The sequence below is a fragment of the Ctenopharyngodon idella genome, chromosome 22 (genome assembly GCF_019924925.1).
Source record: "Ctenopharyngodon idella isolate HZGC_01 chromosome 22, HZGC01, whole genome shotgun sequence".
In the NCBI taxonomy this organism is placed as follows: Eukaryota; Metazoa; Chordata; class Actinopteri; order Cypriniformes; family Xenocyprididae; genus Ctenopharyngodon; species Ctenopharyngodon idella.
This window is the reverse complement of record NC_067241.1, coordinates 19,732,244-19,996,428: the sequence shown is the minus strand read 5'-3', so window position 1 is coordinate 19,996,428 and position 264,185 is coordinate 19,732,244. Positions and strand designations below refer to the sequence as shown.

Below are 264,185 nucleotides of genomic sequence, written 5' to 3'. Positions count from 1 at the left end.
AGGCCTCACTGAGCCATCGGATTTCAACAAAAATATCTCAATTTGTGTTCTGAAGATTAACGAAGGTCTTACGGGTGTGGAACGGCATGAGGGTGAGTAATAAATGACATTATTTTCATTTTTGGGTGAACTAACCCTTTAAATTATTTATTTAAAATTGGCATATAATTGGCCATAATTCTGTGTGTTCCTATTTGTCATATTAGTATGTGTGTGTGTGTGTAGAGAGAGAGTGTCATGGTCAAAATAATTGGCACCCTTGGTAAATATGAACAACAAAAAAACAGTGAAAATAAATCGGCATTGTTTTTTTTTTTAATTCACAAAAAATCGTACCTTTTATTTAAGTAAAAGAACTGAAAATGGGCAGGGCGAATCTCTTCATGAAATGTTTTTCTCCAATACACGTTGACCACAATTAATGGCACCCTTTTATTCAATACTTTTTGCAACCTCCTTTTGCCAAGAAAACAGCTGAGTCTTCTTCCATAATGCCGGATGAGATCACAGACCATTCCACCGTACAGAATCTCTCCAGATCCTTCAGATTCCCAAGTTCATATTGACTGTCCTCTTCAGTTTTCTATAGTGTTCAGGTCAGGGGACTGGGATGGCCATGGCAGAAGCTTCATTTTGTGCTCAGTGACCCATCTTTGTGTTGTTTTTGATGTTTGAAGATCCAACCACGGCCCATTATAAGATTTCTAGGCCGTCAGGTTTTGATTTTTTTATCTGTTGGTATTTGCTAGAATCCATGATGGCATGTATCTGAACAAGATGTCCAGAACCTCAGAAAACTAGGCCCACACTTTCAAAGATCCGACTGGAAGAGGACGTGTGTCCTATATATTGATGATATATACCAAGGGTTCCAATAATTCTGACCAAGACTCACTCTCTCTCTCTGTATATATATATGTTTATGTGTGTGTGTGTCTAAATATATATGTATATATATGGACAATGAAACTGAAACACTTTCCAATATAGTGTTGGAGGATTCACAGCTATATATATGCGTGGCCTGGTGACCAATCTTCACTGATTGCATATTCCACATTCCAGTAAGGCCCTGTCCCAAATGGCACACTTCTATGCACTTTCAGTCTTGTGGACTTACAATGGCTGCCGCGTGTGCATGTCCGTTAAGTCCACGAGACCGTAGGGTGTCCCATTTGTCAATTTTAGGCTTCAGAAGGGTGCTCACGAGCGCCCCCTTTGCGGCCGATATGTGCCCTTGATGCGCACTTTTGCTGAGCCCGCACTGGTGAGAGACTTCTTCAGACTTCTTCACGACAGTCAAAGCAACGTTACGTCAAGAAAGTGCGGACTCGTAGGAAGACCGTGAGTGTTTAGGGTGCCATTTGGGACAGGGCCTGAGAGTGTGACGGTTGAATTAGCAGAGCAATAGCACAGCTGTACATAAAATATTGCAATCCACACAACTGTTTGTCAGGAGCTCCACAGAGTCAATATTCATGGTCTGGCTGCTATAGTCAAACCTTTGGTCACTCGTGCCAACGCCAAATGTCGGTTTTATTGGTGCCAACAGTGCAAATCTTGGGCTGTGGACAATGTGAAACATGTAGGCTATTGTTCTCTGATGAGACCATGAAGGTGGACTTTCTCACATCCGTGGGAGTTAACACCCAAACTGTTGCGTGTCCAGAGTGAAGCACGGGGGTGGATCATCGATGGTTTGGGCTGCAAAATCATGGCATTCCCTAGTGTGCTTGATGGGCGCATCACTGCCAAGGACTACTGAACCATTCTGGAGGACCATGTGCACCTAATGGTTCAAATATTGTACCCTGAAGGAGGTGCCGTGTATCTATAATGCACCAATACGCACAGCAAGAATTGTGACAGAACGGTTTAATGAACACAAAAATGGGGTTGAACATCTCATATGGCCTGCACAGTCACCAGATATAATATTCTGAGCCACTTATTTTGTATTTTGGAGCAGCAAGTCAGAAAACATTTTTCTCCACCAGCATCACGTAGTGACCTGCATGGCCACTGTTTTGGAAGAGAAATGGTTCAAAATCCCTCTGGCCACTGTGCAGGACTTGTATCTGCCATTCCCAAGATGAACTGATGATGCACTGGCCACAAAAGGAGCCATACACCATACTAATAAATGATTGTGATCTGAAACCAGGTGTTTCAGTTTCACTGAAGCAGCCATCAGAAGATGGTCATAAAGAGATGGACATGGCCAGCAACAATACTCAGGTAGGCTGTGGCTTTTAAATGATGCTCAGTTGGTACTAAGGTGGCCAAAGTATGCCAAGAAAATTTCCCCCACACCATTACACCACCACCACAGCCTGAACCATTGATACAAGGCAGGAGGGATCCATGCTTTCATGTTGATTACACCAAATTCTGACCCTACCATCTAAATGTCACAGCAGAAATCGAGACTCATCAGACCAGGCAACATTTTTCCAATCTTCTATTGTCCTGTGTGATCATCTGCTGCTGTAGTCCATTTGCTTAAAAAGTCCGACGTGTTGTGAGTTCTTCCGCAGACCTCGGTTGTAAAGAGTGGTTATTTGAGTTACTGTTGCCTTTCTATAAGCTCAATCCAGTCTGGCCATCCTCCTCTGATCTCTGGCATCAACAAGGCATTTTCACCCACAGAACTGCCGCTCAGTGGATATTTTCTGAAGCACTCAGAATAGCCCATCATGCACCAACAGCCATGCTATGTTCAAAGTCACTTAAATCACCTTCATTTCCCATTCTGATGTTTAGTTTGAACATTAGTAGATCGTCTTGACCTTGCCTGCATGCCTAAATGCATTGTGTTGCTGCCATGTGATTGGCTGATTAGATATTTGCGTTAATGAGCAGTTGAACAGGTGTACCAAATAAAGTGGCCAGATACTAACTACTTTTATTGCAGTGGACAAAATTTGACTCTCAAAATAGGGTGGAAAAGATTGGGAATCTTGTTTCCAAGTAAAAAAAATAATCCTTTGTGATTTGGTATTACACTATTATTTCAAATAATAACAACTAACAGTGAATTTGTCCTTGAGTGCATGTAACTGTATTGTATTTAGAAGCCGTAGGCGAAGGTACAGTATACAGGCTGCTGCTAACCGCAGATTGTGGTCTGTTTCCCCATTCTGATTACATGAATTCCCTATATAATAACCAACATCTGTTCAGTGCTTCTCCCGCCATCTTTCACAGATGGTCAAATCCTGTGATTTAGAGGAGGCTGGCTGTGGGAATGAAGCGCCAGCTGCTGTGGAATTTAAATGGGTATGCATCATCCTCAATTGGATCACCATTTTCAGAGCATGACACTGATACACAGCTCCATCACCTGACTAGATGAATGTGTTCCCATCCCAGATCCATTAGACGCAAAGTGGTTTACCCCTCTGTCCCTTTCCTTCTGCCTGAAACTGTACGTTCACCTCAGATCTGTGAAATATGAAGCACTAAATCATAACTTGAATATTTATGTCTGTTTTGAAAGTTGGCTAATGGTTTGAGGGCCTACTGTATGCTCGGAATGGTGCCCAGGCTTTTTGGCCGACTTGAAAAGCTGTCCTGATACTGTCTGGGGAGATATGAGTGCAAAATGAAGGCATTGATGTGTTACGTTAACACAATAGTGTCTATAACCATCTTTGAATCTTTTAAAGGAGCAGTTCTCTGAGAAACGGTGACCCATAAGTAGTGTTAAATGTAGATGTACACAAATCATGTACTGGCATCATCATGAAAAATTACTCCAGTAAAAGTGTAAATACTCATTTTATATTTCTATACTTTTATAAGTACAAAACTAATTATTTTTGAATGTGTTTAAGTATCAGTGCCTACCTTTTATTCTCTTTTGCGACGGTATACTCCATCCTCATGTCCATTCACACAGATAAAGAGTTTAAATAGGTTATTATGTACTCCGTATTTATCAGAGGATCATATTATTTACAGTTCTTGGCTCGAGTCGGAAACGGCCAATTCAGTGACCAGTTAACTTGAGACTCGCTCCTACCAGATCATGTGGTCAAGTTAAATTCACAAATTAATCATCAGTTAGGGTTGCCAGGTTTTCACAACAAAACCCACCCAATTGCTACTCAAAACTAGCCCAATCACGGGTGGTCCCACAGTAAAAATCGCATTCCGGGGGGTAAAATCCGCTTTATGGCAGGGGTCCCCAGGTAAAAGTCACATTCCAGGGGATAAATATTATGTTTTTTGCAGGGGTGCCAGATTTTTACACCAAAACCCGCCCAATTGCTACTCAAAACTAGCCCAATGGCGTTTCAGGGGGGATCCCCCGGTAAAAATTGCATTTTGGGGGGTAAAATACGCTTTTTGGCGGGGGTCCCCAGGTAAAAGTCACATTCCAGGGGCTAAATATCATGTTTTTTGCAGAGGTGCCAGATTTTTACACCAAAACCCGCCCAATTGCTACTCAAAACTAGCACAATCACGGGTGGTCCCACAGTAAAACTCGCGTTCCGGGGGGTAAAATCTGCGTTTTTGGCGGGGGTCCCCAGGTAAAAGTTACATACCAGGGGCTAAATATCATGCTTTTTGCAGGGTTGCCAGATTTTTACACCAAAACCCACCTAATTGCTACTCAAAACTAGCCCAAAACTAGCCCAATGGCGTTTCAGGGGGGATCCCCAAGTAAAAACTGCATTCTAGGGGGTAAAATCAGCTTTTTGGCAGGGGTCCCCAGGTAAAATTCGCATCCCAGGGGCTAAATATCATGTTATCTGGGGTCGTTTCAACCTGCGGACATGAAAAACAACCTGCGGCAACGGTGTTAAAGTAGCCCAATTCCGTAGGAAAACGCGGACTTGGCAACACTGTTTTTTTGGGGTCGCTTCAACCCGCAGACATGAAGAACAACCCGCGGCAACAGTGTAGCCCAATTCCGCTAAAAAACCATTGACTTGGCAACACTGTCATCAGTGCTATTTGTGAACTGGTTCATTGAAAAGAATCGGTTCAAACGAACAATTCCTTCACTTATCGGACAACGCCATCGTGTCTCGATTTCTCCACTTCTAACTAACGAGGAACTGCACGATTTTATGAAATGAGTCGAAGTAAAAAGTAAGATATTATGCTATGGAATGTAGTGAAGTAAAAGTAAACTTGTAAAATTACAAACATTTAAAAAATCTACAAGTAAAAAAAAAACTGTCTCCTGCAAAAATTCGACTGTCAGTGGTTCCTCCAGTAATCTCATCATAAAGGTAAATAATACTATATTAAATATAGTTGAATTTGTATAGTTGGAGTTAAATTTCAAACTAACCAGAGGCCTAAATAAAAGTGTTCATCTTCTGAAAACCATAATGAAAACTTAGAGGCCAATGTCACTGCAAAATGTCATATTATTAGAGCCAGTGAACATCAGCCCACTGGTTGAGCTTATTCAGTAAGCTTGCGTGGAGAGCAGGATTCAGCATGTTAGCTGAACGATCTCCTACTGGCAATAATTGCACCACTTAATTCAAAGACACTTTCAAACTATCTGAAAACGCTGACATGCTCAGACTACTCCAGACTCCGGCTCATATGTTAACACTCATATACAGTGGTAATATTCAAGCAATCTCACGCTCACAGACAGTCGTAAATTGCGAGGTAAATCACTGTGATGAGTTAAACATTGCTTCTTTTACTCCATCCTCTTCCTGCACGCCTCTTCATTGTTTTCAGCTTTATACTTTACGGATTTGGCTGATATTAATGAGTCATATGTGGGTGGAAAGCCACTGTTTTTTCGCTCTGAAGCTCCTGTCCTCAAACTGCTCTCTGTTTAAATGAGTAGCCAGAATTCAACCCATACTGATTAATCCTGGGTGCGTCTCATCTCGCTCAACCAGAGACGTCTGCATTCATTTGTGCCGGATCACAAAGAGCACATTAGTCTGATCATCTGCTGCATAAGTTCTCTTCTTCAGTAATTAAAAGGAAAACTTGACTGTTTTTACATAATCACTGTGTTGCATTTAATTTTAAATCTGTTTAATTTTAGCTACCAGTTTTCTTTGTGTTATTCAAGTGGTTAGAAGAACCCACTTATAGAATTATGATGGAAATAGTGATATCACAATAGACATTTTGTTTGGTCAACAAGCATATCTCATCCAACGAAATGAAAAAGGATACTTTCACAGTGCATTAGTTGTGCATTTATATTGTTTTGTGTGCCATCACCTGCGCCTAATAGTATACATTTACTTCAGCTGTTTACTTTTTAAAGAATATGTTTTATTAAGGCAAGACACTGCAGATAAACCTTTTCTTCCATGCACTGGTGAATTTCAAAATTTTGCTTATATAACATATCCTCTTTCAGACTAGTGGAAAAAAACATCCAAAATGCACATTTATGAGTTTATTCTATTAGACTTTATATGTTTGTGTCCATAAATTTCAATTACAATACATATATTCAAAGGCATTTCCAGTTTTATTCCCATCTACTGTATATTCTGAAGCGAGTATGTTAATGTATCGTTTACCTGATTTATACATTTTATTCCTAAAAACGTGGTTGTTGACAATATTTTCGGATTTGTAACCTTGGACCACAAAACCAGTCATAAGTCGAACTGACTTATTTTTAGCAATAGTCAACAATACATTGTATGGGTCAAAATTATCGATTTTTCTTTTATGCCAAAAATCATTAGGAAATTAAGTAAAGATAATGTTCCATGAAGATATTTAGTAAATTTCCTACCATAAATATATCAAAAAATTATTTTTGTGAGTGGATATGCATTGCTGAGGACTTCATTTGGACAACTTTAAAGGAGATTTTCTCAATATTTTGATTTTTTCTGCACCCTCAGATTCCAGATGTTCAAATAGTTGTATCTCAGCCAAATATTGTCCAGTCCTATACTAACAAACCATAGGAAAGCTTATTTATTCAGCTTTCAGATGATGTCTAAATCTCAATTTCACAAAAATGTACCGTTATGACTGGTTTTGTGGTCCAGAGTCACATTTAGTGGAAAAAAAGGGATGATTCAAAATCCTGTAAAACCTTTTTATGACAATTAATGTCAATAAAATGTATTTTGAGTCTGTTCAGATTTCTGTTCTGGAAATGTATACAAATCAGTGCATATATTTAATTAGCTAATGCTTCATTTGCATAACATTTTTAAAAAACCAAGTGGGGAAAGTATGGTGATTTCTATTACTTAAATTTTTTACCCTAATTTACCTGTGGTTTCTTAAATGGTAACATGGTAAAATATCATGAGTTCAGGAATATTTCAGGAATATGTCCTTCTACCAGATTGTGCTTTTTTATATTTTATATATTATGTTATTTTTATTATATTTCATATTATTTAAATTATAATTTTACATGATTCATCGATCCTCATTCAGCAGCAACTGTGCACGTGATGTAAAGACATGTTTTGAAACTGCTTTCCAATTATTTTTTTGACAGCGACCAATTTAGAAATTGTCACAGAAGTGACGCACACATGAGCTCACGCCGTTTCAGGCTCATTTTAGCACATCCTATTTATATACAGATGATATAACAAGCAATTATATGAAGCATTTAGGATGTTGTCCATCATTCCTGGTGTTTTTATAATGAGTCCTGTCCACCTATGGCCTTCTTATACAGCCATCTTTCTCCTGTTTTTGCCATCAGGATGTCCTCCTACCTCCACCGGATACTTGAAATGTGCGTGGGAAAATACGCATATCATTGAAAAATAGGAAAAACAGTGGACAGGAGATATGTAGTTGAGGTTATTGCCCATATGGCCACATAAAACAAAGCTTCCTTTGTAAGCTTTTCGCCCATATCAGTTCTATCGCTTATGTGAACACTATTAGAAAAGAATGTGTTGATATTGGTCAGAGTCGGTAACATCTCATTTAGCTTGTCTCTGCAGTTGCCATAGATACAGCACATTGCATGCTAATTATACAGCGGTCAGGCTGCAGCCGAAGGTCTGAGTTTTTTATTAACCTGAATATTTGTTCCTGGATCTCCACCGAGATGCACTTCTGCACGATCAGCTCTGGTAATGCATGCTGATGGATGCAGCAAAACATGAGATATCCTCATTAATATGAGCTGATAGGAGTATATGTTAGATCACACATATTTACTGCTATTATAAGAGCCAGTGTGTTTGTTACTAGGCAATCTTTATATAGCCTTGAACATTTGGAGCTTCAGGCACATAAGAAGATCGTGTTATACCATCAGTGTGTCTGTCAAGATGACTAAATGTGACCTGTGCTCTTTAATGGATTAAAATACTCGGGTAATCATGATGACTACATCACAACAGCATTCAGAAATCATTGAGACATTTTTATCTCGATTTGAGAGGTGGGATATCTTTTTATGGGATCACGTTTCTGCTTTGTGGCTCCTTGAGGGACGAGTCAAGTCCGGAAACTGTTTTTAAGAGAAACTTCACAGGCTGAAAAACATCTTTCCTTTGGATGCAGTGTATCTGACCTGAAAGTTATTTATTGTTTATAAATATGCACATTTGTATTGTAATGCATAAATTAAGCATTACATATTATTTAAATATAGCCAACTCCTGGAGAATAGTTTTTTATCATTCAAAACTGTTTTTTATTTTGTTATTGTCTCCTTTTCGTCAGTGAAAAAAATGTGTGTGTGTGATTATGTATATATATATATATATATATATATATACACACACACACACTTTTATTACAAATACTTTTTTGGAAAGTGATGGGCAGATTTATTAAAATTATATTACAGTTTATATTCTTTTTGTCTTATGTTTTGTTTTGTGTGAGTCCAACTAAATGAGCCTAGCATTTGGTTTTTACTAAAGTAATATATAAATAAAATAAATAATATAATAAAATAAGTAGCTAATATATAAAGAAAATAATACTAACTACAAGTAAAATAGATCAGAGCAGTTCAGAAACTGGAAGTAGCTACAACCTTCTAACTTTAATTGACAGATTTTGAATGTTGCAGGCAGCAGCCAATCGGCACGGGCAGTGATGTTCGCCGCGAGCGTTTTAGGCCTAGTCCACATGTACACGGGTATTTTTATAAACTTAGTTTTGTCCTCCTTCGTTTAAAAAAAAAAAAAAATCGTGTCCACATGAAAAACACGCTTTGAAGCATTGTCAAGAGCATACCAAACCAACAGGTGGCGATGTAAGCCTAACCGTAAAGCCAATCAGAAGCCTGGAAAAAAGGTTATTACCAGTTCCAGTGTTGTGCCGAATTCTGACCCCCACCAAATTATTACCCCCTAGTATTGGTAGGTTTAAGATTAGGTGCGGGGGAGGGGTTAGGATTAGGCAATCAGGTAGCGACTTCAATGAGGGGGGTCATAATTTGGCAGGGAGTCGAAATTCGGCACAACACCTGTTCCGCTGTCACAAGCCAAAATCTCCGGTTTCACCGTCTACATGACAACAGAGTTTCTAAAAATCTTTACCCTGGCAGGAGCTTTCAAAAAAGTTCAGTTTCAGTGACCAGATACTGTATTTGTGTGTAGACGAACGGCCAAACCGTATAGAAAAAGCTGCGGTTTTAAAAATACCCGTGGTCGCGTGGACAGGGCCTTAAAAGGTTAGTTCACCCAAAAATGAAAATAATGTCATTAATTACTCACCCTCATGTCGTTCCACACCCGTAAGACCTTTGTTCATCTTCAGAACACAAATTAAGATATTTTTGTTGAAATCCGATGGCTCAGTGAGGCCTGCATAGCCAGCAATGACATTTCCTCTCTCAAGATCCATTAATGTACTAAAAACATATTTAAATCAGCTCATGTGAGTACAGTGGTTCAATATTAATATTATAAAGCGACGAGAATATTTTTGTGCGCCAAAAAAACAAAATACTGACTTTTCAACAATATAGTGATGGGCTGATTTCAAAACACTGCTTCATGATGCTTTACGAATCGAATCAGTGACTTGGAGCGCCAAAGTCACGTGATTTCAGCAGTTTAGCCGTTTGATAAAAGATCTGGGTCACTGATTCAATTCGTAAAGCTCTGAAACAGTGTTTTGAAATCGGCCCATCACTATATTGTTAAAAAGTTGTTATTTTGTTTTTTTTGGCGCACAGAAAGTATTCTCGTCGCTTTATAATATTAAGGTAGAACCACTGAACTCGCATGAACTGTTTTAAATATGTTTTTAGTACCTTTATGGATCTTGAGAGAGGAAATGTCATGACTGTGAATGCAGGCCTCACTGAGCCATCGGATTTCAACAAAAATATCTTAATTTGTGTTCTGAAGATGAACGAAGGTCTTACGGGTGTGGAACGACATGAGGGTGAGTAATTAATGACATTATTTTCATTTTTGGGTGAACTAACCCTTTAAGATTCTGCCAATATAGCTGGAGTCATAGTTGATTTAGTGCTTTATTCTGGTGGATTGACAAAATGCGTATTTCTTGCTCTAACTTTTAACTGAACACAGCATCTTAACAATGCGTGGCTCATAGATCATCAAATAAAAATAGTGGAGTACAATAACACATCTACCTCTCGCAGATTGACAGCTTGATTAAAGTGATAGTTCACCCAAAAATGAAAATCTGATGTTTATCTGCTTAGCCCCAGGGCATCCAAGATGTAGGTTTCTTCAGTAGAACACAAATGATGATTTTTAACTCCAACCGTTGCGGTCTGTCAGTCGTATAATGCATGTCAATGGGAACAAAATCTATAAGAATAAAAAAAAAACACGCACAGACAAATCCAAATTAAACCCTGCGGCTCGTGACGACACATTGATGTCCTAAGACACGAAACAATCGGTTTGTGCAAGAAACCGAACAGTATATCATTTTTTAGGTCACCGTGATTTTGCCAAGTAAGACTTGTTCCTGGATCAACATATTTTGTTGATCCTGGAACAACATTCCTATCCAAAAATTTTGTCCTAACCTTTTCCCAACCCCTAAACCTAATCCTACCCATAACTTATCCCTAAAATCAGAGGGAAATGATAGTTGAATAACACTGTTGTGGAAGCACCTAACCCAGGTTGTAAGCCTAAACTTGACATAAATGGTAAACTTGTCCCTCAAATCTAATTGGTTGAATGGAATGTTGTTCCAGGATCAACAAAGATGTTGATCCAGGAACATGTCTTACTTGGCAAAATCACGGTGACCCATTTTTTACCTCTAATACACTGCTATGTCCAACTGCCTTGAGCATTCGGTGTTTGAGGTCTGAATGCACTCTGACGCTGGAAGTGACCTCTTGCACTTATTGACCTATAAGCGTGAGAGATCACTTCTGTCACCAGAGCACGTCTTCAGACCTCACACACCGGATGCTCAAGGCAGTTGGACATAGTGGTGTATTAGAGGTAAAAAATGATATAAATACTGTTCGGTTTCTCACACAAACTGATCGTTTCGTGTCTTAGGACATCAATGTGTCGTCACGAGCCGCAGGGTTTAATTTGGATTTGTCTGTGCGTGTTTTTTTTACTCTCATAGATTTTGTTCCCATTGACATGCATTATACGACTGACAGACCTAATTATTGTTAATATGTAATTCATTTTTCCAGGAGCTCTTTGCTTCTACCTCCAATTACATTGCTAACAGTGATTGTATGTTAATCGCCTAAATTATTACATTATTAGCTAACTGCAGTCTCCAAATTGTAATGTTGATATGCTTTCTCTGTAAAGCTGCTTTGAAACGATATGTATCGTGAAAAGCGCTATACAAATAAATGTGAATTGAATTGAACAGACCACAACGGTTGGAGTTAAAAATCATCATTTGTGTTCTACTGAAGAAACAAAGTCACCTACATCTTGGATGCCCTGGGGGTAAGCAGATAAACATCAAATTTTCATTTTTGGAAGAACTATCCCTTTAAGACATGGATTTCAGTTGACTAAACTAGAATCAGCAACTCAGTTTTCAGTCAGGTATACATCACATTGGTCTAACAGGTAGAACTGACCTGAGTTCAGCTGAGGCTGTTGTGCGAGACAGTTAATTGGGCCTCTAGAGTGGTTCTGGTGAAGGTAGGATGGGCATGCAGTGACTCAGCAGACTCAGCATAGCCTGGCAAAGCATCCATCACTCCACAGGCAGCGAGCGCTGGGGAACCTGCTGTTCTTTTACTCTTGGATGATGAGCTCCTGCTGGGCACAGCCACAGTGCTGCTGAACTCTGTCTGACAGCTTCCTCCAAAATGCTTTCTTGTTGCATTCCTGTGCCATAGATGTTTTTGGCATAGGATGAGCACAGCCTCTTTGAATCCTTGTAGCATGTCAATGGGTAAATAATTCATCCAGCTGGCCATGTGTACCTTCTTCTAAGTAAATAAAGTGCTGCTGTTGACCGTTAGTGGTGTTTTTTCTTAGCCTAGCATTGTGAGTCAAATTTCAGTTTGTCTTGAAAGAAATGAGATTCTTTACTGTATCACCTTCGGGTTTTGGTGCAGGACGTTTTTAATATGTCCCAGTGTGCACTTTGCTGTTGCATAGAGGTAAATGGGTACAGCATCTCACCTGGGGTTATTTGTGTCCTTTTGTACCACAGTTGTCCTTCATGGCTCTAAATATCTTATTACCCTATTTGTGCCAAGCAAAGATATAGTCATGATATATTTTTTCATAAATCTTATTATTTATGTTTATATATGGTTATATTAAACATTTTTAGAAAAAAGTACACTACCCTTCAAATGTTTGGGGTCCGTAATTTGTTTTTGGAAGAAGTCTCTTCGCACCAAGGCTGCATTTATTTGATCGAAAGTACAATAATATTGTTATTAAAATGTAAAATAACCATTTTGAATATAGGCTATATTAAAGTGCAATTTATTCAGCATCATTCCTACAGTCTTTATTGTCACATGATCCTTCAGAAATCATTCTAATATGCTGATTTGGTGTTCAAGTAGCATTCTTGCTCAACAGTGCTGCTTAATATTTTTGTGGAAATTTTAATGCATTTTTCCAGGATTCTTTGATGAATAGAAGAACAGCCTTAATTTAGAAACCTTTTATTCGAAACACAGATGTTGCACAGGCTATTGGATAATGTTAACCAATAGTCAAACAGCAACTTTTTAGCAGTCTGACTCCATGTAATGCCTTTTCACAATCCAGAAGTTTTAATTTAATACATTTTTTCTGTTTCAATTAGTAATGCCTCACATTACAGAAGTAAAACAGGTTGCAATTCGAAATGATTTTAATATTTACAGTTATGCAGATGCTTTTATCCAAAGATAGTTAGTGAAATATTAGTATGAGAATCAAACATATGACCTTGGCATTGTTAGCACCACAGTATGCAAAGATGAAGTAGTTTAATTGTCATCTTAAAATAAAATCTTTGCCATTTCACATGATGTAACCGTGATCTTTCAACATAGTTCACACACAGTCAATCAACTGTTTTCCATTTCCTGTAGTCTGACACCTGCAGTAAAACCTCTTCAAAGGATGCTAGCACATGACTTCGGGGATAATTTTGAACCTGGTATGTTATGCTATGCTATTCTACACTATTTTAGTAATGTGTACCACCATTGGATTGTGGATCATTTTCATAGTACCCAGATCCACAGACACTAAACTTAAAATTAACCAGCAGCTGTCCTCACGCTATCTTATCCTACAGCAGATTCCCAAAATACTTCTGTGCTTGGTACAAGAGGGCAACTGGAGACTTTTTGAGACTGGGCTATTCTGGACAGGTCTGTCCACTCTTCCCATGTGGCAGTGTGACTGCGGGACTAAGGGAACTGGAAATTATGACAGCTTTAATGGAGCAGAATATTTATGGTGAGTACTGGAAGATCCAAAATAGGAAATGCACGAATAGTTTCCTGTAAGTGTGAAAATGACATTAGCATTTATAGTGATTATACAGATTATAATAAAATGAATATAATATATCTGTGTGATTTTATAATAATTTATTGGTAACTAGCTGAAATAAAATAAGTCTAATATGTAAAATAAGTATATATATATATATATATATATATATATAAACGGTTAGTTCCTGTCCTTGATTCTGATTGGTCAATAGCTGTGTTTTATTCACAATATAGTTTATTACTATGAGTTTATTACATGCAAGTTTATTACCTGCATTCAGATTTAGCATTTTCCTTCAGGTCAGTCCTATGTTCATAATAAAAAATCTGTTTAAATGTCTGCTGCAATATCTTGTCCTTTTAACAGTTAAGGGGTTTTCCCATGACTGACAGCGCTAGTCAAAGCATTTGTCAGTTGCGTCTTGTTCCGTGTTCACAACAATTCAGTCTTTTCAGTGTAAAAGTCTTCGCTACTGACTGACACAATTATAAAGACGGTCTTTGCCGCCATCTAATGGCGTAATAATGTAACTTCTGTTGCTGTTCACGGTCAGTGACTGTTTTTTCCGGCGGAAGGAAGGCTTTTAGTGAAAGTTTACTTCATGAAAGTTGCATTGATACATATTTTTGCCTTTAATATTTGTATTGTGTGGTAACCGTTTTATAAAAGCAATAAGGTACTCGAGGCTAGTGCTGTATCGTGAATAAGTCATGGCTGAAGGGTGTTGTTAGGCATGACACGAAGTGGAGTATATATATATATATATATATATATATATATATATTTCAGTTAATTGGTTTTAGTCTTAGTTGACAATAATATTCCTTAAATATTGTTGTAAATTTAAATGTTTTTCACACAATACATATAGTTGATGTTTATTTCACTCTGTTTACATGATCATACTTTTTAAAAATGCAATAATTAATATTTTAATGATGGATTGTAATATTTCAAATTGAATATCTGGGACTAGATTAAAACAATAAAATGCATGCATAACAAACATTTTTAAAGTGTTAAAAAATGATGAAGACACTATCAAATGTTTTCAAGTTTTATTGTGAAACACAAAGAAAACACAAAGAAAATAAGTTGAAATCTGTTAATTTGACAAAAAAAAAAAATCAACGGCTGCAACATAAAGGTTGATGTAAATTATGAAGCACAGGCAGTAGTTGGTTCGCACTGTCTGGATGTGATTTCGAGAGAATGACTATGACATATGAGCTTCAGTGCGAGCTATAATGTTTCTCTGTTTTTTAGGTAGGGAAATATCCTCTCACCCCGCGCTGTGCTGACAGCCTCAGATGAATCACCCTCGTTTATTCTGCTGATGCTGCAGGTATACAAGAGCCAGGAATTTAATATGCAGCCAGTGGGAGAGAGGAACTACGGGTGCTGGAGAGGATCAATAATTGAAAGGTCACATAGAGTGGCTGAACTGCTGTGTGTGAGCTATATGAGGAGCTCATTTTGTGTGTGTGTGTGTGTGTGTGTGTGTGTGTGTGTGTATGTGTGTGTTTCAGCATGGTGACACAGATAAGATGAGGTTTATTGTATTGGGCATGTGTGGATGGTAACACATGGAACACAATGTTCTTATTTGCCACATTATTTAATGTAGAAGACTATACTATATGATATATAATATATGACAGACGGTGAGATTTAATAATCTAAAAATCAAATAAACTATCACATCTGATCAAATCTTGTTGTGATTTCTTCTTTATTCTCTTAGAGGAAAATTTGCTGTTTTGTCTGGAGACTTCATGGAAATCTTTATTTTGTTTCATTTTTGTATCAAATTATCTCCGATATATACATATATATATATATATATATTAGTATGTTTACGTCCGAATGCCAGCTCAGTATTGTCCAAAACTGATCATGTGAGCAGCATGATGCATGCAAGTGATGCTGTCGCAAGAGCTGGCCAATAATGAGTCGGCATTCTGACATAGAGCCTCGAAGAAAGCTGGACGGAAACAACGTATGATAATGACATAGAAGAGACAGAATTGTTGAATAAAGTCGTTATTTTTGTTTTGATTTTGCGCACAGAAAGTATTTTCATCTCTTCATAAAATTAAGGTTGAACCTCTGTTGTCACGTGGACTATTTTAATGATGTCTTTAGTACCTTTCTGGACCTTGAAAGTGGTGGTTAAATTGCTGTCTATGGAGGAGTCATATACCTCTTGGATTTCATCAAAAATATCTTAGTTTGTATTCCAAAGATGAACAAAGGTCTTACGGGTGTAGAACGACATGAGGGTGAGTAATTAATGACTGAATTTTCATTTTTGGGTGAACTTTAATTGTATTCTTCCTCTTCAAAGCAACATGTTTTCACCAGAGCCTGCATGAAAGCCTTTAAAGAAGATACTGGTCTTTTTGTATCACTGTGAAGCTTTCTAACAGAGCCACATCTTTCGGTGGGTGTTCAGACTTGCAGCTGATTTGTCCAGAGGCTGAGCATCTCACCCAATTATACCGATACCATCTTTTCTGATAAAACCCTGGATAAATCTTACTACAGTCATATTATGGCCTGCTAGCCATCAGGGAGAAGCCCCATATTACTTCCACAGGAAACTGTAACAAATCCAGCCACCCCTACAGATGACAGAGGTGTATATCCACAGCTTCCTGAGTCTGGGCAGCAAGTTTTCTCATATTTCCTGTAGATTTTCATAACAGAGGGACATATAAGTCAACTGGTACAGTTTTTATTGATGATTAAACTGCATCTAAACTTTGCATTTTCACTTTTGTTGTATTAAAAAGAGAAGCTTTGATATTTTGATCATTCCTTTGTATTTCGTGGTGGAAAAAAGTTTCATGAGGGTGACTTTTGATTTCAGACTTGGCACAGCTGAAACACTTTATGAAATTGTTAATATTGAGATCTCTTAAGAAACACTAAATGAGAGTCATTACTAGGGTTTTTCTCAGGAAAAACATCTGAAAAGCATTTGCTCTCCATTTCATTTGATTGCTAAAAGGAGCAATTGAGACATGAAGAGATTTCATAAGAGATTTCTGTTCAGAAGTTTGGGGTCAGTATAAATGTGGGTTTTTTAAAGATTTTTTCATAGTATAGTCAAAGACTATAGATATAGAAAAACGGTTCTCTCCTATTAGTTATGAATGGGAGAAACTGCAATGCGCAATATGGCGGAATATGTCCCGCCTTCTAAGTAAAAGAGCCAATCGTTGATTGCCGTTAGAAGCTTAGGACTGCACATGCGCATTGACTCGTCTAGCCTGAAAAATAAGCTTTTTTTAAAGCTATTTGAGAATAAGAAACAACATTAATGGGACAGTTCATGTCAGATTTTGTTGCTGATTTGAAATATGTTATTTAATTGTGAGTTCGCCAAGCAGTTTTTGAGATTTCAGGATTCCCCCATTCAAATAGATAGGACTTGGTGTTGGATGCCCAAAATAACTGCCCGGAGGCGTTGCAAATATGGCCGCAGAGTGAACAGACTTTCATTGAAAGGGACTTTGGTGCAGTGTAGATTTGACAGGAAGTGGGGGACGGGATCGGGAAAGGTCCACAAGCTGGGACTCAAAGGCCCTGTCCAAATATCCACACTTGCGGTCTTGGCCACTTGAGAGTGCGTGCACGCAACAGGAAGTAAGTGCGCAAGACTGTCCCATGTCTTAAAAATGCCCAAGTGCAGTGCCCTTAATGTACACTAAACCCACACTATCTTGAATACCGCTTCGGAGCGCTATTCGCGGCTAAGCGTATCCCATCATGCATTATGTTCGGGAACTCACATCCCCCGAAATCGCGAGATGTCGAGGAAAACATTCGACTGTAAGTTAAATTAATTATAGATTACATATAATTTGATAGTAAAATATAAAGTGTTGCACATTTTATTGATGCAAAGATGGGTAGGCTGTGTGTATTTTGTACATCATTTGCAACTGATTTTTATCACTTAAAGAAGCACCACAATTTTAATATTATAATCACGCCTACTTGAACACTTAGGCCAAATACAGGAAATACATCATGTAAGTAGACAAGTGGTCAAGTGCAAAGACTGCAAGTGTGGGTATTTGGACAGGGCTAAACTTGTGACGCCCAAAGCACAACTGCACCACATGTCGGCGCGCTGCCCACAAGGCTATCGGCGAATGATTTTTTTTTTTTTACTTTCTATCTATCAAAGAATCCTGAATAAAAATGTATGATTTTCCACAAAAATATTAAGCAGCACAACTGTTTTCAAAATTGATAATAATAAATATTTCTTGAGTACCAAATTAGCATATTGGAATGATTTCCGAATTATCCTGTGACAGAAATTGCAATTGATCAAATTTAAATGTTTAAATGGATGTTTTAGACAAACACTATTTTAACCTACAATAATAGTGTTTAAACTCAATTATCAAAGATAAAATAAAAAATATTTTGGATGTTGCATTCAAAATCCACTTTACTCTTAACTCTTAAATTTAAATCTGTAAGTGTGTACTGTAGTTCATATGTTCTGATACCATTCTGTGTGTTTCTGGTTTGTGCTGGCTGGTTTCATTCCAGAGTTGCAGTGACCCTTGCAGAGCTGCAGCTGCAGTAATGGGCTCTAACCCGTTAAAGGCCTAACCTCAGTGTCTCTTGGGACGGTTATCTGCAGGTGAGTGATGGGGTCTGTGTGTGTGTGAGTATGTGATGGCGGAGACATTGCCCCTGATCGCTCTGTTGTGAGGCAGAAGGGCATGAAGGGGGCTTTTACTTCAAGGGCATGATACGGCATGTCAACATATCGCTTTTGTAGGGGTCAGAGATCAGTGTCTTTTAAACTCAATTGTCAGACCTCTTTTTAAGCAGACTGCACTCATCAAATGCCTCTCATATAAAGAAATTCACATCTGCAGTCTGCACAAAACAAATAAAATAAGGTACATTACCATTATCATCTGTGTTTAAACTACAAAAACGCAAATCTGTGAAAACGGTGATGCACATGCATATTACACATTTAGTCTATAGGCATGCGTGTTTGATGCAAGTGCTCTGTAAAAGAATACGTATGTGCGCAGAACATCGCCAACTACTGGCCTGGCATGCATAATACAGAGTTTTTAGTTTTCGTGGATCCATGTGAATGGGGATCGTCATCTATACAAAGAAAAAACCTTTCCGTTTTTAGTACATCGTTGTTGTGTTAACCCTTAATTTAAATACATATACAGTGGAGAAATTCATATTAATTTGTCAGTTAAAGTTTTCACTCAAAATGTTATGCTGATGTGATATTTCAATGTCAAAAAAAAAAAGCATTCAATTTTAAAAGAATGCAAAACAGAGGTATGTTTAATAGTGATATCAGTCATTACATCTTTCACTGGTTAAACTGACTGAGCATTTTTATGTTGGTAGTGGACCTTCCTTGCATAATAAACAAGTCAGAGCACATTACAAGATATTAGGGCAGGTCTAATGTAGGTCATATTCCAGTTAAACTTTTCTCCAGGGAAAGCAATCTTTTTTTTCCCTTCCAGATTTAAGCACCAGACACTGAGCTTCGTCCTAATAAGACCTTGGCTTGTGGTTTTAAAGACTACAGCACCTGTCTTCAGTTCCGTTTGACTCTGACGCACTCTGTCTCGTCTCTGAGGACACCTCTGCCAGGCAACAGATGAAAATGTTCTCCACAGCAGAGTAGCAACACCTCAGAAGTGAAGATCTCAATAATTGACAGGCCTCTGACAGCTCTGTCTCTCGCAGGTTGTGAGTGTGTGACATGTTTGTACAAGACGATCTCTTCAGCTGCAACAAAACCTTTTAAATGCTAATCTAAAATATGATATATAGGCCTATAATTTGCGCATGATGGTTTAAATCAGCAATCAATTATATAATTGATTGCTGATTTAAACCATCATGCGCAAATTATATTATATATATATATATATGGGTCAATGATGTGACGGGTAATTTTTTTGTCCAAAGGCCTTAATAATAATAAAAAACAATGATATGACATCCAAAGTAGGTAAGGTAGTACAACTAGACCTCTTTTATCGAATCCAAAAGGTTTAAATTATATTTTGCAACATATAAAGGTATTTTAAAGATTTTGAAGTGTCAAAAGGTCATTTGGTTTAACCGTCCAAAGGCCAATACAACCATTTCATTTGTGATTAAAATATCTTAAAATGTAATAAATGTATATATTTTTTTATTCTGGCATGATTTTATAATATCATATATCAACATAGTGCAAAATGGCATTAAAATTATGTGTAGAAGTCGTTGCTTTGTTATGAGAAAGAATGTCCGGAAAAATGAATTTCATTGTTGTCATTTGGAGTAACCAATATAAAGGGACCATTTTGGATCAAGTCATGCGGTCAATATCATGTGACAGGATGTGACATCTTTCAGACACCTGCAAAGGACCACATGTTCGTGAAGCAAAGTAACTAACTCTCTCTTAACTGTATAAAAATTTCATGTTTTCACTTGCTCATACGCATGTCCCGAAACATCAGGTCATTCGGTACAACCGCTATAAAACATGAAAAATGTTGTAATATTTTAAAAACTTGTACTAAATATAAAATGTTTGATTGTTCTTTTGTTATCTAGATATCAGCCTGTTAGCATTTTTTGAAAACATCGTAATTCGGTATAACCAAAAGTGTCATTCGGTGAAACCGAAATTTTGATTAATCCAAATGACTTTTTTGGCGACTATATATATATATATATATATATATGTTACGAATAATCAGTTGGGTTTGTTCTTAGTTTCTTTAGTTTGTATTAATTAGTCACATGTGTTCCTTTGTTTGAATTTCCCGCCACTCATCAGCTTCCATGGACACTAATCTATCATCTGTTCGTCATTTAGTTTATCACCATGTGTATTTAAGTTCCTCAACTTCACTCAGTGTTTGTCCTGTCTCGTTTGTGAAAGTGTGTTATTACTACCTTCTGTTATTTATTAAACTCTGCATTTGAACTTTACCTTCATCGTTGTGTGTTCACCAGCTATATTGCTAACAAAAGCTTCCGGGAAAATATATACGCTGAAGGTTATGCTCGCTCTTAAAGGGATAGTTCAGTGATTTTGATGCAGTTTTAATTTTTGAGTGATCAGTTCCTTTAATAGGTAAATGACCTTGTGCAGCAGTACAGACAGCTGATTTGCATTTAGTGTGAAGATTGTAATGAATGAATCAAATATTGATGCTTTGAATACTCTCTGTTCAATATGCATGAAATGGAATAGCGGCAAAGCTAATGAGATGAATCTACCACAGTCCATGGACTCGTTTTAAGCACAAACATCTTATCACAAATGACCGTAATTTTCTATAAAAGATTCATACTGTCAGTAGAACAGAATGTCACTACAGCTAAAACACACAGGTGGAATCAGGAGGAAAAGGTTATTGTCAAACTTCAGATGTGTGAACACATGTCTGTCCCTGTTATATGACTGAACCAGTGCATCAATCTTTTTAATGTGTTATTTGAGAAGTCTCACTCCAGTTCTTCCTCTCTCCATTGTTGGCGTCTCTCACAGGACGCAAGAGGCGGAGAGCTGAAAGCCTATTATCTACGAACACTTTCAGCCAGGTACTGCTATCTGTTTTCATGTCTCAAAGCTAGTTTTAAAGACACCCACAACTGAGTCTTTCTTCTTTTTTGTGGATTCAAAATCAGGGCAGATTCAACATACCCTCGCACTGGATTTCAAAAACAAATAAAGTCTAGAGTTAGGGAGGAAAATTGTGCGTCTATTATAATCCAAAGAGAATCATCGCACAGAGGAGAATTAGAAACAGGACAAAGAATGAGAATGCACGATATAGCACTGACAAAGCTAACAATGCATTCAGAGCTAAAGTTTTCCCTCCTGTTTTCAAACAGAGGGAATAACTATTTCCAATTAGACCAATGGAACTTTCATAATAACTGCAACTTATGCAAGTGACAGGTTTGTGGAAAACTAGATTCAACTTTGACAAAGAGAAGACGCAAGATGGTCAGATATATATTTGCAATCATAGATGATTCCATATATACAGTACTGTTCAAAAGTTTGGGGTCGGTAAGAATTTTTGGTAACGCTTTATTTTAGGGTCTTTTAACTAGTTGCTTATTAGCATGCATATTACTAGAATATTGCCTATTTATTAGTACTTATTAAGCCTTATTATGCATGACCTTATTCTACATTCTTAATCCTACCCAATACCTAAACTTAACAACTACCTTATTAACTGTTAATAAGCAGTAAATTAGGAGCTTAGTTAATAGTTTATATGTGTTCCCTATACTAAAGTGTTACCGAATTTTTAAATGTTTTTGAAGGAAGTCTCATATGCCCACCAAGACTGCATGTATTTGATCTAAAATACAGTAATATTGTGAAATATTATTACAATTTAAAATAACTGTTTTCTATTTTAATATAGTTTAAAAGGTCGTTATGACAAAGCTGAATTTTCAGCAATCATTACTCCAGTCTTCAGTGTCACATGACCCTTCAGAAATCATTCTAATATGATGATTTGATGCTGAAGAAATGTAATATTTTTGTGGAAACCATGATATATTTTGCATCTTTGCTGAATAAAATTATTAAAAAAGATCTTACTGACCCCAAACTTTAGAATGGTAATGAATTTATATTAATATACATTAGCACATAAACTACATATATATTTCATAAATTGCTGTTCAGAGTGAATTTCAGAGTGAAACAGAATTTTCAATGAGAGAACTTGGAGATAAAAAGAAAAGTCTTATCAGAGTGAGTTTTGATTAGACATTTTCCTTTGGACCAAAGACTCATGCAACTTAAGGCTTGCGATTGTGGTTATATAAAGGCTTATAGGTAAAAATTGCCTCACCATCAAGTGTTAAAGCTAAAAAACACAACTATAATAGGAGGTAAGCTTGTGCTGTAGGACATTCTCCAGGCTTTTTATGCACTGGGAGGCAGAAACTGTGTGGCCTTTCATACAGTTTGAAAGAGACTGAGGGAGTGACGAATTGGCTGGACATACAAGGACTGAAATCTTGTCATGGTTGAACCAACATACCATTTAAGATTTACAAAGACTTAAGATTTTCTGTACAATTACAGGGGAGACAGAGGATCTTCTTTTTCCCTGGTGTATTTGAGAAAAAAAACAAACTGGATATGGTGCTGTCAATTACAATCCTGATGTAAAGGTCAACTGATAGCAACTCTCTTTATTCAATTTATTTATCTCACTTAGAGTGAGATTGGACAATATCCAAAGGTCATTTCAAGTAAGACAGCTGCCTTTACATTTCTAACCACTTTAAATCAGTCGTCTGGTGCATCTTGACGGCTCTAACATGATTGTGTTAACATAAAATAGTACATACCTGTATTCTGTCTATCCAACACACACACTTACATAAAACCATGGATGTTTTTTCCTTTTACAAACGGCCTCCATCACAAAAGAGCTCAGATCACCATGCAGTCTGTTACTATTGGAAACAGGGAAATAAAGATAGAGGCTGAAGCTTGGTATAAAAGAAGAGCAGTGGCGTATCATCAGTCTACTGAAGTGATAAACTCTACTCCTAAATCCTATTGTCTCTGAAGGGAAGGCTTAACATGAGGAAATAGAGACTTCAAGTTCTCGTTCGCTTTGAGGCAGGGATGCTGAATCAAGATTGGAGAATTGAGTGATTGTATGGTGTCTTTGATGTTTTTTTTGATGTCTTGAAATGTTGCTTGAGAAGAGCTGTGTTCTCTCGTGTGTGATGACTCACTGATGAAATGGCAGAGAGCTAAAAAAAAAAAAAAACCCAAAGGAAAAAAACAGATGTGACACAGCCACAGGTGGGCTTGCCAAAAAAAAACAGCTGATTTCTTCAGCTCCAAATATTGGGAAGAAATTTCTCATTATCCCACTATAGAAAAATTTTTTTTCACAAACCTGTTTTTTTGTGTGTGTGTGTGTATGTTTTTTGAGGGAACATGCAACCTGTTTTTGTGTATTCTTGGCTAATTTGAAGGGTGAATCTGTGCAAAGCATGATGAAGTTAGCCAAAATATCTAATGAACGAACACTGAACAGATTCTTTTGAACACTGCACAGGGCCTGGTGATGACTCATGTTAATCAATGTCTTTCTCTTTATGGCATCAGTCTCGGTGCCTTCATCAGAATGTGTTTCAGGAAGTATAAGTTGTCAAGCCCTGTGCCCTTTGTTCCCTGTCTTTGAAGAACATGGAATTACCTTACATTTGTTTCTTAACATGTTCATTCACCATCTTGGGTGGTTGAATTTATTTACCATAAGAGAGCAACTAAAGCTTCATGTTGTCAAAGAGCATAGGAGTGAAATTAGATTTTTAATTTAGAAATCCAATAAGTAAACATAAGAGTTGCAGTCAATATAATAATAATAATAATAAAGGCTTGTGTTTATCCCTATAATGCTCATAAATCAATATGTGAGAATATCAGCTGAAGGCTTCCATTTAGGCAACCACACTGACGTAATATCATAAAAATAATAACTATAATGAGAAGGTTGCAAATCTAAAAATTATTGGCTGTCCAGAGAGTTAATGACATAGTTAGCCAGCAGCTTCTGAGAAAGTGTCAATAACCATAACTTCCTCCTTAAAGATATCTGACCTCTCACCTCTCATTTGAGAAAATACATCCCTAGACACTTCTCCATCCCCCACTTTCTGTCTGCCTTTTTCCACCCCGTGATTTTCTCTGTGCTGACATTCAGTGTTCTTTTTATACGTCCTTCAAAATAAACAAAAAAGGAACTCAAAACATCTAATCATTTGCTGTTGCTGCAAAAAAAATCTTCAAAATGCAGCAAAAATGTAACACATTTCTAAAAGAAAAAAAAAAAGAAGCATGCTGTACTTCAGTCTTGGGGAGGAAAAACCAAGGTTTCCAATGTATGTGTGATTTAGCAATGAGTTCCATCAAAGATCTCAACAAACTGAATGAAATTCAGCCTTTGTCAGCTGAATTAAGCTTTTAAAAATGATATCTTACATCATGTTCTATTCTTCTAAATCTTAAAGGGTTAGATCACCCAAAAATTAAAATTCTGTCATTTATTACTCACCCTCATGTCGTTCCACACTCGTAAGACCTTCGTTCATCTTTGGAGCACAAATTAAGATATTTTTGATGAAATCCAAAGGCCCAGTGAGACCTACATTGACAGCAAGATAATTAACACTTTCAGATGCCCAGAAAGCTACTAAAGACTTTTTAAAACAGTTCATGTGACTGCAGTGGTTCAATCATAATGTTATGAAGCGACAAGAATACTTTTTGTGCGCCAAAAAAACCCAAAATAACGACTTTATGACAATATCTAATGATGGGCGATTTCAAAACACTGCTTCATCAAGCTACGAAGCTTTACAAATCTTTTGTTTTGAATCAGTTGTTGTCAAAGTCACGCCCCCCAGTGGTGAACCATTGAAATTTCGAAACACTTATGAAGTAACGAAGCCTCGTTTACTGTAATCATGTGACTTTGGCAGTTTGATTCGCACTCCCAACCACTGATTCGAAACAAAAGATTCGTTAAGCGTCGAAGCTTCATGAAGCAGTGTTTTGAAATATCCCATCATATTGTTGAATAAAGTCGTTATTTTGTTTTTTTGGTGCACCAAATGTATTCTCGTCGCTTCATAACATTAAGTTTGAACCACTGTAGTCACTAAAACACGTCTTTAGTAGCTTGCTAGGCATTCGAAAGTGTTAATTGTGTTGCTGGCAATGCAGGCCTCACTGAGCCATTGGATTTTATCAAAAATATCTTAATTTATGTTCTGAAGATGAACAAAGGTCTTACGGGTGTGGAACGACATGAGGGTGAGTAATAAATGACAGAATTTTCATTTTTGGGTGAACTAACCCTTTAATTTCTTCCCAGGTGAAAAAAAGTACACAATGTACTTCTATGCTCTATTTTCACGGACTAATTTTGTACTTAATATACTAAAAATTCTTCTTTAGTACCCCTTAAGATAATCTTAAGAACATCTAAGTGTAGGCTACTCAAACTGTGCTATTTTGAGACAACATGAATATGAACTAAATGTGCTTTTAACATACAATCTCAATTATAAAGCGACGAGAATACTTTTTGTGTGCCAAAAAAACTAAATAATGACTTTTCAACAATATAGTGATGGGCTGATTTCAAAACACTGCTTTGGAGCTTTGCGAATCAAATCAGTGACTCGGAGCACCAAAGTCATGTGATTTCAGCAGTTTAGCCGTTTGATAGGAGATCCGAGTCACTGATTTGATTCGTAAAGCTCCGAAGCAGTGTTTTGAAATCGGCCCATCACTATATTGTTAAAAAGTCGTTATTTTGTTTTTTTGGCTCAAAAAAAAGTATTCTCGTCGCTTTATAATATTAAAGGGTTAGTTTACCCAAAAATGAAAATAATGTCATTAATTACTCACCTTCATGTCGTTCCACACCCGTAAGACCTTCGTTCATCTTCGGAACACAAATTAAGATATTTTTGTTGAAATCCGATGGCTCAGTGAGGCCTGCATAGCCAGCAATGACATTTCCTCTCGCAAGATCCATAAATGTACTAAAAACATATTTAAATCAGTTCATGTGAGTACAGTGGTCCAATATTAATATTATAAAGCGACGAGAATATTTTTGGTGCGCCAAAAAAACAAAATAACAATTATATAGTGATGGCCGATTTCAAAACACTGCTTCATGAAGCTTCGGAGCGTTATGAATCTTTTGTGTCGAATCATGATTCGGATCACGTGTCACGTGTACCTTTATGGATCTTGAGAAAGGAAATGTCATTGCTGGCTATGCAGGCCTCACTGAGCCATCGGATTTCATCAAAAATATCTTAATTTGTGTTTCAAAGATGAATGAAGGTCTTACGGGTGTGGAACGACATGAGGGTGAGTGATTAATGACATTATTTTCATTTTTGGGTGAACTAACCCTTTAACCAGTAAAGGATTGGACAACACACCAATCCACACCCTCTCCCTGTCTCTCTGAGGTTGACTATGCAAAGGGCAAAGCGGGCGGCCCGCACTCCCACAATAACAGTCGTGACGTCAGCCCGTCACCGCTCCCGTTGGATGCAGCTGCGGAGCGGCGAGAGAGACTGAACGGTGATTGAAAGAGAAGAGAGCTGAACGGCGGTGGCGGCAGCCATCTTAAAACTACCGCACTAATCCGAGATATACATCTTCTGGATATTTTTGCAACACTGAGCTAAATCAGTTTTTATCGGGCGTGAGGAGATAGAATAACATTGTTTAAATCGTTTGCTGTTTTCATTACGAAGACGGGATGCGGATCCGTGGGGTGAAACCTTTCGCTTCTGCAGTCGGTCTGCTTTTAGGACTATTATGCGCGGTGGAGGCAGCCAAAGGTAAGAATCAAGACCTATTTTTATTAATAATGAAAATGTGAATATGTAAAAATGAACCTCTTTAAAAATATTCTCTGGTATGCGAAGATATTACTATATAATTTTAAAGGTTATTAATGTTGCTGTAAGTATCCTTAGTGAAGGTTTCTTGACAATGATCTGAAATAATCGCTCAATGTGTGGATGTTGCGTCCGGCAGCATCTCGCGCGCCGTACATCCGAGCTTATTAAAAATCTAATTTCCCGTCTCACACTGAAAAGATGTCATAAAATAATTGCCGTGGCCTGTCAGCTGAGAAATGTCCCTACGGTTCCGCTTCACTTGACAGCTATTTTTGAGTTCAATCCTTTAACACAACGATCTTCTGTGCCAACACCCCGTGGCCAAGAAGACTTCAGCCTGCAGCTATTTGTGTGTGCATCATCAGATTCAGAGCATATTGCTTATGGAAATCAAACCTGTGTGCTTGATTTTTATCCCAGTCTCAAAGTGACATTTTATCCGATAACTAGTTGTTTGTGATTCGTATTGTTATATATACAGATAAGACGAAGTGTGCAGTCCGCATTGCAGATCCTCTGTGGAATACTATGTGGTCTGATTTTAAAAATTAATCTTTCAAATGGCTCACGCGCAGCTAAATATGACTGAAGGACATCGCTGCAGGTGCACGAGCCGACATTACAGCACTGACACTCACGCGGCTTGATGTGCGAAACATTTGCTTGTGAAACGCTGCCTTTCCAGAAATATCCTGCCTTGCAGTTACCTTGTTTATTATTCTTAAAGATACAAGTGCGATTTTACTGTAATGTCGAACTTTGATAAATGGATTTAATAAAAGAAATGGACCATTTAAAAGAGCGATATTGTTTATTTGTACATGGGTCAATGACGTCTTTCATTTTTTTTTTTTGTCCAGATCAAATAAGATATACAAAAAATAGAATACAAAAATGCTTTTATGATGAGAAAGTGTTTCAATTTCCTGATAAAAATGTCCTTTTGACGCATTATTTTTGAGAAACCGTGTCAAAATTGCCTTCTGTTGTGTACACTTGAGTGTTCAAGGTGCAAGGAAAGTATTTTAGTACTTTTTGCTTGATGGTTACACCACTTGACATTGGGGGTCATTAGGTCTTTTTTTGTTGTTGTTGTAGAAAAAAAATTAAACCATCATGAATACAAATTATAAAACTTCTAAGAACCTGTCACACACACACACACACATATATATATATATATGTTTGTCATTGACCCAAATTCAAATCAAATCTTATGTATCATCATTCCTTAATAGGGGTGCTAATATTTGTCATTCATTATGTTGTTGCCATGTGAGGCAGCTGGGAATGCATGGCCTGAGGCCATTAACATGTAAGATAATTAACAAATTGTTTCATGGTCTGTGGTTCAATTCATGGGATGAGACTTTATAATATATATTTTTATAACTTTTGATGTGCATGTGACCTTCTGCTTCTGTAGCTTTTGCATATTTAATAAATGTCAATTGGTTTTGTTTCCAAATCCAAGTTTGCACAGTAGCGACCCAATACATTACCTCAGTTTTGTAAACAAATATGTACTTGAAATCCATTCTTGACCTTCATAGCACTTTTTTACATGACATTAGCTAATAGTAAAATTATGCAAATGCATAAACAACAACAAAAGTGTGGTTTACCAGACACTGGGACAAATATTACATAAGTATTATTCATATTACCAGTGGCTAATGACTCTGAATTAAAATACTGTTGAGCTTGATTGGATGCAAGGGCCTTGATGTCAACAATAATTCATATCTTAGGCATTTTCTCCCTTTTTTACCTATAAATGGATATGCACATTCATCCACAACCCTGTCAGAACAGACCTTGCCACTGGTGTTTCCATGCTTTATCAAAAATGTTTTCAGGCTTGTGTGTTTAAGTTGCTTTGGAGTCAAGATTAAATTAATTTAAAATATATGCCTAAAGCACATATGATGATTATTCACTAAATCTGTGAATTTTGCTAGTTTTTAATCACTGGGAAATTGTGATTGTCCTAAAATTATTGAGCAAGGTCCTCTATTTTCTCTTTTACAGAGTCTCTGTATTCACATATTTAAATGTCCACCTCTAGATGATTACCATGGCTGCGTCCGAAATCACATACTTCCCTACTATATAGTATTTTAGTACTTGCAAAGGAAGTACTCATTCAAAACAAGTACCCACCCAAGAGAGTATGCGATTTCTGACGCAGCCCATGTCTCTCTCACAGTGTTTATTAGCTTTAGATAACTTTATCACTCTTGACGCATTTCATAGGCTCTCTTTGAGTTTGACTAGCTTTGTTTAAACACACCTGCTCACTTCCCTGCTGTTTATCAGGTTAGTGAAAATCCCACCTTGTCACTGGAGTACATACCCCTGAAAACAGTCACGAGATGTGCTCTAAAGTGTTCTTTTTAGTGGATATTTTAACAGCTTGATTATAAAACTCCTCTGAAGGCTGCCATATTTTTGTTTCTGAAAGATGGCAAGAGATTAATTAACACATTAATTCAAGCTGTGTGCTCACAAAGCAGTTGCCAGGGAAGCGCCTGACCTGGAAATATGTATGCCACCTTCTGACTTAAATTTCAGACCATTAACTAGCTTATACATCACTAACAACTGGCAGAAGGAATGGGACGAATATAAAAATAGTATGAACCCCAGTATAAAAGGAAGTGTTTTCCATAACTTCAAATCAAGACATGGCCAAGTGGTCTTCGACTGGGTCACTCAAGACTTACACACGGTTTCTATTGATAGGCGAAGTTCCTCCTTTATGTCTCTCGTGTCAAGTTCCTTTGTTGGACTGTAATTTTTATGATACTGTCAGAAAGCGCTTTTATTCAGAAACATGTTTACATGAAAAATTTCAGAATTTTTGTTCTTAATATTTCAGATTTTCTGTATTGTGTCAAGGTGAAATGTTTTATATAATAATTAAAATTTTATGGATTATGATATTGACCTTTTCCATGTAAATAACCCAGATGATATAACTTAATAAGCAAACAAACTCGCAAAGCATTTACAATATGAAAAGCAGATTTTGTGTGAAGAATTTTGATGTAATAATGAAGGTTCAGTTGAAATGAGATCTTTGGAAACTCGCTCTCTACCGCAGCTTATAAGGGTGATTTATTTCTATATATGACTCTTATAGTGACATATGGTGATTTGATTGGAACCATCTTTAAGAAACAATTGTCATAGAAGAATATCCATATATATATATATATAGCTACTAATAGATCCCTTAAGAAGTTCACAACATTTCAGATTGGAGGAGGTCTTGTTTAAACAGCTGTTTGTTCGATTCTTTTACCTCTTGGTTAAATGTTTTGCTTGTTTCAGCAAAGTGAATCCTCTAGCAGAATGTCTTAACTTACAGATGGCTTGATGGATAATCTCTCAGGATTCTTCTCATAGGAACTAGAACACTTTTGAAGTGTTGGTTTTGTAGATAGCTATACGCCCATTAGCAGCTCCCTGCTTCGATGTAAGCTTTGGAGGGCCCATTAGTTCCAGGAACTGTGGAAAGAGAATTCACACAGCATAGAGGATGGATAAATTAAGCTGAGCAGACTTTCTCTCAGGAGGAGGTACGGACTCATTGTTCCTCACGGTGAAGTAGAGAACACCCAGGGACTGTTGTTGATGCACGCTGTTAGAACTTAATTACTCGTAAGCTTTTAGAGTTTATTTGAAGTGTTTTGAAAGCATTTGGCTGATTAATTTTTTGTTATTATGCTTTATCATATCTGTTAGACATTCTGGGTTGTTTTTGCCCTTTTTTAGTTTCATGTCTTTCACCCTCTGAATGCAATATTTAAAGCCTGAGAACTAAAGTTTCATATGTTGTGCTATTTATTCATGGAATTTGTACTCTGGGAAACAAAGAGTCCCTTGGCCGAGAGCTCAGAGCCGCGTGCCGCAATAAACACGTCACAATGCGCCCACTGTTAGACGCAACTCAGAATTATTTGACTTATGTACCAATCTTGAATTCCAAGGACTTTGTAGGCATAAGTTAACAAAGCATTGCTCATCTGTTTTTTTTAAATGCTGCATTTTCGGTTTTGGTGCAGCCGTGTGGCAGAAATTCACTTAGACAATCAGCTCTTAGTCATTGTGATGGCTGGGCAGTCAGTGGTAATTTCATTGGCCCCTTTGCGAGCTGAATTGAGTCAGTGATCTGTCAAGAATAGGTCATTACATACCGAATATTAAGGTCTGTCTCTTTGATTCGCATGGTAGCCGGTTGACTGCTATTGTTGATCTTTCTGAAACATTTTCCTGCTTTTCCATCCATCCATCCATCCAATTCTAGGTGGTATGATATTGTATATACTGTGTATGTGTATATATATATATATATATATATATATATATATATATAAGAACAAATTGGTTCTTTGACAACTAGTAAACCATTGTAATGGGCTATATGCACGGTTACTTTCCTGGTTGTAGTTAAGGCTGCTCGGGCATTTCCGGTGAATTGTTAGCTGTTCATTCTGTTCTCGCTGTACATCGACACAAAACCATCAGTGGTTGACTTTTTAATGTTGTATTCATATTTTAATGCAGTTATCACATTTACCTAATTTGCCAATGAACCAATTTTATTGATTGCAATAAAGACGAAGCTATTCGGACCGTTTAAAAAATGCCATGTCTGAAATTAGACACGCACACGCATTTTTCCCCCCAGCACTTCAAATGTTATTTTTAATATGATGACCACAAACATTATTTGTTCATCCTTCTGAGATTGTCCCCATTGTAAAACCGAACGTTTCAAAATGTAGGAAATTCAACATTTGATAGAAAACACTTATTTAAAAATAAAAAAGACAATAATTACCACTATAACCAGCAGGTGGTGGCAGAGTAGCATTTATTTGCGCATATATCACCCATTTCCTCTAATCATTTTTCAATAAATATTAAACTTTATAAAATAACTAGATTTACATTTTGTCAATGTGAAGTATGAAGTACTCACAAAATCTTATGAAAAACAACTTTTCTTGTGAATGAATTACACAGAAAGCGAGCGCAGCGCTTTCCCTTTGTAATCACGGCAGCTGTCAGTCAGTGCAGTGTAAGATCATGATTTCGGCACGCTTGTAAAAACACACATTTTATTCAATTTATTCTAAAGTGCACTATAAATATTTAATTTTTGACACTTTTTTTTTTGAAGGTACTTTTTATTTATTTATTTTCTATGCTGTTTTACGTTTGAATAACTAAATTAATGCTATGTCTGACTATTTAAGTGACTATATTCTGATTATAAAATAAGTATTACACTACTGATGCTCAACACACCAGCAATTTACATATCGCCGGAAGTTTTGGAGCTATCTTATATTATTGCAGAAGTTCTAAAGAACGCTCCGAGCATATATCCCGTTGGATGAAACACTTGTTACTGATGCTCAGTTTTACCAATGGATTGCAACTTCAGCTTTGTATTGATACTATTCAGGGTTTCAAGAGAAATCTTTTTCTTGGTCACTCAGGAAGAAACAGAACAAAAGTATAAAGAACATTCTTCAATGCCATAAAACTGAGACCTTATAATGTAGGGTCTATTGATTTGGTCAGTAACCCTACCCATAACATCATTACCTGCTTACATTTCAGGTCAACCCAGTCCACACGCTGAGTGCTCTGAAGAGAGCTCATCCATTCAGTGTCTGTCAGGGTTTGTGCTCTTTGTTTAGCCTGATAAATGCGGCCCGCTGCTATTCTGTGCCTCATCGCGTCAGCACTCCATGGGAACAGGTAACCAGAGAGTAGGTGTTACCTGTGTATACAGGTCTGTGCAGCCCAGCCTCTGGAGACATGAAAAGCAGATCTGTGTTCTAGGGCTACAGCTCATTTTCACTCTCACTGGGCCTTTGTGCGTTCCATACTGAGCTGTGATTGAGCACCATTCACACCACCCTGCCCCCACCCTCACTGAAAACGCCTGGGCTATGCTGTTCTGTAGCGACTACTCTGGTGGACAAACAGATACTTCCTTGAGTACACATTGACCCTCTGTATTGGCTTGACTATGAACCCTTCCTACTGGGAGATATTTTGGTCAGTAGAGCCCAGAGATTTCCCCTACGTTTGTCTTAAACTTCAATGAACAATCAATTCCCTGACTGACTCAGTTCCCTGACTTTTAACAGGTAGTGGCTTTTTAGAATTTGTTTGCATAAATTTGTGTTGCTGTCAGCCAACCAACTGGAAACTTGTTTTAAGTCTGTGTACCAATGCATTTCAAGAAGTTAAGGCAATTAGCTGCTCATTCTCCCTTCAGAAAATAATGATGATCATTATAAATATTTACTGGCTGAATCATTATGATAGATCTGAGCATTATCTCTCTCGGTCGTGAAGTGAGAGAGAAATTGCAGGGCTCCAGACGTAAAGTTTAGACTGCATTGGTGACAGTAGGGAAAAATGTGTCGAATCCATTAGTGGATTCGTCAGATATTGTATAGTTAGAGACGTTTTAGCATGTAATGATGAACAGCTCAAGCCGTGATGTCTGATTCGAGAACAAATTGCTGTTATGAATAGTGTTGTCAAAAGTACCGACTTCAGTACCAAGTCAGTACATGTAAATGTGATGATACCAGCATTTTCCCCTAGCATTTTGAGTGCTGTAGAGTGGATTCTTAAACACCTCTGATTGGTCATTGTGTTCATGTGCTCAACAGATATGTTTGTGATATCCGTTGATTCACTGATAGATGCCTGCTTTCAAAAGCTCCCATGTGCTTGGTGAAGAGCGTCAAAGATGTCTATTTACAACATGTTTTTGAAGCGTTGATCATTGTAGCCAATCACAGACATATCTGTTGAGCGCATAAACAAAGTGGCCAATCAGAGGTGTTTAAGAATCCGCTCAACAGCGCTCAAATGCTTGGGGGAAATGCTGGTATTGTCACTTTTTTTTTTTTTTTTTTTTTAATTTCAGTATTGACTTGGTACCGAATTTGGTACTTTTGATAACACTACTTATGAACCAGTTCTTTTGATGAATCAGCCAATAAGTTAAGATTCATGAAATAACCATCAAACAAGGTTAAAAGTTAAAAAAAATCCCGCCCTGCAGCCAATTTTATTGTGAAAGTTTAGGGTGTAGGGTTGGGTTAGGGGTTAGTATTAGTAACTAAAAAAGTAGTTTGATTCCTAAACATTTCATTTTAGGAGCTAATGATTTTTTTTTTTTTTTCTGCTTGGAGCCCTACATTGAGATTTAGGATTCTGCCATCATGAGCAAAAAGCCATCTCAGTTGTTCTGGAGACGTATCAGTCATTCAGTGATTTCCTATAACAGGCCATTGTATTGTCATCTTAGGATGGCCCATTGTCCAGCATTCTTCACATGAGAATGGGGTCTGTTCAACAAAGACGTCAAACCACGGCAACAAATTTGGCTTAATTCTTCAAAAAGAAGCTGTTCATAAGTCTCTTTTAGGAGTAACTGCAAATCTATCAAGTGTGAAAGCCAATCCATTTTCAAGACTGTCAAGGTGTAGATCAGTAGTTATCTTTTACTACCACAGATAGACCTTAAATTGTGAAGCAGCTGTGTGCTCTGTGAGAACTCTCAGTTCGCTCACACTCGAGGTGAGAACGCAGGCGTCTGTGGCGTTAATTGACAAAGGCTGAGGCAGATCACAATCTGGGTGTGATGACTGTCACGAAAAGGTTTCTGGGCCATACTGACCGGCAATAGCCACCCCTTGTTATACCGTTTAAATGTGCCGTATGCAGTGTTACTGTAATTAAATTACTTATCCACTGAAAAAGCAAAGTAAGGGATTACTGTTCATTTTTAGGTAAAAAAAAAACGGTCTAAAGTGGCATTTTGGAAATGATTTCAGCTTTTATGTGGTTTTGTTGCTCAGTTGCCATATACATGAGCATTCAGGCTGTTCTCTCTTTACAAATCTTGAGGGATACTAGCAGATGGATGAACAAGCATGGCTGACACCGTAACCTCTGGCCTCCCCTCATCAATCAAATCATAATGCAAGAAACACACATTCACACTCTGCTATTCTTTTGGAGGTCTGCAGGTTTAATTCAGACCTCCAAGAGTATAATTTGGTCTCGTTCACCATTTTAAGAAGCCCATTCACCAGTGCGTCCCCAACCCTCCCCACCCCCTTGTCAAATAATGGTTAAAATTAGGCTGTACAAAGTATGTCGCTTAATTGCTTTATGTTCGTGGGTTACTTGGCTATCAGCAAATTAATTGCTTCCGTTTGCCATTACTCAAGACTGCTAGCCCTGTAGAGTAATGAATGCGTGAATAATTACAGTAAAGAGTCTTGTTTGTTTCCTTTGGAGTGCTACCACCCAACAAGTGGTGCAAATCTGCCACGACATCGATATAATTAAATTTAAGTTAAAATATGCAACTGCAAAAGAAGATTGATAGGCTTGTGTTCAATGATATGGAAGTAAACAACATATTTACTACTAAAGCTACAGTTTGTAATGTGTTTTCCATGCTTTCGTTCGTAATGTCTTTGAATTATGTACATTTGAAGGCTCAAAAATTGATAAAAGCAATTTATTGGGATAAATTAGTTGGTCAAATGTAATTAATTTGATTTAGTTATTAATCGAATGGATTTTTATGCTTAATTACAGTTATATAAATTGTTTTTTTAATGTGTACTACTATTCAAAAGTTAATGTTCTTTAAGAACATTAAAAAACATTTTATTTTTGGCTTTTTTTTGTTGCTGTAAGGATTTTATCTATAAAAGAAAAATGTTCAGATATCCCTTCATAATAATGTTTACAATAATTCAGTTCTCCCCTTTCTTATTCGAAAACAGAGAAACAGGAAATCAGAAATGATCCACTGTGGCGTAAATAAGCACTGTGTTCTCATAGCCGTCCTGCTGTAAACTTTTGACTCGAGCATATGTGACACACCACAACACTTTGTAAAGTCGCACAAGTCTTTGACCTTGTAAGTGAATGAAACAGGAGCATCTCATTATGGGATTAGGTGTCAGTGGGTTTACATGATGGCTAACAGGATTGCATGCCAGGCATAGCACAATAGTGCCTGACCCGGACCCCCCATCTGCGCCCGGCGCATTCTGTCTGGCCAGAGCCACTACAATAATATTTTTCATCGATCAGATAACGTAGCGATAGCTGCACATGGTCTGCGTCCCAGCCGGTCACGGTGACGCAATCTGACTGGATGGCTGTGCTGCATAAAGCATGTAAAAGTCTGTGACTAGGCGATTCTATGCTTGCCAACTCCAATATGTAGCTTGGAATGTGTTTGGATATAAAGCCGCCGGCTTGTTCCGGATGCCTCCGCTTCTCTGAGACAGACAGGGTTTATTTAGCCCCTTTAGACATGCATGCAAAAAAACACACATGAGCTGGTTAGTCTGAAGGTCTTCAGTATTAATCTATGATCTTCTAATCTTGGGTGCTGCTGGGATGGAGGCAGCTCCAGGCCGACTGTGTTTCCTCCTCATTCGACTGCATCATTAGCCACTAATTTGTGCCTGCTAGCATTCAAAAGATTTGATTACGGCTAAATGGCTTAATTTGCGGATATTATCCAAATGACTGTAATCTGGAGAATGGATGGTGGCAAACGGTTTGTGCTTGTCAAATACAAATATCGTTGTCTGCAGTTGTGAAAAGTAAGTGCTCTTTCTCTAATGACATTTTCTGTTAAAGGTGAAGGGAGGAATTTCTCTTCTACACTTCCATTGTCATGTATAAATAAAATAATTGATATAAAATATAAATAATAAAAATATAAAATAATATATAAGACAATATAATACAAATTATTATATTATAATACAAAATCAACCCCTTTTACTTTTTTAATACACATTCCTAATATTATTAATAGAGGTTGATCGATAGTGGATTTTACCAATAACAATAAATAGTTTGGCCCTTGCTGGCCAATAACCAATTAATCAATTGATAGTTTTTAAAATGGATACTGAATGAAAAAAAAAATACAAAATAGTGTTTAACTTTATTACAAAAATTGAAAAATAGTACTGAACCATGAACATATACTGTACTTTTTAAATAAAAAAAATGTTAATATATTAATTATACCTTGGTCATTCATGTTAGTTGCTGGAAAAACTAACTATTGGTATGGATTTTTGCCGATAGCTAATTGTTCCAGCAACTTTGACTATTATATAGTTTTTATAATATAGTGATTTATTATATTATATTATATTATATTATATTATATAAAATGGTTAGTTCCAGTCCTTGATTCTGATTGGACAATAGCAGTGTTTTATTCACGATAGCTATGACCGCTTCACCCAACAGTTTTTAGCAACATAAACTGTTCTCAATTTATGTTGTTCATTGAAGCTTACTGTATTATGTAGAAGAGTATTGTGAGAAAGAGATCGAGTGAGTGAGTTTATTACCTGCATTCAGATTTAGCATTTTCCTTCAGGTCAATCCTATGAAATCTGTTTAAATGTCCGATGTATTATCTTGTCCTTTTAACAGTTAAGGGGTTTTCCCATGACTGACAGCGCTAGTCAAAGCATTTGTCAGTTGCGTCTTGTTCCGTGTTCACAACAATTCAGTCTTTTCAATGTAAAAGTCTTCGCTACTGACTGACACACTCATAAAGACGGTCTTTGCTGCCATCTAATGGCGTAATAATGTAACTTCTGTTGCTGTTCACGGTCAGGGACTATTTTTTCCGGCTGAAGGAAGGCTTTTAGTGAAAGTTTACTTCATGAAAGTTGCATTGATACATATTTTTAGCTTTAATATTTGTATTGTGTGGTAACCATTTTATAAAAGCAATAAGGTACTCCGCTTCGCCTCGTACCTAACAACGTCCTTCAGCCGTGACTTATTCACGATACAGCACAGCCTCTCGTACCTTATTGCTTGCATATTATATTATATTATATTATATTATATTTTAATTATTATATTATATTATATTATATTATAAAGAATCGTATTGTTCTTTTCTATCTGTTCGAGTCTGCTATGGCCGTCAGACTTCAAACAAACATATTGCTCTCCTTTAAACATGCTGTCGATGTATCAGCCTGAGTGAAAATGGATTGAACTGTGATCTTTGCATACATATTTACTCCACTGTGCTCAAGTGTGAGTGCTGCTCTAATGCACCAGTTACATAACATTGATCTGCATGGCATTCGTGTATAAAACACTATGCTGTAACATCCTCTTCAGACATCGACAAAACTGAGTGTGTTTCCATCTATAGCCATCTGTAGCCTTTAACCACTTGTCTCTACTCTATGACTGTTGTCATTATGAAATCATATTTTTAGTGTATTGTCATCATTTGTGGCCTATTTTTCAAACAATTCTCTCCGTTAGATGAGGCGTTTGTTGTCACAGTTGCTGCTTAGTGTTTCTATGCAAAATGGATGTAAAAACAGCCAACTGGCTTTCTGCCGTCACAAACGGTTGGCTTGTGCCAGAGCTGCAGGGCGTTTAGAAATAATATCAACCACATCAGAGCTTCTTCACTAATCAGATTCATTCTCCACCAGCCTGGTAACCAGCCCTTCCTCTTTGATACCCGCTCATTTAGTTTAGTTTATTGCACACCAGACGTCAATGTGGGCTTTTCAAACATAAGCTGTTTTTAATAGTTCATTAAGGGCTTAAAGGAAGTTTAAAGAAGAAAATGATTGCAGTTTGATTGGTAAATCTGTTTTTGGTAAGAGAAGGAGTGATATGTGTACCATATGTTATTTGAGTGTGTGTGTGGGAGTGTCGCCAGTGTTTAGCAGGTGTTTGGCTGCTGTCTTTAGTGGTTTTCTCTAGCTGGGATCGCTGCCATGACTGAACGCGCTCCAAGAGGTCTCAAGGACCCTTATTGAGATGTACCAAAACATTTCCAAATAAAGACTCATTCATTAAATTGTCTAGTTGTCTATAGAGCATCTTTATAATTCACACTTGGTTTGTGAACAGGTTCTTAGTGAAGAGTATCTCTTTTTATGTTAATATGTGATGATAACCATGTTATCAGTATGTTTGTTCTTTTGAGTACAAACAGTTCTTTGTCAGTGTAAACCCAGCTTAACCTCACTCAGCTACAAATGCCCCATGTTGCTGCTTTGATTTACTTTCTATTACTTAGCAGGGCTTTTTAAGGCATTTTCAAATCTTTCCTAAGCAGTTGTACCAAGGAACCCAAGCCAAATCTAGGTACCACAATATAATAAGAAAAATGAATTTATGGACAAATGATTTGGGAATAGGACTGCTACATGTCCAAGATAATAAAATCACCACTTCTGGGAAAACTGGCTCAAAATAGAAATGGGAGTTGTAGCCACTTACAAAGTCATGGTGGCTCATTTCTTAAATATAATAGAGTGCGCTTTTTGTTTGCTAGCAGTCGGCAGATGACGGGTTTGGCTCCGGCATTTCAGAATGGCCAGAATAACATGCTTTTTTGATCCATGTGCAAATTTAAGTCACATGACTTGCCTGAGTGTATACATTTTTGCACCTTTAATTCATGCAAAGTTACATCTTTATTGGGACAAGACGGATTATCTTACGTGACTCCGTAAGCTTGTCTCTATTTCTTAGAGACAAGCTGCATAAACTAGCTACATTTCAGGCATTTATGTAACACATCTAATTTGTGCATTAATGGCTGTTACGTTAAATAAAGTTTACTAATTACAGCAAAGCAGGTAAGTATACTTTACCTGTGCACGCCGTTGTCTCCCCTCCCCTCAGATGCGCTGTAATGGTGATCCTGTGCACAAACACCCACAAGATGGCGGCGTTTATCTGTCAATCCGATATTACAAAACCAATATCCAATTATGGTAAAATGCTTAAATATTAGGGAAAATATCGGTAAATTGATATATCGGTCGATCTCTAATCGCTAGATTATATTGCTCAGCAAGGAAGTGCTGATATTGCTGTTTTTGAAGTAATTAAACTTTTTATTATTATTTTTTTTTAGTAATGAAGTAATTAAACAGCTTACAGCTTCATTGCTAGATAATCTTTCTCTCTCTCTCTCTCTCTCTCTCTCTCTCTCTCTCTCTCTCTCTCTCTCTATTAGGCTAATTAATTAAGATAAATGTTATAATTCAGTCAAATAAATGTAATCATACCACTGACTAATGTTATAAACACCTCGACGCCATGCATTAAAATCGTTTAATGCACAGCTAGCTGTGGATACAGCTACTAGCTTATGTGTTATTTGCAAACTTTGCAATTGTTTGTGAAATTTTCTAGCAATATCTCATTGAAAACAATGTAGTTAGTTAACACACATGCTTGGTTAAAAAATAGCTTTTAATTTTCCTCTTGAGTGTTTATGATGTCTAAGGTAACATAAGCATTTTCTTTAACAAATCACAGTTAAGTGAAAAAAAAACAAACAATGTATGATATGTTCTCGGCCTGTTTTTCCATTATTAGTAGCATCATGTCCCAGCTTGCCCTTTGAGCATGTGACCTACCTCGGCTCTTAAGGTTTTATAAACCTGGGATTTTAAAGGAGATTATCAGGGTAGTCTGGTCTGACAATCTGTCCAGAGACATCCAGCAGCCGCAGCAGCAGCACCCTTGGATCACGTGATCCCACTTTGCTAAGACGATTTATGAGCCAGATCACAAATTTCACAGACAATACCAAGTCCTGGCCTTTCTCCCAGCTATCTTTGCACTGAATACAGCGTTAAAATCATGTGTTTGTAGCACTGATAGACATGTACAATCGTTGGTTCCTGAACCATGCAGTTTTAAATCACAAATGTATTGCAGCTGAAAATTAACAGGGTAAAGAAACATGAAAATGAAGCGACAGATCTGTCAAGCATACTGTTTTCTTGAAGGTGTGAAATTGGATATGGCGTGTAATGTGAACGGAGGTGAGTATTATGATGTTATTGCTGTGGAGGTTATATCCTTCAGTTAGTGTCAGTGATTAGGCTTCTGCCTGCGGGGTGAGTTGTAAGACACCGGTGTAGAGAAACCGCAGTGAAGCCAATAAATCATCTGTATTCGCTCCAGCAGCTGCACAAGGTGCAGATTTTTTTTCAGACAACAATTTTCTGAACACTATAAGGGATGGGAGCTGTTAGCACAGTGGATGTTGAAGACTTTACATGCACAAGAGTCATGGATTTTTGTCATGGATGTGTTGCCTCGAGCGATGAGGTGACTTAAAAGATGTTTTTTTTTTTTCAGTCAATGCATATTTTTATTTACATTTACATTTATTCATTTAGCAGGTGGTTTTCATCCAAAATGATTTACAAATGAAGAGAAACACATTTTCATGAATGAGCTAACATAGTATAGAATTTCAGTAAATTTATATATTACTTAATAAAAAATATTAAGTACACAGTTTTCATGAATGCATTACTGTATTAAAGAAGTTCTGGCATCTTTTACAAAAAACAACAACAACAACATTTAATTAAATGTTAATCTTAAAAAATGTTGTTGTTTTTTTAAAGTCTGCTCTGTTTCATACTTCTCCTTTTTTGCTTTCCAAAAAGAGAATTTTTATTATTAAAGAGAAAATGTATTTTATATATATATATATATATATATATATATACACACATACCCTTGATATGACCAAAGAAGGCTGTGAAAATAAATCTGCATCGTTAATCCAAAAAAAAGAAAACTTTTTGGCAGCAAACACTCAAGATTGGTTTAATGCACACAGGGGTAAAAAGTAAATCATGTGTACAATGAAATACACTGCTGTATCTTTAATGTTGTGGGCCTATTTTTCTGCTGGAGGTTCTGGACATCTTGTTCAGATACATGGCATCATGGATTCTATCAAATACCAAGAGATAAAAAATCAAAACCTGACTGTCCCTGCTATAAGTCTTATAATGGGCTGTGGTTAGATCTTCCATCAGGACAATGATCCAAAACAAACATCAAAATCAAAACAAAAATGGGTCACTGAGCACAAAGCCAAGCTTCTGCCTTGGCCATCCCAGTCCCCTGACCTGAACCCTGAAGAAAATGAGTGGGGTGAACTGAAGAGAAGAAGCACCAACATGAGGCTGGGAATCTGAAGGATCTGTAAAGATTCAGCATGAAGGAATGGTCTCTGATCTCTTGTCAGGTGTTCTCCAAACTCATCAGGCATTATAGGAGAAGACTCAGAGCTGTTATCTTGGCAAAAGGAGGTTGCAAAAAATATTGAATAAAAGGGTATTATTAATTGTGAGCAATGTGTATTAGAGAAAAACATTTCAATTAAAGTTTGGATTTTTGTAGATTTTTTAAATAAAAGATCAAAAGGATTAACGATGCAGATTTATTTTCCCAGCCTTCTTTGTTCATATTTACCAAGGGTATGAATAATTTTCAGCATATATATATATATATAATAATTGTATTATTATTAAAGAGAAAATTTATATATATATATATATATATATATATATATATTAAAATTGTGTGTGTGTGTGTGTGTGTATGTATGTGTATATATATTATATATATACATGCATACACACACACACACACACACAATTTTAATATATATATATATATATATATTTTATTACAATTGTGTATATATAAAATTAATTTTCTCTTTAATAATAATAATAAAATTATTCATATATATATATATATATATATATATATATATACAGTATATACAATTTAATATATATATATATTAAAATTATATATACATATATTATTAAAATTTATATATATATATATATAATATTATATAATTATATTTTATTTAATTTAATAATTTTTCAATTAAATAAAATATAAATAATAATATAAATACATATAAATATTTAATCATTTATATATTGTTATAATATTTTATTTCATACCATGATGCATACTTGATCATTTATTAGCGGTTAAAAGATTGATTTTAGTTTTCAGTGTTACATTTTTCATTTATTTAGACAAAGTAATGTAACATTGTCATTTTAAATGTAAAATTTGCCATTTTAATGCATCTATAGAAAACAGATGGTTCAGAACAACATGAGACAATTACTAAATGTTAACTTTTGGGGATGAATTCCCATTTCTTTAAGTAAATGTGTTCCTTCCATTAGGAGATGTATAGTCCTTGACATGAAAAATAAGCAATATACACCGTAACTGGTTAACAGGTATTTTAAATTGTGTACTGGGAGTCTATGTTGTCCAATTATTATTCAGTACCATAACTCTCTGTTTTACAATTATGGTTAAGGGTTAGTTAGGTGCTCACTGAAGAGCAATGGCTTTTAGCTTTGTTTTTTGACAGCTGATTCAGTCAGACTGCGTGTGACGGACCCTAGTGTTGACTGCATCAGTCTGCTGAGCTCATTTTGTTTCCCTGCGGCCTCCTGCTTCCTGCCGCTGCCTCGCTGTCAGGTCCGCACACAATGAGATCAGCATTGCAGGAGTATCCCCTTTCTCCCAGCAACTGCTGATGTACTCACATTTCGGATGCAGGCTCTGATTAGTCGTTGAAGAGAGCAATCTGCCCTTCACATCAACCTCTGCGTCCAGACAGCACTGGCACTACTGCAGTGTTTCTGCAGTCTGAAGCTAAAACACACCGCATCTGTCCTCTCTGCTTTCAGAGCTCAAAGCCTTCAGTTAACACTAATGAGCTGCTGAGCTTCTGCGTGCTCTCACAGAGGCGACAAATGCCACTGCGCACTAATGCTGCGTTATGTCAGTTTGGGATTTTGCGTTCTGCCTTTAAGCTAGCATACAGTTGTGCTGACACATAGTCCATCCTCACAGAAAACTAAAATAATTGGTTGTTGTCTGGGCTTGGTATTATTTAGCAACAAATTAAACTTCTACTATCCTGTTTCTTTTTTCCCCCACAGTAAATAAGCACAAGCCATGGATTGAGACCACGTATCATGGTCTCGTAACGGAAAATGACGACAAGGTTCTCCTGGACCCTCCGCTGATAGCCTTGGATAAAGATGCCCCGTTGCGCTATGCAGGTAAGATCCTCCATCTTCTGGACTCAAATGAGGCTGTCAGCCATTTTGCTTCCTCGTGCTAGGATAGTTCACCTAAAAAAAAAAAAAAAAAAAAAAAGAAAGTTCTGTCATCATTTCTTCCATAAAAAGATACATGAAATAAAATATTTTTATTTTATTTCAGCTAGTTGCCAAGTTTAGTTTAAGTTGAAGTATTAAAATAACTAAAACTACATAAACTAAAGCTAAAAACAAAACTATAATAGAACATCAATGATACTAAAATAACACTGCTTTGCTATGGCTATCAAATCAGGCTCCAGTAGATTTTTGACATCATTGATTTGAAACACCATTGGTTGATTCTTGTGTGTCATGTGACCAAACATCATCGTTGACATCAAGCCTTATGTGATGCTTTTAATGGCACCACTTCTATAGTGTTTTTTGCGCCATATTAGACTTTGAAAGCCCCAGTCCCCATTCACTTACATTGTATGAAAAAGAGCGAGGAGGATAATCTTTAAAAATTCATCTTTTGCACAGAAGAAAGAAGTATAAGTTTGGAACAACATGAGGGAGGATTTTCATTTTATGATAAGCAATTTTGGTGCAGTGATGACCATGCACGTGTTTTGTCTGGTGTTTTATGATGAAATATTTAGATTGTTATTCATGTTTTCATGGAAAAGTCAGTGGAATTTTTCTAAAGATAACATTTACCCTTTAGTATATTAGTTGGTTTTCATTTACTCATCTAGGACCAATTATAGTCAATTATTTGTTTTGAATAATTTTTCTCAGGCTCTTGGTTTCTTGGTTTGGTAATGTAATGGTATTGACAAAGCTTTCCTACTGCTTTCTTGTCAATTATCTTTACTAAAATGTGTTAAACCTTAAAATAGCTCTATAACAAACCATAATTACATTTTGAATAAAAGACCTAATATCATCAGCGTGCTGTTGAACTGTACTGATGTGATTGGTGAAGTCAGCTCTGGTTGGTAATTAGGTTTGAAGATATTCTTGCAGACTCTAATGCTCTAGGTTAATGGGGCTGTTTGTTTCTCCATGTACTGCTTTATGCTTCTTGCCTTTATATTTGCTCATGTCTCTAGATATTTAGCAGTGGATGCAGTAGTGCAAACCTAAATATCTAAAACATTGGGTTCCATTGATCTCCACAAAATCCAAGAGCGAGTTATGATAGATGTTGGTGGTACGCTTTTCCCGTAACATTTTTCCACCTATTGCAGATAGTCAGTTTGGAGAGCCAGTTGAGGTATTTTTAAGCATGTTGGAGTAATAAGCTCACATTTAATCAGTACAGAAGAAGATAGGCAGTCCATAAACCCGGCACTTTTTTAAATTGCTTCTCTCGTTTGCCGGGCAGCTGGTCGCCAGACTTCTGGAGCTCTTCTGATATCAAGATCAATGAAATTTCTTCTTACTCTGCTCCTTTCCTGTGAGAGGGAATGTGCAGCATTGGCTCTGGCCATTTTTAATCACTTAGAGATTTACTTTGACCTCAATTCAGATCTCTTTATGCAGTGGTCCATTGTAAATGCACTCCCTCCTTTCTCACAGTTTTAGTACCAGTCCTTGGTTGTCTCCTGGTGCCACCGTGAATATGGGACATGGTTAGCGAACTATCAGCAAACATTTGGGAGAAAGATTAGCCCACATGCACTAATGTGGTTTACCTTGAGTTATTTGTATATATGAAAGCATTATTCACTGATAATCAACCCCTCATGCCGCAGCACCTCATAAATATATAATTCCTCTGATAGATCATAAGGAATCATTTCAGCAAGCTTTGTTTGTGGGAGCCAGCAGTGAGGGAGAAGACATTTGGCACACTGATTATATTAAGAAGCTCTCTGAAATTCACTTTGAAGCCGTCACATGGCTGTGTGGGTGACTGCTGCATTCTTTGCAGGGAGGTATGCCAGTACCGGCCCGTTCAGGACATGGTGCCGTGCTGACTAACTTGCTTTACTCTAATCAGGAAGCTTGCCAAAAGCCATACAGAACTGTTGTCAGACATTTAGATTCATTTAAAGGGGTGGTTGATTGTGGTTTGACTTTTTTAAGTTTAGTTAGTGTGTAATGTTGCTGTTAGAGCATAAAAACCATCTGCAAAGTTACGACACTCAAAGTTTAATGCAAAGGGAGATATTTTCTTTTAAAGAATTTACTTTAGGGACGACTGGTAGGGACTACAACGAGCTTCTTCCCAGGTTAATGACATCACTAACCCCAAAATTTACATTAACCCTGTCCCTGAGAACACACAACAAAGGGGGTGAGGCCATGTTGGGCTGCTTTAGAAAAGAGGAAGAGTTGTTGTAGTAGAGTGTTGTTGACATGCCGTCATTTTACACCGGACTGCTTCAAAAACGAGGGTCAATTTAACACTGGATTTGCACAAAAGATTAACATGACGGCACATGCTAGTGGATGAGTTGAATCAACTCACAGCAACTACATAAATCTATCCACTAACCATTCAGAAACGTCCAGTTTCATTCTAAAAGTTGTAACTTCTTCCTGAGTCTCTCCATCAGTGTTGACTCCGGTTTGAACAATGTAAGGCTGAACACCGTTACTGACAATCCTCATTTTGGCTGCGTGAGATTCTCCAGCTTTGTTGTTGTTAAACAACTGAAGCATGAGCTGTTAATGCTCCACCCTCTTCTGGAAAGCGGGCGGGAGCAGCAGCTCATTTGCATTTAATGGGACACACACTAAAACGGCGTGTTTTTGCTTACATCTAAATAGGTGCAAATTTAACAAGCTATAATAAATGATCTGTGGGGTATTTTGAGCTGAAACTTCAGACACATTCTGGGGACACCAGAGACTTATATTACATCTTGTAAAAGAGGCATTATAGGTCCCTTTTAAATTCCATGTTGTTAAAGCTAACCTTTGAAGGATTGTTGAGGTATAACTTTTTGTATTGTACTGTTTTTTTTTTTTCATCTTTTAAATAAACTACTTAAAGGGTTAGTTCACCCAAAAATGAAAATAATGTCATTTATCACTCACCCTCATGTCGTTCCACACCCGTAAGACCTTCGTTGATCTTCGGAACGCAAATTGAGATATTTTTGTTGAAATCCGATGGCTCAGTGAGGCCTGCATAGGGAGCAATGACATTTCCTCTCTCAAGATCCATTAATGTACTAAAAACATATTTAAATCAGTTCATGTGAGTACAGTGGTTCAATATTAATATTATAAAGCGATGAGAATATTTTTGGTGCGCCAAAAAAACAAAATAACGACTTATATAGTGATGGCCGATTTCAAAACACTGCTTCGGAGCGTTATGAATCAGCTGGGGAATTTTAGCTGAACATTTAGATTTATTTAGTGTAAATGGAAAAATTGCTTCAAAGGGTACAGTGTCCCATTAGGGGCATCATGATTGATGTTCTGCTGGCCTTTTATAAACCAGCATCGAATTCCACTGCAAACACGATGTACTTTATCGAGAGCTCTTACGTCCCTATCAGTGGAGGACTATTCGGTGCCAGCTAGCTGTCAATTTCAATATTTCCTCTAACTCGTTGTGAGCGAGTCCTCTAAGTTTTTCAGACTGCTCAAACTTAAATCCGTAGACAGTAATGAAGCAGAAGCTAATCAAATAAACAATTAAGCCCCTGCACTAGTCTTGTTTCTCACGTCTCAGCTATTGTTACATCTTCATCGATTCTTCTGTGCAATATTGCAGTCTGAGGGGAAGAATCAATATTCATTGTGTTTTGCTTGTTGGGAAATGGAGCACTATTGAAGTTGGCACTTGGCATGCGGGCTGAAGGGCCAGTCTGGGTTTTAAGGGAAGTGTGGGGATGTACAGTCATTAAAGCCCCAGAATGCACTGATGAGGCACAAAGCTTCCACTGCATGACTTGCTCTGAACAGCAGATCCTAATGGAAAATCCATCTCTAATTGTAGGGATAAAAACGAGGTGGACAGGTCCACCAGCAGAGGCCACGGATAGGGTCAAACTGGAACCTTAGCAATCAGCCAAGCAGAAAAAAAACCCATACACTTTTTTTTTTTTATTATTATTTTTTTTTTTTTTTATGAAGTTGGCTAATTTTAGTGCTGGTCAGGTGATGATAAATGTTAGTACTATTAGAATAGTTTTTGGCTAATCCTTATCCTTTCATACAGTTGAGTCATTCATTGTTTTAACCCTAACAGGGACTCTATGGCTATTTCCACCTGTGGTCAAGGCTGTTTTTTGTGTTTCTGTGACTGTTAATGTGGACTCATCCAAGTATACTGTTTTGTGCTGTATACAGTCATACTAGGACTCAGAATACCATCAGAATTGGTACAAATGTCGCCTCCCGCATGCAGATAGTGTCTCATATTTGCAGTGCAAAGAGCATAAAAGCTGGACTGGGCGATATTGGTTGGCATTATGGTACATCTGGAGAAAAATAATCAGCAGTATTTATTTGCGTATATCTTTAAAATATTTTAATGATGATGCACATGTATTGATGAACCTGAGTTTTGAATCAATTCAGTGAAATGGACAGTTTGAACTGATTCATGGACATGAATACCAACTCTAATGTTATTTTCTCAGTTTAAAATCAGAGACGCTATTAAACCATATCTGTCCCAATGCTCTCATAAGGAGTTTGTGGCACACTCTTTAGGAAACTTAATGGCCAAGTAAAAAGCACATTAAAATCATTTCCAGTGCTGTTTAATTTTATATCCTAACAAAATGATCATAAATATTCAATATCGCTCGGCCCTAATCTGTTCCAGCGCAAAAAGTCGAATGAGGTATTTTGAGTCCTTGACTGCTTCTGTAACATCTGTCTTCTTTTTCTTGTCTCTGTGTTTCTGTGCATCTCATTCTTTCTCTGACTGACCTGGGTTTATCTTTTCTCCCTTCTTGTAGAGAGTTTTGAGGTGACCTTCACCAAAGAAGGTGATGACGGGCTCTTTCTACTGCCTTGTAACCGTTTTATTAACCCACTAACGCAAATACAAAAGAAATCGGCACTTCACACGGAAGCTCCTGTCATGCTCTTTTAATCTCTTCCCAGTTCTTCTTCTTTTTATTTTGGTTTTCAGTTTTCTCTCACCTTTGAATTCGTTGGAAATGAAAATTTAGCAACTGGATGACAAGTGTGATGCGGGGATAACAAAATCTAGAAATATCTATGCATGAGACATCCATTGAAGTTTGCAGATCCTAACAGTGCTTCAGCTCCAAAACAGAATAAATAAAGGGAAATAATGCTCGTACACCAGATTCTTGGGGGGGACGCCAATCCGAACGTCTTAAAAGTGTGTTTTTTGAGATCTCCTGTAGCTTTTAGGGGTTCACTTTTATTATAAAATCAATGAGACTCTGATGCTATAGAGGTTAGTTCCTGCTGAGATTGTTAAAAGATGCAAACTCTCTGCTGTCCGGTCTGTGGTGTGGTTTGACCTCTAGTTTGAGCCTCTTCACCCTGTCCTCCACTAATCTGAAATACAAAGCATGGCAACTACTGCTGGTTGATGTGGATGTCAAGCAAATGGATATTTCTAACCCCAGCTCTCATCCAGCCTTTAAGTTTCACTGCCTCTGCTCCTCTATTTTGTTTTATTGTTTCATTCTTTCAGTTTTTTTTAAGGTTTTAGAGAGACAACATTGCACAGGAAGACTTCCTTCTCACCAAAATCTAGTTTTAAGGGGAATTTAAACTCCAAACGAGTGTTTTTTGCTTGTTTGTTTGAATATTTGCTTTGATTTGTGAACTTCTGATTGAATGCTTTATCTCTGTCATGAATCCTTCTCATCGCCCCATGATTAACTTAACATTTTAACCTTTCTTTCTTGTTTAGATGTGTTACTTTTAACCAAAAATTAGCGTTAAACACCTTTAATGCTATTTGTATGTATTAAATACAACAGATATCTGTTCATTGGTTCATATCATTTCCTTCCTGTCCTTGTATATTAAGTATTCCTGTGAAATGCCTGTCCACATTCTGGGTTTCTTACTGCATGACTGGATGCAATGTGATCAAATGGCTTGGACCAGACACTCAGTATCCCCCTTTTAACTCTCCCTTCCACTTCCTAAAAACTCACCCCATCCCACACAGTGCTTCTGGCTTCCTCCACAGACACCTTCACCTCCCACCTCCCCTCAGTGTTTCAATCCCTTTGGCTGCCAAACCAACTTTGGCTGTTCTTATTTGAGTGTGGCGTGTTATTAGTTTCGTTGTGGGTTTCTTTTATCTCATGAACGGCAGCTGGCGCTTCGGCTGACGGGTGGGCTTGACTAAACACACGTGTGCCTTTTGCAGGGGAGATCTGCGGCTTCAGGATTCACGGGCAGAATGTGCCGTTCGAAGCAGTGGTGTTGGATAAGTCCACCGGGGAGGGTGTGATCCGGGCTAAGGATAAACTGGATTGTGAGCTGCAAAAGGAGCACACTTTCACCATCCAGGCCTACGACTGTGGAGAGGGACCTGATGGCGGCAACATGAAGAAATCTCACAAGTGCGTATATTGTTTGGCAACACTTATTGATAAAATGGAGAGAACGGGAAATGATGGAGAATGAGCCAGAACTGAGTCAGAATGATCCGCATAAGCATAATACGTGCCAAAAAGTAGCTTACTTTAACCACTAAGCTTATACTGCAGTTCAAAAGTTCTAAGGTCTGTTTTGCTCACCAAGGCTGCAGTTATTTAATCAAAAATACAGTAAAACAGTAATATTGTGATGTATTATTATAATTTAAAAAAATTGTTTTCTATTTGAATATATTTTAACATGTAATTTATTCCTGTGATGCAAAGCTAAATTACTTCAGCATCATTACTCCAGTCTTCAGTGTCACATGATCCTTCAGAAATCATTCTAAGTTGCTGATTTAGTGTTCAAAAACAGTTGCTGCTGAATATTTTTGTGTAATATTTTTTTTTTTTTTTTTTTTTTTGTGGATGTTTTGAAGAATAAAAAGAACAGCATTTATTTGAAATAGTGAAGACATTTATAATGGTAAAAATGATAAATTTAATGTATCCTACTGAATAAAAGTATTAATTTATTTAAAAAAAAAAAAAAATAATGACCCCAAATTAAAAAATAAATAAATAAAATAATGACCCCAAATTTTGAACGGTAGTGTATGATTTATTTATACATGAAAACTAACAAATAATTAATGAATTTCCAAAAATCAAAACACTATGGGTAAGTCAGCTATAAGTTAAGTTGTACATTAGTTGCCTACAAGATTTGCCATACACAACAACTTGATATTAATAAAATATAGCACTGAAAATGAAGTAATCAAAATTAATTATTCAAAAAATAGTCAAAATTAATTAAAGCTAGAATTAAAAAAAAAAAAAATTATTTGATCTAGCACTTATATGAAAGCTTGTTTCTGCCATGAAATAAAAAATAAAAACGGTAATTGCGACTTTTTATCGAACTTTTCCTCACAATTGTGAGATTATACTGTATCTCATACTGTATGTTTTTCTCAGAATTGCGAGATATAAACTCGCAATTGCGTGTTATAATGTCCAATTGTGAGGGGAAAAAAACCTGACGTTTTTCCTCAGTATTGTGAGTTTATGATTATATCTCACAATTCTGACTCGCAATTGCATATTATAAAGTCAGAATTGCGAGATATAAACTCACAATTCTGAGAAAAAAGTCAGAATTGCGAATTTATATCTCTCAATTCTGACTTTGGTAGCCATTAAAGAAAACGTTGTTTCATATTTATGTTTAAATATGCCTATGTTATTTTTTTAATTCATCTATTTGATTATGAAAAGTGAAAAACATGAGTAAGATAGGATATCATATATCAGGAGACATGGAGTGGGTTAGACATGATTTTGACCACTTCATTAATTTTTGTTTTGTAGAAAGCCTTTCTTTAAAGTGAATTTCGTTTTGTAAAAACTGCATCTTAATTTTAATCAATGTTTCATCAACCACTTGCCTGGATTTAATAAATAAGAAACAAATATAGCAGACAATATAATCCTGACATGGAGGCGCCGGCGCGATCACTTGCACGTGAACTGACCGAAACTCAGCGTATAGGCTGCCTGCCTCACAGACATGAGAAATATACCTATAGAAAGCTTGAAATGTCTACTTTTAAACTAAATAATTCAAGACGAAAAGAAATAGGCTACTCTCTGATTATGTAATCCGAATGAAATGTGCATTCTCTCTCTAAGCGCGTCTACTATGCGGAGATGATGAGAGTCAGCAATGCCAACTTCATCTTTGCAGCCGACACTGATTCAAAAAACATTAGTTTATTAATAAACAATTAAAATGTATCCTGCTGTTTTTTGTCACATTCATAATCATTACTTTTGCCGGTTCTTTATGGCAAGCTTCATGCGTGCGCTTGAGTGCTATATAGCCTATATTACGTAAATGCTCATTATTATGGTTTATTCTCTCCAGTAGTTAAGAAATTAAATTAAAATAAATGTGATTAGTTAACTAATGGCTTAAATGAACAACTACAAGTTGACTAGAAAAAACTTATTTCGCATATTTTTGATCCAGCATGTCACAAAGGGTATTCTGGTTTGAGCTTGCGCTCTGGTCGGATGCTCTGACACACACACACACACACACACAGAGAGAGAGAGAGAGAGAGAGAGAGAGAAGAGCATCGTACATTATTATCGGTTTGAAATTGTATTTGTGTATGACTAAACTGTACAAAACGCTTTGCAGGTATATCATCTCTAGTCACACACCAATCATCATCATCAGTTAACTTATGTGTCCCACCCCAACACACACACCAGAGAAAAACATTGCAAGTCCTATGGCTGAGAGAGAGCCTCGGATAAAAAAACGCATCAGTGAGATAAATTATAGTAACGTGGCATTTTATTATCAGTAACGGTAACGGCGTTGTAACTGGGAAAAAGTAATTCGTTTGGTTAATCGTTACTGAAAAAAGTAACGCCGTTAGTAACGCCGTTTATTTATAACAACGTTATTCCCATCACTGGATATCAGGTTTGAGGTATTTCAACACTGGAGGGCCCTGTGGATGACTGCATCCCATCAGATTAATATGCCTAAATGAATCATCCATCTGCTAACGAAGAAGACCTGCGTCACTGTTGTGCCTATTCCCTCTTGTCCAATTCTAGTTTATTAATCACGCTTTGATGTCCCCCAGGGCTACCGTCCACATCCAAGTGAATGACGTGAATGAGTACTCTCCAGTGTTCAAAGAGAAGTCCTACAAAGCCACAGTGATTGAGGGCAAAAAGTACGACAGTATCCTGAAGGTAGAGGCCGTGGACGCTGACTGCTCTTTCCAGTTCAGTCAGATCTGCAGCTATGAGATTGTCACTCCCGATGTGCCCTTTACCATTGACAAGGATGGTAAGTGCTGCCAGTCCAAATCTCCTGCCAAAACTTCAGCTTATAGACCTTACAGTGATATTGACTTCTAAGTCATTGTTATTCATGTGCCTGTAAAAATTGATTTGCGCAAAACAGGCGTTTTAGGATCTGCACATCTAATGTAGATGTCAGCCAACTGTCACCTTGAGATGTATCCAGAATTTAAGCATGATCATTTCGGTTCGGCATGTGAGGTCATTGCTTGTCACTTTTTTCCCTTATGAACAGGTAACATCAAGAACACAGAGAAGCTGAACTACAGCAAGGAACGCATGTACAAACTCACCGTGACTGCGTACGACTGCGGTAAAAACCGGGCATCTGAGGACGTCCTTGTCAAAATCAACATCAAGCCCACCTGCAAACCAAGCTGGCAAGGTATCAAAGACCTCTGGGATCTTTTGTCCCTCATACACTTAAGCAAACACAGCTGTATTATTTTGTTGTTTAAAGCTGGAAAGCTTGGATATGCGGGTCAATTTTGGAGCAGATGCAAGGACACAACTTTGTGTTTTTTGAGCATCAAATCAGCATATTAGAATGATTTCTGAAGGATCATGTGACACTGAAGACTGGAGTAATGATGCTGAAAATATATAAATGGAATAAATTACATTTTAAAAAATATTAAAATATAAAACAATTATTTTAAATTGTAATAATATTTGACAATATTACCATTTTTACTGTACTTTTAAACAACATAATGTCTTTTTAAATATTAAATAATCTCACCACTTTAAACTTTTGAACAGGAGTGTATGTTAGGGCTGTCAATTGATAAAAAAATTAATTATATATGATATGAAAAATAATTATTAGAAATAATATTTGCTGAGAAAAGCCCACAATGATTCAAAGATGGTTTGTCAAGTTAAAATGTCAGCTTGTAAGAATCTTTTTCTTTAATATGTTATTTATGGAAGGCCATGGGATTTATTGTTACTTTTTTTATAGCACAATTAATCATTAAATTAGTTTATAAATTGTGTATATGTATAAATTAACATTAACAAAGAATAATAAATGCTGTAATTGTTAAAGTATAAAAAGTATTTTTTCTTTGCTGTTTGATGTTGTTTTATGTTAACTAATGCATTAACTAAAGTTAACTTATACACCATTTAATGTTACATTTTAATGTATGTAAAAATTATTATACATCAGGTATTCTTCATTTTTAGTTCATGTTAAATAATTTTAGAGTGTACAACCTTATTTCAAAGAGTTGCCAGATACTTTTTTTTGTGAATGACACATTTTCTGTCTGTCTGATCCTGATAGGATTTAATAAAAGGATTGAATATGAGCCTGGTACAGGAAGTCTAGCACTGTTCCCCAGCATGCACCTGGAAACCTGCGAGGAGCCAATCACCTCCATTCAGGCCAGCATCATGCTGGAGACTAATCACATCGGCAAGGGCTGCGATCGAGACACTTACTCAGAAAAATCATTGCACAAGCTCTGTGGTGAGTCTAGACATTCTTATTATAATAGAGTTACATTAACATCAAGATCATTAAATGTGCTTATTGCTTTATAGAATTTCGAGTTAAGCAACTCGAGTGTAAACTGTTTTAGACTAATTTACATAATCATATTACCTGCATAATCCCATAGGCACATGCTGAACCATAAGCAAGCAATAATTTGGAATACTGTGAGTAACTGTTTGTTTGCTCATCCAGGTGCCAGCACTGGCACTGTGGAGCTGCTACCTGCTCCCAGCAACTCTGCCAATTGGACCGTTGGCTTGCCCACTGACAACGGGCACGACAGCGACCAGGTGTTTGAGTTCAATGGCACCCAGGCCATCAAGGTCCCTGAGGGTGTGGTGAGCACTACCCTGAAGGAGCCCTTCACCATCTCAGTGTGGATGAGACATGGACCTGGAAGCAGGGAGAAGGAGACCATCCTCTGCAACTCTGACAAGACCGGTAATGACATTCACACATGAAAAAAACACACTCACAGGACTGAGAGGGTGATGATGGCTTAAATTATATTTGTGCCCTCTTCATCTTCGGTAGGGCTGCTGTCAAAATGAATATGTTAATGCATGCGATTAATTCACTGTGTTAGGAAAGCTGTTAACACATTTATTTAATTTGACATTATAACTGATAAAATGATGCAGTCTGCACTATTTTATTGCGGCTTTTAGTTTTTATTAGGGACCAAGCACTGAAGGTTCTTCTTTTTAATTATTCTTCTTCTTCCGCTCTGGGAGTCTATGGCAGCCCATAGAACCGCTTGCGGGAAAGTTGTGAAATCTGGCACACTGATAGAGGGCATTGTGAAAAAAGTCCAAAGTTTTACTCATGTTTATGTTAATAACTTTTGAACTGTAAGGTTTAGAAACAAAATTCCTTGGCTCAAGACGAATTGATAGCACCCTATGATGTCATTTTCCGTCATGAAAATTTTTCCGGCATTTTGAATTTTCTGAAAAACCTACTTTTTCGAACTCCTCCTAGGCCGTTACTCCAATTTTCATGAAAATTGAACCAGATCATCTTCAGAACATGGCGACAAAAAGTTATGGAATTCAAGTTGATTTCTCAAACCGTTTTCGAAAAACACACAAACGAATTTTACGTAGCGCTTGCGAAAATAGACATAATGCTGTATCTCTGCAACACAGATATCCATTTTTACCATATTGGCCAATTTGGCCGTCGGCCATTTTGAATTTTGTGTTAAAATACTGTATTTTATGAACGCATTAGCGTATCGTTACGAAACTCGGTATGGGTCATCAGCACAATGCCCTGAAGGAGCCTGAGAAGTTTCGGACCAGCGCCACCTAGTGGAGAAATTTTTTTTTATATGCTTATAACTTTTGATGTGGTTCAGGAGTCATTAGACTCCTGAATCCTTGCCGAGTCCAACGATACCAAACTTGCTAGGTTTCGCCTTACGGTTTGTGCGTTGTGATGATTTAGCGCTTAAAAAACGATTGCGAATATTTTCGAAACCGTTAGTCCGATCAAGACGAAACCAGCGTAGGAAACACAGAGCTTTAGCTGGTTAATCAAATGTATCAGCCCAAATGTCAAAATTTTGATAGGAAGTTGCAAAAAAATCAAAACAAAGTCATCCAGGGGTCATTTTTTTATGATCTCATACATATAAATGTATATAACTCCAAAACAAAATTAGATATTTTCACCAAATTTGACACACACATGTATGGGGTCACCATGAGGACACATAAAAAAAGTGGTGGGATTGTGCCTCTTGGTGGCGCTATAATTGAACAAAATATGAAATTGCCTTTAACTACAATACTGTATTATGATATAAAATGCTATATTTTATGAATGCATTGATGTACCAGGATGTGCCATCGGCACCATGCTCTGAAGGTACACAATAGGTTTTGAGACAGCGCCTCTTCGTGGTCAAATGTTATAATGAAATTTTAAAAAATGCTAATAGATTTATATAAATGTGGCCTTTTTTAATAAGACTGATCTTAACTGATTCCATGGGTCATGCTGATTTTCTTTAAAAACATACTTTTTCGAACTACTCCTAGACCGTTGATCCAATTTTCACCAAAATTGAGTCGCATCATCTTCAGACCATGTCGGTAAAATGTTACGGATTTCATGTTGATAGACGAAACCACAGCAAAGAATTAGAAGCTTGATGCCGAAATTACTCTTGAGGCTGTATCTCTGCAATGCTTTGACATTGCTGAACAAAATAATCATAAGTTTAATTTTGTTTTCTTTCCTTTAAAATGAATTTAATGCATTAACTACAAAAACAAAAACAAAAAAAACATATCATCCTATTTGGAAGTATGTAATGATATATAATCATATTAATTGGTTTTATGGAGTAGCGTCCTTGGAAACATATCACTGGAGAAGTGTCTCATAACAATTTTGAAGGTTATGAAATGGTTGCTTGTAGTAGCTCTGTGAATTGGGAATCTCACACTATGCTCTCACTCTCTGGTCATAAAAGCAAAATTCCCTGCGTTAGAAAAAGCTCATCTGCTGGGGCTTATGTAAGGCTGATTACATCACAGTTATGCCCCCGTTTATTGGAAGTTGCTTTATTGTTTGCTGGGAGAGTGTGGCTGCAGCAATCCGTGTACAGTGCAGCACAGTTTATATTAAATCCTTTCATCTGCGTCTTTGTGTGAAAAACAAAATATTATAACGTGCAGTCTGTCATGTGATAAACAAGTGTATTAACACGTATTAGCATTGACAGAAGTGTTATTTTATTCCTGTATATGTGTCTTCCGCAGAAATGAACAGGCACCACTATTCGCTGTATGTACACAACTGTCGTCTTGTTCTGCTGCTGCGTCAGGAACCCACCGAGTCTGAGAATTACAAACCGGCTGAATTCCACTGGAAACTCGATCAAGTGAGTCAACTTAAGGCCCTTCAGAAGTACTCAGTTTTGAAAGACTCCCTTGTGTTTTGCTAAACACTATGTTTAGCCTGCTAGCAATGAATAGATCAGCTCATGTGTTAAATTAGGGCATAAACATACTTAAATTAAGCTGTTGCTCAATAACATTCTCTATCCAAATGGTCCACATGTGGCATGGAAATGGAAAAACTTCTGGATTACACAGAATTAAGTATAAATGCATTTATACATTTATTAGAAGAACAAATATGACCTCCGAGGATATAGTTTAGATGTAGAAGCATGCATTTTAAACCAACAGATTTAACTTTTATCAACCATTGTCAACCTTTCATAGCTTTTAGGACTGTTACATAAATCTTTACATAAGGCATTTGTTTTATCTACTTAATGTTAAATACTTTAGGCTAGGATTTTTTCAAACAGTTCTGAGGACATATATAAAGTATATCCCTTGCTAGGGCATCATCATAACTGAGGGTCCTTAGCTTTAAAAACCTTAAAAATCCTGTTTTAAGCAAATCTAACAGTTCTTTGTGGCTTTAGGAAGGTAAACTTAAGGTTTGTCCTCTCAATGTAAATAACCATTCAAGTTCTTCTGAATTCTTTTGCGCTGATGCAGTCTGTAGTTAAAACAAGGCCCTGATCTAGTCTCTCTCCTCCCAGGTGTGTGATAAGGAATGGCATCACTACGTGTTGAACATCGAGTTCCCAGCAGTGACTTTGTTTGTGGATGGTGCCACCTTTGAGCCCTTCCTGGTCACGGAAGATTACCCTCTGCATGCCTCCAAGATAGAAACCCAGCTCACCATCGGCGCCTGCTGGCAAGGTACACTCGCTAATGATCTATTGATTCTCCTCACAAACAATGATGCAATCTCAGGTTTAGACTTGAAACCTCTTTGTCCCCAGCCGCAGTTGAAATGTAAGCATGCTTTATATTAGTAAGTAGTTTGTGTTTGCAATTTGTAGAGTTGCCTATTTCATAACCCCAGTCACAGATATAGTTTAAAATCTTTTTACACATGTCATGAATTAGATGATCTTAAAGACCTCATTACATCAAAATCAGAGTTTCGTTGCTGTTTAATAAAAACAAATACTATTGAATAACAATGATAATAAAATAATAATTATTATTATGAATAATAATAGCAACAACAATAGTAGTAATTATATTACTAATTATATAAATATATTATTATATACTACTAATATTAGTATTAATATTAATAGTAATCGTAATAGTAATCATTAATCGTTGTTATTATTATTATTATATAATAACAACAGTAATAATAATAATAATAATCATGATTTAATAATAATAATAATAATGATTATTATTTTATTATTATTAAATCATGATTATTATTATTGTTGTTAATAAATCATAATAATAATATATACTACTACTACTATTATTAGTAGTAATAGTATTGATTTTTTTTAATAAATGACATTTAATCAAATAAAAATATCACAAACTTGAATTAAATACTTATTATATTATTATTATTATTATTATTATTATTATTGTTATTAAATGCTTAATATTATTATTATTATTATTAATTATAATAATACTTGTTATTTAAAAAAAAAATTCTCTTCCTGGAAAATCTATCTATCTATCTATCTATCTATCTATCTATCTATCTATCTATCTATCTATCTATCTATCTATCTATCTGTCTGTCTGTCTGTCTGTCGCTGTCACTCTGTCTGTCTGTCGCTCTGTCTGTGTGTGTGTGTCTGTCTGTCGCTCTCTGTGTCTGTCGCTCTGTCTGTCTGTCGCTCTGTCTGTCGCTCTGTCTGTTTGTTGCTCCTGTCGCTCTGTCTGTGTCTGTCGCTCTGTCTGTCGCTCTGTCTGTGTCTGTCGCTCTGTCTGTCGCTCTGTCTGTGTCTGTCGCTCTGTCTATCGCTCTGTCTGTGTCTGTCGCTCTGTCTGTCTGTCGCTCTCTCTGTCGCTCTCTCTGTCTGTCTGTCTGTCGCTCTGGCTGTTGCTCTGTCTGTTTGTTGCTCCTGTCGCTCTGTCTGTGTCTGTCGCTCTGTCTGTGTGTGTGTGTCTGTCTGTCTGTCGCTCTGTCTGTGTGTGTGTGTGTGTCTGTCTGTCTATCACTCTGTCTGTGTGTGTTTGTTTGTCTGTCTGTCTGTCGCTCTCTGTGTCTGTCGCTCTGTCTGTCTGTCGCTGTCTGTCTGTCTGTCGCTCTGGCTGTTGCTCTGTCTGTTTGTTGCTCCTGTAGCTCTGTCTGTGTCTGTCGCTCTGTCTGTGTTTGTGTGTGTGTCTGTCTGTCTGTCGCTCTCTGTGTCTGTCGCTCTGTCTGTCTGTCGCTCTGTCTGTGTCTGTCGCTCTGTCTGTCTCTCCTGTCTGTCGTTCTGTCTGTGTCTGTCTGTCACGCTGTCTCTCTGTCTGTGTCTATCTGTCTGTCGCCTTGTCCGTGTCTGTCGCGCTGTCTGTGTTTGTGTGTGTGTCTGTCTGTCTGTCGCTCTCTGTGTCTGTCGCTCTGTCTGTCTGTCGCTCTGTCTGTCGCTCTGTCTGTCGCTCTGTCTGTCTCTCCTGTCTGTCGTTCTGTCTGTGTCTGTCTGTCACGCTGTCTCTCTGTCTGTGTCTGTCTGTCTGTCGCTCTGTCTTTCACAATACTTTACAAATGTTTGTTCAATAAAGTGTGCTCTAGAATGAGAACCATTTCATGGAGTCTTTAATGCATGACAATATGTATCAAGTGACTTTCTTTCCCTTGACTATATTGAGCCCTGGTCTTTCCCTGCTCTTCTGTCTTACCTCCACAGACCTCTCAGGACATGACAATGATACTGAGACACTCTCAGAGCCTTTGACAGGTTGCCCATGTCTTTCCTGATCACTCCAATATGTCAATATACGCACGTCTATTAACGGCCTGCGCATATTCGGTTCTTCTGCAGCGTGACATACGGCTGCGGGAGGACCGTATGTGCACAGCTTCAGTCTGCAACGGCATAACATTTGTAGCATGATGCGATTGAGTCGAGAGACGCCATGTCATAAACCCTGCCTGTCTTGTTATTCATTTTGTTTTCTTAATTCATCAATCCAACTCCATCTAATTTCAGTTTGCCTGCAGATCTGGAGAAGTACACAGCAGACACACAGTATATTACAAGCAAAAAAAGTCCAACTGACCTTAGGGATCTGCATGTGTTTATGATAAATCAGATGGTTTGGCTGCATTCCTTGCTGCGGTTTGCAGGATTATTTATGCCAGTGGTATCAGTGCAGCAGACAGTGTCTCATTTCTCACTGTTTGACCTTGCTGCCTCTGCTTTACAGCATCACTCAGTGTCATATTACTGCTGAGGTCATTCTGACCGCTCCCGCATCATCTCTGTGTCCTTCAGATGCAGTCATAGTATAGAGGACATTACATGCAGCTAGAAACATACCACACTGTCATTTTCATCTTAAAGGGACAGTTCACCCAAAAATGAAAATTCTGTTGTTTCAAACTGAAAATGTTGTTTCAAACGTATATCAAACAAATATACACAAAAATAGCATTTATAGAATTTTTATGCTTAGAACAACATCTTTCAAGCTCTAACTCTATCAAAAGAGACAGCAAAGACATTTATAATTAAAAAAAAAAAAAAAAATCTATTCCAAATAAATGCTGTTCTTTTGAACTCATCAAAGAATCCTGAAAAAAATTACTGTTTCTACAAAAACAAAAACAAACAAACAAAAGAAAAAAACTGAACAACTGTTTTCAACATTGATAATAATAAGATAATAATAATTTTACTTGAGCATCAAATCAACATGACACTGAAAACTGGAGTAATAATGCTGAAAATTCAGCTTTGCATCACAGGAATAATTACATTTGAAAATATATTCAAATATATTTAAATGGAATATTACATTTTGAACTGTGGTGTAAATAATTTTTCAGACCATTGTATGGTTTCAAATTACAATGGAGTTTTTGTCTTTTTGGAGTTTGACAGATTTGGCCACTCTTAACTGTCGTTTTATAGAAGTAGCAGCGTAAGGTTTTTCAAAAAAAATTCTACCTGTTTGTTCAAAATAATAATCGCAAACCGCATTTGGAACAACATAATGACCAAATTTCCTTTTGGGTCACCTATTCCTTAAATGTTAATAACACTCCCTGCCGAACCATTTAGAAATATGCAAATATGTGTAGATTTATTCAATCATGTTGCCTCCATTTTTATGTGCCTCTTTGTGTTCATTCCCATTCATTTGCCTTTTTTTTTTCTCCCACCAAGAGTTGCATGAGGCCACAGGCCTGAATTAGGTCATCCATCATCCTGTGTGACACCGGCGGCACCGGCACAGAACACATAACATGCATGAGCATCAGTCACGTGGCCTGTGCACACCAAGCATGCTTGAGTTCAACAGAGCATATGTTTGGTATCTAATAGGTTCTGTCCCCCTTCGGATTTGTGTAGGTGGCAGCGCCCGCATGACTCAGTACTTCCGGGGCAACCTGGCAGGACTCATGATCCGCTCCGGCAAACTGGAAAACAAGAAGGTTATTGACTGCCTGTACACCTGCAAGGAAGGTCTTGACGTGCAGCTTCCAGAAGAAGTGGCCTCTGCTGTGAAGGTGAGTGGATGTGAACTTTGAAGAACGCAATTCAAACAATTCTTTGTTTCTTTTGGGCTATTCATATATATATATATATATATATATATATATATATATATATATATATACACTACCAGTCAAAAGTTTGGGGTTCTTTCTTTTTTTTGAAAGAAATGAATACTTTTATTCAGCACGAATGTGTTAAATTGATAAAAAGTGATAGTAAAGATTTATATTGTTAGAAAAGATTTATATTTTGAATAGATGCTGTTCTTTTTAACCTTTTATTCATCAATGAATCCTGAAAAAAGTATCACAGGTTCCAAAAAAATATTAAGCAACACAACTGTTTCCAACATTGATAATAAATCAGCATATTACAATGATTTCTGAAGGATCATGTGACACTGAAGACTGGAGTAATGATGCCGAAAATTCAGCTTTGATCACAGAAATAAATTATATTTTAAAGTATATTAAAATAAAAAAACATAATTTTAAATTTCTGTATTTATTATGAAATAAATGCAGCCTTAATGAGCATAAGAGACTTTGTTCAAAAACATTAAAAATAGTAATGCTTCCAAACTTTTGACTGGTAGTGTATGACATTTATTATAATGGATTTATGTAAAGATTGTTTAAAGTTCACTTAAATTAAAAGTCATTTTTTAAAGCCCAATAAACATGTTGATAGATTTCAGTTATACTGTAATGTTGAATATCTATAATTAATGTTTTTTGTTTCTTTTTAAAAAATTTATAGAGACATCAGTATTAGTATCAGTGATACTGGCCTTCATTCATAAAAATGTGCCATTGTTTCTACCTTAATTTGGAGAGTAACTGTGAAATTATTACAAGATAAAAATATTAAAAACTCTTGCCAAAGCAACATTTTCTTCTTTTTAAGTTTCTAACAGTGACAGCACTGGTGGATATATGGATATATGTTTCCCTGTCTTTCTCTAGGTGGAGTTTAACCCCAACCAGTCCTCTCTGAGCCTGGAGGGAGATGACATTGAGAGCTTTGAGAAGGTCATGCAGCACATCTCCTACCTGAACTCCCGGCAGTTCCCCACTCCAGGAATCCGCCATCTGCGTGTCACCACCACTGTCAAGTTAGTTTCCATTATTTCAATTCAGCTGCATCATATTAGCTAGCCCCACCCACTTTATAATATTATTGTTCCAAAATAACTAACAAAATAGAAAACCTAAAAGAAGTGATCTTGTCATACTTTTAGTGTAGTCATAATAGTGAACGCATTATTATTTATCTGCTTCGTAATTCTATAGATGCTTCAATGAGGAGACGTGCATCTCCGTGCCAGACTCTGAAGGCTATGTGATGGTTCTCCAGCCAGAGGAGCCAAAGATCAGCCTCAGTGGAATTGACCATTTTGCACGTGGAGCAGCTGAATTTGAGAGCACGGAGGGTGTTACGCTCTTCCCTGAGCTGCGTATCGTCAGTACCATCACTCGTGAGGTGGAGGTGGAAGCTGAGACCGAGGCCGAAGGCGAGGATGATCCCACAGGTATGCTGGGAATGTGAGATTCGCATATTTTGCAGAGAAAGCTGGAGAGAGAGAAAATGGAACATGAAAGAGGAAAAAAAAGTTGTAGGATAAACCATCAGAAAACAGATTGCCTGGGAGTAGTTTCTTCATTGCAAGAGGAATTATTTGAAAGAACAGTTCAACTTAAAATGAAAATTATGTTGTAATATGGCTTGAACATTTTGCTGCATTTCTCCTTTTGTCATCTGTGCAAGAGTTAAAGTAAAACGGGCTTCAATGACATGATTAAATGGACATGGAGAAGTGATTAAAATGTTTAATGTTTTGGAAGTTAATGCTAGACATATTGATGTTTTTACCTGTAGGAGTCTGTAAATGGATTCTGGGATTCAATTTATAGCTTAATGTTTCAGGGAAAAAAAGAAAGTCAAGAGGTTTTCTCTTAGCTCATGATTTTTTTTTTTTTTTTTTAAGATTTAGTGCATTGCAAGTATGGGGACAAGGGAAATGGATAATGAAAGAGAAAGAAAGTTGTAGGATAAGCATCATAAAATGCCCATTGACTACAAGCGATATTATTTACAGGGACAGTTCACCCATAAATGAAAATTCTGTCAGAATTTATTCCAAACCTGTATGACATTTGTGTATAGGAAAGTGCTAGAAAAACTGATGGTGTCATCCGAAGGAGTCTATATAATGGATTCTTGGATGAACTGTATAGCTTATGCTTCAGGAAAAGACAGTCTAAGAGGTTTTCTCTTGACTCATGTTTTTATTTTGACATTTTAGTGCATTGTAAGTATTTCTTACAGGTTACTTTATTCCTCCGAATCAATATTTGCCATAGAAATGCATGGTGGACTGATTCTGAACAAGTCTTTCCAAGATCAAATTCAATCAAATGAAGAAGCTCCGATCTGATTTACTGACAGATGGCTGTTGTTTTTGGCAGTGCAAGAGACGGTGGTATCTGAGGAGATCATGCATAACTTGGACACGTGCGAGGTGACTGTAGTGGGAGATGATCTGAATGGAGATCATGAGAGTTTGGAGGTGGATCTGGCCCAAATCCAGCAGAGAGCTCTGGAGATGAGCTCTTCTAACGTGGGCATGGTCATCACAGGTACTCATCCATCTGCATCAACTAACAACTGCAGTGTAGTTGCACAAATGTGTTGGATTCTCTTTGTGAGTTTTGTTCACAGTAGTTAATATTTAGTATCTGGCTGATTGACTGATCTATTGGCAATAAAAGCTTCTATACTGTAATCTTAACAACATATGGTTACATTTTGTCTCTGTCCCCAGGGGTTAACACCATGGCAAACTATGAACAGGTCCTGCACCTGATCCGCTACAGGAACTGGCACACAGAGGCTCTGTTTGACAGGAAGTTTAAACTTGTCTGCTCTGAACTCAATGGCCGCTACATCAGCAATGAATTCAAAGTCGAGGTATGGCTGACCGCACACTGTCCTCTATGTCATAATTTATTAGTATCCAAAATGCCACAGTACCTACAGTTACATCTAAGAAAGTTAACCCTACACACACACACACACACACACACATACTTGTATATATGGTTTATGGGGACTCTCTCATAGGTGTAATGGTTTTCATACTGTACAAACTGTATATTCTATCCCCCTACACTACCCCTACCCCTAAACCTACCCATCACAGGAAACTGTCTGCATTTTTTGAATTTCAAAAAAACACCATTTAGTATGTTTTTTTTAAGCCATTTGGCTTCCTGTGTCCTCGTAAACCATGTTTACGTTGTAATATCCATGTTATTATACACATTGATGTCCTCATAAACCATATATACAAGAACATATACACACACACACACACACACACACTACCTTTTAAAAGTTTGTGGTCAGTAAGAGTTTTTTGGTAAGATATTAAAACTTAAGAAATATTTGTATTGGATGCATTAAATGGATATATTAAAAGGATGTATTTGATCAAAAGTGACAGTAAAGACATGTATTATTATTATCAGTGTTGAAAAGCTTGTGCTTCATAATATTTTTTTGGAAACTTTTTTGAATTTTTTTTCTGTATTTGATGAATAGAACCTTCAAAAGAGGCATTTATGCTATTTGATGGCAAATATTGATTATAATGTCAACATTTTAAATTGCATAAATGCTTTTCTTTTGAACTTTCTATTCATCAAAGAATACTGAAAAAAAAATCACAGTTTCCAAAAAAAAATATTAAGAAGCACAAGCTTTTCAACACTAATAATAATAATAATAATAATAAATGTTTCTTGAGCACCAAATCAACATCTTGGAATGATTTCTGAAGGCTGGAGTAAAAGTTGCCAAAAGTTCAGCTTTGCATCACAGGAATATATTTCTGTTTTTACTGTATTTTTGATCAAATAAATACAGCCTTGATGAGAATAAGACCGACCCCAAAACTTTTGAATGGTAGTGTATATATTAGTATAAATTAAATATAATATATATATTTTTTATAATATATCTGATATATAATTTTCTTTTTTTAAGGTTAAGATTAATTAAAGCTTATATAATAAGGTTTTAGTTTTACTACAGTTTTAACCATATATATTTTATTATATATTTATATACAAATATATAAATCACTGGTTAATTTCTGAAGGGTGCTGTAAATATAAAAATGCTATATATATATATATATATATATATGGCTATATATATATAATGCTATATATATATGGCTATAGCCAAATAAGGATATGCAAAGACTGATTCTGTAGCAAGAATGCACTGATTGCACTTTATTTTATTTGTGTATCTTTTTATTCTTTTTATAACTTTTATTTAATCATTTTTATTCTCTGCTTTTATTGTTATTTTAGAATTATTTTCTATGTAAAGCACTTTGAATTACCATTGTGAATGAAATGTGCTATATAAATACACTTGCCTTACTGTACTGTGCAGATGGCGGTTGTGTGACCGTCTTTATCTTTTATGTAATCAGGTCAACGTGATCCATACAGCAAACCCCATGGATCATGCTAACAATGCTATGGTTCAACCTCAGTTCATTAACCAAGTACAACACGCTTCAGTGGACCTGTCTGGACACAACCTGGCCAACACACATCAGGCCTCGGGTATACCTTCTTTATTCCTCTGTTTCCTTTTCCACCCCTCCTCTAATCCATCTGTTCAGCTTCTCTTAAGGATAAAGACGTTTCATTGGCTGCCTCATCTCTCAAAGTATCTCTCCTAGATTACAGCACTAATCTCTCATTAAAGATAATCCAGACTTTGTAATCAAACGAATAATCTGTTAAATGCCAAGCTCAAAACTGAATTCAGTTTCTTTCCATGAGTTTTTCCGCAGCTTAAGGTCAATTTAAAAAGTAGGGCAGTTATAGAGCACCGTGTACTTAGCCTGTTTTTAATGGCGCACTTTTAGGGATTATATACGAGTGCTGTCTACAAAATCTGGACAGCCGGCAAGGGTCACCTGAGACAACCTCTTTTCGTTTTTTTTCCATCCTGAATACCCAATGCTAATCTGTATCTCCCCACTCTTCACAGTTGTCCCCAGTGCCGCCACCATCGTTATTGTTGTGTGCGTGAGCTTCCTTGTGTTTATGATCATCCTGGGTGTGTTCCGTATCCGTGCTGCCCACCAGAGCACAATGAGGGACCAGGAAAATGGCAAAGAGAACGAGATGGACTGGGATGACTCGGCCCTAACCATCACCTGTCAACCCAATGGAGGTGCGTTCTTAAAACAGAGCTCGCTCAGCACTCTCAGAGCACTCATACATAGTTAATGCAGCAGAGGGCTGAGCCCATCAAAAACTCTTTGCACGGTTGTAAAAATACACTGTTATAACCATCCCTCCTTCTTCTGTGCATTTGTCCACTAAAATACATTTTCTTTTAACTGAACTGTATGCAGTATGATTACTGAGTAGTATTAAACTAGACCATTTCATAGATATTGACCTTATAGAGAGATCATTAACTGTGGTCCATAAAGCACAGGCCTCCACTATAGAGGGTAGGGATGAAATAAACCATCTGTTTTTGCAAACAGGCCTTGTGTGTGTGTGTGTGTGTGTGAATGTGTATATTTTGAGGACACAGGTTTATGAGGACACAAATTTGTATTATTATATGGGTATTACAACATAAACATGGTTTACGAGGACACTTCCTGTGTCCTCATAAACCAAGTGACTTAAAAAAACAAATACTGAAGTTTTTTTTTTTTTTTTTTTAAATTAAAAAATGCCAAACGTTTTCTGTGATGTGTTGGGTTAGTGTAAGGGGACAGAATATACAGTTTGTACAGTATAAACCTATGTAGACCACATATACAAGTATAAGTGTGTGTATACAGGGCTCGACATTAACACCCGCCACACTAGCCACTTTGGTGGGTTGAATTTTATATATAATTATATGCATTTTTCAGTTGTCTTTTAAAAGGCATCAGAAATAATAAACTAAGTTCTGCATAATAGATACATGATACCAGCTGCGCTTTCTCGCTCTCTTATCTCATGACAGCGAGATGACACACACACCCGCCTTCTCTCGCTCACTCATTTGCTCCGGATTAATATTGTTAGTGTTACAGGGCTTGCATTTAGGTGTGGGATTGTGTGTATTAGGGATGCACCGATACAGATACCAATATCGGTATCGGGCCCGATACCAAGCTCATGTACTCGTAAAAATACCCCCGATACCAAACACCGATACCTCACGTGTGACATAACTGACAGAATTTTCCATGCACTAAGACACCGGCAGCAGCAGCAGAAACAATGTCAGCCTCAGAGGTGTGGAAATACTTCAAAATTAATGATGACAACACACACATTGCGAACTGCATGCTTTCAGTCACAATTCGTTATTGATTAGTGAAGGCGGGATAGACGGAATCGCGCTGAATGACTCTCTCTCTCTCTTTCTTGCACGTGATCAGTTCTCCTCGCGCCTGAATGGTCAAATGCACACATAGTTGTCAAAATGTCCATCATGTGGAGTATCTCACGTAAATACAGTCGGTTATGGCTTAAGTGGACGTAAACATTTGGGTGAAAACAGGATATGTGTCAGTATCCATGGATTCGGTCTTAAAGGGACCGTAGCCTATATTTGTCATTAAAACAACAAAATATGTTAAATAAATGTATACATGGTAAATAAACCTACTGTATCTGAAAAACAAGTTTATTTAATTTGTATCTCTATAGTATTTGTTGTATTGTTTGTAATTTGTTTGTAAATTTCTTTTTATATAACAACAATTATATATATTGGTAATTATGCCCTTTGAAGGTTATTGGACACTGTGAAATTTTTGTTCTTTAAGTTTGTGACAAGCACATAAAAATTATTACTTTTTTCATTAGAGTAATAATAAAGAAGCTGTCCTGCATTCATTAGTGCTTGGAAAACTGCAACATCACCAAAAAAAAAAAAAAAAAAGAGAGAGAGAGAAATTAATAAATGTATAGGCATCGGTATTGGCGAGTACTAGAAAAAAAGTATCGGTACTCGTGCTCGGTCCTTAAAAAATGGTTTCGGTGCATCCCTAGTGTGTATTGTGCATAATTTTGCTCATTCCCGCAGATTTTGTGCTTACACCCAAAGTGTACGCACGTAAAGCCGCCTCTCAGTACTAAATTGAGTTCTTTTTCGCTGTTTATTGCTTTTAAACAGTCAAATACACACAAAATAATGTCAAATGCCGGTCTTGGCGAGTACTCATGTAAACACAGTCAGTTTTAAGTGAGAGTAAACAGTTGAGAAAGAAAACGCATGTGTAACAGTATAATGGATCTGTGCGTCAGGTCTTAAAGTGACAGCAGCCTAATAAACCTGCTGCCAAATTATGAGATGATATTAAAAATATCTATATGGCAGTTTTTCCCCCATGGTATCAATGTCAAAATTGTGGCCAGTGAAAATGCTGAGTGGCTAGTAACTACTAGAAAACCACTAGCCACAGCGGCTGGTGAGCAAAAAAGTTATTGTTGTGTGTGTGTGTGTGTGTGTGTGTGTGTGTGTGTGTGTATGTGTATATACACATACACATACACACACAAACAAGCATTTCAGGAATGCAGCGTGTGCTAGATTTACTTAATTTGCATTCACATTGGCATAATTTATATTTTAAAATAATATAATTTCACTTACTAAAAAGGATGATATTTTATCTGTTCACTTGCATGTCATGTGACCATTAGCCAACATCAGAGAACTGTGAATAACAAATGTGTTGTTAAGCTATTAAAATTTCAGGTGGTAAATATTTTATGTCTAGGGGGTTCAGCTGACAAAAAAAGTTCGGCAACGCCTGCTCTAAAAAAAAAACGAATTTGATTCCTCATGAATCAACTCATTTGAATGAATCCTCAGACATCTTTTATACAGTTTAATGAACCTCCAATTGTCTTTTTCTCTTAGACTTACGAAGACCAGCACAGTAGCGAAGAGGAAGGAGATGAGGAAGAGGAAGAGAGCGAGGACGGAGAGGAGGAAGACGACATCACCAGCGCAGAGTCAGACAGCAGTGAAGATGAGGGCGGCGAACAGGAAGACCAGCAGGGTTCGAGCAGACAGCAGCAGCTGGAGTGGGACGACTCTACCCTCAACTACTGATCCTCCCAAACACACAGTACACACTACTTTAAGATCACACACACTCACACACAATGACAAATCCACCCCTGCACAGTCACGTCCCTCTGCCAATAGGGACGCCCATGTTCCCCTTACCCAAGGAGCCATGCGTAAAAACGCTGAAAACTAAACGATTATACGATATATGTACAATATAAATGCAAATATATCCGGTGTCTGTCGTGACAGGTGTTGCAGTCCGCTTCATTTCCACCCGCCGAGGCTTCCCTACTGACATCTTATCATGGTGGTATTCAGTGTAGTATAGTATCACAGATATCTCAATACAAGTTCCTAATTTATTGAATCTTTTTCTGTCCTTTCCGAGGGAATCCTGGCGTACATTTGCATTTCCTTTAAGACGTGTTCGGACACATCCCTGCACTTTTCCTTTCAAGTCGAGCTCCGAGAATGATTTAATGTATATTCCTTGCACCTGACGTTTTAGGTTAATTTGCTCGGGAAATTTAGAGGAAAAACTCTTTGATGCTTTCTGATCACTTTTTTTCCTCTTTATATTGCATGGCAAGATTTGCAATCATTGGTATGGAAGAATACAACTGCTTTTTGATATTTTGTAAATAAGACGAAACCATGTAATTAGTCAATGTGTTAGTGAAAGCCTAACCAACGGTCAGACACAGTACCTGCTGTAGAATATTTATGTCAGATGCTCTTAGCATGTTTCAGAAACCTTTGGTAAATCTCATGCTCGTACAAAAGACGTCCGCTTCATAGAGAGAAACCCATGACAGAGGCTGAGGTTTCTGTGGCAAAGTGTCATTCATTTTGTCTTTTCTCTTGGAGGTGGGTGTGCATCTTTTTGTTTCGTTCCGTTTTGTTTCGTTTCGTACTGTTGGGTGGGCGTGGAGTTGGTTCAGTGCTTCGGCTTTACATATGCTAATTCTAGCTGGGCTTGCAATGGCACAAATGCTACACCAAGGCTTCAATGTTTTTAAATCAGTGACGTTTTGGGGACTAATTATCACATACGAGTGATGAATATACAGTTGTTTTTTTCACGTGGTACTGTATGTTGTACAGTTTAGACACACTGCAGTTATTTAAGCCATTCTTAAGTGATAGTGCTTGTATTTTCTGTAACAAATAGAGACCAATTGGAATCACAGTATGCACTCTAATAACCCAGTCTGAATAACATTTATGAGTGAAATGACATGGAAAACGGGTGCGCTGGTGATTATCGACAATGTGAGCATTGCAACGTCTGTTGTGTACTGTTTTAACAGACCTCTGTTGCTTAAAAACCTGGCTTAAGATGTTTTTCTTTTGCAAATTCAGGGTTACCCCATGTTATTCTTGTCATTTCGAGGCCCCTAAAAGCATTAAAAGGGCTAATTTGCCTACCAGAATGCATTAAATGAAATAAATTTCAACTGTTAAAGCGTAAAATATTTTTGCAGTATGGTCGATAGATTTTATTGTACATGGAACTGTACTGTAGAGTTGTGTAAAGATATTTGTTTACATTTGGTAAACTTTTATTCCTTTTTGGTGACGCTATCAATCTACTCCAGATTTGCAGGTCATTTCTCCTCGTAGTTGCTCTCAGATCCATGTCATAGTTTCATTTTCTTACTGTGATTGGACATTTCGAAAATGGTCAGTTATTGGGGAAAATAATATTCCGTTCCCGTTGGGCTTGAAAAAGAATGTTAATTATTTAGGAGATTGTACATTGTTTGATTGTTTAGTAAAGACGGACGTGAAGCTTTAGGGTACTTCATTCAGACTTTTTTGTTGTTGTTGTTGTTGTTTACATGCATGATTATTCTCAGTTTAAGGCCTGAGCTACAAGGCTTTGTTGTGATTGGTGGTATGAATATAATTTTATGTTATGTCAGAAAAGGTACAAATGCGGGAAGTTGTCGAGAAGGTCTATTTTTGTGACCCGTGAAAGGGCGATGCGAGATTTTTTTTTTTTTTTTTTCTCAGAAATGTCAGTTATTTCTTTATAGGTTTTAGTTTTTGTTATATGTTTTGGTCATCAGGTCCCCCTCAAAAATTGACAGGACCTTTTAAAGAGAGGTCCAGATTTCAGCTGGTGGAGTTGGGAGTGCCTTTTGCCTATCACAGCGCATTAATAACACAACTAACCAAACACTCATCCATGCCATTTTAGTTGTTGCAATTTTCTCATTTTATAATTATTTAATATTAGATTTCTTACAGGTATGGGGAAGTGATTTTAACTTGGTTTTATTTCATTTTCTGTTATGATAGGGATCAGCAGCTAGTTTTATCAAGAGTGGACGTTTTAATTGTCCAGCTTAGATGTCTTGTGTTCATGTTGATGTGTAGAGAAAATAGGTCCATACTGTATCATCAATGAATATTGTACTAAATCATGTTTGAGGAAATCCACTTTGAAAAGATGTACATTATTATAGGCAGCATATGTGGGTATGAGTTTAACAATATGTGTATAGTGAAAGGTGATCTTGAAGTGTATCTCCTGGTGAGGGCAGCATGAAATTCACAAGAACCAGATACATAATGATTTCTCACACAAATGTAATAGCCTCTCACAGTGTATTCTCAACATACAATCATTTTGAAAACGTTTGCTCGATGTAGACCATTCCATGAGACCAAATTTAGTATAAATCAATGTTTGTACTGAAAATCGCACAATTGTTTGTATCTTCCCTCCTTTCCCCTGATGCAAATATTCATCCGCAGTTTCTCAAGGGAAAATCATGTGAAATGTATTTCAAACAATGTGATTTTGTCATGTGCTTTTGATGATTTTAAGACACTGGCGCAGAAACTTTCCATAATAAATAACCTGAGTCTGTGCTGAGTGTGAATGGCTGCAGATGGTGAGTATGTAACAGGGCATTGTCTTTGCATGTATAACACAGATATAAATATTTCCTGTAACTGGCACATGGTACTGTGGGATTGGAGTGGTGTAGATGGGTCAGGAGACTGGTAATACTACTGAATCAAAGATTATCTGTCACAGATTTGCAGCCTTCAGTGGTCATTGTTCACGTTTTGAATTACTTTTATTTTTTTGCTCTAGAAATGAAAACTGGGGATGTTGTAGAACTGTTGGATGCTGCCTTCCAGCTCATTCACTTTTCTATTATTCAGAGGAATAATTATAGTGAAGTTGATGCTTGCTCATGAACAAAATAAAGGATGAGATGGGAATAAAGTTGTGTCGGAGTTCAGATTATTTCATTTGATAATTATATATGCTACACACAATTTCTATGCCCACTTTGACCTTATATATATGTAATTTGATATTATTATAATCTTCATATATTATTTACTTAGTATAGCATTCAGTAACCTCTACATAGTCATCTGTTATAGAGTTTAAAAGCAGCATTAAAAATACATCATTAATCCTCTAACATCCTCATACTTCAAAGTTTGAGGAAAAGAAATGCGTTTCCTTACCCGAAGGATTTTTAATCACTCACCATGTTTCCTCAGGCATTTCATCTTTCATGATGTAGGACGGTGAATTACAGACCACAGTAATGCTGCCACCTAGTGCTTGAAACCTGAAAAATGTTCATATCTACCATTTATAAAAAAATTTTAATGCTGCTTAAAGGTTGAGAGCATAAGGCCCTGACACAAATGGCAGTATGGCACACTTCATATGCACTTATAGGCTGCATCTGAAAGCCTAGGCAGCTGACTTGTTGCCTCGCTGCCCTATCAGGCAATGACTTTTAAGGCAGCTTTTGTGCATGAAGGCACCTCACAAAACCGATTTCAGACAGACATCTGAGGCAGTGTAACGCTTTAATGATCTACCGCAAAATAGCGCAAGCTTTGGTGAGAACTAAACAAATATTTAATTACTACAGTAGGAATTTCTCGCTAGAAATGACATCAAAAGTGGAAAATATTGGTCAAAAATGTACATTTACACACAAACTGACCAGCAAACGCAACTTTCGGACGCCATCTTTCTTTTTCTAGCTCAACTGTCACAGAATGGAAAGCACAGGATTGTGGGATATCAAAGGCAGCGAAGGATACATCTATGCTGCCTTCAAAAAACGATCTCAGGAGACAGGAAGTGAAGCTAACACTGGATTTGGATGTGCCTTGATGCCTTCCTACCTTGGCCCTAGCTGTCCCAAATGGCACCCTAAACCCTCACGGTCTGCACTTTCATGACGTAATGCCGCTTTGACTGCCGGGTAGCTCACAGGCCCTGTCCCAAATGGCACATTTCATGTGCACTTTAGGTTTTGTGGACTTTCAATGGCCGCCGCGTGCGTGTGTCAGTTAAGTCCTCAAGACCATAGGGTGTCCCATTCATCATTTAAGCTCAAAGAAGGGTGCTTGTGAGCGCCCCCTTTGCGGCTGCTATGTGGAGGACTTTACCCAGCAGTCAAAGCGGCATTACGTTGTGAAAGTGCGGACTCAGGCCCTGTCCCAAATAGAACCCTAAACACTTACGGCCTTCCTACGAGTCCGCACTTTCATGACGTAACGTCGGGAAGAAGTCTGCCGCAGAGCTCACACCAGTGCAGGCTCAGCAAAACCGAAAGTGCACATGAAGTGTGCCATTTGGGACAGGGCCAGTCTTGCGGGCTCAGCAGAAGTGTGCATAGAGGGCGCATAGCAGCCACAAAGGGGGCGCTCGCAAGCACCCTTCTGAAGCCTAAAACTGACAAATGGGACACCCTACGGTCTCGTGGACTTAACGGACACGTCCACGTGGCAGCCATTGTAAGTCCACAAGACCGAAAGGGCATAGAAGTGTGCCATTTGGGACAGAGCCTAAACCCTCACAGTCTTCCTCCGAGACCGCACTTTCACAATGTAATGCCGCTTTGACTGCCGGGTAAAGTCCTCTGCGTAGCTCACAGTCTTACGGGCTCAGCAGAAGTGCGCATCGAAGGGCGCATAGCAGCCGCAAAGGGGGCGCTCACGAGCACCCTTCTTTAAGCTTAATTGACAAATGGGACACCCTACGGTCTTGTAGACTTAACGGACACGCGCACACAGCGGCCATTGTAAGTCCACAAGACCAAAAGTGCACATGAAGTGTGCCATTTGGGACAGGGCCATCTATGCTGCCTTCAAAAAACGATCAGATGACGGTATCTCAGGAAACAGGAAGTGAAGCTAACTTTTGATTCAGACGTGCCTTGATGCCTTCCTATTTTGAAATGTGTCCTCCGAAGGCAGCATTTTGGGTTTTCGGACGCAGCCATGGTTTTGTGGACTTAAAATAGACGCCGAGTGCGTGTGGTCGTGAAGTCCACAAGACAAGGGTGTCCCTTTTGTCATTACAGTTTTCGGAAGGGTTTTTGTCAGCTCCACAGCAGACTTCTTCCCGACAATCAAAGCGGCATTACATCACGAAAGTGCGGACTCGTAGGAAGACTGAGTGTTTAAGGGTGCCCATTTGGGACAGGGCCGAAGCTAGCTAAAATCATAGTAAAATTATTAGTTTGACAGCATGTGTATCCCTTTGTATAGGTATCTTAAAGTCCCTTTAAGACAAGTAATTTCACTCGGTGACCATCTTTGGGATTCAAGTGCAGCTCCTCTCTCTTTGAATGGGGAAACATAAAATTCTCCAAAGCTGTTTGCCAAGCTTTCGATTAAATTTCATATTTGAAATCACCAATGAAATCTGACAGCTGTCAGCTGTCTCATAAATTTGGTTTCTAAACGCTCAAATCATGACCAAAAAAACCTGTATTTTTCAGGCTAGATCAAGCTTGCATGCGCAGTCCTAAATGCGCGTCTCATTTCGGAGGCGCGCGTCTGACTGTTTCTATAGGAACCGGAGCTTCTAACGGCTGCTGCAGTGACGCGACGACTTTACCAATCTGCGATTGTCTCTTATTTAGAAGGCGGGACTTATTCCACCATATTGCGCGTTGCACTTTCTCCCATTCAAAACAATAAGAGTGACGCGTCTTGTTATTCTATAGTCTTTGGTGTGTATTTATTTTATGTTAAATGGGCAGTGTGGAATTTTATATAAAGTCTATAAATATTTACATATTGATTTTCTAACGATCTCAATCAAGTCTGTAATGGAATTCAAAACTGTTTTTGATATTTTCCAATCCAATATGCAATGTGATAAAATAAGGCACTTATTGTAAATACAGCAAACACTGACAACTTTTCAGATAATCAAATATATTCAAATACAAAATATTTACAAATATCACAACTGGTTAAAAAAGTAATGACAAACAAAATTAAAAGGCATAGTAATTACAGTCTATGTTACTATCAAATACTAGTACCAAAAGGCGTATTGGCAGACAACTTGATAAGGTTAATAAATTACATTGCAACCAGAGGGTTAAAAATGAATCAAGATCATTTTGAATAATGGCAATCTTAACTCTCTGTATTCAGAAAATAAGAACTATTCTAAAATGCGCTTTTATGTGTAAATATTTGAGACATTTGACTGAAAATGTAAACAAGTTTTTCACTGTACCCAAATCAGAATGTACAATCAAACATAAAATGAATAGGATGTATACAATACAAATAACTGCCTGATGACTCCCAACGTAGATACTTAAGGTTGAGTGACCAGATGATGTCATCTGCCAATTCTTTTCCTAAGTGTAGAAATTGCAACCACTGTTAAAATCATAAAAACACACAAAATACTGTAAACCTCACAGACAGTATTTAGGCCACGCTCACAATTTGTTTTAAAAATCCTATTAAACCAGACTTATGTCTGGGTCTTCTCAACTCCAGAACTGGCCAATGCCATTATCTTATCTTCGGATCCTGGAGAGAAAAGATAAATTTGATTATTAAAGAGGTATTTATTAAGCATAAGTTGCTTCAATAGTAATAGCTGGTTGATTCTCATCTTACCCAGGTTCGCAGTCACTTTCTCAAAGTGGCTCAGAGTGGCACTAGCATTTGCAGCAAGAAACGCTTCATCCTCGGTTGTCAGCTGCGCATTCAAACAAGTCACAGATATAAGAAATGGTTTAACACGACAGTCTTGAAATAGATTCATGTCTGCAGGAAAGCATTTGTGTGTCAATAATAACCCTCTCACCTTCTCGCCAAGTTTTCTCAGAGCCGTGAGGATCTCCACTTTCTGTTGAGTGTATACATCTCGAGGGAGCTTTCCAACCATCACATCACGGTCCATCTGAATTCATACAGTATCACATCAACATATTAACACAAGTCTTTGTATAGGTATTTAAATGTTTGAAAATGTCAGTATTAAAAATGTTAATCACCTCAGCCAGTCTCGTTCTCAGTTGCCCTGGCTGCTTTTTAGCAAACAGCCGGATAACTTCAGGGGTCTTGAATGCTTGACTGATGGCAGCTTGGATCGCCTGATTAATGTCACAGTATAATTATTAGGTTGACAGCCTTTTTGTTTATTTTATGTTAAATTAATAGTGTGTAATTTCATAAATATTTACATATGATCTAAGCATACATAATTATTTATACTAGTAGTCAATTCTTTTTAAGATACACACGGGTCAATGATGTGACGGGTCTTTTTTTTTTTTGTCCAAAGGCCTTAATAATAATAAAAAACAATGATATGACATCCAAACTAGATCTCTTTTATTGAATCCAAAAGGTTTAAATTATATTTTGCAACATATAAAGGTATCTTAAAGATTTTGAAGTGTCAAAAGGTCATTCGGTTTAACCGTCCAAAGGCCAGTACAGCCAATTCATTTGTGATTAAAATATCTTAAAATGTAATAAATGTATATATTTTTTATTCTGGCATGATTTTATAACATCATATATCAACATAGTGCAAAATGGTATTGAAATTATGTGTAGAAGTCATTGCTTTGTTATGAGAAAGAATGTCCGGAAAAATTAATTTCATTGATGTCATTCGGAGTAACCGATTTGAAGGGATCATTTTGGATCAAGTCATGTGGTCAATATGAAGTGACAGGATGTGACATCATTCAGACACCTGCAAAGGACCACATGGTCGTGAAGCAAAGTAACTAACTGTCTTTTAACTATTTGAAAAATTGATGTTTTCACTTGCTCATACGCATGTCCCGAAACATCAGGTCATTCGGTACAACCGCTATAAAACATGGAAAATGTTGTAATATTTTAAAAACTTGTACTAAATATAAAATGTTTGATTGTCCTTTTGCTAGGTAGCCAACAAGCTAACTAGCCATCTAGCTAGATATCAGCCCGTTAGCATTGTTTGAAAATATCGTCATTTGGTATAACCAAAAGTGTCATTCGGTAAAACCGAAATTGTGGTTAAACTGAATAACTTTTTTGGTGACAAATTTTGTCCATCTTGTAAAAAATGACAAAAGCAGTGTTAATTGACCCTTCGCAAAAACCCGCCCCCCTTAGTTACTGTTGCTTTGTCCGACAAGCCATGGCGCTGTCACGCCACACAGAGTGAAAAATACATCACGGAGCAAAGAGGACACTGACAACACGTCGACAGACAAGACAGAGCAGGTTACGTATGATATGAAACAAAGTCCCAGCTTTCAAATTATGCAATTTTTTAAGAAATTCGGACAACAAAAAACATTTTTAATGTGTCATGACAGATTGCTGTAGCGCCTCAGCTCAAGCGGCTCGTGAACCAATCATCTCTTCCTACTAGTTAATTTATAGCATCAAATAAACATGAATGAACATCAGAAGGAATGTTGTTTCAAACGCAGAAAGATGTTTTTTTCAAGTTCAAGTCCACCGAGGTTATTATGATTGGTTAGATCGCTTGTCAATCAAACTCCTGGCGAAGGGTCAATTGATTATAATTGATCTCATTGTTAACACTTAATAAAACTTCAAAATTAATTATATCTCCATCATGGTTTTTTTTACACTTTTAAAAACCTTATTCATCAATGACCCACACATATATTCATACATTTTAAATGCTTGAATTCGATCAATGTTAATACAATAAAATCTAATTTCTTACCAGTTGCATACATAATTAATTATACTAGTACTCAGTATAATGTCTTTTTACAGTAATAAAAAATACTTTTAAATTGTACCTTTTTAGCTATAAACACACACACATTCATATATTAAAATATACAGTAAGTTAATACAATAAAATCTAATTTCTTACCAGTTGCATTCCCCCCAATTCATCAACTAGTGTCATATTCCCAGACATCAACTTCTTCAATGACTCATTGAACTCGCTCAACTGTTCTAGTGTCTCTTTTTTGGTTTCTTCGTATTCCTCCTCTTCAAGCTCTTCTCTGTAATAAAAAAAATGATAAATTTCTTGTATTTTTCTGTGTAAGAAACTGAATCTGCTATAGAGTACTGGTGGGATGTCATTACCTGCACTCCTCTAAATCCTGGAGCTGTTGCATTAACCGGTCCAACTGTTCTTCCATGTTTTGTCTCAGCTTGCTTGTTTCTGATTTCCCCCGAGACGCCATTCTTTATCTTTTTTTAAATAAATAAAAGGCAGATATCACATTTTCAGCACCATCTATTAATACAGAACATGACGCCCTACTGTTAATACACATGTGAATATCACACCTGTTATGATCTGCTATCCACAGTTATTTCTGATCTGATCTGATCTGATCAGAATTAGTAAACAGTGTTGGCTGTATCAAGGTAAATATTGTTAGTTAAGCTCTAGTATCACATTCATGAAATATATCACATTCTTCTGTCACCCTGCTTTATTCTCTCTCCCTGCGCAGTTAGCTTAGCTTGCGCTTATTTATATAAACAAACAAATGTACAAACTGTAGAGTCCTAAACGGCGTGGTTTCACATTAATAAAGTAGTAATTCTCACCCGTACTTTTTCTCCAATAAAACTCCTACTGATAAAGACGAAATTACAATATGATTTAAGTTCCTAAGTCCAGTTGCTAAGGTGTGGTTTGCTAGCACTTTATCTTAGCCGATGTTTTTTCTGCGTAAACGCTGCGCAGAGTTGATTATCATGACTACGAACTCATAGGCATAGCATTATTTAGAGAAAACTGCTTGACATCACTAACCAGTCTATGACTCAGTAGGCGAAAATATTATTATTTTTTACAATAATAAGCATCAGAACTGTCATAAAAGTGGAGTGCAACCTTCCTTAGCAAGTATGACTGAGCTCTCGCAGTTTACAGGTTTGTGGGTTTGTAATTCAGCCGCAGCAGAATTGTTCATATGCTTCTAATGATTTAAAGGGTCTGAACTCTTGCATTGTGTAGGCACTGATACCATATAAACCAGGTAATTGACGATGTCAGGGTATGTGACAGGTGTTGGTGCTTCTGGGTTTTTCGCAGGTCGCACGAGTCGATGCTTTTAATGTCAAGCATTTTCTCTAAATGACGCTGCTTTGGCGGTGTTATTTAGTCTCTCCCGATAGAAACCCTTTTCATTTCACTTTCTCCTTCTCCAAGTATTCCCAAAAATTATTTATTAAATTAATCTGCTCTTTATCACGGGCTCGCTGAAGAAGTTTACCATAGCAACGCATAGCGTATCCTGCTAATATGGCGGCGCCTTCCCGAAATGCAACGTGACTCCTCGTTCTCTATTGCGCATGTCTACACGCGCATTTGTCCCACACTACTGTTTCAGTCACAACAAGGAAGCTAGCACGAGTCTAGTGTGTTGAATTGGTAAGAAATAAACAATATGATTACGCATATTTGTGGAATGGTGGTTTATTGTATAGAGTATCATTCTTAAATCCTAAGCTTTTTTAATGTTTCCTCTTTCCTTGTTCCCTGGTGTTTATAAATTACTATAGCAATAATGGTACATCTTACTACCTACACATTTGAAACATTACTCCAGTCTTCAGTGTCACATGATCCTTCAGAAATCACTCTAATATGCTGATTTATTATCAATGTTGGAAACAGTTGTGCTGCTTAATATTATTTTATAACCTGTGATACTTTTTCAGGATTCTTTGGTGAATAAAAAGTTAAAAAAATATCAGCATTTATTTAAAATAGAAATCTTTTGTAACAATATACACTACTGTTCAAAAGATTGGGGTCAGTAATTTTTTTTCTTTCTTTTTTTTTGAAAGAAATTAATACTTTTATTCAGGTCAGATGTGTTAAATTGATAAAAAAAAGTGATAGTAAAGATTTATATTGTTAGAAAAGATTTATATTTTGAATAAATGCTGTTCTTTTTAACCTTTTATTCATCAATGAATCCTGAAAAAAGTATCACAGGTTCCAAAAAAATATTAAGCAACACAACTATTCAACATTGATAATAACTGAGTATCAAATCAGCATATTAGAATGATTTCTGAAGGATCATGTGACACTGAAGACTGGAGTAATGATGCTGAAAATTCAGCTTTGCATCACAGAAATAAATTATATTTTAAAGTATATTAAAATAGAAAACCATAATTTTAAATTGTAATAATATTTCACAATATTAGTGTTTTTTCTGTATTTATTATGAAATAAATACAGCCTTAATGAGCATAAGAGACTTCGTTCCAAAACATTAAAAATAGTAATGTTTCCAAACTTTTGACGGGTAGTGTATATAAATTCTAAATAATATAACAAATTTTGTTATATTAATATATAATTAAGATTTTATATACAAAAATATATATGATATATATAATATATTGTCAGATATAGAACATTGTCTTATTTCAGAATATATTTATATCTGCAGTGGATTTCTTTTTTCTGGAGACAGCGTCCTCTATATAATCAATGACATCACACGAGAAAACAAAACTGGTGCTGCTGGCATGCGGGTCCTTCAACCCCATCACAAACATGCACCTGCGGATGTTCGAACTGGCTCGGGATCACCTTGAAGACACTGGTACATTTTAAATAAAAAAATGTATTAATGTGAATATATATTATTCATAAAATTCATTGCATTTTTTTTGTGATAAACTTTATACATATTTAGCATACATCTTCATATTTTTGTATTTCTTTGTTGACTCAGGAAGATACAGAGTGGTGAAAGGCATAATCTCTCCAGTTGGAGACAGCTATAAAAAGAAAGGTTTGATTGAAGCCTGTCATCGGTTAGAGATGGCTAGACTGGCCACGGAGAACTCTGATTGGATCACTGTGAATGACTGGGAGTGTCAGCAGTCGGAGTGGGTGGAGACAGCCAGAGTGGTTCGGTGGGAATATCTTAAAATCACTTGCTTTCAGAGAGCATTTCATTTTGGTTGAAGTAAAAGATAAATCTGGCACACCCTTTCTGCTTTGCACCTATTGTAGTGCTTTTTATCTTTGCATGTGTTCCATGACACATCTAATAATGTCATCTTGTGTGGTTGGACGTCATATTTGATGTGCTGCTACGTCAAAATGATCAAAGCTTCATGCAAAATTGACATTAAATCAAATCTTTTTTAGGCACCATCATGCAGAACTCATTTCCAGCGAGAACAACAGTGATGATGTGGACACAGTGAGGTGTGGGAAGAGGAGAAAGCTGAAGGAAAATAAAAACATCTGCCAGAGTTCTTCTTATATTAACACACAAGCAGGTATGGAAAATAATCCTTCATAGGATAAATGTTCCTACTGCTCAGTGCACTTAAGAGGGTGTTTACCTTAGAATGTCACCCTGTCACAAAACCTGACAACAGGCAATAAAAACGGCTGATGTGCCCTCAGGACTGTAGAGAAACAGGGTACAGCGAGTTATATTTATGAGTGTTTACACTATTCAACACAATCTGCATCTCTCATCAGTGTCCGACAGCATTCTTCTCCAAGTAGAACACTTTGAACAAATGTAAAGGTGTAGTAAGTGAGAAATGAAGCAACTAATGAAGAGAAACGCTTGTCGAGAACAGATCAATGTTTCCTACTGGATTTTAGTTTTATTGTGGGCACTGATTTTCACAGCAATAACTGGTCGGAACTGAAATAAACAATAATTTAATTTTTGTAACGCAATTTATTAGGGCTGCACGATTAACCAATATTAAATTCGAAATCGTGGCTTAGTGTGATTATGAAATTGCACATGCTGTGATTTTTAATAAAATAAATATATGCGCAGCGTGTTTTATTGTGAAGCGCAGCACTGTGATCAGAGCGGATCGATCGGTTTGCAGTAAATGCTGCTCCATCTCTGCAAGTGCTGTGAGATTGAGTCACTTATAATGGGCATTTGAAAAAGCAACACGCCGAACATCTTTCCAATGAGGAGCGTTTATAAACCTGTTGTCCAACAAAATAGAACATTTAATGACATGTTTTTACTCCAAACTTAGTTACTGAAATAACTTCCGGTAACACTTTACTTGAAGGGGTGTGCATAAGACTGACATGACCCCTTCATAATAATATAAAGGAGGTTTTATGCATGTTTATGACAACTGTTATTAAATTTCATTTGCTCAATTATGTCAGTTTTAATGCAAAGATGACATTGTTTGAGATGTATGTGTAATGACAACTTGACATAAACCAATACATCATAACCTGTCAGTGTCTTTGTCATGAAAACTTGACATTACCAAGACAACATAACCTGTCATAAACATGACATAGCAGATTAATTATCAAACTTAAGAAACTACTTTATGGGTTAACATTACATTACATTATATTGGTAACACTTTAGTATATGGAACACATATAAACTATTAACTATGACTTTTCCATCAATAAACTCCTAATTTACTGCTTATTAATAGTTAATTTTTAACTTTAGGTATTGGGCAGGATTAAGAATGTAGAATAAGGTCATGCAGAATACAGCATTAATATGTGCTTAATAATTACCAATAAATAGCCAATATTTTATTAATATGCATGCTAATAGTAATAAGCAACTAGTTAAAAGACCCTAAAATAAAGTGTTACCATTATTTTATAACAGTGTCATCTTTTTTTAAGAAATTTGATATTGTCTATTATCTGACCTTCTGTTGGAGGAAACTTAAAAAAAAAAAAAAAACATTATTAAATAAAAACTATTCATGACGCTGTTATAAAATTAGTTGACAGAGTATTAACACTTAATGACATTTTAATGACAAATTCAATTTGTACCACTGTAGTTGAGGTCAAGAAAAATATTCATGACACTATTATAATGGCCTCATGATAGCCAATGTCCAAACCAACCACATGACAGTGTAATGTAATGTTAATTTATAAAGCTAAATAATGTCAAGTTGTCATGACAAAGACACTGACAGGTTATGATGTATTAGTTCATGTCAAGTTGTCATAACGCAGACATCTCAAACAATGTCATCTTTGCATTAAAAATGACATAATTGAGCGAATGACATTTAATGACAGTTGTCATAAACATGCATAAAACCTCCTTCATATTCATGATATGTGATTATGAAGGGATCATGTCAGTCTTACGCACACCCCTTCAAGTAAAGTGTTACCCAGTGAGAAAGTCTATGTTGCTTAGCATTGCATTATTCTTATAAAAATACCTGAGGTGGCTTGAAGAACAGATAAAATGTCGTAATTGTATGTTTATTGTCTTCATTTTTCATCAGTCAAAATGTTACGTTACGTTATCTCTGCATGGCTGCATCCAAAATCGCATGCTCTCTTGAGTAGGTACTTATTTTGAATGAGTAACTACTTCACGACTGCTAAAAAAGTATGTTCTATGTAGTGTGTGTGTGTGTGTGTGTATGAATGTAATCCGGATGTACTACACTGCGTTGCTTTAGTGCCATTCACAAATCCTCTCCCTCGTGGCCTCATGGGATAGTAGTGTCCATCGTATGTGCACTTCAGCATCTCGCCAGAAGTAGTTGGTCATCCGGCTACTTTTTGCCTTCTCTTTAGTACTGTGAATTTGGACATCTTTTGTCACATACTATTTTTCACCTACTATATAGTAGGGAAGTATGCAATTTTGGATGCAGCACATGACTTTGTCCATATACTGTAAGGGATTTCCTGGAACGTCATAAGCTTTATGACTTCTATGAGTCTCATTTGTCGACTTTCTGTGCGAGGGCGCCCTCTGGCTACGAGTACGAGACATATTTACATTATTTGTGTGTATTCACTAATGCTCACAACACCCTATTTTGGGTAAAAATAGTAAAAATAATTCTTCTCTTTAAAGAAATTTGAAGTAAACATGCAAATCCAAATTTATTTTTATCATATGTTTTAATAAAACTCTAGACCTTTCTAATGATTTATAGTTATATGCCCCCTGTATGTAAACAGGTCACCCAGCAGTTTTATGTGAAATAAAAGTTTTCTGTAAAATATAATGATAATAATAATTATCAGATTATATTTATTCTTAAATACTATGTTGTGTATTTTATAGTGAAAGTGTTATTACAATAGTAATATTTCTTATTTTGTAATAATAATCATAATAATTATTATTAGTCATAGGCCTATTGATATATAAAACAATTTTTTTGACCAAATTGTGCAATCCTGCAAACAAGCACAACAAACCTTGTGTTCTTTATAATTTTTTTGTTTTAAAAATCGCATTTTAAATCGCAATCGCAATTTTAACCAGAAAAATCGCAATTACATTTTTCCCCCAAATCGTGCAGCCCTACAATTTTGTGTTTTTTTTTTTATTAAAATATTAAAATACAGAGTAACAATATTATTTATTATATATATTTAAAATATTACAATATTGTAATATAAATATTACATAGATTTTTTTATGGTTTTCTCTTAAGGCTGCATTTATTTGATAAAAAATACAGTAAAACAGTAATATTGTGAGATATTATTACAATTGAATTTCATTTTAATTGTTTATTCTGTTTTAATATGGCAAATCTGAATTTTCAGCTTTATTATTATCATTGAAAACAGTTAATATCTGCTTATATTCCCAAACTTTGGAACTGTGGTGTAACTTTTTTTTAAATATAAGCTAAATATACAGTAATTTATTTTGCTGTGGCTTCATGTTTTAACCATACCATAATTAACATATTGCATTGGATTGCCCATGTGGCTTTGAAAAGGAGCACATATTTCAAATAAATCTTGACTTTCAAGATCTGTTATTAAAGCAGTCAAAATCACTAATATGATATGTATTATTGTCATAAATGTATATTTTAGACACCCCTCATCTGAAGCTGCTGTGTGGTGCTGATGTGCTGGAGTCATTTGGTGTCCCGAACCTTTGGAAGCCAGAGGACATTGAGGAGATAGTGGGACAGTACGGTGTGGTGTGCATCACAAGATGTGGCAGTGATGCTGAGAAGTTTATCAATCAGTCTGATGTGCTGTACAAACACCGTAAGAACATTCATGTGGTTCGAGAATGGGTGACCAATGAGATCTCAGCTACCCACGTGCGCCGTGCCCTGCGCAGAGGACAGAGCGTGCGCTACCTGCTGCCCGACCCTGTGGTTCGCTATATTCAGGATCACAGTCTGTATAGCTCTGAGAGCGAGCAGAAGAATGCTGATGTCATCCTCGCCCCTCTTCAGAAATACACCAGCACTAACTAGACTGATGTTCTGTTTGATGAAAGGCTAGTCTGTCACCCATAAAGCTTGAATGACACTTGATTCATAAAGCATTTTGCTTCCTTGAACACATTTGGCTGTAATGAGCAATTTGAATGGATATTAAACATATTGATGTTTAATATCCATTGGTGTAGATATATGGGTAAAAATTCAACAATTTGAACATGGAGCACATTATATCTATGGGATTGAACCATATTATAGGGCCTTTAAAATGAAGATTACAAAAGAAAAGTTTATTAAGAATGAGAATATAGACGGATATTGAGATATCTTTAATACTTTTAGAATTACAGGCACACGAACTTTGGAAAAATACTATTTATGGCACTCAAGACAGGAATGTTCAATTGTGCTGATAGAAAAAAACGAGATACATTTCTAGTTTCAACATTGTTCTTCAGAAAAATGTGCGACCTTTGAAAATGTGTACCAATTTACTCATGGAGGCGCATTGAGATCCCTATCTCTGGAAATTAACCATATTGGTTTGGGCTTTAAAAATTAAGAAAAGAAAAGTTTGTTAACAAAATTAGAATCTAAAAGGATATTAAGACATCTGTAATATGAGTTACAGAAATGCAAACTTTGGGTGAAAAACACAAGAAGTGCTTTTTGCCATTTTTGAACTGTTGGCATATAATGCAACAAAGACTGCTAACCTCAACAGATTTAACTAACAACAGGCCTACTAATTTTACCCCCTGTAATCTGACTCCAAATCTCAGGTGAAAATTGTAATTCTGACCCCCTCTACAAAATATTGGATTACTTAGTACATACACATCCATTGCATTTAATATTTTGGCTTTCTTCTTTATGTTTGTCTTTCTTCAGAAAAAAAAGAAAGAAAATCAAAAATTTGAGCAAGGAAAGTTTCTGAAATTTGGTTGATTTTGACACGAAATTACCCATATGTGTTTATGTCTGAGAACCTTTTATACATCTTTTATACACATACTTGAATGATACTGAAATGACATACACTGTACAGTACAAATATTTTGAGTGTCTCTTATTCTGTCCCTTATTTTCCTATAAAGAACCACAATTGCCCCTTATTTTCCTTTCCAGAAGTTGGCAACCCTAATGATATGCCACATTTGCTGTGACATTTATTTGATAAGTGAGAACATTTTCCTAAGCATTTAAACATCAGATATTTTTTATCAAACTGCTGAGATCTTGACATGTAAACAGCAGTCTGACAGTGAAGTGCTCTTGCTGGCTCTTTTGTAGAATGATTTTAATCTGAAGACATTTTTAGATCAGTGCTAATATATGAAAACCCTATTTTAAACCACACATATACTGCAGAAAGGTCGGGATTCCAAGCAATAACGTCAGAAATTCCTTTTAGTTGAATTTTGTTTAGTTTGTTTTCTGTGAAGGTCAAATATACCATCATCTCCATTCACCCTCAGGCACTTGTCCTCGTGACCTGGCAAGATTTAGAAACAGTAAACATAAAAAAGGCTTTCCCTGAGTTTCCCCTACTCACAAAATCAGTGGGTCTTTCACTGATTGTGTCTGTCACCTTGAGTGATTACATTTGCATATAATAAAAACATCTTAGCAGGTGTAACATTCACTTTCAAGTCACATTTTACACCTTGAAGTTTTATTTATTGTGATCAGATTTGTTTAATCAATCGTGTATTTTAAATGAGGTCTAAAATGATCATGCACTAACTTTATTTTATCCACATAATGCCGCTTGATTCAATCTTAATTATCACCTATTCATCATCACATGCTCAAAATATTAAGTTTCGGCCTCTATATTTATCGTCTTCCTTTATGAAATTCAGAGTAACTTGACGTGCGTAATTGTTGTTTTGTTTTGTGGCGCTCATGTGATTATGTGTCGTATGAGGATCATTTGACCGTAGTGGGAATTTTTTTTTTTGTCACTAAGAATTTTTCCACTAGATACAAGGAAGACAATGCAAGCAAGAGTAAAGTTGACTGCATGTGAACATCTGATAAAAGTTCGACATTAAGGACTTTTAATGCCATTTTCAATCATATGTCAAGCGTTGCATTTTATATAGCCTAACTAACTTAGCGTCTGAACAGGTAATATTTTAATCACGAGTGTGTTTTAGCAAACTATTAGCACACAACTACCGGCCAGACAAGTTTTTCTTTACGCAACGGATGAGGCAAAGCCTGAGCAAGAATCAAAGACATTCACGTTAGAAAACGAAGGACCGCCCACTCAGCTCATGAACACATATAAAGAGTTGGGAATCTCTCATACCTTGCACCTTCATTTCTACTAGGATAGTTTGCAGACGGTTAACAAAATGCCTGTAAGCCTCTGTGGTACATGGGACATGGTCAGCAATGTCAACTTTGAGGGGTACATGATTGCATTAGGTAAGATTGCATTCTTTTTCCTCTTAAAAGTATGATTGCTGTCTGTTCTTTGAATTGAAATTGCATCAGTTTTTCCATAACAATTATTATATTATAGAGTGTGTAAAGCATTCCCATTTGTTTTTAATGTACACTACTATTCAAAAGTTTAGAAACATTACTAATGTTTTCAAAAGAAGTCTCTTCTACTCATCAAGCCTGCATTTATTTGATCAAAAAATACAGAAAAAAAACAGTAATATTGTAAAATATTATTACAATTTAAAATAATGGTTTTCTATTTTAATATACTTTAAAATATAATTTATGTCTGTTACTCCAGTCTTCAGTGTCACATGATCCTTCAGAAATCATTCTAATATGCTGATTTATTACAAATGTTGTGTTGCTTAATATTTTTTTTATAACGTGATACTTTTTTTCAGGATTCTTTGAGAAATAAAAAGTTAAAAATGAGCAGCATTTATTTAAATTAAATCTTTTGTAACAATATACACTACTGTTCAAAAGTTTGGGGTCAGTATTTTTTTTTTTTTTTTTTTTTTGGAAGAAATTAATACTTTTATTCAGCACGGATGTGTTAAATTGATAAAAAGTAAAGATTTATATTGTTAGAAAAGATTTATATTTTGAATAAATGCTGTTCTTTTTAACCTTTTATTCATCAATGAATCCTGAAAAAAGTATCACAGGTTCCAAAAAAATATTAAGCAGCACAACTGTTTCCAACATTGATAATAACTGAGTATCAAATCAGCATATTAGAATGATTTCTGAAGGATCATGTGACACTGAAGACTGGAGTAATGATGCTGAAAATTCAGCTTTGCATCACAGAAATAAATTATATTTTAAAGTATATTAAAATAGAAAACCATAATTTTAAATTGTAATAATATTTCACAATATTATTGTTTTTTCTGTATTTATTATGAAATAAATGCAGGCTTGATGAGCATAAGAGACTTTGTTCAAAAACATTAAAAATAGTAATGTTTGCAAACTTTTGACCGGTAGCATATATCAGGACTAAAAGATCCTAAACTTTGTCTTCTCACAGGGATCGGCCTGTACACCCGTAAGATCGCCCTTAAGCTAAAACATCGTAAAGTAATCGAGCAGGTGGGGGATCAATATGTTGTCAAGACTATCAGCACTTTCAAAAACTACACATTCTCCTTCAGAGCTAATGAGGAGTTTCAAGAGTTCACCAAGGGACTGGATGACAGACACTGCAAGGTATTACAAAGTTTTATTATTATATTAAAACACATATCTATCTATCTATCTATCTATCTATCGTTACACTTTATTTTAAGGTGTCCTTGTTACAGAGTAATTACACAAATAAGTACATTAATTAACAACATGTACTTACTATATTGTAATTATTACATCATCTGAACAACGACATCCCACTTTCATAACCTTTAGGCTGTTTGAATACAAATATTTGCTCAGAACACAATATGGGAGATAACTTAATGCACCGTTTGAAGATTAAACATATATCTATTTGTCTAGTCTCTGGTGACCTGGGAGGGGAACAGGTTGGTGTGCATTCAAAAGGGTGAGAAGAAGAACAGAGGTTGGGCACACTGGATCGAGGATGACAAACTTCATTTGGTAAGTGTGAAATGAAGCATCTTACATTATAAACATCTGTAATAAACATTTCATTCATTAACCCTGTAATAATCACACCTCTCATTCTTTTACAGGAGTTGCACTGTGAAGATCAAGTCTGCAAGCAAGTTTTCAAACGGGTTGTGTGAGGCCCTGCTGTGGCGTTTACTACTCGAAAAGGTGTAATGATGTAAACTGAGTTGTTTACACTTCTGTTTCAGAGGAATATGAGGCAAGAACATGAACCAAGAGTTTCAACTTGTGCCTCAAAACCTGACTAATCATTTACAAGCAGTAGGAGGCTTGCAGACTGAGTCAGAATGTCTGGGAGCATGATTCATAGTGCCACTAGAGGGCGCAATAGGACCATGAACACACAGAACTCGGGTCAACAGCAGTTTAGCCCCTGGAGACGCTCACTGCGTGTTGTCAATAGTTGTGCCACCATTGCCTAATCATGTTTACATGTGATGAGAGCGTCAAGAGACGCATTCACAACCATTTAGCAATGTGTAATGTACTTCTGTTTTTCTGCAAGCCAGAATTATTATTATTATTATTATTTTACCAGAATATGGCTAGTCAAGGACCATTCTTCATTTTGAATACATTTTTAAAAACGTTTTGTAAAACTGATTTAGTTTAAATTTTTTTTTTTATATAAGCTTGTTAAGCTTTATTTTATTTTTTTTGTTTATGTATGTTTTATATACACACTTTGTTAATTCTATTACTTGAATTCAACACCTTGTTCAACTCTGTTACTTGAAAGTCACTTATTGTGCAATAAAATTTGGAACAAGCTATAATGTACTTTGTGTTATTTTGTAATGCTAGGTTGTAATGTCTCTATCATGAGAAATTGCAATCAACAACAACAACAACAAATAATAATAGTCATCAATTAAATCAACTGAAAATGTTCAATAATACTTGAAACAAATTATAATTGGCACTTTGTGTGCACAATGCTGATTTGTAATCTTCCTTGTTTATGTCGTCTTTATCTTGGGGATGATCAGCCAACAAATTAATTAGAATTATGATAAACTTTCAATCATCTTTAAAAAGTCCAAATGATGCAATATATAGGCTAATATAGCCTATATTTATTTATTATCTGTTCACATGTGAACAGAATTGCTGTCATGAATAATAATCCTTTTAAGATATATAATAGCTATATGCGTTTCCATAGTTTTAACCCAATTACACTTGGTTCTGAAGAAAACAACTCTCTTGAGGTCGCCTCAGCAGTGAAATCAGTTTCCTCAACTGCCGCAGCCTGGAATGTGTCGATCTCACGTCACGTGACTCCAGATCCAAAATGGCCGCGTCGGTGTTTTGACGAATAATACTTTTGTGTTTGTTTCATTCTTAACAGAATCCGAAGATAACGCTTCCCGGTCGGAAAAAAACAGCCACGCGCGTTTGATGTTTTAATATAAAGATTTGAATCAGACAATCACAGCTCATCGATATTTGTTTTATGGTTCAGACTATGCACTTTTGGTGTTTATAAGGAAGCTAGCTGACTGGCTAGCAACATAATTAAGGTGAAAATTAAAAGAAAGGCAATGGAGCAGCTCAGTCCTGAAGAGGTAAGGTTATTTTCACACAGTTCAGTGTGATTCCAATCGAAACCGCTCCTGTGATGGCATGACTGTTATGTTTTTGTGTTTTATTAAAGGCTTATTGACTTGTCATTGTCACCTTTTTCAATCGCAGTAATGATGGGATAAGCTAACAGGACACCGGCTAATCAACAGCTCAGTATGTCCAGATTAAATGTATTTCGCATATAAATATGAGGCTGGATGTTGAATCATCATTTCGAGCCACTTAAGTGCCGATATAGAAGCGAAATTAAACGAGAATAAGGTTATTTCCAGTCAGCTCGCTAGCAGGTGATAAATGTAATAAACTAGGTCTGCCACAATCTTAGACAATTTGCTTTTTTCTTATTTTTTTAATTTCACAATTAAAATACCATCTTTATCGTTTTTAGTCGCTGGGGAGCTTGTAACCAGTTGACAAGTTAAAATTTCTTTTGTGAAGCTTTTCTTCACTGGAAATCCAAAATGGCTGAAAGACTGTCGTGTGAAGAAATAAAATCATTTTGTACCAGATATTTGGTCAATTGAACTTTTAAATTTAAAGTGGTGATAAAATGTGTAATTATAGAGGTTAACTTTGCCAAGGGTATGCGTTTGGTTAAATGGCATCTGGTGTAGAAACTGAAATCATGCGCAACAAGCTTTTGTCAGGCGTTAGGTCGGTATATTTATCACAGGGGCAACTGTTAAAGCTTAAAACCTTTGGTTTAACTTGAAGAAAAACCTGGTGTTTTAGGATAATTTATTATTTTAAGTGCATTTTAGCCGATAGAGCTCTTGGTTTCTGGTTTTGGATATTGCTATTTGGCATTGTTGTTATTGCTGTATGACACTGGTGTTAATTTTCAGTCATTGCTTTGTGTTTTGTTGTTCTGCTGTAAATTAAGACCAAACTCTGATCTGAAAAAAAAAAACAACTTAAACCATCCTGAGCAGGTTTGCTGATCTCCAAGTCTGGTCAGACTGGTTTTGAAGGGTTTTAGGCTCTTTTGAGCTGGGAGTAGCTTGGAGTTGGCTTAAAATAGTAGTCATTAGTTTATTCATTAAAATAGATTAAAAAGATTTATTCTCTAAAATTGTTCTCACGTTGCTAAATAATATTATTTATCATATTAATCATAATACAACCATTTTGAGTTTTAAATATTAGATGTAAACCATTCACCTTGGATCTTTTCATTTTCAAAATAAGTTGCTATATTGATTAATAATTGCATTTTATTCTGTGTTGGTTATTTTAGCTAGCACACATAAATATGAAATAGTATACAATTCAATGTGATTGCAGGCTGCAGTCATAATTGCATTATGTCTGTGAACTGAGATGCATCATCTTTTGCTGATTACCTTTTTTCAATCTTGATCCATTCAGTTATGTATTTACATCTTTGCCATTTCACTGACAGTATTCAGCCTTCAGTTTGCCTTCTCCAGCTCGAATGACTCACACCAGTGTGTAGTGATGATTCTTCACTGCTGAAAATACTGACGATGCTTTAGGACTTACTGCTGTTTGAATCAAAAGCACGTGTGTTAGAGAATTGGAAATTGTCTTTTGAAATTAGATCTATGCTTTTAAAGATATGCTCTTGTGATGTTTACCAAATAAAAGCAATCGAGGTAAACTTTTGCTCATTATTGATCTGGATTAAATTGTAATATCTCTGTCTTGTTTAGATTCGAAGAAGGCGGCTGGCCCGGTTAGCCGGAGGACAGACATCACAGCCCAGCACACCCCTCAGCACCCCTTTGACATCCCCACAGAGAGAGACTCCCCCAGGACCCTTGCCAGGGCCATCTGGGGCTTCATCGCAGCCTGTCCCACCAGCTCCATCTCACTCTCTGGGCCTAAATGCCCAAAATGTCACCCCTGCTACTTCTCCTATGGGGGCCTCTGGTAAGTGCTATGGTGACTTTATAATTCGAAAAAGACTGGATAAAGATCCATCCAAAATAGTAAGATCAGTAAGAATTAGTACTTATTCATCAAGGATGCATTAAAGATCGAAATTGACAGTAAAGGCATTTATAATGTTACAAAATATTTTTATTTCAAATAAATGCTGTTCTTTTGAATTGTCTATTATTACTGTTTTCGTGAAAAATATTAAGCAGCACAGCTGCTTTTAACATTGATAATTTGAGGGAACCAACAAGGTTATAAACTTGATAGATTTCCATTATTTTATTTTATTTTTTAATATAAAAAAAGGCCAAGCAAATTTTTTACTTTCAGATACAGCTTTTCAGTTAAGAAGAGTAAATAATGATTTTATGGCGCGTCTGACTGGATCAATAAATGCTGTTTTATACAGAATTATTCACAAGACTAGGTTCCAACTCCAAGTTCATTCTTCTCAATATTATTCATGGTAATTTTTGGGTGTTTTATAGACGCACAGTGCTTTTGAGCTGACAGATATGAGTTGTATCTGAAGCCCCTGTGTACATTCATTGTAATTAAATTTTACTGAGACTGTAATCTTGTCTTGGTATAAAATGGTGATGCATAAATGACCAATGTAATAGTATTGAGGATCTTAAGTGGCCTATTTGTAATCCTGTGTAGATGAAGCTTTAATGCTCAAGTTATTTAGCATTAGCTGTTAGTACACTAGTGATTTAATCAATGGCCTTGTTTTAAAGATTTTTTGATCAGTGTTGATATCAAGGTAAGTGATTTCTGCCCTCTGCGTCTTGCTGTGGAGAAATTGCACAGTCATGGAGGTGGCACAGCCTTGGCTAGGGTTTAACTGAGGGCACATAGACAGGCAAGCGTACCATGTTACGAGTGTTTAAGTTCCTCTTTAGTTTCATTTTTACTGTGCAAGGACCTTTGATCTCTTAGTGTCTAAGCTGTAAACCCAGACTTGTGTACATTCAGTCTGGATTATATTTCTGTATTTAGACAGAAAACATCAATGTCACATGCAAATTGAGCTCTATAGGTTTTGGATTATGCTAATGTTTCTTATTGTACCATAGATTCATTTTTGTTTGTATCACACATTATATGGTTTTTTTGCATTGCTCATTGATCTACTGTTGAGTTAAAATGTATTTCAGTTAAAGCTTTTATGTTTCCATGCTTAATTAACATAAAGCCTAGGTGGACAGAAATAGGACAGTGAATGTGTTTTGTGCTGGTGTGTGTTGTCATTGGAAACAGCTGTCTTGTGTCCACTACCACACATTATTCAGAGTTGCATGAAAAAGCTGTTCTAGCACAAGCCTGCTCTCTGTTGTATAGCTTCTTTCTGGAATGTACAGCATTGAGATGTAATCAATCATAAGACAGAAACCAGGTCCAGTGCATCTGCTGCTCCATTAATATCCTTAAAACATTCTGGTTAGGTTTGTCGTTAACCACTAACCTCAAGTATTAAATGACTGCAGTCGATTCATACCAAATCACTTGACGTACAGACTCGTTTATTTTTTTATTTTTTGATGATTTGCTGTTTTGTAAACATTACATTTCTGACAATGTCCAGCATTCAACATGTAACCAACATTAAAGGCCCGCTGAAGTGCCTTGGAACGCGCAGCATTGTTCAATGTGTTGACGTTATTTCAAATGAAACAGGAAGACAGGGTGGGGCATATCGAAAAGCTCCTCCCCCTTTTTTAAATAGCCAATAGTGTTTCATTTATATCACAGCTCTTCCAGAGCCGTTGAGCTCAGTAAAACCTCAGTTTCTTTCAATCTCTAACCATTTCTCCTCCTAAACTCCTCTATATCACTTTAAAATACAGCATTCTGTGCAGAATTTAAATGTGTCCGGTTCATTTTGTGATCTGAGCTGACTCGCGGTTATGATCCGTTCTGTGCTATCGTGTCTCTGGACCGGAGCAGACTGTGGGTGCTGCGGTGTGCGTAACGCTAGTGTGAAACCAGACTTCATTCGCCTCAATGGAAAGCATTGTCTTAATCGTTCCTTATTCGCTCTATAGTGCACTATGTGCCACTCACCAGGTAGAAAATAGTAAATCTGTGACCAAGTGACCGATTTCAGCCGCAGCTTCAGCGTCTATTTATTATGTATGGGGCGGGACGCTTTAGATTCTTGAGAGCATTTGATTGGACAGAAGATCTGATGAGAAGCTGAAGTCCACAGTGATGTCATGAAAATCCGTGATCCAATTTAGCAGAAATTAGACTGTTAGTTTTGAATCCTTATATCTCCTAAATTCGATTTTGTCATTGTTTTGGAACACACCAGCTTATTTATAACTTTAAGGCTAACGTATTCATACTAAAAGATAAATTTGATTTCAGGGGGACTTTAATGATTCCATTGTAATAATTGCATTCTTAATTGTAACTAAAAAAAACAAAACATATTAGCATATTAAAATATGATTGATTGTGCCTTCCTGCATCTGTTCATTTGTTTTTACTTGCATTAACACCAAAGACATAACAAAGTGCTGTTAGTCTGTTTACACGAGATAGAGTTCTTGCATTAAAGCTTAATGAAACAGAAGGCACATTTATAAATTTGGTGAAAATTGTCAGTGTGGTGATGTAGGAAGCAAAGCTCACACAGAAGTCACTTTCAAGCCAAGCAGCTTTCTGTTGGTCAATGCGACGAATTCGCGAAATCTTTAGTCCTCACGGGGAATTCACGAATGTATGGATTCCTATCGAAGTGACAATGGCAAATGTGATCGCATGTTTATATAACTCTCATAATACTCTTGAGATCCTAACCACACCCTCAGATTCATTTAATTGGTCCATTGTTTTAAAATTTACATCGATACACTGTGCTGCACTGGTATACGCGTCAAGAATCGCAAATGTTGTTCTTGTCTTTGTTCTCTGACTCTATGCTTGTTTTATGAGTAAAAGAGGCCCAGAATTCCAATTTTTAGATAAGTGTTTGCAAATCATGGAAGATATAGTGATATGTAGAGAGCCATTTTTTTATTGTGTGAAATGCTTCTTGGTTAAACTTCAAGTATGCGGTTTGTATTTCAGCCATGAAAGTTTTTCTTGAGCTTGATTGCAGCTTAGCCAATTTTTTCCATGACACAATCAGCAGGTTCGTACTCAAACACAGTGCTTCCATTTGTGCTCTCCATTACTACAGGGGTTGCTTACCGCAGCCAGAGCAGCGAGGGCGTCAGTTCGCTCTCCAGCTCTCCATCTAACAGCCTGGAGACGCAGTCCCAATCCCTGTCCCGCTCTCAGAGCATGGACATTGACACAGCCTCCTGCGAGAAGAGGTGAGAGATAGTCTTGAACCTTTGTCCTCTCTGAACTCCTATTCAAAGATAGAGCATGACATAAGAGCTCAAACTGAGATTGTACCAGAGATGAAGTATTGAATCTCACTCACTGAATGCCCGAGACCTTTTCAAGCTGCAGAATCTCTCTACTGTTGGATGCAAATGCTCTGTTTTTCTTTTGTACTTCAGCCACATAATCCCTCAAGTGCATATAAAGATGAATGCATACAGCTGGAAGTTTACCCATTAAGTAAACCCTTTTGTTATCATTAGTTGCATAGTTTTTGGATCTTCCGTTTATTGTAACATGCAGTGCTAAAGTTATATTGTTTGACAATTGGGGATTTAAACTGCTACTTGAGCTAGATCTCATCTTTGTGGTCTTCAGCATGTCCCAAGTAGATGTGGACTCAGGAATTGAGAATATGGAGGTGGATGACAGTGATCGCAGAGAGAAAAGGAACCTGGCTGAAAAGGTAACCTGATGCACCAATAAGCCATTACTTATTTTCATGCAATAGCCAATAATCGATAAGTGGCAGATATTAAAATGTTAAACTATTTTGTCTAAATAAACTAAAATCATACTTTTAAATGCCATAAGTGAATTAAAGGGATAGTTCACCAAAAAATGAAAATTATCCCATGATTTACTCACCCTCAAGTCGTCGTCTTTCAGTCATATACAGAGTTATATTTAAAAATATCCTGGCTTTTCCAAGCTGTATAATGGTAGTGAATGAGAGGCGTGATTTTGAAGCCCAAAAAAATGCATCCACCCATCATAAAAATAATCCATACGGCTCCAGGGGTTTAATAAAGGCCTTCTGAAGTGAAGCGATGGGTTTTTGTAAGAAAAATATCCATATTTAAAACTTTATTAACTGTAATAACTAGCTTCTGGCATCTATTTTAATATAACTCCGATTGTGTTCGTCTGAAAGAAGATAGTCATTTACACCTAGGATGGCTTGAGGGTGAGTAAATCATGGGATAATTTTCATTTTTTTTGTGAACTAACCCTTTAAGGCATTATAACATTTTAATATACAGTATGAAAAATGGATATTCATTTTGAGATTTGAAAATGCTTCCCCCTTTCCCTTAATAATTATTGTTTTTATTGAAGAACATACAGTTCTTGAAACATCAGGAATCACATAATGAATCATGGTTAATTTAATATATCAGTACTTCAAGTTTCTGTTAATTAAAAAAAAGTCATAATTACAGCAGAAATAAAGGAAATATTCAAATATTGTGTTGGACAATGCCCCCATTCGAGTCTAAAATTGTGAACCGCTGATCTGATGTATTTATAACTAACATTAATACTTGCAGGATTCTTCATCCAATCCTGACGTCTCTGAAGAGCAGGCTCTGCAGCTCATCTGTAAGATCTTGCGTGTTTCCTGGAAGGAACAGGACCGTGATGTCATCTTCCTCCCCTCACTTGCTGCTGAATTCCAGAAGAACCCTAGGGATGGTATGAACCGAGAGTGATGGAGTGTAAGACTGCTGCTTTTTCTGTAATTGAATTGCATTTTTGTGCTTTCTTTTTCTAGTTTACTCTGACTTCAAAGACCTGATCGGACAGATTTTAATGGAGGCTCTCATGATGTCCACCCGCTCGCGTGACTGTAACCCATTCGCCAGCTTGACTGCCACATCTCAGCCAATTACTGCTGCCAGATCCCCAGACCGTCACCTGACTCTCATCCCACCCTCCAGCCAGAGTGCCAGTCCCATGATGCCCTGTGCTGGTTCATTTGGTGCCAGCTCACTTTCCAGGCAAGTGTGATAGCTGGCAATATCTTTAAAATGAATTATGTACCCACCTACATATCCACCTACACCCCTTTGTCTCACATCCTTGATTTCTCTTTAAATTTCCTACTATTTTCTGTGTTTCCTTCTTCATTTTCATCAATGTCTTTGTTGTTTTCAGTCTTTACGATAGTAGCCCAAACCCACTTGCTCTGAGCTCTGCCAGAATGAGTGCTCCATCTGTCCCACCGGCTTCTGCAGCCGCCTTCCCGGTTCCCCCCAGTCCTCCGGCCTCTCGCCCTCCTGCCAGCCTTCCCTCTCCATCCGCCCCACTGCCCATCTCCCAGAGATACAGGCCCTACTCCCTTAGCTCATCCATCCCCATAAGCCCAAGCCCCAGATCTACTCCATCTGGTACGCTTACGCCCCCTACAACGTCAGGTATATCCTCCAGCCCTTCCCCCAGACACCCTAACACCCAAACCTCCACACCTTTACCCCTCCTCCCCGGCTCCCCCAGCACTATGGCCAGACGGACTGCACTAGCTGCCCGGATGCCCTCTAGGTACCTTTTTTCACCCTGTTAGATGTGAAGTTACATTGACTTTGTAGTCTTTGTTTTCATTTAGTCCAGGGATAGGCAACGTTGGTACCGGAGATCCGCTGTCTTGCAGAGTTTAGCTCCAACCCTAATCAAACACACCTGAACAAGCTAATCAATGCAGGTGAGTTTTTTTTTTTTTTTCAGGGTTGGAGCTCAACTCTGCAGGACAGCGGCTCTCCAGGTTCGACATTGCTGACCCCTGATTTAATCTATCTGTCTGTGTTTTCACTCACCAGGTGACCAAAGCACTAATAAGCCGCTAATTATTTTCGTGTTATGTGCGATAACTGATAAGTGACAGATATTAAAATGTTACACTATTTTGTCAAAATATATTTATAATAAAAACTAAAGTAAAATCATAATTTTAAATGCCATAAGTGAATTAAGGCATCACAACATTTTTCATACAATATGAAAAATCTATATTCATTTTAAGATTTGCTACAAATTACTTTTAACAGTATTATTAAATTTATAGATATTTTTTAAAATGTACTTTATATCATGTTTAACCGGTAGTCTTTGTGTAAAAATAGAGAAAATGAGCATGCACAATTAAATATCTGATATCTACTGATAGCAATAAATTAAACATTTTGTAACACACCAGGTAACCAAAGCACCAAAAGCCATAATTATTTTCATGTTATGAGCAATAATTGTTAGGGCTGTGAGGACAATACATCAATTCTCGATACAAGGATTCTGGATCGATTCTGATATTTTCTCTCTAATCGATTCTGAGCTTAGTTTTAACAACAGATGGTGCGCTAGGCTAGTTTTTAACTGCACACTCAAATGCTCACAAAGAGTGCTGGAGAGTGCTGTGTTCGGCTGAGTCATGTAAGTGGTTAAATAAACTTGCACCTCGGCTCAGAATGCTTTTATGACGCAAGATTAATGTAAACACTGCAAACACCCTTGTATTTCACTTCAACCTTTTCGAACTTTATAAATGATTATTTTAGGTTTAAGTGGTGTGTGTAAAGGAACTGGAAGCAAGCAGAGTACGGGTGTTTCTAAAGCACGTAGTGCCATCTGCTGTTAAAAACTAAGCTCAGAATCGATTCGAGAGAGAATCGCGATACATCAGAAAATATCAGAATCGCTCCAGATTTATTGTATCGCAAATCGATGTATTGTCCCAGCTCTAATAACCAATAAGTGGCAGTTATTAAAATGTTGTACTAATTTGTCAAAATAAATGAACAAAAAATACATTGTTTTAATTGCCACAGGCGAAGTAAGGCATCACATTTTAATGTGAAATATGAAAAAAAAAAAAAAACGGCTTTGAAGGCTTGCTAAAAATGGCATTTAAAGGGTTAGTTCATCCAAAAATGAAAATTCTGTCATTAATCACTCACCCTCATGTCATTCTAAACCTGTAAGACTTTCGTTCATCTTCAAAACACAAATGAAGATCTTTTTGATGAAATCTGAGAGATTTCTCTCCCTCCATAGACAGCTACGCAACTACTTTTACTCTTCAAAAAGTTCATAAAGAGATTGGAAAATTAATGCATATGAATTGAGTGGTTTAGTCAAAATTTGGTTTAGCCTAAATTAAATCTGTTCTGTTTTGACTATGGATTAGTCACATGGATTAGTTTCGTGATCTCTTTATGAACTTTTTGAAGAGTAAAAGTGGTAGTTGCGTAGCTGTTTATAGAGGGACAGAAATCGCTCAGATTTCATCAAAAAGATCTTAATTTGCGTTCCGAAGTTGAACGAAAGTCTTATGGGTTTGGAACGACATGAGGGTGAGTAATTAATGACAGAATTTTCATTTTTGGGTAAACTAACCCTTTTATTAAATTATAGGCATTTTATAAAAATGTACTTAACTTGTTTAACAGGTAATCTACATGTAACAATAATGAAAATGAGCATGTAAATATCCATTTTTGGCTGATACCAATAAATTTAAATAGATATGGCACCCTATTAGATGTGAAGTTGCATCGATTTTGTAGTCTTTGTGTTTTCATTCAGTCTATCTGTCTGCTTTCATTTACACACTGTGGCCGCACCAGCCCTTTCTCCCTCCTCTTCTTCGCCCTGTCCGACTTACCTCAGGACAGCAGTGATGAAGAGCTGGAGGAAGAGGAAGAGGAGGATTTTTCAGGGGTTCAGTTTGGGTCCAGGTATCAGTGCCAAAGTGTGTTGCATGCTTCAGCGTGCTGCCTGGCCACTAACAACAGCCCGCTGTGCCCAATGTTGGCACTGCGATGGCAAAAAGAGAGACACACACCAAATAGTGGAGTTTGATCTCATCAGGTTGACAAAATCAGCATTTCTCTCGCTTTTCTTTGCTGTCAGCTCAAATCGTGTGCATTGCACAAGGACTTTTTAGGCCCATTCAGCTCACAGCAGAAATGTGAGCCTGCAGACCTTTAAACTCCCACACAGGACGTTTGTGCTGGATAACGGTGGTGGTGGAGGACTGGTTGTTGGGCATTCAGATTATGCTAGCTGACTGTATAACAGAACTAATGAGAGCCAGATGCCTGCTGTGGAGTGTTGTCTCACCCTAGAGTTCACTAATGCATGCTGTCTCGTGACCAAAGACCTGCGGGGGGAACACAGATATTAGAGGCCTGCTTTTGTTGGTCTCATGTCATACGCTTTAGTGTCATTTACACATGGTATTAACATCCATCTCAAGGGATCCAATGACAAATGGTCAGCGCTAAATATAGGTGTAAACTGAGACCAAAACATTTTGTGTTCCAATTACTCAAATCACAGTGGTAGTTAGTTCGAAATGCATGTGACCACATAATATTTGTACATTTGTACATTCATGGGAAATCTGGAAATATCTGGGATTTTTTTTTTTTTTTTTTTTTAAATTGTAAAAAAAAAGTTCTCTTTGTTCACCCAGAAATGAGAATTTTGTCATTAATTACTCACCTTCATGTTGTTCCACACCCATAAGACCTTCGTTCATCTTCGGAACGCAAATTAAGATATTTTTTGATGAAATCCGTGAGCTTTCTGGCCTACGATAGACCACAACGTTATTACCACTTTCAAGGTCCAGAAAGGTAGTAAAGACATCATTAAAATAGTCCATGTGACCACAGTGGTTCAACCTTAATGTTATGAACCGACGAGAATACTCTTAGTGCGCAAAAACAAAACACAAATAATGACTTTATTCAACAATTTCTTCTCTTCCATGTCAGTCGCCTACGCTGTTGACGTAGCAAACACAGTGCAGCGCTTCCGGATTCTACGTCAGAACGCTGACTCATTATTGGCCGGCTCCTGTCAGCATCACATGCATGTGGTGCTCATGTGAACAGTGTCGGCCAATACTAAGCTATTTTTAATACTAATACAATACTAAAGATATTTTTTCATCAAAAATATCTTAAGTTGTGTTCCAAAGATGAACGAAGGTCTTACTGGTTTGGAACGATACGAGGGTGAGTAATTAATGACAGAATTTTCATTTTTGGGTGAACTAACCCTTTAAGCTATGAAAAGTTACTAAAGATTGCAGAAATTTTGAAATTTCTATAATCTATAGTAAATGTAAAATACATTTAGGGCTCCTTTTGGAGACATTTGTACATAAACTACGGTTTAATTTTGGGGTCAATGTTTTTTTTTTTTTTTCTCTTATTCTTACCCAGGCTTCATTTTATTTATTTTTTTATCAAAAATAATATAAATTAAAAAAAAAAAAATGCATTGTAAAACATTACAATTGAACTATTTTCTCTTTTCATGTGTTTTTAGATGTGATTTATTCCTGTAATGGCAAAAGTTAATTTTTCAGCAGCCATTACTTCATTTTTTTAGTGTCACATGATCCTTCAGAAATTATTCTATAAGTGCTCAAGAATCTTATTATTAATGTGGAAACAGCTGCTTAATATTTTTGTGGAAACCGTGATTTTTTTTTTTTTTTCTTTCATGATTCTTTGATAAAAATAACAGCATTTATTTGAAATAGAAAGCTTTTGTCGCAATGTTACAGCCTTTACTGTCACTTTTGATCAATTTAATGTGTCATTGCTGAATAAATGTATTAAATTATTAAAAAAAAAAAAAATCTTACTGACCCCAAACTATTGAATGGTAGTGTAAAATGGGCAACATGATTTATCGTGCCTCTGATCACCAAACTCTGCTTGCGTTGTGGGGTAAAGTTTGTTCTAACCATTGCTTGAAATAGAGAGAAACCTTAATTTATTTCTGATGTCATAGCTGTTCTAAAGATAATAATTTTGAAAGGTTGGTGGGTAGAGAAAAGGGGAAACATTTAATTATGAAAGTTATTTCTCTGGGTGGCTAAAGCAATGTGGTTTTGGTTATTTTCTCAGTTTGGGTTTTTCCCCTGAAGGTTCATCTACACCATGTAAGCTCTTTTATTGAGGGGAATGTTTATTCCTCATAACTTTTTCTTTCTCTCTCTCTAGCCTGGGTGCGTCCGGAGGGGGGATGACTGGTGACTCAGGTAGTGACCGCTTTACCATAGAGTCCTGTAAAGAGACGGAGATGCTCAACTACCTCATCGAGCGTTTTGACAGTGTGGGAATGGAAGAGAGGAAGGCCCCAAAGGTAGCTGCTGATAAACATTAAGCACACATTTCTACAGCATGATTCAATTCCTACGTATCATGTTCAATAACACAGACATCAGAATTATTTTCCAGTGTATCAAGAGTTACAAGGAAATACACCATTATTTTAGCGGTATATCAGGAACACATTAGTCAGTAGGTCCGAGGAGAGGTGGAGGTGTTAAAAATGTGAAAGCGAAAGACAAAACATGTCTTGTCAAGCCTAGGGTAATTCCCTCATTGGCATGAGTCTTTCATGTTGTGTTTTGTCGTTGTATCGCCCTGTCTACACTAGGCATGCGTGTCAAAACTAATTTGCCCCTATTTTAATCAATTTAGCTGTCTACAGCAAAAGTGTTGCAGCACGTTGCTTCACAAACCACCAGTTTCAGTTTCTAACACTGTTACAACACTCTCCGTCTGTTTGAAAGAAAATATACACTGCCAGTCAAAAGTTTGGAAGCATTACTATTTTTAATGTTTTGGAACGAAGTCTCTTATGCTCATTAAGGCTGCATTTATTTCATAATAAATACAGAAAAAACAATAATATTGTGGAATATTATTACAATTTAAAATTATGGTTTTCTATTTTAATATACTTTAAAATATAACTTATGTCTGTGATGCAAAGCTGAATTGTCAGCATCATTACTCCAGTCTTCAGTGTCACATGATCCTTCAGAAATCATTGTAATATGATGATTTATTATCAATGTTGGAAACGGTTGTGCTGCTTAATATTATTTTATAACCTGTGATTCTTTTTCAGGATTCTTTGATGAATAAAAAGTTAAAAAAATATCAGCATTTATTTAAAATAGAAATCTTTTGTAACAATATACACTACCGTTCAAAAGTTTGGGGTCAGTAATTTATTTTTTTAAATTTTTTTGAAAGAAATTAATACTTTTATTCAGCACGGATGTGTTAAATTGATAAAAAGTGATAGTAAAGATTTATATTGTTAGAAAAGATTTATATTTTGAATAAATGCTGTTCTTTTTAACCTTTTTATTCATCAATGAATCCTGAAAAAGTATCACAGGTTCCAAAAAAATATTAAGCAACACAACTGTTTTCAACATTGATAATAAATCAGCATATTAGAATGATTTCTGAAGGATCATGTGACACTGAAGACTGGAGTAATGATGCTGAAAATTCAGCTTTGAATCACAGAAATAAATTGTATTTTCAAGTATATTAAAATAGAAAACCATCATTTTAAATTGTAATAATATTTCACAATATTGTTTTTTCTGTATTTATTATGAAATAAATGCAGCCTTAATGAGCATAAGAGACTTCGTTCAAAAACATTAAAAATAGTAATGTTTCCAAACTTTTGACTGGCAGTGTATATTATGAATACTTTTCTTTTCTTTTCTTTTTTTGTTTTATTTTAAATTTAAAAGACTTTTACATCAAAACTTCATCTTTTGTTTCTAATCATATGTATTTGAAGTTTTGTAACAATTAAAACTTTATCAGAATAATTTTATAGCAAGTTAATTTTTTCAGAAAAGCTCAGGTGATCAGTTTCTATTAGTAAACATTCTGAAATGCATCATAAACACATCATGGTTCATTTCTTGTGTAGACAGAGTATTATTCATATGCCCTTCTTTTTCAGATATGCAGCCAACCAGCTGTCAGTCAGCTGCTTAGCAACATTCGTTCCCAGTGCATTTCCCATGCTGCACTAGTGCTTCAAGGTGCCCTCACGCAGCCCAGGTCAGTAACAGCAGCCTTTTTTCAATGCACTCTAAAGTTTCTTGAAGGCATTTTCAAACTAGAGCTCTTAGTGTGGATTTGACCTTTGACCTTTAGAATTCAGTTTGTTGTTCTCGGAACTCAGTAGCTCACATCTCTTTAAAAAAGTTGTCATGGACTTCATTACATTTTGCAATCCTACATTATTTGCAGAAGTCAACTGCTACCAATGACATATAATTTGGCTCTTAAAGTATAAAGTGTTTCTAAAAGCTGCACGTCTGTTCATAAATTGGCTTTAGGAAGCAGTTCCATTTTGTACGTGTTAAGCTTTGGTAGTAAGACTGATTTTTGGTGCTTTGTCCTTAGCTACAGTAGTAAACGTTTACTGCTGCTTGTACTCGCATTGATGCAAACATACAGTGTGAAAAGAGACCTGTGGAGAAGCAGAGCAGAATCAAGCTCCAGTTTAAACCTAGTGTGAAAACGAGTTTGTTGCATGATGTGGTGTCAATCTTAATTCACACAAGCATAATATATTTTAAATGAGATTGCCGCCCCCTCCCTCATCTCTTTGCCCTCAAATAGGGCCCCTCTACAGCCCTCCCTGCTGGTTCCGTACATGCTGTGCCGGAACCTTCCGTACGGGTTCATCCAGGAGTTGGTGCGCATGACTCACCAGGAGGAGGAGGTGTTCAAACAGGTGGGAGTTGCAGCAGTTTATGGAGACAGGCTGCATGCTGCATCATTTTACTTTTGAAGCTTAAGAGGTCTTAATTATTGATGGCAAACTCTTAGTGATATTAAGCATATTTTCAAATGTTTTATTTGTTTGTTCTTAGTAAAAACAGCTCAGTATTTTAAAAGAAATCATTTTTTAATCCATATTAGATTAAGTGGTTCCAGTGTGGACACTTTAGACCTTGCATTAGTTTAAAAAATATAAAATCCACTTGAATTTATTTTAAGAAAATACACACTTTAGAAGCAAAACATTGCAGAGAAATATTTAGTTTATGAATGAGAAAATATAGATTCACTACCATTCAGACGATTATTTTAGCATTTTTTTTTTTAAAGAATTTTTAAACATTTGATAAAAGTGACAAAAGTAACAGTAAAGTCATTGTACAAAAAGTATTATTTCAAAAGATTTTTTTATTTTAAATAAATGCTGTTTTTTGCAAAAGAAATGTTTCACGAGTACCAAAGCAGAAGACTGCTGAAAATTCAGCTTTATCACAGGAATAATTCACATTTTAACATATATTAAAATAGAAAATGGTTATTTTAAATTGTGATAATATTTCACAATTTACTGTTTTTTGTACTGTACACTACCAGTCAAAATTTTGGAAACATTACTGTTTTTAATGTTTTTGAACGAAGTCTCTTATGCTTATTAAGGCTGCATTTATTTCATAATAAATACAGAAAAAACAATAATATTGTGAAATATTATTACAATTTAAAATTATGGTTTTCTATTTTAATATACTTTAAAATATAATTTATTTCTGTGATGCAAAGCTGAATTGTCAGCATCATTACTCCAGTCTTCAGTGTCACATGATCCTTCAGAAATCATTCTAATATGATGATTTATTATCAATGTTGGAAACAGTTGTGCTGCTTAATATTATTTTATAACCTGTGATACTTTTTCAGGATTCTTTGATGAATAAAAAGCTAAAAAATATCAGCATTTATTTAAAATAGAAATCTTTTGTAACAATATACACTACCGTTCAAAAGTTTGGGGTCAGTAATTTTTTTTCTTTCTTTTTTTTTTTTTGTAAGAAATGAATACTTTTATTCAGCACGGATGTGTTAAATTGATAAAAAGTGATAGTAAAGATTTATATTTTGAATAAATGCTGTTCTTTTTAACCTTTTATTCATCAATGAATCCTGAAAAAGTATCACAGGTTATAAAATAATATTAAGCAACACAACTGTTTCCAACATTGATAATAAATCAGCATATTAGAATGATTTCTGAAGGATCATGTGACACTGAGGATTGGAGTAATGATGCTGAAAATTCAGCTTTGATCACAGAAATAAATTATATTGTAATAATATTTCACAATATTATTGTTTTTTCTGTATTTATTATGAAATAAATGCAGCATTAATGAGCATAAGAGACTTCGTTCCAAAACATTAAGAATAGTAATGTTTCCAAACTTTTGACCGGTAGTATAAATAGTAGTGTATTTTTGGTCAAACTAATGTAGCCTTGGTAAACATAAGAGACTTCTTTCAAAAACATTAAAAAAATCTTACCAACATTTTGAACAGTAGTGTATACTTTTCAAAATTCATTCTTTCTGCTTTAAAATGATGAACCAAACCTGTATTTGCTCTGCAAGGGCATCTGAAATTGAGGAGAACTGACTTCATGCATCGACTAAAAAAATTACCTTGCTGTCAGCTGGTTGAAAGTCTTGGCTAGGAAGTCAATTTAGCTCAAAGAAAAGGTGTGGAACTTTCGTTCTGGTTTGATTAATGTTGTTGTTCTTTCAGATCTTTGTTCCCATTCTTCAAGGGCTTGCTTTAGCTGTAAAAGAATGTTCTTTTGACAGTGACAACTTCAAGTTTCCTCTGATGGTAAGAGACCACTTGTTTTTTTAAAAGCATAATAAGACCATTATCAGGCATGTGAGGAGCAAACAAGCTTCCTTGATTTATATATTAACACTGTTAGATATCTCTGATCTTCCAGACATGTTTTCCACACAGTAAACTGCTCTGCTGAATCTGTGAAAGACTTTAGACTCATGTTTCTTGTCTATGACTTATATTATGTTGTTTTACAGGCTTTGGCTGAGCTCTGTGAAATCAAGTTCGGGAAGACTCACCCTGTATGCAATTTGGTAGGTTTTGTAAAAGCTTACGAATTCAAGCCAGTCAGGTTATGCAGTTCGCTGTTAATACTGTCTGTCTATGTGTATTTTTAGATCACCTCTCTGCCATTGTGGTGTCCTGACCCTCTCAGTCCTGGGACAGGAAGAGAAATTCAAAGACTCTCCTTCCTCGGAGCATTCTTCAGTCTTTCTGTGTTTGCTGAGGATGACGTAAGTCATTTTACCTAAAACAAATAAGACTAATACAGAGTGCAGCATCGATGAATAATAACAGCAGGAAAGTTGTTTATTTTTATGTCTGTTATGCTGGTCTGTAGACTAAAGTGGGAGACAAGTACTTCTCTGGCCCTGCCATCACTATGGAGAACACCCGTGTGGTCAGCCAGTCACTGCAGCATTATCTGGAGTCTGCCAGGGTGAGTGACCATCATATCACATACTCATAGATTTTTAATGAGCTGCTCCAATATTGGGGGAATATTCTTTTTATAGAGCAGAGGTGCAAGTGGAGGCTTCAGTTTTTGCCTTTCTTATATGATTATAAAAAGTATAATTTCATGTGAATGTGCATGTATTGTTAATTTTTAACTGTTAGATAAGTATTTAGCATGGGGTAACATATCCCAAGAAGCCTGCTCCAAGTAAACTTTTCACAGAATTTATAATAAAATATTCAGAATTCATTTTGAATACTAAAATTGAAATATTATATATATACTCCGGAAAATAAGTTGCTGACTGTAAGTCACAAAAAGGTCAAAATTGCATTGAGAGATCCCCCATCCCCCCACCCCAGGGTAAGTCGCATTGGTGTATAAGTTTCATTCAGGAAATAATGTAAAATACCGATAAATAAAAGAAAAAAATTAACAAACATAATAAACACTATATACATGTATTTTAGTTCCCATCTTTCCATAACAGTTATTCAGAACAGGAATGAAAAAAGTATAAAACAAACATAATTTGACTACATAAGTTGAAAGTCGACTAATAGTTGACTAACCGTTAGTCGACGAGAAGAGGTTTAGTCGACTAAAATGTTATTAGTCGCAGAGAAAAAAATTTCCACAGGAAGTGGCGAAGTCACGCAGTCTGTTACGGACAGATCGTTAAAGGATTAGTTCACTTTCATATAAAATTTTCCTGATAATTTACTCACCCCTATGTCATCCAAGATGTTCATGTCTTTCTTTCTTCAGTCGAAAAGAAATTAAGGTTTTTGATGAAAACATTCCAGGATTTTTCTCCTTATAATGGACTTCAGTGGCCTCCAAACAGTTGAAGGTCAAAATTACAGTTTCAGTACAGCTTCAAAGGGCTTTAAACGATACCAGACGAGGAATAAGGGTCTTATCTAGTGAAACGATCGGTCATTTTTTCATCAAAAACCTTAATTTCTTTTTGACTGAAGAAAGAAAGACATGAACATCTTGGATGACATGGGGGTGAGAAAATTATCAGGAAAATTTTATATGAAAGTGAACTAATCCTTTAACAGCTGGTCTTTGTGGTAATAATAGTACATCGGGCAGGACATTCAAATGCTCATTTTTGTTCATACAGATAAGAGTAATACATCTTTTGAATCTGTGAAGAGTCTACTTTTATTTGTGTGCACTCATGATAACAAGACATTGTGCTTTTGTAAAATAATGAAAGCAAACGGTGCGATTTCTGCCTTCTCTCTTTGTGAACTTGAGCATGCCAAAAAAAGAAAAAAAAGAACCGAAACTCCATGTAAACTTGCCTCATAGACATAAAAAAATATATCTATAGAAACTGAAATGTCTACTTTTTAAATGAACCAATTCAAATGGAAAACAAATATTGTCAGGTTTTGTAATCCGTATGAAACCGCTACTGCGGAGATGACGAGTCAGCATCGTCAACTTCATCACTGCAACCAAAAATATAGAAAACAGTAGTTTATCAATTAATTATTAAAATGTTAAAGCAGTCTCCTTGGTGTTTTCCCCTAACGAATTCATGATCATTACTTCTGCCGGTGCGCTGTGGCAAGCTTTATGTGCGCGCTTCAATGCTGATTAGGGTATGTAGGCATTAAAGGCTCTTTATTATGATTTATATGGTTTATTAATAAACGTGCAATTAGTCGACTAATCACTTCAAATGAACGACTGCTAGTCGACCAGAAAAATCTTTAGTCGAGGGCAGCCCTATTATAAATATTGATGAGGATAAAATACTAAATCAAATAATCTATAAAAAATGATTCAGTGGTGTTATTCACATATCTAATTCATGGAGTTATTTTGTAATATTAAATTGTTCAATAATGATTCCCTCCAAATAATAATAATAATAATATTACATTTACATAAAACATTTGAACATTCAACATAAATTCACCGACCACTATTATCACTAATAGATATTTTAACTTAAACTTCTGATGTAATACATGTCTTAAATGTTGGCATCCAGATGAAATGTTCAAATGTGCTGCCGAAATGAGATTTAGTGACATCTTTGAAAGGGAAGAAAAAAAAAATATATTTTGTAATTCTGTGTGCATTGATGTTGGTTTTCTAGGGAGATCTGTTTAAAATCCTGCACAACATCTTATTGAATGGAGAGACAAGGGAAGCAGCTTTGAGCTACATGGCAGCTCTGGTGAATCGTAATGTGAAAAAGGCTCAGATGCAGGTATGTCTGCTTAAGTGTTTCTTTCAGAACAACACATTTATCTTTACCACACTAATACCACATTATGTGATTATTTTCTTTCGCTTTCTTTCTTTAGACCGATGATAAGCTGGTGTCCACAGACGGCTTCATGATGAACTTCCTGTGGGTGCTGCAGCAACTCAGTATGAAGATCAAGCTGGATACGGTTGATTCTCTCTACATCTTCCACCCCAAGTGTCGGCTGAATCTCAGCCGAGAAGAGACCCGGCTCAATGCCACGATGGAGGACCTGAAGAGCTGGCTCGCTGAGCTGCGTGAGTGTGGGCTAGACAAATCGCTTTAAACGCTCAGTTTGACTTCAGACAACTCATTTACCGTTCCTCCAATTCCTCCACAGATGAAGACCCGACCAAGTTCTCAGAGCCAAAGTTCCCTACAGAGTGCTTCTTCTTAACGCTACACGCACATCATTTGTCCATCCTCCCGTGCTGTCGGCGCTACATACGGAGACTGAGGGCCATCAGGGATCTGAACAGGTGCTTTGCACAGATTCAGTCCTAAAAACAAACTATTTGTAACCAAAATCATTTAGGGTAATAGTCCACTGTGACGTACGCACTAGTGCAAAAGGGTATGTGAAGGGGACATCACAGCTGCAAAAAGGATGTTTGTGAAGCTCTTAAATGTAAAATGATGAATGGGCCTTGGCCTTGTAAACTTCACGGCCAAGAGACCACAAGTCTGTATTTAATTGCATCACTTTGGTCATATTAGTGAAACAGAAGTTATTAAAGCAGACCTATTATGCTTTTTTACATTTTAAACTTTGTTTGTAATGTTGCTGTTTCAGCATGAAAAAGGTCTGCAAAGTTACAAAGCACAAAGAGTTGTTCTCTATATCAGTAATCAATCAGTTTCTGAACTCCCTGAAATGCCTCCATTGTAGTCTTGAGTTTTCTTACAGGAACATACACATCACAATTTAAATAATTTCCGCCCAAGGCATGCGCAAAAAATGGGGCAAGGCCTGGTTGAGTTGTGCTAGTAGTGTGTTGCAAGTCGTGGTTATTGTAACATTTCTGAAAAACACACTCGAAGCGGTTGACCAATCCCAACACACTGGTTCGACTGACCAATCAGAGCTCACTGTGCTTTTTGGTAGGAGGGGCTTCAAAGAGACAGCAACTAAACAGAGCTTTACTGACAAAATGAGAAGAGGTGCTGGAACAATATAAAATATGTTAAAAACTTTGTTTTTTTTCGAACACTGAAGCATGAAAACCTATTCTAGTAGACCCCTTAAAGGGTTAGTTCACCCAAAAATGAAAATAATATCATTTATTACTCACCCTCATGTCATTCCACACCCGTAAGACCTTCGTTCATCTTCAGAACACAAATTAAGATATTTTTGTTGAAATCCGATGGCTCAGTGAGGCCTGCATAGCCAGCAATGACATTTCCTCTCTAAAGATCCATTAATGTACTAAAAACATATTTAAATCAGCTCATGTGAGTACAGTGGTTCAATATTAATATTATAAAGCGACGAGAATATTTTTGGTGCGCCAAAAAACAAAATAACGACTTATATAGTGATGGCCGATTTCAAAACACTGCTTCATGAAGCTTCAGAGCGTTATGAATCTTTTGTGTCGAATCATGATTCAGATCGCGTGTAAAACCGCCAAACTGCTGAAATCACGTGACTTTGGCGCTCAGAACTACTGATTCGACACAAAAGATTCATAACGCTCCGAAGCTTCACTAAGCAGTGTTTTGAAATCAGCCATCACTATATAAGTCGTTATTTTGTTTTTTTGGCACACCAAAAATATTCTCGTCGCTTTATAATATTAATATTGAACCACTGTACTCACATGAACTGATTTAAATATGTTTTTAGTACATTAATGGATCTTGAGAGAGGAAATGTCATTGCTGTGAATGCAGGCCTCACTGAGCCATCGGATTTCAACAAAAATATCTTAATTTGTGTTCCGAAGATTAACGAAGGTCTTACGGGTGTGGAACGGCATGAGGGTGAGTAATAAATGACATTATTTTCATTTTTGGGTGAACTAACCCTTTAAATAAAACCAAGTCTTTGTTAAAGGTCATATTACTTATGTTTTATTTTAATCTAAAAGATTGACTAGTTAAGGTGATTCTCAAAGTGGAACATCTTGCATCCCTCATTGCTTATGTCAGATACCCTATCATGTATGTGACGCTCTTTGTTGTCATGCTTTGTGAAAAAGCCCTTAATCTCTTTCTGATGAGACGGGCTAATCCTGTCCTGTCCCAGTGCCTCTTACAGAAGGTATTTTCCTGCAGTCCTATTGTAGAGCAGCTCTAAAGTCATCTTTTGCCCATAATGCCTGAAATATCAGCTCCTGTGTTAGTGCTGCATCAGTGGCAGTGTTTCAAGTCCTTCACATTTTAGATATAAAGCTCTGAAGTAGGCTGCTCACATTGTGTATTGGCCTTATGATGCCTCACAGATCAGAACCACGGTGACCCCTGCTGTCGGCAGCCGGTATAACACTTGGATGGGCCAATTATATTCTCTGTGGAGGTTTTTTTTATTTTTTTATTTAAGCTGTCAGACAAGGTAATTTACACAAGGCTGAATATGTGTGTGTGTCTTACAGAACTGTGGAGGAGCTAAAGAACAGTGAGAACCAGTGGAAGGAATCCCCGTTGGCTAATCGTCATCGGGAGATGCTGAAGAGATGTAAAACACAACTGAAGGTGTGTGCTGTTGTCTTATTAACAAAACAATAACATATTTATAAAATAGTTTTTTAACATGCTTGGGAGCATAAAGTCATGGAAATTCATTGGTGCAGAAAATATATATATAAATATATATAATTTTTTTTCCCCCTCTAATTACAATACGTGATATGCCATGTCAACTTTACTATGCTTAAAAAAGCTATTTCTGCAGATATGTATTAATGAGGGCAACAACAGCTGATTGATTAAACTGATAATGATTGATAATGAAAATGATTGACAATTCCATTACTGCTTATTAGTAAGATCTTTGTCCTGTGCACAGAGAGCCTCTATTAGCCACATTAAGGTAAACATTTGCCTACTCTGTTGAAAGGTTTTGGGTCAGTAAGAATTTTTTTTTTTCAAAGAAATTAATACTTTACTACAGCGAGGTCGCATTAAAAGTTAATTATAAAGACATTTCTATGGTTACAAAAGTAAATGCCATCCTTTTGTACTTTCTATATTTATCAAAGAATACTGGAAAAAATGTATCACGGTTTCCACAAAAATATTAAGCAGCACAACTGTTTTTAACATTGATAATAATAAATGTTTCTTGAGCACCAAATCAGCATATAAGAATAATTTCTGAAGGATTATGTGACATTGAACACTGAAGTAATGACTGATGAAAATTCAGTTTTGCCTTTACATGAATAAATTACATTTTAAAATAGACAACAGTTATCTTAATTTATCATATTTAACAATATTACTGTTTTTACTGCATTTTGGTCAAATAACTGCAGCCTTCGTGAGCATAAGATCCTTCAAAAACATTAAAAAGTCTTCAAAACCTCAAACTTTTGCTTTTTGGTTACATTTTTTAATTACATTTACTGTTATATTCTCAGAATTCAAACATTTCCATTTAGCAAATTTTAGTTAAATAGCTTGGAGTGCAAATATTTGAATCAGTTGTCTCATTGTCTGTGTTGACAGAAACTCGTGCGCTCTAAAGCCTGCGCAGACGCAGGGCTGCTGGACGAGAACCTGCTGCGCAGATGTCTTCAGTTCTTCAGTATGGTCATCCAGCTCATCTTGCGTATGGTGGAGCCTGCCTTCCCACAGTCAGTTCACTTAACATCTCTTCAGATACCGCTTACATTCTTTCAGCAAAGTTGTAGTCGAGATGTTGTTCTGTTCTGATTAAATTTTTTATTTTTTTTTGGTCTTTTATCACCTTACAGTGTAACCCTGCCTCTGAATCCAGAAATTCCCAAAAACTTTGCAGCACTGCCTGAGTTTTACATTGAAGATGTGGCTGAGTTCTTGCTTTTTATTGTGCAGTAAGTCTATGAGAGTGCACATCATAGTATTAAAATCCCAAATTTAGTAACATTTATTGTTTTAGTGAAATTTAACTTTAATTAACTTTGTTTCTCAGGTACTTTCCCCAGGTTCTCTATGAGCCATGCACTGAAGACATTGTGACCTTCCTGGTAGTCTTCCTTTGCAGTCAGAATTACATAAAGAACCCATACTTGATTGCCAAGCTGGTGGAGGTGCTCTTCGTTACCAACCCAGCGGTGCAGCCGCGCACTCAGCGTTTCTTTGAGATGATGGAGAGCCACCCACTGTCTGTCAATCAGCTTGTGCCCGCCCTCATGAAGTTCTACACAGGTGAAAGGGTGTCTAAAATTCATTTTCAACTTTATTCTGAGCACTTTGATTTTATTTATGCTAATTGATTGTTTCTCCCCAGATGTGGAGCACACTGGAGCCACAAGCGAGTTCTATGACAAGTTCACCATTCGTTATCACATCAGCACCATATTCAAAAGCCTGTGGCAAAACATTAACCACCAAGGCACCTTCCTGGAGGAGTTCAAGTGAGTTCACTCTTTAGTTTTGAGTGAAATTTGAAATGGTGATAAACTGATATGTCATCCAGGCTGATTAAGGGTGTGTTCACACTTTGCATGTTTGGTTCGATTAAAATGAAACCTGATGCTATTGCTTTGAATAAGTGTGAACGCTGGCATCCGAACCCTGGTGTGCACCAAACAAGCTTCCAAACAAGCTGAATGAAATAGGAACCAAAGACATGTAAACGAACCAAAAATGGGACATGATGTCACAGGTTTTATTTATTTTTGGTCCGGACCAAACACACCAAGCTAACCGAACTACAAGTGTGAACACACCCTAAGTGACTGAAATTTGATAATGCGGAAAAAAATGTAATTTAAAAATCAGTTCATATTGTGTAAAATAAGTATCAATGACAGCCACTGAAGTACAAAGTATACACACACACACACGCATATATTTTATATATATTTACCACTGTGTATGAAATGTGCTATATAAATAAACATCTATCTATCTAAATTGTTTTATTTTATTAATTATTCAATTCAATTTATTTATTTTAACTAATATTTATATTTTTATATGCATGTGTTTTATTCATACATTTTCCCTCTCTCCCATTCATTCTGCAGCTCCGGTAAACAGTTTGTGCGCTACATCAACATGCTAATTAACGATACAACTTTTCTGCTGGACGAGAGTTTGGAGTCTTTGAAACGCATCCATGAGATCCAGGAGGAGATGAAGAATAAAGAGCAATGGGACCAGCTGCCCAGGGTCAGCACATATCACAACTTGACCAATAATTCAGTTACTCACCCTTTTGAATGCATTATCATACCTGCAAATGTCACATGTACCATAACATTTACCTCAGAAAAGCCGTTCAATGTCAAAAAACTTGTTTGTCAGCTACAAAAATGAACTTAGAGAGGAGCATTTTGAGATATCCACTGTGACTATAGGACATTGCATATTCATGTACTTAACATGTGCTTCAATACTGAATGAATAAAACCATTTTATGACGGCCACCATTTAAATGTTTAGGCCGATATTAAAAACGAGTAGAAACAGTATTAAAAATGAGTAGAAACACAATTATGTCATTAAAAATTTATTATAACGTTATTATAAAAACTTCTTTGTGTAATTTACACAAAATCAATTTTATAATTCGATTAATTTTAACTTTTAATATTATAATGATGTAGCTGTGGTTCCCTGTATAGTTTACAGCATTATTTGAGAGATTTTTTCTTTGAGGAAATTTGCCATGTACTGTACCTGATAGGCCCCAAATGAATCATTACTGAATTGAAGGTAATCAAATCGAAATCAAAGGGGGAGGAGATGCCCCCAGACCTCCCTACTACTGTTTACTTTGTAAACATGTCACCTTTTTCACCACTTTGGAGTTTGCAGGTATGATTATGTGTAATGGATATAATGCAATATTGTGTTGTGGAAAAAAGCATTAGCTTTAAGGCTAAAAGGGTGGGGAGTGAGTTTTAAAGTGGATGGATGTGCTGAAGTGTTTCTATTTTCATTAACATATTTTGTTCCCAGTTCCAATCAGATCTAATTAAATGTAAACTGTTCTGATCCTCAGGAGCAGCAGCAGAGCCGTCAGTCCCAGCTGACTCAGGATGAGAGAGTATCACGATCCTACCTGGCTTTAGCCACAGAGACAGTGGATATGTTCCATATCCTCACCAAACAGGTCCAGAAGCCCTTCCTCAGGCCTGTAAGTAAAGAAACATGTAACAATCCTGTGTGATGTAAAAACATACTCTGTGACATTGTTATGGCGTATACACTAACTTTCAAAAGTTTGTGGTTGGTAAGATTTTTTTATTTATTTTTTTGATCAATTTGTATATTTATTTGATTAATAATATTAAGCAAATAAATATACATAATATAATATGTGATTTAATAGTATAATATTATTAGTATTTAAAATAACTTTTTTTATTTTGTTAAATTTTAGAATGCAGTTTATTTCTGTAATGTCAAAGCTGAATTTTCAGCATCATTACTCCAGTCTTCAGTGTCACATGATCCTTCAGAAATCATTCTAATATGCCCATTCGGTGCTCAATAAAGATTTCGGTAACGCTTTACAATAAGGTTTCATTAGTTAACTTCATTAGTGAGCATAAACTAAGAATGAACAATACGTCTACAGCGTTTATTAATCTTAGTTAATTTACTATCAAATTGTATTTGTTAACATTAGTTGATACCCTGTGAACTAACATGAACAAACAATGAACAGCTAGATTTTTATTAACATTAACAAAGATTAATAAATACTGTAACAAATGTATTGCTCATTGTTAGTTAATACATGAACTAATGTTAACAAATGAGACCTTATTGTAAAGTGTTACCAAGATTTCTTATCATCAATGTGGAAAACAGTTGTGCTGCTTTATATTTTTGTGGAAACTTTGATACATTTTTGATTTATAGAAAGTACAAAAGAACAGCAATTATTTGAAATCTGAAATCTTTGTAACATTTTAAATGTCTTTAATGTAACTTTTGATCAATTTAATGTGTCCGTGCTGAATAAAAGTATTAATTTATTGGTAACACTTTAGTTTAGGGTCCAATTCTCACAATTAATAAGTTGCTTATTAGCAGCATATTACTAGGATATTGGCTGTTTATTAGTACTTATAAAGCACATATTAATGCTTTATTCTACACGACCATATTCTACATCCAATAATCCTACCCAATACCTAAACTTAACAACTACCTTACTAACTATTAATAAGCAGTAATTAGGAGTTTATTGAGGCAAAAGTCATAGTTAATAGTTAATAGTGAGAATTGGACCCTAATCTAAAATGTGACCGATTTCTTTTAGAAAAAGAAAAGAAAAATCTTACTGACCCCAAACTTTTGAATGGAAGAAACAGCTTATTAAATGAGTAGAAGCAGTTTAATAAACACATCTAAGTAGAACATTTGTAGAAACATGCCTTGAGGAACGTCTTAGCAGACAACAAACGGATTTGCATTAGGAAGCTCCTAAAAAGTGGTAAAGTAGAGCGTAACAAAATCAATTTAGGTTTGGTTATTAGGAAAAAGCAGGAGGATTGTAATCTGCTGCTTGCCTGTAAACGAATCTCCTGCTCTCTGCAGGTATTTATAGTCTTCAGGGAAAATTGAGCTACTGCCAGGGTCAGAACATTGAGTTTATTCAGGAGCTGTGAGAAAGGGCACTTCTAATGACACTAAGAAATAAATACTGCATTTCATAGGTTTTATTTACAATGCACAAAAATAATTACATTTCTTGTTGGGATGACTGATGTGTATTATGTTGTATTGAACAGGAACTGGGTCCTCGTCTGGCTGCCATGTTGAATTATAACCTGCAGCAGCTATGTGGGCCCAAATGTCGAGACTTGAAGGTGGAAAACCCAGAAAAATACGGTTTTGAGCCAAAGAAGCTCCTGGATCAGCTCACTGATATCTACCTGCAGCTGGACTGTGCCCGATTTGCTAAAGCCATTGCAGATGACCAGGTCTGTATTTGCTCACCAAGGTCTTTTAACTGTATTGCAAGACAAATAGTGGACAACACAATTTATTTATTTATTTTTTTGCTCATTTTCAGCGGTCATACAGCAGGGAGCTCTTTGAGGAGGTCATTTCCAAAATGAGAAAGGCGGGCATCAAATCCACCATTGCTATTGAGAAATTCAAACTTCTGTTGGAGAAGGTGGAGGAGATAGTAGCTCGCAATTCACAGTCTGAGATGGATTACAGCGACGCCCCGGATGAGTTTAAAGGTGAGGGTCATCAAGTCTTTAGCTACGTTTTATGTTCAAAATCAAAAGTTTGGGGTCAGTTGTAAATGTTTTTGAAAGAAGTCTCTTATGCTCACCATTTATTTGATCGAAATACAGTAATATTATGATAACTATTTTAATGTTTTAAAATGTAATTTATTCCTTTGATGGCAAAGCTGAATTTTCAGCATCATTACTCCAGTCTACAGTGTCACATGATTCTTCAGAAACCATTCTTATATACTGATATGATTTGAAACGTTTCTTTTTATTATCAGCGTTAAAAACGTTTGTGCTGCTTATTATTTTTGTGTAAACCATGATTATTTTTTAGCTTTCTTTGAAAGCTCAAAAGAACAGCATTTATGTAAAATAGAAATCTTTTGTGACATTAAAAATGTCTTTACTGTCACTCTAGATCAATTGCAATGAATCCTTGCTGAGTAAAACTACTAATTTCTTCCAAAAAAATAATCTTACAGACCCCAAACGTTTGAACGGTAGTGTAGCAACAAATTTACTAGTCGATTGGAGTTGTTAAATAACAGTGAGGTCCTACCTGAACAGATCCGCTGATGGACACTCTTATGACTGATCCCGTGCAACTTCCATCTGGCAACATCATGGACCGATCCATCATTCTGCGACACCTCCTGAACTCTCCCACCGACCCCTTCAACAGACAGCCTCTCACAGAGAGCATGCTGGAACCAGGTACCAACCGCACACAGCTTTTCAAAGATTGCCTCTTTCAGTCCTGCTGCCAAATGCACTCTCTGGCTTGTCTTTTTTTTAAATTATTAGACTGTATAATGCTGACTCTGTATATTTTTTTTTTTTTTCCCTCTCCACAGTCCCAGAGCTGAAGGAGCGTATCCAGGCCTGGATGAGAGAGAAGCAGACTGGTCGCTTTTGAGTTTTCTCAGTGAGCCAAGCTTGCCCCTCAGTATAAATGTTTTTATCACGCTGGAAGTAAACTGAAGAGAAAGAGGAAAAAAAGATGACAGTACCCAAATTGTTTTTGCCTCCCTTTATCCTCTCTGTCGAGCCATGTCTGAAAGGCTCATGGTTATAAATTGAAACATAATAAAGTTTAGACTTTTGAAACATTTTGATTTTGATTTTGTATGTCTGCATACATACCAAGCTGAAAGGGCACAGTCTCACACTCCAAAATTAACAAAACTGGATATATAAAGAAATTCTTATTTTGTTTTCATTGACTTCACAGATGCATTTTAATGATTCTGACAATAAACATTAAGGTTTCATGTTTGTGAGTTATTTGGAAGAATGTTGTCAAGTAACACCAGTATTTCCATTTTTACACTCAATAAACATTGGCTGTAGACATACAGTTTACAGTTCAGTACCGAACCTGCCGTTTATTTTATATGGTTGGAAAAGTACAGCGTATTTTAATTTTAAATTAACACGCTCTAGACTGTCTTGTAGAAAATACAATAGATGTTGGTGTAAATTGATGGAAACATACCAGTGGAGCATCAGATGGTGAATAACTGTATTAGAAATGTGTTGGTTTGCACAGAAATCTCATGTGTACAACAATATGACTAAAAGCTGATCAGAGCTCAAACCCAGGATCAAGTAAGAGAATGTGAAGCTGTGTTGTAGCATGATCATCATAAAAATGCCAGTATGTCATGTTTTTTGTTCTGTTCACCAACATTTGTTTTGGATCATAAAGGGTCATCATCTCTTGTTATTAATGTTAACCCCGGTTGTTGGATTTCAGCATAAATTAAGAGTTTTTCCAGTGACTTAAAAGGGTTTATCTGTACAGGAATTTGCTTCCTTTGCTACAAAATTCTTTTGAACTGTAATAAATGGTAATGCACACACAACGATAGCTGTTGCATGTTTTTTTTCATTCGTCGTCTTAAATTCATCATCTACATATTTTGCAAAACATTGGTTATTAAATATTATGACAGGCTGTTAATTTAGTATAATTGAGATACTATTATAGTTTTTTATTTTCCCTTAAATGTTAAAGTTTTAGCAATTTTGTTATTTTTTGTTTTAGTTCAATTTCAATTCGAGAAATGCTGATAAAAAAAACTTGAAATAAAGAAAACTAACTGAAAGTTGAAGTTTTTAAATTTAACGTGTATTTCAAGTGGCAAAATGTGTTTTTATGTTTTTAGTTTTGGTTAGAAAGAACCCTGGCCACGTTATAAAATAAAATATATAATTGAATCACACATTTTAAGTGTGGTATATGATGAAGCAGCTTCTATTTTGATTAATCGCTCTTAAATGAATTACCTTTATGTATTGTTTTGAGAGGATTCAAGTCTCGTGACTATTTTAGAACATAATGGGTGTAATTATATTTTGAAAGAACGCTGGTACGATCACATAATAATTAAAAAAGGAGCAATTTAGGATTCTAAACGATTCTTTTAATTAATTTCTGAGGTGTAGCTATCCCTGTTTTATCCATGTTTTTGCTAGGCGGCGCCCTTCACTTTTGTGTAGTATGATGCCACGCCACAGCGGATCGTAAGCGACCCTGCAGTATTGCGTCACAGCTGCCCAGCCCACCTTAGTTTTTCCAGCGTTCTCATTGGCTACACGACTCATTGCTCACACAATATTCAGTTCTTATTGGCCAGGCGGTTTGTCACTCACGATGTTGACAGGGCAGTTGACGTAATCATTTCAGTAAATCAAGGCATTCATCCATATCCTAAGCCTGCTAGAGGAACGGTCCAACGACACCAGCATCATCTTAACAAAAATATCAGAATCGCAAGCATCTTGCGCGGCGCTGGAGAATGAAACGCAGCTATAATGGGTGTATATAACAAAAAAGGAACTATTAAGAACTTAACCGTCAGTCTTTTTTGATCTTTGCTGCTGGTTGTAGACGTCATTGGAGAACTGGCACTGTGCAGGATTTCTATGGTGTTCTAGTCGTCTCTACGTGTGGATATATAACGGTAAGTGTCGTCTTTTCTCTAAGATGACTGTAATACTTATACATTTGAGTTTGAGTATACATTGCCCGAGTCGCGTTTCGGAATGCGAATGAATGTTTACTGAAATGTTTTGCGCTTTTTTTGCAGCTGATTGCTTATTAGAGGTATTATACACTTATTATTATTTTATATATATGTATTTATACATGAAAATAAATGTTCAAACCCATTGAGGGTTATGAAAATAAAGTCACAGAGTTCATAGAAAGAATTAATGATGGGAAGTTCGGCACATTTCCACGAATCGGTTCTTTCGAACAGTACCGGCTCAAAACTGATTCAGTGATTCGTATCCTTGTTTCGCTCAAAATACTCGTACTGTCACCTCACTAGTCGGTTCTCGGCTCATCACGGATTAGGTAACGTAAAAAAAGAAAACGATTGTCTTTTTGAATAAATCGGTCCGTGAGTTGTTGAATCCAGAACCCCTCGAATCGATTGTATTCGTGACAGTCGTTCATACCGGCTGGGGAACCGGTTCCCAGCAAGGATCCGACTCAAAGAACGATTTGTTCTCAAATAGGACATCATAACGTGCGATCCTTAAAGAAGGCAAATGTAAAACTTGAGTTAGTGTTTTTTTAGTATAATTAAACGGTTTGATCAGATTTATATCTGTCGTTATGACGAGCTATGGCAACGCCGGATATGTTGTTGCTAGTCCATCAATATCTTGTCTCCGTTATTAAACAGTGAAGTCGGCGCATCGTTGAACAATATACGTTTTTGATGTTGTTGTGTTGTTTTAGTACCATTCGCTTCTATAATAGTGGATAGACAGAGAGATTATTTTTCTAAGTATTCGTCCCTGATGTAGACATACTTGTGTTTTCTCCAGCAGATTGATTTTCATGGGCGTATGCCTTTAATTCAATGAATGACTACAAGGGCAAGGATGAAAACATCCTCTTTTTGGTGTCATGTGCTTGAACAGCGTCTGTTCTGTTTTTTCAGTCACACTCAAGAGATTTGAACTTCAAAAATAATTGCTGCATTGTCAGATTCGTTGTAATGCAGCGTCGGTCGATAAAACAAATACTAAATAACAAATGTCACGCCCATAAGTGATACATTGATTTTTACAGGAACTGGACTGGCGTTGTTATTTGTCGGTGCATGTGTTTTGATATGTCATGACGGTCTGGTGTCAGTTAGTCAGATGTGTTTACTTGTGCAGTGAGCGTGTGAACAGGCCCAGCCCTGCTGCTGCAGGCGAGCGGCCGCCATGTTTATGAGTCCGTGAAGGAACCATCTAATATTCCTGATAATCTGCTACATCTGTGTGTGTGCTGGATATTTACTTGCATATTATGGTATTGCCTTTGACTACCGGCCATTTAATATGGTAAATGGGTTGTTGACACATAACAGGCAGGTCCATGAACATTTATATATTCAGTATTAAAGGTGCAATATGTAAGAATTTTGCAGTAAAATATCCAAAAACCACTAGGCCAGTGTTATATATTTCGTTCACTTGAGTACTTACAATATCCCAAATGTTTGCAACTATTTGTAAATCGTGAGAAAATTGCAATTTTAACCAAGGCTCCGGGACGTGTGAGGAGTCGACTGTCGATTGCGTCATACCCGCGTTACCCTCCGTTTCCGGTTTTATTTTGTAGAAACCATGGAAACACCAAAGACGCTTTAATATGTTACATGTTTTAATAGACAAGGGAACAACTGTTTTGATATATTTATAGACTAAACTAATTATTGTTATGTAGCTCAACACGTTTAGTCTTATTGTTTAAATATAATTTTCTTGTTTTTTTTTTTGTTTTTTTTTGCGAGTACCATGCTTTACCATGCCTCAGAGAAAAACACTATTTTGTGAAGTAGCTAACATAGCATAATCAGATGCAGCTTTATTTTTAGTAACAGTAATACAGCATTTTCTCCATCATACAATACTTTTTAAAATGAATTGCATGCCATTTATCAACACAAGTCATCCAGCATTTAATATGATATTCTAATATCGATCTATTTTACTGCAGTGTGTAACAGTGTCTCACAGCAGCCGCCGAGCGAACGCACAGAGTAACGTTATAACATCATTTTCAACACACTCAAATGTATCTAATATGATAAACAGAGCCGCGTTATCTCATATTCATGACCGGAAAAGCGGAAGCAGCGCCGGCGACTGTGGCATAATAAAAGTTCGGCTGCTCATGAGGCGTGTGTTGCGCAATCACTCCAGCTCCTCGTTCAGCTCCCACAACACTCGGTCCTGCTCTGCTTCATACTACAGTAACGTTAATAATCGCATCTGTGAACATGATTTCTTCCCGAGTCCTATCCCGATTCTTTTCCACCGGCTGTGAGGTGAAGACCACATGTCCCAAGATTCCGCGCTCAAACTTGGCGTCATCAAGCTACGCCTTTGTTTTGAATAGGCCTCTAGCGACCTCTAGCGGACAGAAAATCGTACATATTGCAGCTTTGTGATTTTTGAGTTCAAATTTACGTAAGGAAAGGGAGAGTGTATATCTTGGTCCTTTTTCATCATTGAAATTTTTTCACTATTTTAATCAATTTTTTATTTTTACTAGTTACTTTGATGAGAATTATTTTTATGTAAGCTATGTATATTCTATGTCATTTTGCTAAGATTAGGTCATAATTGCATAGATAATAATTATCACGTCAAGAACTGCTATTATCATATTTATCATAAGCATTCCCACAGCCATTGAAAATTTTTAAAAAGTTAATTTCATGTTTTACCCCATAAAGCCTGACGTATGAAATAATAACCAAACATTTTTTTTTTTTAAATGGAACAGTTTCTTGAACCTTTAGACAAAATATAAAAGAAAATCTAAAAAACAGTTTGTTTTCTGTTTTGTAACATATTTGATAATGCAATATAATCATGATTGCGAAATAATTTGCAAGTACAAATAAATGTTCCTCAAAAGCCAGGACATAATCAAATATTAATAATATAAAAGTTATGCTTAAGTTTACTTTATAAATCATAAAATTCAAAATATGTGTATCACAGCCTAAATGTGGACATTTTTCGAGTTATACTAAAAGGACTTCTACTAAAAGCATATGAGCTATCAATCAGACGGCAGAAGGCATGTAGAACATTGTGTACAACAGGCTTTTCAGCCAAATTTTGATCATGTTGATATTTAGAGGCCTTAGAAATTCATGTATCAAACATTAGGCTTTATAGAGTTAAAGTCTTTGACATTTATGCTATATACTGCTTATTCTGAGTATAAAAAACTAATTAAAGCTAATTAAAAAGTCATGGAAATGGTCAAAATCTGCGGGAACCCTTAATCATCTTTTTCTTTTATGTTTGTTTTTAGCATCCAGTAATTTAAGAAAATCTTCATAACCTCTAGCATCATTGCATAAGTAATGTAATGGTGCCATCTGATCTATTTAGAAGTCTTGTTTACTCTGATGAGATAATTCTGGATAACGTCTGTGAAATGTGTTCTTGTACCTTTAGCCTAATAGCTGTGGCACTGGAAAAAAAGACAACAACATTCTGTTTCTTTTCGCAGAAGATCATTTTGTGGGATTGAATCACAACAGCTTCAACCATGTCTGGCGCCTCAGTGAAAGTGGCTGTCAGAGTGCGTCCCTTCAACTCGAGGGAGACCAGCAAAGAATCAAAATGCATTATACAGATGCAAGGGAACTCCACCAGTAAGTATATACTTATCTCTCTGTTTGAATTGTAAGCTTCTTGTATTCGGTCACATGCCTCCAGACAAGGTGGCTCTAGCTTTTGGCTTTAGGGTATGAGATGTTCAGAGTGAGATAGCGTTCAGGTTTTTATTGGAAATCTGCAACCTGAGTGACCGAAAAGGAAGAATTGAAGTGGATATGATATTCTGTTTGAAACTAGAAGAAAAGAAGAGCCTCTCTGTGTGAAATCCCCTTCCTTTGGAAAAATGAGAGGACTCAAAGAGTTTCTGCCTGAGGGACTTTAGTGTGTTGAGGTGCTGAGTGTGAAGATACTGTGTGGCTGTTCATCAGTTTTGTATTTGTTTAGTGGTAGAGAAAGAGAGAGCCAGTGAAAGGAAATTAGTTGATTGTTATCGCCCCAGTGTTTTGGGTGTTATCGTTATTACAGCCTAATGAAGAAGAACGTGTCACCACACATTAAGAAATCATGGACCCTTTGATGTTTCAGTCAGAAGAGTTTTTTTGACTCATTTGTAGGAAATAAATGTGAAAAAATCAGTCCATGTGCATTGTGAATGTAACTCGGCATACTGTATCAGATTTTTTTCGGGCGGCATATGGGTTGCTAATGTCCATTTGCAAGTGGTGAGTCATTGTGCTCACTGAGATGTGATTCATCGAGCTGTTTTGAACAAGGTAACATTAGCCGATTGACCACAGAAATGGTGGTGTGCTAATTCTTAAGATGCATTAAGAAAGAATATATAGACTTATGTAACCTTTTAAGTTGCAATGACAGCATGTCAGTGATAAATTACCCAGCAATGTTTTTTAATTATAAGGAAAGATGTAAATTGAGACTTAAGCTGGTTTTAACTAGAGATGGGTGTCCATTCACATTTCCTGATTTAATTCCATTCACGAGCTTTTGGTTCTGATTTTGATTTGATTAGGCTATTTCAGTAATAATTACGGCGAGTAGTAAATAAACCCAGTCATTTATTTGTTCCGTATGTTGTTGTTTTTTTTATTATTCATTAAAATGAACTGGTTCATAAGAGTCATTTGGTTTCCAAGCTGCTGTAAACACTGGCTCTTGGGTTTTGAAGACTCAATTAAAATGGTTCAAAATAAGATTGTGATTATTTGGAAAATCAAATAATAATTTTACCCAGCCCTTGTTTTAAAGGGGACCTATTATGCCCCCACTTACAAGATGTAAAATAAGTCTTTGATGTCCCCAGAGTGTGTATGTGAAATTTTAGCTCAAAATACCCTATAGATCATTTTTTAGAGCATGTTAAAATTGCCACTTTTTGGGGTTGCGCAAAAACGCGCCGTTTCAGTGTGTGCCCTTTAAATGCAAATGAGCTGCTGCACTCAGCCTAAGAGGGCGGAGCTTCAAGAGCTCGTTCTCCTGTCAGGATTCAGTCAGGATGCGCTATAATGTCGGAAACTGCGAATATATGCTGCATGGAGATAGAACAGGTATAGTTTAGTTCAATTACGGTTATAACTTATATTGTCTTCTTGTTTTTATCCACTGTATTACTACAAGCGAGTTTACAGATGAGATTTATAACGTTTATTGTACTTCACACAAAATATGAAGCATCTTCACTCTAGAAAATCACTGTAAGAGCTTAATAAAACACAGTGCAAGTGTGCAATAAAATATTATCCATAAACTCTCTCTCTCTCCCTTGCATTATCATCAACATACATAGAAGTACACAAACACTTGTTACAACTAACAGTAAACAAATATATAAAGACATTATGCCTTTTTGGGTGGTGCTTAATAAACTGGTAAACTTTATATCCATAAATCAGCTCCGATGAACTGGAATAAAGTGCTCTCACCTTCATCACTGCCGTATCCAGTATCACTCTGGAGACTGTATGTTCTGTATTGTCCCTTTGTATTGACATTTGTTCACAAAGCAGTCCAGTGTGAAATGATTTGCGCAGACATAAATTTCGGTAGAGTTGAGGGAGTATTTTCTTCAAAAACAAAATGAATCCACCTCGTCTTCAGCGGCTCAGATTTAGGGAGTAAATGGAGAGAGCTATGTGGATTAATCCATCCAGCTACAGAACACCTAAAATGCTTGGGAGACGTTCTCGTCAGTGCAGCAATGGCGGACTGTGTAAACTTGCTGTAAACGCGCTTAGGGCAGTTCTATGTTAAAACGGCAGTGTCTGTCAACATTTGTGGGCGGGGCCTGTGGCTTTTGTGACGTCACACTCCCAGGGATCTGGAAATGGCTTGTTCTGAGACACTGCTTATGATTTATGGGGATTAAAAAAAAAAGGAGTGGTTGGATTTTTATCATTATAGGGTGGTTGTGTACACACACTGCCAACACTCATTTTTGTCCGAACACCATGCAAAAGTGAATTTTGCATAATAGGTCCTCTTTAACTTCATGAAGCTTCAAATCTCATGAAGGAAGATGCATTGGACTGTGTGAGAGACATTTTTGTCATACCAAACTCTTTCTTCATTTACAGAGTCATTATTGACCGATAGCAGGCCTTAACCCCATGTTAAACAAAGGGGTCCGTAGGGCGTACAAGGTCACCTGAGAAAAAGCCAGAGTTTCACAGGAAGTAGAGCTCAGAGACTGCAGTCACAAAGCACTCTAGCACACATGCGCAGACTGCGTACTGAAACCTGAGCGTGAGGTTGGCATTCGGCCCACCCCCTTCATTAGGACACTACTGCAGATGGTATGCTGGGAATGTTGTCTTATTACAGTGCTGAGCCGTTAGGGATGCTCATGACAAATACACACAGCAAAAAGCAGAAAGACCTTAACGTTTGGTCTCAAGTGTTTCGTTTGCTCTGGGATGTGGTAACCAAGGTGATGTCCACTGCTTAGACTGCATGTTTAATCTGAATGTTTGTTTTTCTTTCACTGTGGTGTGTTCCTATGAAGATGCTCTCTCCATTCAGATTGAAGCAGATATAAATAAAGTAAATATGAAAGAGACAAGGGTCTTTGACTAAATGTATAAACTCTTTCAGACTTCCCTTTTTGCTTTGAACATATTTACTTTCTTAATACACATCATGGTGTTTTTGCAGTTAAACAATTAATTGCCATTCTTCTCATTATTACTGCATCTGTTGCAAAATGTCTGTTTCTAGAGGAAAATGTGGGTGTTCGTTTGAGTGGAGTATAAATATGGTGTTTGGAAGTTGAATATCGTCATTCATGTGTGTTGTTTGTGTTTTATATGAAAGAAGAGATATTAAGCATTGGGTTTTATGGAGATTAAACCTGTAAAACCTTTCTCTCTCACATCTCTCTTGAGAGTGAGATCTTGCAGAGTCTTTGCCTCTTGCCTCATCCACAATGCACTGAATCTAATGTTATTGTGACCTTTTCCTTTGTGAAGGGAAAACTGTTGAGGGAATGAAAACTCATCTCTCTTTTCATCTTCAGCAGTGGCGTCGTGAACAAATATCAGAGAAGATTATTGAGTGTGGAGAATTTAAAACCTCTCTGATGCTAGACAGCTCCATTAAAGGCCTAGTTCACCCAAAAATGAAAATTCTGTCATTTACTCGTTCCAAACCTGTATCATTTTTTTCTTCTGTGGAACATAAATGATATTTTGAGAAATGTCTCAGTGTTTTTTGTCCATAAAATGAAAGTCAATGGGCTTGAATGGGCATTTTTGTACATTTTTCATTTTGAGCGCTCGGGGGTGGGAGAAGACGATAATGACATGAAATAAGTAAATTTATATCTCCGCTCTCCACCCGGATATAAAAACTACTGTCGGTTCATGAAGATTTGATGGATGAACTGGCGACTCGATTGGAATCTTGTTGTGTCAAAAGCTTTTTGCACTTTTATGGACGTTGCCATCTTTGATATTACTTAATTCACTGGTGCTTTGGTTACTGGTAAGAGAATACAGACTTGACTCCCATTGCACACTCAGTTATTTGACATGCTACTCTAAGTTGTTGTGTGAATGGGACGTTTTGAGACTCATACCTGTGAGTAAATGTGGTGGTCAATCCCAGAAACTGACAGTGTGAACGTAGCCTTGTGGATGGGATCATTTGACCAATAAGTAACCAATCATAATGCTTTAGCAACCACATAGATTACTTTATTAACAGCATAACAACAGTCTCCCTGTAGCTAATGCTACTCTGACCTCTTATTTTAGACTGTTTCAGCTCTGCTAATGAGAAGGATGGAGTCATCCTGACAGCAGACCCTTGGGGACCGCCAGCGCAGACACGGGAGTTGTCTGTAAAAGCTTTGCACACTGAAATTGAGAGACGGAAGAGCTTTTATTGATTGATAGAGGTGATAGGAATTCATAGATGTGATTCTGACACTGGGAAGGTCATCTTGCTCTCTGGCTTTAAGTGCAGACAGAAACGATTGACCTGATTACGGTTGTAATCCTGTGAGCGTACCTGAGGTTACCAGACTCCTGCATTAATCCCAGTGACCCTTGCAGGTGTATGGGCGTCAACTCAAAATGCCACTTCTCATCAGCAGATTATATCTACACCTGTCACTCAACCTAGGAGATGGATTTCTCAGCAAGGAGAAATTTGGTGATTCTAATGAAATTTCCAAGATGATTTACATACATCTTCTTTGACATTTCAGATGTCTGCTAGCTTTTTTACAAGTGTCTTTGCATGCAGGTTTTTGTACATTCTAGGTGCTATTTTAATTTTTTTTTTTTTTGTGTGCATGTCTTAGTTGTATAGATCTTGGTTGGAGAACTTGATTTATGTGTGGATGTTCTGTAAATCATCTAAGTATATCATCTTTCGTCTAGGACTGTGTGATGATGTAAGGTAGGCCTGTTGCCATTATTACATAACTGACCTTCTCAACCCTTCTAATCATTATGATTTGATATAACCATGATTATTATATGCACTTTAAATTACAATCACATATTGCCTTGCAAAATAAGTGAATTTTAAGCAAATGTTGAAAATATAGACATATGTAATGTGCATTTTATGCCTTTATTTCCAGTCTGGTGCAGTAGTGTGTTATGCAAATGCTCCTAATGAACTCGGATACATAAAAAACATGCAAAACATCATAAATATCTTTTATCATTATTAATATATAGCTAACATATAGTCAACTCAAATTGTTTTAAAATATTTTATGCAAGCAATAAGGTCCGAGAGGCTGTGTTGTATCGTGAATAAGTCACGGCTGAAGGGTGTTGTTAGGCATGACGTGAAGCGGAGCACCACTTCAGCTGTGACTTATTCACGATACAGCACTAGCCTCGAGTACCTTATTGCTTTTGTAAAACTGTTACCACACAATACAAATATTAAAGCCAAAAATATGTATCAATGCAACTTTCATGAAGTAAACTTTCACTAAAGCCTTCCTTTCACTGGAAAAAATAGTCCCTGACCGTGAACAGCAACAGAAGTTACATTATAACGCCATTAGATGGCGGCAAAGACTGTCTTTATGAGTGTGTCAGTCAGTAGCGAGGACTTTTATATTGAAAAGACTGAATTGTTGTGAACACGGAACAAGACGCAACTGACAAATGACTAGCGCTGTCAGTCACGGGAAAACCCCCTAACTGTTAAAAGGACAAGATAATACATCGGACATTTTAACAGATCTGAATGTAGGTAATAAACTCATTCAACAGTAAACGGATTCCTCGTTCTATTTCTAGTCCAAGTGCTTTCCAACGGTCGTCTTGTTGCGTTCAGTGTAGACAGCTTTTAGTTGTTGCGGCGCGATGCGCAAAAAGTCGCGTCTGGTGTAGACATGGTGTAACAAACAGTTTTACGTGGCTAAGAGTGTTTGCTAAGGGTGTTTGCTAAGGGTGTTGTGTAGTGATACACAGAACCGTTGGGTGAAGCGGTCATATCCATGTTTTATCGTGAATAAAACACAGCTATTGACCAATCAGAATCATGAACTAACCATTTTATAATAATATTTAAAGTATTTTATACATCTGTCTTATACATCTGATGTGGTTTCATCCAGGAATGTGGCTTTAGGTTTTCTTTCTTATTACTTGGCACTTCTGCTTTTTCTGTAATGCCTCATTTCTGCCCTTCTTGTCAGCCGTTTCCCATTTAGCTTCCTTTTTTTGGTACCTCACACTGTGCGATGCTTGCAAAAAAAAAAAAAAGAAAAAAAAAAAAAGGTTAGATGTAGAGCAGCTGTTGCAAACCATCATGGTACACCTCAATCTTTTACCAGCCGTCAAGTTGCTGGCCGATGTCTTATTACATTGGTCTCCTTTATCACTCACCATCTGTAGCTCTCCGTTTCCTTGTTCTGAGTGCTGCATGGTTTCACAATGATATATTTTTGTGTGTTTTTCATGCAGTTTGGGGTATTTTTATAACAATAAAGTATGAGAAATGCTAAGCAGTCATAGCATTTAGTTTATTATAAAACACTACAAATAATGCACATTATTCGAGAAAAAAATCCACTTTAGGTTGCAGGCGAAAGTTATTACAAGCACTCGATGATGGTTTAAATTGGGGTTTGAGCAAAAACATAGTAATAATCTCATTAGTTGCGATGTGTAGCTTAATGCTAATTGTAGCTCTAATACTCCTGTTACCCATCTGCAATATTTTATGATGTATTTGGTCAAAAGAATTCTCATAAGATCTCATAAGCATTATAGATAGTTTGTGTTTCTGGTGTAGTACCAAACTTTTTTTAATCTTAATATACTGTTGTATGTTGTGTAGCAGACGAGGTTAAAGCCATATGGGAAAACCTACCAGATACATACATAGGGAAAAATGTATTCTCGGTCAGCGCCACCTATCGTGAAGGTGTGAAGGGGTTTGTTCGTTTCGCTTCCGGTGTGAAAGCTCCGTTTGCCGGCGATTCGCTTCACTTTATTGTATCACGCTCAGTAGGGCTGTGCGATATGACGATATATATCGTTACCATGAAATAAAATGTCTATCGTTAGAGATTTTGTTATATCATAGTATGTAAATATATTGCACTATTTACACTTCAGAGTGAAGAAATGCATGAATATGAATATAAAGAGCGGGACGTGCTTGATGTTAAAAGTGTTATAAGCGCAATATATCCTGAAAAGGAACTTGGTGCAGTACTCGTGCTGACTGGCACACTGCCAAAGTGCGCGCATGAAACCTGCCTCTCTCAGAAGGCGATCGCGAATTAGAGACATGCTCGATATTAAAGTGTATTAAGCACAGTAAGTAGGGGTGGGCGATATACTGGTAGACACAATTAGCCGGTAGAAATTTGTCAACTGGTAGAGATTTTGGACGATCGTCTCTGCTGCGTGAGGTTGCTATGCTGCGCGGTCACGAAAGCTTATGATTTGCACAAGTTTTTTAGTATTGCAGTTTAAAAACAAGTGGTTTTAAACTGTTTAAGTGCAATTAGCAGCGAAAGACAACTCATTTCAGCATATGCACGCGCTCTCTGAGAGACTGTTTCTCAGCGCTGTCAGATGCGCGACATGAAGCCGCTGCTCAAAGAGCGCGTGAGGACTGAACTGAGTGCTTTTTGCCGTCTAATTGGGCTTGAACGGTTAAATACACACACCTATGTGTCAAAGTGACTACGTATTTGCAAGTAAACAGAGCCATTTATGTCTTAAGTGAAGGTAGAGTTGAGAAAGACAAGGCTCGAGTTAATGGAGCGGTGCAGTCAGTCTTAAAGGGACAGCGTCCAAATTTGCCTGCTGTCATTATTAATGCTAATCAAACAACAAAAAAGAGAGAAATCTCTCACTGCTTGCTTTTGTAACTTTAATAAGAATAAGTGTATATTTAATTTACGCATTTCATCTGTCTTTGTTCTATTGTAGTTTGTTTTCTTTGCTATTTCTTTATCACAGTTTATTTGTCTTCAGTAAGCTTGAGGTTTTTTTAGGCTAGTATTAATTTTTTAAATTATATGATATGAATGATAATTTTCCATATCATTGAAATTTCATAATTTTGATATCATAAAAATCTTATTATAGCAATAATGATATCGTGATATATCGTTACCGTGATTTAAAATTACTCATATGGTGATTTTGGTCATATTGCCCAGCCCTAACGCTCAGTATGAAAGGACCTTTAAACACTAGCTGCTTCTCAAAGCTAGTCAGTTGTTACAAAGAATTGCAATTGAACATCTGAAGAAACTGGTTTGAGATGCGCTATATATATATATATATAGCACATCTCAAACCAGTTTATATATATATGTGTGTGTGTGTGAAAAACCCTCAACTTTTTTTCCACTGATGTACTGCGATCTGATGTAATGCATCTTCATTAGGGGTTCTAAGAAGCAGTCAATGTCTCTGACTTACTGTAGGCCAAAAATAAAACCTCACTAATAGCATAAGTTGGCACTCTCTGTCCAGCTGTAGAAACTAACAGGCTCATAAACACTGAAAGACCACAGCAGCATCTGGATATATGAAATATAAGTCGCCTCACATTCATATTCATTTAAAACACTCACATCATTGTCGTCACAGATTTGCTGTTTCTCATAAACTTTTGTATTTCTAAAGTACATTGTTTTGTAATTTATAAGGCATGTTGCTATGCTAATGCTGCAATATTCTTAAGCATAAAAATACATAGTACACGTAAATATTGGGTATTTTAGATTACAGTATCTGTTTTCAATGCTTTTCATTGAATGAAGTATAATTATTTATAATCATCTCCCTTCCTTGAGCTTGTTGCAGTGTATAGCTGTGGCCAAAAGTTTTGGCAGTGACAAATTTTGTGCTTTGCAAAGTTTGCTGCTTTAGTATTTTTGGATTATATTTTTCACATGTTTCTATGGTATTTTGGAAAACAATAATCATTTAATAAATTCGAAAGGCTTTTATTGGCAAAAACTTTAAATATATGCAAAAAAATCATACCCTTCTTTGTAACCTGCAATTCGCTTGCTGGATAAGAGCGTCTGGGCCAAATCCTGACTGTTGGCAATCCATTCTTCTTGGAGTTGATCAAAATTTGTGGACTTCTTCTTTTGAGGATTAACTACAGGTTCTCTATGCGATTAAGATCCGGGGATTTGGCTGGCCATGGATCCAAAATTTCTATGTAATGATCTCTGAGCCACTTCATTATTACTCTTACCTTGTGACATGGTGCTCCATCATGCTGGAAAATGCACGGATCATCACCGAATTGCTCCTGGAATGTTGGGAGAAGTTGCTCTTGCAGGATGTTTTGATACCGTTCTTTATTCATGGATGGATGAAAAGCAACCCCACACATGGCTGGTCTCAGGATGCTTTACTGTTGGCACGCCACAGGACTCATGATAGCGTTTACCTTTTCTTCTCCGGACAATAGATTTTCCGGATGTCCCAAACAGTCGGAAGGGGGCTTCATCAGAGAAAATAACTTTGCACTAGTTTCTGTTGTCCAGTCCTTGTACTTCCTGCAGAATTTCACTCTGTCCTTGATGTTTTTGCCCTAAAGCCCGGGACACATCAAGCCGAGGTCAAAGAAGTTACGGTGACAAAAGCTGACTGCCTCTTGTCGGCTCTGTCTCGGCCAAAAATCTGCGTTTGAACACAACAAAAGAACTGCTGACGACTGTCAGATAACACGCGTGTTCTGCAGGGTTGAGTTTAAGGATCTGATCTGTCTGTCTGCAGGTATCAATAGTCTATTTTCGTCATTCAAAAAGGGAAACCAAAACTAGGACTGCAGATATACAAACCGTAAACAAAGCAGCGCTTGCTTATACCATTTTGAATATCAGTCATGCTATCACTTTCTTCATTCCAGTCAGCTTATGTTATTATGAAAATATTTGCTCATTGGAATGCTCGGTCAAGATGACGTAAAATTATAACCGCCTCCTGTCGGTTGGGGACAGCTATAGTATCAAATGGCATTTTAGCAGAAACTATGGTAAGTAAATGCAGTTTTCCTTGTACAGGGAGGTCAGCTGTTTGCTGTGCCAGTCTGGTCTGTAATTACCCATATAGTGGGGTTGGTCTGCTGGTGTGGATGGATGAGGATGAGATGAGTCAGGGGGGGTGGGTGGGAGATCCAGCCTCCATCACGTGCACGAGAGTGTGAGAGAGCATCACAGGATTGAGCTTGGAACGGTGGAATTTTTTCTGCTATAAAGATATGGATGCATAGACAGCAACTGCCAAGAGGATGAAATTAGGCCACAAAAAAAATGTTTTTTTACCTCCTCCTTGTGGAAGTTTAGGACAAGTGGTTATATCACCTCATGCTCATAATTAATCTAGCTATTATTGATGTAAAATGACATTCCACTTCCTGGACTGTCTGCAGTGAGGTAGAAGAACAGCAGTTATTATTTATTGTGCTCCAGTGAATCTTAACGTCAACATGAAACTACATTCACTACTCTTTTACTTATGTAATGTGACATTTCTGAATGAAATGGGATATTTAGTGAGAAAAGGATTGAAGGATTGATTTAATTTTATCCATCAAGATATTCATTATTTGGTACATAAATTATTGTTATTTTTTTATGAATAAAAATAAATGAATAAATAAATTAATATTTTTATGCAACAGGGATGTATTAAATTGATTAAAAGTGATGGTTAAAAACTTTCCACATTGTTACAAATGATTTCTATTTCAAATAAATGCTATTTTTTCTGACTTTCACACTTTTTTCACAACATAATAATAAGACCAGATCAGCATATTAGAATGATTTCTGAAGGGTCATGTGACTGGATTTCTGAAGGATCATGTGACTGGAGTAATGATGTGACTGAAGACTGGAGTAATGATGCTGAAAATTCAGCTTTGACATCACAGGAATAAATTACATTTTAAAATATCAAAATGGAAAACAGTTTTAAGAGTATTTAATAGGGCTGGGTAAACAATATTGATTTCTCGATTTTAATCGATTCTCATTTTTACGAACCGATATTGATTCTTAAATCCCAATAATCGATTAGTCTAGTCTGTTTTCAGTTGATGAATGAACAAAACTTGTGTAATAAACTTGTGTAATAGCTCAATCAGTGTTTCAACCTCGGAAAGACGTCAATAAAACAGCTTGTAAACAATGTCACGTAACGTCACATTTACCTCAGAAAAACATGTTTGGTGACCATAAACTCATTAGTCCGCTAGAAAAGTGAACTCTAGAAAGCAGCGTTCTGATAAATATAGCGATGCACCGTTACATATTCATTATAATGTTCTTCAATATTTAATGCATGTTTGTATAAATCAGTTATGACAGCCACGATTTAAATGTTTATATTTAAAAAAAAACAAAAAAAACAAATTGGAGTAGAAATATGATTATGTAATTCTAAACTTGATTTATTATAAAAAAAAAAACAATTGAGTGTAATTTAAGTGTTTGTATATAAATAAGTTAATTTTAACCTTCAGTATTATAGTAAAATTTGCCGTGTACTGTAACTGATATACTACATCCACAAATAATCGATATCGAATCGGAATCGGAATCGAATCGCAAGCATGTGAATAGAAATCGAATCAAATTGTGAAAATTGTGTCAATACCCAGCCCTAGTATTTAGTAATATTACTGTTTTTGATTAAATAAATGCAGTCTTGATGAGCATAAAATATTTTTCAAAAACATTAAAACGTCTTTCCGACCGCATGCTTTTGAAAGGTAGTGTAAATTACAAAGCACAAAAAATATAAAACAATGATGACTCATTATAGGACGTGCTCGTATGTGATTTTATTGTGCGTAATTTTTTTTTTTTATACGTATTAAATTACATCCATAGTTGGAACCCTCTGCTTTGTTTTGAATACTTCGTAATAATTCTGAAAATGTTTAAATGACCATTTAACCTCAACCGTCATCAGAGAACCGTGAACATGCGAATGTGTTTTTAATTTTTTAAATATTATTGAGAAAATCCCAAGGGGTAATTCTAGGAAATATTTTATGTCAAAGGGGTTCGGCTGACAAAAAATTAGCCAATCCCTGCTCTAATACCTTTCTTTGTGTCTTTTGCTCTCTCACTTTCCTGCTATCTCTCACTACCATCTCTCTCAGTCTCTCTCTCCAGTGCTAGTTTCTGTCTTAAAACCCTAGTGAACTGGGAACTGAATGTGAGAGTGGCAGCAGATAGAGCTTTGTAGTCCAGGCACGGCTAATCATGGCCACTACTTTTATTCGTTCTGTATTATTCATGGCAAAGAAAAGCAGAATTTAGAAGAAAAACACTGAGTCTGTCCTGGCTGCCAGTCATTTGGCATGGTGTACCTGTGGTCTGGACTCTGTCTGGAGATGGAAGCCTGATCCGAACTCATATCAAAAATTGCGGTATCGCATGCTTTCAGTGCTCTTCAGCTAACCTTGAGTATACAAAGAAATGGGTTTAATTAATCACTTCCGCTGCTCTTTTGAAGTTAGAATGGTATTATTAGTCATCTAGGATTAAGCATCTGTTAGAACTGATGGTGCGTAGAGTGCTGATTCAAACCGCCCATTTCAGTCTGTCGAATCCCACAGACCAGAAACCAACAGTGTTGTGTTGTCGTCCAAATGCTGAGGCTGTTCATAGTGGGCAGGATGGTGAACAGCCCTTTTAAAGTTCACTTCATTGTTCTGTAGGTCTTGGGTCTGTGGTGGAGTTTAATAATCTTTCAGTTCATATTAGGCCAAAGTCATCATGGTGTTGGTGTAGACACAAAGAGACAAGCACACTCAAAGCCCACGAAAACACGTAGGCTCAGAGTTATTCTGTTTCTCTGTCTTTCGCTCCTTGTCTTTCTCTTGGCATAAATATTGATCATTATTCTGCTAGTGGAATTCATGTTCTGAAATAAAGCAATCGAGAGGCTGTGCATCACTGTGATTTTACCATAGTCAGGGTCTTGTTAGTTACAACGTCAGTGGTTATAACAATTAATTGTAGTGCACGTCCTTCCGTAGCTTAGTTATTGCTTTTATGAAAAGTCAGCAGCAACATAAGATCAGTTTTCAACAAATAATGTCATTTTTTTAATAATAATAATAATAATAATAATAATAATGATAGTAATTTATTTAAATTCATTACTACTACTACTACTACTACTACTACTAATAATAATAATAATAATAATAACATTAATGTACCAATAATAATAATGATAATAATAATTTATTTATAATCAAAATATATTTTATTTGTATAAAATTATTAATAGGTTAATTTTTATTTATTTAATAACTTTATATAACTAGGTTGTTGGGCCATTCAAAAATTTGAAGTTAATGTCATTTATAATAATATTATAATAAGTTTATTTTGAAATAATAGTGACATTATTATTATTATTATTATTTATTTGTTTATTTATTTCATTTTACATAATATTGTTAAAACATAAGAACATGAGGTAATGCCATTTATATAATTATAACAATAACAATGACAGTAATTTATTTAAAGGTACACTATGTAACTTTTGGTGCTCTAGAGGTAAATAAACAAAACTTCATGTGTCTTGTGGAAAAACATTGTAGTTGGAGCTACTTCTCTCTGTTTGTGTATATGACAAGTCATGCAGGCACTGGCTACCGCAGCAGTTGTTAGTAATTCAGGATAACACAAAAACATGGTTTGGAAGATGGATTCATGATGTACTCATTTATTATACAAATTTTGTACATTTTGGACCAAAAAAAAGTTACATGGTGTACCTTTTAAATTCATTTTTATTAATAGTAGTATTGTTTCTCTTGTTCTTCCTATTTTTTTAGCTATTGTATTTTATTTTACAATATTGTTGAGCCTTTCAAGATGAGGTACTATCAAATTCTGCAGTCTTTATTCATCAGCCTATGTTTAGCCGGGTGATCTGTAAAATGAGTTCAGCTTCCTGGACTTTCCCGTTTCCACTGGCGTGGTGATTTTATAAGGAGTGGAACGTGTCTGCTGGTCCTGACTGAAACTGAAGAGGTGTCATACTCTCTCTTTGGTCCTACACTCACTCACTAACACTGACAAATAATATGCTGCTCTGAACCTGATGCTGTTTTCTCTTGTGTACAGTATGTTTGTGTATGCATGCAAGCACATTATTGTCGCACTGTATGTACAGTGCTGACATGAACTTGGCTGTGCTTCAAGAATTCAAAATAAGAATAGTTAGCAAATCGCAGAAGTAGTCCGCCATCCACAATCTGCTGGATGCAAGTAATTCTGCATTTTCAGCATCGTTGAACTTTCCAAATGTCCTAAATCTATGACCTTCTTTAATTGCTGCTATGTTCTTGCCTGACATACACGCACATATAAGTTTAAGTTCGTGTACATACTGTAGCACGTGTCCCAAGACAATTTGCAGAGTGTAATGTGTCAGGAAGGTCTGAGTTCAGAAATCTGCCCATTCCTTCCTTTCGCTGAAGAGCTGTCAGTATGTGAGGCAGCACTTGCCATCTGGTGCTACAGAAATAGACAGGGCACTCCGGACGACATCTTGGCAGCTGTGCAGAGCTTTACTTTTCTAGTGATTTCAATCTTGCATCTCCCTTATCTCACGTATATCCAGTATATATATCCAGTATCCAGGGATAATAGTGTCATGCAGCGCTCTCTTTCAGTCCTCACCCAACCGCCTCTTTCCTGTCTGCATTGATCGAACATGATGGAATCTCATAAATCAAACATTACGAGTCGAGGAAAGCAGTCCTGTTAAATCTGACAGTTTTTACAGGCACGAATAATCATTTTATGCTCACCAGTCATCAAGGCTGCAGTTATTTAATACAAAACAGTGAAAATAGTGAAATGTTATTTCAATTTAAAATAACTTGTCTGTTTTAAAATGTTATTTATTTCTGTGATGGCAAAGCTGAACTTACTCCAGTCTTCAGTGTCACATGATCCTTCAGAAATCAGTCTAATATGATGATTTGATGCACAATAAATATTTCTTATCAATGCTGAAAACGGTTGTGCTGCTTAATATTTTTGTGGAAAATGTGATACAATTTGATATAAAATTTGACTTGTTGCATGGTGTATATAGTAGGGGTGTGCGATATGTATCGTCTGCGATAATATCGTGATTGTTGTTTTAACGATATGCGATCTGAAATTATCGAGTATGTCCCTCACTTTACAAAAACACATAGAGTTGCACGCATACACTGCGTGATATAGTCCATTAAAAATCATTTATAATGCACCCAATATTCAAGATAAGGGGGTAAAAGTACATCTGCATGTCTTTTTATATTTATATCATTCAATACAGTTAATCAATATCACATTTTCTCCAAATATCACAATGATTGCAAATGTGATATTGATTTTACACAACATTTAAATAAACAAGAAGTTAATATTTAGTGACACAATATTGCCTGTTTTCGCTCTATTTCGCCAACGAAAATAGTTCCAAACAAAGCCACAGGACTGATTTGCGATTCTTGTCAGCAAGCGGTGGTGAATGAACAAATCTTTTGAGTTAATGATTCAATGACTCACTCATTAAAACGGTCAAATACTTTGTTCCTGAATGAATCAACCATTTGAATGAATCGGTTGACACTCAATGGCTGTGTCCTGAAATCGCCCCCTATACCCTTAAATTGGGCACTATTTGAGGGGACAGCCATTTGTAGTGGTGTCCGAAACCATAGTGGACGACGTTGAGTGCACTCATTCAATCCCACAATGCACCGCAATAACGAGTGTACGACCGATGCACGCTCAACGGCTAGAGAATACCCATAATGCACTGTGAGAGTCGCGCGCTGAATGAATTTCCGCGTCTCGCCAGGAGATGGCACCCGCAGCTGAATCAATCATCCATTCATTTTCCAAACTGCGCTGGTCCAGCATTGTCATACAGGTATAAATTCACAATATCAATGTTCAACATTTTATGTTTAAAACATCAAAACATTATTTATGCATTTGTAACTGCAGTAAAAATGCATTTGTCAGCTCTGAGCTGCATTAAACAGTGTGTGTAAATGCATTTAAATGGCACTTCAGATGCAGATCCTGTGTTTCCTCTGCATTGCAAAGATTAATTTTGTTGATTCTGATTTCATTCGATTGATAACAGCCCTATTGTGTCTTATTGTTCTAATTGAATTTATTGATTAAAGGTAAGAATTTGACACAAAAGATGAGGCATACATTTAATTAGGTTAAAAAATGGCTTAAATTCTATTTAAACGTATTGAAAAATATATTTTTTCAAGTCACTGCTGTGAACTAACCACAGCACAAAATATGAAGAATATCAAAAACTTTAAGAGTCAGCTGCCCACAGCAGCCCAAAACCTGCCAAGGTACCAACACAAAATATCAGTCTAATTATCGTTATCGAGAAAATCCCAGAAAATATCGAGAGATCATTTTTTTGTCAGTATCGCACAGCCCTAGTAAATAGAGTCCCACCATCCAGCCCTCAGCATACTTTCTCTACCTAAACTATTTTAAGAGTCATTTTCATTGTGGTAGGTCTCTGAATAAGTCCATAGGCTTCTACAAAATCATAACAGATGACCTCATGTTTTGCACAGGGCCTGGCATTCTCTGTCTGCGGTGCTTGTGCTCAGTATTGTTCTTCAGCCTTCCTGTTTTCATTCTCTTTCACTAGGCGACATGAAAACTGCGTGGACGGCATGCCGAGGCTTCAGTGAGACTTCTCAAAAGCAGTAACTGAGCCCAACACTGCTCAGAAACAAGAGGATGATCTTAATGCTGTTTGTGTCCTGAAATGCCCTTCCATTAACCATTCTCAGATTGCACAGTCTGATAGATGGCAGATATTATTGTTATGATGTCACACAGCCGTACGATGTTTCTGAGGAACTTGCAGTTATGAGGAAGTCACACTTTTTTTTTTTTTATGTGCACCACCACATCTCTGCACTAGTGTTTTCCATTGTTAAGTATAATATTGCATTGATGTACTAATACTCTGTTCTCTTATTGTTTTAAAAGAGTCATTGGTTTAATCTTCTAATTGTAGTAACCAAAAACATGTTCCAAGTTCATGTCAGCACTGTACATAAAGTGCGACAATAATGTGCTTGCATGCATACACAAATAAATAATGGTGAAAATGCATCTAAAGAGAACAGTGACAAACTCTTCAAGGGTTTGTGGGCACAGCCTGTGTGGTTCAGACTGCTCTACACACTTGGCATTTGCTAGTTTCATGATGATTTGTGGTTGCTTGTGATCTTCAGCACCTGTGAGAAGAATTTGGAGCCTGTGTTTTGCTCTCTGCTGCCTCTACAGGCAGATGGGTGTGCAGTTCATAGATCATTCCAGATGGGAACACGCTCTGTCCTCTTTAAGCTTTCTTCTTTAGGATACAGCAGCATGTCCGCAGATGCCATCTTAGCTGGTGGAATTCATTCTCAATGTTGTTCTTGGGTATTTTCTGTTATGCACTGTACAACAAAAATTGGCTAATTATAAAAGCATGGCAATGGATTTTAAATCCAATGGTTAGTCAATAGTACAGAACCAAAAGTTTTCTGCAGGCAGCTAAAATTTATTTTCTCTGCAGCTTGTTCTCGTATGGTACTCCAGAGGGGATATTTCAGACGTTTAATGCCTGTTTTTTTTTTTTGTTTGTCTTATAATACTGCCCTTTAAAACCACTGCAGGCTGTTAACGGTGGATATTGATTTGCCTGTGTGGACTAAAGAGCAAAGTCTCAAGGGGTCCAGAGCAGAAGACACATATTCCACCGCATTAGGCCGGGCATGCCTACTATTCTCAGGTCATCTCACACTATCTGAAATAAGCCCAGGTTTATCATCACAGTCTGGAAGTTGATAGCTTTGAGCAGACAGATGGGTTTTTCATTCTTTCCTCTAAGCTTTTCCTGTGCACATGCAGGTCAGCTGGTGTAGTCTGCTAACTCATTTAAAATCCCTCCTGCTTGAGTTTCCCAGAGTGATGAAAGCCATTAGTCTTCGTGCATCTGAACCCAGGCTTCCTAGCTGGAAAACCAACATGTGTGTGTTTTTGTGTTATTGCTGTGCCAACCTCATTCACCACTGAGTTGGTTTGTCAATTGGCTGCAGAAAGTGAGAATTTGCATAATTGTTTCTCTCTGGAATATCCTGCCGAACCAGTGTTGTATTTGGGTGTGCAAGTGAGTTAAACGTCCACTTCTGATGATCACATGAAATTAAGCTGGTCTCAGCTAGAGAGGACTGGGGATTGGGGTCAGGACATTGTTTGGAAGGAGTGAATAGCACGTTTTAGTTTTGCATTTGCATAATGTCTGGCTCTCCATTGGATGATGGTTTGTGGTCTGGTTAAGTGTTTTATCTGAACATAATTGGGTGAGTTGAGAGGCTGTTTTGAGAGGTTATTCACTCATTTTTAGCCTCCTATGTAGCAATTACTCTCATGTTAGCTTCAAACTGTCATTCACAGACAGCTTTGAGGAGATGGGCCTGTCTGGCTAGACTAACCTTGGCCAGTGAATGTTGTTCATTTTATATATATGAACATAAATAAAAAATAATTTTAACTTTTAAAGTAGTACAGTACACCCTATTCAACAGTAGGCGACACAAGATTGTTAGCTGCTTACAGTTTATATATAATAAATTTTTTTTTATTGTATTTTATTTTTAATTTGATTATTTAATTTTATTTTTTAATTTTTAATTTGCTTTTTTTTTTTTTGTCTTGTTATTTTTTGTTGTGGTTTGTTTTGGAAGCAAAACAAGTACACTGTACATCAAAAATTGGCTAAATGTAAAAACCTGCCAATGCATTTTGAATCAAATGTTTAGTCAATGGTCATGTTTTTCTTCAGTTTTAAACAGACATGCACATGTTAAATAAGCCCGCATGAACCAGAAGCTGTGATCGACTTTACTTCAGTATTGTGACATATTTCAGATTGAAACAGACTATTAAATAGGACAGGGCTATTAAGGATGTTCTGCCCGAGTCATCAGAGGAGCAATGCCATTCCAGATGGGAAGCACATTTTCAGATTTTGACTAAAGACTATTGAGACAGACTGTTTTGTTTTTGGATTAACTTGCACAATTTAATTGTTCACTATAAGACTAGTAATGTGTACTAACAAACTAAATAGGTCAAGTTTGATTTCACTGCAGACTTTAAATGTTTTTTTTAAATTTAGTCAGTATTTAGTCATTTCATATTCATTCTTTTTAGTCCATTTTACTCTTAATAAAATGGCATATGATTTTTTTTGTTGACAGTAGTAACTGAACTGAGGTACTGAAATGTAAACTACTAGCAGTTTACGTTCAAAGGTCCAAATCTGAATTTTCTTGAATGTCAAAGGTCCAGAACAATTGGTTATTACAAAACTTGTTTTTAATAAACATGCATAATATGCATAAAAAATCAACACAAATTTTTTAAAAAAATGAAGTGCCCTTTGCATTCAAAATGCATTTAATAACAAGTGCAGAATTGGCAAAACAATTCATTTAAGTGTCAGCATTTTTTATGAACAAAACACAACAAGAGGTAGGCAAAAGCCGCTTTTTCACTGTCAGGGATGAATGGTTCACTTTGCGTAACCGTTCCATTTCGGCAGCTCTTTGGAATGCAATACAAAAGCATCTGTCGTTGCATTGGTAAGGCAGCGGTTTACTGATGATATGAGATGTAAATAACAACCGCGTTATAGAGGATGATCAGATATTTCTTTTTATTTTATTATTAATTTGTGTTTACATCGCTCAAATAGAGCACAGCCAGCTACAGAGAAACTGGTAGCCAGGCAACATACAAGTGTCCAATCCTGAGTGACGAATTCTACCAGCAGGATTCAGCACGGTTAGACAACCGTTCCGAGAATTCCGGGCCGAGAACAGCTTTTGTAATCGTGCCGTGCCGTACCAGGCTCAAGTGGAAACACAACTAGAACCGTTCCTTACCATTCTAAAAACCGTTTGGCCTGATGGTGGAAAAACGGCTAAAATGTAAAACTTTAAATATCTCGCCTTCGCTTTAATTTCGGACCATCTCCAAAAAGACATAAAAAAAAAACCCCTAAACATATGATTTACAAGTTTGATGTGTTTATCAAAGTAGGAAATCCACACTTTTACACACAATTAGTGTTCTTAAATGGAGGCGGGTTTGAGAACTCCTGTACTATAGTATTAGTTATTGTGTACATAAAGAACATTTCCATGTACAGTATCTCACAGAAGTGAGTACACCCCTCACATTTTTGTAAATATTTTATTCTATCTTTTCATGTGACAACACTGAAGAAATGACACTTTGCTACAATGTAAAGTAGTGAGTGTACAGCTTGTATAACAGTGTAAATTTGCTGTCCCTTCAAAAATAACTCGACACACAGCCATTAATGTCTAAACCGCTGGCCACAAAAGTGAGTACACCCCTAAGTGAAAATGTCCAAATTGGGCCCAATTAGCCATTTTCTTTCCCCGGTGTCATGTGACTCATTAGTGTTACAAGGTCTCAGGTGTGAACGGGGAACATGTGTGTTAAATTTGGTGTTATCGCTCTCACTCTCTCATACTGATCACTGGAAGTTCAACATGGCACCTCATGGCAAAGAACTCTCTGTGGATCTGAAGAAAAGAATTGTTGCTCTACATAAAGATGGTGTAGGCTATAAGAAGATTGCCAAGACCCTGAAACTGAGCTGCAGCACGGTGGCCAAGACCATACAGCGGTTTAACAGGACAGGTTCCACTCAGAACAGGCCTCGTCATGGTCAACCAAAGAAGTTGAGTGCATGTGTTCAGCGTCATATCCAGAGGTTGTGTTTGGGAAATAGACGTATGAGTGCTCCCAGCATTGCTGCAGAGGTTGAAGGGGTGGGGGGTCAGCCTGTCAGTGCTCAGACCATACGCCGCACACTGCATCAAATTGGTCTGCATGGCTGTCGTCCCAGAAGGAAGCCTCATCTAAAGATGATGCACAAGAAAGCCTGCAAACAGTTTGCTGAAGACAAGCAGACTAAGGACATGGATTACTGGAACCATGTCCTGTGGTCTGATGAGACCAAGAGAAACTTATTTGGTACAGATGGTGTCAAGCGTGTGTGGCGGCAACCAGGTGAGGAGTACAAAGACAAGTGTGTCTTGCCTACAGTCAAGCATGGTGGTGGGAGTGTCATGGTCTGGGGCTGCATGAGTGCTGGGGAGCTACAGTTCATTGAGGGAACCATGAATGAGCAGAGCATGATCCTCTCCCTTCGGAGACTGGGCCGCAGGGCAGTATTCCAACATGATGACCCCAAACACACCTCCAAGACGACCACTGCCTTGCTAAAGAAGCTGAGGGTACCTAAACCCTATTAAGCATCTGTGGGGCATCCTCAAACAGAAGGTGGAGGAGCGCAAGGTCTCTAACATCCACCAGCTCCGTGATGTCGTCATGGAGGAGTGTAAGAGGACTCCAGTGGAAACCTGTGAAGCTCTGGTGAACTCCATGCCCAAGAGGGTTAAGGCAGTGCTGGAAAATAATGGTGACCACACAAAACATTGACACTTTGGGCCCAATTTGGACATTTTTGAGGGGTGTACTCACTTTTGTGGCCAGCGGTTTAGACATGTGGCTGTGTGTCAAGTTATTTTGAGGGGACAGCAAATTTACACTGTTATACAAGCTGTACACTCACTACTTTACATTGTAGCAAAGTGTCATTTCTTCAGTGTTGTCACATGAAAAGATATAATAAAATATTTACAAATATGTGAGGGGTGTACTCACTTCTGTAAGATACTGTATATAGCATACAGTAAAGCATAGCATGATTTGCTTGTATGCTCATTTCTCTGTTCATGTATATTGAATCTTTTCAGGCATAATGTCTGGCTTAATGTCTAATTTACAAATCCTAATGCTTTCATTTGGAGCCTTCTACATGTTCAGCCAGATTTAAGGGATTTTCAAACGAATTTTTAACAGTGTAATGGTATTACAATTGTCACTTAATTTGGTTTGATATTTCAAGCTTGAAAATGAAAACAGCACACGTCTGTGAGGGGGAAGTACAAAATTAAATTGTATAACGCAGATGATGATTCTTACTTCTGTATCCCACTGTTCAGTGTGGTGGTCGTCATGGTAACAGGCCTTAACTTTTGCTATGGCTTGCGTGAACAGTGTTGACGTAGGAGACGTTGATAGAATGGCAAGAGATAATTTGAACTCTTTGTGTTTTTGTTTTCCTTCCAAGTTTTAGGGACTTAAATTAATACGTAACAGGAAGTGCTTATATGGGCTTTGAATGCAAAACCTCTTCCCATTTACTATAGCAGAATGAAACCTGTCTGTGTCAGAAGACATAGTAGCGGCTCTAGAATGAGACAAACAGGTGTGAGTGACCCACGCATGTGCGTATGTGAGCAAGGCCAGACTTGCCGGTTGTCCATCTGTCCTTCGGCCCCCGCGCTGATCTTCCCATCTCATCAGTGTTCTGATATGATGGGTGAACAACACAGTGGTTGATGGGAGAGGCATTTATAGTCCCTCTGTGCATTTTGTTCCAGGAAAAAGGGGCAGAAAGACTGTGGTAATGTAAATCCCTGTGTGTCCAATGCTCCAGTTTCCAGTTGGCCTTAGGTCAGAAGTGTAATCGCTCTTTATTTAGCCTCTCTTTCTTCAGAATGACACAGGCCTGTTCTCATCACATTGGCCATGCAAGGACGAAAAATAGTTGCTGAAAGAACCTGGAAGAGATTCAAAGTGTGCTTTGATGGGCACTTAACTATTCCACGAGGCCATGGGAGATCTTGAAGAGCGGAGAAGCAATGCAACTGACGCCGTAGGTCACATGACAGTGCAAATGTACATTGTACATTGGGATTGCATTCATACCACACCAAAAAAGACGGTGTTTGGAATTAAGTAGGCAAATGCTTAAGAGTTTATGATTGGATCATTATTGCAGTGATTATGTTTCTAGCATGTTATATGTTTGGCAACAGTTCTTCTAACCCTAATTGATGGAGTGCGTAGCTTTTCATTTCTTAAACAACCATGTAGGAGGTGACGTGTAATGTATATTATTATTATTATTATTATTATTAAAGGTGCAATATGTAAGAATTTTGCAGTACAATATCCAAAAACCACTAGGCCAGTGTTATTTATTTTGTTCACTTGAGTACTTACAATATCCCAAATGTTTCCAACTATTTGTAAATCGTGAGAAAATTGCAATTTTAACCAAGGCTCCAGGACGTGTGAGGAGTCGCCTGTCAATTGCGTCATACCCGCGTTACCCTCGGTTTCCGGTTTTATTTTGTAGAAACCATGGAAACACCAAAGACGCTTTAATATTTACATGTTTTAATAGACAAGGGAACAACTGTTTTGATATATTTATAGACAGAAAACTAATTATTGTTATATAGCTCAACACGTTTAGTCCTATTGTTTAAATCTAATTTTCTTGATTTTTTGCGAGTACCATGCTTTACCATGCCTCAGAGAAAAATACTATTTTGTGAAGTAGCTAACATAGCATAATCAGATGCAGCTTTATTTTTAGTAACAGTAATACAGAATTTTCTGTATCATAAAATACGGTTTTAAAATTAATTGCATGCCATTTATCAACACAAGCCATCCAGCATTTAATATGATAATCTAAAATCGATCTATCTTACTGCAGTGTGTAACAGTGTCTCACAGCAGCCGCCGAGCGAACGCACAGAGTAACGCTATAACATCATTTTCAACACTCTCAAATGTATCTAATATGATAAACAGAGCTGCGTTACCTCATACTCATGACCAGAAAAGCGGAAGCGGCGCCGGCGACTGTGGCATAATAAAAGTTCTGCTTCTCGTGAGGCGTGTGTTGCGCAATCGCTCCAGCGGCCTCGTTCAGCTCCCACAACACTCGGTCCTGCTTTGCTTCATACTTCAGTAACGTTAATAATCGCAACCATGAACATGATTTCTGCCCGAGTCCTATCCCGATTCTTTTCACCGGCTGTGAGGTGAAGACCACATGTGCCAAGACTCCGCGCTCAAACTTGGCATCATCAAGCTACGCCTTTGTTTTGAATAGGCCTCCAGCGACCTCTAGCGGACAGTAAATTTTACATATTGCACCTTTAAGTTTATATTGTTATATTACGTTTTTTTTTTTTTTTTTTTTTTATTACCTTGGATGCATGTAAACCTATTGTAAGAGACCTCCAAAACAAAATTAGGAACCTTTAAAATAGCATAATGGGGAACTTTAATCAAATGTACTACCTACTCTGGCAGTATGTGATTTCGGCAATTCAGTTACTCACCAGCAAAATCATTACGGAAAGTGCTGTATATTGAATATTCATTATATACCTTCTAGTCTAGTATTTGACTGGTATCTTGCAGAAAGAAGAGGCTCAGTGTTCAGCCCTCCCCTCTCGTTTCCATTGAATAATAGATGAAGACTGTGAGATTAGCCAGTGTCCCAGAGGTGCTGCTGGGGGATTTACTCTTTGCAGGGGGCTCAAACGTCCTCATCTGCAGAGAACCTTGTGCTTAATTAGACCATTGACTTTTGATGTATAATCCGCACCTCTTTCCATTCTCTCTTCTATCCATGCACACTTTGAAGAGGAAAAAAACACCACATTTCTCTATTTCTGGGCTGATCCGTCACTTTTGTTACAGCGGGAGCAGGAAAGGTTGTTGTAATGTTGTTTGGATTGTTGCTATAACAGCAGCGTGTTCATCCCATTCGTCAGTCATCCTTTCTTTTTTCCGCCCACCTAGCCAACTGACCTCGCCACCCTGCGCTCTGCTGGTGGAATGCGTTTGTCTGGATCGAATCAAGGCCTGAACACGCTCGGGGGCCCTGCCGGCCAACTCGGTGTCAGTCGAGGGGACTGCAGCAGCTGGCTTTCTGATACCTATAAATATCCTACAGTAGATTCCTGCGGTCCCGCAGACTTTTGAGCTGCTCACTCCCAGGCTTAGCGTTCTGACGGTGTGGAGTTGTTGAGATGAGGGTCGGCCTGAATGTTTTAAACATGCTAAATACCAGACAAGCCTGTAGATTCCTGTTTATTAAGACTGCAAGGATATGTAGCAACCTGCTGAGAGCAAATGGACAGTATGTGAGATATCCGTCAAAAGAAAACAGGAAAAGTTCAATTGTGCTGTGAGAAATGGGAAGAATTGTGGGTAATCACATGCAACAGGTGAACCTGCTGATCCCACACAAAGACATTTTTGAGTCATCAGTTTTGTTTTTTACACAGGCCCTACTGGATTGAATGTTTCCACTCTCTCGATTGTTGAAAACAAAAATAGCACCCAAACAAGTGGTTTACAGTGGTTGTGGAGCAGTTATGCACATGTGACTCTTTTATTTCTCATTCAACTCATGAGGAATTGAAATGTTAGAAATTTTAAATGGCCACTTGAAGGCTGACTCAAACTCATTTGATCATACATGGCTTTGATATCAGATAATAGTTTAGAGACATTAATAATGATTTTGTGCAGGACATTATTTCTCAGGTATTAATGAGATCCAGGCAGTGTTGTTTTATTATTATTTATATACTATTATTGTGTTTATTAATATAAATATTTCTAATAAATAAAAAAATTTCTAATTATTTTTAATAATTTTTTATTTTTATGTTTAATTTTTAATCATACATTTTATTTTATTTCAGGTTTATTACTTTTTTGTAATTATTTAATGGTGTGTTATTGTGCAGTCTGTAACAGTTTGTTTGTGTTAACTGTTGTCTGTTATTGTTTTGAGTACACATTTTTATATTCAGTCATTAAATTTATAAATTTCTGCAAAAATATTCAATTTAACATTTTTATTTTAATGATTTATACATTATTTTAATTTTTATGTTACAAATTATATTATTGCCATAACAATTAAAATAAATTAGTGCTGTCAAAATTAACGCGTTAAGGCATTTTTCAGTTTAACGCGTTAAAAATATTTAACACAGCATCCGTTTTTTCATCATTCTTTAGCTTGCGTTACATTATGTGATCACGCTTTCATTAATTCAACTGCTATTAAACCATTTAAGCGCGATAAGATGCAAAAAATAACTTAAATCTGTACAGGTGCACTGTCTGTGAATCTCCTGTCCGTGTCACAAACACACACATACACACACACACACACACACACACACACACGAGTCATGCACACAGAGAAGCCGTCATAAGGGCATCATTGGGTTTTGAAACGACCCATATTGGTCAACCACTAGGTGTATCCTCTAAAGCCATAGTATGAACGCCTTCTGTTTTTGTGTGAAAAACTGAAGCCAGTAAAAATACTGATTTTTCTTGTCTTTTCCAGCTATTTTGAACCCCAAGAACCCAAAGGAAGCACCCAAATCCTTCAGCTTTGACTACTCATACTGGTCTCACACCTCGGTAAGTCTCTTTTTCTTCTTCTGTCCTTTTCCTGCACTTTTTGCTTTTTCTGCTGAGCTGACTCAGTGGACAATAAAATGTGCATGTGGTCAAATTTACAGCTGTAATTAATCATCCTCCAAAATAAAGTTACAGACTCAATGTGTTTTGTTCCCTTTTCTTAATTTCTGTGCTAGCCGGACGACCCCAGCTTTGCATCACAGAGCCTTGTGTACAATGACATCGGGAAAGAGATGTTGCAGCATGCTTTTGAAGGATATAACGTCTGCATTTTCGCCTATGGCCAGACCGGAGCTGGCAAGTCCTACACCATGATGGGCAAGCAAGAGGAAGGACAGGAAGGCATTATTCCTCAGGTATGAATCTAATATCACAGTATATGTATCACCTTAATGGATCCAGAGTAAAAGACATGCGTAAGAGCCCAGCAGTGACTGAAATGTTTCTGATCTCAAAGCAGACATTGCCAGAAGACATTAAGGCATTAGCGCTCCGTCTAGCACGTCCAGCAGTTATTTGTGCTCTGTATCGATTGCTCTCTCTCCTTCCTAATGTGCTCTTTTGTCCCCCTCCCAGCTCTGTGAAGAACTCTTTGAGAAAATCAATGACAATAACAATGAGGAGATCTCGTTCTCGGTGGAGGTGAGCAGCAGACACACCATGACTCCTTAGTCCATTCCTGTGACTCACTTCACACGCTCTCCTTAATCTGTTGAAATGTTGTTTTTGCGGTGTTACCATAAAAGCATTAAGCTCAGCAGAGGAGGGTGATGGGTTTGATCAGAGCCCACTCAAGAGTTCAGTACCTGAGAGCTAAACATGTTCAGCTACAAACAAATTGGCAGTGGTATTAAATATGCTGTGAATATTTGCTTTGACGCCATTTAATTTTAGTATGATGCATAATTGTTTGCAAAGATATACTGAAGACAACTGAATGTGTCCGGATCTAAAAAAGATTGTGGATTCAGTTATGGTGGATATATATAATGCATTTCTTTCTTTTTTTCAGAATTTTTTAAATCAATTTCAAAAATATACACTACTTTTCACTACTTTGGGGTTAGTAAGACTTTTTAATGTTTTTGAAAGAAGTCTCTTATGCTCACAAAGGCTGCATTTATTTAATAAATAATACAGTAAAAACAATAGAAAATTTATTTGAATATATTTTACTATGTAATTTATTCCTGTTATGCAAAGCTGAGTGTTCAGCAGCCATTACTCCAGTCATCAGTCGCCAGATATCGTTCTAATATACCGATTTGGTGCTCAAGAAACATTTCAGGATTATTTGATGAATATAAATTCCAAAAAAACAGCATTTATTTGACATTATAAATGTCTTTACTGTCACTTTTGATCAATTTAATGCGTCCTGTCCTTGCTGAAACAAAGTATTGATTTTGTTACAATCTTACTGACCTCAAACGTTTGAATGATAGTGTATCTTTTGACTTTTGAAGTTTTTTGGCTTTTTTTAAGGCAACATGTGGAATTTGGCGGACTAGATTAATACAGAAATATATAAATTCTTTTATCTAAGGTTATATATTCTAGCTAACTGTTATATGTTCACTTGTAGGTGGCTTATATGGAGATATACTGTGAGCGAGTGAGGGACCTGCTAAACCCTAAGAACAAAGGGAACTTGCGTGTCAGGGAACATCCTCTACTTGGGCCGTATGTGGAAGACCTCTCGAAACTGGCCGTCACCTCTTACACAGACATAGCTGACCTCATGGATGCTGGTAACAAAGCCAGGTGAGAGACAAATTGTGTATATGTTGTTATATCATTGTTATATCCTCCAGTGATACTCTGACTGACAGTCATGTGGAAAATGTGACTCTAGGGAAGGAGTAGCATGCTTCTATGTCCTCTACAATCTTCCCATACTGATTCCCAAGGTTTATTTGTGGAGAGTGTGACATGTAAAGTCTGTTTCTCTCGAGAGCATCGCTCCCTGTGCCATATCCGGCACATTAGCTGTGCTAATGTCTCGTTCCTGCACTTACTAGCACTTTCCAGGATTATTCTCTCACACTCTGGTGATAAGCTTACAGAGCTGTATATGAACTTCCCAAGCAGGGAACTTCCACCTTCTTCAGGCCGAAGACCCCTTGTGTGGATAAAGGGACAAAGCCTAGCCTATAATAGCATGCGGATAGTACCAAATTAATTTACTATATTTCAATTGTACTTTTAACGTGGGTGGGACAATAGAAGATATGCTTTTAATTTGTATAATGCTTTTATAGTATTTTTGTGTAGTGCATATTTTGTTTGTTTTCCTCACAAAATTACTTTGAGATCAGGGTTCAAAATTTAATGTATTTTTGTTTAATTCATATTTTAATTAATTTTGTGAGAAAAATAAAACTAAATTAAATTGTGATTTAAACAAAAATACAATAAAGAAGTTTGAACCCTGATCTCAAAATAATTTTAAAATAATAATAAATAACTAAATAATAATAAATATTATAATACATTAATAATTTTGAGGGTTCAAATGAAAAAAAATATATATATATTTTTTTAAACACTTTACTTATTATCATTATTTATTTTTCCACAAAATTACTTTGAGTTCAGGGTTGACTCCAGTTTCAATTTTGAGGTCAGAGTTCAAATAAAAAAATGCTTTATTAGTTTTTATACTTTTATTTATTAACTTTCACTTTTTTTTCCCACAAAATGACTTTGAGTTCAGGGTTTACTCTAGTTTTAATGTGATATGCACCTTTACACAGGTCTTAAAAATAAGGTCACCTCAAATACTTAAATTCACATGGGAAAAGTCAGTTACTAATAAATTGAGAGGCAAAATACATAACATTAAATAATATCCATTAATACACATTTCTGAGGTAACTTTACTATTTGTTTTACTCTATTTCTATGTATATTTATTTTATATTTATATGTATATTTAGTGTGTGACACTTGTACACTCATTTTGTCCCCAGAACTGTTGCCGCCACCAACATGAACGAGACAAGCAGCCGGTCTCACGCTGTCTTCACTATCGTTTTCACCCAGAAGAAGTATGACAGCGAGACAGACCTGTCCACAGAGAAGGTTGGATACTTTACACCCATCCACAGCCATTATGACAGTTCACAGAGCTCAGATTAGTCCTGCAACACAAAGTCAGCAAATCCTGAACCAAGCAGAAAGGAAAACTGAGAGAAAGAGACCCGTCCCACTCATCCTGTTTGTGGGGCTCATTGTGTATTTGCTGTAGACACAAAGACAGCTCTATGGGGTCCACGGACACAATAGCTATTGTACAGAGCTACTACATTAGATTCACTACACAGGTCTCTCCTCAGCCCTCGCTCTAATATTACTCATCCAGTTTGGCAGCGGCACCGCTGGCCCGAACTCAAGCACGACAAAATGAAAAGATAACCCAAGCATTCTTTAGCACAATTAGTTTTGCATGCATGCACCAATGATTTTACTACAGTACCCCAAAATGATTGGATGATTGAACTGTTTAGCTCAGGGGTGTCAAACTCATTTTAGGTTGAGGGTCGGATAGGAAAAAAGGTAACCATGTGCGGGCCGAATTACCTTTTTTAAACCTTAGTGTGCTGACAGTTACATTTAATATTAACCCAACAAACTACAAATTAATTTGCAAGAAAACTAGAAAAACACACTTCTCTTTGAAAACGGCATTTGTTTTTACAGCGAAAAAACTTTATTACATTTTTATTTAATATTACTTTTATTTAATTTTAAAAAGTATTATTTTTATTTACTTTTATATTATATTTTTTATTAGTGATGCACCGATTTTGATTTTTCATGGCCAAGACCAGTTTTTTTTGCAAGCAAATTTGCCGATTCTGTAGCATGAGCAGTTGTTAAATTTGATTATATAATTTCAATATTTACAGCAAAAACAGCATGGTCTGACTATAATTTTGTGAAATTATGCTACATAAGACACCTGCACAAAACAAAAATTGCAGATGGACTGAATGAAAATGCAAACTCACTCTCTGTCAGTAGGTGGCGCTTATGGAACAGCAGCGATATAGCCTTTCCTTGGTTACCGCTGTACACTAAGCAGCGCTGCGCTTGAAAACAAAACTTTATACGGAGATAAAGAGGAAAAGAAAATGCCTTCGAAACTTTTCTGTCAGTTCTCTTCAGAGATACATTTATATAAACCTCAATATTTATATTTTTCTTCTTATATTTCATGAACAGTGAGCTTGTGCCTGGTACAGTATTTTCCTCTGCTGGCGCATCTATGTTCTCTTTGCATCCGTATTCTCTTTAACGTCCTGTTTACAGACTTCGTAATATTTCCACACAAATTACAGTCTGGGAAATGATTGCAAAGCAGTTTGCTTACAAGTCCAGAAAAGAGATTGGCCAAAATAAAACTAAGTGGTGCCATACATCTCTATTTTTTTTATTATTGTTTAATTCATTCCCCAGGCCGGATTGAACACCTTTGTGGGCCGTATTCGGTCTGCGGGCCGTATATTTGACACCCCTGGTTTAGCTCAATGACTAATGGAACAAATGATTTACAAATGCTTTCCGAATCAGTTTGATTGAATCATCGAATTGATTCATTTGGAGGTCGCTATATCAAAAATATGTGTATACTTTTATTCCTAATAGACACAAATCTTTGAAAACCATGGGAAAAAAATAGACTCCCACATACATAGTATGCCAGAATGAAAAAAAAATCCTTTGTGTCTTATTTTAGTGTGTGTTGATCAGTCTGAAAGTATCTGTGCTGTCTGGTTTCAGGTCAGCAAAATCAGCCTGGTGGATCTGGCAGGAAGTGAGCGTGCTGACTCAACAGGGGCCAAAGGAACCAGACTGAAGGTACAGACTAATTTTACAGCCTCTCTAGAGCTCCACCACCACCTACCATATGTAAAATGACTGCACTGTCCTCCACACGCCACAGATATTCAGGGAATGCATGATGCGTGACTGAACATAAAACACAAAGGTCATAGTGCATTTAAGGTCTTGTTTGTTTTAAGCTCATATTAAGCTAAAATGCATTCAGTTTGATTTAAATATAGTTTATTAAAAAACAAATATTCTTTTTTTTTTCTGTTTGCGCTTTCTAGGAAGGAGCAAACATCAACAAATCTCTAACTACACTAGGAAAGGTTATTTCGGCCCTGGCTGAGGTGGTGAGTAGTATTCGTAATACCTGTCTCTCTCTCTCTGCCTGTTTGCCTGCCTGTTTTCAGTACTGTAACTCTGTGTGCTGTGTGTCTCTCTCCTGGCAATGCTTCCCTTCTCAGGATAACTGTACCAGCAAGGTAATCTTTCCCCGTGTATGGTCACTAACCACTGAACCATCTCTATCTAAACCGATCCACCTTTATCCATGTAACCTGTTGTCTTATTAGTGTCTCCTATTCCTGTCTTGATGTCTCATACATCAAGTAATTTCCTAAACCCATTCATTAATATAGCAGTAACTGTATTTACCTGCTGTATTCCAACATGTTTTACTGGCTGTTTTGAAACAGAGCAAGAAGAAAAAGAAGACAGACTTCATTCCTTACCGAGACTCAGTGTTGACATGGCTGCTAAGAGAGAATTTAGGTATGTCAGATGATCCATGATGGTTATAAATGAGCATTTCTACTATAATGCATGGATACCAGTTATTAAAATAGAATTGACTATATTTCAGAATAATCCATCAATTCTCTGTCCATGTAATATGATTAGGCTTTAAAGGAATAATTCACCCCAAAAAATGTAAATTCATTATTTTAAACAAAACAAAAATAATGATGTTTTGATTTGTTTTATTATTTAAAACAAAAATAATGTTTTGCTTTGCTTATTTTTTTTGCTTATTGAGCTTGACAGACCCAGTCCTTTATTCACTGAATTTTTATTTTTGGGTGAAATATTCCATTTAAATATTATTTATATTCAACTGATAGAACTAAAGTTTTCTCATTAGATGCCGACCAATTGCTATCAAATGAATCACTTTCAACTCGAGGTGTTTTGCTGTTATGTTGTATTAAATTTATTGCAGAGATTTTAACCCACTTTATAGAGTTTCTCCCCAAGATCAAACGTAATGCAATGTAATAATCATTTTAAATCTAACTTGAATAATTTAACAGAAAAAGAAAACACTTATTATTTAAAATTGCATCTTTTTTTATGTTTTATTTTTTTATTTTTTTAATTGCAGTACTTGAGGGCTTTTCACACTGCAATTAACCCCAGGTTATCGTCGTTCTAAACACCACTTTTAACCCCGGGTAAAGGAACGTTTCACACTTGTAATTTAGAAGTGGGGTTAGCACCACTTTTTACCCGGTGTTATGAAACCCTGCTCCGGAGCAGGGTTAGCAGCGCTTTTGCGGTGTTAACTCCGCATTGCAGTGCCAAATTTGTGAAATGTGAAAGGATGCAGTGTTAGAATGTTACAGCTAGACGCTTAGCAACAAACAACCAATCGCGTGCTCATATTTGCCTGCTTCGGACAGTCACGGAAACACTGCGCATTGTATATAAACAGTAAATTCAGCTTTTGAGAGGAAAAATGTCAAATGCTGACAGAAAATGTGACAATTTGAGGGAAGAAGAGACTGTTTCATTCCTACCTTTTATAATGTCCATTCAATATAAACTCGATAGTACAGTCGGCAATATGAGGATGCGCAATGCTAGATCTATGTAAACAGGTTGCGTGCTGCTTTATCCAATCAGTGACACTGACACCACAAATATGCAAATAAGAACGTTTTGGAATGTACAATGTGAAACGTCAGAATACCCAGGATTAATTGTTAACCCCGGGTAAATTATGAGCAGTGTGAAAGATAACCCAGGATTCCATTTACCCGGAGTTTAGAATGATCCAGGGTTAACTATTTCAAGTGTGGAAAGCCCTATTGTATAAAAACAGTTCAGTGTTTGAGAGTAAAAATGTCAACAGTTTAGACCGTTTTTTTCTTACCTTTATAGTCAGTCGGCAATATGAAGATGCGCAATGCTAGAGCTATGTAAACAGGTCACTTGCTGCTTTTGTCCAATCAATTACACTGACACTGCAAAATATGCAAATAACGTTAACCTAGGATTTAGGGATGCACAATGTGAAACGTCAGCTTATGAATACCCAGGATTAATTGTTAACCCTGGGTAAATTATGTGAGGCATGATAACCCAGGATTCGAGGTTTAAAATGACCCAGGGTTAAATATTTCAAGTGTGAAAAGCCCTTTGGTATTTCTAACTGTTTGCATAATTGTGCTCGTTAACCAGGAGGAAACTCGAGGACAGCTATGGTGGCCGCCCTGAGCCCTGCTGACATTAACTATGATGAAACTCTCAGCACACTCCGGTAAGAATTCACTCCTACTTCCCATCAAGCAGTGTGACTTCCACCCTTAGATCTTGATTGTGATAAGAGGGCTTTCTTGTTCTAGATAAAAACACTTTTGTGAAATCAGTGGCTGTTTGGATCATTGTCTTTGTTTGCTCATTCACAGATATGCGGACAGAGCCAAGCAGATCAAGTGCAACGCCGTGATCAACGAGGACCCCAACGCCAAATTGGTGCGGGAGCTTAAGGACGAGGTGACACGGTTGAAGGAACTGCTCCGTGCCCAAGGCCTAGGGGACATCCTGGACAGTAAGTCAAGGCACAGCGCACCCCAATGGCCACTGACATGCATGCCCAGTTGCTAGACAAACGGGAGGTCACTTACTGAGCTCACAAGTGGTGAATTCTTTAGCTCTGATCTAATGCCGCAGTCTTGGCAAGCTTGCATTGTCTTCATGTTGTTCCTTCTATGTCTTCATTTGTTCATCAACATGCGATGGAGATTAGCATTAGTATGGACATATCATGGTTAGAAACAGATAATACTGTTTTCCAACACATGTCCAGTTTAACCACACATCACATACCAGTTATGTAAAGTCAAGTGTTTCCCTCTCATGTTTGTCTTCACAATATTTTGTCTAGTCAAATCTAACTGCCTCCGTCAGTCATTCCTCTACTAGTCCTCTGACTTCTCAACCTTCTCCTGTTCTTCCTGCTTCTCTTCAGTCGAGCCAATGGGGGATGATTGCCTTGGAAGTGGAAGCAAATGTGTGTATACGCGTGACGGGGCCGCATCCTTTCGCTCTCCCCTCTCGCTACCAGTAGCTTATTCATCGCTTCTGGAATACAAACCTGTCAGCTTTGCATGCCTCAATTTTGTTTTTTTCTTACCACAAGGAATCCCAGACAAACAAGATAAAATATGGGATGGACTGGAATCGGTTAACATGCCACTAGCAGGCTTTATGCTTGCTCTTACCTTAATTTGATAGACTGTCTGGCATGATGCAGTCTTAATGGCAGGCTTTCCTCCAAATAAGCCCAGCCCCACCCCACTGCACGATAGATCTGATAGACTGCATCTGGAAGCACTTAAAGGGATAGTTCACCCCAAAATGAACATTTTGTTATCATTAAATCTGTATTTTCTTTTGTGAAACACAAGAATGTCCTAGATTTAGTTTCCATACAAGGAAAGGCGATTTCTACTTATTTATATTACTTATAATTCCAAAATAGCAGCATTACAAATCGTAAAAGTAGTTCATATGAGACATACAACTATATTCCAAGTCACTATTTTTTGCATTTAGGGTTAGGTTAGGTTAACTAATGTACTTAAGCAAAATTGTATATAATTTGAATATCCACATAATGAAATATTATTATATACAGTATATATTGTCAAAATTAAAAGACAAATTTAGATGTAAAATTGTATATAATATTATATAATATTAATATGTTTTCAGGGTACACTACCAGTCAAAACTTTGGAAACATTACTATTTATAATGTTTTTGAACGAAGTCTCTTATTCTCATTAAGGCTGCATTTATTTCATAATGTTGCTTAATATTTTTTTGGAACCTGTGATACTTTTTTCAGGATTCATTGATGAATAAAAGGTTGAAAAGAACAGCATTTATTCAAAATATAAATATTTTCTTACAATATAAATCTTTACTATCACTTTTTTATCAATTTAACATATCCGTGCTGAACAAAAGTATTACTTTCTTTCAAAAAAAAAAGAAAGAAAAAAATTACTGACCCCAAACTTTTGAACAGTAGTATATATTGTTACAAAAGATTTCTATTTTAAATAAATGCAGATTTTTTTTTTTTTAAACTTTTTATTCATCAAAGAATCCTGAAAAAGAATCACAGGTTATAAAATATTGATAATAAATCAGCATATTAGAATGACTTCTGAAGGATCATGTGACACTGAAGACTGGAGTAATGATGCTGACAATTCAGCTTTGCATCACAGAAATAAATTATATTTTAAAGTATATTAAAATAGAAAACCATAATTTTAAATTGTAATAATATTTCACAATATTATTGTTCTTTCTGTATTTATTATGAAATAAATGAACATTAAAAATAGTAATGTTTCCAAACTTTTGCTGGTAGTGTATATATCATGAAACTGCAACTTAACTCTTTATATTTCCATATTTTGGCAAACTTTCAAATGAAATAATCAGTAAATAATAAATGAATGATGAATGTAAAAAATGTAAAATGTATTTTGTTTTGTTCCATTGGGTTTTCCACCTGTTTTAAGCAAAACTTATTGAGGTTTAGGCTTGTAACAAAATTTGCCAATGGAATAAGACAAAATACAGCTTAAAATCAATAGCTTGTGTGATTAAACAGACAACTGTTTATTCTCAATTAAAGGAAGAATATAAGTGAATAATGGGTTAATTAAAGTTAATAAAGCTGAAAGTCATACGGTTTAGAATGAAATGGGTGAAAAAATTATGACAAAATTTATTTTTGGGTGAAATATCTCTTTAATGTCAAACCTTTAATCATGTTTAGTTGACTGAATTTTATTGGAATCTTACCCTCTTTTTTTCTTTTGTTTTTTCTCTAGTGAGGTTTTATTGTCATTTAACTGTTCATTGCAGGTCACGATATTGACGATGTTAGAACACTGCTAAGTTTACAAACTGAAGCAATGATCTATCAGAGAAAAGGTGCATGTTTTCATCATTTTACATTTGCAGAATAGCAATTGCAGTGGAAGTGTAAGAATACCGTAGTGTTACGTAGCCTCAGTATTTCCGTATCGCTTTAGTCCAAGTGCGTCTGTGTCCTCTCCCATCCCTGTATCCACTGTATCCTCTTACGCAAGCTCTGCATACCTTTTTTAAAATCTGCAGAACCGAATCAGAGCCCAGGTGGCTATTTGGGTTTTCTATCTGTCTGGGAGTTCTTGATATCACAGAGAGATGAACGCACACTGTGCTTTCTACCGCTACAACCATATGGCGCTGGGAAAGTGAATGTTTTAACTTGACTGAAATGCTTGCCGTGGTCTGTGTGCTAGCGGCCTCAATCGCATCATCTGAACGCATGAACAGTAATGTAATGCAGCGCTGCTACGCCGCCATGTTGGCCTAGTTGCTTCAGGAGAGTCTTTTCAGATAAATGAAGTGGGGAAAAATCCAGTAGCGTGAATATACAGCAGAAAGCTCGACTGAACTGTGATAAAGCTCCCTGGGAGAGTTTTTAAAAAGCGCACTCCACCTCTCAGTCACAGTAGAAAAAAGTGGCTGCCAAACATTGACTTTAAGAGTGACGTGCCCCGTGGAAAAGACATTTTATAGCTCAAATAGCAGCATGTTATCATTAAGCTCTTGTACCACCCCAAGCCACCCTCTCCTGGTTTGTGACCTTTATGCAACCCCCCCACCCCATCACTCTTCTCTCTCTTCTGAGAAGTGTCAGTTTTCACCCAGGTCAAAATCAAGTCAAATTAAAAAAGAAAAAGTGATTTATCACATTTAAAAGTGTTTATAAGATCAGCTGCACTGCTTTAAGGTCACATGTTGTTAAATATTATTACATAATTTATTAAATATTATGCATATTTATTGATTGTTACTCCTCAGAGGCAGTCATATTAACATTAATCATATTAACACTTAAAATAAGTGCATATACTGCAAAAAATCCAGTTCTTAAAGGCATAGTTCACCCAAAAATGAAAATTTTGTTACCATTTACTCACCCTCAAGTTGTTACAAAGCTGTATTTTTTTTTTTTTTCTCCATACTATGGAAGTCAATGGGGGTCCATCAACTGTTTTGGTTACCCATATTCTTCAAAATACCTTCTTTTGTAATTCATACAGAAATTCATACAGGTTTGGAACAACTTAAGGGTGGGTAAATGATGACAAAATTTTCATTTTTGGGTGAATTATCCCTTTTAATCAATAAAACTTTATTATTATTTAAATATATTATTATTATTATTATTATTACTAAAAATTATAATTATAAATTAAATTTAGTTAAGTTTACTTAAGAAGCAAAATTGTATAAAATACTAAGATCCACATATTCAAATATCATATACTGGAATTTGTGATTTTTAGTTAATACTTTAAAAATGTAAAAAGTATTATATACAGTAGTCAAAATTAATATTCTTGAAACAAAATAAATTTACCTTCCAAAAATGTATCTTGAATTGAAAATCAGCCACCAACTGCATCACAACCAATTTTATTTCTGTGTTCTGATGCTTTTTCCGAATAAAATATAATATTTAACAAGACAAAAATGAATGATGAATGTTGAATTGAAGTGTATTTTGATTTGTTTAATTGTGTTTCATTTCTTTTTAAGCTAAATGTAGTGAGGTTTATACTTAACAATTGAAAAAAATTCAAGATACATTCTCTAAAACAGGTTTAATATCTTGTTTTAACGACATTATTTATAAGACAAAGACTTGTGAATTGGATTTTTATATATTATTGGGTACATAAACGTGCCTCCATTGAACAACCTGAGGTGAAAACTGTGCGTCTGACTGGCGTGTTTGTTGTAATCCTTTGATGTGAACTGTGTGTCTTACATTGGTCTTTCCTCCTCTTTGTCCTTTTTCTTCCTTTCTTTCTGTCTGTCTCTCGTACTCTCTCTTACATTTCTGTCTCCACCACTTTTGCTTCTCCTTGCGTCGTCTGTCTCTTCTCTGTGGCTCAGACCTGAAAGATATACACAACAATAAGCATAGATACTTGCTTGCCTCAGAGAACCAACGGCCTGGCCATTTCTCCACAGCACCTATGGGCTGCCTGACGGCATCGCCGTCCTTAGGCTCTCTGTGCAGCCAGGCAGGGCTGCAGTCCGTTTCGAGCATCCAGGAGCGCATCATGTCCACGCCGGGTGGAGAAGAGGCCATCGAGAGGCTGAAGGTACACGGACAAGCATTTTCATAACAAAAGAAGGCTCAAGGGCTTAAGTTAATAGCCATTTCCTGGCATCACAAAGGTTTCCTCTTAAATGAATCAAAACTGATTAGGCGACATTGTGTAATAAGATAATGGAGGTGTGTGAGGCACCTGGTGACCTTTTATATTCAAAATGCTCTACTCGTAATGATTTGCATGTTCTCATGCATATGTATACTCTACTCTGGATCACCATGGTAACCTGAGAGGTATTTCAAGGACTTCATCTGTGTTGTTATGCTTTCATTCTGACAGATTGTGCCTTAATGAATGATATCTGACATACCAGCTGTCTGTAAACACCTGTGACGTGTGTTGTTTCAGTAGTCGATACCAGTGGAATTTCTGGGTTGTTGATACCAATTTTTTATTTTTTTACATTTTTATTTAAAAAATTAAATGTTAATATAAATATTAAATAAAAACAAATTAAGATGAGATGTAGATTATGATTAAGATTACATGTAAAACAAAACATATATTATATTACATTATTTGAGGGAGTGAAAAGGTTGTCTTGTCATACTTGCCCACCCACCAGTGGCTTGAAACCGATCACTGAGACTCACTGTAAATGTGTGAGATAGTAAGGGAGGAAAAGAGAAAGTATACGTGGCTACAGCTTCCAGGCAATAGTTTCCATGGTTACGGCAATTTGCACGCACTAGTGACGTCAACCTCCGACGCAGTTCGGCAGGAAATCAGCCAGAAATAGACCTGTTCTTTTGTATTAGCCAAAAATATTGATGTATAATAGAAAGTGAGAACATCCTTGACCTCAATCATTAACATAATCAGACCCCATCACTTCCTGATCTCTGTGATCGCCCTGCATACAACCCATTTCTTACTTGAAAGTATACACTACCGGTCAAAAGTTTGGAATAATTATGATTTTTAAGTCCTTATGTTAATCAAGGCTGCATTTATTTGATAAAAAATACAGTGAAAACCGTTATGCGAAATTTTAGAATGATTTTTGAAGGATCATGCTGAAAATGTAGGAATAAATTTTAAAATATTACAATTTAAAATAGCCTTTTTTATTTGTTTTTTTTTATTTTTTTTATTTAAATATAATATATTTCACAATATTACTGTTTTACTTTATTTCTGAACAGTCTTGGTGAGTCTCAAAAACAAAAAAAATCATAATTATTCCAAACTTTTGATGTTTAGTCGCGTATATGTATGCACAGATCTGATAATAATGATGATCCAGTTTTCCTAGTCCTCTATAGTGATCTGGGTTTCTCAGAAGCATCAGCTCACAGGTTTAAAGAAGCCACAGTGTTACTTTCTACATGGACAGATGGCAGGGGTGTTAACCCTTTAGGAAGGATCTAGAGGAGCTTCCTGTACCTCAGGCCAGATGGTTCTGGTCTTCCTTCCAGCCAAGGACAATAAGGCACAGACACAATAGAGGAAAATGAGTGTTGGGCTTCCCATACTTAACTGTGTTTACTGCTCTTGACCCCATGTCAGGCAGTTGGCCCTTTGCACACAGACTTATTGCCTAGATTTTCTGTTTTAGCCATAGACCCTGAAATTTATGGCCTCCCCATAACTTGTGTCTGATTTAACACAGCGCTGAATAGCAGAATAAGCTTTAAGCTTCTTAGTATTACACACAGGTCAGGCAGGTCACAATGGCAAGTGTATGGAAAAGACGACCTGGTGCTAATTATATATATATATAATATATATACTACCAGTCAAAAGTTTGCAAACATTACTATTTTTAATGTTTTTGAACGAAGTCTCTTATGCTCATTAAGGCTGCATTTATTTCATAATAAATACAGAAAAAAACAATAATAATGTGAAATATTATTACAATTTAAAATTATGGTTTTCTATTTTAATATACTTTAAAATATAATTTATTTCTGTGATCAAAGCTGAATTTTCAGCATCATTACTCCAGTCTTCAGTGTCACATGATCCTTCAGAAATCATTCTAATATGCTGATTTGATACTCAGTTATTATCAATGTTGAAAACAGTTGTGTTGCTTAATATTTTTTTTGGAACCTGTGAAACTTCTTTCAGGATTCATTGAAGAATAAAAGGTTAAAAAGAACAGCATTTATTCAAAATATAAATCTTTTCTAACAATATAAATCTTTACTATCACTTTTTATCAAACTTTTGAACGGTAGTGTATATTGTTACAAAATATTTCTATTTTAAATAAATGCTGATATTTAATTTTTTTGTACTTTTTATTCATCAAAGAATCCTGAAAAAGTATCACAGGTTATAAAATAATATTAAGCAGCACAACTGTTTCCAACATTGATAATAAATCAGCATATTACAATGATTTCTGAAGGATCATGTGACACTGAAGACTGGAGTAATGATGCTGAAAATTCAGCTTTGATCACAGAAATAAATATTTTAAAGTATATTAAAATAGAAAACCATAATTTTAAATTGTAATAAAATTTCACAATATTATTGTTTTTTCTGTATTTATTATGAAATAAATGCAGCCTTAATGAGCATAAGAGACTTCGTTCCAAAACATTAAAAATAGTAATGTTTCCAAACTTTTGACCGGTAGTGTGTATATATACAGAAATAGATTGATTTTGAAATGTAGCCTTGGTGAACATTCTTTCAAAAAACATTAAAAAATCTCCAAAAGATTCTAATCGATATTATCATGCCAGCAATATTTAGCCATTTCAGACCCTGTCTTATACCTCCCATCATAAACTTCCAAATTATCCTTTGAAATATGCTGACCCTCTTTGTCTGCTGTCCTGTAGGAGTCAGAGAAGATCATAGCCGAGCTGAACGAGACCTGGGAGGAGAAGCTGAGGAAGACTGAAGCCATCCGTATGGAGAGGTCAGTGAGGGCTTGGGTGCCATCTGGCTCCCTTCCTATTGTCCCTGTGCCCAATACCCATCATGCCCATGAGGAGTGTCTGCTATGTGTCCGCATACTCAGCTGGTGCGAGTCTGTACCAGACTCAAGTAGCTGTCACACAACACTGACCTCAACACTAACATGCACATTGAAGTATTAAAGATACATTTTCCAAATGCATTCGTTGCTAACTGAAAAGGTTATAAAAATGTGTTGATTGTAATGTCCATGATGTTTTCCTTCCCTCCCTTCAGAGAGGCGCTGCTGGCAGAGATGGGAGTGGCCATACGGGAGGATGGAGGAACACTGGGTGTCTTCTCTCCTAAAAAGGTACAACACGTGAACTCCTCGTCATTAATCACCATTACTCTCCGCACCAGTCAGCTCCTTCTCATGTCCTCATGTCTGGGCCTTTCTTCGTATTTCATCATCCATCATTCTCCTTCCATTCTTTTTTTTCTTTTATCTTTTGTTTTGCTTGCCTCTTGCAATGGAATCCTATTAGTTTGGTCCTGATCGACCAACATCACTGTCTATTGAAGACTTTAGTGTTTATTCTTCTAATCAGGTTTGTAGAATTCAAGTTTTTTTTAATGTTTTTCCCCCATTCCCCGTATATTTGTAAAAAATTAGAGTTCCTGTAGCAAGCCTTAATTGTGTATTACTGAATAGTTTAATTTTCCCACATCACTCTTAATTTCGGTGACCGTGGGAAATAGAAACAAATGTACATCCATCAGCATGCTGTAGTGTTCAAGGAATGGCTCTCATGAGTCTAATCAAATCAGTTCTTTTTTTATTTTCAATTTTCAAATCAGTTCTTTTAATAAATAGGACAAAAAGTTTTTGGTTTTCGGATATACAAGGGCGAATACTTCAGAGCTGTTACTGATTTAACATTCGGCATCAACACAGTTAGCCTGCCTCAGTCTAGAACGATGCCTTATTTGTCTACTTATTCATGTTTTCATTCAATTTCTCTCCTTTTTTCTCTTTCATCTCTTTGTCATTTTGGCTATCCAATAGCTTTTCATTGAAAGGCCATGTGAACTCTATACTGACTTTAATGGGGTGTTTTCACCCAAAAAGGTTGGTGGTATAGTAATAGATAATGATGTGCAGTAGTTTGTAATTATTTAGTTCATAGAGGCTAATGTGGCATATTGAAGAAGCCAAATTTTATGACTTTCTGTGAGTCATTGTAATTATTGAGATGACAATTAATCTCATTATTTCACTTTTTAATTGGCCTGTGAATGTAACTGTAGTGACATCAGGCACTCCTGTCTGTCTGACTTGTCTGGCATTCTCATTGACCCTGTTTCCCTGCAGACCCCTCACCTGGTGAACCTGAATGAGGATCCTTTGATGTCAGAATGTCTGCTCTATTATATCAAGGATGGAATAACAAGGTATGAAATCACTTCCATAACTGTCAGAAGTTTTATAGCTGTCTGTATGTTGCACTGAGGCATCTTATGGTTGCTACATATCCAACTAGTCAAGGGTAGGACATAATGCCGTTTACTGCTTTGATGTTAGGATTTCCTCATGAGTTTATGTACTTCTTCAGTTGTATACACACACACACGCACGCAAGTTGCTTGTCGCAGAAAGCTTGTTGCATTGCACGTTGTTATAGTGCTGTAAGGTAATGTTGGAGTATCCCTGTGGTAATTAAAATGAATGTCTTTGTTTTGATAGGGTGGGCCAGGCAGATGCAGAAAGAAGACAGGATATTGTTCTAAGCGGAGCGCACATCAAGGAAGAGCACTGTATCTTCCGCAGTGAGAGAAATGCCAACGGACATGGTAAGTGTTCACTTACATCTTTAGCTCCATTTATCTGTGTTCAACTCACGACGGTAAAACACTTTTAAATCAGACATGATCAGCTCAGTGCAAATTAACTTTGGTCAAATATTATCTCCCCTCCTTTATTCTTTAAGCTTTTACTCAATGAAAATCTGCTGGAGGTAGTGAATTGTCTTCTGTCCCTACAGTGATTGTCACGTTGGAGCCATGTGAGGGATCAGAAACGTATGTTAATGGAAAACGTGTGAATTCTGCAGTCCAGCTGCGCTCAGGTGAGTCACGGATAGCTGCACATTTCAGTTGTACAGTTCTTAAGCTCTGGTTTAATCTGATTGTAGTCATATAAAAACTAATGTGAAAAAAGTAATCTATTTTTTTGTGAGTGTGCAATTTCATCAGCCACTGCAAGTAGATAACAAAATGCAGTAAAACTAGTGTTTATGATTACGATAAAAAATAATATGATAGCAAATACCAGTTTACAACAAAAAGCAGCATAACTGACTGTGGCTAACATTGAAAGACTTGTACATTTGAGCAAAAAATAAGGTGGATAATACATGCGCAAAACTAGTTTATCGGCCCTTATATTGTTTCCCATTCCTCAGGTAACCGCATTATCATGGGAAAGAACCACGTTTTCCGGTTTAACCACCCTGAGCAGGCTCGCGCTGAGCGTGAGAAGACCCCAACAGCGGAGACCCCCGTAGAGCCCGTGGACTGGACCTTTGCCCAAAGAGAACTGCTGGAGAAACAGGGTATCGACATGAAACAAGAGATGGAGAAGAGGTACGAAAGCTCTAATAATCATTGGGATTTTATTAAAGACAACATTTTATTTAATACAAGAATCATATTTTCTTATATGAAATAATTTTGACTCAAGCCTTCTGGCACTTACAATGAAAATACATTGCCTTGCCCCCTTGTACTTGCATTGTAAGTGCCTTACTGTAATATATATATATATAAATTTAAATTAAGGATGAGTCTAAATTATTTTCTGTGGTAATCGAATTAATACCTTATATGCTGCATGTAGAACTTGTATTCAAACTGGCAAAATTCCTTCAAGGGAAGTGTGGATCCCAGCTTATGCATAGTTTAGGGTTGGATAGCCAACCAAAGCCAGGGGCCACCCAGCTGCTACAGAAGACAAAATCTACATTTTGTGAAGTTTAAGCTCTTGGCATGGAATGTGAGCACATATGAATTGGATTATTGTAAGAAGGATTTTTAGGATTATGTTGCGGAAAGAAAATGCACTGAGCGTAAGAAAGAGCAGCTTTTTGATGCAGTGGTCTTGCACTGTATTATATCAGGCTTACAGAAATGGAGATCCTGTACAAAAAAGAGAAGGAGGAAGCGGACCAGCTACTCGAGCAACAGAGACTGGTAAGGCTGAATCTCTTTGGTAATTCTTGTTTATTCTGTTGTTTATCAGAGGACCTGTACTTTCATTTTAATTAGACCTTTATTGTCCTTCCAAATTTTGTTAGCAACTTACTTTAGAGTGAGGGGAGTGATGTGCTATTTGATGAACCAAGTAAAACAGGCCCCTACTTTTCTACTTGCTCTGCTGAAGTCCAAACAGCACTAATTCTGCACTTTTAGCTCTGATAACTTGAGACTTTTGTGTGTCTGTATGTGTGTGAGAGAGAAACACTTTTCCCAGTGCATGGCTGAACCTCTTTGCATGGTAACTGAATCCACTCTGTCTGGATTGAGATAGCAGATGGCCCATTGCTGATATGGACTGATTTACATATTCAGTTTGATACAGCAAGAATTTCTTATTCAAAATTTCACTTCTCTCTCATAGATTTGAGATGTAACTTTGCAAAACAGCATCAGCAGAAGAATATCAATTTGGCTTTTAATTAGTAATTTGTGTTTTATGAATTCCATTGTTATGTGAGGCATTGGTTTGCCATGTACCAGTTAAAAACCCCATGAAATCAAATGGCTTTTTTGAGAGAAAATAAATGATTTGACAAAAGTATGTTTTAGAGCTATCATTTAACATGTTTAATTAAAATATTAAATATATTTTAATGAATTCATTTAAAAAAATATATATCTTTCTTTCTTTTTTTTCCCTCACCATGGATATAACCTTGTCTCTAGCCATGTCTTTTTAGGGTTATACATAATATATATGCATATGTTTTTATGTAATATTTAATATTTTGTGAGTAGACAACAAACTGCTGTTAATTTAATATATATATATTTACATTTATTTATATATATATATATATATAATTTTTTTTTTTTTTTTTTTACTTTAGTACAGTTACTGTATAAAAGCTAATTGTTGTCTTCATAATATCATACTTAATTTTAATATTTTTCTCACACAGTATAAACGGGTCTTTGTCAATGATGCTTGTTTAAATTTACTCAAAATGAAAGCATCATATTTGGAGGTCCTTGTTGACATCAAACTATGCTTGTCAAGCCTTTTCATGGGGTCTTTAAGTTAAATTGGTGTAAAAAAAAAAAAATCCCTTTCTTTGGTTTATTCTATATGCTGCTTTTGCATGGTTTGTTTTTTTTCTGTAGCATGTTTAACAGATTAATTTACAGGGTACTTAGTACCTCATTTAGTATTTGTTGCTGGGCAGTGTTTTTATGCTGGTCAAGCTTGAGTCAGCATTTGATTTACCAAAATAGATTTCGTTTTGTCTGAGTTTGTTGGTTTTCTCAATGCAATTGCTGATGTTTCCAATGCATTGTTGCCATAACCAAAGATTTCTGCTGTAGTTGATGAAGGCTAGTGACAATGTGGTTTCTCATTACATCTGTAGCCTTGAGTTCTACACGTCTGTGTCTGGCCAGACACAGAGGGCATGCTATAACACAGCTATCCATGTTCGGGGTCTTAATCAATGATGACAAGCTCTCCAATGCTCCGATGGTCTCATCCATATAATCTCATATACAGAATGACACCGATATCGCACACTGCACTGATTACACAATCACGATTACATGGTCGCCAGCTGCCTCCTCTGTTATTTGACTGTGATTTTTGTATTGTCTTTGTTTTACTTGACCTGGAAAATGAGAAACTGCATTTTCTCTTAACTAACCTCTTAACTGTAGTGGATGAAATCGATGCTTTTAACCTCCTCCAAGCCTGTCCTTTCTCTTTTTTCTTCTCTGTACTGACCTGTAATAAACACGCAAGAGTCTAACCCACCGCTAGAGCTAGAAAAACTCTAAAACCAAATCTTCTCTATCAAGGACTTCAAATGAGGGAATGAAACAAAACCCATCTGGCTTTGCTGCATGCCACTGAAGCATGTTTGGGGTGCAACTATCAAGAGCTCTAATTGAAGAGGATTTCATAAATTTAAACTTGACAAAAAGAAAGAATCCAGCGCAACAACAAAAACAGCTGATCGCACAACATCTATCCCTTTTTGTTGACATTTTTCTCATAATCATGACAGTCATGCCTTGCATTTACTTTTTATATAGTGATATGCAACTTGGGAACAACGGTGAATTGAATTTGTATCTACACACTGTACATCTAAAAAATAAAAGTGGCACACCATGCTTAGAAAACCTGAGTATTGTCAAATGCATCTGCAAATACACAATGCTGTCTAAAAAATATCCATATCTGTAGTCAACTTGCAGTCTACAAAAAGGTGCTGTCTTGCAGTTTAATGATTGTGTTAGTTAGAAATCGTCAAGTAGTTTTTCTCAGCTTAATGAATCAAGTTTTTGTAATTTAGCTGTTCCCATTTTGCATATCACAACACTGTCCATTCTTTACAAGAAAACATTCCTTTTGATTTCGATACCCCATTTTAATTTTCCCATTTTGTTTTTCGCACTCTTTGGTTTGTTTCTTGTTTTGTTCTCTTAAGGATGGAGACTCTGATAGTGGTGACGACTCTGATAAGAGGTCATGCGAGGAGAGCTGGAGACTCATCACTTCTCTACGGGAGAAACTTCCTCCCAGCAAGCTCCAAACCATAGTCAAAAAGTGTGGCTTACCCAGCAGCGGTAAAAGACGAGAGCCTATCAAAATGTACCAGATCCCTCAGCGTCGCCGTCTTACAAAGGACTCCAAATGGGTGACCATCTCTGATTTGAAGATCCAGGCAGTCAAAGAAATTTGCTACGAGGTGGCACTGAATGATTTCCGTCACACCCGTCAAGAGATTGAGGCTCTGGCCATAGTTAAAATGAAGGAACTTTGTGCCACGTACAACAAGAAAGACCCAAATGAACGAGATTCTTGGAGAGCAGTGGCTCGAGATGTTTGGGACACTGTAGGGGTTGGGGATGAGCGAATTGAAGATGTCATAACCAATGGACGAGGCGTAACCGACATGGATGATCTAAAGGTGCACATCGACAAACTCGAGGACATCCTGCAAGAGGTAAAAAAGCAGAACAACATGAAGGACGAAGAGATTCGAGCTCTCCGGAATAAGATGTTGAAGATGGAGCAAGTAATCCCGCTGATTTCCAATGAGTCACAGGAGAAAACCACTCGCAGTGGACCCATGAGGGCCCGCAGTTCTAGCGAGGGTAAAGCTCCTGAGGAGAAGCCCAACTGTGAACAGTCGGACGAGCAGTTGTCAAAGATGACCGATGACGATTCTTCGTTCCGACGTGGACGTATGAGGTGGATGCGACAAGAGCAGGTACGCCTCAAGAACCTCCAGCAACAGGAGATTTCCAAGCAGCTCCGGAGGCAAAATGGACCCCACCGCTTCATCCCACCCGAAGACCGCAAGCTGCGCTTCCCCTTCAAGAGTAACCCCAAGCATCGCAACTCCTGGACCCCTGGCACTCATATCATCATAACAGATGAACAGGTGATTGAGTTGAAAGTACCCAAAGAAGCAGTCCAGGAAGAGGATGACACCAGGGAGGCCACAGAGCCAGGAGAACAAGTGGTACCAACCATCCAGACATATCCTACTCTTCCTAGTCCCATGGGTCAACGTAGAAGCAAAGATCTAGAGCAGGGCCTGAGTCATAGACATAATCAAAGCCACAAACTCCATGAACGAGGCCGTAGTAACTCCTTCAACAGCAGCCAGCGAGCCTCGGACTCTACGGAGTCCCTCAATTCTGGTAACAGGAAGCCGCCTCACCCCCAACAGGCCTTTTACCAGCCACGCTACAACCAAAACCAGCATCAGTATCCACAACAACAGCATCAACAGTTCTATCATTACAATACTGATGCCAGCAATAACTACCCGCAGTACCCACCCAATCAGCAGCCGAGCCACCACAACAATTTTTGTACGCCACCCCGAATGCGTAGGCAAATGTCTGCCCCTAATTTGAAGGGCAGTCGAGAAACCACAGTGTGACATTGGAAGCAGGGCATAGGTTCATGTACAGAACTAGTTGACGTTACAAATCACACAACACAGACTCATCAAAGCATTGGACAGCTTGTCCCCATCAAGTCAAACTGTTTTATGGCACTTGTTTTTTAAAGAATTGAATGTTCTTGTTGTCATTTGTGGATCCGTATTGCAATTATCTCCCTGGAATATACCACATGAACACCTTGCATCAACAATATGATCCCCCATCCATTGTTAGCTATGGGTTAAAAGTCTAGCAATAAGAGTGCTGGTTAAAAGTGTCCAAGTCACAACAAGCAATTTTCTTGAGCCTTGATTAATAAAACAAGCATTTTTTTTTTTGCAATAAAGTATTGGGAACGATGAGTTTTAAGAGAGTCACCCTTTAGTTCTTGGCTGTAGAATTAACTTTTTTAAACTTCAGTATATTTTGAAGACGCCATCATGTATTTGGGAAGTACTTTAACACTGATTTGCCTCAGTTTACCTCTGTTTTGCTGCTGGTCTGAATAGATCTTAGCATTGAACACATAACCACTACAATGCAACATTTCATACTCTCCAGTGAGAACCTTGAACCATTACTTGAATTTTGAGTTTTTGAATTTACAATTCAGTCATATTTGTGCATTGAAGGTGCATAGGTAACGTGTTCAGTAAATGCTGGAAGGTTAATAGCCAACTTTTTATCCTCTTGAATGTTTATAAACACATGTTGGAGATGGTGTTTTTACTGTTAGATTTTATGCAAGTTGTTTTATTTCATGAAGTTTTGGGTCCCTGGGTTGATATTCCCCAATAAATAGATTTAATATGAAAGGTGGCAGCAAAGGCCTTTCTCTAGCTGCCTTATGCAGATGAGGATAAGATTATGAAGTTTTTAAGTGCCTTATTGACTCACTAATGTATCATTAACATATTGCATTTATCTCCTTGTACTTGGCGCCTAAAAGTAAGTACTGTAATAGCAATATATGAATGAAACCGAATGATTTTTACTGAATTCCTATCACTCCTATTGTGAAACATATAGACGCTGCCCCTTACAGTTTCTTTTTTTGTCAAAAAACTGCCACTCTGATTTTATAAAGTTTGGCCCTGCCTTATTTTGAGTACAGACCACTCTGCACTAAATATCCATATCCACAGAGGTAATGTTTTTGTGTAAGAGCGTGCTTTGCATCTATTGTTCCTCCAAACTGTCTGCTGCACTCTGATCCTCAATAGGGGGGACAGTCTGTTCCCACGGGATGGAGTCAGTGTTCTAGAACACTCAGCCGTTCTTCTCAATCTTAACATGATTAGAATCACATTTATTTTCGGGTGTCCGCTGTGTGGTAAGCAAACCCACAGAAAGCTCCAGAGACATGCCATGGAAAGGACCTCTAACAGGACAGTTTCCATGGTTTCTGAGGCTCATTTTGAAACTAGTCGCATGTTTTTAGCAATGGAAAAGCCGTATATAATTTGCCAGACACGTGTATGATGCACTGCTTTTTGTTTCATTTTCTCGTTTAGTCTCACAGCTTATATATGAAATGCCACTTCTAATTTGTATTAAATTTACCACTGATTTTTTTCTTTCAAACCTAATAGTAATTACATTCACGTAGGGTTAATGTAGTTGTACATCCTTGCACTTAAGCCGCTGTGATTTCCCTGCTTAAGCCTTGATATAATTATGCACTGGTGTGCCTCAGCACCCAAGTGTGTCCCATTACCAGCTGCGTATTACCAAAGCACATGTTCTGAAATCCTCTTCATGTCATCTCCTCTGGCCAGAGCAAAGTGTTAGCCAACTAGGTCAAAAGTCCATTGCTTCATAAGGATGATGGACTTGAATGCTTTTTGTTGCCAGAATTACTGCCTTATTTCTATTGGAACCCCTGGGTTTTGGTATAGTACGTAATGCATATTGTATAAAACACAACTTCTTTCCTTTCACAAGGAATTTTTTTTTTGTCCAGTGAAAGAAGAGGCGTGTTTGAGAACCGTATAGTGCAGCAGAAATTACACACTTCACCTTTCAGTGTAGCACAGCAATGAAAGTATAAGTCACTTCTTGAAAATATTTCTCAAAAGACATGCCATTTCCCTGCTCCAATAAAGAATGTTGTGCTACCATTAATGTACGGTGCTGCCAGCTACTCTTAATTACAACAAGAGGAGCAAAGAAAAAGTATACATTCAAACGGGCAATGTATTTTACCCTTTTTAAAGGTATGTCATTTGTCTGTTCAGTGTTTATCTATATGCAATGGTGAGTGCCTCCAAATGGCCCTGTATTATAACGTGTTATTTTGTGGGGCGTTTTTGTCAAACATATGATCTTCAGTGCTCTAAGATGTGTTGATGGTTTACTAATATTGCTATTATCTTGAAATGTGCTGAATATCAAGATTTCAAACAATGACTGAAATAAAGCAAACAAGTTTGAAATGCGGTGACTGTTGCTCTGAGCCAAATGTCTTCATCTATGCAAACATTACAGCATATGCTTACAGCAATCACATTTAGATGTGTATTTATCGTGATCGTTTCATCATATTATAGCTCTGAGGAGATATGACAGCAGTCAGCCGTTAGTTAGTCCTGTGTGTAAAGTGAAATATACACAGTAATGAGTTTGATTTAATCCCGGAGCAATTATTTTATCCATCTGGTGTAAGTAAATTTTCAGCTGTTTGACATCGCCTTTTCAGACAGAACATTTTCATTTGTTAAAAAACTATGTGGGATAACTAAATCCTGCTTAAATTTATTTTTTTAACATTTTAGTGAAACATAAGCATATAAAATACTTCCATTTATGGTATAGAGTCAGTTCTACCTGAAGCCTTTTTCATTACTAATTAAATATATTATAAATGTTAGTTGCATTTCGGTAGTAAAACATCTAGACATTTTTTGCACCATTGAAGTTCTTTCTACAGGTTTTATATGCGGCAGTAGAAAACAGACTTTTAAAATTTCAAAATAGCTGAAGCGGTCTTAGCTGTTATCAGAAATATGTTTTCCCCATGGTAGAATATCAAAATTAAAACTGCTTTCCAAGTTTTAACTGTTACTATCGCATATATTAAGGATTTTTCTGCTTGAGCCACCTGACAACAGTGGTGATATTTGTACAAGGAAGCATCACTTATATTTTCAGGAAATATTAAATGGATGGGTGTTCATCGTCTATTTCTGTGTGCAAAATTAGTGCTGTTTAGTTTTAACTTCAGCTTAAGCCATTTAAAAATGTAATTTAAAGTAGTTTTTTTTTAACTATTCCATTGTCATGAACTGGCCAAATGGCACACATTTGTTGAAGCAACAGTGTAACTGTGTAACTTTTATCTCTCCAAGGTTCAGTAAGTGTCCGTAATGCTGATAAGATCGTGTCTGCTGTCCTCTCTCTTCATCGCATTTTCTTAAAGGTTTATGAGAGTAAACTGCAAGAGCTGCAGAAACAGGTGGAGACCCGCTCATTGGCTGCGGAGACACCTGATGAGGAGGAAGAAGAGGAGGAAGAGGATGAAGGTAGTGTAGTTCGAGTGCCAAAGTCAAAATAGGTCAAAATCAGAATTTTGACTATTTTAATATTAGTGTTCAGCTACCTTATGGCATGAAATGTACCTCATTGTCAAAAGATGTTAGACTTGGACACTGTATAAGGAGGACATGTTCCTAGATCAACATTTGGATCACATTTCTGTCAAACAGAGTCCTGTAACCTCAACCCAACCAAAACTACCACTACAATCAGAGGAAAATAAATAATAGGCTGATAAGCCCCTGCACCCTTCCCAATTCCTAGTCTGATGGATTAATTGTTGTTCCAGGAACAATAAGGATGTCCTGCTTGGTAAATTCACAACCACCTATTGTATGCTGTGCCATGTTTGACTATTGTTCCTGTATTGCAGTGCCCTGGACCCAGCATGAGTACGAGCTGGCCCAGTGGGCTTTCAGGAAGTGGAGATACCACCAGTTCACCTCCCTCAGAGACCAGCTGTGGGGTAATGCTGTATACCTCAAAGAAGCCAATGCCATCAGTGTGGAGCTCAAGAAAAAGGTACAGCACACAGATAACAGGTGTCATGTGTCATTAAAACATTGAACTATTTTTAACGTGGCATGGCGTGAAACACTGAAAACTCAGCAAGACTCGGCGTAGCAGCCAAAAGGTCTGTCTATTGCAGTGGTTCTCAACCAGCGGTCCTCACCACACTTCCAAAGGTGCCGCAAGATAATATTTTTAGCTAAAATGGTTAAAAAGTAAGATGTGAGCTGAAATCATATATTTCTTATGTTATTTTGTTCCATTAACAACTGCCTTTTTTATTTATATGGAATGATCTTGGACAACCTGGGGACATATGTATGAGGGAATTTTAAATTTTTCTTGACGTGGAAAAGTCATGGATATTAGTTGTAATAAGTAATTACATTTTTTTTAGGATTAATGTAATTTATATATAATAATAACTAATTAATATCTATTGTCCAGTTCTAAAATATATTATTTGGTAGAAATTGCTATTTGTGAGTAAAAAAAATTAAGAAATTAACCCTGTAATCACAAACTTACGGAGCCCCGGACATGACATGCAGAAAAAAAAATAGTAGGCTAAATCGTGCGCACGATTTATTAATTCGTTCCCTCGATTTACTAATTTATTAATTCGTTCCCTCGATTTACTAAAACGTGCGCACGATTAAATTTTTTTTTCTTGCATGTCATGTGCGGGGCTCTGTACAAACTAAACAAGTAATGTAAATGTATTGGTAATAAAAAACTTAAACCATGAAGAACATTCAGTTATGGGAATTATGAAATTTAATTATAATTATTTATAATTATTTCATTTAATTATTTTAAAATATTGCCACTCCTAATTTCTGTAGAAAAAAAAAAAAAAAAGATATTGATAGCCTTCAGATATTGTCTTTGACAATGGAGGGCCTTGTAGTCAAAAAGGTTTAGAAACACTGGTCTAGTGCATGTATAACTGCTTCCTGTGGGAATGGCCCCTAAAACATTCATTTAATGGTTCCGGACACACAACATGTCACAAAACAGTTCATAAATCTGAGTTTGTCATTGTGGCGGCAGCTTACCAGTCCGTTCTGCTATATTTAAATATTCTCAGACAGATTTCTGTTGCTTTACATACTACCCATGTGTCATCTTTCAACAATTGGCTTATTAAAGTCAAAAAGAGCACACACTTACAGTTTCGTCAGTTCTTGTTCTGTCACCTGCTCTACTTTCGTTTGTTTATGTCTCTTTTTTCAGTTCCAATGTGTATAACCTCATAAAGACCCCTGCTGTGTAGAAACATTTCTTTTCTGGTTTATCATGCGCTCTTTGTATTTACAGCTTCAGTGCTGGCAGGGGTGATTTTTAATTTGTTTTTCATTAGCGATTGAAAATCTTATGCTGTTTTTAAGCTTTTTTGCATTACTTCAGTCTCCACTTAGCAGATGCCAAAGATGAGGTCTGAACCTACAATCTTACAGTCATCAGCTCACATCTTTCATCCTTGTTGATGACCTTATGTCTTATATCTATTTGTAGGTCCAGTTCCAGTTTGTCTTGCTCACAGACACCCTCTACTCTCCGCTACCCCCGGAACTGCTGCCTCCAGAACCGGAGAAAGAGCGTGACGCGAGGCCTTTCCCTCGAACGGTGGTGGCTGTGGAGGTTCAAGACTTGAAGAATGGAGCCACTCACTACTGGTCCCTGGAGAAACTCAAGTAAGCTTCAGGCTGCCAACCAGCCTGTGAAATATGCAGTTTTGCTAACAGAAGTCTTTTTGTTCCTGTGCAATTATTATTTGGAACCAATCCATTTAGAAATCCCAAAGCTCTGTTTTATTTATTTTAGTTTACTTTAAATGTGTTTTTTAAAGTGCTATTTGCACTGTAATTGTTTCTCAGGGTTATAACATCATTTGCATGGCTCCTCACAAAACCCATGTACGAATGGATATTAATTCACCAGGAACAAAGGAGTTCTGTCATTCAAAGAACTCAGTTTGCTTCTCATGTGGTCAGTCACATGACCATATTGCAACATGACATCCAGCATTATATGCATAATGGCCTGTTTTAACAGTTTAACCAATGCGTTTTTATTTATACAGTTAATTTTAAGTGTTAATTATCTGAAACAAGTCTCTACTTTGCCAAATACCCAAATTGTCATTACTGTGCCAAGTGTCAAATAAGAGAATTCCCAAATGACTTCTGGGCCGATTCCCCAAGGATAATGATTCAGTTTGAGAAAAAGAGCACCTAATGTCCTTCCTTTTGGGTAGTCGGACAAAAACACATTTTCTTTGTAGATGACACTAGTACATTACCTCATATTCTCATGGAAACCAATTACCATTATAGTCAAAAGGCTTTAATGTAGAAATTGTAATATAGTTCATTTAAATTTTGAAAAGAGAGCACACGATTCGCCAGCATGAGGTGTTGATTTGTCTTGCTCTTCCAGGCAGAGGCTGGACCAGATGCGAGAGATGTATGACCGTGCAGGCGAGATGGCCTCGTCCAATCAGGGTGAGGATGTGGAGGGTGCATTGACTGGCAGTGACCCGTTCTATGACCGCTTCCATTGGTTCAAGCTGGTTGGGAGGTATGCTAATCACTTTCTGATTGAGCATGTTAATAAAGATCAACTCTTTGTAGGGGTGTAACGGATCGTAGTTGATCCGTGATCCGTACGGACCAGGCCCGGCGTGCATGCGATTTGCGGATTAGCTTTAAAGTTTTACCATCATAGAGAGAAAGTTCATCATTTGCACGTGTTTCTAAACAATACCAATTTAAACATTCAAGTGATTTTAAACCATTTAAGCACAAGAACAGGTGAAAGAGAACTCATTTCGGTACTCGCACGCTGTTTTCTGTGTGCACACTCAGAATTGAGTTGTCTTTCACGCTTTCCTTGCGATTAAAATGACACATACACACAAAATTATCACAAAATACCCATCTCGGCAAGTATTCTCATAAACACAGCCATTTATGTCTTCAATGAACGTAGACATAAATCGGATATTTATCAGTATATTGGATCCGTGCATTAGGTCTTAAAGTGACAGCAGCCTATAAATTCCTGCTGCTGTCTGTGTCATTAATGTTAATCAAACAACAAAACACAACTTTAACAAAGATTAATCTATATTTGATTTATAGCAAGGTTACAATTGTCACCCCCCTTCATTTTTTTTGGGCTGATCTATGACTCAAAAACCATAATGTGATCCGAACCGTGAGTTTTGTGTTCCGTTGCACCCCTAATTCTTTGTATAATATTATGTCCTGCAAATGTGCCTAGAGAAGGTTATTCAAATGCTGTGAATTCTACACCAACCTTTTGCCTTTTCTTAATTAAAACAGAGTGTGTGTTGTGTATGTGAGAGAGAGAATTTGTGTTATATTTGTTTGTAAAGAGCTGCTCTCTTAGTGAAAGTGGGAGTCCATAAATCATTTATGACATCTTTGTTTAGTCATTTTCACTGTTATTTTTCTTTTCATATTTAAATCATGCTTTATTTTCAGATCATTTTTTATTGTGTTTGATTTGCATTGTTTTCTCATTCATTATGTGCTTGTTTCGCTGTGCTGGTGTATGTTTATTTATTTTTTAAATGCACTGTTTTCATCCATTTATCATTATTTTTTAAACTTTAACATCACCTTCATTTCATATGTAGATTGTTTCTTTGTGCACATTATATTTCATGTTTCAAATTGAATTTTTGTTTTTCATTTTATTCCCATGTTTTATTTCCATAATCAAGATTAGCACAGTTTCTATGACCGCTTTTTAAGATTTAAATGCTTTAACATAAAGTAAAAAATGAGCAATTAATTATTCATGTACTTGCAATGTTTATTGTTTATTGTTATATCTAAAGTCATGGCCCTTAAATGTAGGTCATTTAAATAAACCGGTAAACTGTTGTTGTGCCTGCATCCTACCCACGCATCTTTTTTTAGCTCACCTATTTTTCACGGCTGTGTGAACGAGCATCTGGCTGACCGCACGCCCTCGCCCACCTTCTCCACCAGTGATTCTGAGATTACCGAGCTGGCTGATGAACGGCAGAGCGAGATGGAGGACTTCATGGATGATGAGGCTTTCGTGGATGACACCAGCTCAGATGCTGGGACCGAGGAGGGCTCTGACATCTTCAGTGATGGGCAGGACCCCTTCTATGACCGTTCCCCATGGTTCATCCTGGTGGGCAGGTTGGTGGTGGCCACTGCTCAGGGGAAACCTGACAAATGAGGGCTGGAGAGAAAGAATGAGTGATGGAGAGAGTTGTGTGGCTCAGTGTGCAGCTGTTAATTGGGCTCCATGATCTAAAAATAAGTTATATACATTGAAAATGAAATAAATTGAATTATCTAGTCATGCGAGAGCAGATCTGATCTGAGAAACGGCTCACACGGCTATACCAGATACCTCCTCCTGTTCTCCACAGCCTACATTTAACCTCCATCTGTCTGGTTTGGTTTAACATTAGTGCTCTAAACATTAGCACACATTTGTTTGTTTTCATCCATTGTATTTATTTTAATCGGGCTGTCAATCGATTTAAATGTGTTTAAAAAAAAAAAACTGATTAAAATGCACCGTTAATACTAGCAAAGACGATAATTCAATAATACAGCCACATTCCCAGCACTTTATGGACTTAATATTACATATGCACAGTTTCTTCTGCCGGCCTGCTGCATTTGTTCTTTGCAGGGGTTCACATTAACATTTTTATGAATGACATATTTTACTTGTGGGTAATATTGCACTTAGCCTCGATGGTAATTAAATTTCACCCTACAAGAACGCAAATGAACTTTGTTAAACATCCCATCTGGGTTTATAAATAAATTGTCTGTATAGAATGTCTTTCCCCAAACAAATGCTCACAATTGTGACTAAAATTTATTTGAAATTTGATAATGTCAAATTAAATATATGTGCTAATGGCTTTAAAATCATTAATCACATCCTTTAACACATTAACCTTTTGATTTACAGCCCTAATTTCTTTATTTTTTTTGTAATGTATTTATTAATTGTGTTTATATATTAAAATATTAAGTTTGTGTGTTTAATTGTATTAATTTCTTTTTTATTTCATTTTATCTGTATTCTCTTTTTCTTTAATTTTCATATTCATTCAGTGTACTAAAGTAAGAGCTGTTATTTATCAGTCAGTTGTGCAAGAGAGATGGATAGAGGAGGATGGCATCATAGTCTGTATGGATGCAGAGGCGCAAATGGACCTGCGTCATCGTGACTTCACTGATGCACTACAGCGATAGCTCTCCTCCATCTTGGCCTTGAGGCTGCCCACGGGGGGAGGAGGAGCTCTGTGACTGCAAACAGCTCCTGAAATCCAGACTATGTGTGCCCCCTAGCCTCTGAAAATATAAAATATTCTGATACAATCTCTCTTGCAACAAACCAATACATATTTTTTTTTTTGTTTTATGTGTCCTTACAGCATAATGTATGAATTATTTATGTGTCCTTTTTCTTTTGCATTTAATTTCAAGGTTGACGGATTCATTTTCTGTCTTTTGTCATTTAGTGCCGTGTTTTGTTTGTGTCAGCTCTATGTGTCTGACACGTCATATCCATTATTCTCCAATGGTATTAATCAGGGTAATGGAGATGAACCTGTTTCCCCGCAGTGAAAGGAAGTCACTGTGTGTAACACTGCTCAGCTGTGCATCTCCTGCACCCTCCATACTAATACATTTGGTTCTTTAACATGTTCTGAACGTGTGTGTGTGTGTGCGCAAGACGGTCTCAGGGTGGTACTATAATTGCTGTTCTTTTTCCTCCAGAGCTTTCGTGTACCTGAGTAACCTGTTGTACCCTGTTCCTCTGGTGCATCGTGTCGCTATAGTAACAGAGAAGGGAGATGTGCGAGGATTCCTGCGAGTGGGGGTCCAAGCCATTGCTGGTGAGCGCTGCTCTATATTAATGAATTAATTAAGATTCTGCTCAGATTTAATTAAGCACAGTTGATATCAATCTGATGTACTTTGTAAACATTAATTCACTTGATTAAGTTGTTTTTCAACAGATCTGTTGAATGTGTGTCCTTATTCTTTGATATTTGTGTTTTTGTAGCGGACGAAGAGGCTCCTGATTATGGATCTGGTGTGCGTCAGTCGGGCACTGCTAAGATTTCCTTTGACAACGAGTATTTTAAAAAGGTTGAGATTTTTAAGTTATTTTAAAACTGAAAAGAGTTAAGTTTTCCTGTTATTTTAACTTGAGTGGCAAGAAAATATCAATAATTTCTCCCTACAAATGTCAAATATCCATACAGAGGAGGATATAGGCTACTTGTAGAAAAAAGAATGGGAGAAATGACAATACCCACTATGGAGGCTCTAGGAGAGGAAGTCCCGCCTTCCTAAAAGTGTCAGTCACTATATCGACAAATCAATCATCTGGTCTGTTTGTTCTAGAATATAACACTATCCCTAACCTAAGATGTGAAAAATTAGTTTTTATTTAGCCTTAATTGAACTGAATAAGCAACATTTATGGTTTTATTGCTTATTTGATGTATGTTTTTGCAAAGTAAAGGCCTGTACACACCAGGACTATTATCACACGCTCAAGTGCAAAACGGTCTTGCCGAGCACACATTGATACCAAGACGTCGAAGAGGAAGTACGTAGACGAGGAAGACCCCTACAAACTATGGGTGCTCTGCCAGTTCTAGATGTGTATTATATGCCATTTTATTTCTGTATTTTTATCAGGGGTTTTTTTCTTTTACATTCAAGAAATATAGTTGAGAATGTCTGTTTCATAAATATGTTTATTTGCACTACCATTCAATTGCACTACTGTCATTGTTGCTTATTTGCACTACCGTTTCTGACTACCAACACCTCATGTCATGTATATGCCATTTTATATCTGTATTTTTATCTTCTTTAATTTTATATCATAAATATGTTTATTTGCACTACCGTTCAGCACAAGCGCCATATACTGTCAGGGAGTGAATTTGCAAGTTCACTGGGCGCATCGCCAGTGAAAATCGCTTGGGTATGAACACGAAAAACATCTTGAAAAACGCTGGCGATAAGCGCGCGCGATATTCGTCCTGGTGTGTACGAGGCTTAAGCTGAACAAACCGTTTTAAAGAAACAGGCTTTGCCTATTCAAGTAGATAGGAGCTGTGAGATATACTGTATAATATTCACAATTCGTGTGTATATTATATTATATTAATGTAAGGAATAATTGACGTGCTGTTGAATTATTAGAAAATAATGCACACCCATTATACCTCAGGTGTGCATTATTTCTAATAATTCAACGGACCGGAGTTAATTATTCCACTTATACTATGGTTTCCACACCTCAAGACATTGTTCAGATGTTGTATTTCAAGACATTTGTCAGGTTTTTGTCCTTAAAACTCTTGTGTGTGGGACTAATTTCATACGCATCTCATCACACACCTCCGTTGCTAATTCCAAAACGTCATTTTAGAGCTAGTAACGGAGGCTTGATCCATTGATAGCAGACTAATACAGTTATTAACGCCGTTATGGTAGGGAGAGAGAGAGATTAAGCATGTGTGAATTACCTGAGTCTGTGCGTCTCATAATAGTGTTCGGCAGCAGCATACCGACTAATAGCAAAACTGTAAGTTTATCTGCTTCAAGAACAGCGCCGTTATTACCTTTCTAGTGATAAATGTCAAGTAGCTTTTAAGTTACTAAACTATTTTACTGATAAAATCGTCGCAACAAGTTTCTGTGCGATTGTGTGTCTGTACTGTACGTGTGTGCGTTTGAGTGGGAAGGAGAGCGAGAGTAAGAGAATATGTGCTTTCTGTACATAAAACGTGATTTTGTAGCAAAAAACATGGAAATAATTTGACATTTTTATCCTGTTGTTCACTATGTTTATTTGATTGGTCGGTGTCGTTGTAGGTTTTGGTTCCTTTGCTGTTGTAGGCAGTAAGGACCTTTTGAAACAACTGAAATCATTTGGCGAAGTGATAGACATGTAATGCAGTCAAGACCTGCCTAGAGCTACTTTAGCCGTGCGTTTTCCTGAAAATAGTTGCACACCTTAGAACTTTCATCAACCAATCAGATTCAAGCATTCAACAGCCCTGTAGTATAATATATGATATGATATACGATATTATTTAGAATATTTAACTAAGTGGCGCATTTTAAGGCCTGTTCATAAATACAATCCAATGAAACATTTTTTCACAAATGTCGAGATTGATACTAAGAGACAGATATTTGAGTATTTGAAGTTCAAAATTTTATCTTGTCTCAAGCTTGACATTTGCACTAGTTTGTACAAGGTTTGAGTTGTTTATGCTCATACTGAGACATTTTGACGATCGCTGCCTTTATCTTTTTATTTCCTCTTTTTTTTCCCCCCCTCTCTCTTTTACTCTAACACCATCCAGAGTGATTTCTCCTCCGTGGTCATGACCCGCTCTGGCCTCTCTTTGGAAGAGCTGCGTATTGTGGAAGGTCAAGGTCAAAGTTCAGAGGTCATCACCCCTTCAGAAGAAATGAACAGAATAAATGACATGGGTGAGTGTGGATGCACAGGCCAGCTGGCAGCCCCTGAGCTCTGAACAAAACCATTCAGTCTGAGTGAAAAGAAACGCTTACACATCCAGACATTTGATTTACACTGCCTCAGTGTTTTGAAAGCTTTAGGACCAAATCGATTCTTCTAGCAGGTTTTAACAGGTAAAACAAAGACCATGAAAACAGATTTAGATGTTGTTTATTAAAACACCAAATAATATCAAATAACTACCAACCTACATTTTTTGCAGTATATATTTATTTTTATAAAATTAGATGATAGTAGTATTAAAAAACATAGTTGTTGACCAAGAAAAACAACATCTACAAATTAATTCAGCATCTATGATTTAAAAAATATATATATTTCTTAAATAGAAATAGATGGTTCTACACAGTAAAATAAAATTACAGGGAATGCCCAAGAAAATCAGCTGACATCTATACCATCTACAATTTCAGATTAACAATGTAAAGATTAATTTACATAAAACAGTCTAATATTATGTATATTTACACATGTGTTTTGTGTCTAAAAGACCTGAAGCTTGGGAACGTGGACACAAAACTGGGTGACGGTTTGGCAGAGCATCTGGAAGTGGGCAGTATTTTCACTTTCCGCGTCACCGTTCTGCAGGCGAGCAGCATCCCGCCTGAGTACGCAGACATCTTCTGCCAATTCAAGTGAGTCAGCCTGTCTCCATAGCAACCCTTTTTTCCCGTCTCATTGGTCTTTATTCAGACAGAGCACACACACGCACACCTTCACATAAATCACGCAAACGCACAGTCACGCTTCTCTCAGTAATCCTCTCTCATGCTGCCAACAGTTTCCTCCATCGTCACGATGAGGCGTTCAGCACAGAGCCGCTGAAGAACACAGGCAAAGGTGCCCCGCTGGGCTTTTACCACGTACAGAATGTAAGTGTTGAATGCAGCTAAAGAGATGAGGTTTTAAGGAGGAAAATGAACATTATGGTGGCATAACCACCTCAGAGTTGTTAATAGAGAGTTCTCATTAAAATATTTCATCAGGCTAGATGCGTATTAAGAATTATGCTTCGTTGTTGTCAACTTATTTATTCGGTTTTCACATCCAGATCTCAGTGGAGGTGACAGAGTCCTTTATTGAGTACATCAAGACCAAACCAATTGTGTTTGAAGTGTTCGGCCATTACCAACAGCACCCACTGCACATTCATGGACAGGAATTGGTCAGGTAATAACCTGTTGTCCAGTTTTACATACAAACCCGATTCCAAAAAAGTTGGGACACTGTACACATTGTGAATAAAAAAGGAATGCAATGATGTGGAAGTTTCAAATTTCAATATTTTATTCAGAATACAACAGATGACATATCAAATGTTTAAACTGAGAAAATGTATAATTTTAAGGGAAAAATAAGTTGATTTTAAATTTCATGGCATCAACACATCTCAAAAAAGTTGGGACAAGGCCATGTTTACCACTGTGTGGCATCCCCTCTTCTTTTTATAACAGTCTGCAAACATCTGGGGACTGAGGAGACAAGTTGCTCAAGTTTAGGAATAGGAATGTTGTCCCATTCTTGTCTAATACAGGCTTCTAGTTGCTCAACTGTCTTAGGTCTTCTTTGTCGCATCTTCCTCTTTATGATGTGCCAAATGTTTTCTGTGGGTGAAAGATCTGGACTGCAGGCTGGCCATTTCAGTACCCGGATCCTTCTTCTACGCAGCCATGATGTTGTAATTGATGCAGTATGTGGTCTGACATTGTCATGTTGGAAAATGCAAGGTCTTCCCTGAAAGAGACGACGTCTGGATGGGAGCATATGTTGTTCTAGAACTTGGATATACCTTTCAGCATTGATGGTGCCTTTCCAGATGTGTAAGCTGCCCATGCCACACGCACTCATGCAACCCCATACCATCAGAGATGCAGGCTTCTGAACTGGGCGCTGATAACAACTTGGATTGTCCTTGTCCTCTTTAGTCCGGATGACATGGCGTCCCAGTTCTCCAAAAAGAACTTCAAATTTTGATTCGTCTGACCACAGAACAGTTTTCCACTTTGCCACAGTCCATTTTAAATGAGCCTTGGCCCAGAGAAAACGCCTGCACTTCTGGATCATGTTTAGATATGGCTTCTTTTTTGACCTATAGAGTTTTAGCCGGCAACGGCGAATGGCACGGTGGATTGTGTTCACCGACAATGTTTTCTGGAAGTATTCCTGAGCCCATGTTGTGATTTCCGTTACAGTAGCATTCCTGTATGTGATGCAGTGCCGTCTAAGGGCCCGAAGATCATGGGCATCCAGTATGGTTTTCCGGCCTTGACCCTTACGCACAGAGATTGTTCCAGATTCTCTGAATCTTTGGATGATATTATGCACTGTAGATGATGATAACTTCAAACTCTTTGCAATTTTTCTCTGAGAAACTCCTTTCTGATATTGCTCCACTATTTTTCGCCGCAGCATTGGGGGAATTGGTGATCGTCTGCCCATTTTAACTTCTGAGAGACACTGCCACTCTGAGAAGCTCTTTTTACACCCAATCATGTTGCCAATTGACCTAATAAGTTGCAAATTGGTCCTCCAGCTGTTTCTTATATATACATTTAACTTTTCTGGCCTATTATTGCTACCTGTCCTAACTTTTTTGGAATGTGTAGCTCTCATGAAATCCAAAATGAGCCAATATTTGGCATGACATTTCAAAATGTCTCACTTTCAACATTTGATATGTTATCTGTATTCTATTGTGAATAAAATATAAGTTTATGAGATTTGTAAATTATTGCATTCCTTTTTTATTCACAATTTGTACAGTGTCCCAACTTTTTTGGAATCGGGTTTGTATTTGATAAACATTATCTTGTGTTTATCATGAAATTATTCACTGTTTTGAGTGCATTTCAGGGACGTAACCATATTGAGGGTGACTTAATGGATGATTTTTAAAGGAATGAAATTTTAGAATTGTCAAATATCAAATCTTATATAGTTTTTACAGTGCTGTAAGAGTGCATGTCTGATTTAATTTTCTTCTTCTCTTGTAGCCCTTCTCAGCCTTCCAGAAAGTACTACCCCCCACCTATGCCTCTGTCTAAACCAGGTATGATGGCAACTGCTCAAAAATGACATCTTCATGAAGAACATTACATGTTCATTAAGTCAGCCTGAAGGGTCTTAAATTTGCATAAGTAACAATAAAGCAATTCCCTAAATAATCCTCACCCAGAGCATGTATGCTCCTCTATCTCCCCTCTAATTATTAGTGTAATTCATTACAAGATTTATTAAACAAGGAGCTACCTCGGTTCACAATAATGCCGTAATCTCTGGCTCTTTCGTTTGATACTGTTATCTCCTCTCAAAAGGACTCCGGATCCCATTTATGCGGCAAGTCAGTTTGAAAGACGCAGCTGTCAGCCGTTCCTGTCCAGACTGTTGTTTTTTGATAGAGAACAAATCTCCCTTTGCGGCCAAAAATAAAACAAAGGCTGCAGCCTTGAAGTGTCATCCATCCTGACAGCGTATTGATCTTCACCTAGAGCTGTCAGTCTTTTATATTGCAATATGAATCTAGAGGTGCTACAGCTCAGCTGGAGATAATTGGAAAAGCTGTAGTGCTGTTTGTGATTTATAGTTTGTAGATTCAGTGTTTAAAAACCTCCAACAACTGTCATACGTATACAGTCTCATTTAAAGAACTCTTGAGATTGTTTCAAGTCTCCAGGTACCATCCAGGCATTTTTAAAAAATATTCTTATACAGTTGCAAGGTATTTATAAGGATTGGACAAAGCAATGTGAACTGAAATAGGTGATATATATATTTTTTTATTAAGGTGTTTCATCAGCATCTGCCTTTAATACAGCTTCCAACCTTCTTAGAATTGATTTTGAATAGTCACCAGTTAATTTGAAATTAACTATAATATATTTTTATCTTTCTTTAAAATAATTGCCATTAAGTTTGATGCAGAGATATTTAGTATAGTCCCCCTGTGGTGAAAATCAAGTTTTTAATGTTGTTTATATGTCTATGTGGTGTTTTTAAAATGCTTTAAGACTAACCAAGTCAACACCACTGCTGAGTATTTTCTCTTTAAAACTGCAGTGATCTAAAGACAGTCTCAAAAATGTGGTTTGAAATAGCTGGTGTTTCTTCCGTCACAAACTATCTTATAGCCAATCACGTCAACGTGCAGGCAGGCTTTAGCATATCATTAACTATGACCGCTCTGAAGCAGTGGAGTCTCAAGGTTATCCTGGTATATTTTTCTGTTGATATGAAAAAGTGGGTAGATTTAGCAATATAGCGGTTGTATGATGTATATATTACGATGTTATGATGAGCTATATGCCTTTCTCCACTGACGTTCTGAGTTGTTCAAAGCGTTTGTAAGGATACTGTTTGTTAGAAGGCAGCTGTCTGACTCAGAGATGGCGAAAACATGGTTTGTGTAACATTAGCAACACATTATTAGCTGTTTGATAACGTAGTCAAGCAAAAGGCTAATCATATTAATTACCGTTATGTGTCCGATGTTGTAAAGAGCGATACCATTGTGCAGCGTTTACCTCAGTAAGTTGACCGAGTGGATCTCTGAGCTGTGTGAGTGAGTGGAGGCGGGGCTAATTAGCATATTTATGGATCCGCGTATACTAAATGAAACAAGGGTGTAGAGTTACATTTAAGTGCAAGTGTACTTAGGGCGTGTCCGAATCCACTTTTACTAGTTTAACGACAGGAAAAATGGTCAGCGCGCCTGGCGCATGGTCTAACTAGGTTGTCCCTATTTTTTTTAATGAGTGTGTTTTGGACGTAACGTGAAATAAACCAATCAGAGTCTCATCTCCCATTCCCTTTAAAAGCCAGTTGGACTCGTGCCATTGCGGATTCGCTATTTACAAGGCGGAATTTGCAAGCGGAAAAACTGAACGCGTCTATAGTGAGGAAACGGGTCTGGTTAAAGCCCGTGAGCAGACCATCTACGGGACAAGCCGGATTCCACCAAAACATTTCTGTCCTTATGCACACAATAATAATCTTTTACATTGTAATCCTTTTATTTTTAATATTTGGCATGTTTGTGTGCTGCTGCACGTCCCTGTGTGTGTAATAAGCAGAGTGAACGCGCGTTGTGCACCCGCATATAGGTGCATATTACTAACGCGCCCTTTAAATAACAAAACAAATATTGCGCCATTGACTTTAGATGAGTTTTCAGTTGGTCAATGGCGCAGTCGTTTTCAGTGTCCTCAAAATAGCAACGCTACAATGCTCCTGAACACACCTCGTTTTCAGACCAGCTCGCCCGTGGGCATTTGCTATTTAAACAACGTGCCGCAGGATGTGAAAATAATAACTGCGTCGGGCTGAAACTAGCAAAAAAACACTTGCGTCGAACCTGGCGCCGCATTGCGCCGGGTGTATGATAGGGCCCTAAGTGTCCAAATACATGCTGGGCCCCTACAGTTTTTATCCTTTCCATTTCTCACATATAACTTCATCTTTGTCTTTTTTATTTCAATCCACATCCTCACCACTCTCACCTGGGTCGTCCGCCCAGACCATGCACGTAAGATTGAGTTGATCAGGTACCTGATGAGCGGGTACGTGCATGGCCAAGTGTTGGACACACTCTCGGAGCACGCAAACGCACTGGCTTCCACTGCCGTCGCCAGTTTGGAGGAAGGGGTAGATGAGCTGTCCCACTTCCCCTTCCTCCCTATACCCAACAGCCCCGTTCTCAGAGTGCCCAAACACGACGGTTGGTACAGAGCCTCAGAGGCGCATAGTAGTTTAGGTTGATAGTGATTGGCTCTGTGCTGTGCTTTAATGTACTGTGACCTAGTGTAGTCCATCATCCCTACCCAATGACAGAATCCCAGTCGACGTTCTTTTAATATTCCTGATGCCAAAGATGAGCTATAAAAGCTTTTCCTTCAGCTGCTGTGTTTTTAAGTGTCACTCTCCCTTATTTTCCTTCCCTGGTTGATCTAGACTGCAATGACAGCTGCTTCGTGTCTCCTTTTGAAATGGTAGTGCTTGTTAATCATGTTAGGTGTTTTCCATATTCTCAAGATTTTTTTTTTTTTTTTCACAAATGATGAACATCTCACATCAAGTTACACAAGTGTTTTTCTTCCATCTCTGTGCATAAGATTTCCTGCAGCTTTTTCCCAGCGCAATTTCTCCCACCTAAAAAATACAGGCCGCTGCAGGAAATGGAGTGCCGCCCCTTAGTTGCAGTTTTAGGAGCACATCAGCTGTATTGATTTTCCCAATGTAATATAGAGTTTCTTGTGGCCGATTTTCCAAAGTCTACTTAATGACCCTCGTTTAAGCTGATGCTTTGTGTTTTCTCACATTACGTGACTCATGCTCATATTGTTTTTCTGTCATGTTCAGCATTTTTTTAATAGAACTTGGCCTTTTTTAGTAAAAAAATTAGGCTAATTTAAATACATCAGCCATATGGTGCTATTAATATTCCACTTACCTTGCAGTGCCAGCCACCAAACTAAACACCATTACCAAGTCCAACCTGGGTCAGTGTGTGAGCAAGTATGACCTGCTGGCCTGGTTCGAGATCAGTGAACTGGAGCCCACTGGAGAGTAAGTGAACCATATTGACATCAACATACAGGCCCAATATTTCTCAGTCGTCTCCTTAAGCAGCATTTAAAGAGAATTTGTATATTTAACAGGGTTCGTACAAGGTGCTTAAAGTGCTTGAATTGGACTTTTTGAAATTTAAGTCCTGGAAAACCTTTGAAAACAGACATATTTATGAAAAGTGCTTGAATTATTGAAAGACAATATATATGAATATAGTGTTTAATTTTATCGATAAAACAATCTTTTCACACCAAATTAATGCTGCAGCCCGTCTGATATACATAGAGAGCCATTTCGCATGGCTATGAGCGTGATATTGCTCATATAAATATCCAAGTATATGATAGCTTTCATTCATGGGAAAAAATCGGTTTGAATAAGGAAAGCGATATCTTTGTCATAGTATCCTTTCAGTGGTTAAAGTTACCACAGTCATTGCATGTGCTGCACTTTATTTGTACCATTTTTATTTCATTAGTTTATTTTTTATTAATCTATTTACCTTTTTTAGAATTTGAAAGATCTTGTTTGATAAGTGAGATCTCTGATTGTAGTCCTTGAAAACCAAAGAAGTAGTACTTGAAAATCCTGGAATTTCCTTTTACATTATCTGTACAAACCCTGATTTAAAAATGTTGCTCTAGTCTAAAGGCTGTTTGCACATATAAATGATGTGTTGTTTATTGTAGGTATATCCCAGCAGTAGTAGATCACACAGGAGGTCTTCCCTGTCACGGCACATACCTTTTGCACCAGGTATTTATTCTGTCTTTCACTAATAAGAGTATAAATGATGGATAGGAGTGACAATGATTCGTTGTAATTCTCCTTTTGGTGACAGTTTGCTTTAGTTTATATACATAGTTAGTTATTGTACATACAGACAAATATGGAGGAACAATATTGTACTGGAATGATGACACAAAATAGTGCATGTATACATAATATATTGGATAATATTATAGCAATTATGATTACATTTTTACTTCTGTTATCAATGCATTCAATTTTCATAGATGTCTGCATTGCAATGCACTCTGGTCTTGGGTTCTTGTGTCTCTACGTTCTATTAATATTAAATTCTCTCTGCATTTGCAGTCAGGAAATCTGTAGTTTAGCCTAAGGATCATGTTCACTGTCCTTAGCCAAGGGCATATAAATGATTCAAACTGAGATTGCTTTTAGTAACCTGTGTTGCTTGTGTTTTCAGGGCATCCAACGTAGAATAACAGTCACTCTGATCCACGAGAAGGGCAGTGAGCTGCACTGGAAGGACGTCAGAGAGCTGGTTGTTGGTCAGTACAAATTGTGTTCTGAAATCTTAAATAGAACATCTAATTGCTATTACGGAATGCTGTATTGACCGTAAAACATCAGCTTTATAAAGTATATTGTAAAGGCTACAGCCATCTGACTTTGATTGTTGTGTCTGTTGTAGGTCGAATCAGGAATAAACCAGAAGTGGATGATTCAGCTGCAGACGCAGTCCTGTCTCTCAACATCATCTCAGCTAAAAACTTGAAATCTTCCCACAACTCCAGCAGGTATGTTGTGTTCGCTCTCTTCATTCGACAACCTAAGCGGCCTATTAAATTAAGTAAAGGGCCTATTAAATTAAGTATTGAGTTCAATTTATCTGTCTGCAGTCAGTGGCAGGTCTGCAAATGCTCTACTCACCTAATGCAAATGAATCTACCTAACTGCTTAGAATTCAGGAGAGCATGTTGAACATGAGTCACCGCTGCCGTCAGTGAGAGGGAAAAATCCTGCAGGGATCAAGAGAGCCATCTAGTGGACCAAAAGAAAAACAGCAGTTTAAACCAATAATCAATACAGCTGAAAATGTGCATGTTGTGTTCTTTTAATGATGCCAGTTTGCTTTATTCTCTCTTTTGCTCATTTATTTCCTTTGCCTGTTTAATCTGAATGTTGCTTTTTGTCTTATGATTTGTAAAAATTTCTGTTGCCTGACTGTTTCTGCTTGTTTTGTCTCTCTTTTTGTTCTCGTCCTTTTCCTGCTGCGGTTGGACTCTTGGTTTTGCTCAGCCTTTGTATTGATAGCGATATTGCTAGGTATCAGAACCACCTGATCATAAAGCATTTTTACCATCAAAGTGCTTTATGAGACGTTTGTGATCTGTAGGCGTAACAGTAGCAGACCTATGTGCTGCATCTGTGTCAGTGTTTTTCTGCTTCTCTCTTAACTCATTCTACATAATAGTATGAATTAAGGTGAAGTATTACTGCAGAAAGTAATCAATGTGCTATATTTAAATGCAAAATCTAAATTTTATTTTATTGGGCCTGGCCATTTAAACTTTTGAAATGTGGAAATTAGGCATCACATTATTACATGTAAAAAAAAAATTGCATATTAAGACTCCACATTTGTTTAAATATAATCAACAACAGACCAAAACGCAAACCCTTTTCTTTTATGTAATAATGTTTGTTTTTATGTGTATGTAAATGAACATACATTTTCCCCTTTTTTTTAAAGATAAAATGGACTATGAAATTGGCAGAATTAATATATAATATGATATGAGATGTATTATGTTTTCTATGTCACTCTAAGACAATAAACCTTTATTTAATAAAATGTATAGTATATTTATAATATAAAATGGTTTTTTTTTTTTTTAAACGTTTTTAAAAAGTCATTGCTTTTGCATGTAGTATCTCACCTTAAATCTATTAAGTAGATGAGCTTTTGCAACCACATGTCTTTAACAAAAAAAAGCAAAGCTCCTGAATGAATGTAGATCTAACATTTCATTTGATTATACTCTACATTCACTGTGTTATTACATTTGGCTTGTTAGCAGCTGAAATCTGAAATAATGAGTCTAGATACATACGCAGACAAGCCTTTGTGAATCTATTTAAACAGTGAAATAAGGAGGAGAAAGGGAGAGGAGGGTGTGGAGAAAGAGATACAAGAAAATATGAGGATGAGTCACCTGCGAGAATCTCTTTCTCTGTCTCCATGTGTCCGTTCATATGAATCGTCATAGTCTTCACATCGCTGTAGCTCTGAGTCACACACACTGCTTCCTCACAGTCCGCTTCAAGCTCACGCCAGATCACTAATAATGTAGCACCTGTCAACACTCTTGTGTTGTGTTGATCACTGTGACTTGAACACATCAACAAACTATTTAGGCACAGAGATCTCCCAGCAGCGCGTGATACGGTTGTCATTGCACCTTGTGTTTTTCACAGTGAGGTTGTCTGTCCATTAGCACCATCTGTTAGCTGAACGTTTGCAGGCAGCATAGCTAATATATTTATTGTAGAAGCCTGACGCTTCACTGTCATATGTGCAGCTAAAAGTCAACATGAAATAAAAAATGTAACCTATTTACTTAATTTTTACTTTTAATACATATTTTTGGCCTTATTAGGAATAATTCATCGGTGCATGTTAAATAAAAAGAGAAAAATGTTTGTTTTGACAATTGTTCAGGTATGATATTGTTCAAAAGTTTGGGGTCAGTAAGATTTTTTTTTTAATGTTTTTGAAAGAAGTCTCTTCTGCTCTCACCAAGACTGCATTTACTGATCAAAAATACAGTAATTGTGAAATATTATTATAATTTAAAATAACTTTTCTATCGTAATATATTTTAAAATGTAATTTATTCCTGTGATGATAAAGCCAGTCTTCAGTGTCACATGATCCTTCAGAAATCATTCTAATATGCTGATTTGGTGCTCAAGAAACATTTCTTATTGTCATCAGTGTTGAAAACAGCTGATTAATTTACATTTTTTTCCCCATGATTCTTTAATGAATAGAAAGATCAGCATAATTACCTAAAAAAAACTGTCACTTTTGATTATTTTAATGCATCCTTGCTGAATAAAAGCATCAGTTTCTATAATAAAATAAATACTGGCCTCAAACTTTTTGAATGGTAGTGTAAATGTAATAACTTTTAACGATCCAGTCAATTCCCAATAGATAAATCCTTCTCTACATTTCTATGTTTATTGTATATTCTGTTTCACTCAGAAATGTCTTATTGCAGAAGTAAAATAGGTTGTGAATGTCATTTCATGTTGTCTTTAAGCACATCCACACTCAAACACGTGCTCAAAAAATAGTGTGCAGCATAACTAATCACTTAACACCAGTAAATATCCTTCCATATCATTTCTATATCCTAAAATCGAATGTATTTCTCCATTCTCAGGACATTTTACCGGTTCGAGGCTGTCTGGGACAGTTCCCTGCACAACTCTCTCCTGCTGAACCGTGTCACTCCCTATGGAGAGAAGATTTACATGACCCTGTCAGCCTATCTGGAGGTCAGCCATGTCTCTTTTTAAATGACTGGTTCTTTAGAGGTAGGTTTTACAGCACTGACGTGTGTGCTAACCTCTCCCCTGCAGCTTGATCACTGCATCCAGCCTGCCATCATTACCAAGGACATCTGCATGGTCTTCTACTCCAGAGATGCGAAGATCTCTCCTCCACGCTCCCTGAGGAACCTGTTCGGCAGTGGTTACTCCAAAACCCCTGACTGGTAGGTAAAAGAGAGAGAGAGAGAGAGTTTATTTTATTTCTTTTACCACAGAAAAGCTCAAATGTGTCTGATGGTTAGTTGACTTTTTGAAATTTGACTTTTTGAAATTTTTAGCAAATCTTGTCAAATTTGACCTCATTTCTGAAAGACTACATGGAATATTAATACATTTAAATTCATTTCTTTCATGTAGGACTGTTTAAAATTAAGTAAATATGATTGGGAATTTTTAAAATTAAATGATGACAGGACAACACTCCCTTACACATTCATATAAATGTTAAGCAGAAATCGTGATACTGATCAAAGAAAATGTTGATGGACATCTTAAGCTTCAAAACTATCATTAAAGTCTTGAAATCAGTGTCCTCTCCACATGCACATGAATTTGCTTTGCTTTTAGAAACTCTGCTAACACTGTTTTCTGATGTGTTTCCATTACAGTAATAAAGTGACTGGAATCTATGAGCTTAGCTTGTGCAAAATATCCGACACAGGAAGCCCAGGTAAGATTTTTTTAAAAATACTAACATTTTTTAAGGATGCATTAAATTGATCAAAAGTGACAAGAAAGACATTTATAATTTTACAAAAGAGAAATGCAGTTCTTTTGAACCTTTATAAAAGAATCCTGGAAAAAATGTATCACAGTTTCCACAAAAATATTAAGCAGCATACGGTTTTCAATATTGATAATGATAAGAAATGTTTTTTGAGCACCAAATCAGCATATTAGAATGATTTCTGAAGGATCATGTAACACTGAAGACTGGAGTAATGAGTAATTTACCATCACCGGAATAAATTACGGTTAAATGGTTATTTTTAGCTGTAATAATATTTCACTGTTTTTACTGTATTTTTGATCATATAAATGCAGCCTTGGTGAGCAGAAAAGAGTTTTTCAAAAACATTATAAAAATCTAACCGACCCCACATTTTTTTAATGATATTGTAAATTGTTTATAAATAATCTTCATAAAATATATATTACAAATAATTAATAAATATATGTATTATTTCAGCTTTCAGCAAAAAGATTTTCCTGTTTAGCTTGTGTCATGTTAACAATTCTTCATATTGATATAATAGGCCTGCTATATTAATCAATTTCATTGTTCATTTTCAGGTATGCAGCGGCGGAGACGGAAGGTTCTGGATACATCTGTGGCGTATGTGCGTGGAGAGGAAAACCTGGCAGGCTGGAGACCCAGAGGAGACAGTCTGATCCTGGAGCACCAGTGGGAGCTGGAGAAACTCGAGCAGTTGCATGAGGTGAGACTAGAAGGCGAAAGATCACGATTGAGCACTGCCACACTCTTTGCTGCCTGTGTTCGTCTGTATAAGAATATCCCACAGGCAGTTGTGATCTCCAGACCCTGATGTCCATTTCTATCTTTGTCAGGTGGAGAAGACGCGTCACCTGCTGCTGCTCCGTGAGAAACTGGGTGAGACGCCTCCTCCTAAATCCATGAGCGACTCTCTGTCTCCCAGTCTGAGCAGCGGCACCCTCAGCACCTCCACCAGCATCTCCTCCCAGATCTCCTCCACTACCTATGAGAGCGCCATCACGCCCAGTGAGAGCAGCGGATACGACTCTACAGACATCGAGAGCTTGGTAGACCGCGAGAAGGAGCTGGCCACTAAGGTAAAAGACCCTACAAGTATTACTTTAAAGGGATAGTTCACCCAAAAATGAAAATTATCCCATGATTTACTCACCTTTAAGCCATCCTAGGTGTATATGACTATCTTCTTTCAGACGAACACAATCAGAGCTCTTCCAAGCTCTATAATGGTAGTGAATAGGCCTAAACGTGCTCGAAAACTCATGAAACTTTGCACATGCATCAGAAGTGGTGAAAATTTACATCTGATATGGGTTTCAGAATTAGGTGTGGCAAAATGGCTCAATAGCGCCACCTACAAAATTTCAATTAAGCACCCTTCGCGCTACGTTTCACATACAGGTATTAAATTCGGTAGACAGATGTAACAGCCCAATATCTACAAAAAAATCCCTGGGTGCAAAATCTGAAAACCAACAGGAAGTGAGATATTTTGAATTTTCTCTGCAAATTTTGCAGTTTTTGCCATTTTTTTTGCCATCAGGAAGCTGTTGTACTCAGGCATACAATGTCCGATCTGCCTTCAAACTTCACATGTGTGATAAGAGTCCTGGCCTAAAGACATCTATATGCCAATATTCAGTCATAGCGCCACCTGCTGGCAACAGGAAATGACATGCTTTACATTGTAATTAACTCCCAGAAACACATTTGTATATGCCACGAAGTACCAAACATACTAGAAACACGTTAAATCATGAAACACTTGGCTAAGAGCTAATGGAAGTTGTTGTTGTACAGTGTCCGATCTGCTCCGAACTTCACATGTTTGATAACAGTCCTGGCCTGAAGACATCTACATGGCAATATTCAGTTACAGTCAAAGCGCCACCTGTTGGCATCAGGAAGTGTGGCATTTTGAAATGACTTTGCCATAATTCTCCTGTATTTACTCGATTACATGCATGTCGCCCACTGTTCGCTGTTTTCCTAAGGCTACCGGGTGGTGGTGAGCCCATGTCCGACGGCCCTTTCATCGCTGCCTGCAGCTTTAATTCTTCTTGTTATCAGTGTTGAGAACAGTTGTGCTGCTTAATATTTTTGTGTGAACCGTGGTATGTTTATTTTTCAGGATTCTATTCTTTGAATAGAAAGTTCAAAAGAACAGCATTTATTTGAAATAGAAATCTTTTGTAACATAATTATTCTTATTATTTAAGGCATTCTTGCTAAATAAAAGTATTCATTTATTAAAAAACATTCTCACTGAGAACATTTAAATGGAAGTGTATATTGGATGTCTATTAGAAGGAATGTGTATTTATGTCTTTCGATTCATTTGCAGTGCCTCCGTCTCCTGACGCACACTTTCAACAGCGAATACAACCAGATGTGCAACAGCATCAGTGACTGCAAGGTAACCTGGACTTAAACAATGAAAAACAACCAGTTTTGTATGAACTGGAACATATCAGATTGAATGAAGTGTTATCTGTCTCTTTCAGTTGTCAGATATCTCTCCTATGGGCCGTGATCCATCCGTCACTAGTTTCAGCAGTGCTACTCTCACGCCCTCCTCCACCTGCCCCTCTCTGTCAGACTCTCGGTACAGTTCAGATATTAAAGCACAAACGATAAGTTCCAAATACAGTCTTCTAAAAGTGAAGTATCCTAAAAACATCTGTCTTGTCCAGGACCCCTGAGGCTAACTCTCGTGCCACCAGCCCCACATGCTCAGACTATGAGAACTTCCCCATGGTGCCCATTCTGGAAACGTCCTACCTGGCCCGCGCCGGCAAACATGAGTTCCTCAACCTCGTGCCTGATATTGAGGAAATGAGACCTGGGTGAGAGTTTTGACATACCTGACACGTTTATTTTTGTGTTTAGTCCACTCTCACAAGGATCAAGATGAATTTGTACACTTAAATCATTCAGGCCATGTTATGTTTCCTCAAGTGAGGCAGCAGAGATGTTGTAAAGAAATATGCTGGTCTGACTTGCCCTTCTGTGTTCACTAAGGTCTGTGGTATCAAAGAAAGGATTCCTCAGTTTCATGGAGCCCCGCTCCAACTCTTGGGTGAAGCACTTTGTGGTGGTACGTCGGCCATACGTGTTCATCTACAACAATGACAAGGACCCGGTAGAGAGAGGAGTGCTGAATTTATCCACTGCCCAGGTGGAGTACAGCGAAGACCAGCAGGCCATGCTCAAGGTAAAGCCTCATTCACTATTTGGAAACCAACTGTTATTATGTCATCTGAATGCTTAATTATTGTTTTTTGATGGCTTGCAGACACCCAATACATTCGCCGTGTGCACCAAGCACAGAGGGATCCTCCTCCAGGCCAACAATGACAAAGACATGAATGACTGGCTGTACGCCTTTAATCCACTCCTAGCAGGAACGATAAGGTACACATCCCAACCTTTGCCAGGAAGGTTTTGTACACTATTTTTTGTACGAATACCTATAGTTAACCCAGTCTAGTGTGGCCCTATTTACACCTGGTATTAAGATGCGTTTTGGAAGTAGACGAAGGAGACGCATACCAGTTTATCTCGTTTGTCCACTTTCGACCACTTCTGTCCTGATTTCTTCAAGGGGAGGGACTATGGGCGGGAAATGTATGGGTTTTTCCAGATCTTTCGATCTAATGGATGAAAATAGGTGGTCTTTGGTGGCTGTTCGAATGCATTCAACCACATGAGCGTCTACACTATGAAAGCAATCCAGTCGAATGTGTTTTTGGCCCATGCGTTTTGGTTGATCAGATCACAAGTAGACGAGAAGACACATACCTTTTTACACCTGGTATTTTAGTCCACTTTCAACCACTTCTGTCCTGATTTCTTTGAAGGGAGGGTCTATGGCCGGGTAAATGTATGGGTTTTTTCAGATCTTTCGATCTAATGGATGAAATAAGCTCACTCAATGTATATAAACGTGACCGAAGGCGACGGAAAAACATACGGAGGGCAGCAGCTTTCATTTCTGCTCTGACATCCACAAGACCACACAGAACACGTGTTAGAAATCAGGAATGGTCAGAGAACATTGTGCTTGGTACATTTTTTTTGTCTTCAAACCAAACTTCGCTCTTCAGCCGACAAAGTTTAAATAATCCCGTCTGGCTAGCGCACTTCCCATAATGTTTACGTGTTAGGTCAGTAGGCGGTCTTTTGTGGTTGTTCAAACGTGTTTGGCCACATGAGCGTCTATACCAGGGCTCTATAAGTAGTTTCATTCGAGGGCCGGATTATCAAATCAAAAAGTTGAGGTGGGCCCAGGGGGGTCTTATTGGTAAAAATTATTTGATCAATTATTAGGCTTAAATGAAAATATTTTCACAGTGAAACTTGGTAACCACAGGTAAAACCATACATGGCTACTCACTACCACTGTCAAATGATATTATATTATGATATGTTATACAGGCCTATAAAAAACGCCTATATACTAGACCTTAACAAAGACATGAATTATATATTCCCCTACCCACCTAATAAATATATTGCAATATAAATGGCTATAACATAGTTTTCAATATAAATATTCCACATTTCCACAAACCATGGTAAATTACTACAGTGCATTCATGGTAAATGTTTGTAAGGGTGGTGATTTTGGGATTTAAAAGTCTTCTATCTTCATTCATGGCACGTTTCTCCTGTTTTCCTCATCAGTCTTGTTGGGAATGTTGAGGCTGTTTCATCCGATTTAAAACTAGTTTAATCATTGAGTGATTTGTAGTTTGTAAAGGAGAGGTGTGTGTCGAATTGAAACGCTTCTCACTAGATGTCGCAACGGTGTTTAATAATGGTATCCAGGAATAAACGCAGCTCCTTTAAGCTTTCGTTCCGTTATCCACTGGGCTGTGCTGCGTAGCTCAAAGTAAACTAGTGAAACACATGAAAACAGCGCTATTTGTTCTGCATTTGTTGTTACTGACCGAGAAACAGCTTCAGATGATTCAGTGACAGAGCGGTCAGAACAAATCCAAATAGTTTCAGATCGTTATGCAAGCGCGTTTGGCCAATTCACGGAAAAGAAAGAATCGAGACAAAAGAATAATTAATACAAGAATGAAAGGTATCGCTGGTTCAGTGGACAGAAATACGAAACACACATAATAACTGCTGAAATATTCGCACGGAAAACGTTTCTCAGGTCAGTCGGAGGAGCATGCATGGTACGAACAGTGCGTAGATAACCGTACAGCTGCAGGCGCCACTGCGGCCACGTATCTAACCAAATTTAGACGCACCGCCAGGAAAAGAGGAGGAGGGAGGTTGGGTTGCCACGAGCCGGATGAAGAGGATTGGCGGGCCGGATTTGGCCCATGGGCCGCCAGTTGACGAGCCCTGGTCTATACTATGAAAGCAATCTGGTCAACTGCGTTTTCGACTACCTCTGGAAATGTGGTCAAAAGTGGACAAGCTCAAAACCTTTTACACCCCATTTACACCTGTATTTAGCATCGTCCACCTGACTCTATCCATGTTCTCTTACAGGTCAAAGCTGGCGAGGAGACGGTCCGGCCTGATGAAGAACTGAACGAGCGCACACGCACATGCTCTTTTCTCTCTGTCTACCTTTACAACGTACCAAGTGTGTTAACACTTCTAAATCTTTGTGGTTCTTGACAGTTTCTCTTGTATGTAGACCTGTGGCTCTGTTCTCCTCTCCAGCAAATGAACTTTGAGTTCCTGAACACCAACTCTCTCCTCTCCCCCCCTCTCTATTGTGTTATTGATTGGATTTATTCTGTCTTCAGTTTTTGTTCTTTGTCATAACTGAACCTCCTTCAAGTAGCATGTTGTAATAGTCTATTTGTGTGTGCACGAATCTTCAGAGCAGGTTCTGCTTTCTCTTGAGTTACTCTCGTCTGTGAAGATCATTCTTACAGTGTTGTCTGCCAGGAACATCTTACCCATGTGGCAAGAGCCACAACCCTCAGGAGAAAGTTGGCTTGCTTTAAAAAAAACAACAAGGCATTGAATAAAAAAGAAACATTATTAATAATAATAAAAATATAATGTTATAATATATTATGTTATAATATATTATAATATAAAATATTACATATTTAATTAATGATCAACTTTCTCTGATAGAAGATAGACAAAACAAATAGCTTTGCTCAAGATATCGCTGAAAAAAAAAGAAGAAGATTTTTAGATGGACCAACGCACTTCTTGAAGATGCTTAATTTTCTAAACGAAAATTGACCCCTAAACTGAATGTTACTGCAGTATTGGCTTAATGGGTTTGCTGAATCAAAGCAAGCCATGATAGTCGGGATGTTGACCATGTACATACAGCCGTTTACTCGCCCAGCCTGTCGTAATGTATTTGCTTGACATTAATTCCACATATCAAGGACGTAAAACATACCATTAACAAAGTACTGTATGTAACCATAAGACATATAATACCAAGGAAAGATGGTGATGATCTCTCACATATCACTCTTTCGGTAGCCTACAGGAGTATTCTGCTCGATTTAAACAATTTCCTCAGTAGATTAGGCTAAAAAAATGGTGCAAAAGAATTACCTTAGACACAGAACACCTGACCGAATGAATCCACATGTACATAACGTTCAGGATTACTGTGCATAACGCTATTCATGGGTTTCTGTCCTTACTGTATTACTAAAACACCATTTTCGGGGCTGTTTTAGCAAGAAAGATCTGATGGTTTTGCCTCTTCTGAAGACCAAACGCTTGAGTGAGATACTGATTTAAATGGTTACGGTTTTGAAATGATGGATTCAATTATTTTTCGCTGTTTCAAGAGAAATCTCAAGTCAGCAGGATCGTTAAACCAGGCTTTTTTCTTCTTGAGAATTAAGCATCACTTTTTAATATTATTGAACATTTACCATGTATCTCTACTGATTATCTTAACTTATTTTTATTAACATGTGATCAGTGTTTTACATTATACAACGAAAGGCAAGAAAGGCACTTTTCCTCATTTTTAGTCAGCCGTTCTCATTTACTTAGACCGAAGTTTGACACTAAAACAGTTTCATCACTGTCAGTAGAAATGGGCCATTTATGCAGTTCACTGCAGTGCAGTGTGCAGTTGCAGTGCGAGAAAAGGGATGGTTTGCGTTCTGCTTTTTTATTTTTTGTTTTGAAAATCTTTGCTCTGTATGTTTGAAGACTTGCAGTCGAAGCACAAGTGCTGAAGTTAGCAGTGATTCAGCTTGATGGAAGTTTCAGACAACATAACAGTCCTCTGGTCAGACAACCAGCAGGACTCATTGTCACAGGAAGGTTGATCACTGTCATTCCTTATGAAGTCAATATTCTTGCTGCTTTAGCGCATTTTCACAGGAAACACATGAAAATGGCTCGGAAAGTCGAGTCCTTGGGTCAGCCAGCCTGTAGGCCTCATCTGAGCTGTTGGATTGTTACAGCATCTGTGAAAATGTTCAAATTGAATATTCAGATCTGGCATATAGAGTGCGTAATGAGCACTGAAGGATAGCTTTGATATAATTACATGAGTTGATGTTATGAATATTTGCCAGGGCAAAGGTTTTTGACTTTTTTTATTTACCATCTTTGTTGAGTGGCTTGGTTGACTAATGTGATATTCATAATGAATTTCATTAACTGTATTTATTGTTTTGCAATGTATATATTAGTTTGCAGCTCTTTGCACATAATGTGTTTATACAACTAACAACAGAACAAATAAAGCTTGAACTATGTTTTTGTTGTTTTCTCAAATGGAAACCAAAATGGTTTTAGGTTGTGGTGTTTTACTCATTGAAGTGGACTTTGAATGTACCTTGGGTTTCACTAAAAATGCATGAATTATTGATGAAAGAAGAAAAATATCTTTAATTAGGGACTGACATGTTGCTGTGCTTATTATAGGAGTTTGACCGTGTTACAAGGGCACTTTTTCACATTTAGTTTAGATATGGAGGGCAGAGTTATGATGAGGCCTGTTCATTTTCATTTCTAACATCAGGGAATATATTTTCTAGAAATACGACGACATGTTTTGCTTTTCCTGATGCATTCACCTCTTTGTTTTTGTGCTCACTCATGCATTTTTCCCATGCTGCCTTTGAAGCAACACTGGCTTTACTGTATCACCCCTATCAGAGGCCTAATGTTTCCAGATGAACATCATTCCCTCTCATTGTGATGAAACAACAGAAAACAGTTCAGCCGTGGCATTAACACTGTACATTATTTGTCAGATTGGCTTCATTTTCATACTTATTTTGTAAATATTTCATGTTGTATGGAACTTGGATTAAAATGTAAATATGTCTCCTGTATTTGTAATAATTATAATCCATTCGCTGTATAGCCTAGACGTGTAATGCATATATCTTAATTCTGTGTATGGTAATCTTGCACCATTGACCTGTTTAGTGAATGAGGTAAAAAATAAAATTACAACCAGTGCATTAGACAAAGAATGGATCTTGTTTTGTGTCTATCTTTCCACAATACTTGCATTAAATATTTAGTTTTTATATTGTCTGCATTAGCGTAGTGTCTTTCAAAGGCCATTATTTAAAGTCACATTTCTCATGTATTTCTACAGTATCTCACAGAAGTGAGTACACCCCTCACATTTTTGTAAATATTTTATTATATCTTTTCATGTGACAACACTGAAGAAATGACACTTTGCTACAATGTAAAGTAGTGAGTGTACAGCTTGTATAACAGTGTAAATTTGCTGTCCCCTCAAAATAACTCAACACACAGCCATTAATGTCTAAACCGCTGGCCACAAAAGTGAGTACACCCCTAAGTGAAATTGTCCAAATTGGGCCCAAAGTGTCAATATTTTGTGTGGTCACCATTATTTTCCAGCACTGCCTTAACCCTCTTGGGCATGGAGTTCACCAGAGCTTCACAGGTTGCCACTGGAGTCCTCTTCCACTCCTCCATGACGACATCACGGAGCTGGTGGATGTTAGAGACCTTGCGCTCCTCCACCTTCCGTTTGAGGATGCCCCACAGATGCTCAATAGGGTTTAGGTACCGTCCGCTTCTTTAGCAAGTCAGTGGTGGTCTTGGAGGTGTGTTTGGGGTCGTTATCATGTTGGAATACTGCTCTGCGGCCCAGTCTCCGAAGGGAGGGGATGATGCTCTGCTCATTCATGGTTCCCTCAATGAACTGTAGCTCCCCAGCACTCATGCAGCCCCAGACCATGACACTCCCACCACCATGCTTGACTGTAGGCAAGACACACTTGTCTTTGTACTCCTCACCTGGTTGCCGCCACACACGCTTGACACCATCTGAACCAAATAAGTTTCTCTTGGTCTCATCAGACCACAGGACATGGTTCCAGTAATCCATGTCCTTAGTCTGCTTGTCTTCAGCAAACTGTTTGCAGGCTTTCTTGTGCATCATCTTTAGAAGAGGCTTCCTTCTGGGACGACAGCCATGCAGACCAATTAGATGCAGTGTGCGGCGTATGGTCTGAGCACTGACAGGCTGACCCCCCACCCCTTCAACCTCTGCAGCAATGCTGGCAGCACTCATACGTCTATTTCCCAAACACAACCTCTGGATATGACGCTGAGCACGTGCACTCAACTTCTTTGGTCGACCATGGCGAGGCCTGTTCTGAGTGGAACCTGTCCTGTTAAACCGCTGTATGGTCTTGGCCACCGTGCTGCAGCTCAGTTTCAGGGTCTTGGCAATCTTCTTATAGCCTACACCATCTTTATGTAGAGCAACAATTATTTTTTTCAGATCCTCAGAGAGTTCTTTGCCATGAGGTGCCATGTTGAACTTCCAGTGACCAGTATGAGAGAGTGAGAGCGATAACACCAAATTTAACACACCTGCTCCCCATTCACACCTGAGACCTTGTAGCACTAACGAGTCACATGACACCAGAGAGAGAAAATGGCTAATTGGGCCCAATTTGGACATTTTCACTTAGGGGTGTACTCACTTTTGTGGCCAGCGGTTTAGACATTAATGGCTGTGTGTTGAGTTATTTTGAGGGGACAGCAAATTTACACTGTTATACAAGCTGTACACTCACTACTTTACATTGTAGCAAAGTGTCATTTCTTCAGTGTTGTCACATGAAAAGATAGAATAAAATATTTACAAAAATGTGAGGGGTGTACTCACTTCTGTGAGATACTGTACTTCTTAAATAGAAATTGCTGGTCAGATGGGCTATTTTGTCTTAATGTGCAAAAAAGCTTGATTTATTAAACTGATAAAAGCATCTAACAAATAACCAATGAGTTGAGCACATCAAAACAAATAATGTGAAGTCAGATTGTATCGTACATACTATTTTTTTAAATATTTTTCTTAAAATTAAAGTATCAGTAGAACATTGTTAATATGACAATTTTTATAAAAGGAGAAAAACACGCAGGAGCCGTGTTTTTGCGCACAGAAAGTATTCTCGTCGCTTCATAACATTAAGGTTGAACCACTGTAGTCACGTTGATTATTTTAACAATGTCTTTACTACTTTTCTGGACCTTGAATGTGGTAATTACATTGCTTTCTATGGGGGGGGGATAAAAAACCTCAGATTTCATCAAAAATATCTTAATTTGTGTTCTAAAGATGAATGAAGGTCTTACGGGTGTGGAACGACATGAGGGTGAGTAACTAATGACAGAAATGTCATTTTTGGGTGAACTAACCCTTTAAAAAGGTAGGCTTACAATTATTTCATTTAGCTACAGTATTTAATATGCAGTATTTTCACAATTAAACTTCAAAAGTCGTTATCTGTAAATGAAGTAATCTATTTAATAATTAATCAATTTGGTGAAATTTCACACGTTACACACATCATGATAGTGATGCAACGGCGTCCTACAAAGTCTATCAGTCTCAGAGTTCACCGAAAATCTATTTCTCCATTTACTTCAATGCCAAATGCTCGTACAGCTTCGTCTGACACAGTGGGCGGAGAACAGACGGGGGAGGGACAGAACCAGACAGCCAATGAACAGCCTCCAATCTCTGCTCAGAGAGCCTCCGCCAATCACAGATGGAGGTACGGATGACGCAACAGCCACTGTCATCTGTCAGGCGTGTTCATTGGGAGTTGGTGTAGTGCTGCTGCTCAGGCCGTGAATGAGGAAGTTCATCAGAGACGGTGCTGCAGTAGTGAAAACCCAGATCGAAAGTGTCATTTTAAGACGAATCCAACCTTCAACCATGGCTCAGTAAGTATTAATTTTACGTTTAAAATGATTAGTAACATGATATGGAATTTCTGGAGCACCTTTGCTTGTTTATAGTATAATTAAATGTGCTTAATGTAAGTTATTGCACATTATCAGCATTAATTCTTTTTATACTGATCTATCTACTTACTATTAAGCACTTTTTTTTTCGGTTCAGACACTGACTTAATGTTGAAATCTCCTCTATGGTCATCTGACCAGATTGACATTTGTTAAATAGGTTTGCACTCTGTAATCAAATTTTTTTTCCTCATAATCCTTATATTATTGACTCCACAGAGCGGATATTGCTCTCATTGGTCTGGCTGTGATGGGTCAGAATCTGGTCCTGAACATGAATGACCATGGGTTTGTGGTAAGTCACCAGTGCAGATACATTTTTACATTTTCTTGCATAACCTATTCTGATGATTCCCTTAATGCTTAAGATGTTATAACTATTGTCATTCCTCAGGTCTGTGCGTTCAACAGGACCGTCTCCAAGGTTCATGACTTTTTAAACAATGAAGCCAAAGGCACTAAGGTGATCGGGGCCGAGTCCCTTGAAGACATGGTGTCTAAACTCAAAAAACCTCGTCGCATCATCCTCCTCGTCAAGGCTGGACAGGCTGTCGATGACTTCATCGATAAACTGGTAAACGTCACCATGAATAAACAGTCCTAGTTTGCTTTGTAACCCTGCCAAAGTGATCAAGTAACACACTTTTTTTTCCCATATATTGTAGGTTCCTCTTCTTGAACCTGGTGACATTATTATTGATGGTGGAAATTCAGAGTACAGAGATACAACGGTGAGTTTGCCAATCCAAAACGAGACCAATAAGAGTGTGATTTATATGAGGTGATGTGATATTTGATCTAAATGTTCATATAGAGACGTTGTAAGAGCTTGAAGGAGAAGAATCTTCTGTTTGTGGGAAGTGGAGTGAGTGGAGGAGAAGATGGGGCGCGTTATGGACCTTCGCTGATGCCTGGAGGACATAAGGATGCCTGGTGAGGACAAGCATGTATTAATGAAAAGTTCACTAATAATTGTGATCATAATAGTATCTACACTACCATTCAGAAGTTTGGGGTCGGTCTCTTATGCTGACCAAAAATACAGTAAAAATTTAAAATGAGTACATGATAGTATTGTATATGTACTGGTTGACGTTTATGGAATCTAGTTTTTATTTTACTCCTTCAGGCCACACATAAAAGAGATTTTTCAGAGCATTGCCGCCAAGGTGGGCACAGGAGAGCCGTGCTGCGACTGGGTGAGTATTAGTTATTATTAGATGTGTATGCATTTAAATGAATGCACTTTTTCCCAAATTCTCTATCTTCTGATATTCCTGTAGGTTGGAGATGAAGGAGCAGGACACTTTGTTAAGATGGTCCATAATGGAATTGAATACGGTGATATGCAGCTGATCTGTGAGGCTTATCATCTGATGAAGGATGTGCTGTGTATGGACCATGACGAAATGGCTCAGGTTAGATATCAAACTCCTTCGATTACTAATCTTTTTGTAATGTAGATGAACAGTGCCTGATGATGTAATTCTTTAATTCCCCTCTGTATTGTCTCTTCTCTAATTCCACCTTCCTTGTTTCGTTTGTATTTTGAAATACACCTCACCCTGTTCCTTCTGAAGGACTGTTATTGTCTACTTCCTCTTGAGACAAAATTTCTGTCTTGTTTGCCCATCAGGCCTTCGAGCAATGGAATAAGACAGAGCTGGACTCTTTCCTCATTGAAATCACTGCCAACATCCTGAAATTTAAGGACGCAGATGGCACTCACCTGCTGCCCAAAATCAGAGACAGCGCCGGGCAGAAAGGCACAGGGAAATGGACGGCCATTTCCGCTTTGGAATACGGCACACCTGTCACATTGATCGGTAAGTTGAACTCTTGCGTAATTTCCCAGGTATGGGTGTGTTTTTCTGTTAATTAGAGAGCGGGAGAGAGTCACTTGGCCTTACAAGAACATGTTGAATGAAGTATCTCCATAAGCAGCTTTGCTGTTTACCTCTTCAGCTGATGTGACATAAGTGGGATTTTCTGTTCTCTCCTGTGCTGTGGCTTTTGGTGCAGGGCTCAACAATAAGTGTGCCACTGTAACATTTAACAAATGTAACTTAATCATTTGGTTATCTAGCATGCTAATATATTTTGAATTAGCAAGAATGATTTGTAATAATAATAATCAAGTCTCATTTATTTAGTAGCATTTAATAGTGCACATTGTTTCAACAGTTTTACACAAAGGTGAGGAGGTTTATATCAGTAATAATGTGTTGAAAACAACATATCAAATAAGCAAATGTTTTGTATCATATGCCATCATTTTCCAGAAAAAGTGTAACGTTATTTGAAGAGTTCATTTGCAAAAACTGATAAACGGTGTTGTGCCGAATTTCGACTCCCTGCCAAATTATTACCCCCCCTCGTTGAAGTCGCTATCTGATTGCCTAATCCTAACCCCACCCCTAATCCTAACCCCTCCCCCACACCTAATCCTAAACCTACCAATACTAGGGGGGTAATAATAGAGTACCTCAGGGATGACGTGTTTTTGTAGGCAAAACCCGGAAGCGAGTTAGCATTTTAGGACTTCTATTTCCATCACGCCAAAGTCAATGGGTTTTTTGAATGAGTTTTTACTAAATCGCCTGAAATAAGGTCTGTGGTTAACAAAGCCTCTAAATATTTTCACGTTTTGATCTATGACATAAAACACACCAGTTATAACCCACTTGTGAACCTTTATTGTGTCTTAAAAACGGCGGTTGCTAACAAATTGCTAAAAGGGACTACTTCCTTTGGCGGGGACTTTAGACGTCATCATGACAAACAGGACATTTGGACAGCATTTCTCATGAAAAAGTGGTTAAGTATTCATACACAGCGCAGATCATTATTAGCGAGCATGTTTTTGAATAAAGTCGTTTTTTAATAAAGTTTGAGGAAGCTTGGTGGTGGTGACGTTGATCCGCGACCATGGTGTGGTGTAGTCCGTTTATAGCCTACTGTTAGCTTTTTATATCTGACGACTTTATTTAGGCTTCAAAATGTATAAATGTTGTGGTAACTTGTAAAGATTATCTTGATAGACAAAACGTGTAAGTGTCATAACCCTTTGTTAAACACAGAGCTTATTTTTTTGTTTTTTTTTTTTCCCCAAAAGTCTATGGGAAAAATGCATAGGCTTTCGATTGAGGGAACCGTGCGCCGCTAACTTCCGGGTTGGCCTACAAAAATGACAACATCTGTCTCATAAATTTTGTTTCTAAACGCTCAAATCATCACAAAAAAACTGTATTTTTCAGGCTGGTTCAAGCTAATGCGCGTCTCTTGTGCCTCACTTCGGAGGCATGCATTTGGAACCGGTGTTGCGTAATATTAGGTTCCTGTGAAAAACTGTTCCAGTGGGTGGAGTATACATGAATATTCATGATATTTCCCCTGATGTGGGCGTGGCCTTGAGAGAACAAGCTAGCCTGTGGTGCGTTTCCCAAAGCGAACTAAGGTCGCAAGTTCCGTCGTTACCAATAGAGTTCAATGGGACTTACAACCATAGTTCACCAACGATGCTTTCGGGAAACGCACCCCTGGTGTGAGTATTTGTATAATTCTTAATTTATTTTATAGCCAGTGTTTCCCAGTCTCCACAGCCACATCAGTAAGACTCAAACTTCCTTTATCAACACCAAACTACACATTTTTCCTGTTCTCTCATATTATACTGGATATTATGTAAAATTGTAATTAAAGTAACACAATTGCACATTTACTTGTATCTGTCACATTTTTTTTATTTTAAAGTTTTAACAAAACAACATCAAAATCTTTCCACACCTATTTGGGAATCACTAGTCTCCAAGTACTAATTGATTATAATAGATTAAAGGTAGCTATAGTCCTTCCAAAAATGAAAATTTTGTCATCATTTACTCACCCGTTCGAAACCAGTATGTTTTCTTGTCTTCTTTGAAGAAGATATTCTGAAGAACATTAGGAACCAGTAGAACTAGTTTTGGTGCCCATTGACTTCCATGGTATGAAAAATACGTTTTTCAAAATATGTCCCACAAAAAAATTAGTCATACAACTTGGAAATAAGATGAGGGCATCAGAATTTTTATTTTTAATGAACTATGCCTTTAACATGGACCCTCAAAAGAGCACATCCTGTTTTCATTAACAAAAACAGGTTTTATTTAGTTAAGAGTAAAATACCGTTTAGAGAAATAACTACTAATAATAAATATTACTAAATATTTCTTACACACACACACACACATATATATAAGCATACATCATGTCTGTTCTTGGACCATACGTTGCACTGAAAAACAACCTACTTTCATGTCATGTGTTTTATAAATGGTAAGTGAAATCATCCAAAATTTAATAATCCATAATGTTGTGTTAATCGTGTTTAAGATTTGAAAATATTATTCAAAAGTATTTCTTCTCATTTTACAAGTATACAATTATACCTCTTCTGATCCAAACGTTTTTGTCAGCCAAACTCTGTTGAACTAAAATATTTACTTGAAGTCCCCCTGAGATTAATAAAGTTAATATTTCAATAATTTAACAACACACTTTCATGTTCACTGTTCTCTGATGTTGGTTAATATGATGTGCATGTAAACAAATGAAATATGTCATCTTTTTTAGTGTTTTATTTGGATTGTTTTTACAGTTGTATGCTTTTCATCAACTCTAACAAAGCAAAATTAAGTGAATGTCTGCTGTCTGAGATTATTAAAACACGGCCTTGAGAACAGCCTCCATGTGTGTCCAGATCACACACTGCCAGAGCTACAGTGACTTCAGCACTCACATCCAGTCTGAAACAGACAGTAACTTTACATGATGATGATATGCATCACAAAAGCAAAATGAAGCTTCTGAAAAACAATAGAATAATATTCTTGAGGTAACTGCTGGCCTATATAAGAAAGACCGGGCCATCAGAACAATGCTTTAAAGGTTTATACACTGTATTATATAATAAAGTACAAATTGCAATGTTTGACTGCAAGATTAATAAAACATTCTCCTCAGGTATGTAGTTTATTAACAGAAACACTGGCTATATGCGAAATAAAGAAGAAATTAAGGATGACTCACAACAGGCTAGCTTAAAAATATTTTAATAGGGCACAAGTAATAAACTGTACTATCCCAGATTAGAATAAGTTATTCGCTCATTTTTTGCTCTGCTGTGTCCTTACCGAAATCCGAATGTCTGTAATCAATCAGGCACAACAGCACAGACGATTTATCATATTACACAATATATTCATAGTTTTGAAAATGTCAGCTGTTGCAGTTAACATTGACTCTTCATTACCGTTTTGAAATAATCCATTAAACGAGTTCAATTTGAGCACTAATATTTTCAGTTCCATTCGTCTGCGCGTTGTCTCAAGGCCACGCCCACAACAGGGGAAATTTCATGAATATTCACTCAATATGACTTTACCAATCGGCGATTGGCTCTTATTTAGAAGGCGGGACTTATTCCGCCATATTGCGCGTTGCACTTTCTCCCATTCAAAACAATACAAGTGACACGTCTTGTGTTATTCTATAGTCTTTGGTATAACTTCCAGCTTCTTGCGAATTAAAGAAAAACAGATAATGCAAAAAAAAAAAGAACAAATAAATTGCAAATAATAATAAACCTCGTGGAGATCTGTGGTGGTTTGATAGTTAGTAAGCTTGAAACATGATGTTACTATATGATTGAGCAATAAATGGGGAAAAAAAACAGTTAACTATAATTGTCAATGCTGATGCATAAAGTTTATATAAAGCTGTTTTGAAGGATTATGTATTGTGAAAAGTGCAATACAAATAAACTTGACCTGACTTGATGTGTATCTGTCAGATTTTTGTAAGCTTGTATATTTAGTGTCAGGTAAATGGATATGTGTGGCCAACAAAAGGCTGTTTGTGCAGCACTGAAGTGTGAGAGAGTAGATATGATTTGTATGCTTGTAGAGAAGGGTTTTCTTCTTTCAATAGGCTGCATTCCAGTGCTGAGCTCACCATGACTGGCTGTTTTTCACTTGATTTTTTTTTTTTTTTTTTTTTCCCTTCCTCCACTTGCCTCTTCCCACACTTGTTGGCCTTGGGTTGGGTGATTTATAATACAGAGTCATGCTGAGTTTGGGTTTTAGCTTCCAGTCTCTTGTGTTTGTAGATGTGGTAAGATCGCACTCGGTACACCATTGAGAATTGCACGTTACTAGTGTCTACAGTGCAAGCACCTGGTGCCAGATACTGTATGAAGTCAATTATACATTGTGACTGGTGTGTCTTGAAGGCATGGTGAATAATGGCTTATTAGAGCTGCTCTATATAAATGGATAGTATATTTATATAGTCATAGGTAACCCTTACCTGAAAAAGAAATATCCTGGCCATTTTTTTTTAAAGGTATATAATATTTATATACAAATATAATATACACAACCTACAATGTTTTTGTGTCTCTGACATGGTCTAATGGTGATTATAATTTAATTTTGTGAGCAGAGATGCAGTCTGTAACTGGAGCTGATTGTTTGTGCGTGGTGTCTTTCACTCACAGGGGAAGCTGTCTTTGCCAGATGTCTGTCCTCTCTGAAGGATGAGAGGGTTCAGGCCAGTAAGAGCCTCTCCGGCCCCCAGGGTGTCAAGTTCACCGGAAACAAGACACAGTTTCTTGAAGATATTAGAAAGGTGGGGTAGAATTAGTTGTAAAATATGGATTATTTATATCCATGCATACGTTTATGTATTCATATTTAAATGCACATAAGTTAATGTTTAGCACTTTTTTTGTAATATAGTTATTAGAATGTGTTTTTAGTGGAGGGTTGTTTTAATTTGAATTTCTTTTTCAGGCTTTGTACGCCTCAAAGATCATTTCGTATGCTCAAGGCTTCATGCTGCTGCGACAGGCTGCAGTAGAGTTTGGCTGGTCTCTTAACTACGGCGCTATTGCCCTGATGTGGAGAGGCGGATGCATCATCCGCAGGTGAGCAGGCTTTGCTCAAAATGATTTAAAAAAATTCGTAAGAATATATGCTATATTCAGATTGCTTATCAAGAAAGGTAGTTACGTCCAGTGTTGGGGAAAGTTACTTTTAAAATGAATGCATTACAATATTGCGTTACTCCCTAAAAAAAAGCAACTAATTGCATTACTTAGTTACTTTTTATGAAAGTAATGCATTACGTTACTTTTTCTCATTGATCTGGGCTTGCTTGTTTGTTTTTAATACCAACAAAAAAGTTCTATTGTTGGCAAATGTAAAGGTTCTTTCACACCAAAAATGAAATGAATTAAGCCTCAAGCTGAAGGAAATACATATTTACGACTGTATAGTAGAGGGCGCAGCTCAAACAAACCTTTCAGTTGTGCTGCCATTCTGGATTAAAGAAGAATAAGATACAGAGGAAGGAAGTTCCTGTTTTTAAATCTAATCTAAAATGATATTTGCTTATTAGTATGGTTGAATTGCATCATTGAAGGTCAATAAAGTGAGATTAAAGTATATTTGTGTAATTTTATATATTTAATTATTACAGGTTTGCATAAAATTCTGAGATTGAATTTCACTGTTTTTATTAATTTTGAGGAATACTGAATGTTTTCGTGCGAGTGAGATGAGTAAATGCATGTTCACATTTAGTCTTAACATGACGACAGGAGAGCTGTTGGTCAATAAATGTGAAAACAAAGTAACTTGCGTTACTTATTTGAAAAAGTAACTTAGATATTCAGTTGTAAATTGAAAAAGTAATGCTTTACTTTATTAGTTACTTGAAAAAAAGTAATCAGATTACGCAACTCAAGTAATGCGTTTCCCCTAACACTGGTTTTGTCTGATGAAATACTCAATGAAATCATATGGAACTTCATCTTTTCTTCACCCTGTGAATGTTGCAACTCTGTAAACACAAAGAAGTGGTGATAATGTTTCATGTAAAAATCCCACATGCACAGAAATGAGGAAACTGTTTGGTTTTACAATATTATGATTAGCTGTGAATAATGGTTATGAATCTTACATTCGCAGTGTTTTCTTGGGAAAAATCAAGGAAGCGTTTGACCGGAACTCAGAGCTGCAGAGTTTGCTGCTGGATAACTTCTTCAGTAAGGCTGTTCAGGACTGTCAGGTACAGGAAGTGACCACACATTGCTCCATTTCCTGTAATATTTCCACTAAAGGGATAGAAGAGAAATCAGCGGCAGACATAAGCCAGTTTACATTAATGTATGTGTAAAGTGCCCCTACAAAATAATGTGCAAAAACTATGTTCACTTAGTGGCTTCCAAATATATACACCAGGAACACAGTCCAAAGCAAAGTATATTCATTTTAATACTGCATGCAATTACTACAGCGAAGCCAAATACAAACGGTTTTGTGTGTGTGTGTGTGTGTGTTTACCAGGGTTTCTATGCAGTATGAAATAATCAGTAAATATATAGTATAGCAAACATTATTATACTAGATAGCAGATCCTGCCATTCTTTTGAAAATAAGATGAATAAATGAATGTATTCAGTGATATTATTTTAAAACTTATAATATAGTTTAGAATATTTCAAACTATTTTAGTGAAAGTGTGAAAGCCAATCAAATGTAATCCTGTAGTTTAGTGTAGTTTTAATAAAATGCTGCAATTGAACTTGTCTGGGTTTGGTGCTACTTGGTTTGTTTGAGCTAAAGTACTCCGCTACAATATTCCAGCAATTATTTGGCATACATAGTGAGAATGTAACCATTTATCAGATGTTAAATATGGTCGTAAAAATCTACAAAGAACTCTGGAAAAGTATGCATTTTGAAATGGTAAATGTGTAGGAATCCTGGTTTACCTTGAAAGACTGCTAAAACCATGGTGATTAATACATGTAGAATGTGTTTTATTCAGTGTATAAACGTGGCTTGTGTTTTGCAGGACTCATGGCGTAGGGTAGTAAGTACAGGTGTGCAGCAGGGGATCCCCATGCCGTGTTTCACCACCGCCCTGTCCTTCTACGATGGTTATAGGCACGACATGCTCCCAGCAAACCTGCTGCAGGTAAACCTCACATAAACCCCCTCTCTCTAACCAGCCATATGGGAGATCACAGGGATTACTCATGGACATGAGTATGGTAATAGCCATTTGAAGCCTTAGTATTCATATGATAGGTTTTTTTTATTTTATTTGTTTGTTTGTTTTTTAATTAAAATACTATTTATTTGTTAAATAAAATTAAAATAAGTAAAAATGTATTTATTTACCAGTCAAAAGTTTGGAAACATTACTATTTTCAATGTTTTTGAACAAAGTCTCTTGTGCTCATTAAGGCTGCATTTATTTCATAATAAATACAGAAAAAAACAATAATATTGTGAAATATTATTACAATTTAAAATTATGGTTTTCTATTTTAATATACTTTATAATATAATTTATTTCTGTGATCAAAGCTGAATTTTCAGCATCATTACTCCAGTCTTCAGTGTCACATGATCCTTCAGAAATCATTGTAATATGCTGATTTATTATCAATGTTGGAAACAGTTGTGCTGCTTAATATTATTTTATAACCTGTGATACTTTTTCAGGATTCTTTGATGAATAAAAAGTTAAAATGTCAGCATTTATTTAAAATAGAAATCTTCTGTAACAATATACACTACCGTTCAAAAGTTTGGGGTCAGTCATTTCTTTTTTTTTTTTTTTTTTTTTGAAAGAAATTAATACTTTTATTCAGGTCAGATGTGTTAAATTGATAAAAAGTGATAGTAAAGATTTATATTGTTAGAAAATATTTATATTTTGAATACATGCTGTTCTTTTTGACCTTTTATTCATCAATGAATCCTAAAAAAGTATCACAGGTTATAAAATAATATTAAGCAGCACAACTGTTTTCAACATTGATAATAACTGAGTATCGAATCAGCATATTAGAATGATTTCTGAAGGATCATGTGACGCTGAAGACTGGAGTAATGATGCTGAAAATTCAGCTTTGATCACAGAAATAAATTATATTTTAAAGTATATTAAAATAGAAAACCATCATTTTAAATTGTAATAATATTTCACAATATTATTGTTTTTTCTGTATTTATTATGAAATAAATGCAGCCTTAATGAGCATAAGAGACTTTGTTTAAAAAACATTAAAAATAGTAATGTTTCCAAACTTTTGACCGGTAGTATATATATATATATATATATATATAATTTTTTTTTTTTTTTTTTTTTTTTTGTTAGTGTTATTGAGAATTAGTACTCTTGCATTAGACACTCAAAGTCTCTCTTTAATTTAATGCTTAAGCATTTGTTCTCTCTCAGTATTTAATATTGGATGAGCTAATATCACCTCCAACATTGTTTCACTAATTCAGGCACAGAGGGACTACTTCGGTGCCCATACGTATGAGCTGCTATCAAACCCTGGGAAGTTCATCCACACTAACTGGACAGGACACGGAGGAAAAGTGTCGTCATCATCCTATAACGCCTAAAATGAAGAGTCATGTTAAAGAACATCATCCCCTCTTGATGAAGGACCAGAGCAGCTGATCACATTCCTTCTGAAGAGCTGACGTTCAGCCCACAGTAGAGTTCAAATACACATTTCTATTCATACTAAATCAGTGTATACACTATTTGTAAGCTCCTTTCTTGTAGTTTTAAGGTGCACTGTCGCAAACGCAACATTTCGAGTAAAGTTGTTTCTGAGATTCTTCCTGCTGTAGACCAGTCATACTTTGCCCCCAGAGTTCACAGCGTTAACCCTGGATTATGGGTAACTATTGCACTGCATTAGGCTAAATAAAGATTTCAATCCCTTTTTAATTAGCTTTTGTCTTCTTCACTCACATGCTGTCTACAGCAAACAGGATTTACTCTTACTATTTTTAACAGAAAATACTAGATATGTAACTTGTTTATTTGTATGTACTTCTAATTTGTCACCAGGAGAGGGCAGGAATGATTTGTTTGTATTAATGAGGTTGTTTACATTAGTAATAAGCTCATCTGAGTGACTATGAGAACAAACCACATATAATATACACAACCTACAAAGTTTTTGCCTGCTAACAGACAGCTGAAATTAATATTTATAAATTCCACAGTGTAAAATGGTCTCACATAGTATTTTAAAATTGTATCTAATATTTTTCTTATATATATATATATATATATATATATATATAGTTTATATTGTCATATTTAGTAATATGTAAATATATTGAAAGGTCTTGACAGGACACTATCCTGAGAGGAGCAAGTTTCATTTGTGATTTTTAACATTAAAACCAAGATATATAAAACTTTCCTGGAATATATATATATATATGCTTTCTGATATGTAAGCTGTTTATTGTTGAATCAAACAAAGAAGGTTTCATAAATGGGGAAATAAAGGCTGTAAAAGTAAGATGTCCTCCTGGTTAAATCACACTTAACCTCCCAATTCACCTCCAACCGGTTTAAAGATCAAAGAGCTGAACATTATAGTGCCTACCATATAAGTGTGATAATGACGTCTCTCCTGTGTGAAGTTTTTCAACTTTATTGAGAAAGCTTATAATACAGCTCTACTCTACAAAGTTTTGGGGAAATGTGCAACCTAAAAAAAAACATCTTAATATTTTGTTTAAAATGCTACAAGAATGACGGAACGAATAAATCGCAGGCAAATGATGCTGACTCATCATGGTGAATGAGGTGATTCAGCACATGGAGAGCCAGGAGAGGAAGTGGACACCATCTTTTGATCCGTCTCCTGATTAATTATGCATCAGCAGTGGGGAGGAGTCAGACTACGGTTAAGTCCGACACAAACACGAGATGCTGCAGTTTGAACAGACTATTACCAAAGATCAACACTTCCTTTAAGAGCTGATGTATGTATAATCAAGCATGATTCATCTTTATGCATGATTACAGTTGTGTTAAGGTGACTTTAGGGTGCCTTTTAGAGCATGTGGGGATTGTATTTGTTGTCATATAGGAACTAATGGAATAAATTACTGTACATTTGATAAGGATGTTTGTACGATTTACCCTTGAAACTGTGCAAGATGGTGTCCCCACAATAAGATAAGATAAAATAGTCCATTTATTTAAAACATGCTAATGTGCCCTCTTAATTAACAATAACCTAATTTAGATATCACTAAATGAGGTAATTTCCTAATGGATTTCCCATCCTGTACTGTATCAGTATTGTTTGCGAGGGTACCTCTGTAAAACATGACAATGGGAGCTGGATGGGACAATCGCTCAGCGGTCGAGAGAAGCATGTTCATTGTGCGGATGCTGCTGAGCCTGTTTCCTCTACTCCTTGTGGTCTGGAATGGTGAGGCACTACCTGTACCAGACAAACTATCACAAACCAATGAGGTGAGTCTCTGATTTTAGGCAACACACTACAGGCTAAACTATTGTTGCATTTGTAGTTTTAAATTACAATGCATGTTTTTAAAGGCCTTTTTTTTTTCTCAAGCACTGATCCAGAAATCTCCATTTCAGTAGCACTTACTTGCACCAAATTTTCAAGTTTTATTTTTATATCCAGAGGGGTTTGTTCATATTTCATTTGCCTGATTTATATAACATTTTAATACTAAAACAGTTTGTTTTTTTCTGGCTGCTGACAGTATTTTCTGATTTATGGACTGACAAAAGAGATATTCGAAATCCTCTCTGTAAAAGCCTTTAACTCTAATATGGCAATAAAATGAAACAAGAAATTTGAACCTGTTATCGAAAGGAGATGTATGCAAATCAGTGCATATTTAATTAGATAATGCCTCATTTGCATATTTAAACAACATTTCTTTATATATACTGTGATTAATCATGTTTTTTACCCTATTCGCCTGTGGTGTTTTTGGGGGTAAATCAAATACATGTGGTCATATTTGTTTGTATTTCCTAAGATCTATATCACATGCTAAAAATAACTGTACTGCAGTGTTGTAATACTGTTAATGCTGTAAAAATCAATATAGAAGTGGTCTGATACTCAAGCCCACAGAAATGTCTCTTATTTTCTAGATACTTACCAAAGACCAAAAGGACTTGTTGACGAAGATGATGACAGATATGGCAGAGCTGAACCTCACTAGTAAAGAACTAGCTGATCTTGACCCTGATTTTCTGAATGGCAAACTGGGAGAGGATTCTGTTGTTGTACAGCCAACCCCTAAAGATAAATCTCCATGCAAGCTCTTCTTCTGGAAGTCCTTTTCCTCATGTTAAAGCTGGAAAACAGAACAAGTCTGTTGAAATCTACAGTCCTGCCTTTACAGTTTGCCAGTATAATCATAAACATTGTATTGAAATCAATATCCCTTGGTTTTTGCTGTTCCTGTATTGTATTTTATGTCTGATGAATTTTGAAAGAATGATTTACTGAGATATGAATTTATAGTGTGAAACAGCTTATTGTTTGAACTAACAGAAATCTTTAAATAATACAGTGGACTTTTGCATGTACACTTTATACTGTTTGACATCCAAGCTCAAAGAAACGTGTAATAAAAGTTCTACAAATCTCTTCATGTCAATTATATAACTTTAAAATACCTTCAGTATCATCACTAATATTGTTATGCTACGTCATTATAGCTTGGCTTACGAAAATCAAACAAGTGTAGTCATATGTAGTGTGTAGTTTTGGCACCACCTAATGTAAATTTAAGGAAACTTCTTGTAAGTAGATGTGGCCTATTGTTCTGGTAACCCAGACACAATTAAAACCAAACTGACAATGAAATCATCTGACAGTATTTTTATACATATGTATCAAAAGCAAACTGTAGTATTAGACAGGACATGTGGCTTTAAAGGGAATTGACATCATCGACAGCATTTGTATCACTCTATTATTCAAAAATAGCTTTGCCTCATTAGTTTAAAAATAGGATACTTACAATACAAGCAAAAAAAAAAAAAACACAAAACACGTTTCATATTGAGTCTGATATCACATCAGACTTATCGAGAAATATTATCGCTTTTAACCAACTTCCTTAATCAATGCTCGTGACCCTACTGTTGCTATATTAAAGGGTTAGTTTACCCAAAAATGAAAATTCTGTCATTTATTACTCACCCTCATGTCGTTCCACACCTGCAAGACCTTCGTTCATCTTCAGAACGCAAATTCAGATATTTTTGTTGAAATCTGATGGCTCCGTGAGGCCTGCATAGGGAGCAATGACATTTCCTCTCTCAAGATCCATAAAGGTACTAAAAACATATTTATATCAGTTCATGTGAGTACAGTGGTTCAATATTAATATTATAAAGCGACGAGAATATTTTTGGTGCGCCAAAAAAATAAAAAATAATAACGATTTATATAGTGATGGCCGATTTCAAAACACTGCTTCATGAAGCTTTCGGAGCGTTATGAATCAGCGTATCAAATCAGCGGTTCAGAGCGCCAAAATCACATGATTTCAGCAGTTTGGCGGTTTGACACGAGATCCGAATCATGATTCGACACAAAAGATTCATAACGCTCCGAAGCTTCCTGAAGCAGTGTTTTGAAATTGCCCATCACTAAATAAGTCGTTATTTTGTTTTTTTTTTGGCGCACCAAAAATATTCTCATCGCTTTATAATATTAATATTGAACCACTGTACTCACATGAACTGATTTAAATATGTTTTTAGCACATTAATGGATCTTGAGAGAGGAAATGTCATTGCTCCCTATGTAGGCCTCACGGAGCCATCGGATTTCAACAAAAAAATCTCAATGTGCGTTCCAAAGATTAACGAAGGTCTTAAGGGTGTGGAACGACATGAGGGTGAGTAATCAATGACATTATTTTCATTTTTGGGTGAACTAACCCTTTAAAGGGACAGTTCACCCAAAAATGAAAATTCTGTCATCATTCACTCGCCCTCAAGTTGTTCCAAACCTGTATGAATTTCTTTGTTCTGCTGAACACGAAGGAAGATATTTTGAAGGAAGTTTGTAACCAGGCCGCTTTGGGGCACCATTGACTGCCATAGTAGGAAAAAAAAAAAATACTATGGAAGTCAGTGGTGCCCCAGAATTGTTCAGTTTCCCACATTCTTCAAAATATCTTCCTTTGTGTTCAACAGAACAAAGAAATTAATACAGGTTTGGAACAACCTGAGGGTGAGTAAATGATGACAGAACTTTAATTTTTGGGTGAACTATCCCTTTAACGAACACTGCTGCACGCTATTTTAGTATTGTTTTTCATAATATTTATGTATTTTATAATATTCATTTTTGTGGATATTTCATATCAACATTCAGATTTGCTTCATATTATGGAAGTCAAAAAAATAAATAAAATAAAATATGGAAGTCAATGGTGCCTATCTACTGTTTGGTTGCAGCCATTCTTCAAAATATCTTCTTTTGTGTTCAGCAAAAGAAAGAAATTCATACAGGATTGAAACAACTTGAGAGTGAGTAAATGACAGAATTTTAATTTTGGGGGGAACTATCCCTTTAAATGCACGTCCTTGAAAGGTCGCGGTTAGCTTATTCACTTTAGCTTCTCAGGTAATGTCATTGGTATGAATCAAATTACAACAATCCTGGTTATACAATATAAATATTTTAATTGTTTGATGCAAAATTATTAGGGTAAATTCAATAGTCGCTGAATATTAGTACATGATGTCCCTACTAAATTGTATGCCCTTGCTGGTAACACTCATAGGACTTACCTATAGGCTGTATGACTTTTAATGTTCATCCGCCTAGGACAGTAGTCCCACCAAAAATGGCTCGTCAACCTCATAACTCAAATAATACATGTTTACGAAAGAATGTAAATGATTCGAAAAAAAATAAAATAAAAAAAATAAGGACAATTTCTTTAAATCATCACTTAAAGTTTAGCAAGAAATTTAAAAATTTATTAGGTTAGTAATTATATTCAGCAGTGAAACTACCTGCAGTTTTTAAGGTGATATTTCCACAAACAAGACACAGCAAAACTATTTAATAGTATGTCTGCAATGTACTAAACCAGTAGGTTAAATGAGTTAACACTTAAAAAGACTTACATGAAATGTTTACAATTACACCTTTCAGCTAAAAATAAAAACAGATACAATTCATCTGTGTATGTTTATTATGTATTTTGAAAAAAAATGGAAATTCTGTCAGTGATTCAAATCATTGATAACACAAACCTCATTCACAAAATCCTATCTGTTCACCCACAACAGGACACTGTATGGAAAATAGGCCTTTTCAACTTTAAGTAAACTATATTTACAGTGGGACAGATCATGTGAAAGCAATCAAACAAAAGGACGACTTTAAAAGCAAGATCAATGACTGCATTGACGTCTTGCGTACAACAGAGCTGGATATACACAAGCATGGATGTTAAGTCATTTGTGATGGGACTGATCCATAAACGCATTGGTTTAACTCTGCTTTTAGTTGGCCTTGTACTGTCTTTAGTCATGCACTCCGGCCAATTGGGAATTGTCCATTGAAATTTCAATAAGGATTCCAGGGAAATCTGGTTACAGTGAAGTGACGTAGTCCCTTTTCAGGTTAAAGGCATACAGCAGCAGTCTCCACAGATGGACTGTGTGAACTTCAGTCTTCAGCTCTCCCATTATTGACTTCACTCAGGGTTCTGAGGTAAACCTGGGCCATCCGAGTCCAACGTTCCTATACATGCGAATTAAATAAGTGTTTGCAATTCAATTAATGTCTTGAAACAAATAAGCCACTATCAAAATAACTAGTCAAATTATTATTTTTTTATTCGAGTTCCCTTAGATTCACAAAACATATAAAAAGCATTCAAAACACTTAACAAAAGCAACCTCTTCTTCACTTTCATCATCAATACATCACCCCAGTTAAGCCACTCAGAGCTCACGCTCGCCCTCATTCACCGCCCACTCCCAGAGCCCCGCCCACAGACAGCATCACATCACGTTCACACATATGAGTTCAGTAACAGCGAGATAGAACACACACCATACACAGCATTCACATCAAATTAAGCAAGAACACAAATATTTAGTAGATCACTTAAACATTCCACTACATATATCTTTTTTTTTTTTTTTTTTTTAAATGCAGCTCTTTAAATATGATTGCAATATCAGAAAAGGGAGGAAGGTAGACAGAACAAGAGGGACGGAAGAATGTAAATGAATGTCCTTCTGATGGTCCTACAGAAAAAACACTCGCTGCCTCTGTTCACACTCGCTCACACAGGTTCTTCTCACAGTCATCACGTCGCTTTTCGGCATCGCACACTTGCGTTCAAGTTCTCTCTCTCTCTCAGTGCGTTCGCTCATTCAGTCTCTCACTCGTGGCGCACCAACAATCCATCACCATATCACTCTCAGCTCTCAAAAAAGCGGACAGATTTCATCCATGAAAAGGGGAAAAAAAAGACAACACCCACCGTCTAACACAGTATATGCAGAGTGAAGCTGTGCTCTTTGATGGCAAAGCATTTACACATGGGAAGAAGGGAACTGATACTGAGATCGCTCGAACATTGCGGCCAACGAGGGGCTTCTTCCCGGGAAATTGGAAAAGAGGTGATGAACTGTAGAAGAGATTTATGAAGGCTTGACCATAAAAAACGTTGAGGGAAAAAAAACTGCAGAGAACAACTCAAATTGCTTTCCACATGGAGCATCTTTAAATGTACTGGATGCTCAGATATGTGGGCTTACTGAAATAATGCCTGACACAAAATAAATTTTATCCATAAGGGAAAAAAAAAAAAAAAAAAAAAAATCTTATAGTGTTCATTTCACTCCTAACAATTCCAACCACTAAATGAATCTTAAAGAGCAATCATTATATGTATACGAAGAACATTCAGTTTTACAAAATCAAAGGCAAATATTTAAGGGACATAATATCGGACTAAACTTTCTTCTCTCAAAATACTTACCATATAACCTAGATATTAGGATACTTCATGACCCAGTTCAAATCTCTCTACATTCCCCAGCTGGACTTTGTCTCCATGCTAGACCCAAAGCCAGAATTGAACCCACTGCTCGAGCCTGAATTAGTACCTGCCCCCCACCCGAGACTAGCTGAGCTGCCGGTGTTGTAGTTATTGCTGCTTGGGTTGTAACTCTGGTTCTGATCTCTATTACCACTGTTCTGCCCGCTAGGGGTAGTGCCAGAGGCGGCTGTCTGATTCTGCTGACTGGCCAGCATTCCCATCATGCCCCAGCTACTCTGGAGGGCTGCCTGAGCAGCTGCCATCATGGCTGGATTCAGGCTAAGAGCCCCAAAATTCACATTGCTGTTTGGACTGCGACTACTGCCAAAGCCCTGCCCCCCAAACCCCCCGAATCGCCCACGATCCATCATTTGCCTACTATTATTGTGCTTAGGCTCAGCGTTGGAGATGTGCACGCTGGTTCCTTTGATGATCAGGTCCTCACCACACAGAGACTGGGCAACCTGGAGGGAAAAAAAACATCCGTTAACATAAGCAGAGAATGAAATCACGAGACCAAAACAGATAGGAGACTGACCTGATCATCTGCAAAGGTGACAAAGGCAAAAGCTCGGAAAGGTTTGGGGATGAACACGTCTGTGACTTCGCCGTACTGCATAAAAAACTGTCTAAGCTCATCGGCTGTCATGTCCTCGGTGCAACGGCCCACAAACACTTTCCTGCTTCTCATAGGCTCATCGGGACCAGCCTGTTCCAGGAAATACTAGATCATTTAATAGAAAACAGGGTCTACTCATGCAGTGTTCATAACGACAAGGGCATCACAAAACATTTGAAAGATGAAATGTGTATATGTTCAAATTTAAATCTGAAAGAGCTTAATACTTCTAAACGAAAATAACTTATATGGGTCAATGACGTGGCCTTAATAATAATAATAATAAAAAACAAAGATATGACATCCAAAGTATGTAAGGTAGTACAACTAGATCTCTTTTATTGAATCCAAAAGGTTTAAATTATATTTTGCAACATATAAAGGTATTTTAAAGATTTTGAAGTGTCAAAAGGTCATTCGGTTTAACCGTCCAAAGGCCAATACAGCCATTTCATTTGTGATTAAAATATCTTAAAATGTAATAAATGTATATATTTTTCATTCTGGCATGATTTTATAACCTCATATATCAACATAGTGCAAAATGGTATTAAAATTATGTGTAGAAGTTGTTTCTTTGTTATGAGAAAGAATGTCCGGAAAAATTTATTTAATTGATGTCATTCGGAGTAACCAATATAAAGGGATCATTTTGGATCAAGTCATGCGGTCAATATCATGTGACAGGATGTGACATCATTCAGACACCTGTAAAGGACCACATGGTCATGAAGCAAAGTAACTAACCTCTTTTAACTATTTGAAAAATTTGTTTTCATTTGCTCATACGCATGTCCCGAAACATCAGGTCATTCAGTACAACCGCTATAAAACATGGAAAACTTTGTAATATTTAAAAAACTTGTACTAAATATTAAATGTTTGATTGTCCTTTTGCTAGCTAGCTAGATATCAGCCTGTTAGCATTTTTTGAAAAAAACCCAAAAATGTCATTTGGTAAAACCGAAATTTTGGTTAAACTGAATGACTTTTTTGGTGACAAATTTTGTTCATCTTGTAAAAAAAAAAAATGACAAAATCAGTGTTAATTGATTATAAAAACCACAATTTCATTGTTAACACTTAATTATATCTCCATTATGTTTTTTTACACTTTTAAAAACCGTATTCGTCAATGACCCATATACCAAAATGTGAACTATGTGTGATATTATGTGACAGTGTTGTAGACATACCTTTGAGTTGGGGAGTTTACAGTCACACCATCTTCCATCGATCATATGCCGTTGGGACATGACTTTTATTTGTGTTTCATAGTCTGTAAATCTTACAAAGCCAAATCCTTTGGAATTTCCAGTTTTTGCATCTCTCTTCACCTGAGGGAACAGGTAATACTCAGTGTCACACTGCATGATACATGACTACATTTGAGTAAGAGTGAACCCAATTCTGTCATTATTTACTCACTCTCATGTCTTTTAAAAACCTATACGACTCTCTTTCATTCATGGAACTCCAAGGAGCTATTTATAGCCAAATTCTGAGCGGCTTTTTCCATACAAATGAAAAGTGAATGGTAACTCTTAACCCTCTTGTATTCCTCACTTGTGATCCTCAGCAGTCGAAATTGACCGAAGACAATAGTTTTTTTTTTTGTTTTTTTTTAGTGAAACAAAGGTACTATATAATATTTATTCTTTAATACTTTGTATTTTGAGAGGATTTCATAGTACTAAACAATATCCACCTCTAAATTATGCACTATTTGTGACCCTGGACCACAAAACCAGTCATAGGTCGGACGGGTATATTTGTAGCAATAGCCAACAATACAGTGTATGGGTCAAAATTATCGATTTTTCTTTTATGGCAAAAATCATTAAGATATTAAGTAAAGATCATGTTCCATTAAGATATTTTGTAAATTTCCTACTGTAAAATACAGTAGTCAACATTTGAAGCGGATCAAAAAAGTTCAAAGTTATCCTAAGAAGAAGGTTTTTGGACAACTTTGATGAAAGGTTTTGATCCACTTCAAATGTTGACTACTATATATCAAATGGTGAGTGGATATATAATCAAGTGAGTGGATATATATTGCCAAGGACTTAATTTGGACAACTTTAAAGGCAATTTTCTCAATATTTGGATTTTTTTTCCACCCTCAGATTCCAGATTTTCAAATAGTTAAAATATCTCAGGCAAATATTGTCCTATTCTAAGAAACCATACATCAATGGAAAGCTTATTTGTTCAGCTTTCAGATGATGTATAAATCTCAATTTACAAAAACTGACTGTTTTTGTGGTCCAGGGTCATATTTAATTCTACATAAAAATAATACAACTCTTTGGTCTGCATCACGGGCTCCATCTCTCTCTCTCTAGAACTCAACAGCCTTAAAATGTCCTCGGCAGTGACCGTCCTCCAACTTCTCCTTTCTGCTCCACAGATGAAACCCATCATATAGGTTTATAATGACATGACGGTGAGTAAATTTTAGTTTTTGTTTGTTTGGGGTGGACCATCCCCTTTAGGTTTGTTCATACTAACCTGCACCATGATCACCTCTCCAAAAGTGCTGAAGTAATCTTTAAGGTCTTGCTCTGTTGTTTTCCATGGCAACCCAAGCACAATCAAATCTGATGTCTTCTGCACACCTCTCTTGATCTTCACAGCCGATGCAGCATCCATTTCATCCATCTTCCTCTTGTTATCTGAAAAGAGCATTCAATTAGTGAAAAATCAAATAGATTGAATTAACATGCACATCAATATGCAATTGATGACATGTGCATCAACAATTCCCAAATTATGTCCTTGCAATCAGATAAACATAGTATTACCAGATCTGATCATACCTTTTGGATAATTAACCACGTACACCAGATTGCCCCAGTCTGATTCAGGTGCATGAAGAACCCCTTCCACTAGTCGGACCCCTCTCATGCACTGAGACACGGGGCTACGGTATCTAAGGCCGCAAGCACCGGGAAACTGCGCGGCGACGGTGGACAGCAGCACGGTGCCGTCCTCTTCGGACGGGATCTCCATCGGCTCCTCGTTCTCATCCTCCGCTACGCGAATATAACACTCCGTCATGATAACACCGAGAACTGTGCTAACAGCTTCCGAGCAGATAAACAATTCAGTTACAAGACAACCAACCGAGCTGAAACTGAAAGTAGTAAACCGGAAAGACTTCAAAAGTAAACACAACCACAAATTTGATGGCAACAAGTGTTTTATCTATTGTTTGCGTGCGACTGTTGTCAATGAATGCGGGGTGCCATTAGCTAAGCTAAGCTATTTGCTAACCGCGCGCACGATAGAAATAAATGGCGCGCCGCACCCTGTTCCCGCCAACTGCCACGCTTTGCAAATACCTACTCATCGACTGTACACAATTATCTACCGCTTGTGATTAAAACAAGCGATTTAAATTAATAAAAAATAAAGAAAACGAGTGGACCAATGCATCCAGTTTCTGTTTCCGACCCCCTAAACTGATAAAATGGCCACCCAGACGCGTCACTGAAGGAATGACATCATAAGTTTGGAGCGTCTCATCGCAGCACATGGAGGGGTTTGCAAATGTAATATGTTAACTTTTTTAACGCATAACATAATTTGTGGTATACTGTATCAGATGGTGTGATTCTGTCTTGTCTGTTCATGATTATGAAGGGCCGGTGGGGTTGTAATTTCCATTTAAAGAGACTGAAATAATGTCAAATATGCGAGAATCCACTGTAATATTGAAAGCTTCTCCTCTTATCTTACAGGTTTGTTACATCAGACCTAGAACAGACAAAAGCACTGTGAAACAATAGATTTAAAGACAAATATTAGCAGTGCAGTGTGCAACTGAGGCGCTGAAAGGCTTCATCACACAATATTTCACTTTGGGGATCTGTGATGGTTTGGTCAGCCTTCTTATGGGTGTCCCAATTGTTTCTTTATAGTTCTGCAATTGCTAAGAATGACAGGACCAGATATATGATATGCTGCCCACAATGATACTGACAAATATGCAATTTTATAGCAAAAATGGTTTACTGTGCCACAGTCTTGCAAAGTCACCTTTATCTTTATTTATATAGCGCTTTTTACAATGTAGATTGTGTCAAAGCAGCTTTACATTGATAACTGGTACATTGTTTGGCTGCACAGCAGCTCTTAAAGAATAGTGTCAATGCAGGGCAGATCAAAGCACTGTTGAAATCAAATGTCAAGTCAAGTGTCCCCAACTAAGCAAGCCAGAGGCGACAGCGGCAAGGAACCCAAACTCCATCAGGTGACATTAGGTGGCAGACAAGTGGCAAATTGGTGTTAAAATGGAGAAAAAAACCTTGGGAGAAACCAGGCTTAGTCGGGGTGCCAGTTCTCCTCTGGCCAACAGTGCTTTGTTACAATTCAGGTTGCTATCATAAGTCCAATAGGATCGCAACATTAAAAGTATTTATTTCAGTTCCATCCAATTGAGGATCGTATTCATCACGCCGGTATGGACGGTTGTTGAGGAACTGTGTCGTGGCTGTCGTGTCGATGAGGCCCTCACAGTGGATGATCTAGTTGACTCAATCTCTGCTGATCCGTCAGGGCTGCGTTGTGGTCGTGTCAAGGTGCAGGTCCTTGGTCTCACCTGGATACGGCCCGGATCCGGTTGACTACGGTGAACCTCGGGATAAACAGAAAGACTAATATTAGCGTAAAAGCACTGTAGCAAAGCTTTTGATAACAACTAATTCATGAAGACATTTTTATTTGGAAAAGATAAAGCCTCATGTAAGGCATAATAAGTGAATGAAGAAAGAAAGGAAGAGAGATTTTTATTGCCATGCAGGTGCAGGTTTCCCTCCTTCCATTGCTGTTTTCACACTTGTGCATGTTGTATAGCCTAATTTTATGATGAGGTGTGTCAGCTTTTCTTGCTCTCACACTCACATGCAACCTAAAAAGCCAAACACAGCTGACTTTTTAGCAGTATAAAAGCACTTGTATCAGCCCTCTGTCCTCATGAACCAACGTGCAACGAGCCATGCTGATGCTCACGAGAGTTTTACTTATTACAGTGTAAGTAACTGTATGCTTATGCTTGAAGTATTTTCTCTTGTGATATTACTGAAATTATTATTGTTGTGTTTTTCTTCATATAGACACTTCGTTTTGCCCATATGGGGAAATGTTTTGCGACTTCAGAAGAGAGATTGGATGGGCAGTCCATCTGCAAGCATGACAGGTAATTATTTATAGTATGTTGCTCTTTGCACTGTAGTAAAAGAATTAAGGAGAAATGACTGATTTTCATTTTCCTAGAGGGAGATGTGGAATGTTTCTCTGAGTACATGGAACTTTGGATCCATAGAATGAGAATTGAGGGATTGAGGCTTTGGCTTTCTGGAATATTAAGGATTCAAGGTGAGATATATGGGGTTTGAAATACTGAACTTAACATAAGAGAAGAAAACAAAAGGATCTGTGATTTAAGGATCAAATTTTCATCAGTAAAATAAAGGTTTTCTGAAAAAAAAATCATTATGGTATCCACATATTTTACACTTTGATATAAGAGTCAATGACGTGATGCTGTTTTTTGTGTCCGTATGGTTTAGTTAAATTTAAAAAGGTTAAAATTTCAAAATAAAATTGCAAATTACTTTTTTTTTTTTTTTTAGGGGCCAAGTCTAAAATTTCTGTTTTTAATTCATTTTGAAGAATATTTGGAGGATGATTGCAAAAATGTCAATGTGGTGTAACCGTAAAAACTTTGTACCAAATAATTGATCTTGTTTAAAAAAAGGTGAAATTCTTAATAAATAAACTCTCAATAATAATTCTCAGTAAATAAATGTAAATGGAACACCATTGTTCTGAATATTATAATTAATTTGGGGAATCATGTGAAATTCCTGGAGTGTCAATGTGGTGTAACCACCATTTAAGGAGACATTTTGTTAAAATTGAGCAAGAAGACCATGTGACATGAGTATTAACTTTTAGAAATATTCCCATCAAGGCCATGTGCTTACATAGGTGTCCATGATAATGCCTGTCAAATTTGATTTTAAATTGAAATGTCAAATGGTGTAACCGGTTACACCATTTGACTCCTATTACAAGCCAAGACCAATTTAGTCAAATATCCCAAGTTTATGATGCTGATTAAAGATGTAATATAAACTAACCTACTATTTGGAACTATTTTCAAGTGTTTTTTTAATTGAGATTTTCACCTTTTTTTTTTTAAACAGGATAAATTATTTGGTATGAAGTTTTCACGGTTACACCACATTTTTGCAATCATCCTCCAAATATTCTCTCAAAATGAATTAAAATCAGAAATTTTAGACTTGGTCCTCAAAAAAGAGGATGAATGCAAGCAATTTGTTAATTTATTTTAAAATTTTAACTCCATATGGACACAAAACATTAGCGTCACGTCACTGACCCATAATTATTTTGTCATTTATATGTGATATAGGACAGGACACTCAAATATATAATGAAAAAAATATAGATATATAATGAAACGTGAATTTCCCCCTTGGGGGATAAATTAAGTTTATCTAATCTAATAGTATATAAAATATTTTATATATAACTTATATGTTAACTAAAACGTTATGAATATAGACTTTTTTTATAAATAATATATGTTAAGTTACTTTAAGAGTTCCTTATGTCACACAGTAACGCAGACAGTGTGTAACCATTTTAAACACTAATAAAAACAGTTTCTGTACATGTATTTTAAAATATGTTCTGTGCAATAGTTTTATACATCTCTTGCTCTTACCAGTGGGTCTGGTGTCCATGGAGAATCTAAACCATCAGCTGTCTTCATGTGGCTTTGCCCTGCACAGAGATCTAGACAAGAACTACATCTTCAGAGTCATGTACAGTGGATGTTTTGTACAGTTAGAGGTCAGAAAATATCCCTGTTTGTCACTAAAACATATTGTGTTACAGGTAAAAATCTGTCCCTTTTTTATCACTGCATCACAGAATAACATGATTTTTCAGCATGGCAGTTATGTGATTGTGCTGAACCTGCTGAAGAGAGTAAGTCGTTTTGGAGGCAGGACTCAAAAGTTTATGATGAAGTGTCCAGCGGTGTTAGCGCCTCCTAACAGAGAGTACATCCAGTGTGATTCAGACTTCATTCAGGTAAGAATTAGGTTGATGTGATAATTCCTCTCTTGCTCTCTCTCTTTTCATTTTTTCAAAGCTCTTTTTGTGTTCAAGGTTACCAGAGAGATCCCTGTGGATAACTGGAATAATGAGGTAATTTCTAATAAATGTTGTATTTGATGTCAAGAGATAAATGGATCTAATTTGAAATATTTCTGATGTGATTTTTCCACTCAGCTCGACTGGTCTCTGGCCTTGAGAGGGAGTCTGGTGGTGGCTTTGGAGGATTCCAGTCTTATTCAAGTAAATGTTGAAATGCACAAACCAAACATAACAGTTCAAGGGAGGAGGGACACCGTCTTAAGTCCTGTGCAGGTAAGACTGTGCTGTCAGATTGTGGCTGTGAGAATTTGTAATAGAGCAGAAAATAAAAATACAATTTATTTGAATTTTTTTATATGTTTTAATATGAGTGGCAATATTCGCAAACCCCTCACCCACCCAAAGTTTTTAAAAAATCTTGCTTATTCTAATGACATAAATTGGCACTGTGTCTATGTATCTGTTTTTGACAAATAGTAAATTTTAATCAATTTATTAAAATCAAATTTGAATAATTAGTCTGTTACCTGTAAATTTAAATAAATTCTCTATTCTCAATTTTATGTCATCATGTATAACTACAGTAGGCCTACAATAAAATATTAGGAAATATATATACACTACCATGCAAAAGGGTTTTTGTTTTTGAAAGAAATCTCGGTAGCACTTTCTATGAAGACCATGGTTATAATGATTTATAGCCCCATTTATACTTACTTACAAGTGAGTATTACTATTCTATAAATATATTTATAAAGCCTCATTAAGATCTATACTGCATTATAAGAACAGTTATAGATACATTTACATTATTTTTATAATTACTTATAAGCCATGCATTTGCTTTTTCAATGTGCATGTTCACAATCCATTTACCATCTGATTTATAAATGATCAAATATAAAATAGTTCCAGAGATATTTGTGTGCTGTACCAATTAGTTATTAATTGTGTCTTTAATGGCTAATGTTTACATTAGAGGTCATGAATGGTAATTTTGATTTGTTAAAATCTGTATCTCCTCAGCCATTTGCATGATATTACTTATAGCAGTTTCGAATTATACTTTAAAAATATTGTTGCAGTGTTCTGCAAGTATGTAATATTAAAAAAGATAAATTTTTTTCCAACTGTTTGTATTAATGATTTCTGTTTTTTTTTTTATTATTATTATTATTATTACTACAGGAATTATTGTTCATTAGTTACATTTACAAGTAAGCAACTTAAAATGTATAATGAACACATCTTCATGATTTCTTAACGTTTGATTTAGGAAAAATGCATCCTGTGTTTTCACTTTACTTAAAGCCATCAATGATGCATTTCTAGAGATTAGTAACTGTATTATTACTCACAATAAGTATTTATAAGAACACAACATGGTTATTAACAATATATTCACTAATTTGACAGAAATAAATCTGAATAAAAAGTCATTGTAACTATAATATAATAACATTATAGCAATGCAGGTTGCATCTTTATAAATACATTCATGGAACCATACAACGGACTAATTAATACTTATAAATCAGTGTATAATGGATTATGAACATAAGCATTGAAAAAGCAAATGCATTACTTACAATTAATTATATAAATAATATAAATATAACTATAACTCTTCTTATAATGCGGTATAGGTCTTAATAAGTCTTTATAAATATGTTTATAAAATAGTAATACTTGCTTATAAATAAGTATAAATGGAGCTATAATTCATTATAAGCATGGTCTTCATAGAAAGTGTTAATGAAATCTCTCATGCTCACCATGAATGCATTTATTTGACCAAAATACAGTAAAAACGGTAGTATTGTGAAATGTTATTAAAATTTAAAAGACCTGTTTCTATTTTATTATATTTTAAAATGTAGTTTATTCCTGTGATGACAAAGCTGAATTTTCAGCATCATTACTCCAGTATGTCACATGATCCTTCAGAAATCATTTCTGCTCAAGAATCAGTGTTGATAACAGTTGTGCTACTTAATATATTCTATTTTCTATATTTGAAATATATATATTTTTAATGTAAAAGTCTTTACTTTTGATCAATGTAATGCATCCTTACTGAATAAAAAAAATACTGACCATAAAGATTTGAACATTTGTGTATATATATCAGACACTTCAAAAGGGGAAAAATGGGAATTTTTCATCATTTTCAATTTAAGGAGTATTTTTGTCACTTTCGTTTGCTTTTTTGTTGTTGTTGTTGTTGTTGTTGTTGTTGTTTTGCCCCCAGCCCTTGTACATTTATTACCCTGCTTGAACTAGAATTATTTACTAAAGTTTGCCACCTAGTGGTTTGTAAATGAATGGCATATTTTTGGTCCTTGAATGTGGATTTTGATCCTTTAGTTGGGTTAAAAGCCAGGCTGGAAATGGATGGGGATTTAGGAGTGAATTTCAAGGGGACTAAGTTCCACTTCAAAATGTCTTTTATCCACATAATAGCCCCCAAATGCTTTGCAAATTTCATACATAAATATAGTGGGATTTTCTGCATCTATGGTTTAAAAATATAAACAACACAAAAGGGTCCCCCAGTGAATCTCGGCCATTTCCACCACTAGTTAAAGGTAGCCAAACTGGCTAAAGATTTGCCTATAAACTTCTTATTTAATCGAGGTTTATTTGCATTAAAAGTATTCTAATCTTTTAGGTTTTCAAATCTGAAGGACATTTCTTACCTCTCAAACTGGTCAGTGGCCATTATGCCTACAGCATGGAGGCGACCTGCCCAAATGGTTTGTTACTATGGTCATATCATAGCATTTATCTTCTTTATTTTGCAATTTTTCTGTCACTTACATGTTTGAACAGCCATTCTGCATGTTTCTTTCAGTGAACCAGTTGCCATCTAAAGACACGGTGCTACATATCTATAAACGGCGCATGGGCTTGACCAAGAGAGGTGGATATCAAAATGAGACGCTGTCAGTTAGCAGTGTGATTGTGGAACAGACTGACACATTCACCTGGTCAGAGACGAGCGACTTTGTGCAGCTTATCATTCCCACGTCCCACATTCAACAGAAAAAGGTTAGTAGTGTATAAATTTATACATATACACTACCATTAAAGATTTTTTTGAAAGAAATTAATACCTGTATTCAGCAATTTTACATTAAATTGATCAAAAATGACCATATATATTAAGATATTTTAAATATCACAAACATTTTCTATTTCAAATAAATACTGTTCTTTTAAACTTTAAAGGGATAGTTCACCCAAAAATGAAAATTTGATGTTTATCTGCTTACCCCCAGGGCATCCAAGATGTAGGTGACTTTGTTTCTTCAGTAGAACACAAATGATGATTTTTAACTCCAACCGTTGCAGTCTGTCAGTCGTATAATGCATGTCAATGGGAACAAAATCTATGAGTAAAAAAAAAACATGCACAGACAAATCCAAATTAAACCCTGCGGCTCGTGACGACACATTGATGTCCTAAGACACGAAACGATCGGTTTGTGTGAGAAACCGAACAGTATTTATATCATTTTTTACCTCTAATACACCACTATGTCCAACTGCCTTGAGCATCCGGAGTGTGAGGTGCTCTGGCGTAGTTTAAACATGGTGCCTGCAGTACAACAGTTGTTATACAAATGGAAGTAAACCACTAAAAAACATGGTTTTATTACATCAAAACTCAGTTCACATGCCTCAGTTGGATGTGGAAAAACCATAGGCACAGCTGATGGTTTGAGTCGTACGTGACCCTCTCCTGGGTATGTAAAATCATCAGGGGAAAAATGATCGCTGCAGACCCTCAACAACTTTAGTACGTTAATGGGTGTGTTGATATCCAGCCGAAGAGCAATCAACCATAACTTCAGGCGAGCAGGCTCAGAAGTTTGGAATGGTGGAAAGTCACCACTCCCGAATGAGTTTGAGCGAGAGAATGTAATCTTTTAGTTTTAAGTCGGTTTGAACAATCCGGATAAGCGCAAGTTGATTAGCCGTCGTACCTACAATGTTTGTGCACTGTGTAAACAATGAGTGACGTATACGCGTGAGAGATCACTTCCTTAAATACATTACATTTTTAAGAGTTTTAAAGCTTTTAAATAAAGATCTCTACATTTTTATTTCATTTATTTTAAAATTATTGTTTTATTAATTTATCATTTACAATTGGTTAAAACTATAAATGTTTTTAAATGTATTTTTAGGAGTGCATTGGTCAAGAAGGTGAGAAACTTCAGCAAAATTTCTACAAGATAGACGCTGTTCTCACCTTTAAAGAGACAAATCACAAAATGCTCTGGACCATGGAAAACACCTCACCATGTTCAGGTTAGTGTCTCTTCGATTGTTTGAATCCTCAATCAGGTATTCAAAACTAAAAACTGATACAATTGTTTTTCAGAGATGTTAAAGTCACATTTGATGCACGATGACCCAAAAGAAGCTAATTTCACAACACATTCTGCTGAGGGGATTACAGATGAGCCAGCTGATTTCAACAAAGAGTTTACTCCTTTCGTGCCACTAAAGACTATATCTACAGTATCACAGACAGCAGATGAAGAAACCAGCATAATACCAACCCAACAAATCCAAACAACTGAGGCTCTTAGTACATCATCTCGTCTTTCACCATAAATGGAGATGGTGGAAAAAAGTGACTGCAGTTATACTTTACAGCCTAAAACAGGACAGAGACTTCTCCAGTGTCAACTGTGAGGGGCCATAATGCACAACGGATGGAAATGCAGGTACCAACTCCACATATGTCAGTGATTTTCCATACAACATGATTACAATTGGTAGTCCATTAATCACTGCAGATGTAATCACAATTTGAAATACAGCTACACATTTAAGCACCATTTTCACTCAGACTGGGATTTACAACACAACAGTCAAGTGGACCCATGCATCTTTTCCATTGACAAGCAAAGTGCCATTGGAATCACATGTGGGGAATGATTACATCTAAGACTGTGTTGGTCATGCCAGTTAAAAACAAGCTACTGTCTCAGAACTCTCTCAGCTGTGTGTGTTTCCTCTCAGAAGTAAACGTGGAACAGTAATACATTTTGTATCTAGCATAAAACATTTGTTTTAATTCTCAAGTTGTTCACCAACTATCCCTGTCGCTAATCGAAAAGACAGAAAGTGTCTTACAGTTTAGCAATTTCTGTTTAACAATTGCCATAATGTAATATTATAGTATCTTTTAGAACAGCCTCTGTAATCTTTTTGTACTGTATGATTATTTAGGTGTATTTAGAGCTATAAAGATTGTTTATTTATTATGTGGTTCACTAATTGGTCAGTCGTGGCATTCAGTAGTCTGAAATTTTCTAATACTCACGGTCAGCCATATATTGCTGCATATCATTCTGATTATCTGTGAAACTGAAACCGGTGTCGTGAGAACTCCGGTCTTCTCTTGAAATCTGGTTTCAATCAACTATTAGTTAATAGATATGCTAAGTAAACAAAAGTGACATTAAAGGGTTAGTTCACCCAAAAATGAAAATAATGTCATTAGTTACTCACCCTCATGTCGTTCCACACCCGTAAGACCTTCGTTCATCTTCAGAACGCAAATTAAGATATTTTGATGAAATCTGATGGTTCAGTGAGGCCTGCATAGCCAGCAATGGCATTTCCTCTCTCAAGATCCATTAATGTACTAAAAACATATTTAAATCAGTTCATGTGAGTACAGTGGTTCAATATTAATATTATAAAGCCATGAGAATATTTTTGGTGCGCCAAAAAAACAAAATAACGATTTATATAGTGATGGCCGATTTCAAAACACTGCTTCATGAAGCTTCGGAGCGTTATGAATCAGCGTATCGAATCATGATTCGGATCGCGTGTCAAACTGCTGAAATCACGTGACTTTGGCGTTCCGAACCGCTGATTCGACACACTGATTCATAACGCTCCGAAGCTTCATGAAGCAGTGTTTTGAAATCGGCCATCACTATATAAGTCGTTATTTTGTTTTTTTGGCGCACCAAAAATATTCTCGTGGCTTTATAATATTAATATTGAACCACTGTACTCACATGAACTGATTTAAATATGTTTTTAGTACATTAATGGATCTTGAGAGAGGAAATGTCATTGCTCCCTATGCAGGCCTCACGGAGCCATCGGATTTCAACAAAAATATCTTAATTTGTGTTCTGAAGATGAACGAAGGTCTTACGGGTGTGGAACGACACGAGGGTGAGTAATAAATGACAGAATTTTTATTTTTGGGTGAACTAACCCTTTAAATTAAAATATGTGTTACACTTTATTTTAAGGTGACGTAGTTACATTGTACTGAGTAACATTATTAATTAACTACATTTGCTTACTATAGAGTTTGGTTTAGGGTTAGTTTCTTGAAATTATGCATAATTTATGTATTATTATAGCAAGCGAGTTACATAATCAGATTACTTTTTTCAGGTAACTAGTAAAGTAATGCATTACTTTTAAATTTACAACAAAATATCTGAGTTACTTTTTCAAATAAGTAACAAAAGTTACTTTGTTTTCCCATTTATTGACTGACAGCTCTCCTGTCCTCATGTTGAGAGAAAACATAAGTACAGAGGTGTTGTGTGTGAACATGATAGGTATTGTAGTTCTAGACTAAATGAGAGCATTTACTCATCTCACTTACACAAAAACAGATTCAGCAAAATTAATAAAAGCAGTGAAATGCAAACTCAGAATATTACGCAAACGTGCAATAATAAATTAAAATGTTAAATTACAGAAATATATTTAATCTCACATTATTAACCAATGTCTTTGCTGCTGACCTTCGATGATCCAATTCAACCATACCAATAAGCAAAAATGACTTTAGTTAAACATCACATTTGTTTCATGTTTGTTTTTATTGCTGCGCCCTCTACTGTACAGGCGTGAATTTGCATTTTCTTCAGCCTGAGGCTTATTTATGTCACTTTTGCTGTAAAAGGCCCTTTAGTTTTACCAAAAATAGAACTTTTATTTTTAATTTTTAATCAAAAAAACATGCTCAGGTGACAAAAAGTAACGCAAAAGTAATGTGACGCATTGCTTCACATAAAAAGTAACTAAGTAATCTAATTAGTTACTTTTTTTGGGAGTAACACAATATTGTAAGGCATTACTCTTAAAAGTAACTTTCCCCATCACTGATAGTAAATACATGTAGTAACGTGTAACTGCTGTACGTCATCTTAAAATAAAGTGTTACCACAATATGTACAGTCTGTCGATATTAAATATGGTGTATAATAAAAGAAACTGGATATAATGTCATTTCTTTCACTTGATAAACTTAATAAATAACAATAATAAAACTTTTATAATAATTCAACTTAATTACTTAGTTCTTTCAATAAGTGAAATATTTGGACATTTATCACACCGCAGACTCGCTCTCCCTTGTTTCTTACAAACGCAACTGGTGTCATCTTGCGTCTCAGTTATTGATTCTAGTAAAAATGACCTCAGATTACTTCTCTATTAATATTACTGTAATAGTTGTTGCTAGGCCTATGTTTTATGCATTGTTATGGACTATGTTATCCCTTACATAGCGTATATACAGTATATATGTGGGTAGGTACAGTAGTCAACATTTGAAGTGGATCAAAAAAGTTAATCAAAGTTGTCCTAAGAACTAAGCTGTCCTAAGAAGAAGGTTTAAGGACAACTTTGATGAAAGGTTTTGATCCACTTCAAATGTTGACTACTGCTGGAAAATAAAAACAAATGACAGATAATCTTATGACCGGCACGTGATCTGGGTTAATGCACTGTGTTTAACTAAAACCGGTGGGGTGTTTGTGGTCTGGATGATCATAATGTGGACAACCACCAGAGATGTTTTCTTGATGAAGCCTGGTGTCTGGCGTCAACATAAGAGTGTTTTTCCTTCAAGGTTGTGATCTCTGTTGTAAAACTGTAATTTTATTGTACTTATTTTGTCTCTTTAGTTATACTTTGATGCTTGGCTAGCAAGCTCTCAGTGGCAGTGTGATGAACAGCCAGAAGAGGTCAGTGTTGTTCAGTGTTTGGCTTTCGCAAAACATTCCAGCTCACTTCAAGGCAGTGATCACTGTGTAAAACTTTGCAAAATTTTGAGGTCAGTGTCAGTTGCTCTAAAGTACGCATATATATATTTTTCATATGCATGACTGATGCTTTATGGCCGTAATTTATTTTATTCATAAGACATTGATGTACATACTCACTCAGATTCAGTGGAAAAACAACCTCAAATGTGAGGTTAGTTAATTTGCCTTTACTACGCAATTTCCCACGCTTGAATGAATTCAATTAGACTTTTGAAAGGGCAGGCCATTTTAATGTAACCCAGGCAAGATATTCTTCTAAATTCTGAGCATCTGGAAAAAAAGACCACTGACGCTTGTAAAATTTATTGTGATTACAGTCTCGATATTTGAGCAAACCAAAGAACACCCTTTCTCATCCTAATTGTGTTTGTGTCTGAAAGTATGCGTTCTATATTAAATGACAAAACAAGAGCGCATTTGTATGCGTTGGATAAAGTGTCCTCTAGAGCTTTGCACTACAGCACAGTGTAATTCTCACCCAGGGGGTCAGAGGGGGGCCACGCCGCCAGGGTTTTCTTTGGCATCTGTTGCATGAACTTGTGAACAGGAAACACAATAACAGCACAAAGTACACCAACATCTCAAGCCTTTCATGTGGCTGTTTTGAGCCATTATGTTATTAGTGTAGGCTTAAAAATTCCTTTCATGTCCCCCTCCTTTACTTTTTCATACGAGTTGCACATCTGTGAGATGTTTGAAACCACACACTGGTTAAATTCTGCATTGCTTTCAGAGATGTTTTTAATTGTCATAATAGATAACGATATGAGTTAAACATTCACACATTACCAAAACTTTGTTCTCATATTTTTTTTATAAAGATTTATAACAGCCCTTCTTTGTTTGAAGCATCACAATTTGTTTATTTAAAAAAAAATTAAAAAATTTAAAATCTACACAAAACGAAAGATTAGTAAAAGTGTTAACTTGTATACAAAAGTGTCAGACTACTAATTAAAATGTTTTACTTTATTCTTAAAATATAATAATATAAATATAATAAAGATATTTATAGTATTACTAAATAGTAACAGACATTTATGTTCCCTTTGACTGACATTAAAGCAAAATAGACTTTTGAACCCCGCTTACATATATATATATATATTTATAATATTAGGGCTGTCAAACGATTAATCACGATTAATCGCATCCAAAATATTTTAAATAAAGTTTGTGTTTACATAATATATATGTACATGTAAATATGTCTTAAATAAATACATGTATGTGTGTGTATTTATATATACATAATAAATATACACAGTACACACATATGTATAATGTAAACAAACTTTTATTTTGGATGTGATTAATTGCGATTAATTGTTTGACAGCACTAATATATATGTGTGTATATATATATATAATGTGTGTGTGTGTGTGTGTGTATTTAGTGCTGTCAAACAATTAATTGCGATTAATCGCATCTAAAATAAAAGTTTGTTTACATCATACATGTGTGTATTTATATATACATACATACATATATACAAATAATCGCAATTGTTTGACAGCACTTATATATATATATATATATATATATTAGTGCTGTCAAACAATTAATTGCGATTATTTGTATATATGTATTAAGTATATATAAATACACATAATAAATATACACATTACACACATGTATGATGTAAACAAACTTTTATTTTGGATGCGATTAATCACAATTAATTGTTTGACAGCACTAAATACACACACACACACACACACAAATATATATATATATATATATATATATATATATATATATATATATATAAACCCTTTTAAATTGGGTTTAAATGACTTGGAACCTGCAATATATAATTCGTTAGTGTTAGTATTTCTTGCTCAGGTTTGTAAAAGCAGGCTTACAATTGCGGCTCAATTTGTTGAACAGATTCAGCAACGAGCTTTCCACAACAGGACAAGAGCTGGCAGAGGAAAGAGGCTCTTGGAAGGGAAGGGAAGGCTTTGGTGGTTACGCTCTGACTCTTTATCTTACTTGCTGGGCAATTACAGAATCATGGGTCAACCATGCATGTAACCACAGCTTCGTTGCACAGTAGCAGATGTACTCATGGCATTAGCTGGTAGGAGCGTGAAGGTAAACATAAACAGATGCAGCTGGTTGCTAGGGACACTCGCCAACTTTTGTGCCCTAATGATTCCCATGTGTGCGGGTGCATATCTGCAGCAGTGGGCAGAATGCAGGCATACGCTGTGTTTCAGCTGTGCCAGAGTTTTTCAATGGGATATTTGTGAATGAGTTTAGCAGCAGTGGTTTTTGGGAGGGTGTTTCCCATTGGCATCGTTCCCCTCCTAGTAAGTTAAAGCTGATGAAGCAGTTTTCTTCATGTCTTCAGTTTACCATTGATTATAATGTTTTCAAATTAATAGAAAAGCCTTTTTTATTAGTGTGCCTCATGAGTGGTATATTTGCTTTCCCAAATTTTCCTTTTATTGCATACATCATTGTATAATGAAGATTAATGTAATAACTATTTGGAGTTGTGCATTAGGCCTAATCTAAACATCTCATTTGTGAATCAAAGCAATTCCAAAAATAGTCCTATAGACATATAATGGGCACTTCATGACATGTTATTTAAATACATAATTGTGGTGTCCTAAAGTCTGAGACCACATTGAAAATTTGACAAATTAGATTTTACAAATCTAATTTAAACCCAGAAAAAGTATATATATTTTAGGGTTTTGAACATTTGATTTAAAACAAAGAATTAATAGCAATTAAAAACTGATTTGATTAAAAGCAAAGAAAATTTATGATATCAAATAAATTAAAAATATTTAAGAATTGAATTCAAATTGTTGTTAATAATGTAATTATAATAAATAATAATAAAAAAAAATGCTCAGTACAAGCGTTTTCACTAGTGGTCTTAGACTTTTGAAAGTTTTTACAACATTTTTGTAATGTTTTTGACAGAAGATCTTCCAAGGCTGCATTTATTTCAACAAAAATACAGTATAAATTGTAATATTGTGAAAAATTATTATGTAATTTATTCCTGTGATGCAAAGCTGAAGTTTCAGCATCATTACTCCATTCTTCTTCAGTGTCACATGATCCTTCAGAAATCATTGTAATGTGCTGATTTGCTGCTAACGAAACATTTCAATGTTGAAAACAGTTGTGCTGCTTAATATACTTTTATATACTAAAAATACTTTTTTCAGGATTCTTTGAAGAATAGAAAGTTCAAAACAGCAGCATTTATTTGAAATAGAATCTTTTGTAACATTATAAATATCTTTACTGTCACTTTTGATCAGTTTAATGCTTCCTTGCTGAATGAAAGTTGAAATTGTGAAGTTTAGAAAAGAAAAACGGACCCCAAATTTTTGAGTAGTAATGTAATTTATAATAAGTATTTGTCTTAGTGCATGGTCTCTGACTTAGGAACTCCACTAATATCAGATAAAACAAACTAAAAAATGACTTGCAATTATTACAAATTTTAATTTTTTTAATGTATCTATCCATAAGCTGATTTTCTCAGTATAGACACCTGCAAAAGAAAATGTTTTTCAAAGGCAGCTATGTTGATTTATCAAAGGTTATATTCCTGCAATACAGTCTTCGGTGTAATTCAGTGACGATAAATGCTCAGTTCTCAATATCCTGTGCTACCTATTGTTCATCTATTCACAATTTTTCGTCATCTTTTTCGGCTAACTATGACAGCTATGCAGCAGTGATCAGGACAGACAGACTCACCCACCTGACAGGTTTAGTTTGGAGATTTAGATTTAGTTGTTATATGCATATTGCTCTGTAACATATTAAACTGTCTTGTCCTGATCTTGCAAGCTAAAGTCCATTAAGCAGTTGATGTTTGCATTATGTGAAGCATTATATCTCACCGAGGCCTCGTTCTGGCGACTGTCAGTTTGAACCGGTTTCGTACGTGCCTGATGTTGCAGTGTGTGGGAGGTCCCCTTTTGAACCGTGTCCAGGCCTGTAGCCCAGATGAGATCTTTAGGAAGGGGTTGAGTTTTTGTGACATCCTGTGTGTGTTCACCATCTGATTACACACGGGGCCTAATTCCTCTTTGTGAGTGTGCGCTAATGACTCCCAGGTTTAATAGACTTGCAAAGAGCTCAGCGGAAATAAAGCGAAAGCTTTTTCTGACTGATATTTTGATTAGAAAATGATTTCGCTTGCATCCACTGCTTCTGTTCGACTGGAATGAGTTGCTCCAGATCTCGGTGTCAAACTCCCCCACTCTCCCTCCCCTTTTCCCAGCATCCTCTTTGCTGTGAAGCCCTCTGCCAACAGCCCGCACCTCTCCTCTCTCTCTCATTAACCACAACTGTCAGATCCTCCAGATGATGAGCAATTAAACCAGATAATAAACGCTTGCCATCAATTCCTGTTTGTTTGTTGTTGTTGTTGTCGTTGGCGGCAGGGGCTCCTCTCATGCCACCTTAGCGCTAACTAGTACTTCTGTAATGCACCACCAGTAGCAGAATCGCTCTCTCAGAGCCTTCTGCCAACACTAACAAAGCTCTAACTGCTCATTGTAAGGCACCAGATTGATAATAAGGCACACTGAATGTTAACAATTAGATCATAATCAGAGCCAGAACGCCAAGGCTGCTCTTTTATCCCCTGCTTGAAAGAACGGCAAACAAAGCTCTGCAAACTGCTAAGATAAAATATTACCTCTGAATAATCATGTCTCTCAGCTACCAAAAGCCACGTAAGCTGTACAGCGCCGCGAATACGACACGCGGTAAAGACTCCTCTGTTTGCTCTTGTATTAGAGCGATAAGACAGTCTTGCTGCGTTTTACTAGCCATCTCTTCCTGGAAAAGAGGTTAAAGGTGGACTGGGTGATTTCTGAGCCATTAGCATCACCAAACTCAATTATATATATATATACACTACCGATTAAATGTTGTGGGTCAGTAAGATTTTGTTTTAAAGGAAATTAATACTTTTATTCAGCAAGGATGTATTAAATAATCAAAACTGATAGTAAAGACATTTTATTATTTTACAAAATATGTAAAAAGTTTCAAATAAGTGCTGTTATTTTTCTATATTTCTATTCATGAAAGATTCCTGAAAAAAATATTATACTGTTTCCACGAAAATATTAATCAGCTGATCATAAGGAATGTTTCTTGTGCAGCAAATCAGCCTATTAGAATGATTTCTGAAGGATCATGTGACACTGAAAATTCAGCTTTTCCATCACTGGAATAAATTTAATTTTAAAATATAGTAGTCAACATTTGAAGTAGATCAAAAAAGTTAATCAAAGTTGTCTTAAGAAGAAGGTTTTAGGACAACTTTGATGAAAGGTTTTGATCCATTTCAAATGTTGACTACTGTATATAAATACATTCAAATAGAAAACATTGTAATGAAAAAACAAAAACTTAAGTTCAGTTAAATTTTTAAGTACAATCAACTTGGCTGTATAAGTAATTCCAACTTAAATTATAATAAACTGAAAAAAATGAGTTGAATCTTGTATAACTTAAAAAGAACTTATTTTTATGAGTTCAAGTGATGTAAAAACATGTGTTGTCATGACTTATAGATCAAATTATTTTTATAGGTTTTTTAAATTGTAATAATATTTCACAATATTACTGTTTTTACTGTATTTTTGATTAAATAAATGCAGCCTAGCCTTAAATTGCTGACTTTTGAAAACATTATAAAATTGTACCAACCCCAAAATTTTGAATGATAGGTATAGTTTTATATATTTATTAAATGTATTTATTCATTTATGTATTATTATTATTATTTTCTGATTAGATTTTTAGCTTTAGTTTTTTTTAGTGTGATTTGTTTATTTTAAGTAGATTTTTTTAAAACAAAACTTGATTAGTTTACAAACCTTTAATGCATTACCTGAAATTATATTTTGACAAGTAATATTAAGCTTTTAATTTAAATATGTACAAATATATAATATAATATAAATAAGCTTTTGAATTAATATAAAATAAGTTTTTTTCATCACATTTTCACTCTGACAAGTATTGTGTGATCGCCAAACCAGATCAAAACAAGGTTGGATTTGTTTGGTTTTTTTGTCAAAACAAATTTGATTTTGTTTGACTTGCTTCACGTGTCAGGCTCAAACAAATACAGCAATGTTTTAATGTAAAGTCAACCCTCAAATGGCTTTCATTTATTTATTACACTTTTGTGGGCCATCAGATCTAGGATGAGTTACCATTTATCTGTGTTACTGTTTAAATGTAGTGCGTCTGAAGTTCAACATGGTGCTTCAACCCTTGTCCTATAGATCACAAATGAAATAGCTCTGAAATTTTGAGCATGGGCCAAACATCTTGAACTTTGAAACTTCCTTGCTACAGAGCCCTAAAACAGATTTTGTTATACTGGAAGTTTCTCGACAGAATAACAAAACAGTGTCCATATATATCTGTCACAACACAGCGCAAGTCTGCCAGGAAAAATATACTGACTATTCACTTCAAGAAATAAGAAGCACAAAATCTCTGAAACATCTGATTTCCCCTTCTCCTTGGAAAAATGAAGTTGCCTCTTTGTTTTGAAAAAGAATTTCCCTCGAAAACACTTTGGAAACTAAACAAAATTGACCATCATTAGATTAATTGTCTTTTCATCCTTTGTTTCTGCGGGCTGTTTGTGACTTTGCTATGGAAACATAGGTATTATTTACTCTTGAGTCGGTTTACAGTAACCTTCCCTTTCCTGACCAAACAACAAAGGGGTCAGGCGTCTCCCTGCTAACTTCATCTGGCAGATTATGTCTCACTTTCAATGTGTATACACAAACCCCGATAATGATTCATTTGAGGGTCTATTTTTGAGCTTGAGATGATGAAACTCTTGAACCTATCCGAGCGGCCATCCTGTTTTGCCCACCTTCTGGAGTTTAGTGGAAATGGTGAATATAGATTTTACTAAAACACTTCTATTTAAAAGTACAGTCGGCATCCTGGACGTGAGGCACATTTGCGTCACAGCCAGTCAGTGAGTCGTCAGTGATTGGAACTATGGAATTTTCCATGGGGATTTGGGGAGAGATTGTTAATCTTGAGTGACAAAAGACCAATTTCCGCTGCAGTCTTGTGTATGAAGGGCTGATTTGAATAGATGTGGCATGGTGACCAAGAGGCAGGCTGGTTGTTTTGTAGGCTTACGGGGGATGGGCATGATGTTCCAGGGGACAGTATGTGCTGATAAATTCTAATGGCTGGAGATGCCCCTCTCTGACATGAGATGAGTCTGTGTGATGCCATGTGGACGTGCTGTCTGACAGCCACCCAAAGGGTCCTGTGGCCTCAGGAGCCGAGATTCAGAGCAAACCGAAAATTGTTTTGTTTCTTTAGACAGATCAGTGCCTGAAGAGTTTGGACAGTAGTGAAAGCGCTAGGTGATCTTGTAAATACTGAGCGATTTGCTGTCTAAATCTTAGTGAGGTCTGGAAAAGATGATTTGCTAGCATGTTAGTGTCACATGTTGTGTGCAAATATACATACTGTACGATTTATACTATTCTAGACCACTATTGAAAATTGTATTGAATTTAATTTTATATATATATATATATATATATACACACACATATATATATTTCACTCATAATATATAAATGATTTTATATATATATATATATATTTACTTATATATTATGAGTGAAATATATACATTTTATATTATATTATATTGAGTATTGCATATTGTTTTTCATATTCCTTTAATTATTTTCAAAAATATATGAATATTTTCAAAAATAATTTTCTGTGTATATAGTGTATATATGTATGTATACATATGTATGTGTGTGTGTGTGTGTGTATATATATATATATATATATAATATGTATATATGTATATGTATATATATACACACACACACACACACACACACACATATATATGTGTACTTCACTCATAATATATAAATGATTTTATATATATATATATATTTACTTATATATTATGAGTGAAATATATGCATTTTATATTGTATTATATTATATTGAGTATTGCATATTGTTTTTCATATTTCTTTAATTATTTTCAAAAATAATTTTCTGTGTATATATATGTATGTGTATGTATGTATGTGTATATGTGTGTGTGTGTGTGTGTGTGTGTGTGTGTGTATGTATGTATATATGTATGTGTGTGTGTGTGTGTGTGTGTGTATGTATGTATATATGTATGTATATGTATGTGTATATGTATGTGTGTATATATATATATATATATATATATATATATATATATATATATATATATATATACGTGTGTGTATGTGTGTGTGTATGGTCGGGTTTTATAGTTTTAAATATTAGAACATTTATATTTTTAAAATTCATAATTACTCTGTTCCCAATTCACATGATAATATTTTGGTCATGAGCAAAAATTATAATGACACAGACAAGATAAAACCAGAAGTGCCCCAATAGATCAGGTACAATTTACATCAAAAGTTACTTTAATAAAGACATTTTTTAAAATGTACATTGAAATTCAATTAGAGTGTTGAAAGCATAACCAAAGCCGTGAAAAATGAACTCATGGGGGGTCCGTCCTCCATTTTGCCCTAAGGCAAAATGGCCCATTAATTTTCTACATTCTATGTTTATTTCTGTGCTAATGCACTTAATACAGAAACCTTGTCAAAGCCTTACAAAGATTATTTTAAACAAGCTAGAGCACAGAGAGAGAAACTGTGATTTTGAAGGCACTATTAATAGTTCAATGAATTGCTTCACTTTGGTTGTAAACCGTTAAATGGCCCATCTTAATTAGAAGATCGCTTAATTTTTAAAAATTCTTGCATCAGTGGGTATGAATCTCTCCTTTGACTCCAGAACAAAACAAAGCGTGAGGTCTGGGATCCTCATCCTCTAAGAGAGGAGCTAATCAAAGCTTTAGTCATTAACAGATGCAAAGTAAATATAAGTTTACCTGGAGGTCATTCCACTGCATCTGTTGAATTATGTAGCAATTACAGTGGATGGAAAGTTGTTGTTTGTGGGTGACAGTGTTCCCAGTAATGACAAGAGCAGGGCAGCCGTGTCAAAGAGGAAGACCCCCATTCCTGATTCAGATTTGGCAAGCTAATCATTTGAAGTATGCTTGTTAGGCCATTTAAATATTTACCATTAATCTAACCACCACCTCTGATCTCAATAATGCAATATTTTGCATCCTGTACAGCTTTGTTGAGTCTGTCTGAAATTTTCATCACGAGAGTTTTATAAGGAGTAGGATGTCTGGAGGTGATTTAAAGTTTTAATTGTAAAATTAACATTAAAGTAAAAGTATGGGTTCAGTACGAGTCGTGGCCAAATGACAAAATTTGTGGCTTCAGTGGTTCGAAGCGTGAATCAAACTGCCAAAGTCATGTGAACCATTGAAATTTCGAAACACTTATGACGTAACGAAGCCTCGTTTACTGAAATCAAGTGACTTTCACGCTCTGAATCACTGATTTGAAACAAAAGATTCGTAAAGCTTCGAAGAAGCAGTGTTTTGAAATCGCCCATCACTAGATATTGTTGAATAAAGTCGTTATTTAGTTTTTTTGGCGCACAAAAAGTATTCTCGTCGCTTCATAACATTAAGGTTGAACCACTGCAGTCACATGAACTGTTTTAAATATGTCTTTAGTAGCTTTCCGGGCGTTTGAAAGTGTTAATTATCTCACTGAGCCATTGGATTTGATCAAAAATATCTTAATTTGTGTTCCGAAGATGAATGAAGGTCTTACGGGTGTGGAACGACATGAGGGACAGAATTTTAATTTTTGGGTGAACTAACCCTTTAATGTTGATTATCATAAAAAATTATTTAGACTATTCCCTTGTTTTACAAAAAGCAATGTTAAGGCACTTACAGTGGAAGTGAATGAGGCTTGGAGCATTTAAAAGCATAAATGTGAAATTTATATATATATTTTTTTTCAAAGTACTTAACTTAATTCTTATGTGTTAACTTTCAGCTTTAAAGGGATAGTTCACCCAAAAATGAAAATTCAGTCATCATTTACTCACCCTCAAGTTGTTCCAAACCTGTATAAATTTCTTTGTTCTGCTGAACACAAAAAGGAAGATATTTGAAAGAAATATATGCTTGGTTATAAACATATCTTCCTTTTTATGTTCAGCAGAACAAAGAAATTTATACAGCTTGAGGGTTGTAAATGATGACAGAATTTTCATTTTTTGGTGAACTGTCCCTTTAAGGCCTTTCACACAAAGAACAACTATAAAGATAGCTATAGTGATAAGGAACTATATAGTGGCCATTCTGATTGGCTGTCAATGTTTTTATCGTTCATCAGCAAGAAAAAAATCTTTCTGAAAGTAATTCCAGCAGTATCATTCTTCTGTGATGTTATGGTTAAGCTGTGGTGTGGATTTCCCTATTCTCCTAGAGTTAGAATGATTAAAGCTTTATAGAAATCGTTATATACTGTAGTTATCGTCCTTTGTGTGACAGTTTAAATCATCATTTTTACAGTCCTTTTAGGGTTTTAGGTTTTATGACACACTGCTGTGATGGCAAAGTTACAAAATCATGTATAAATTTATACAGAAAATGTTCTTTTTTTTTTGTTTAGCTTGTACTAAACCTGGGATATTCCTTTAATGTACTCATGACTGCCTGTTCAACAAGTCTTGATGCCATTTTCTGTATTTTTAATAAAAACAACACATCCATTTTAACAGATCTCTCAAAAATTTAAGACGCACAATGTTAAGAGCCATAAATTACACAAGAGAGGCAGGAAAACAGGACAGAAGTTGTTAGATGTGAGAGATATGAATTATTGATTTGAAAACTGTGTACGTGGTGCTGCTTTTCGTTGTTTCGGCATGCATTTTTCCATTTGTCTCGTGTTGCTAAATTTTTAAGTTTTTTTTTTCTTGTCAGATTGATGCCGCTTCTGATTACAGAATTTACACCCGAATCACAACTGACAAGACTTGGTCGGCACATTACGGCAGAAATCACCTGGGCATTGAAAAAGTAACAAGTAATTTAAATATTAAATACACTTTCTTGGCAAAGTGGCAAAATCTTTTGAATTAACAGAAAAGACGTGAGCCCCTAATTGCAAACGTTTTGATTTATTCATTCGTATTTAGAAAGCACAGCACATTTCCTGCTCCTCTGCAAACACATGCATTTCCTCTTTCTATAATAAAGCAAGAGGAATCTCTAAGTGCCTGTTTTATTTATTTATCCTAAAACAGAAGGATTCTTCAAGCTTAATGTAGATTTTGCCATTCGGAGACGGAATAATGGATGGTAGCCTCATGTATTTTTAATGGCTGCATGTTGTGTGGCAGATAAACATGGTGTTTGAGATGTTTTCTCTCCGCTGAGCTGTGTATTCCCAAGATGTGTCTGTGCTCTATACACCGGGAAACCACAGCCACAAAAAGGCCGTTTATACGACCAATAAAAAAATGACATTTTCAGTGAGTTTCTGTAAGTCACGGCTGAGCCGTAGGGTTTGCTTGAAAAAGGACATGAAATATATCACTTCATATCACAGGAAAAAAGGCTTAAGTGGCCCTGACCAATATCTGCTGTAATCTAGTCACTTTGCCTTGTTTTTCAACCTTCCAGAGATGTTGACGCATTGACGAATGCTTGCGCTGCCCTAAATCTCTCAGGATTTTACCTGTTGCCGTGGATTTCCAGTGAGGTCTGGTCTATTGTGCACAGCTTAAAAATAGAGGCTGTTTTAATGAATGAAATAATTTTGGCCACTGAGACTAACTGCAGTCTTACTAATAATGTGTTTGGGCTCATTTTTAATAAGTCATCATAATTACGTGGTGAATTTGATTGGGCATCTGTGCCCAGGAAGATGAAATATGTTGTGTGGGCATGACGGTAAAGGATATTGCTTGCTGTTCATACATAATTGAGAGATCTTGAATGTCAGACCTGCGGGAGCAAATGCCGGAAAAAGCATTGGAGTTCACAGACATCAGACGCATGGCAACCAATGTATGCTGAATATCTGTACTGGAGGGACATATGTCATAGATGAACTAGGTTTGGTGTCTCAAATGACAAAGGATGTTTGTTCATTATTGCCTTATACTTTTGCTTATAAACCCAAAGGATAGTTTTATTGCTCAAGGATGCAAAAGAGCTATCGATTATATAAATACACTTTTAGCAGTCGTTGTACTTATGTATAAATGCCCTTTTACCATCCATTGTCGATTTATTCTGCAAGTGAAAGTTTTGATGGCTTCAAAGGAAATGAGTGAGCAAGATAAAGATATATATTTTCACAAAGCTGTATGCAGATTTGGTTTTTATCAATTTGTGTTTAAAAACTATGGCTGTCAATTGATTACCGTCATGATTTTTGAACAGTTCTCAGATATAGAAAGAAATGATAGCATTGTGAAATTTGTTAAATGTTTACTTTTGTAAATAAAATTTAAATGTTATTTTTTTTTACTACATTTATTTATTAAATTCTATTTACTACTATTTTTTCCCCTATAAAATTTCTTTTTACTGTTCAAATGTTTGTGGTTAATACATTTTTTTTTTAATGTTTCACCAAGGCAAACATACAGTAAAAAGAGTAATATGAAATATTATTTAAAACAACTGTTTTCAGTTAGTAATCTATTTTATAATGTAGTTTATTCCTGTGATGGCAGAGCTTAATTTTCAGCATCATTAATCCAGTGTTTAGTGTCACATGATCCTTCAGAAATCATTCTAATATGCTGATTGGTGACTGGTGCTTATTATTATCAATGTTAAAAACTGTTGTACTGATTAATATTTTTGTGGAAACCATGATACTTTTTTCAGGATTTTTTAGTTATTAGAAAGTAAAAAAACAACAACATTTATATCATTGTAAAATAATAATTTTTGGATTAACTTTAAAAAGTAAGTTACCTGGTTGCCTTAAAATTTTGAGTTCATTAAAATTAAAAATTTGAGTTAATACAATGAAGGTGATTGGTTTAATCAACAGAAACTTAAAATATTATGTTATCTGAACCACATTAATTATCTAAGTTGATTTGACAAAAGAAAAAAATGTTGTGATGATGACAAATCATGAAAATAATTTTTTACAGTGTTGAAATAGAAATCTTTTGTAACATTATGAATGACTTTACTGTTACACTGTAAACCCTAACGCTCAAAATAATTAATTGGTTTGAGTAGGACAAACTTAAATTAAACAAATTAACTTTTATGAATATTTAGCACTTTCTTTTTCTTTCAAGTTCACAGAACCGATATATTTTAAGTAAATGGAACTGTTTCATTGTTTTGAGTTTTATGAACTTATGCTAATTTAGAAGAGATTAATGTGGGTTTTCGGAGAGTTCATGGTGCATGTGGCTTGGTTTGACAGCAAGTATGTTAAATGCTTTATATTACTGCACTCATTCAGCAAGAGCTATACCATGCTATTGTTAGCAAGTTAGCATTTTTTGAATTAGCTTGTTATAGCTATGATAAGTTTACACTAATAAAAATGTTTACATTGAGGTTACATGCAAATTTTAAGTTAAATGTATAAATAAGTGTACTCAAACATTTCAAGTTAAGAATACAAAATAAAAATCTGCCATTTCTGCTTACTTAAACTTTGAATTTTGCAACTCTGTGCCTCAATTTTTGAGTTTTGCCAACTTATTCGGTTTCAATCAATTTAATGTATTCTTCTTTCAAATTGGGAAGTGATACCTTTTCAGTTTGCCTTTAGGATGAGATTTCGAGGGTGTTATAAGTTTTCACATGAGCGTTCCTAGTGAAGGATTGCGAGGAGTGTGTTCATATTCCTGCCAATCATAACACGATATACACGACTAACAGTTCCTCTGGCATCACTCCTTCAACTTAGCTGACCTCTGTTTTCCAGTGGTTCATGTCCAGGATAGCGGTCAATCATCGTTCAGTTCTAGCCGCTCCCTTGTGGTAACGCACCACATCTGTCTACCTTGCCTACTTTCATTTAATGCATTATATATGACCATGTGAAATCATGATAAAGGCAGAGACTGTCGTTTTTGACTAGTTTCTGTTTGGCTGCAGTCTGATTTCATTGATCTTTCACTAAGCTCGAACTGCTCTGTTCTTGTAGTCTCTGACTCCATTTTTCATAACACACTTTCTCTCTCTCCGTCTCTCTCACAGGCCTCTTACACTTATGCGTCTTCTAGGAGGTCTCTGCTATGAGAGTCGTCCATAACACGAAAACCTGACTGTGTAACTCAATGAAATACGGGAGGTGACAGGATGCTATTTATTTCCTGTTGAGCCACAGTCTCCACTAAGATGAATGGAGGGACTGTCGTGCGAGCGAAGAGCCAGCTTTATTTTTCTGACATTTTCGTGTTTAATGCGATATATATTTCATATGAGCCATCTTTGTGCTCTCTCTCCTTTTTGCATTTTCTTTTAAAGCTCCGATGCAGTTATTGATGCGCTGGCTTGAGTACATTATGCTTTATTTGTTGGTAAGCACCATTTTTGCATATTGACAGTAACAAGCAAATGCATGTATGGAAATTCTAATATAAATTGACTGATGTTTAGAGGCCTGGTTTCTGCTCACTAAGCTCTTCTGAGACTTATATACAGTTCTTTATTGCTAATCCTAGCAAGCAGCTTTAAAGAGTCCAACTTTTGACTTTTATCTTGTATTACAGTAATGACATATGGCTCCTCTCTCTAATGCGTATAAAGCAATGAGGGGGGGAAGAAAGGCAGCAACATGATGAAAAGGGAGCTAGTTCTATCTTGATATTTCGGAATGGGGCGGGTAATCTTTCTATAATGGCTTTAGCTTTATGATGTCACTATTTCATCGGGTTGGCACACCTTTTATGCAATTTTTGTATTCATGAGAAAATAAATACAAAGACAAACTAACTGGGCGGAACAGAAGGAAGACTCCCAACTGTTGGATTTTTTTTCTAGACTGTAAAAAATTATTTTCATTATTTGTTAACACAACATTTTTTCTTTTGTCAAATCAACTTCAATAATTAATGTGGTTCAGATAACAATTTTTTTGAGTTTATGTTGATTAAACCAATTGCCTTCATTATATTAACTCAAACTTTTAATTTCACTGAACTCAAGATTTTAAGGCAACAGACTTACTTTTTTAAGTTAAACCAAAAAATACAGCCATATCAAAGTTTTCGTTATTATATTATTTGTAATTTTTAACATTTTAAAGTTTAATTAAAAAGATTTCTAAGAATCAATATTAACATTTGAGGGACAAAATGGGATAATATTTCGATAAAATGCAATACATTTTTGTAGATCAATATTTTTAGTTAGGTATTAAATATGAATATTTTTCAAAGCTCACGATACTGAGGTGACTTACTCATGTAAAACTCTGTCCTGTTGTGTTTTTTTCCCCTGTATATTGAAAATGATAGCCATATTACTTCAGTATTATTTGTGTATTACAGCGTGAATCTCACAAAAATTATATTTCACTCAAAAATAAACATTTTTGGATGAGAAGATTGTCATTACTGTATTGTTTGACTCAAAATGAGAAAATGTGATGGGAATGTCAAGAAAATGCAACACAGTACAATTTTTTGTAGATTTCTGTAGAAAAAAAGGGGTATTTTAGTGTCTTTGTTACACATTTCATATAGTTACTGTAGTAATAACTATAAATTATGCATAATTACATGCAACTAATCCTAAACCAAACCCTAATCCTAACCCTATCCCTGTAGTAAGTACATGTTGTTAATTAATATTATTCAGTACTTAAATATATAATTACACCTTTACATAAAGTGTAACCGGAAGAAGAAAAAAAAAATCCTCCATATTTTTCCTTACATGACATTTCCTAATGTTTTAAGTCCTTTCTTCATTTACTTACATCTTCGGTTCTGAGTATGTGTCTTTCATTTAGTCATTTTATAAGGTCAACAAAAGGCAACTTGGACCTGAGCTGAGTGGACAATAGTACAGTTTGTTTCTGTTGTGTGTCTTGGTCTTCAGTTGGATCTTGAGTGTCTGTGACCTGTCTCGGTCTTCGTCCACCTCACCTTGTGAGTTAGTGTCTCAGCTGACAAGGCTGCTCACATCACAGTCCTGACCTCAACATTACTGTACACAAGAGGACAGAAGCAGGCCCAGTTAAAGCTGTGATTCCTGACAAGCTGTCGGAAGTGGCAGTCTATAACCGGAGATAAGCAAATTTGCAGTTAACTTTTTTTTTTTCTTATTTGCTTAGTATTTGTTTAGAAAGGCTTTGAAATTACCAAAAGAAGTAGAAAGATTCTGTGAGGAAAAACTGTATTAAACTCTAAAGGACCTGCATGAACAACTGCCGCTTGGGTTTTTCATACACATATAGTTCTGTCTGTTTTGAAACCTTTGAATGAGGTTATTTTTCTCTTTTACTCCTCATGTTTCCAATGCTTAAAGATTTTATAAGGGATTCTTATAGACAGCCTCAAACAGAATCAAGCTCTTTGAATCCGTTTAGATGATTTTAAAAGGAGAGGGAAGGCTACGACTCCCGAGATTTATGGCTTCGCTGTCTTTCTCTGGATTGATGCTGAGCTTTTTCCGGCCCTTTCTGCTTTTACAGCATCTTGTATCCAGAGACATGGCATCAGCCCAGTAAAGGCCCGTTTAATGTTCAATACTCAATGTTTAAGGACCAAAAAAACTATAAAAAATCCAATTTCACTTTAGTTAAAGAACATTTGTTGTTGTCCATACGTCATTGATGTGTTATTTGTTCTCTCAGAGTACGAGGAGAAGTGCTCACAAGTGAAATCTTAGAACGTAAGCAAGTATGGGATGTAAAAGCAATTGAGCAGTTTGCTTTTGTGAGCGTTCCTCCCCCCCCCCCCCCTTTCTCCGGGTTCATTTTAATTCATGGTATTGCTATGTAAATGAGAATGCTGGCTGAGAGCAAAGGAAGGTGAGTTATAAGGACAGGTGAAGCAACGGAAGGGCATCCGTTTTGATCGGTTGTTACGCCGCATCGCATTAAGGCTCTAATACAATCGGGCTTAACGCGAGCTTATCATTTGAACAAACAAGACAACTGTATCTTTCCCTCAGTTTCACATCCAGGGAAGCAGCGGCGTGTGATACGGGGCAGTAAAATGAGTGATGTTTGTAAAACGGGACAGTTGTGCCCAGTAAGCAAATTTACGTGGATGCTCTGGAGTTTTTATGTGGCGCTTCATGAGTCTGGCGGCCTAATGCACCCTGACACTCTCTTTTGATATTATTACTACATTATACTGGCAATTTTTGAGTGAAAAAATGCACTACTTAGAAAGTCGAAATTCATAAATAAATTTATGTCAAACTGCACTTAATATTGATTTTGTTAGTGTTCAGATTCAGTAATAAGGTAAAGGGTGCATGAATATTTAAATATGATCTTCATTTCTGCATCTCCTAATGGCCTGAGCTCCTCCACACTCAATTTAAACACAATTTAGAAACTATAATGTATTGAAAAATACAGGGATTTGGCAATAAATCATGAAGAGAATATCTCAGGCCTATTATAAGGTAGTTCAATATTGGCCCCCAGAGGGGCCCGCACAATTAGATTCCTGTTTTTAAGCTGTTCAATTATCCTCCTGCTCTCATTTCAAGGGACTTCTATACCTTTTAAAACATTTAGCTTATAGAAACAACACAATGGTCTGGTATTAAAAAAAATGTAAGGGGCGGCAAGGGAGTTGAGGGGGGAGGATATGGTCAGTTGTGTCTGTTCGCATTTCTGGAGAAAACATGACATTTCCATAAGCAAAAATCGTTTTCTTAATCCGTATATATATTTTTTTCTTGTTTTTTATTAATAAATATTACAAAACAGTAAAATAATGTAACTCCCTTAGCATTTTTTAAAGCATAAACCTCATTTATAAAACCTCAGATTTATTTATTTAACATTTATCAAGTAAATTTATCTTGTTTTAAGGATATTTGGTAACACTTTAGTTTAGGGTCCAATTCTCACTGTTAACTAGTTGCTTATTAGCATGCATATTACTAGGCTGATTATTAATACTTATAAAGTACATATTAATGCCTTCTTCTGCATGACAATATTCTACATCCCATAATCCAACCCAATTCCTAATACCTAAACTTAACAACTACCTTAGTGATTATTAATAAGCAGTAATTAGGAGTTTGAGGCAAAAGTTGTAGTTAATAGTTAATATTGAGAACTGGACCCTAATCTAAAGTGTGACTGGATATTTTAAGGATTCAAAAATACTGA

The 264,185-nt window shown here is 36.5% G+C and overlaps 10 protein-coding genes and 1 long non-coding RNA gene across 40 annotated transcripts; 8 read left to right on the top strand and 3 right to left on the bottom strand.

The window, feature by feature from the left end:
- The first annotated feature begins 26,985 nt into the window (after nucleotides 1–26,985).
- On the top strand, nucleotides 26,986–74,208 carry clstn1 (calsyntenin 1). The gene is given in 20 exon segments (XM_051879009.1): nucleotides 26,986–27,320; nucleotides 44,279–44,401; nucleotides 49,318–49,347; nucleotides 50,721–50,916; nucleotides 53,601–53,809; nucleotides 54,059–54,208; nucleotides 55,115–55,300; nucleotides 55,520–55,768; nucleotides 58,099–58,220; nucleotides 58,896–59,058; nucleotides 61,023–61,073; nucleotides 62,691–62,848; nucleotides 63,803–63,951; nucleotides 64,130–64,368; nucleotides 65,306–65,476; nucleotides 65,662–65,807; nucleotides 67,345–67,480; nucleotides 67,914–68,083; nucleotides 68,085–68,099; nucleotides 70,809–74,208. Coding segments are annotated over 20 exon segments (2,940 nt in total). The 5' UTR covers nucleotides 26,986–27,238; the 3' UTR covers nucleotides 71,004–74,208.
- A 2,958-nt stretch (nucleotides 74,209–77,166) lies between these two features.
- On the bottom strand, nucleotides 77,167–81,541 carry lzic (leucine zipper and CTNNBIP1 domain containing). Of its 5 annotated transcripts, none has more exons than XM_051879016.1 (8): nucleotides 80,823–81,033; nucleotides 80,349–80,456; nucleotides 80,128–80,263; nucleotides 78,269–78,367; nucleotides 78,079–78,174; nucleotides 77,889–77,970; nucleotides 77,709–77,798; nucleotides 77,167–77,620 (listed from the first exon to the last, which is right to left on the bottom strand). In XM_051879016.1, the coding sequence occupies exons 2-7, from the start codon at nucleotides 80,447–80,449 to the stop codon at nucleotides 77,740–77,742; spliced, it is 573 nt and encodes a 190-aa protein (XP_051734976.1). In that variant the 5' UTR covers nucleotides 80,450–80,456; nucleotides 80,823–81,033; the 3' UTR covers nucleotides 77,167–77,620; nucleotides 77,709–77,739. The 5 variants fall into 5 exon arrangements, with proteins under 5 accessions (XP_051734976.1, XP_051734978.1, XP_051734979.1 ...); XM_051879018.1 differs by adding an exon at nucleotides 80,556–80,626 and having other exon boundaries at nucleotides 77,167–77,798; nucleotides 80,823–80,963; XM_051879019.1 differs by lacking the exon at nucleotides 80,823–81,033 and adding an exon at nucleotides 81,494–81,541 and having other exon boundaries at nucleotides 77,167–77,798.
- Nucleotides 81,008–89,105, top strand: nmnat1 (nicotinamide nucleotide adenylyltransferase 1). 4 transcript variants are annotated; one of them, XM_051879012.1, is made up of 5 exons: nucleotides 81,008–81,150; nucleotides 82,688–82,843; nucleotides 82,976–83,159; nucleotides 83,398–83,531; nucleotides 87,088–89,105. In XM_051879012.1, exons 2-5 carry the CDS (start codon nucleotides 82,729–82,731, stop codon nucleotides 87,480–87,482), a joined length of 828 nt encoding a protein of 275 aa, XP_051734972.1. In that variant the 5' UTR covers nucleotides 81,008–81,150; nucleotides 82,688–82,728; the 3' UTR covers nucleotides 87,483–89,105. The 4 variants fall into 4 exon arrangements, with proteins under 4 accessions (XP_051734972.1, XP_051734971.1, XP_051734973.1 ...); XM_051879011.1 differs by lacking the exon at nucleotides 81,008–81,150 and adding an exon at nucleotides 81,516–81,651; XM_051879013.1 differs by lacking the exon at nucleotides 81,008–81,150 and adding an exon at nucleotides 81,526–81,651 and having other exon boundaries at nucleotides 82,708–82,843.
- Nucleotides 89,106–89,460: 355 nt separating this feature from the next.
- On the top strand, nucleotides 89,461–92,320 carry rbp7a (retinol binding protein 7a, cellular). Its single transcript, XM_051879021.1, has 4 exons — nucleotides 89,461–89,885; nucleotides 90,946–91,124; nucleotides 91,410–91,511; nucleotides 91,607–92,320. The coding sequence occupies exons 1-4, from the start codon at nucleotides 89,813–89,815 to the stop codon at nucleotides 91,658–91,660; spliced, it is 408 nt and encodes a 135-aa protein (XP_051734981.1). The 5' UTR covers nucleotides 89,461–89,812; the 3' UTR covers nucleotides 91,661–92,320.
- A 467-nt stretch (nucleotides 92,321–92,787) lies between these two features.
- ube4b (ubiquitination factor E4B, UFD2 homolog (S. cerevisiae)) lies at nucleotides 92,788–122,830 on the top strand. 2 transcript variants are annotated; one of them, XM_051879007.1, is made up of 29 exons: nucleotides 92,788–93,112; nucleotides 94,805–95,024; nucleotides 98,224–98,359; nucleotides 98,751–98,838; nucleotides 99,704–99,848; nucleotides 99,928–100,153; nucleotides 100,311–100,694; nucleotides 102,773–102,883; nucleotides 105,170–105,311; nucleotides 106,950–107,050; nucleotides 107,618–107,732; nucleotides 109,559–109,642; nucleotides 109,852–109,908; nucleotides 109,993–110,109; nucleotides 110,217–110,315; nucleotides 112,456–112,569; nucleotides 112,667–112,865; nucleotides 112,949–113,087; nucleotides 115,206–115,305; nucleotides 116,281–116,408; nucleotides 116,529–116,627; nucleotides 116,726–116,961; nucleotides 117,044–117,170; nucleotides 117,786–117,930; nucleotides 118,766–118,900; nucleotides 120,507–120,698; nucleotides 120,791–120,965; nucleotides 121,533–121,679; nucleotides 121,820–122,830. In XM_051879007.1, the coding sequence occupies exons 1-29, from the start codon at nucleotides 93,089–93,091 to the stop codon at nucleotides 121,879–121,881; spliced, it is 4,047 nt and encodes a 1,348-aa protein (XP_051734967.1). In that variant the 5' UTR covers nucleotides 92,788–93,088; the 3' UTR covers nucleotides 121,882–122,830. The 2 variants fall into 2 exon arrangements, with proteins under 2 accessions (XP_051734967.1, XP_051734968.1); XM_051879008.1 differs by lacking the exons at nucleotides 100,311–100,694; nucleotides 102,773–102,883 and having other exon boundaries at nucleotides 92,791–93,112.
- An 821-nt stretch (nucleotides 122,831–123,651) lies between these two features.
- On the top strand, nucleotides 123,652–209,174 carry kif1b (kinesin family member 1B). Of its 11 annotated transcripts, none has more exons than XM_051879156.1 (50): nucleotides 123,655–123,931; nucleotides 127,510–127,651; nucleotides 153,941–154,017; nucleotides 154,194–154,373; nucleotides 154,594–154,659; nucleotides 155,603–155,781; nucleotides 156,990–157,101; nucleotides 158,803–158,880; nucleotides 159,135–159,200; nucleotides 159,315–159,332; nucleotides 159,546–159,621; nucleotides 161,311–161,389; nucleotides 161,538–161,680; nucleotides 162,101–162,142; nucleotides 166,108–166,319; nucleotides 169,133–169,212; nucleotides 169,488–169,563; nucleotides 170,566–170,645; nucleotides 170,938–171,044; nucleotides 171,236–171,319; nucleotides 171,656–171,836; nucleotides 172,370–172,442; nucleotides 179,821–179,923; nucleotides 180,310–180,458; nucleotides 181,965–182,143; nucleotides 182,889–183,029; nucleotides 184,400–184,651; nucleotides 186,260–186,378; nucleotides 186,549–186,634; nucleotides 188,878–189,007; nucleotides 189,547–189,691; nucleotides 189,838–189,928; nucleotides 190,108–190,226; nucleotides 192,050–192,105; nucleotides 195,509–195,617; nucleotides 196,310–196,376; nucleotides 196,831–196,915; nucleotides 197,059–197,164; nucleotides 197,667–197,693; nucleotides 199,820–199,934; nucleotides 200,019–200,152; nucleotides 200,597–200,658; nucleotides 201,282–201,427; nucleotides 201,558–201,800; nucleotides 203,066–203,137; nucleotides 203,226–203,326; nucleotides 203,415–203,567; nucleotides 203,743–203,935; nucleotides 204,017–204,135; nucleotides 206,236–209,174. In XM_051879156.1, exons 2-50 carry the CDS (start codon nucleotides 127,546–127,548, stop codon nucleotides 206,276–206,278), a joined length of 5,460 nt encoding a protein of 1,819 aa, XP_051735116.1. In that variant the 5' UTR covers nucleotides 123,655–123,931; nucleotides 127,510–127,545; the 3' UTR covers nucleotides 206,279–209,174. The 11 variants fall into 11 exon arrangements, with proteins under 11 accessions (XP_051735123.1, XP_051735124.1, XP_051735116.1 ...); XM_051879159.1 differs by having other exon boundaries at nucleotides 127,507–127,651; nucleotides 166,186–166,319; XM_051879155.1 differs by having other exon boundaries at nucleotides 127,507–127,651.
- A 2,591-nt stretch (nucleotides 209,175–211,765) lies between these two features.
- pgd (phosphogluconate dehydrogenase) lies at nucleotides 211,766–222,807 on the top strand. Its single transcript, XM_051879870.1, has 13 exons — nucleotides 211,766–211,923; nucleotides 212,224–212,299; nucleotides 212,399–212,578; nucleotides 212,670–212,735; nucleotides 212,819–212,937; nucleotides 213,134–213,203; nucleotides 213,288–213,422; nucleotides 213,641–213,830; nucleotides 218,543–218,673; nucleotides 218,838–218,971; nucleotides 220,017–220,116; nucleotides 220,906–221,028; nucleotides 222,354–222,807. The coding sequence occupies exons 1-13, from the start codon at nucleotides 211,832–211,834 to the stop codon at nucleotides 222,471–222,473; spliced, it is 1,536 nt and encodes a 511-aa protein (XP_051735830.1). The 5' UTR covers nucleotides 211,766–211,831; the 3' UTR covers nucleotides 222,474–222,807.
- Nucleotides 222,808–223,044: 237 nt separating this feature from the next.
- On the top strand, nucleotides 223,045–225,520 carry sst6 (somatostatin 6). Its single transcript, XM_051879883.1, has 3 exons — nucleotides 223,045–223,862; nucleotides 224,183–224,361; nucleotides 225,019–225,520. The coding sequence occupies exons 2-3, from the start codon at nucleotides 224,212–224,214 to the stop codon at nucleotides 225,220–225,222; spliced, it is 354 nt and encodes a 117-aa protein (XP_051735843.1). The 5' UTR covers nucleotides 223,045–223,862; nucleotides 224,183–224,211; the 3' UTR covers nucleotides 225,223–225,520.
- A 2,326-nt stretch (nucleotides 225,521–227,846) lies between these two features.
- Nucleotides 227,847–234,052, bottom strand: tardbpa (TAR DNA binding protein a). Of its 6 annotated transcripts, none has more exons than XM_051879879.1 (7): nucleotides 233,400–234,050; nucleotides 233,092–233,255; nucleotides 231,774–231,914; nucleotides 230,497–230,667; nucleotides 230,338–230,422; nucleotides 229,398–229,544; nucleotides 227,946–228,646 (listed from the first exon to the last, which is right to left on the bottom strand). In XM_051879879.1, exons 1-6 carry the CDS (start codon nucleotides 233,638–233,640, stop codon nucleotides 229,450–229,452), a joined length of 897 nt encoding a protein of 298 aa, XP_051735839.1. In that variant the 5' UTR covers nucleotides 233,641–234,050; the 3' UTR covers nucleotides 227,946–228,646; nucleotides 229,398–229,449. The 6 variants fall into 6 exon arrangements, with proteins under 6 accessions (XP_051735836.1, XP_051735839.1, XP_051735837.1 ...); XM_051879877.1 differs by having other exon boundaries at nucleotides 230,497–230,682; nucleotides 233,400–234,047; XM_051879875.1 differs by having other exon boundaries at nucleotides 229,398–230,422; nucleotides 230,497–230,682.
- On the top strand, nucleotides 234,000–243,235 carry c22h1orf127 (chromosome 22 C1orf127 homolog). Of its 5 annotated transcripts, XM_051879873.1 has the most exons (11): nucleotides 235,213–235,614; nucleotides 235,698–235,780; nucleotides 235,858–235,959; nucleotides 237,341–237,465; nucleotides 237,565–237,708; nucleotides 237,787–237,825; nucleotides 237,910–238,047; nucleotides 240,446–240,530; nucleotides 240,629–240,825; nucleotides 241,968–242,091; nucleotides 242,165–243,230. In XM_051879873.1, exons 1-11 carry the CDS (start codon nucleotides 235,580–235,582, stop codon nucleotides 242,398–242,400), a joined length of 1,308 nt encoding a protein of 435 aa, XP_051735833.1. In that variant the 5' UTR covers nucleotides 235,213–235,579; the 3' UTR covers nucleotides 242,401–243,230. The 5 variants fall into 5 exon arrangements, 3 of the variants coding, with proteins under 3 accessions (XP_051735832.1, XP_051735833.1, XP_051735831.1); XR_007927452.1 differs by lacking the exon at nucleotides 235,213–235,614 and adding an exon at nucleotides 234,000–234,134 and having other exon boundaries at nucleotides 237,787–238,047; nucleotides 242,165–243,233; XM_051879872.1 differs by lacking the exon at nucleotides 235,213–235,614 and adding an exon at nucleotides 234,000–234,134 and having other exon boundaries at nucleotides 237,341–237,708; nucleotides 242,165–243,233.
- On the bottom strand, nucleotides 235,076–250,105 carry LOC127504829 (uncharacterized). 3 transcript variants are annotated; one of them, XR_007927458.1, is made up of 4 exons: nucleotides 249,765–250,105; nucleotides 241,050–241,166; nucleotides 237,338–238,072; nucleotides 235,076–235,219 (listed from the first exon to the last, which is right to left on the bottom strand). It is a non-coding gene; the product is annotated as an uncharacterized LOC127504829 (long non-coding RNA). The 3 variants fall into 3 exon arrangements; XR_007927459.1 differs by having other exon boundaries at nucleotides 237,338–237,408; nucleotides 249,765–250,104; XR_007927460.1 differs by lacking the exon at nucleotides 249,765–250,105 and adding an exon at nucleotides 241,300–241,460.
- Between the last annotated feature and the right edge of the window lie 14,080 nt (nucleotides 250,106–264,185).

Bases quoted from the DNA above. Each gene is read 5' to 3' on its own strand.
- ube4b (XM_051879007.1), top strand. From the start codon at position 93,089: ATGGAGCAGCTCAGTCCTGAAGAG. The intron at 102,884-105,169 runs GTATCAGTGCCA...CTCTCTCTCTAG, and splicing joins GGGGTTCAGTTTGGGTCCAG to CCTGGGTGCGTCCGGAGGGG. The intron at 120,699-120,790 runs GTCTGTATTTGC...GCTCATTTTCAG, and splicing joins AAGCCATTGCAGATGACCAG to CGGTCATACAGCAGGGAGCT.
- c22h1orf127 (XM_051879871.1), top strand. From the start codon at position 235,580: ATGCTGATGCTCACGAGAGTTTTACTTATTACAGT. The intron at 235,960-237,340 runs GTGAGATATATG...TGCTCTTACCAG, and splicing joins TGGAATATTAAGGATTCAAG to TGGGTCTGGTGTCCATGGAG. The intron at 237,709-237,786 runs GTAAGAATTAGG...TTTGTGTTCAAG, and splicing joins GTGATTCAGACTTCATTCAG to GTTACCAGAGAGATCCCTGT.
- sst6 (XM_051879883.1), top strand. From the start codon at position 224,212: ATGACAATGGGAGCTGGATGGGACAATCGCTCAGCGGTCGAGAGAAGC. The intron at 224,362-225,018 runs GTGAGTCTCTGA...CTTATTTTCTAG, and splicing joins AACTATCACAAACCAATGAG to ATACTTACCAAAGACCAAAA.
- nmnat1 (XM_051879012.1), top strand. From the start codon at position 82,729: ATGACATCACACGAGAAAACAAAACTGGTGCTGCTGGCATGCGGGTCC. The intron at 83,160-83,397 runs GTGGGAATATCT...AATCTTTTTTAG, and splicing joins GAGACAGCCAGAGTGGTTCG to GCACCATCATGCAGAACTCA. The intron at 83,532-87,087 runs GTATGGAAAATA...TGTATATTTTAG, and splicing joins TTATATTAACACACAAGCAG to ACACCCCTCATCTGAAGCTG.
- lzic (XM_051879019.1), bottom strand. From the start codon at position 80,449: ATGGCGTCTCGGGGGAAATCAGAAACAAGCAAGCTGAGACAAAACATG. The intron at 80,264-80,348 runs GTAATGACATCC...TTTTTATTACAG, and splicing joins CAGGATTTAGAGGAGTGCAG to AGAAGAGCTTGAAGAGGAGG. The intron at 78,368-80,127 runs GTAAGAAATTAG...GACATTAATCAG, and splicing joins AATTGGGGGGAATGCAACTG to GCGATCCAAGCTGCCATCAG.
- rbp7a (XM_051879021.1), top strand. From the start codon at position 89,813: ATGCCTGTAAGCCTCTGTGGTACATGGGACATGGTCAGCAATGTCAAC. The intron at 89,886-90,945 runs GTAAGATTGCAT...GTCTTCTCACAG, and splicing joins GGGGTACATGATTGCATTAG to GGATCGGCCTGTACACCCGT. The intron at 91,125-91,409 runs GTATTACAAAGT...CTATTTGTCTAG, and splicing joins TGGATGACAGACACTGCAAG to TCTCTGGTGACCTGGGAGGG.
- pgd (XM_051879870.1), top strand. From the start codon at position 211,832: ATGAGGAAGTTCATCAGAGACGGTGCTGCAGTAGTGAAAACCCAGATC. The intron at 212,736-212,818 runs GTGAGTTTGCCA...ATGTTCATATAG, and splicing joins CAGAGTACAGAGATACAACG to AGACGTTGTAAGAGCTTGAA. The intron at 212,938-213,133 runs GTGAGGACAAGC...TTACTCCTTCAG, and splicing joins GGAGGACATAAGGATGCCTG to GCCACACATAAAAGAGATTT.
- tardbpa (XM_051879874.1), bottom strand. From the start codon at position 233,640: ATGACGGAGTGTTATATTCGCGTAGCGGAGGATGAGAACGAGGAGCCG. The intron at 231,915-233,091 runs GTTAGTATGAAC...CTGTTCCCTCAG, and splicing joins GAGAGGTGATCATGGTGCAG to GTGAAGAGAGATGCAAAAAC. The intron at 230,683-231,773 runs GTATGTCTACAA...TAAATGATCTAG, and splicing joins GTAAACTCCCCAACTCAAAG to TATTTCCTGGAACAGGCTGG.
- kif1b (XM_051879156.1), top strand. From the start codon at position 127,546: ATGTCTGGCGCCTCAGTGAAAGTGGCTGTCAGAGTGCGTCCCTTCAAC. The intron at 127,652-153,940 runs GTAAGTATATAC...TGTCTTTTCCAG, and splicing joins GATGCAAGGGAACTCCACCA to CTATTTTGAACCCCAAGAAC. The intron at 197,694-199,819 runs GTATCAGAACCA...CTCCATTCTCAG, and splicing joins ATTGATAGCGATATTGCTAG to GACATTTTACCGGTTCGAGG.